Here is a 215352-nt window from a genome sequence, read left to right as displayed (position 1 = left end):
GTTCCTAATAACTGCTGGAAGTGTAAACAAGTAGATGGATCTTTTTTTCATATATGGTGGACCTGCAAGAAAGAAAGAAAGGGTATTTGATGAGATAAAGATGTTTAAAGTGATTACACACCAAAAAAACCCTACACACCCTGCAGCTTTTCTTTTAGGGATTGTAGGGACAGAAATTTCAAGAAAGATGATTAAGCTGCTTATACAGGATTTTATAGGATTATATAGCTAACAGCTAGGATGCTCTATGCACAAAAATGGAAAGACGTAGTAGTTACCACCAAATAAGAATGGATAAGTAAAGCGTTGAACTATGCAGAATTGGCAAAGCCCCAGAGACGAAGGAAGGTCTGGTAGTACGCGGTGCGCAAAATTTCTTGTCACACACCCCCCACATTGATATTTATTTATTAATTTTGCCTACAAAAATGTTTAACGTTATTTCATATTTTCTTACACAGGAATGTGGATTCTGAGCCTCTGACAACAAGTAGGCGACTATGGACAGATACTTAAATCTACAGGATGGATTTTGTTTTGGCTTGTGTTATTTTATTTATATGTATTGTTTATTTATTAAATAAAATTTATTTTTAAAAAACCTGCAAAGTGGTTTACCAAAACAAAAAACCAAAAAAACAACCACAGCAGTAAAATCAAGAAAAATTAACAATCCTACTTTAAAACATACAAAAGCTAAAATATTAAGATTAAAATTACTTCAGCTTCCTAAGCATCTAGGTATGCTTGCCTAATGAAGAATGCTTTTAGCAGGTGCCCGAAAAGAGTCTAGCAAAGGCACGTGCTTTGTTGAAATTTCAGCCTTCACGACATAGGAAAACGGCCAAGTAAACAGCTATTTTCATGGAGGAGGGTCAATATATTAACTGATATGCATGAAATTTCATATGTAGCTATATAATCCCTAGTGCAGTAAGATAAGACCTTTGGAGCAGGCATGTTCAAAAAAAGGTTTTTTATGAACCGCCCTAGTAGGGCAGTAATTGTTCCTTGATAATTTGTCACACACACCCTCCATGATGGCACATGGGGCAGCCCACCCACCCCTTTCCTACACCCCTGCAAAGCCCATCTCTAGCCCTGTAGCAATGAGCAGACCACACTCTGTTAAGTAAGATTAAAATGCTTTACTTACTAAATCCAAAGGTCTGGTTCATGTTTTATTCCATACAGCAGCAAGGAGAACATAGGTAAATTACTATTGGGTGCAAAATACAGAATGTAGTTTCAAACATGCAGTATGAACTTAGATCAAGTTAAGATATGTCTGTCCTGGTAGATTACAAGAGAGTGAGAGAAAGGAAAAGCAGCAGCTTCACTTTCCCTCTGACGGAGGTAAGGGAACATGACCTAGCCAAGTCTAGTAACAGGGAAGTAAGACCCTCCTCTGGTCTTAATCCCTTCATGCACTAACTAGCACTATGCACAGTTATGTTTGACTGCAATTTCCCATAGCTATGTTACTGGTTTGGCAGGGGTGGGTCGGTCTGGATGATGCCCTGAGTCCCCTCCAGTTCTTGGGATCCAGCATCCAGTGAGGATCCAGCATCCAGTGAGGATTAGAATCTAACAGAGGATTCTAGGTTTGGAATTGCCCAAGAAAGATGTTAAATTATTTTTATATGCTACAACGGCTGCCCGAATATTACTTGCTAAAAATTGGAAAACACAAGAACTACCAACAGTGGAAGACTGGCAGATGAAGATGATGGATTTTTCAGAGTTAGCTGACCTGACTGGAAGAATCCGCGACCAGGAAGGAGTTTCAAGAGGACTGGAGGAAATTTAAGGACTATTTGAATAAATATTGTAATATAAAAAATTAGAAATTACTTGAAAGAAACAAATAGGCCTAGGATGAAACTAAGTTATAATTAAATAAATGGGATTTAGAATATTAAGAAAAGTGAATAAGATGCATCATAACTGGAAGTTGTTTTAGTTTAATAATGATATTGGAAAGCTGTTACTTTCAACTACAAGGAAACTCAGAAGGGAGGGACTTGAGGAAGTCAACCAAGATGTTTAAAAGCCTGGATTTGTAAAGAATTAAGTTTGTTGTTATTGTTTATCTGTTTATTGTTCCTTTTTCGTTCATTGATGCATTTGTGGATGAAGTACGTGTTGGTTAGGCAGTGGTTGGTCAGGTCCAGGATGTATTTGGGGGGGTTGTATTTGTTTTGAATGGCTGTCAAGGCTTCATTAATGGGCACTTGAGTGAAGAGAGATACAACAAATACATCCTGGACCTGACCAACCCCAAATACATCCTGGACCTGACCAACCACTGCCTAACCAACACGTACTTCATCCACAATGGACAAAGATACAAACAGATAGAAGGAGCACCTATGGGATCACCCCTCTCACCGGTCATCGCAAATTTGTACATGGAACACTTTGAAACCAATGCTTTAGACAAGTCAGAACACAAACCCAAACTTTGGCTCAGATATGTTGACGACACCTTTGTAATTTGGCCACACGGGAAAGAAAAACTAGATAGCTTCCTCACACATCTCAACAGCCTACACCCCAAAATACAATTCACTATGGAAATAGAAGACAACAACCAACTCCCCTTTCTTGACGTCCTAATCTACAAAAAACCTGATGGCTCCCTAGGACACACTATCTACCGGAAAAAAACACACACCAACCGCTACTTACATGCACAATCACACCACCACCCTGCACAAATAAACTCCGTAGCCAAGACTCTCATCTCCAGAACCAAACGCCTGGCTGACAAAGACCACTTGACAACTGAGTTACAGAATCTCTCAAATGTGTTAATCGCCAATGGATACCAGAAAAACAGGGTTACGAAGCTAATCCAAAAAGAAACACCCCCCAAAAACCAAGACACAGAAGAAAACAATGGCATGGCCCTCCTTCCTTATATCAAGGGCACTACAGACAAAATCAGCAAAATCCTCCATAAACACAATATCAAAACAGCCTTCTGCACCAACCAAAAAATAGCCAATATCCTCAGAAACCCAAAAGACAAAATCCAGCTGGAAAACCAAGGGGTCTATGAAATACCCTGCAAAGTCTGCCCAGCCACGTACATTGGACAAACAAACAGACGAATAAATGCACGTATCGCAGAACACAAGAATGCCGTCAAAAAAGAAGAAAAAACTTCCTCTCTTTTCCAACACATGAAAGAAACAGGACACGAAATTAATTTTGCAGATTCCAAATTGCTCTTTAACATGGAACATCACCACAAGAGAATAATCATGGAAGCCATCGAGATAGAGAAACACCCTCACAACATGAACAAGCGTGACGACACGTCCCGCCTGCCAGACATCTGGAAATTAGCCCTCCCCACAAAAACCGACACCAGAACCAGAGGCACACAGAACGCCGTCACCAATCAACCACACCAGACCCAAAGCCAGACCCTCTCCACAGACATATTACAGACTCCATCCAGTTACCAAACTATAGTGGCACCTCCGGATGCTGCACCCCCCTGCAATCCCTACACAGATCTGGCTGGCACAAGGCACAAAACCATAGCTCGCCCCTATACACGAAGCCAAGCCAGAGCACAACTAAATGCAGCACAGCCATCTTCTCAGAAAAACTCTTCACAAGCTCAAGAGGTCAAGACACGAAAGCTTTAGCAACTAATCTACACTTAATGACCCACCCAGTGATATTCAGAATATCACTCATGAAATCACCCAAGATATCCCTCAAGTAATTAAGGAACAAAAGAAGAAAAGACACACTAATCTAGGAACTTCCTCTCTGCCCAGAACGTTGGAGGCTATACACCACACCCCTCAACAGTATTTATAGGAACTCAAACACCAGACTCTGCTCTGTTCCAGTAACAAGAAGCCGAAAGCACCAGCCTGAAGATGACGAGTGAGACCTCGTCGAAACGTCGCACAGACACCCCGACTCTTACACGGGAAGACACCCGAAGACACCAAAACCTGCATATATATATATATATATATATATGAATCTAACGGAGGATTCTATTGCTGAACTAGTGAGACAAAGCCTTAGCTGGCCACTTAAATGTCCTCGTCAGCATCCAAAAAGAATGAGCTACATCTGATTGTGCCCTCCAGGCCAATGGGTGAATCCTTCCTTCCCTCTGTATCACCTAGTTGCTAGCGAAGAGAACAATAGTGTTTGTAACCTATGTGGGCTGAGCTGGAAGAAGCTGGAAGCTGGAGACACAGAGACCTGCTTGCTGTGTGCTGGATCCAAAGCTGTGACTAATGGAGAAGCAAGATCTGTTGGGGTGTTAATGCTGCGAGCCCCTCCATCTTATGCTCAGGTTGTATAGATGTGTAAATAAAACCTTATTACCCTATTACCACTCAGAGATTAGGGTGGCCTGTAACAGTTTAGTTCATTGGAAGCCATTTTTGAACTGCACAGGACTGTTTTCATACAGCTTGTGTTTGGGATTCAGTTCAGGTTAACTATTTGTCAGCTGTAGGAGGAGAAAAGTTGGTTACATATGTGGAAGGATGCTTGCCCTATCACTGGGGCCAGATAAGCAAGGTTCCTTATTAATGCGTTTTTTTTAATCCCCGAAGATAGACTGAGACCTAATTGCACCTCTTTAGATGTCTGACAACCGCATGATCATATTGAGCGTTGGGAAATTCCAGTTGCCCAAGATCACTATTTGCTTTATAGTCAAAACTTCCTGCTGCCAATTAATACTGTTTTTAAGCCATGCTCTTTGGTTTTGATGCTGGCCCAAACACAATGAATCATCATTTGCTCCCTTTTCATATGTAACAATTCTCTTTTCTTTGCCAAGCCTTGGTACTGTGCCAGACCTTCCATCCCACTTTTAATTTTATTTTTGCCTTTAAAATTTTCAGTCTGTTAGGATTCCACACACCCCTCCCCACTCCCCAATCAGTTCAAAACATTATTCAGCCATTCAGAAAGATTGTTCCACATTCCTCTTCGGATGCACCACTTTCTGCTTCTCACACGGCTATTAGGGCACAGGAGTTCTGCCAGGGAAAAAACAATGGCATCCCTATTGCCCACAGGGCTTAATAGGTCATGCACCATTGGTTGGGGGGGGGCAGCAAGAGAAGCCAAGAGTGAGCCTCTCATTGTGTCCCCCTCCACCAAAGCTGGTCTGTGCCATGGTGTGATTTAATCTATTTTTGTTTTAAATAACAGTGTTCAAGCGGTATGATTTGTGGGGAGGGTGTTTGGGGCTGATGGGAGTCGAAGTCATCATCCAAAACATCTTGAGCACCAGGTTGGTGAAGACTGTCCTGAGCGTTTTAAAAAGACTCGTGAGCCATGACCACCACATAATGCGGCAGCAAAATTCCATAAACGAATTAAGTGCTGTCAGTCCCAAATCTAGTCAATTTCCCAAAGGTGCAATCAATTTCATTTTTATTGCTTCAATTATTTTATCAGAGATTTTGATATAGTAACAGCAATTACAAAGAAAACATTTCAAAATACTAAAAAGAAAAAAGAAAGGGATAACATTTGGCAAGCCGTGTTTAGCACAATTACTTTAAGAGGTCTTGTCTTGCTTATCTCTGTTGAATCTTCCAGATGCACCAGAAGGATAGCGAGAAAGTATTGAGAAAGATGGAAGAGGACAAAAAAATCTGATAGATCTCTCACATTCCTCCGATGTTCATTTTGATTGATGTAGCCAATAAAATCAAACCACATGACAAAGGAGGTGTCCCTTTCACTTTCACCTTGTGCCATCCACAGTCACTGAGACAGGTGCTTCAGACGCCCAAGGCACTATGTAGCCTCATTTTCATTTTATTATGACATTGATATCCCACCTTTCCTCTAAGGGGCTCAAGCTGACAGACATAGTTCTCCAGTGAGTAGGGAGTCCAAGGTCACCCACTGAACTTCATGACTAAGTGGAGGGTTGAATCCTGCTCTCCCAGATCCCAGCCTTACCTCTAAACCACATTTTATCCTGGTTCTGCTCCAAGTCCATGAGGTGACCTTGAAGTATGTGAGAGAAAGAAAAGCTATCTTGGATCCACTTTCTTATTTTAATCTGCAGCACTTCTGTGGAGGAGGCTGCCCATAGAATCACAGAATTGCAGGGCTAGGAGGGAGCTAAAGTGTCATCCAGCCCAACCCTTTACAATGCAAGAATCACAGCTAAAGAATCCATGACAGATGGTCATCAAATGAAGGCGAGTGCACCACTTTCCCAGGGAATCTCTCCACTATCAAACAGTTCTTCCTCATGTCGAAACAAATTTTTTAAAAACATTCCTTCCAGTAGCACCTTAGAGACCAGCTAAGCTTGTTATTGGTATGAGCTTTCGTGGGCATGCACACTTCTTAATCTCCTTTCTTATAATGGTTCAGCTCCTCCCCCTGGAGCTACAGAAAACAAGCTCGCTCCATCTCCCATATTCTTCTTAATTTCCCTAGTTTATTGGACTTTATGCCCCTTTTTGTTGCAACACCTAGTGACCCAGAAGTTAAGCCGCAATGACAACAATGTGGTGCTTAACTTTGAGCAATGTGCAGAAATAGCCCCCAACCAAAGCACCCTTCTCTCCCCCCCCAACCTTCCCCAACCTGGCCGCTCCAGATGTTTTGGACTGTAACTTCCATCAACGCCAGCCATTCAGCCATATGATGCTGGTTCCAGTAGGAGTTGCAGTCTTAAACATCTAGAGGTCAGGGTAGTGAAGCCTTATGTCGAGGGATACTCAGTCCAGTGATCTACAAGGTTTTGAGGCAGTGGACATATCTATGTTCATAATTATTACATGAACATGTGTACATTGTGTTTCTCTCCAAATGTCTTTAGCGCATGTCCTTACCAGCCTCTTCTGCCCAGTCTAAAAGACGAGAAGAGAAGAACTCCAGAGCTGGTGCCTCTCCAACCCTGCTTCTTGTTGCCTCCTCCATAATATCTACACAGATTTCCATCTTTGGCAGAGATAAGACCAGCTGCTCAGAAGCAGGCTGACCCCTCCTCTTGACCTGAGAGTTTCGTAACAGATTTCCCAGCAGAAAGTTGTTTCAAGGAAACTGGCTTGTGCCTGCAAGGGGGACGGACTGTACAAGACAATTTCTGAACAATCAACAAAGGGGCTTTCCCTAACATAAAATCCTGGATGCCTGGACTTCTAGTGCTAAAGGCAGGGTCAAAACTAGGCTTTATTTCATCCAGGTTAAAGACACAGTTTGGCACCCCTTATGCACATTTGCCAACACACACACACAGGCTAGGAGCCTCAATGGCACCCCTCTAGAGGCGGCACCTGGGGCAGCAAACCTGGCTAGCCCCCCCCCCCCCGCCGCCGCCGTAGCTGCAGCTCTGCTAAAGGTGGTTCTTCTAAGCTTACTTTTCGAAGCATGCAAGCAGCCGCTGTGAAAGTCTTCAGTGGTCAATGGAAGAGCTGTTGGACTTCCTTCATATCTCCCAGTCAGATCCCCAGCAGCATACAAAGATTTTTATCCACACTTAATTCTACTTGTTTCTTTTCAATATTGTGCAAAAATGAAAATGGAATAAGTGTAAGGTACTTGATGAGTGAACACCTCAAACTTTTTCTGTCCTAGGTCAGAAAGGTTCCTTTCTTTGTACAACGTGTGCAGGGAGGTTTGAAAGGGTCTGCTATTTACTGTGCATTCATTTATTTGCTGGTGTGGTGGTGGTTAGACAATATTGTGTCAAGCAAGTGTTATCCCATAGTTTCTGGTGCACTTTCCCACCACTTTCCTGAATGCAAAAGTGTGGTTTTAAATGTAAGTGGGTTTGTTTCCCATTCTGGGTTCCTCCTCCCTTCTGTGTGTGGTGAGTGAGGACCCTCTTGGATACCCATAAGGGAAAAAGGCAATTTTTGTTTACAACAGCCCTATATAAAGTGATACCCTTAGCTACCATGTGAGTGTGAGTGAGTGGACTGTTAAAAGGTTGTAATAAACAGCAATTAAAAGCATTAGTTTAAATACTCATTTCATATACTCAGTGATTGTTCCTGGTAACTGGTTCACATAATTGGCCTTAACAAGCCATCTTAGCATTGTAAGTACACTGCAAGTTGGAGTGATGGCCACCAATTTGGATAGCTTTAGAAGAGCTGAGGCTCCAATATTTTGGCCCCCTCATGAGAAGAGAAGACTCCCTGGAAAAGACCCTGATGTTGGGAAAGATGGAGGGGGCAAGGAGAAAGGGACAACAGAGGACGAGATGGTTGGACAGTGTTCTTGAAGCTACCAGCATGAGTTTGACCAAACTGCGGGAGGCAGTGGAAGACAGGAGTGCCTGGCGTGCTCTGGTCCAGGGGGTCACGAAGAGGCGGACATGACTGAATGACTAAACAACAGAAGAGTCTCCCAGCCATGAGGGCTCTGCTCTGCCTCCATTGTCGAGGCAGCAATGCTTCTGAATACCAGTTGCTGGAAACCACAGGAGGAGAGAGTTGCTCTTGTGCTCAGATTCTGCTTACTGGTGTGATAGGAATTTTATGGTCTTAGATATATGGTAATGTTCATAACTGCACATACATAGATCAACACAGGAAGACCAACCTGGAACCATTTTGACTCCTAAACTGACCAAATCCTTTCTCTGCAAGGTTAACCTGGAAAAGCCTCCCCATTGTCTCTTTCCTCACAAATCCTGTCTCAAGGATATGTCTGTTTGAATAAGGTGTGAGCCTGTGACCTGGCCCAGGAAATAAGTATTTTACCACTACAAAAGACTGGCCAGGCTCCCCAGGAAATCCAATCAAGTAACCTGCTAGACAGGAGATAAACAACAACAGGAGAAAAACAACATTTAAATTTCTGTGATGTATGCATAATGTTTCTGGGGGTGGTCTTGATCTAGAGGGTGGGAATTTCAAAAGTCTTTATAAGCCATTGCACAGCATTTTTGTGGGTCCTCTTCCTCTCCTGCGTGTGAGGGGAGCACCCTGTTGCAACAGATCACTAAAGATCAGGCTTACTAGCTGCTTTGCTTCTCAATATTCTCTGGTTGGCCTCTGTTATTTTCTCCTACCAATAGGGAACCTATGTAAGGACTCTATATGGGCTCTTGGATACCCCATAAGGGAAAAGGGCATATTTTTATTTACAACACTGGCTCCCCATAAGAGACATCTGGTTGGCTGCTGTCTTCTTGTGGGTCAAGAAACCACTGTCTCTATTCAGACCAAAATGACCAGAATCAAATGCACTACTGCTGTCTTAGCAATATCAAAGTGACCTCCCCAGGGTGCAAGCTTGGGCAGTGTGTATGGAGGTCCTGGGTTGTCCAGATTACAAGACCCCATCCTCAGCCCCGCTGATGTGGTCCACAGAGTAATACATTTGGCACCAGACTGGCTGCAGCAGTTGCCAGGAGGAGGCATACAAGAAGCCACCCAACCGTCTTAGGGACTCCACTCTGGATTTGTAGCCTTTTATTCTGAAAGTATCTCACCAGGCAGTAGAAGTTTAGAATCAGTGTTTTCCTTCTCCTAGATGGGCTCCCTTCTCAAGTTGACGAGCCGCATCTGCCCCTCACATCTCTGCATGTACAGAAACTGCTCCATCCACCACAGCCTCTCTTTGCATGTAGGGGAAGTTCCTTAGTCACAGAGGGTTTGAGACCCATCAGCTGCCCTCACCTGGTTCAGCTGGCCAATCAAAGCCATTCCCGGGGTGTGACCACTGTCACATGCTGGCAGCTTCTAGGAGTCACAGGTGATAACTGAATGGAGGCTGGGGACAAACTACCCCAGAAGCAGCAAAAGTGCCCCCCACCACAGGTGCTACTGCTCCCCTAACATCCTGACAATTAGCTGCTTTTCTTTTAGGACAGGGGTCTGCAACCCGCGGCTCCGGAGCCGCATGTGGCTCTTTTACATCTTTGCTGCGGCTCCGGGGCGGATACTAGCGAGGGGAGGAGGCACATTGTGCGCCCCGACACTCGCCACTGTGGCGGGCGCTGTACTGGCTGTGACGTCGCATGGGGGCGGTGCGTGCGTTAGTCACGCACCGTCCCGACGTCACCTTCCTACCTGCTGTCAGATCGTGGCTCTGGAGATATGTTTGTTTGAAATGTCGCAATGGTTTTGCGGCTCCCAGTTGTTGTTTTTTCTCCAAAAACGGGTCCAAGTGGCTCTTTTTGTCTTAAAGGTTGCAGACCCCTGTTTTAGGAGAAAGAACCTCCCTCTCAATATCTTGAGGAGCTGCAGATGATTTTTTTAAAGGAAGGTTAGCATTGCAAACACTGAAACCCAGAGTTTAGCAGCACCATGGTGTGACTTTCAGGACAAGCAGGTTCTGATCCACCCACTTGACCCATTTTCTCACTTGGTTAAGCAGGTTGCGGCTATGCACCAAAAACTGGTTAGGGTGGAAGTTAGCTAGACAAAAAGGCATACATGGAGGACCAAGTGCGCCTTTTCCATGGAAGGCACATTAATACTTGCAAGACACATTCCCCTTCTTTGCAGGTTTGGGGAGATCAACAAGACTTGCATTGAAGTACATCAGCCTGCTCCCCAGTGACTTTGTGGAAGGGGGTGGGATCCAGTTAACGTCTAATTCTGTATTCTAGCAGAGTACAGCATTCCCTGACAATCCACACCTCTCCAAGCTCGCTGGCAGAGAATAGCATTTCCCAACTCTGAAACCTCAGATTCTTTAACTGGGTAATTTCAAGGACTAAGCCAGCAATCTTTTGTACACAGAAAGAATCTGCAACTGAGATAAAGGCTGAATCTGTCAGAAGTAAATCAGCATGGTCCTAAACAGATTGACTCAGGAGTGAGCAGGCCTGCTTTGGACCACAGACAATCATTAAGCCAAAGCAAACACAAGTTGTTTACAAGTTGGGCAAGACCCCACTCCCTGCTTATTTCTCAATTGCACATGACCCACCCAGTTTTCATTAGGCAGTGGTGGTGGTGGGAATCTTCAAAGCAACCAGGAAAGGCAAAACAAAATCTAGTACTTTTCTTTAAAAGGAAAGAATGCCCTAACCAAAGCCAAACCTCAGTCTGTGTTCTACTTTACCAAAAAGGTTTTACAGCCAGAAGACTTAAGATGCAAGTGTAAGTTCACAGCTTTGCAAACAAGAATTTCCCCCCTTTAAATCTTGCATTCGCAATGTGATGTTCTTCAGATGTTTTGGAATAAAAAAACAATGCACAAAAAACTGCCAGTACAACATACCCTTGAGTACCCCCAGAAAAAAAGCACTGGCCTCCCCCTACAAAAACCCATTTCAAATTTTGATTTCTAAAACACCCACATTTAAAAAAAACCCCAACATTATGACGTTTTTCATTGGCAGTTCAGTTTAAGAAAGCTATTGACACGAACACAAAACATTGTTCACTCCTGCCTAGAATGCTAATATAGAAACACTCTCATTTAGTACCGGTACTTTAAACCATCCTCACAATGTTTTTTTCAGAAACCATTTCCTTGGAGTTTTCATTCTGGACAGCAGGGGGCACTGCTGTCCTTTTAAGTTAGCCAATGCAGGAATTTGTTCCCCAAACCCTTATCCTTTTGTATTATATTTGAGAAGATGTTTCCAAACTCTGCATTTAAAAAACAAGCCCCATAATGCCTAGCATGCTCAACATCGCAATTTGATGGGAAAACATAAGTGTTTTAAGAAAAATACAGTTCACTTTCCCTTACGGGGTATCCAAGAGCCGATATAGAGTCCTTATGTAGGTTCTCTGTAGGAGAAAATAATAGAGGCCAACAAGAGAATATTGAGAAGCAAAGTGGCTAGTAAGCCTGATCTTTATTAAGCTGTTGCAACAGGGTCCCCCACTCCTCCCACACAGGGAGGGAGAGGAACCAGAACATTGCTGTGCAAGCTCTTATATAGACTTTTGAAATTGCCTACCCTGTAGCTCAAGACCACCCCCCAAAACATCATACATACATCACAGAAAGAGGTGGTCCCCAGCCCAGCAGAAATTTGAGAGTGTTGAGTCAGTCCTGTCAGACAGGATACCTGATAATACCTTATTTGATTGCCTTTTCTGGGTAGCCTGGCCATTCCTTTGAGATGGTAAATAGTTCCTTAATCTTTTACACATATTGATAGTGTGCTCAGCTTAACAGATACTTGCCAGACTGTATTTACAGGGAGGTGCAAGCCCCTACAGTCCAAAGACAACTGGAAAGCTTTTTCCATTTCCTTTCTCCTTGCAGAAAAATATCTGAGGTCAATTTAGGAGACTCAAAATGGCTCAGGATTGTTCTCCCGTACTATTTCAGACACATGGTTTATATACGCACCATATTTTTCACTCTATAAGACGCACCTGACCATAAGACACACCTAGTTTTTAGAGGAGGAAAACAAGAAAAGTCAGCAAGAGCCGCAGACTCGCTCGCTTGGCATGGCTCTTTAAAGATAGAGCGGCTCTTGCTGGCTTTCCCGGCAGGTGAGAGAAGGGGCTGGCGGGCTGCCCTCGGTCCCTTCTCCCACCTCCCGGAAAAGTCAGAGCAAGCTGCGCAGCTATCTCTGAAGCCAGCACAGCAAGGGGGAGAGCTGCGCAGCGCCTCTAGTTGTGCTGGCTTCTCAGCGAAGCAGGATGAGGGACGGAAGGGAGCCCTTACAGAGCCCCTTCCATCCCTTATCCTGCTTCACTGGGAAGCCAGCAGAGCAAGAGGCGCTGCGCAGCTCTCCCCCTTGCTGTGCTGGCTTCAGCAAAAGCTGTGCAGCGCCTCTTCAGCAAAGCGGGAGGAGGAACGGAAGGGGCTCCATGTAAGGGCTCCCTTCTGTTCCTCCTCTTGCTTCGCTGGGAAGCCAGCAGAACAAGAGGCGCTGTGCAGCTCTTGCTGTTGCTCTTCTGGCTTCTGGGATAGCTGCGCAGCCTGCATTCGCTCCATAAGACGCACACACATTTCCCCTTACTTTTTAGGAGGAAAAAAGTGTGTCTTATGGAGCGAAAAATACGGTATGTTTGCGCCTTGTACATTCATGAGCATTTATTTTATATATATATAAGACCTTAGAATTCCTATAGCAATAAGTAAACCCAAAGGTGAGTGCACATACATGAGAGACACAGATACAATTGCTACACACAGGACCCATTCCAGTTTGGACACAAGGCAGAATTCACTAACTGTTGATATACATAGTGAAAACTGGGAAGTTTGGCGTGGTGTGTGTGTTTATTGATTGATTTAAACAATTTATATATCGCTTAACTAAAATAGTCTCTAAGCCTCTGGGCCTCCCCCCTCCCCTGAACAAGCCCAATGAAGTGTTCTGCAGTAGACAAAAGCTAGCACACTATTTTGTAAAATCTGTCATGTAATCAGTGCTTTTTTTTGGGGGGGGGGGTTACTCAAGGATACACAGTACTGGCACCTATGATTTCAAATGTTAAAAGCGTGGCACTTACTGTAGCAACTTCATGGAGAGTACCAGCACCCTTTTTGAAAAAGAGAAAGAAAGAAGAAAAAGAAAAAGCACTGGCCCTAATACAGATTTTGGGATCTGAGAGGCAGTGTGGTGTAGAGGTTAGAGCAGTCTTTCTTGGTCTTGGGCCACCAGCTGTTGTTTGACTACAACTCCCATCATCCCTGGCCACTGGTAGCTAGGGATGATAGGAGTTGTAGTCAAACAACAGCTGGGGACCCAAGATCCAGAAACACTGGGTTAGTGTGTTGGACTAAGACCTAGGAGACCAGTGTTCAAATCTCCAAAATGGAAAAAAGTCCTCCACAACGATGTGAGAGACTGATAAAGTCATACAGAAAACAATAACTTTAAGTTATTGCTGCTAAAGATAGTTCTACAAGCTGCTGAATCATAAGGCGTGCTTAGTTTTTCACACATGGCTTCTCTATTTTGGATTTATTTCTGTCAAATAAATCATGACGTGGTGTAGTATGTCATTTGTTGTTGTTCATCAGAGGTTGTATTTACCTAAGACCTGCTAAGGAACAGCTTGTTGTTATTACACTGACATATGTAAAACCACAGAATTCAAAGAGGGCGTACTTTCCTTTTCCCATGACACGCACAAAAATTACACACACACATTTTTTTTCTTACAGGCCTTCACAGCTTCCTCTCCTTTTCTGTCAGCCCCAAGGTCCATCCCACAGTGCTATGAAATGAGTCACAGAGGCAAGCTTCTTCTAAACGGATTTCTGTATTAGCCAATTACTTATAAATACATTTATTACAGTGAGCAAATCTGCGTATGCAGGGAGAAACAACAAAAACAAAACCATCAGCTACAGCGGAGACCCTGCAAAGATCCAAGGAACTTGATCAGGAAAGGCAGAAGCCTACAGGCCACAGTCAGGCAGAAGGCCTGGAGCGGAGGGCCAGGGCAGGCAGAGGAAGAGGGGCAGAGAAGAAGGCTCCCATGCTCTGCCATTCAGGGTGGCACACCCCAGGAGAAAGGCCTGTCTCAGAATCAAGGTCTAAGGCAGTCTGGGCCAAGCGGGCATTCTCCAGATGTTTTGGACCACAAACCCGTACCAGCCCCAATAGTGATGGGGGTTGTAACCTAAAACACCTGGAGGGTACTTGACTGGCAAAGGCTGTCAAAGGGAACTAAATACACAACAGTGAATGAAGCAGAAACTTAGAGCACCTTTAAAAAACAAACAAACCTGCCTCATAGTTTTGGGGTTTTTAAAAAGCCACTTATGGACAAACGTCTCCTCTCCAAAGTGTTCACAGGAGACTTGGATGCCTTTACAATGCCCACCCCGCTTTTAAAGGGGAATACAGGCATTTCCCCACCCCAAACATTCATTACCAAGAAAACCTCTATACAAGAAGCATCCCCCATAGGGCTTCTGGGGCTCCCCAAACCCATTCTGGCCAACAGGGAACGCTGATCCCTTCCCCCAAGCAACGTTTGTCAACACTGTCACCTAATTGAGATGGGAGTGACCCAACCAGGTCCCTAAAAGAGGCTGTTTGGGAAAGAGCAGCTAAAGGCACTTTGGGAATCAGAACCCTCCAGGGAGAGATGAAGGGAACCTTAGCACTTGCCAGGCACAGATAACAGGAATTGCATCTCAAACAGTTGTTGGCACCAGTATCTGCAGGCTGGAGTGGGGGGTCAGCGAGCCCCAGGTGAATTTGGAAATGTAGGGAGTGTGGAAACGGAGCTCTTAAGGTCTGGTGGCAGAGATTCTTATTGCCCTGAGGCTAAAGAGAGAAGGAGCTGGTGAGGAAGGAAAGGGCAGTCTAGGGAGGGGAGTGTGTTTGTGTGTTCTGAAGGAGCAGTCAAGGACCCTGATGGCTGTGCTCAGCCAAGGGCCTTGTGGTTCCGTTAGTAATTTTGACGACTAAGAGAAGCAGGGGCAGACAGGAGCCAGGGTTGGAGTGAGCCGAGAAGATCCAATGCCAGGAGGAAGAGAGTTAGGTTGGGATGACACCCGTAGCAAAGAGAATGATCAAGATCAAGATGATGGCCACAATGACGCAGATGATGATGATCATCTTGGCATTCTTCCACCAGTACTTGCGTGCCACCTTCTGTGAGGTTGTCTTGAAGTGTTCCGACTACAATGGAGAGAGAGAGAGAGAGAGAACTGTGAACACAGGAGGAGAGAGACCCCTCAGCCACACACCAACCAATGTGGGACGGGAAAGGTCTCCTCACAAAAAACAAACAAGAATTAAGAATGTGAGATGAGTCCTGCTGGATCAGGCCATAGCCCATTAGGTGCCTGTGGGAAACCTGCTAGCAGCACTCTCCAGATGCCAGCATCATTTATACAATTCTATTGTGTCACCTTTTTGCTCAACTTAGAAGTCCCAAACACTGCAACCCTTTTCCCCCAGGGGAGTTGATCCATTCCCTTGATCAGTTGCTTGCCTTTTCCTGGAACTTTTCCAACTCCGCAAAACCCTTTTTTGAGGAAAGGCAGCCGGAAGTGAACATAGTATTCCAAATGCAGCTGTACAACAGATTTGTGTAACTGCATCAAGTTACCAGCAGTTTTATTTTCAGTTCCTTTCCTAATTTCTCTAGCATGGTACTGGGGTCCCAATATAGGTCAAACCCAGCAGTTACAAATTTGGCACAGAAATGGGACTGGCAGCCAAGCTATAATCATTGTGATGTGTTCAGAACGCCTAGTCCCAGTTATTAAACTGGCCACCCAGCTGCGGTTTCCAGTCATCAAAGGCAGCCCAACACACAATGCATGGCAGCAATCTATCTGCTGTTTGCATCTTCTGCAGCTCTGTCAGGCCATCGACAGCAACCATTCCATCAGGCTGCTGCGAGAGAGAGATGGAACTGCAGGGCCTCTCCATCAGCTCTGCTAAGAGACGGGCAAATGCTTGGCTCTGCTCCAAATTCTTTTCATTCCTGCTGCTCAAGACCTCCTAAACTAAGGATTAGTGCTTGTTTCCCCCTCCCCTCGACCTATTTCCTTTTGGGTTGTAAGCCTGAGGCAATCTTCTCGTTTATATTTGTAAGCTGAGCTTGAGAGCACTTTTTGGGTGTGTTGAAAACCGGGATAAAAGTGCCAATAAAATAATAAATAGCAAGTGTGTCTCTGTGTTGAAAATGCCTCTGGAATTCTGTAAATACTTTATAGTTAATATTTTTATTCTGCTGTTGTGTTACTCATCCTGGGAGCATTTGTTGAAGGGCTGGATAATAAATTGAAATAAATAATAATAATAATAATAATAATAATAATAATAATAATAATGGCAGCTCATGGCACCCTGTTTCGATCAGGTACCCCCAATTAAGGCTGCTGAGCAACTTTCCAGCCACCAAACCCAGGTGACAGATTCAAAAGTCAGCTAAACCCTTCCACATTCCTGTGCGCTAGTCTTAGGTGGTATGGCCAACTGCTCCGCCTCATTCCAGGAAACAGCTTAGCAAGTTGTAAATACCAAAGGTAGAATAAAGGGCAGAGGGTGGTTTGGGCCTTCCTGGGCTGCTCAGGGATTAATCAGCCACACTACAAACAGCTCCACCCTGTCCACTATGCTCCTTAGACACAGGACCTCTGGTGCGCTGCCTGAAAGGAGCTGGGCCTTGTGCCTCGGCCACCCTCTGCTTCAGCACCCACAGGCTGGTCACACAGACCAAATTGTGCCAGATTCTGACTTTTGAGTCAGAGGAGATCTCAGTTTAGAAGAGCCCAAGTTGGCAATGATAAAAAGGACAACTGGGATCAGCTGCGCACCATGGAGAAAACCTGCATGTCATTTTCAGAGCAGCTGGGAAGAAAATGCACTGGGTGCAAGTCCTTCTCTGCGGTAAGCAGGGATTTAAGACCCCGTCCCAACAGGACAGGTGTGCAGGCTACTTGCAGGGGAAATCACACTTGAAAGCCAAAGGAGCTAAACATTTCGCCCGCTCTGAATTCTGAGCAGTGGTTGGACTGAGAACTGTTATCCGTGGATAAGGAGAGTTTTAATCTGCAGCAGAAACACTGTGAAGGCAAAGAATGCCTCCCTTGGCTGTACAGTGGGCTACAAACACACGTCTAAATACACCTATAGAGTGGAAAACCAGAAGATCATACCAAGTCACACCTTATGGTTCTGATGGCACTATTGCCAGAGTCCCAGCAAAGCTGAAAAAGCCCCTGCTCTATCCATGAGGAACTTCCCCTTCGAGCTGAAGCTCTCAGGTTCAGAGCAAGTTTGCTGAGGGCAGGGGGTCTGCACCCTCTGGGTGCCTCCTCCCATCATCCTGAGGCAGCATGGCCAATGGTCAGGGATTATGGGAGCTGTAGTTCAGCAAAACGTAAGACAGCCACAGGTTCCCTGTCCTTAGGCCTAGGTCTGTGTTTCTAACTGGAAAACATCTTTCCTGCCAATGGAAACTTGCAAATGTGGCCCAAGCAGAGATAACCAGATGTACAAATGTAAGATGGGGGACACCAGGCTGGCCAGTAGTACATGTGAAAGGGATCTAGGGGTCTTAGTAGACCACAAGCCTAACGTGAGTCTGCCCAGGAATGGAAGAGTACCACTTTACTCTGTCTTGGTCAGATCTCACTTGGAGTTTTGTGTCCTGTTCTTGACAGCAGTTTAAGAATTGTATTGACAAGCTGAAACATGTGCAGAGGGAGTGACCAAGAGGATCAAGGGTCTAGAAATCAAACCTTATGAGGAACAGTTAAGGTAGCTGGGTATGTCTAGCCTGGAGAAGAGAACATTGAATCGAATCATAACATTGTGGAGTTGGAAGCGACCAAGAGTCCAACCCCACAATAACCAGGAATAACCATCTTCAAATATTTAAGGGGCTGTCCCATGTTAGATGGAGTGAGATTGTTTTCTGCTGGTGCAGAACGAAGGACCCAGACCTGTGGTCCCAAATTACAAGAAAGGAGATTCTAACTAAACATTAGGAATAACTTTCTCATGGTAAGAGCTGCTTGACAGTGGAACAGACTCCCTCGGAAGATGAAGGGCTCTCCTTCATTGGTTTTGAAACGGTGATTGGATGGCCATCTGTCAGAGATTCTTTAACTGTGATTTCTGCATTGCAGGGGATTGAACTAGATGACTCTTGGGATTCTAGGAGCTACCATCACTTTCCCCGATGCCTGCTTGGGGACTCTGCTCTTCTCTCCCGAGCCACTAGGCAAGTCCCCCCACTCTTCAATGAAAGGAGCTTGGTGGCCTCCCGTGAAAACCTCACCCCCTTCGACTCTGCTCAGAGCACAAGTCTCAGAACCTACCGTCGCTTCCAGGTCCTCCGTCTTGTTGCGCAGGTGGTCCAGGTTCTCTCCCCTTGCCAGCATACGCTCCACGTTCTGCGTCATGATGTTTTTGACACCTTCCACCTCACTCTGGAGGTTCTTCACCTTGTCGCTTGCCATCCCGGGGGCGCTTCCGCCCTCCTGGAGGGAAGAGAAGGAAGGAAGGGGGCTTAGGATGGGAGACCTGGGTCAGCCATGGATGTTGGCAACCGGAAGAAGGAAATCCAAATGGAGCTCCCAGCGTCCCACCCACCAACAAATATGGGACGGGAAAGGTCTTCTGCACAACCCTCACATAACATAAACAAGACTGCACTTGAGAAACCCACAAGCAGGACCCAAGCAAAAGAGCAACTCTCCCCTCCTGTGGCTTCCAACAACTGGTCTTCAGAAGCATTGGTGCCTTCAACTGTGGATGCAGAGCAGTCCTCCTGGCTAGTACCCATCAATGGCCCTCTCCTCCATGAATTTGTCCAATCCTATTTTTAAGCCATCTAGGTTGGTAGCCATCACTGCCTCCATTGAGAGACTGTGCAAGGTTGATCCATGGGATTGTGAATGAAGGAGCTGCTGACTGCCTAGGTCCCTGTTCAGAAAACATCTCTGTTCCACAACTGCCAATATCATAATGCCTTTACACATATCTATGGTTTGACTGCCCTCAGAATACTGTAAAAAGCTCCGGTTGCCACACCTCAAAAGGGACATTGTGGAACTGGGTAAGGTGAAGAAAGGGGCAACCAGATGATCAGGGGGCTGGAGAAAAATTAACTTCCCAAGGAGGAAAGGGAACATTTTAGGAGTTTTAGTTTAGGACTAAAAAAAATGTGAGTAAGGGGCAGGGGGACAGGGCAGAGGCACATAAGATCATGCATAGTGTGTGGAGAAAGTAGACTCTGTTAGAACCAAAGAAATCATCTAATGATATGGAATACTGGAAGATCCAGGACAGAAAAAAAAAGAAGTAGAACTAATCACAGAATCCGCAGTATGCAAGGATGGCCACCACCTTATATGGCTTTAAAAGGGGTCCAGACAAATAAATATAGGATAAGGGTATCATCAGCTACTAGCCACGATGGCAACGTGCTTCCTCCACTGTCCAAGGCAGAATGACAGTTCCTAGGAGTCTGCAGTGGCGAGAGTACGACTGTAGCACTCAGGTTCTGGTTGCAGTCTTCACATTGGGCCACCTGGTTGGCCAATGCAAGAACAGGATGCTGGACTAGATGGGCTCCCTTTGGCCTGCTCCATCAGCCAGGCTCTCCTCCTATTCTTAACAGGGCACACAATTTGCCACTACAGTAGCTGCTCATGCAGATGCCACTTGTGCAAGGGCAAAACAAGAACCAACAGACCAAAAAGGAAGAGAGCTCAAATTAATCCATTGGCCTTGCACCAAGACACACTCTGAAAATAGGAACCAAGTCTGATCAGAAAGAGCAGGCTTTGGTCGTACAAGAGAGGCCACTTTCACCCTGCCTGCCTGGGAGCGACGCAGTGGCTTGGGCGCCCACGGACTCCGCGCTGTCCCAAACAGCCCGCCCACCACCTCCCCATCAGCTGTAGGATGGCTGAGTGGGAAGAGGCAGGCAGGCTCCTCGGAGGCCCTGCGAAGCGCCCCGCTTGTGCCCCCCATGGGCACAGGGCATGCCCGCCACCCCAGGTGCCCGATCGGCTTGCAGGCAGGACCTGGTTGCCACAGCGCTCTTGCCACAGCGCTCTAAACCAGCGGTCAGTATTCAGAGGAACATTCCCTCTGAAAGTGGGGAGAACATAGGAATTGTGACTGGGAGCCATCGCTCGCCTAATCCTCTTTGAAAGCCATCCAAGTTGCTGGCCATTACTGCACCTTGTGGCAGCAAATCCCATAGTTTAACTATGGACTATGTGAAGAAGTACTTTATTATATATTAATTATGCTATATTATGTACAATTCATATTAATTAAAGCACAGGAGGAACTCAGCATTATTAAAAACCCCACTAAAATGACAGGAGTGTTAGACAAGGCCAAACAGATAAACAATACTTGTTTCAAGGAAGAGAAACCATTCGTCATCCTTATTCACATAGATGTTGCAATCCCGGTATCACCGGATTCACTCAAGAGTTCCACAGAGTTGTTTCCTCAGAAATGATCAGAGTCAGATGACTAAACCTGGGGATAAGAAAGCAAGGACAACTAACCTCCAGAAGTGGAGATTGCAGTCACCCAGGGGTGCCATCTCACCCTCAGGATTGTGGGTGCTCGCCACCATAATGAGGACGTGCGACATCACACACACACACACTGGCACGCAAGCACAATGCACAAAGTTGCATTGCGCTTTTGGGGGGGGCTCGTCCTCCTCCTCGCAGCCAGCAAGGCCCCCTTTTCCCTGGGGAGGGGCTCAGACAGAGATTCTCCCTGGAAAAGGGGGGCTCACTTGCTGGCTGCAGAGGGTGGGGCTGAACTGCTTCTTTCTCAGAGCCCCAGAGGTCGGTTATCTGCCTCCCTCTGGTTTTGCTCCCTGACTTTGCGGGTGCCCAGCCCCCACAATTAAGATTATTGTGGGTGCCCAAGCACCCACAGCCCTGTGCAGTCACTGTAGCCACAATTTCTGGACACCACAACACACGTCTTCTGAACTAATGTTGTTGTTGTTTAGTCGTTTAGTCGTGTCCGACTCTTCGTGACCCCATGGACCAGAGCACGCCAGGCACTTCTGTCCTCCACTGCCTCCCGCAGTTTGATCAAACTCATGCTGGTAGCTTCAAGAACACCATCCAACCATCTCATTCTCTGTCGTCCCCTTCTCCTTGTGCCCTCCATCTTTCCCAACATCAGGGTCTTTTCCAGGGAGTCTTCTCTTCTCATGAGGTGGCCAAAGTATTGGAGCCTCAGCTTCACGATCTGTCCTTCCAGTGAGCGCTCAGGGCTGATTTCCTTCAGAATGGAGAGGTTTGATCTTCTTGCAGTCCATGGGACTCTCAAGAGTCTCCTCCAGCACCATAATTCAAAAGCATCAATTCTTCGGCGATCAGCCTTCTTTATGGTCCAGCTCTCACTTCCATACATCACTACTGGGAAAACCATGGCTTTTACTATACGGATCTTTGTTGGCAAGGTGATGTCTCTGCTTTTTAAGATGTTGTCTAGGTTTGCCATCGCCTTTCTCCCAAGGAGCAGGCGTCTTTTAATTTCGTGACTGCTGTCACCATCTGCACTGATCATGGAGCCCAAGAAAGTAAAATCTCTCATTGCCTCCATTTCTTCCCCTTCTATTTGCCAGGAGGTGATGGGACCAGTGGCCATGATCTTCGTTTTTTTGATGTTGAGCTTCAGACCATATTTTGCGCTCTCCTCTTTCACCCTCATTAAAAGGTTCTTTAATTCCTCTTAATTCTGAACTAATGCAGAGATACAATGGGCAGCCTCCACTGAAGCCTGGTATTTACTGATTCTATTTTATTTCATTACTATTGTATGAAAGAAAAACCAGTTATCAGTTACGACAGACCCTGTAATGATCAGTGTGGAAATTGCAGCTGTACTCAGGATGCCACCTTTCCTATTAACCACTGTGTCACTTTTATATAAAAAATAATAACCATTTTAGGGAATAGAAGTGTATTACATTATTCAAGGCTCTGTTTTTCTAACTGTAATTGCTGCCTTCAATATACTTGTTGTGGGACTGACTCATCAGTGTCCTGCTTTGGGGCTGTATCCCACCAAGTTATAGTGGACCCACAGAACTTAGTGGAGCTTAGTCATGTGCATTACTTTCAATAGGCCTACTCTGAGTACAGCTAACACTGGCTGCAACCATTTAGTACCAAGTCAGATAAAACAAATGTGGACAGATTTTATTTCAGATGTCATAGAGTCACTGGAATTTGATTTCCACATCTCACTGGCCTGAAGTCTTTTAAAAACAGGTTGTACCACCTGGTGGTAGGCAAGAAGGCTTGGGGACAGCCAGGTTTGGTGGTGAATTCTATAGCAAAGAGCAAAAATGGCACAGCTTAAGGACAGCAAACCCCTGCTTCAACACATGAAACCATTCTGTATCTTCTGAAACCAATCCTGAAAAGTAGAGACCAAAGAACTCCATCCTACCTGCCCCAGGCGCCTGAGCCTGCTGCCAAGTCAGTGCTTCTGGAGAAGCTGCAGCGAAGAACCAGGAATGCTGTGCAGGAAGGCACCAGAGGTCTTGAGCAAGTCCCCAGCAGAAGTGACACATACTTTCCACTGGGAATGCAGAATATGCCAAGCATCCCCCAGAACCAGCAGAGCCACTCTGCGGTCAACAGCCTGGCATCACAAGCACAGCTTAGACCAGAAGGTCTGAGAAGGGTCTCTCTCTCTCTCTCTCTCTCTCTCTCTCTCACACACACACACAGAGAGAGAGAGAGAGAGAGAGAGAGAGAGAGAGAGAGAGAGAGAGAAGCAGGCTTCTCCAACCTGGGGCCCTCTAGATGTTCTGGACTGTTGTTTCCTTCATCCCCAGCCCAGAGTTGCTTTAGTGGGAAGTAACAGAATCACAGAGTTGGAAGGGACCCAAAAGTCATCTAGTCCAAGCCCCTGCAATGCAGGAATCTCAGCTACAGCATCCATGACAGATGGCCACCCAACCTCTGTTTAAAAACCTCCAAGGAAGAGGAGTCCACAGTCTCCCAAGGGAGACCATTCCACTGCCAAACAGCTCTTATGGTCAGAAAGTTTTTTCGAATGTTTAGTCAGAATCTCATTTCTTGTAACTTGAAGCTATTGGTTTGAGTCCTACGCTCCATAGCAGGAGAAAACAAGCATGTTCCCTCTTCCATGTGACAATCCTTAAGATATTTGAAGATGGCCATCATATCTCCTCTCAGTCTCCTCTTTTCCAGGCTAAACATACCCAGCTACTTCAAGTCCTCGTAAAGCTTATTGATCATATTGGTTGCCCTCCTCTGCACGCCTTCCAGCTTGTCATCATCCTTCTTAAATTGTGCCTGACTTGGTTAAAAAACTTCTAGATGGTGTTTTTGTTGTTATTTTTGGAAAATTCATAAAATGTTATTTTAAAAAAATCCTTCTTAAATTGTGGTGCCCAGAATTTGACACAGTATTCCAGGTGTGGCCTGGCCCAGGCAGAATACAGGTGGTACTATTATTTCCCTTGATCTGGACACTAGACTTCTGTTGGTGCAGCCTAGAATGTTAGCTTTTTTTGCTGCTGCTGCTGCTGCATCATCACACTGTTGACCCGTGTTAAGCTTGTGATCCACCAAGACCCCTAGATCCTTTTCACATGAACTGCTATTAAGCCAGGTGACCCCCATCCTATATTTGTGAACCTAGTTCTTCCTGCCAAAGTGCAGTACCTTACATTTGTCCCTACGGAAATTCATTTTGTTAGCTTGTTCTCCAATATGTTAAGGTCATTTTGAATTCTGATTCTGTCTTCTGCGACATTAGCTACCCCTCCCAGTTTGGTGTCATCTGCAAATTTGATGAGCACCCCCTCAATTCCTTCATCCAAGTCATTTATAAATACGATGAACATCAACGGGCCCAGGACAGAACCCTGCGGCGCCCCACTTGGCACTTCTTTCCAGGATGACAAGAAACCATTAATGAGTACTCTTTGGGTTTGGTCAGTCAGCTGAATCCACCGAACAGTTATGTTGCTCAACCCACATTTTACCAGCTCCTCGCGAGAATATCATGGGGGACTTTGTCAAAAGCCTTACTGAAATCAAGATACACCATGTCCACAGCATTTCCCTGATCCACCAAGTTTGTAATTACATCAAAAAAGGGAATCAGATTGGTCTGGCATGACTTATTTCTGAGAAACCCATGCTGGGTCTTAGTAATCACAGCATCCTTTTCTAAATGCTTGAAGACCAACTGAATTATCTCTTCCAGGACCTTCCTTGGTATCAATATCAAGCTCACAGGTTGGTAGTTACCTGGGTCTTTCCCCCCTTTTTGAAGATGGGGACAACCTTTGCCTGCCTCCAGTCTGTAGGTACCTCACCTGTTCTCCAAGAGTTCTCAAATACTCTGAAATTACACCTGCAAGCTCCTTTAGTACCCTTTGATGCAGTTCATCAGGCCCTGGAGATCTGAATCAATTGAAAGTAGCTAGGTGTTTCCTTACTACCTCTTTTCCTATCTTGGGCTGCAGCTCCCTCCTTACATCATTTATTCTGCTATCACCAGTTTGGGCACCGCTTTCCTTTTGGGTAAAATCAGGCAAAGTAGGTGTTGAAATTTCCGCCTTTTCTCTGTCCCCAGTAGCTTTTCTCTGTGATCCCCAGTGAGAGGACCTACCACTTGCTTGTTCCTCTTACCTTGGACAGAGCCAAAGAAACCTTTATTATTATTTTTAACCTCTCTTGCAAGCCTGAGCTATTCTGAACTTTAGCCAGCCTTATTTCCCCCCTGCAACTGTTGGCTACTCGTGTATACTCCTGCTTTGTGAATTCCCCTTTCTTCCATTTCTTATACATGCCCTTCTTAACTCCCAGCTCATCTGTAAGTTCCTTAGATGCCTCCCACTTTTCTTTCTTGTTGGTATTGCCTACATTTGGGTCTTCAATATTTCCCCTTTTAGAAACTCCTATCCTTCTCGGACTCCCTTCTCTTTGAGTATTTCCGACCATGGGATCATACCCAGTAGCTCCTTCAGCCTTTTGAAATTGGCCTTTTTAAAGTCTAGAGTGTGTCTCCGACTACACTCAGTTCCCCCTTTTTTCCTGAAACCCAGGAGAATATTATCACTTCCTCTCAAGTTTCCCAGTACTTCCACTTCATTTATCAGTTCTTCCCTACTGGTGAGGTCCAAGACAGATGAACCCCTTGTTGGTTTTTCCACCTTCTGGGAAATGAAATTGTCAGCGATGGAATGGAGGAATTTTTCAGACCTTACACTCTTGGCAGAGTTTGAGTCCCAACAGATATCAGGGAAGTTGAAGTTCCCCATGATTACTATATCTCTCCCTTTTGAATGTTTGGTAATCTGCTCTAGTAAGGCATCAGCCAAGTCTTCAGTGTGGCTTGGAGGTCTATAACAGACACACACAGTAAGGTCACTGTTGTTTCTCTCTCCTACCATTTTTACCCATAAAAATCTCAATCTGCTTCTCATGCTCCAAGTCATAGATTTCTTCAGAAGTGCACACATCCGTTATATACAATGCTACTCCTCCTCCTTTCTTGTTTGGCTTATTCCTTCTGAACAGGTTATACCCCTCAATTCCTACATTCCAGTCATGAGTCTCATCCCACCAGGTTTTTGCAATGCCTGCCAGGTTGTATTTGCCATCCTGTATTAAAAGCTCCAATTCATCTTGTTTGTTTCCCATACTCTGTGCATTTGTGTGGTGCAAGGGGCTTCAACCTCTGGAGCCCAGCAATGCTGGTGCAGCCAAGAGTGTTGTCCCTGGGCTCTAACAGCAGAACAGGGAGAGCTGTCTTTTTCCCTGCCACCCAGCTGATTGCTGGGCATCTTTCCTGTTATAAGCCTCAAGCTCTAATACTTTAATTTGGCTGCCAAGGAACAAAGGACTATTGGGTTTAATTCTTTCACAGTCCTATTCTTAACCTTGTAAACTATACCCAGGTTTTCTCGTTCCCACAATTTTTACTCTCCTGCAGGGCTGGTTCAAAGGCTTGGCTTCAGCCATTATAGTCTCTGGGCAGCTCCAGATGCACTTTTCCATTTGCATTCATAATTCTTTGTGTTTGCGGTGGTATTGGGGCAGTTATAAGCAGTCCCACTTTCAATACGGTTTGAGCCTATCAACAGTTTCAGGGTGGACACGCTGCTTCATTTCTGGTCCTGTAACTTCCTAAAATCCTTTAACTCCTCATTCCACAAATGTTCTGGTTTACTTTTTTTTTTTGTCTCACCTTTGGTGCAAGAGGATAACCTCCCAACAGCAATAAGACAATAACACTGGGGAAGTGGAACAATGTGTGTATGGTCCAGGATAAATACACCACTAATGCACAATGATTGTGTCAATGGCATGTTATGGTACACCCCCCCCCCAAACAAACAAAGCAATCTGGAGGGGCCCTCTGTGCTCCAGCATTCTACTTATAGCTGCTAGAGTCTGAACGAGGTCAATTTTTACAGAACCACAAATACAAGCAAGCAGTAACAGAAATTCAGTAATATATTCAGCTAAAGGTAGGGCATAGGGAATCTAATTTTGAATAAATGTGCAATTAATTGTTTTGAATTTTATTATGTTATTATGGGTTCATGGATTGTGCAAGCCTCTATTCTGAATTTTTTTTTGTTATGTGTAGAGGGCAAATTTGGAGTAAGACGGTTGGATGGCACCTGGTATGCCTCCTTCCAGAAACTCCTGCAGCTAAGCTGGTGCCAAATGTCTTGCTCTGCTTTCCTTTGGACCACATCAGTGAGGCCAAGACAGGGGTCTTGTAGTCTGGACAGCCTAGGACCTCCATACACATTGCCCAGGCCTGCACCCCAGAAAAGTCACTTCGGTGCTGCTAACACAGCAGGAACAACATGGGAGGCAGCAGTTATGGGTTACCAGTCACTGCAGCCACAGCAGGCGCTGCCATTCTCTAACGGTTTGCCTCTAGAGACGGACGGATGCCAACAACAGGGGTAAGGGGCACTGGGGGTGAGTACATGGAACCAAGGGGGCTGTGGCCGAAAAAGTTTCAGATCCACTGATCTAAACTGTGTACAAGGATGACCCTAGAGGGGTGAGAAGTGGCTTTCCTGGACAGCCAGCATTTCAAAATCCAACATTCCACAGAACAAAGAAGCTGGGCTTTTCCTTGAACATTCTTTTGGCAGCTCTGACATCAAAACTGGAGTAAAAACATCCCACACACTGCCAGGGCTGGAATTAATAGCTGCCTTATCTTCAGACCTATTCCTGGAAGCTGTTTGCTAGGAAATGCAAAGCGGGAGTCCAAAAGTCTGGACCAGGGCAGGTCTGCTATACCCTGTGCTTGCTTCCCTAAACAATGAAAACACCGCCACCATTTACAGTCACCCTGAGGCAGCTAAGTGCACCCTCCGTACAAGACCCAGCACAGTTCAGGGGATACAGGGCTGAGGTTACACCAGGAGGGGTCAAAACCCAGTGCAGTCCTGGGCTCACACCCAAGTCATGGGATGGGCACTCACTCTCTGCTATCACTCACTTTTGCACAAGGAACCCTCTGACCTCACACAGCTGTTGTGATGACAGTCAATAACAGACCATAAAAGCTATTTCCATGTAGAAAAACCGCTACACAGCTAATGAGCAACCAGTGCGCGTCAAGAGTACGGTAATGAGATAAGTAAAAGAAAAGAATAAGGGAAAATTTGATAAAACCAAGGGGAAGGATTTGCTGAAACAAATTTGGAAATTGGGATGCAGAAAGGGGAGGTATGGGGAAGTCGGTGAAGTAAGGTTTAAGAAAAAAGGATTCAAAATTATACATGTTTGTTTATGTGTTTGTTTGTTTGTTTGTATTGTGTAATATTTGTGTTTATAAAAATGGTGAAAAACCAATAAAAATTTTATTAAAAAAAACAACAAGAGTAATGAGAAGCTGGAATTGAACATGGCAGCCTCTCCCAACAAAATGCTCTGCAGATGTTTTGGACTACACAACTCCCATCGGTCCCATCATCAAACTTGGGTGGTGACAGGAAATGTAGTCTAGAAACAGATTCTGGGCTCATCCACACTGACCTTTTGCCGCACTCTTTCCAGGCACAGATCCGTGCTTAAATGCTCCGTGTCAGAATGGTTTTTTTGTTTTTGTTTGCCCCAGTGAAATCTTGCTCTTTAGCACTCAGTCAGAGCAAACGTCAATTCAGGTTTTCTACAGATTGCCATTTGCTCCAAGCGAGCTTTAAAGAGTGGGTTTTTGTGGTGAAAGCTCTGGGGCAAAAAAAAAGAAGGGGTGTTTGTACTCAGATACAGAGCTTTAAAGTGCAGACGTTGCCTGAAGGAAAGGCAAGTGTGGATAAACCCTCACACTATCTATTTAAAGTGCATGACTTCCCCCAGATAATTCTGGGAGCTGTGGTTTGTAAAGGGTGCTGGAAATGGCAGCTCTGTGAGGAGGAAACTACAGTACCATTCCCAGGATTCTCTGGGAGGAAGTCATGTGCTTTAAATGTGCATTGAATATGCTGTAATTGTACAGCGTGGATTTGACAGCTGGACGGCTTATGGCTCAAGAATGCTGGACTGGTGCATGAAGAATCCAGAGGATGAAAGAGCAGCGTAATAAAGTTTCAGTGATGAGATTAACAGAAGAAATATCCTAGCAGTGGGACGGACTCTGGACTCTCTTAAGAGGTTTCTGAGCACGGATCCAGCAGCGATGGGCTTCTGGCATTGGCGGGGGTAGGACTGGATGACATTTGGGGCACCTTGGGGGCAAGATCTCAGTGCCCCCCCCCCAGAGTGCTAAGCTGCAGCCAGGGGTGACAACTTGAATAAAAAATGGGGCGGGGCATAATTGATCATATGACACGGTGCACTATTTGAAGGCAAGGCTCGTCAACTTTGGGGGGTGCTGGACCCTCAAATATTTTATTGGGATGCTGAAGACCCCACAACCCCTAGGAGTTGGCTCCTATCTGGCTGCGGCGGTTCAAGTGTCGGCTTGGGGTCAAGGCGGGCGGTGTTCGGATCCCCGCTCAGCCACGGCCAGTTCCACCTCTCCCAGCCTAACCAGCCTCGCCGGGTTGTTGGGAAGACCCAGAGCGGGCGGGGACTCGGGGAAAGCCTGGCACTGTCGCCCGAGTTTGCAAAAGGGCCACTTGTTGGTTTCTAGAGGGCGTCTGCAAAGGCCGGAAAGGTTTCGAGGAGAAGCCCGGGAGGAGGAGGAGGAGCCCAACTCGCCCCGGCAGCCCAGACCAGGAAGAGCGCCAAGCCCCGCCAAAGAGGTTTCCCGCGGGGGCCGGAGCCTCGTCCCGGGGCCCCCGAACCCCCCCCCCGCGCCCCCACCACTCCTGCCCAGCGCCCCTGCGCGCCGCCTCGACGCCGGCCGAGCCCGAGGGCGGAAGGAAGGCAGGCGCGCCAGAGCCGGGGGAACCCCGAGCCCGCGCCAGAGGGGGAGCCGGCGCTGGGGGCGCCCTGCTCCAGGGACGCGGCCTCGAGAGGCAGCCCCCGCCCTCCCCTGGCCCAGCGCCCGCTCCGCGTCCCCCGCCCGGCCACGTCGAGGCGCGGCGCCGGACGGGGCGGCGAGAAGGCAGCCAACTCGGCGCGGCCGGAAAGCTCACCATGAGCCCGTCGAGTGGGTTCCCCCAGCAGCCGCTTCCCGGTCCTCGGCCAGCTCCCCAAAACTTCCTGCTTCTCTCTCGCTCCCCGCCGGCGGCCGCCCCTTCCTGTCCGCCTACCTTCTGGGCTCAGGTGGCCCGGGGCGGGTCCTCTCCTCCTCCGACGCCGCGCCTCCTTCCGAGAGAGCGGCCCCAGGAGGAGCCCCACCCCCGAGGCTGCTCGGTGTTTCCTTGACGTGGCTCGAGGCCCGGCGGAGGCTTTATTAACAGGGATGGGCATGGGCGTTGCCGGGGGGGGCAGCTGCCTCTCCCTGCCCCCCTAAATCAATAAAATCAGTAAAAATACATAGCAGACTCAGGTTCTGCCATCCCCAACAAAAGGCTTGCCCCCCCCCGAAAAATCTTGGCTACACCCATGTACCTAGGGCTTGTAGTTACAGGTAGGTAGCCGTGTTGGTCTGCTGTAGTCGAAACAAAATTTAAAAAAAATCTTTCCAGTAGCACCTTAGAGACCAGCTAAGTTTGTTATTGGTATCAGCTTTCGTGTATCTGAGGAAGTGTGCAGGCACACAAAAGCTCATACCAATAACATACTTAGCTGATCTTAAGGTGCTACTGGAAGGAATTTTTTATTTTGTTTAGACCTAGGGCAGGGGTCTGCAACCTTTAAGACAAAAAGAGCCACTTGGACCCATTTCCGAAGAGAAAAAAAACTGGGAGCCGCAAAACCATTGCAACATTTAAAACAAATATATCTCCAGAGCCACGATCTGACAGCAGGTAGGAAGGTGACGTCGGGACGGTGCGTGACTAACGCACGCACCGCCCCCATGCGACGTCACAGCCAGTACAGCGCCCGCCACAGTGGCGAGTGTCAGGGCGCACAATGCGCCTCCTCCCCTCGCTAGTATCCGCCCCGGAGCCGTGGCAAAGGTGTAAAAGAGCCACATGCGGCTCCGGAGCCGCGGGTTGCAGACCCCTGACCTAGGGGTTGGTTAGGTTTGCCCCCACCAAGGGCGTAGGCTCAGTGGGCGCAGAAATCTCTCCACACTGGCTTGGAGTGGCTAGGAGCCTTCCTGCCCCGTCTGCACTCTCCCTGCCAAGGGCACAAGAAAGCCTGATACGCTTCTTTTAACACATCTTTACACTTGGAAGTCTGCAATGGAGGAGGTGCAGAACATTATATCTCAATAAAAGACCTGCACAGAGCTTGTCTGAAGCCCAGGAGTGGGACTGTTTTGTTGTTTCTCAAACCGGACTGGAGTTCTTTAGCCCCTGTTGGCCAAGGTGTGAACATCTCTGTTATGTACTAAAGTTCTCACCCTGGGCCAGCAGGGGGATACTGTACAGTGGTACCTCGCAAGACGAATGCCTCGCAAGACGGAAAACTCGCAAAACAAAAGGGTTTTTGTTTTTTTTAGTTGCTTCGCAAGACGATTTTCCCTATGGGCTTGCTTCGCAAGACGGAAACGTCTTGCAAGTTTGTTTCCTTTTTCTTAACACCGTTAATACAGTTGCAACTTGACTTCGAGGAGCAACTCATAGCACGCGGTGTGGTAGCCTTTTTTGAGGTTTTTGAAGACTTTGGTGATTTTTTTAGCTTTTCCAAAACTTTTCCGAAACCGTGCTTCGCAAGACGAAAAAAACCGCAAGACGAAAAAACTCGCGGAATGAATTAATTTCGTCTTGCGAGGCACCACTGTAGATAGTTTTCACTCAGGTCCACATATGCAAATAAGGGATTGAAAGTGATGTTCAGTGATTGGATAGTTACAGAAAGTTGTTACAGTTGCGTTGTACTGGAGCTCTAGATAAGCAGGCTGACTGAACCCTTCAGTTCAGTTCTGTTCTGGCCTGTGAATAAACAAGAGCTGTTTGAAGAATCACTGTGTTGTCTGATATGTTCACTCACAACTTAACAATCTCCGTCAAAGGTAAAGACACCCCACCCTCCTACTCAGTGCCTCCCCGTTGTGAACTCCAGCAGATTGGAATCTGGCTGACATGGAGCTGTGCTGGGGTGGGGGGAGAGAGATGTGAAACTTAGCAGGAAGGGACGGGTCACCTTCATTGTGCTCTAAGGCAATACAGTGGTACCTCGGGTTAAGTACTTAATTCGTTCGGGAGGTCCGCTCTTAACCTGAAACTGTTCTTAACCTGAAGCACCACTTTAGCTAATGGGGCCTCCTGCTGACACCGCGCCACCAGAGCACAATTTCTGTTCTCATCCTGCATCCTGAAGCAAAGTTCTTAACCCGAGGTACTATTTCTGGGTTAGTGGAGTCTGTAACCTGAAGCGTATGTAACCTGAGGTACCACTGTAATGTGAACCCAGCTGCCCTCAACTCCCTGCAGCCTCCACCCTACCCCATAGCAATCCAGAAGCCAAGGACTGGAGTGGGACCCTAGTTCAAATCCCCACTGAATCCTAAAGCTCACTTAGTGGCCTGGAGCCAGCTGGTACCTTTCAGCCTAACTTGCTGTTGTTGTGAGGGTAAAATTAATGGAAGGGAGAACTGTCAACACAACCTGAGCTCTTTGGTGTAAGGTCTGCATACTGCTGCCTGTCTGCATACTGCTGCCTGAAAGTCAGAAATGGCTGGATGAAGAAGAGCAGGCTTTGAAGACTGACATTTTTGGTAAAGCGCTTCACCAAAGCCCCCTTAGATAAGAATACAGATCCTCTTATGGATCATATCTGGTTGAAGAAGATGAGGTGTAGAGTAGAAATAAATGGACAAATTAAGAAATGGGGTTCTCCAAGGATCAATATTGGGCCCTGTGCTTCTGAAGTTGTTTGTAAGTGTCCTGGAGTGTCCAAGATGGTTAAAACCTTGGTTCTGGCTGCCTCAGTGGGAGAGAAGGGAGGCAGAAGGCTCACTGCGTCCGCTTTGCTGAAAGCCCAGCTCCATTGGAACCTCCTACCCCTGCACTGCGCCTGTGTATGAGGTTTATTTCCCTCCTCTTCCTTCCTGTCCCCCTTTCCTTGTGTATTGCTAGATTGTGAGTCTGCAGGCAGGGACGCGGGTGGCGCTGTGGTCTAAACCACAGAGCCTAGGGCTTGCCGATCAGAAGGTCAGCGGTTCCAAACCACATGACGGGGTGAGCTCCTGTTGCTCGGTCCTTGCTCCTGCCAACCTAGCAGTTTGAAAGCACGCCAAAAAGTGCAGGTAGATAAATAGATACTGCCCCGACAGGAAAGTAAACAGCATTTCCGTGTGCTGCTCTGGTTTGCCAGAAGCGGCTTAGTCATGCTGGCCACATGACCCAGAAGCTGTACGCAGGCTCCCTCGGCCAATAAAGCGAGATGAGTGCCGCAACCCCGGAGTCGGCCACGACTGGACCTAACGGTCAGGGGTCCCTTTACCTTTAAGTCTGCAAGCAGGGACTGCCTTCCTCTAATAGTATGTAAGCCACTCTCCGGGAGTTCTTTTGGCTGAAGGGCAGGGTACAGCTGCTCTAAATAAATACCAAATAAATAATAAAATGCTGCTTGCCTACCAAATAAATATCAACATGCTGCCACTTTAATGTGCCTTTGCTGCACTGCGGCCATCTATGCACCTCACTGCACTGTCACACACATGGGTGGCAGCAGCCAGAAGACTGCCCAGTCTCTCTGTGTGTCTGTGAGCCAAAAAGGCCTGCCTTGTGGGCTCAATCTTTCCTCGAGTTGTTTGCAATAACCTCTGCTCCTAGAAACTGACCTTTGACCATATATATGTAATGTAACAGAGAATGAGATGGTTGGATGGTGTTCTTGAAGCTACTAGCATGAGTTTGATCAAACTGCGGGAGGCAGTGGAGGACAGAAGTGCCTGGCGTGCTCTGGTCCATGGGGTCACGAAGAGTCGGGCACGACTAAACGACTAAACAACAACAACAACAACATGTAATTTCTATACCGCCCTTCACCTGAGGACCACAGAGCAGAATGCAGTATAACAACACAAAAATACATAACATAGTTATGCTTTGAACGACCCTGAGATGAATGGTGGTGTACAAATGTAATAAATTAAAACCAAACAAGCGCCCCCCCCCAGTTTAAAAGGCCATAGATGGTTTAATTAGCCAAAGGCCTTAAATACACAACTGATCCCCTCCCCCTTGGCTGGTGCTGCGTGTGTGACTGTGCCCAGTGAAGTGAATTTATCACCATTCCCCCCACCCCACATTGCACTCATAAACAAGCCCCCACACCTGCCCCCAGTCTACAGGGAAGAGAGTGAGCTGATTTTCCTTGCCCCTGACCCAGTGCTGTTCTTCCAGAAAAAAAGGCAATGGTGCCCACCTGGGGGGGGGGGTGCCAGAGCTGAGCTCCTGCAAGTTCCGGCTGAAGAAAAGCCCTGCCCCTGCCTGAGACCCTTCTAAGGAGAAGCTCCTCCTAAGGAATGTCTCCTGCTCTCTCTGACATTTTTGTGGGGGCTGGACGCCAGTGTGGTGTAGTGGTTAAGAGTGGTAGTCTCGTAATCTGGGGAACCGGGTTCGCGTCTCCGCTCCTCCACCTGCAGCTGCTGGGTGACCTTGAGCCAGTCACACTTCTCTGAAGTCTCTCAGCCCCACTCACCTCACAGAGTGTTTGTTGTGGGGGAGGAAGGGAAAGGAGAATGTTAGCCGCTTGGAGACTCCTGAAGGGGAGTGAAAGGCGGGATATCAAATCCAAACTCCTCCTCTTCTTCTTCTTCTTCTTCTTCTTCTTCTTCTTCTTCTTCCTCTTCCTCTTCCTCTTCACCTTTGATCAGGAACATGGAAAGAACCAACTGGTAGTCTTTTTAAAAGCACTTGGCGCTTGTCACCTTTAATTTTTGTAAACTGGTTTGTTCGTTTTTTACTTGAATGTCAGATCCTGTCAGATTGTGTCAGATCCTGGCCAAAGCACTAACACTCATTGGATCCTTCCATCCAGATGGGATCAAATTTGCTCAGCTACAACCCAGTGGAACAGGAAGTAAAGCGTAAACAGTTAAAACCACAAGAAACTGAAAGAAATTGCTCAGTTTATTAGCGTAAAAAGCTTAATGGTGTTATGAAATGATAACATGAAAACGTATGGAATTTACAGGAAATAAAATTGCATAAGATAAAATGTTTGAAAATAAAGCAACTTAAATATGATGAAATTTGAAGCAAAGCAATTATATATAATTTGCATATACTAAATGGTGTAAACTGATAATTAACATCAACAAAGCAATTAATATGAGTAAATAACATAATCTCCCCAAATTTGGCCATACATGTCATGCTTTCACTTTTGTTTTGGCTTCATATTGGTTTTCTGGGACTTCATATCTGTTTTCTGAAGCCAAAGTCTCAACCAGTAGCACTGAAAGCAGAAGAGTTACACAAGGTTCAAGCAGCTTACAGAAAAACAATACAGACATGTCATAGTGTTATCCATCTTAATCCATTAGGGCTTCTCTGCTGTGTGCAATAAACTTTAGCGCAGGGTATGCGGGCACAATAGAGCCAGATAAAAAAATGGGATTTGAGTTCAAAATGCTTAAGAGAACATGATTTAGATAAATGGTGTGAATTGCCTATTATGAAACACATGAATTATAGACAATTTCTTTTTATATTTGTATTGTTTATAGCACCTTGGGTGTCAACTGAAAATAAATAGCAAATGCATGTACTTGTTGGCTGATGGAAAAGTACCCTTTTCAGAATTTTGCAGAGCAAAGTCGAAAATGCAACCTGTGAGCCATCTTCTCGCACACTGGGGAAAACAAAACCATTGAACGCATGACTGTGCCATGTGGATGGGTAAGCTGAGATTGTTGTGGGTCCAGTTGGTACACCTGCCTGCCTGCCTGCCTCCCAGCAGGCCAAGAGTAAAAGCAAAGGGAAGTAGCAAGTTGGAGCTCCGACAAAAGGTTGCATTGCAATGTACTGGTAACTTCCTCCAGACGGAAGTGGCTTCTCTTCAGCGTTCCAGCCAGCCAGCCAGCCCCTGCAAGCAGGGAGTTACACTGCTCCTTGTTTTCCTTTTCCAGTTGATAGGGCCCATCTGTGCTATACATTTAATGCACCATCATACCGTTTTAAAAAAACAGCGTTTCTTCCAAAGAATTCTGGGAGCTGTAGTTCATTAAGGGTGCTGAAAGCAGTTAGGAGACCCCCGGTCAGAGCTACAATTACTTCTCTGAGTTCCTTGGGATGAAAGGTTGGTTGTTAAACTACTCTGAAAATTGTTGCTTGTTGGTACATGACCCCAGTCAAGCTTGCAAAACTCTACCATTTGCCCGATAATAAATGTTGGAAATGTAAGGAAAGTGAAGGTACATTCTTTCACCTATGGTGGACGTGCCCAAGGATTAAGGCTTTCTGGGAGATGATTTATAATGAATTAAAAAATGTATTTAAATATACCTTCTTGAAGAAACCAGAGGCCTTTCTTCTGGGCATAGTCGGCCAATCGGTGTTAAAGAAGGACAGAACTTTCTTTATGTATGCTACAACAGCAGCAAGAATACTTATTGCTAAGTATTGGAAGACATAAGATCTACCCACTCTGGAAGAATGGCAGATGAAACTGATGGATTATATGGAATTGGCGGAAATGACTGGCAGAATCCGGGACCAGGGAGAAGAGTCGGTGGAAGAAGATTGGAAGAAATTTAAAGACTATTTAGAGAAATATTGTAAAATTAAAGAATGTTAGAATGATGTTGGATTGAAGTTAAGGGGTTTCTAGCTGTAATGGTGGGACGCGGGTGGCGCTGTGGGTAAAAGCCTCAGGGCCTAGGGCTTGCCGATCGAAAGGTCGGCGGTTCGAATCCCCGCGGTGGGGTGCGCTCCCGCTGCTCGGTCCCAGCGCCTGCCAACCTAGCAGTTCGAAAGCACCCCCGGGGGCAAGTAGATAAATAGGTACCGCTTACCAGCGGGAAGGTAAACGGCGTTCCGTGTGCTGCGCTGGCTCGCCAGATGCAGCTTTGTCACGCTGGCCACGTGACCCGGAAGTGTCTCCGGACAGCGCTGGCCCCCGGCCTATAGATGTGAGATGGGCGCACAAACCCCAGAGTCTGTCAAGACTGGCCCATTCGGGCAGGGGTACCTTTACCTTTACCTTTAGCTGTAATGGTATAAAAGAATATGAAAAAAATTGGATTCTTAACAGGTAAATTTAGGTTACAATATATCAAGATTAAAGATCAGGATAAAATAAGGAGGGAAAGGAATTGCTGAACTAACAAATTGAACTGGAATACAAAAAGGGGAGGTATGAGGAGGTCCGGGAAACAAGTAAATGAAAGATAATTGATGAAAAGATTGAATTGTTTTAAACTATTTTTATTTTGTATTTTTTCTTTTCTCTGTTTCATTTTGTAACATTGTAAAAACCTTAATAAATATTTATTAAAAAAGAAAACAAGATTGTTGCATGTTACACAGAATCTGATTCTCTATGTTGCAAAAAAAGATATGCAGCATTTTTAGAAGAAGGCTTTCTTCAATGAAACCAATCAAATATATAGCTATATTCCAGAGCGAGTGGTACCAGGCGTCCTGTGTCAGATTGGCTGTTTTCCATTGAGTTGCAATTACCATTTGTGGTGCCAAGATCATCTGTAAAACTAAGGGTTTTTATTTCCAGCCAGAACTCAGGTGGGTGCCATTGACACCTGAGGGAGGCAATGGGAGGCACCCATGGTGAGTTCCAACACCTCTTTTTCTGGAAAAACAGCACTGTATAAGACTTATTCTTTTGACAATGTATCTACATTGGTATCACCAAAATATTCAGGAAATTAATTTGGACAACAAACAAACAATAACTTATTTGGTAACATCTGTCATTTCTGTCAAAATGACAAATCTTGAATCAACTGACATTCCCCTCATAAATGGTAAAATGCACACATTTATTGCAATAATCAGGTGATACAAAAGAAGACATTTTTGACATTTGCAAGGGAGTGCGATACTACTTGTGTAGTAATTTCCCAGGAAACTGGGAAAAGTGAGATTCTGATTCCTAAAAGCTCCTCCCCTTTGGAGCCGGAGCGTCCGGATCGGTGCCAGGAGTAGAGGGAAGATCGCGGCCACGCTCCACGTCCACCCTCCCTATCCAAAGGACTGGAGCAAAAAATGGCCCCCTTAAAAGCAAAGGCCACCACATTCTGGGCTTTTAGGATTAGAAAGGCGTGACAAACGCGCATAATGTGCTGGAACCCAAAGGGATCACCGGGAAGCAGAACGCTGGGATGGTGGAGGAGACCAGAGAATTCATTAGTCATTAGAACCATTTGTGTCGGTTTTTTAATGCCAATTTATTTAAAGACCAACCACCTCCACGCCCTCTTCCCAGGAGCTCAGTGTGATCATAACTGTCAACTTTCCCCTTTTCTTGCGAGGAATCCTATTCGGAATAAGGGAACTTCCCTTAGAAAAGGGAAAAGTTGGCAGCTCTGCACTTGATTCTCCAGCTCTCCGTTTTAGTCTCGCAACAGCCCCGCAATGGAGATGAGGCTGAGAGGCAGCGACTGGTCCAAGGCCCTCCCTTCGTGTGGGCGAGCGGGCCAAGGCGGCCCCCGCCCTGGAAGCTGCTTTGCTGGGCGGCCCGTCCCGCTCCTCCGCGGAGCCGGAAGTCAGGGCTGCGCGGCGCTGCCTGGCTTGCCCTCCTCTCTCGGGGGGCGCCTCCCTGGCCGGGACTCCGCCGAGCGGAAGGGCGCGCTCTCGCTCTCCCACCGCCACGTCGAGATGGGGCCGGGGCGCGTGCACGCTGCGGGTAGGAGCGGGCAGGGGGCAGGCGGGGGGGGGCGAGGTTCAGGCCTCTGGGGGTGTGTGTGCTGGGGAAAGGCCCCCCTTCTTCTTCCTTCAAGCCCAGCTGGGGCGCAGCGCCCGCCCCCGGGACTGGCCCCGCGTCTCCCCGTGGCAAACGCCCCGCGGTGGGGCGAGGAGGAAACGCCCCGCGGTGGGGCGAGGAGGGCAGGCTCTGCAATCTCCTCTTTTAATTCCCCCCTGCCCAGGGCAGCGCTGGCCTTTGAGAGTGAGAGACAACCCGGAGTAGCCTTAAGCTTTTTCCTGGGGGGACGCATACCCCTAAACATTTTGTGAATCTAAGTTTGGACTCATTGAGGGACAGTGTTTCAATATGAGCAGGAAAATGAGAGTACTTCTAAACATTTTTTTTAAAAAGGAAAAAAAGCACTGGCCTTAAGAGAGTTGTGTCTCACTGATCACTGCTCTGCCCTTTTAGCCATAGCTGTCAACTTTCAGATTTGAAAATAAAGAATTAGCAGCCTCACCTGTCCCGGGGACAGTCTACAGGATAGCTAACAATCCGGGATTGCAGCGGGAAGCAGCGCTGGAATAAGGGAATTTCCCGCAAAAAAAAGGAAGGTTGACAGCTGTGCTTTTAGCTAGCAACCAGGGTAAAGGTAAAGGGACCCCTGACCATTAGGTCCAACCTGACCGACTCGGGGTTGCGGCGCTCATCTCGCTTTATTGGCCGAGGGAGCCGGCGTTTGTCCGCAGACAGCTTCCAGGTCATGTGGCCAGCATGACTAAGCTGCTTCTGGCGAACAAGAGCAGCGCACGGAAAAGCCGTTTACCTTCCCGCCGGAGCGGTACCTATTTATCTACTTGCACTTTGACGTGCTTTCGAACTGCTAGGTTGGCTGGAGCAGGGACCGAGCGACGGGAGCTCACCCCGTCGCGGGGATTCGAACCACCGTCCTTCTGATCAGCAAGTCCTAGGCTCAGTGGTTTAACCCACAGCGCCACCTGCGTCCCATATATCTTTTAAAAGCTTAGAATAATAGAATTGTAGAGTTGGAAGGGACACCAGGGGTCATTTAGTCCAACCCCCTGCAAGGCAGGAAGCACAGCTGAAGGATCCCTGACAGATGACTATCCAAGCTCTGCTTAAAAACCTCCAAGGAAGAAGAGTCCACAACTTCCCAATGGAGTCCATTCCACTTCATTCACTTTTATGGGGGGGGGGGAGTAAAGGGTGCAATATAGTATAGTCTGGGGGGGCTCAACATTCTACACTCCCCCCACCCCAGCTCAGCCTGCCCCTTCCTGCCTGGACTCTGTCCCTTGGTCACACCAGAGTGTAAGGCCAAGACTTGGCCAATATGTGCAACAAGGTGAAGTAGACAGCAGGATTTTTTTTGGGGGGGGGGGATTTTATCAACAGCCAGTTTGAACTTGCTGTGTGTGCCCAGCAGTGTGCTGGCTTTCAAAATACAGATTCTCCCATTCCTTTGCCGTTGGCAACCTCTGGTCTCTTTAATTTGAGAGGCACCAGAATTATACCAGCAGAGGCTACTTTTCCTGTTAGAAGGCAGTAGCTTCCTCTGTCCCCAAGTCACAGGAAAAGTAGCCTCTGCTGGCATAATTCTGGTGCCTCTCAAATTAAAGAGACCTGAGTCAAGCTGTCTAGGGCACCATCTGCATGAGAACATAGAGAGAGCCTGCTGCTGGGTCAGGGAGTTGCCTAAGGCCTCTCAGCACCCTTCACAAACTACAGTTCCTGGGAGTCTTTGGGGCAAGCCTTGACTGCTTTGTTTGATACGGCTTTGGTCAGTATTGTTCAGATTTGGGACCATCTCAGTCGTACTCAGGGACGCGGGTGGCGCTGTGGGTAAAACCTCAGCGCCTAGGACTTGCCGATCGCATGGTCGGCGGTTCGAATCCCCACGGCGGGGTGAGCTCCCATCGTTCGGTCCCAGCTCCTGCCCACCTAGCAGTTCGAAAGCACCCCTAAGTGCAAGTAGATAAATAGGTAGCGCTTTATAGCAGGAAGGTAAACGGCGTTTCTGTGTGCTGCGCTGGTGCCGGTTCGCCAGAGCAGCTTTGTCACGCTGGCCACGTGACCCGGAAGTGTCTTCGGACAGCGCTGGCTCCCGGCCTGTAGAGTGCGATGAGCGCACAACCCTAGAGTCTGTCAAGACTGGCCCGTACGGATAGGGGTACCTTTACCTTTATCTTTACAGTCGTACTCAGCAATTCTGGGATTGAACTCAGGGCTTTGGCATGCAAAGCTGAGGCTCTGCCGCTGATCCATGACAGCTGCCATCCTTTTCATCTTATTTTTGCAGGCACTCAGCTGTCAGAGTCTCCTGCCAGCCAGAAGAGGCACAGCAAGAAGAAGGAGGAGCCTGGGCCCTTGACCCTCCACAGCTGGACCAAGCGCCTCCTGGGCTTTGAATGGACTGATCTTTCCAGCTGGCACCATTTTGTTTGCTTACTTAACAGGCCGACTGACCCTGCGGCGCTGGGCATCTTCCGCTTTCTCTTTGGTGAGTCTCTTGCCTGAAGAGTGCTGGCCCTGGGAGGTCGGTGTGGACTGGAGAGTGCTTGTAGGCCCCTCAGCGTATTGAGATGCTGGATATCTGTAAGGATAAATCCTTTTGGCATAGGTGTAGTTTAGGAAAGATTCCAGGATGTCAACTGCTTTCGGAAAGATTCTGATCTGTGCCCACAGCAGCAGCTTTCCACAACCTGGTGCTTCTGGGGTATTTTTGGATTACAACTCCCCTTAGCCAGTGGAGCACAGACTGCATATTTGCTATCAGGATGGGTTTAAGGTGCTCAGATTGGTGTATCAAGCCCTTGGTAGCCAGCCTGCTACTTGAAGGAGCACTTTGCCCCATTGCTTGTCTTAAGGTGGAGAGGCAGTGCTGATAGTGCCATATCTGTAATATAGCAGGGCCTCCTTGGTAACAGCTCCCAGGATATGGAATGCCCTCTCCTTGGAGATTTCCTTTCTTATGCATTCAACACTAGCCTAAAATAATAATAGTAGTAAGAACAGCGACAGCAGCAACATCTGGAGGCCACTAGGCTGCAGAAAGCTGATTTACAGTGTTCCAACAATTTCATACTGTATCCGCAAAGCTCCATCCCTCCATGTGTGTCTAGGCTTGAGTCCCAGTTGACACCTGAGGTTCTGCTGCACGTTACCTTCAGCAGTAAAGCTCAAGAAACAGGGTCTTTGGGGTCATGGTGCCACACATGTGGCTTTCCTGTCCCAGTTGCTGCCTGTCTCTAGGAGCAAGGGAAACATCTCATCTGGATCTTCAGAAAAGCTGCTGGAAGCCCCTGTTATTGGCAGTCATCATTTTATTTAACAGAAGTAGGAAAGCAATTATAACACTAACAGTACAACATGATAAAATAATAATAGTAATGATAATAATGATAGCATGTCAGGTTGAGAGGAGTTCCCTACCAGGACAGACTTTGTTCGTGTGCTCAAGACATCAATTCTATAAAACATATTTTGCTGCACTGTGTGAAATATGAGCAAGCCAGGGCTGAACTGATATTACCCTTGCTGGTACCTTTCCCGGGAAAATCAGAGGCTCACTATGTCAGGTTCCTATTGGAAGACCGGACAAATGCTAGAACATTAGCAGTGGTGAAGTTTTTATCGGTGGTTACAAGAACCAATGATCCCTATCTTTAAGTCTGAACAAAATGCTTGTTTAACCTGGAGGTAGGTTGTCTGAATTGTGCATTGCTTTGTAACGATTTGTTGGGTCTCTAGAACGTAATAAAGATTGATTGATTGATGATGATAATAATAATAATAATAAACATTACAGTGAAAGTACAGTTGCTGGAGAGAGCGCTGCAGAACTAGGAGGAGAACATGATGCAGAGGACACTTGGCATCTTACACAATCTTATTTGTGACCTAAGGGCCCCCAAAGCTTGAGGTGTGAGTCAGGAGAGTGGACTTGACTATCTGCCTGACTAGCAAACACCAGAAGAGGCCACCAGATACTGTCAAACCCCAATCCCACTGGAGCTGGGATTGTTTATTTGTGGGCCTTTCCTTTCCTTTTTGCTGTCATCGAAATTTAAAAAGGGTATGTTGTTTCATTCTCTGGTACCCTCTTGTCACAAGCCATGCTGTTGGTCCTTTGAGGCTGAACGGGGAGAATGAAATACAGGTACCAAGCCTGGGGTGGGGAGGACAGGTGAGCAGGACAGGTGCAGAGTGTGCCTTGGTCACTTGCTGTTGTCAGGAATTGATGCTGAATTGACCCAGGCTGAAGACTCCACATATTCAGCCTCTGCAACAGCTGCAGGAAATCTTGGAAGAAAGGGCACTTTCCTTTCCAAGGGATGCTTCTGAGCACCTTGCCGCGAGTGCAGGAAACTCATCTGAGCTTGCCCTTGGGCTGGCAGGCATAAGGTAGTGCTCCCTGCTAGTCCACTCTGTGTTGCTTGGTCTTCCTGATGCATCTGGAGTTTGCCACAGTTGAAGCCAGGAAACTTGGCTAGATTTATTTGACCCACCAATGCTGATGTTGTGCTATTTGCTCATCCTCAATGCATCATTTGATGTCCACTGCTTTCTTTGGAGCCTTTAAACTTGTGAGGATCTTCAATGCACCCTGTATTAAGATGTAAATGCATTAAGGCCTAGAAAGGGTGGTGGGTAGAGGTTAAGAGAGAGCATGGCCATGTTGAGACCAGGAATGGGTGTCAAGAGCCCAAATTAGGTGGCTTTCCTCCTCTCCTCCCTCATGCTGTGTTTATTACCTTTTGGGAGATGCTGGGTGCAGGATTCATGACTGTTTTTTCTCTGCATGTGATGGCTGCTGCTGCCCTCCTTCCACACACTCTCTGCCATATCTCTTGCAGAAGGAATGTCTGTTCCTACATGCCTCCTTCTTTACAAAGCTGCCCACAGGGCCTCTTTGCCAAACAAAATAGATGGGCTAGTTTTCCTGAGAGCTGTAGGGGAAATAATTTCATGGCGGTTGCAATCCAGTTCAGTGCACAGGATGTGGAGGAATGCACTGCTTTGCTGCTTTTTTAAGCTGTGGTGTTTCCCTCCTGTACTGGAGCCAGCTGGTTTTGGTGGCAGCTGCAGAGATGCCACATCCGTAGCTGGCAGCAGCTTTGGGCTTCTCATTTTGGGCCAGTGCTGATGGCCTCTCTCTTATCAGCAGTGATAGGAGACTTTGGACCTGGCTAGGAGAGATCAGGGTGTGATCCCATCGTGGGCTGCACTGGATGGTTTGTCCTAAAAATCAACAAGGGGTGTGTGTGTGTGTGTGTGTGTGTGTGTGTACAGAATGACTGACCTTTCCTTTGAATCACTGCTGCTTTCAATGGAAAAAAAATCTACTCTGTGTTTTTAAACTCTCTCTGAGCCCCCTTCACTCTTCATTTGTGACGCACACCTGACAGTTCCACCTGACCCTCAGCATTTTCTGGAGTGGACTGCAGTAGCACATAATGTACCAGTGTGGTGTGCTGGTTAGAGTGTTGGACTAGGGTAAGATAAATGTATAAGACCCCTGGATGGTTAAGTCCAGTCAAAGGCAACTATGGGGTGCGGCACCCATCTTGCATTTCAGGCTGAGGGAGCCAGAGTTTGTCCACAGACAGCTTTCTGGGTCATGTGGCCAGCATGACTAAACCACTACTGGCGCACGGAGGACCGTGACAGAGGCCAGAGTGCACGGAAACGCTGTAAGAGCCAAGGGTTCAGATCCTCACTGCAGGCCTGTTTCCTTCCAGTGTTTGACCCCATTCCACCCCACGTCATTCTTCTCTCTGGCCCTTGCCTAGGTTTGTTGATGGCCTTGGACATTCCCCAGGAGCGAGGCTTGAGCCAGCTGGACCACAAATACCTGGATGGGCTGAAGGTGTGTCGCTTCCCCCTCTTCAACTTCCTGGAGCCCCTTCCGCTGGACTGGATGTACCTTGTCTACACAGTGATGCTGCTGGGTAAGGACACTGGGAGAAGGCCGGGGAGGTGGGGTGGACCAGCCCTGCAGTGTTGGCTCCGCCTTGTTTCCTGGGCTTTTGGGTTGAGTCCGGCTGCAGAAGACGCTCTGGGGACCTGACCTTGCCTCCTTTGCTGCAACAGGTGCTTTGGGGATCATGATGGGCTGTTTCTACCGCCTGAGCTGCCTGCTCTTCGTGGTGCCTTACTGGTATGTCTTCCTCCTGGACAAAACAACATGGAACAACCACTCCTACCTCTACGGCCTCCTGGGCTTCCAGCTCTTGTTCATGAACGCAAACCGCTACTGGTAAGGGGTACCCCTTTGCTTTGCTTTCACCCAACAACCCTAATGTCAGGTTTTGCAGTGCCTCCTCTTTGCTCACAACATGCTTATGCCGAGTAAACACCTTTCCCGGCATTTCAGTTACACAATTTCAGCTTGACATTTGAACAGCTTATGTCAGGAGTCAGGAGCAGGTCAGCAATGAAAAAGCACCAGTGTCAGTGAAGTTAGCTCTTTATTCCAGGAAACCAAAACAGTGCAGTGATCACAGCAACTCTTCCCAGTAGGTCTTGCTACATTTGTGGCCGTTGTGAGACTGTGGGGCCTTCCCAGTGCCTCTCTAAGGCCCCTCTTCCCCCAGTTCCTTCCCCAGCAGCCTAAGGCTCCTTTGTCTTGTCTCTCTTTGCTCCACCCTCTTCATTTCTCTGTGTGTTCTGGGAGACCAGCAGGGAGGAGAGCTGGTCGCAGCAGGAGGGAGAGCTTCCCTGGCTTCTTCAGCAGCCTGCCTCCACTTCTGCCTATTGACCTCTGCTTCTGCCACAGCCTCTTCCTGCTCACTAAACCCTGTTATGTCTTCAGCTTCCAACACATCCTCCTCCCAGTCTGCTCCCTCTTCTCCCTTCTGACCACTTGTCATCACTCCACCACCAGTCCTTGGGCTCTGAGCCTTGTTCCCCTGGGGGTTCCCCAGCTAGTACCTTCCACCCCCCCACCCCTGCCTCCATTCAGTCCAAGACACTTGCAGGCTCTGGCATGAGGTCCCTAGGAAGTCTCCAGCAGCTGGAGGAGGAACATGAGCAGACATCTTACTTCCTTTATCTCATAAAATTTATATGCCACTTGTTTGGAGAAAGAAACCTCAAAGCGGTTTACAAAAAAGAATAAAACAGTGAAATAATTGGTAAAAATAGTTAAAAACAGCTATTCAAAACATTTAAAAAAATAATTAAAATAAATGATAAGCTGAAAACCAGATTAAAACACCTGTCAGCGTTCTACATACAGTATCTGAGCAGGCTTGCCAAACAAAAATTGTGAAAAGTGTACAATGAATGATGTCAACAGGCACGGAGTTCCAAAGTGTGGGTGCTGCCACACTTACAAACTACAGTGGTACCTCGGGTTACAGACGCTTCAGGTTACAGACCCTGAAATAGTACCTCAGGTTAAGGACTTTGCTTCAGGATTAGAACAGAAATCGTGCTCCAGCGGCAGCAGGAGGCCCCATTAGCTAAAGTGGTGCTTCAGGTTAAGAACAGTTTCAGGTTAAGAACAGTTTCAGGTTAAGAACGGACCTCCAGAACAAATTAAGTTCTTAACCCGAGGTACCACTGTAAATGCAAGTCATTGATATTTAACTCATAAATCTTGTGCACGTTGACACCAGCAGAAGTTGGTCTTGCATTGCAAGGCATTGGCCACATTTCACATTAAACCACAGTTGAAAATTAACTACAGTTTAATGTGAACAAGTAACCTGCTGGCACACACTGTTCAAGGGCGTCTCCTTTGCTGCTTCCCAGCTCCTGCCTTTGCCTTAGGAGAAGCAAAGCCTGTGCCTTGGCTTAGTGTTAGGTGAAAACCTGACCTTATTTCTCTCTGTGCAAACCATACTACGTAATCCAGTAGCAACCCTTGGCTACCACTCAGGGCTTGCTTGGAGGGCAACAAACTACAAATCTGCATTCATAGGTCATTGCCTGGAACGTGCACCTTCACTGCGCTTAGTTTGCCCATGACCAGCTCCAAACTGTGGCAAAGACAGATTCCAGGTGCCGGCTTTCTGAATGAGTCAGAAAGCCACTGGAGAAGTGACTGTGGCTTCTGGGTTTCAGAAAGATTTTGTGAACCTCTTGCAAGATCTTGCCAGAAACCAAATGCTGCAGCTGTGTGACCCTAGCAAGCAAGGCTTCAGCGGAGGTGTGGGAGGCAGTGGTGGGAGAGGCAGCAGCAGGTGATGAAATTAGATGGGCCACCCCTGACAGCACCACCTTTTTAAAATGTCTTGTGTTGTGGTGGGCTGAAAATAATATTTCAGAGTTCTTAAGTGCCATCACTCAGGAGGAGGCCTTAGACATCCAGAACGCCTCTGGTACTGGCTAAGCTGATTTGGACCCCCCCCACCTTTGTCTCGATTTAAAATGGTCCGTGGGTAGCTTCTCAGTCCCACTGGAGGCCTCTTGGTAATGCATCTCTTTCCTTTAGGTCTATTGATGGCCTCTGGAATCCACAGAAGAGAAACGCGCATGTTCCGTTGTGGAACTACACGCTGCTGCGCACACAGGTAAAGTGCTGCTGTTATTTCCCCCTAGCCCCCACCCCAGTATGCAGACTCCTCTCAGTGTCTGCACTGATGTGTCCTCTGGAAACTGTTGTAAACAAAAATCTGCCCTTTTCCCCCTATGGGGTATCCAAGAGCCCATACGGAGTCCTTACGTAGGTTCCCTATTGGTAGGAGAAAATAACAGAGGCCAGTCAGAGAATATTGAGAAGCAAAGCAGCTAGTAAGCCTGATCTTTATTGATCTGTTGCAACAGGGTCCTCACTCACCACACGCAGGAGGGAGGAGGAACCCAGAACCAAGGTGCGCCTGCCCTTATATAGACATTTTAAATTCCCTGCCCTGGAGCTCAAGACCACCCCTCCATACATCATACGTTATCACAGAAGGGGTGTAACCTAAGACCACCCCCCAGATACATCATACCTACATCACAGAAAAGGTGGTCTACAGCAGAAATCTGAGTGCGTTGTTTATCTCATCTGACAGGTTACCTGTTTAATGGTCACTTGATTGGATTGCCCGGGGAGCCTGGCCAGTCTTTTGTAATGATAAATACTTAGTTCCTGAGCCCAGGTCACAGACTCATGCCCTATTCATATCTTAAATGTGCCCTTCAAACAGAATTTGTGAGGAAAGAGACAATGGGGAGGTTTCCCACTTTGACCTTGCAGAGAAAACATTTGGTCAGTTTGGGAATCAAAAATGGTTCCAGGTCGGTCTTCCTGTGCTGATCTATGTACGTACTTGGTTGGTACACTTATGAACATTTAGCATATATCTAAGACCTCAAAATTCCTATCACAAAACAAAGCAGCCTCTATGTAGATGGATGAGCCAAGACCCCCCACCCCCACAGAAGCAGCATGGGCTGAGCACTGACACTGGCGGGCTGTGACTTTCCAGGTTTGCAGGCCAGAGTCTTTCCCAGCCCTGCCTGGGGATGCCAGGAATTGAACCTGGGATCTTTTGCGTGCAAAGTGTGTGCTCTGCTGCTGAGCAAGAGCTCACCCCCTTCACTGGGGGATATGTAGCTGGGTCCTTTCCTCACCCCGAAGGTAGTTTGGAGATGGGCAACCCCTTTGCTCCTGCCTGATGTCTTGTGCCTCTTGCCCGACTAGTTTGCTTCAGAATCTAACTCACAGATTCTTGGCCTTGTTCCCGAGCAGATCTTCATTGTGTACTTCATTGCGGGCATCAAGAAACTGGATGCGGACTGGGTCGAAGGCTACTCCATGAGCTCCCTTGCTCACCACTGGCTTTTCAGCCCCTTCAGGTGAGGAGGAAAGGGAGGGAGGGAGGCGGAAGCAGTGAAGGAGGAGAAAGGTCAAGGAATCACACAGGTGGAAGGTTCCAGCCGCTCCCTTCTGCATCCTAGATTTGGGAGGGTGGAATTCCCATGAAGGGTCTGGCTTTAGCTAGGGATAATACTTACTAGTTTTCAATTACAATCCAATAATAACTGCATTATAACAATACCAATTTATAATACAATTATTAATACCAGTTGTTCAAATACCAAATTATATAATTTAGATAAAGTGGTCCCCTGTGTGCTAGATTTGATGAATTGATTATTTGCTTTATTTCTGCGTTCCAGAATCGTATTAATTTCCAGTCATAATGATAATCCCTTATACAACAACTTCAATATTAAAAACTTCTATTCGTGTTGACACATTAAATGATTTATAAAGCTACAAGTGAGGAACTCAAATTAGATTCTTGTTCTTCCTGTGTGTGGCAGTTATTCTGTCTGTGGTGTTTCTTCCTGTCCTTGTAAGATGTTATGTCTTTCTTTCCCCCGGTTGTTGCCGTTATCCATCATGCCTTGGGCGGAGCTGATATCCCATTGTTCCATAAATTTCTCCATCGCTCCGTCCTGTGCTTCGCTGTTTTGCAACTTTTGCAACAGCTGCAAAAGTCACTCTGTCCCAATAAATAACCTGTTTTCACCATTTCCCCTCTCAGTCTGGGAAGAAGAGCGGTCTGTCGAATTGCAGATGACTCAGTAAAGAACCTTATCAGTTCCTTGGCAGTTCACAGACGCCTTTCATCCTTCCTTCCAACTGAAGATATATGATATATACTTCCAATTAAATTAAATTCCAAGTCCTCTTAGCATTATTCAGTTCACTCTGCAAATAATAAAGGATAGGGAAGAGTCAGCTCTAAGTTTCTATCATTAAGCCTTTTGCAAAATAGAGCTTCCCTCCCTTTCTCCTTTTTTTACACACACAGTTCCATTTGATATTATATTCCATATTTATAATCCAATTCTTTCATTCTCACTTGTACAAATATAATTTGAACTAAAATTCAGAGGAGAGTTGCCGAATCATAAATGTAGAGAATAAAACTTTAAACAAACCATAGGCTCCACTGTCTGCCCACCGTCTTTTTCACCAAATGAAGTCTTATCTTCAGTTTTGTTCTGCATTTTGGGATCTCACCTCTTCTAGCATACGCCTGTACTTTAGTCCAATTAAGCTCCAACTAACAGGAGAACCTCTGCTTCTTAATGGCGGTATTGGAGGGTTTCTGGTGGGCAAAATGTTTTTGCACTCAGCTCCTCCCTGCCCCCCCCCCCCGCTTTCCATGCCAGAGCAAGGAGATGAACTGCAAGTGAAGCCCCTTCCCTGGGGGGGAATTTGCAAGGATAATTACCCTCAATTCCCCTTGTTTTTCCTTCTCTCTCTGTCATGGAGTCTGGCTCCATTAAGGCAGAGCAGAACCAGAAGCCACCGTTCGGTCCACATTTTTAAGTGAGCTTCGATGAATACATGGATTGGAATATGATTATCCTTTGGACATGACCAAATTTTGTGATACAGTTCCTGGTGCAAAAAAGTGTGTGTGTGTGTGTGTGTGTGTGTATTTGCAGATTTAAAACTAAAATAAATTTAGAAATGCATTCGTGATAAAATGCATATCTAAGTAAGTTTACAGTATGATTTCGTCTTACATGGTGGTTCAGTTCCAAAGGTTCTGCATTTACATGAAAACTGCATATACCCAAACCCTTGGAACTGCCCTGCGGCTAGTGAGTGAGGGTGGGAATCTGCATGGGCTTTTTTTAAAAAAAGAAGAGACTTGTGAATTATCACATAGAAATTGTCATTGCTGTGCATCCCTAGTCCTGAGCATCGGCTGTTCACCTCCACCCACCACTTCTCAGTTATGCTGTCTCTTCTATCTCAGGTTGGTGCTTTCAGAGGAGATGACCAGCCTGCTGGTAGTGCATGGTGGGGGTCTCATGCTGGACTTGACCGCTGGCTACCTGTTGTTTTTTGACGCCACCCGACCCATTGCTCTTGTCTTTGTCTCCTACTTTCACTGCATGAACTCCCAGCTCTTCAGCATTGGTAAGTTCTCCAGATGTCCAAACAACTCTCTTCTTCGCAAGAGGGTCAGGAGCCCTTAACTCCTGCCTTGTTTGGCTTTGGCTGCTAACCACGCTCCTGCTTGCCTGCGGTGAGTAAGAATCCCTTTTAGGTAATCAGGAAAACAAGTTTTTTTGGCTGTTTGGGAAAAAATGTGGGTGGTTCCTCACAGTGGCGTAGCGTGGGCTGTCAGCACCCGGGGCAAGGCAAGCAATTTGCGCCCCTAACCCCTAACTTGCCGCCGCTGCCAGCTTCTTCTTGCTGCTGCCTGGTCTGGTCTGGTGTGGTTCTCTCCCGCGCTCAGTGCTGCGCTGGGCGGCCGCTGCACTGGACGGCCGCTGCACTGTCCCTTCCCCAGATAGCCCCTCGCTCTCTCTCTGCACCGCACGCCTGGTACCCTCCCCCTCCACAGTGGGCGACGACCCAGCGGCTCAGATCGGATTTGCACAGCCAGCACTGCAGTGAGAGAGAGTGAGTGAGCCAGGTAGGGGCAAAGAACTGCGAGTGCGAGCGCCCCCCCCCCCGATGTTGCACCCGGTGCGGCCGGCACCCCCTGCACCCCCCACGCTATGCCACTGGTTCCTCACACCACCCCCCTTCATAGTATTAACAGGCTGCAAATTGCTAACATAAGTTCATGCAGAGAGGAAAAAAATCCCCAATTTTTTTTTGGGGGGGGGGAGAGAGATTGGGGGGGGAGAGGCTTTTGCAGACACTTGCAAGCCTATGTTAATGCCATTTGGGGTAGTTTGTGTGACAAACTTGGTAATAAAACTTCCTCCTCATCTTTGTTTTTGCAAGGTGGTGGGTGGGAGATGGCAATTGTACATAACCTTAGCATTGGGCTGGTATTGCAAACATCTCCTTCTCTGGCCTCCCTGTCCCAATCCACAGAAGTCCAATTTCCTGGCATTTTTTTCTTGCCCACAGGTATGTTCTCCTACACCATGTTGGCCACCAGCCCCCTTTTCTGCTACCCTGACTGGCCACGCCACCTGATTGCCAAGTTCCCGACCTGCTTCCAAAGGCTCCTGCCTCTTTCAGAGGCTCCACAGCCCAGCCAGGAGTGTGTGTATGGAGGAGCAGGGCAGCAGAGGTTAGGCAGAGGAGCCCAGAAGCTGGGGTTGCGGCAGAAACTGGGGGCCATCTTCACAGTGCTGTATGTGCTGGAGCAGCTATTCCTGCCCTACTCCCACTTCATCACCCAGGTGAGACGGGCCTGCTTGGCAGAAGCAGCAACATGGCGGTGCCATGGATAGCGTTGCGTTAATTCTGTTAATTCACAAAGCCCTAAACAACATTAGTCAGACCCCACCTGGAGTCCTGGAAAAATTTCTGGGCACCCCAGTTTAAGATGGATATTGGCAAGCTGAAATGTGATCAAACTGGGTGAATGAGGAGGTAAAGGGTCGGGCAACCACGCCTTATGAGGAAGAACGGGGATGTTTAGCTGAGGAGACTAAGAGGCGATGAGATATCCGTCTTGAAATACATAGAGGGCTGTCACTAGGAAGATGGAGCAAGTTTACTCCTTGTATTGTGGGGTGTTTCTTAACTCTTGCAGACGTGCATATATATATATGGGTCTTGGAGCAAAAGGTGCTGGATGTTGTCATTGGACAGACAAGATTTTCCTTGACGTGGGTCCTCTGGGAAGCAGAAGATGACGGATCTGGGCTAACAAAGTGGGAGGGACTGAGGAGGCCCCCCCCCCTGAGCCAGTGCAATTCTTCCCATGATGCATTTCTTTCCCAGCATTCCTGCAAGCTTGAGAGGTTCCCTGGTCCAGAGCTACACTGAAATATATTTCTGCGGGATAGTAATGGCTGAATCTTAATCAGAATTGTGAGGTGAAATATCTGGTTGCTGGTAGCTTTTAGTCAGAAAATAATAGTCCGAAGTGGCAGCTCAGTGCATTGTCCATGACTGTCAGGCTGGGAGGGTGAAGGAAGAGGGAAAACAAGGTCCTTTCTGGGAAAAGTCACCAGATTTCCCCTCAACTCCTTGTGCAGGGCTATAACAACTGGACAAATGGACTCTATGGCTACTCGTGGGACATGATGGTCCACGCACGCTCCCACCAGCATGTAAAGATTACGTACCGTGATGGTCTCACTGGGGAGGTTGGCTACCTCAACCCTGGGGTCAGTTTCTCTTCCTTTTCATTTGCAAGGGGGCAGGGGCAGCTTTGGGCTACTTTACTTGGGCTGCTTCTCACATGGAAAACTGCAAATCAAATAATAGAATTGTAGAGTTGGAAGGGACCCTGAGGATCATTTAGTCCTGCAAAGCAGGAATACACATCTGTCCCGTACAGGGATTGGACATAGGGATACATTGCATGTCAGGACAGAGGTGCCAGCTTGCGAGGGCGATAGGGGGCGGGCGGGCAACATTGCATGTGTGGCATCCCAATGTTGGGAGGAGCTGGGGGCTGAGCCAAACGCACGACTTCAATGGCTGGCATCTCCTCCTCTACCTCCTCTTGGTGCCACCACCAGCAGATGGCAGCTTTGACCCTCCTGCCCCTCTGTGGAGGAGAAGGAGGAGGAGGAGTCGGCCACTGGAGCTGTGCTGTGCTCGACTCCACACTTCACCTCCATGCATTTAGAACATTGGGGGGCTGAGCCCACAAGAGCTGGTGCCCCTGGTCGGTTACATGGTTGCATTCAGACCACTGTACCTGTGTTAGTTTTAACTGCAGGAGTGTGATGTTTGTCAAGGCTGCCTGCTATGTATCTCATAAAATAAGCCCATGCCATGTGTGACAGATATGTAGGGAAGTGTTCATATGCTGTGTATTGCAAGTTGCTTTGAGTTAACTTTATGCAAAACAAGAAAAGGGGGAAACGTGCAGGGCATATCCTGTGCTGTGGTGCAAAGCTCCCTCCGCCGCCGCCGCCCCCCCCCCCATTTCCCAGAGTTGTTGACAGGGAGGACAGTGCTGCCGGCAGGGCTGGAGGAGGCAGGCAGCGGCTGGAGGGTGGGGAAGAGGCGGAGGCTGGACGTGGCGGCTCCCGGCTCAGCTGGCCGCTTCGTGCCGCGGTGGCCACGGCAGATGGAAGCTCCAGGCATGGTGTGGCATGGCGGAGGCAGGCAAGGGCGGCAAGCTGATGCTGGGAGGCGCCACGTCCAGCTTCCGCCTCTTCCCTGGCACCCTTCAGAACTTGGCACCCTGGCGTCCTGCGCCACTAGCCTCTATGGGAACATGACTAATTAGTGCAAGTAATAATCATAATTGGGAGGATCACTGCACAGCCCACCCACTTCAAAGTGGTTTCCTGAGGATCTCAGGAGATGAGAAACCTCCAAATGATACTTACAAATAATGACTTGTTGATGCTTGTGGGTTTTCTGCCATATTTATATATATACACAAAAATACAAGCTGTTTCGTAGACCAAGATGCATCAATCTGGGATGCCTAACTTTCTTTTGGAATAAAAATCCAGGTTTTAGAGAAACTAATAATAATAATAATAATAATAATAATAATAATAATAATAATAATAATAATAATGCCGCCCATCTGACTGTGCTGCCGCAGCCACTCTGGGTGTTTCATCAACCTCAGCTCTGGGAAAACTACAGAGTCATCTGAGCTTCATGCAGTTGGAGTGGGCGCTTTGGAGCCAGACAGTCGATAGCCCTAGTTAACCCCACATTCCAGCGTGCCACCAGGGAACCGGCTGAGAGGCCACCAGAAAGGGATAATGGATCTCCTTTGGAAGCTGTTTGGATCCATTAAGTGTCAGGGGCAGACCATTTGAATCGGGTTGCGGAGAAGTCTAGTTGCACCAGGAAGTGATCTGACCATGGCACTTCTTTTGTTCCATTGAAACTTAATGTCAGATCACCCACATCCACAGAGGTAAACACCAGGTCTAAGGTGTGTTCATGGCTATGAATAGGGCCATATTTATTCAGAGACAGCTCAGTGGAGACCATGCTTTCCATGAAGTCCCAAGCAGCCCCTTGTCAGGCCATGTCAGCATGGATGTTAAAATCAACCAGGACCAGCAAGCCAGGTGTCTCCAGGAGAACATCCAACATGACCTGAAGCAGTTTGGGCAGGGAATTCTTGGTGCAGCAGGGAGGTCAATACACCAAAAGGAATCCTGTACTGCCCCTATTGCCCAACTTCCAGAACATGCACTCAGAAAACTCTGTCTCCCTAATACAGTGTTTCCCAACCTTTTTTTGGGCAAAGGCACACTTGTTTGATGAAAAAAATCTCGAGGCACACCACCATTACAGCCCCATGACGTCAGCGCGCAGCGTCACGCCGGGAGGGACGCACGAAAGTGTAACTTTCAATTTTTTTCCCTCCCCCTTGCCGGGGAACCTCCAAGCTTTGGGGGTGGGGGGGGGAGGAGGCAGCAAAGCGAGGGACTGAGGGACTCCTCCAACGACAAGGGTTGGGGAAGAAGAGAAAGGGCTATTCCGCTCCAGTCACGGGAGGGGAATATGTACTGGCCCAACTGGTGTGCGGTCTTCGGAAAGCGGGGTGCGGGAAGGAAGCCTAGGCTCGGGGTCCACCAACCTCAGCAGAGAAAGGCAACAACCGGAGCCGATGACGAGCCGGCGCGTGCGTGCAGCGGCTGGCCTCGAGCTCGGGAAGCTGCGCGCGGCGATGTTGACACGGGGCGCGCGAGAGCTTGGGGGCGGGGGGGCGGCGGAAGAGAGAGAGAAAGAGTTGGCAGCATCAGGCGCTGTTACTTATTGCGCTGCGGACGCTGCCAGCAACTGCGGTGGTTGTGTGGTTGTGCAGCGGCCGCCGCCGCAGAATGTCCTCGTCAGTCAGCTAAGCTGCCTGGCGGCGTAGGGAGCCGAGGGGCGGGGCTTCCTTTCTGAAGGAGCTGAGGGTGGGAGTCCTCCGGCGCCTTCGGCGAAACGGCGCCGGCCCAGAGCGCTTCTAGGAGGCTGCCTTTGTGCGCGACGTAAAGCCCTCTTTCCCTCCCTCCAGCCCCGTGTCACCTGTGGAAAAGGGGGCTGGATCCAGTGACGCAACTCGGAAAACTGTTAGGGAAGCCAGAGCAGGAAAGTGAGTGGGAGGCGGCGCCGCCGCTTTAACCCACATTTCCTTTTTGAAAGAGAAACTTAAGTCAGTGTTTCCCAACCTTTTTTGGACTCGCCCGCCTCCCTCCAGGCAACATCTCGCGGCACACCAGGCAACATCTCGCGGCACACTAGTGTGCCGCGGAACACCGGTTGGGAAACACTGCCCTAATAGGACTCCCGGTGAAAACTAAAGACTTCCTAAAAATCATTGCACCCGCCTCCTTCCCCACCCACATGATATGGGTTGCTGTGTGTAAGAGAAACCTGGTGGATAAGCAGTAGCAAGAACAGGCTCATCTACCTTGTCCAAGCAAAGCTCTGTTATAACATGCCAGGTCAATTCCTCCATCAAATCATGGATGGCAGCGGTCTTCTGAATCATTGACCTGGCATTGCACAGTGTCTTGTGGGACACCTGTAGCCTTCTTGTCAGGGCCAGACCTGGAGGCAGGGATAGTCTTCAAACAACAACTAAACCTTTCTCGATAATGATGTGGTCTGGTCCAAATTCAGCAGCTGGAACAAATAATACATCTAAAGTGCAGAGAGGTGAATTTGCAGGAGCTGCATAATCTTTGGAATCTTCACTTTCTAGCTGTAGAACTGTTGGGATTTTGGGTACTGACTGCTAGACCTTGCTGCTCTTAAGACCTCTCACGGCAGCAAGTCTGTCCTCCTGCCCTCCCATTCTCCTCTTCCCTGCACCCCCCCCCCAGCCTGCCACCCTTCCTGTGCCCCAGCTGAGACTTGCATGTGTTAGGGCAGGTCTTCACCCAGAGTCGACGCTGGAGGGACCACGCAGACATGGTGAAGCAGTATGCTACCTGTCTCAGTCAGCTGCTGCACAGCTATAACATTTCGGAGCCGGAGATCTACTTTGATATTTGGGTCTCGATCAACGATCGCTTCCAGCAGAGGTGAGTGAGCTGTTCCAGCAGCTGAAATGCCCTTGAGATTGCTGCTTGCAATGACAGTAAAGCAAAATTGGGGAGCTTCCAGCCCACAGGCCCAATCAGGTTCCTTGGTCTTCCCCACCTGGCCAGCAGGCTGCTTTGGCCTGGCCATGCCAGCTGTGTGGCTGGTAAAGACGAGGCTGTGCCAAAACCGGGGCTGCCAGGCACTTCCTGTCATCTAATCAAAGGCACCTGCAATTGTACATCAGCTGATCACTGGGGCTTTCAAAGCACAGCGCCTTTGCCTGGATGGTTTGATTTCAAACCAGGTAAGGAGAAGCAGGTCACTTGATGTCATTGTGACATTGGGTGATTGGCAGGCGGACTGTCTCTTCACCTGTCATACTTGGCCCACGGGAGGTGGGGAGGGGGAATAATACAAGCTGCACTAACAATTCCAGTAAATTTGGAGTGCTATACAAGTGTTGAGGGATGGGGCAGCTGTTGGGGAGGGTGGGGGTGGAAGTTAGGATGTTGCTTCCCATCATGCACTTCCTTCGTAATGTCACTGACTTTGAGGAGACACTGGATGGAACGCTGAAGAACCGCCTGTCCTTAAATGGGTAAACCTCTCATAAACTCAAGCTGAGCCCATCCTGCAAAGCTTGGTGATGAGCCAAATCATTGTAGTCTGTGACTCAAAAGATATTCTGGAATTGAGCTCATGGAAGGAATGACAGCCGTATTGGATCGGAGGAACACAGCCATGCAGGCAGAGCCCTCTTCCTTGCCAGTTATATTGACTTGACAATGGCCGGGGTCCCTCTGATTTGGGTATCTTCACTTTGCCCATGTCACTCCCCTCCTTAGACTCTTTGATCCACATGTGGACATTGTGAAGGCTGAGTGGTCCCCTTTCCAAAAGACGACATGGGTGAAGCCTCTGCTGGTTGACCTGTCACCCTGGCGGACAAAGCTACAGGAGATTGAGGACGCCCTGGACAACCAAACCGAGGTGGTCTTCATTGCAGACTTCCCAGGTACGTCTGTGCTGTTTGCCTTCTCCTGGAAATGGTATCCCTGTTTAAGCCAAGTCTACACAGTACTCTTTGGCATGTTGACTTTTGCCTGTGTGAGCAAGTTGCCTTTTAACTTTCTGTGTAGGGAAGCCATTGCAAGAGACTGGTGAATCCTCACCTGGGGGTCACCTTGGGGTGTCAGAGCAGCAGTGGTCTTGGGGCTGCTCTTAGGCGCTCTGTTGCATTCCAGCTGCTCATCTCCCAGTTGTCCCCCATGGCAGGCCTGCATCTGGAAAACTTTGTCAGTGAGGACCTTGGCAACACTAGCCTTCACTTGCTGAAAGGGGAAGTTGCAGTGGAGATTGTCAGCACGCAGAAGAACCACACACTGCAGGAAGGAGACAGGATACAGGTGAGGAGGAAGAGAAGGCTGAGAGGCGACATGATAGCCACTTTCAAATATCTGAAGGGCTGTCCCGTGGAAGATGGAGCAGGCTTGTTTTCTGCTGCTCCAGAAGGGCTTCAGGTTACCAGAAAGGATATTCCGACCAAACATTAGGAATGGCTTTCTGACTTTTTAACTGTGGAACAGAGTACCTGAGAAGGTGGTGGACGCTCCTTCCTTGGAGGTTTTTAAGCAGAGCTTGGAGGACCAGCTGTCAGGGATTCTTTAGCTGTGATTCCTGCCTTGCAGGGGGTTGGACTAGATGGCCCTTGGGGTACCTTCCAACTTTACAATTCTATGGTTCTATGAGGACCGAGTTGAGCCTTCGCAATTGGAGAGCAGAGGAAGGGAAGCCTTTTCCAGCCGCCTCCAGGACCACCAGTGATCCTGATGCTCTGCCCCAAAGCACAAAGGAAAGGCAATGGGCATCTAACCACCTCTCAACCACCTCACATCCCCCGAGCCCAATGAAGTATTGGAACCTTCACCCCATGCACAATACTTGCATGCACTGCTGAAAGGCCGAGGCTTCATGGTCAGGCACATGCTTTGCATGCAGCAGGTCAAATGTCCAGTTGCCCAGTATCATCTCAAGCAGCAGCAGGGCTGGGAAAGACCTCTGCGCTCCTGTGACCCAGGAGAGCCACTGCCAATCGGGGGAGCAGCACTGGCTCAGATGGACCACTGCTCTGTCATTTATACCACATTAAGGGCTTGTCCACACTTCCACTTGTCCTGTGCCTAGAAACACCGGGTCTGAGTGGTTTTCTGCTTAACTGAATGCTTTCTTGGTATGGGCCTGAACACTTTCCACGGGAAAAGCCTCTCTTGAGTGTTAAATCAGTCAATGACCACACTAAACTGCTGCTATATCATAAAAAGCTGACTATCTCAACTTCAATATAGCCCATTTTCTCTTTTGAACTGAATATGACCCCTCTTGTGCCTTGTGACAACTCAGAATCACAAATACAAACAAACCATGACCAAAGGAAATAGTTTTTAAAGTAGTAGGAGCAGAAAAACAAAGCAAGAAAGGTGTTTTGCTCTAGGCTCTCGCCTGGTCAGTCATAAATAGGCAGTCAACATGCTTGGAGGAACCTGCTCCAGCCCTCCTCTGCCTCATAGCACCCCCACCCCAGTAATGGGGAGTCCTGCACATTTTGGGAACCCCTGCTGATGATAGTGGGGCCCAAGCAAAATGAGGCCAGGGCCCCGTGTTGATATTCCAACTTTGCTCTCTTCCTCTTGGACACAGCTGCCGCCGGGGAAATACCACAAAGTCTTCACAGTGTCCCAGGAACCGTCCTGTTACATGTACATGTACGTCAACACCACAGAGGCGGCCCTTGAGCAGAACTTCACTCGGCTGCAGGAGTTGCGGGAGAAGGTGCAGAATGGGACAGGTAAGGCTGAGCAGTGGTTGGGGGGGCAAATGAACTGGGGGCCTCAGAAGGTCTCCCGGCTGCACCGCCGGCTCCAGGGCACCAGCCTCTGCTGACACAGTCCTCCTCTATTTCACGCCTGCTGCTGGGACAAGCCAAGGACTGGCCTTGGGCTCTTCAGTCCCAGGCGGAAAGTTCAAGGTGCCTTCAGGTGCTTTCAGAAGAATTCATGAAAACACCTGCCGGTTTCTTCCATCCAGTCCAGCATTCTGTTCTCACAGGGCACAGCCAGATGCCTGAAGCAGAATCCCATAAGCAGGGCGGGAGTGTAGTAGCCTCTCTCACCTGCTCCCAAACTCCCACAAACTGCCTCTGAGGTGAAACATAGACATTGTGGCTAATAGCCATTGCAAGCCTTAAAGGTAAAGGGACCCCTGACCATTAGGTCCAGTCGTGGCCGACTCTGGGGTTGCAGCGCTCATCTTGCTTTATTGGCTGAGGGAGCCGGCGTACAGCTTCCGGGTCATGTGGCCAGCATAACTAAGCCGCTTCTGGCAAACCAGAGCAGGGCACGGAAACGCCGTTTACCTTCCCTCCAGATCGGTACCTGTTTATCTACTTGCACTTTGACGTGCTTTCGAACTGCTAGGTTGGCAGGAGCAGGGACCGAGCAACGGGAGCTCACCCCGTCACGGGGATTCGAACCGCCGACCTTCTGATCAGCAAGTCCTAGGCTCTGTGGTTTAACCCACAGAGCCACCCACATCCTCCATCAATTTCTCTAACCCTCTTTTAAAGTTTGTGGACATCACTGCCACTAGTGGGAGTGAGTTCCATTGTTTGACTCTGTGCTGGGTGAAGAACTCTTTTAATCTGTCCTGAGTCTTCCCACATCCAGCTTCATTGAATAACCCTGAGTTTTAGTATGATAGGAGAAGGCTCCCTGTCCACTTTCTCCACACCAGAGATAATTTTATACAATCTGCCATGTCTGTCCCTCTCTCATCTCTCCTCCCTGCCAAGTCCCATTTTTTTCTAAACAAAAAAGTCCCAAACACTGCAGTTTTTCTTTGCAGAGGAATTACTCCATGCCCGTGATCATTTTGTTTTCCTTTTTCTGAAACAATGTCCTTTTTTGAGGTCCAGCACCTGAAACCACATAGAGAGTATCCCAAGTGCAATCGCACCATAGGTTTACACGATAGCATTATTTCATTTTCAAGCGACTCTCAGACTTCTGATACTAAATCCTGATATTGCCCCCGCCCCCAGAAACGGAGCCCCTCCCTCCAGAGCTGCAGCCCATCTTGGACAGCTCCATGGAAAACGTGACGCAGGTGGACCCTGTTGTGGAGGCCTTTCTCCGCCGCCAGTGGCGCATGGAGGAGCTGCAAAAGCGCCGCAATGCCACGCTGGCCGAGCGCTTCCACCGTTTCATCGCCAAGAAGTACTTCGTATTCCGCAGGAGGTGAGAAAAGCCTTCTCTTTCTGCACAACGTTTGCCCTCCCTGCCATTTCTTGCTGGCTTAACCTGGTCCACTTTCTGGCTAAACTAAGAGCATTCGCTCGACACACCTGCACATTGCAGCTAACGTGTCATGGCACACAGTTTGGAAAACTCTGCTCCGGGGCCACAATGTCATATGCTGATAATCATAAAACAAAACAGCAACAACAAAACCCTCAAATCAGTTTACAAAACGGATAAAACAATAATTATAATTACCAGCAAAAATTAATAAAAATTAAAGACTTTCAAAACGTTAAAATGTTGTTGTTTAGTCGTTTAGTCGTGTCCGACTCTTCGTGACCCCATGGACCAGAGCACGCCAGGCACTTCTGTCCTCCACTGCCTCCCGCAGTTTGATCAAACTCATGCTAGTAGCTTCAAGAACACCATCCAACCATCTCATTCTCTGTCGTCCCCTTCTCCTTGTGCCCTCCATCTTTCCCAACATCAGGGTCTTTTCCAGGGAGTCCTCTCTTCTCATGAGGTGGCCAAAGTATTGGAGCCTCAGCTTCACGATCTGTCCTTCCAGTGAGCACTCAGGGCTGATTTCCTTCAGAATGGAGAGGTTTGATCTTCTTGCAGTCCATGGGACTCTCAAGAGTCTCCTCCAGCACCATAATTCAAAAGCATCAATTCTTCGGCGATCAGCCTTCTTTATGGTCCAGCTCTCACTTCCATACATCACTACTGGGAAAACCATGGCTTTTACTATACGGACCTTTGTTGGCAAGGTGATGTCTCTGCTTTTTAAGATGTTGTCTAGGTTTGCCATCGCCTTTCTCCCAAGGAGCAGGCGTCTTTTAATTTCGTGACTGCTGTCACCATCTGCACTGATCATGGAGCCCAAGAAAGTAAAATCTCTCACTGCCTCCATTTCTTCCCCATCTATTTGCCAGGAGGTGATGGGCCCAGTGGCCATGATCTTCGTTTTTTTGATGTTGAGCTTCAGACCATATTTTGCGCTCTCCTCTTTCACCCTCATTAAAAGGTTCTTTAATTCCTCTTCACTTTCTGCCATCAAGGTTGTGTCATCTGCATATCTGAGGTTGTTGATATTTCTTCCGGCAATCTTAATTCCGGCTTGGGATTCATCCAGCCCAGCCTTTCGCATGATGAATTCTGCATATAAGTTAAATAAGCAGGGAGACAATATACAGCCTTGCTGTACTCCTTTCCCAATTTGGAACCAATCAGTTGTTCCATATCCAGTTCTAACTGTAGCTTCTTGTCCCACATAGAGATTTCTCAGGAGACAGATGAGGTGATCAGGCACTCCCATTTCTTTGAGAACTTGCCATAGTTTGCTGTGGTCGATACAGTCAAAGGCTTTTGCATAGTCAATGAAACAGAAGTAGATGTCTTTCTGGAACTCTCTAGCTTTCTCCATAATCCAGCGCATGTTTGCAATTTGGTCTCTGGTTCCTCTGCCTCTTCTAAATCCAGCTTGCACTTCTGGGAGTTCTCGGTCCACATACTGCTTGAGCCTTCCTTGTAGAATTTTAAGCATAACCTTGCTAGCATGTGAAATGAGTGAAATTGTGCGGTAGTTGGAGCATTCTTTGGCACTGCCTTTCTTTGGGATTGGAATGTAGACTGATCTTCTCCAATCCTCTGGCCACTGCTGAGTTTTCCAAACTTGCTGGCATATTGAGTGTAGCACCTTAACAGCATCATCTTTTAAAATTTTAAACAGTTCAGCTGGAATACCATCACTTCCACTGGCCTTGTTATTAGCAGTGCTTTCTAAGGCCCATTTGACTTCACTCTCCAGGATGTCTGGCTCAAGGTCAGCAACCACACTACCTGGGGTGTACGAGACATCCATATCTTTCTGGTATAATTCCTCTGTGTATTAAAATAATAATATATTAAAAGTATATTAAAACACACATCACCTTTCTAAACTTCAGCATAGGCTTGTCTAAACAAAAATGTTTTTAGCAGGTGCTGAAAAGATTACAGTGAAGATGCCTGCCTGGTATCAATAGGGAGGGAGTTCCAGAGTGCAAGTGGTAGAATACTGAGTTCTAACCAGTGTGGAAAGGGTCTTATGTGGCACCTGTAACAGGGTCAGCTCCACTGATCTAAGCGGTTGACTGGGCATATACGGGGTGAGACGATCTCACAGGTAAACTTGTCCCTTGTTCTAAAGGGCTTTATATACTAATAGTAACACCCTGAACTTTGGCAACTAATGTATGTAGATATTTGAGCAGAGGTCTTATATGCTGACAGGGTTTTATCCCTATCAGCATTCTGCACTAACAACAGCTTCTGGGTTAAGCGCAAGGGAAGCCCCACATAGAGAGCATTGCAGTAGCCTGCTCTTGAAGAAACCATATCTAGTGCATGCGGACATTAAACTGATGAGGTGAGTTCCTTCTGTTTCTCTGCCTTCTCAGCCTCCTGATGACCTGGATTTCTCTGCGGAACTTGTTGTTGGGCCGCCCACCCCTGGAGCAGCTGGCACAGGAGGTGGCCTATGCCAACATGCAACACGAGGAGGTCCGGACGCCCAGCAGTCCAGACACGGTGCCAAAACAGCCAGGGCGTTCTGAACTCTGAGCAGCAGCCGTCGCTACCTCAGCTGCCAGCAGCAGCAGCAGCAGGGAGGCTCTCGCAATGGGGCCAAAGGATGGGAAGTTGGGGAAACACTCTGAGCGTGCAAAAGAGCCACTTGCTGGACTGCGTGGCTTGCCCTCTCTCCCTTTTCTGGACTTCTGCTCTTCAGCCAAGGCTCTTGTACTGGCTTGCTGAGACCCATTGTCTTCTGCCCACCTCCACTGGCCTCTGCCAGTGCCCCACCAGTGCCCTCCTCCTCAGTCTCACTGTTGCCTTTTGTAGATTCAGCATGGAGGAAGATGATGGGGACAAAACCAGCATTAGTGACAGAGATTTTCACCATCCTTTTAAAAACACCCAGAGGTAGCTGCTGTCTTGGTCCAGAAGAGAAAAAACTCCCGTATCCACAAACTGGACAATGCATTCGCAGGACCAATGAAAATGCTGCAAAAGAGTGAGCAGGTTTTTGAGGTTTCTAGAGCTGTTCATGAACCTGAATGTTAAGCCAAACTGTGAATGTTGGGAGTTTTCCCAGCATTACTACCTGAGATTATTTTTCACCTAATGTTGGTTGAAGTTGAAGGGGGGGGGGGGATTGCCAGGCAGTGGGTTGGCTGGGCCTGATGGGAGATGTAGTCCAAAATATCTGGAAGGGTATTAGATTGGGGTTGGCTGCTTTACCACTTGAGCTCTGGACACACAGAGTTCCAATTTCACACAATTGGAAAGGAACTGGAAACCTTCACTGCCGTCTGGGTATCTATTACAGACGGGCTTACAGTAGGAGTCCTCAGGTCTGTCTAAGAGCCTTATAATTAAGTCTAGAAAAGAGAAGGTTGTGGCGAGCTCCAGTGTGACCAAGACAAAAAGTGTTCCATTTCTATTAAAAATTAAATTTTATGAACACGTGTGTGTCATTGATTGTCTTCACTGCGAGAGTTCTTCACTCACCCTCTTGAGGGGTCGTTTGACAGGGCTGTAGGCAAAATTGCCACTCTGGGTCTTTGTGGCCTCAGGACGGGTGGCTCGGCTCGTGGCTACCATCCCTGCGTATACTCTGACTCCATGTGTGGTTCCTACTAGTGGCTTATACCTCTCCTGTTGTGTGTGGTGGGTGTCTGTGCTGTGTGCATCCCATGGCAATAGTTGCTTCATAGTACTTGAATTCAGGACCACCCAGTGAAATTGGACTTGGAACGGAAGGGAGGAAGGACTTCTTCAAACATTGTCTTAAGTGAACTCCTAACCATGTCCATTCAGAAGTAAGTCTCTTGAATTTAAGGAGCTTCCACTCAGGTAAGGGGTTAGGATTCCCACTATGGGAACTGAGGGTCACGTTATGAGATGACTATTGGCTTAGATGGCCTTCAAGGGGGATTGGACAAATTTATACCACCTGTAACTCTCCACCATTTGTGTGCTGGGTTGGATGTTGAAATGAAGCTAAATGGTAACCTATGTGAGAATGGAATGCTGATTTTAAGAAAGAGGTGCATATTTCTGGAAGCAAAGACTGTCAAAGGGGAGGATAATAAAACCCAAGATGGTGAAAACACTGCTGAGCGAAAATTACTAGACAAACAGCTGAAAGATTTAAAAGCTGTGTGAAATGTTAAAGGAGATTAGATCAGAGAAATATCAGACAAAAGAAATATCAGACAAAAGAATGTGGGAAAGGTGTTGATCCAGAACTGACTGAAAATGAAAAGGTAAAAGCAAAATGGATGACAGCAGACGTTGGAATGGAATGGACATCCACACAGCTGCCTGGAGGACTGGATCAGACAAAGGATGCTGTTGTACCTCTGGGAGAAGTGAATGGAATTATGAACAAAAGCAACTGGAGATGACAGAGGCTGAGAGAAAAAGCTCCCAAGATTTTGGTGCCTGCCTTGGCAAAAGAATCTGAAAAGGGGGAGGGGGAGGACTTTTCCTTTTTCCTTTAAACCAGGATACAGAATATGGCCAACAGGAAATGGGACTGAAATAGATAATTGTTACATACATAATTGGCAGACACAGAATTAGAAGCCCTTCAGTTCTTTTTCTATCTTTTCTATGATTTTCCTTTTTCATTAACTCCAGATTTACATTTTGTTTTGTAATTTGAAGTTCTCTGTCTTGGCCAAAGGAAGATACAGGAAGGTGATGGACCGAGAATGAAGGGCAGAGGAGAGAGGGTCTCCCAGGGTGGGAGGCCGGGGGAAGAGGGGGAAGCTCCCAGGAGAGAACTGAGAGGCTCACTCTTCTGGGTGCGAAATAAGGGTCAAGATTTAATTTTGATAAAAGGATTTGTAATTTCCATTTGTTCATCTCTTCTTTCTCTTCTTTATTCTTTATTTATTTTTCTTTTCTAGATTAGTGTGATTTTTTATTGTATTTTATGTTGAAAACTTTGAATAAAAAATGATTTTAAAAAATCAATGGCTCTTCCCTGAGAGTTATAGCTTTGTGAGATTTGAACTTGGAGTTTGAACTGGGACTGCCTATCACTTTATAGTTACAGGTAGGTAGCCGTGTTGGTCTGCCGTAGTTGAAACAAAATAAAAAAATTCCTTCCAGTAGCACCCTAGAGACCAACTAAGTTTGTTATTGGTATGAGAGTTCGTGTGCCAGTATTGGGGGGGGGGGGAGGTGTTCATCTGCAAACCAGAAATTTAGGTTAATAAAAAGAAGATTAAGACTTTCTGACACAACAAATCCACTTTCTTTTAAAAGTCCTTTTCAGTTGGGAAAATGACAGAGAAATTGAACAAAAGGTGTAAGATAAACAATTGATGAGTGGAAAGATGTATAACCTTCATGCAAGCAAATTAAGATGAATGTCCATTGGGCTATAATTTCCCTGCCAAAAAATCAGAATGCTTGCTCAATAAAGATGGGGTATCATCCAAGCTGCGTGAAAGTAAATCTAGGAACACAGGGAACTGTTTTATACTGTGGTTCCATTTAGCTCAGTATTGTAAACACTGATTGACAGCAGCTCTGCAAGATTTCAGGCAGGAGATTCTCCTAGTCCTGCCTGGGGTTGAACCTGAGACCTTCTGCATGCAAAGCAGCCCTTCCCTAATCTTGCTCAATAAACAGGCTGCCTGGAAGAGCCTCTCATTTTTCACTTCTTTGGCTTGCCCCTGTCTACAGGTTTGTTTCCGAAGGTGTGACTCGCGGCCAACAATTCTCACTTGCTTCTGACTCTGAGGAATCGCCCTGGACCAGTTTGCCAGGATATGGCTGATACTAAGGTCAGGGGGATGTAGGACATGGCATTTAAATTCTTGTTTAGGACAACAGTTGCGTTAGATGTAATAGGAAGGAGAGCTTCCTTCAAAGTCAGGCTGTTGCAGCTCCAGCAGGTGCTGGCTGGACAGCTGCTTCAAGCCACCACAAAGTGCGCAGCATTTTCTTATATCCTCGCCATAACAGAGCTAATTATGTGGTGTATGGCAGCCTGGCCAAATGAATCATCTGTCAGCTGTGAAAGCAGATCCCAGAACGAAACCACTTTCACAAGGGGATTACAAAGCACAGGAAATACAGGTGATTACCAGCAGGTGCCTTTGATACTGACATCCGTCTCTTCCTCTGGCCCTTTGAAATGACTCTGATATGCTGCAATTAGGGATTGCTGGAAAGAGATGGAGGGTGGCCTGCTGCCTTCTTCCTCTCCTCCTCCTTTGTTTTGAAGTTGGGATCAAAGGGATTTGGAGTGTCTGGGGGGTCTGGAGAGGAAGGAAAAGTGAGGAAACGCTGCTATAAATAAGGCTGAACTCTCCAAGGTGAATGCTTAACTCCTTTAGGTGTGAAAGGCAATCAGTGCCTTATTCTGACAAGCAGCAACCAACAGGTTCAAAATACTGGGGTGAAGGATGTGTGTTGCTCAGTGACTTTCACCCTAGGAAGGAGAGCGGAAGGTGCTTTGCTGTCTTCCAGGGAATATAGACAGTACTCTGAGTTGGGAATGGAGGTGAAGTTTCTGCTTGGGATCACTTGCCTCTGCTCCCCATTGACTGCTATGGTTCTTGACTTCAACACCATCAGGGGCTCAGCTGAAGTATCCAGCTCCAAAAAGGTGAGCGCTTTGGTGGGGGCTGTTTTTCAAGTAACATTTGCCAATTAAGGGCTCCAGGATAATAAGTAACAGGTTACTCATTATCTCTGGACCCAAAAACTCTGCAGGCTATATAAAATGCTACAGACAGCTGCAAAAACTGCTTATCCAGCAATTGGAAGAAATAATAATAAAATATATACTCTGCCCATCTGGCTGGGCTGCCCCAGCCACTCTGGGAGACTTCCAACACACTGTTCTGTAATCCTCTGACAATAGAAGACTGGTTTTGGGACGGAAGGTCCTCTATAGAAATTATTAAAATGATATAATTTAGAAGTGCATTGAATGAGCAACCAAGCATGCTTTTTGGGAATGATTGTTGCTATTTGTTATGTTCTGAAATGATTAATTTGATTTGTTATATTTCTATGCTGCTTTTCAGTCAAATGGATCCCAAATAAATAACAATAAATAACAATAACAAGTTAGAACATCACAAATACAGCATAAATCATATAATTAACAAATGATCACTGAAACAATTACAATCTCTAACACAGTTAACAAAGCAGCAACTAAAAAATAAGCTCAACAACTAAAAAGCAAGCCAAACATCACAATTAAAAGTAATATAATAAACAAAAATCAAGACACCATACATCAATATAATCCCTGCAATCTTGTAAATATACTTTTTTTATGAAGTTAGTAAGCTAAACAATTGTGCAGTTGAACATCAATTCAAATAGTTAATATTTTTCAATTAAAAAAAAAAAAACATTTAAAAAAATATGGATGAGGTTAAGTTTGGCAGGAAATACCATTGCAGCCAGAACTTCCATATACTGACCTGGAAGTTTAGTGGAACATATTTCTGACTGAAGAATCTAGACTGGGCTGGAGTTAGAAACTGATGTGGATTTATTGAATGCAGTGGTAGACTGAGAGCAGCCCCAAACTCTGGTGGCGCTGACAAATTGCCTGTTATGATGCAACTGCTGTCTCCTGCCCCTTCCTTTGGTAGAAGGGACCTTTCAGTGGCATAACTTGGGCTCCTGCTGGCTGTTAGATGAGTGCAGGTGTAAGGAACCTCTTACCCAGATGGTCCTCAAGTGTGACTCCCATCAGCCCAAGCAAGCACAGGTAGCGCTCAGGGATGATGGATTCAGCAACATTTGGAGGGTCAAAGGTTCATACCTGAATTAGTGCTTGCTAACACAAAAAAGTGCCTGGGCAGAGGGTGGGGAAGTAGGGAGTACAGTAAGCTTGTGGCTGATCAAGTTCCCCACCCTGGAAAATCTGAGAAAATTGGTGGCATCAGCTTTCCAACAGGTAATGTACTTTCATTCTCCACATCTTGTCTGGGCTGAAAACTATTCTAGTGGTACTTGAGCAGCTGAAACTTAACTTCCCTTTCAAAGAGCTGGAAGCCCCTCCATCGCTTTTAAACTACAGCCCTGAGGCAGAACTCCTTGTTCCTAACGCTCCCCCTGTAGGGTTGCCCAGCCTTTCCTTGGACAGGATTCCATCACCTCTCCATGCTGCTAGAGCTGTTTCCCTTCAATCCAGCTTGCAGTTTAAACTCATGACATCTTGCTCTAGAGCCTCTTTGGATGTAAGGATCTAAGGAGCAATGAGCAATGAGTTCTTTCCAAAGGCAAGCCTTCTGCTATGCACACAGAAAGAAGCACCTGAGGTGGAAATGAGGGCCAGCACAACACATTATGCTGCCTGTGATGGACACCAGAATAGCCTGGCTGGATCAAGCCAAAGGCTCATATAGTCCAACATCCTGCTTTCACTGTGACCAACCAGATGCCCTGAAAGCAGGACCCGAGAGCATCAGCACTTGCCAGTGTGGTGTAGGGGTTAAGAGTGGTAGACTCGTAATCTGGTGAACCGGGTTCGCTTCCCTGCTCCTCCACATGCAGCTGCTGGGTGACCTTGGGCCAGTCACACTTCTCTGGAGTCTCTTAGCCCCACTCACCTCACAGAGTGTTTGTTGTGGGGGAGGAAGGGAAAGGAGAATGTTAGCTGCTTTGAGACTCCTTTGGGTAGTGATAAAGCAGGATATCAAATCCAAACTCTTCTCTTCTTCTTCTTCTTCTTCTTCCCCCACGTGATGCTCAGCAACTGTTACTCAGAGGCATTTGCTGCCTCCAGCAGGGGAGGCAGAACTGAGCCATGGTGACCAGGTGGCACCCCTCCCCAATTCCACACATGGAAGCAGACTGGACATGCAGTTGCACCTTTCTCCAACACTGCAAGTTCCTTCAGCCGCACATGGAGCAGACCTCTCTCTTTCCACCAACAGAGGAGAGCTCCATCTCTCTCTCTCTCTCTCTCTCTCTCCCTCTCTCTCCCTCTGGACCCTAACATGACTGCATCTCTTTCTCCACAGAGTGCCCAATGCTTCACAGACAAAGACTGCCCAGCTGGGAAGTTCTGCAACAAGGTCTGGGAAGAGCTGCCCTTCTGCGCTGCTTGCCATGGGCTACGGAGGAGGTGCCAGCGCAACACCATGTGCTGCCCAGGGATGCTCTGCATAAATGGTAAGCAGTGGCTGGGGGAGGAGTATGTTAGGGGAGGAGTATGTTAGATGTTCCTTGCCTGCATTGTTTCCTAGCTAAAAACCACATTTAGATATGCTTTTATTTAATTCATAATTGTGCTTGTTTTGCTACATTGTTGGGCTCCTTTGGGAGGAAGGGACAGAAATCTGAATAATGCTACTATTGATTGCATTTATTTACTTTCTCCAAGGAGCTCAAGTTGGTGTCCATGGTTCTACCTTTAGTCATTTAATCCCCACAACAACAGTGTGAGGCAGGGTAGGCTAAGGGGCAGTGAATAATAGCCCAAAGGTCTTCCAGGTCCTAGTGTAACCACTGCACCACACAGGCTTTATTTTTGAATGGAACCTGAAAAATATTGGAGAAATATCTGCAGAGCAACCTGTAATGTAAGAAGTCTGTCTACTAATTACTGCTAAAGTCTGGTGGTGGAGGGAGTGTACATGACGGTCTGTGATGGTTAAAGCAGGAGAATCACTTGCGGGGGAGGGGCAATGAGTGAGGCAATTGTCTAAGGTTAGAATTCCCCATCAAGAGCGGAGATGCTCCACGCGGCCACATTATATAGCAGTAATGTGGGTCTCCAGAGGTTGTTGGGCTCCAGGACCATCAGTCCCAACCAAGCATGAGTAAAGGTTGGGAATGATGGACATTGTCTCCCAACAGGGTTTGAAGGGCCACAGCCAAGCTTAGCTGATAAAGAATTGGTAAGCTGTGCTTGATATGGTTGGGAAATAGGTACAGTGTCGTAATAAAGAGGGGGAAACCTACAATTCCAACTTAAGCTAGTCCAGGAGTTGCCAAACATTTTGGACCAATGGGCACATTTTGGATTTTAAGAGATCTGGGGTACCAGTTACAAAATGGCTGTTGAGGGTGCATGACTTAACACAAAATCAGATGGACAACTTGACATCTTGTGGTTGGCATAAGGTTCTTAGAGGTGGCTCTGTCCTGCTCGTCCTGATTGTGGAAACCAAAAAATACTGTGGTTTTTTAATGTGTACCCACAGCTGATTAGATCCTGTTGCTGCCTAATGGCAAGAGGGAGCATTCCTCAGTACCAGGAAAAATATACCACACTCATGCTTACTTCACAGAAATTACTCAGAAGGTGCCACACATTTTGCTTCACCACACATCATGGTTGGGCTGGCACCCATTGGTTAACACAAATTCCATTTATACACCACTCATAAACATATCACACACACATTGACATGAGCAGATGTGTAGGCAACCACACAGAACAGAAGGCACTGGAATCCATTTGCATTTCTGGTCCCATCTGTCTCAGATGACTCAAGATTGCAGGCCCAGTCTCTAGCAGAACTTGGTGCCCTCCAGATTTTTTGGACCACAACTCCCATCAGCCCCAGCTAGCATGACCATATATGATGTTGTGCTTGATGGGGCTGCGCTGGCCAGGGTTGATGGGAATTGTAGTCCAAAATCCCTGCAGAGCACCAGATTTAGTCCCAGAACCAGGAATGGCTTTTGTCTAAGACCTTTTGTCCGAGAGCCAATATGGTATAGCAGAGTGTCAGACTAGGACCTGGGAGAGACCAGGATTCATGGGCATGAAGCTCACTGGTTGGTGTTGGGCCAGTCACTCACTCTCAGCCTAAGCCACCTGACAGGTGGGGGGATGAAATGAGGAGGGGGGAGAATCGTGTAAGCCACCTTGAGCTCCATAGATGAAAAGGTGGGGTATAAATGGCAGGGGAGACCTTAAAAGAGCATCTGCCAGTTGCAGGTAGAATAATGCCAGGCTAGATGGACCAGGGTTCTGACATGGCCTGACAACTTAAAAAATATATCACTATTCTCTTTCCACTCAGAAGTGTGCAGTCAGACTGAAAAGACGACTCTTGTTGAAGAAAAGAAGTGTGAGAAACAGGCTGGGCTGAGTTCAAAAGCCGCCGTCCAGTGCCTGGTTCCAGCAAGCAACGTCTTGAAGAAAGGAAATACTCAAACACCAAACAACAAAGGTAAGAGAAGGAGAAGTGGCAACGGCTGTGCAGCTAGGAATAGGGATGGGTCGGCCTTGGGTACAGTGCTTGCCTCCTCCTGCCTGCAGCCAAAGGAAATCAGGTGACCCTTCAGATGAGTGTATGGGAGGCTAGATATGGTTTACCTTCTTAAAGTTGGTTTGATAATCCTAATATCTGGCCTTCCCTAGCATCTCTATTTAACTATATACCAGGCACGTCAAACTCCCAAGAGACTGCGATCTACTCAAAGTATAAAAAGACTGGCTGTGATCTACCCATTGTCATTGCCAGTAGTTGTTGTTGAGCGTTTTTTTTTTGGGGGGGGAGTTGTTGAGTTTTTTTAGGATTTGCAAGGTTGGTTTTAGGAGGAGTGCATTAAATCAATCGCTCAACTCACCTCCTAACTTACCAAACTCTGCTACCAATGCACGAAAATAAACCTATCGAAGCAGCAGCAGCAGCAGCAGCAGCAAGGGAACATAGCGCCGAGGGCAAGGCGTGTCACAATCACTTTAGAGAGTAACAGGGAGATCACATACTAAACTACTGTGATCGACCTGGGACACCCCCGCGGTCGACAGGTAGATCGCGATCGACCTGTTGGACATGTCGGCTATATACAATCTGAAAGATGAGCCTATTTATTGCAGTAAGCGAAGACACTGGGTCAGAATTTCTGCATTCTCCATAGCTGGCCAGGGCAGCAAAAGGTCTGTATAGTAAAAATGGGAGGCAGTCAGTGGGCCTGTCAAGTCTTGCTTATCACAGTTTCATCCTGCCCTCCCTCCCCCTCCAAGGAGCTCAGGATGCCTTTATGCTCACAACACCTGGTGAGGTAGACTAAGGGAGCAGACTGGCATAGGGTCACCCAATGAGTGGAGACTTGACGCCAGGTCTCCCCAGTCTTATATCCAGTGCAGGGAGCCTTGTACCACACTGGCTTGCAATGAAAGCTACTGAGCACTAGCAGAGAATCATGTCACTTGTAGAGTTAGAAGGGATCTCTGGGGGTCAACTATTCCAATCCCAGCAACGCAGGAATGCTCGAGCCAGAACTAGGCGGGGGCCAAAGAGCAAAATGAAGAGTATTCTTATTACAATTTATTACCTGCCTTTCTCTCCAAGAGCCCAGGGCAGGTTACAACAATTAAAATACAGTATTAAGAACAGCTTAAAGAACTTGCGACCACAGAAACAAGATGGTTCCTAAAAATATACATGTTGTGGGAAAAGTAAGCAAGTGCTTAAGAGACATTTTCTGAAAGCTGTCTAGTGAAGGTGCCTGATACAGCTCTGTGGGGAATCCCACAACTTGGGGCTGCCACAGAGGAGGCCCTCTCAGGACCATGCCACAAACTTGAGAGGCCTGTGGAACAACCCAGAGAACCCTCCATGCTTATCTTGGCACCCAAGACGGTCTGTGGGGAAGGAGGTGGTCTTTCCGGTAAAGCTAGGCTGGAGGGTTAAGGGAAATAGAACATGAGAGCATAGCTTAGCAGGGCCAGCAGAATCCGAAGTTCCTTTAGTCTCTCACCCTTGCCAGTTTTCTCCTCTGGGCAGAGGGAGAAGGGCAGGTAAGCAAGGTAGAGGCAGTACCTGCTGCTGCTGCTCCTTGCTCCTATTTGCCCCCCATCCACCTAGGGAAGATCTCGCCACTCCCAGGGCCTTGGAAACTGCCCTCCCTTGCTGACCCCTGCCTGGCAATGGTCCTCTTGGGCTATGCATGCTGCACAGGTTAAGAGCTCTCAGTTGGATTTCAATTGTGCACCATTTCCCTGCAGTTGAAGAGGGCGAGAGTTGCCTCCGCACTTCCGACTGTGCTGCGGGGCTCTGCTGCGCTCGCCACTTCTGGGCCAAGATCTGCAAGCCTGTTCTCAAGGAGGGCCAGGTGTGCTCCAGACGAGGACAGAAGGATGGCTCTCAGGGACCCGAAATCTTCCAGCGGTGTGACTGTGGCCCAGGACTGTCTTGCCAACTGCCACTCAGTGGAGAGTCCCAGCGATCCCGCTTACGAGTCTGCTGGAGAAACTGACGTCACGTTTATCAGTCAGCTAATATTGGAGTCCTCATAAGCCAAAGATGAACTCCACCCAGTAGGAAATCTAAATCCCCAAACCACATATATTTGCCCTCCATACACTGCTGCTGCTACTTTGTAGGGTAGATAAATGGCTCCCTTCAGATGGGTTGTTGCTCTCCCTGGTGTGCGCCTTATTTTAGCTTTTGATACTTGAACTGGGCCTGTTTTAATCAAGAGGAGACTTCAGTGTTGACACTCAAGGTGCTAGCCTTGGCCTTTTGTCTGGGATAGAGTAGCTCAAGAATCTCCTCTTCTATAAGCTTGACTTTCGGTGGTCCCACCATTGAAGGGAGGTTGGGTTGGTGGGACAAGGGGCAGGGGAGCCCTTTTGATTATGTCACCTGAATGACAGAATGATCTTCCCAGACATGTGCTTTTTAAGCAGGAGCATAATACGGTTCTGTTTCAGCAGTCATATTTTTAAGTGAAGACCTTTTGCGATTTATCGTTTCATTTTTTAAATCCCTCCTGTGTACAAACATTGCAGTGGTAGAAACTTGGTTATGAATATGTTGATAAAGACACTTGGCAGTAGAAAATTGTTGAGGGGTTGTGGCACATGGGCAAGAAGCTGTTGTATACTGCTGTAAACTGCTTTTTTATTTTTACAAAAGTGTTGTACAGTACAAATTTTATGAAATAAATTATCTGTGCATGGCAAGACAGGTGCAGCAGACTTTTAGATGACATGGAATGCATTTATCACTTGTGTGAAGCAAGGATGTGCTTCTATAAGCATGCTGGCTGCATTTCCTTTGGATTCAGCATGAACTCTAATTTTTCAAACTGACAAAGAGATTGGGTTAATAAAGGAGAAAACAAAATGAACACAAGACCTCTTGTATGTTGATGGAAGTGACTAGACTTCACCTACCTGTGAAAAACAAAAGGGTAGTTCTAAGCCATGCAGGAAGGTTGTTGGTACCATAATACTCTGGTTTTTGGTTTCCATAATACTCTGGTTTCTCTTCACATCGAATAAATCTTTTGCCTTTTACCATAATGTGCTATGTAACATCCAATCCTTTTTGTTCTGTTTACATCTGTTGATTTGTTATTTGTCATGAGAGAAAAATAATTAAAAAAGAAAAAAGAAGTATATATCTCTGTCAAGTCAAAGGGACAGTTCTGACGCAGGCATTTAGTTGGCAGAACTTCCACATGTGGACACCAACTGAAACTTCCTTCAGCCCTGGCAATGGGCTGGCTTAGGTGGCACAGAGCAAGCCGTGTGTGGCACTGGAAAGCAGCATTCGGATGCTCAGGGTGGACACCAGAGCAAGGAAGCAGTTAAGAGCTGCCAAGGAGGTCCATCAAGTAGGGCAAGGTTGGGAAGCATGTTGCTGGACTACACCTCCCATCAGCCGCAGTCAGCACAGCCAACGAGCAGAGGATGCAAACTGCGGTCCAGCAACAGCAGGAGGGTCCTGTGGTCCCCACCCAGGAGCAGCTGCTGCCAGGCATTGGAAGGGACTCTCAAGGGTCATCTAGTCCAAACCCCTGCAATGCAGGAACTACAGCTGAAGAATCCCTGGCAGATGGCCACCCAACCTCTGTTTAAAAACCTACAAAGAAAGGGAGTCCACCACCTTCCAAGGTAGTCCGTTCCACTGTCAAACGGCTCTTACGGTTGGAAAGTTACTCCTAGTGTTTAGCTGCCAGTGTGGTGTAGTGGTTAAGAGCGGTAGTCTCGTAATCTGGGGAACCGGGTTCGCATCTCCGCTCCTCCACATGCAGCTGCTGGGTGACCTTGGGACAGTCACACTTCTCTGAAGTCTCTCAGCCCCACTCACTTCACAGAGTGTTTGTTGTGGGGGAGGAAGGGAAAGGAGAATGTTAGCCGCTTGGAGACTCCCTAGGGTAGTGATAAAGCGGGATATCAAATCCAAACTCTAGTTGGAATCTCCTTCCTTGTCATTTGAATCCACTGATTTGGGGCATTTTGAAAATGAAGTATGGGCAAAATATGGTCTCAATTAGATTGTTCCAGTGAATTGAATGAAATAGAGTTGTCTTTGTGGACAATGCTTTTTCACACCCCACTTGAAAGAGAGGTAGAGGCCATAAGACAGTATGTATCCTGGACCACTTGCAAGGTGAATGGCGTGAGAAGGGTAAAGTTCATTCAAGGATTCTGATTCTCTGTGTATGCACAACTGAAACTGAGTACTTAGGGTGAGGGAAAGCAATATCGCCTTTATTTTAGATGCAAGTCTTTACCTCTGAACTACCACCTGCCCTCCAGTCAGTCAACAAGCCTCTGTGTTTGTACTTGAATGCTGAGTCACAGCGCTGGGCTTCAGCTCCCAAGCCCCTACTTGCTCCTCTAATTACATTTTTTTGAAGTTGAACTGCTAATTAGTGCTGCAGCTCTGTGTTGTGTAGCAGAACTCAGACTGCTATGTCTGAGCCTTACCTTTTCACTTGGGTCAAAATATACCTCTTAAGCCAGATCTGGGGAATCTGAAGCTTTGCAGAAAGAAGGTAAGTCACAGCCAATATACACCAGCTAGCGTTTTAATTCAGCACACACTACTGTAAAGTTCCAAAGACATTTAAAAACGAACCACACACTCACTTCCCCAACAGGATTAAGCAATAAATTACAGTCTCAGGCTAGATTGCCACCACCTCAACCTAAGAAATTAGCTTCTCAAAGTGCCTGGGATTGGGAGAGCAGCTATTCACTCCGCTCCTTTGGCTCGCGATACTTCCACTGGATGTAGTCAAAGATGTCCTTCTCACTGTTGACAAGGAGGGGCTCCCCAGCAACTCCTGAAAACACACACAGTGCAAATGGGGATGGGGGAGTTAAGTCCACTGGTAGGAAGGCAGGTTTATGGCAAAGCACTCCACTCCACACCCTCCAGAGTTATAAAATCAGTATTATGTGAACAGTATAGAAAACGAATTGCATTTCTTGTGGACACAAATGCTATTTAGCAAAAGCAGAATCAGCAACAGATCAGCAGGTCGTGGAACCAGCTCTGTTAGAGGGTAACACTCCCGAATGCAAAAAGTGAGGACCAGGGTGTGGGTGGGTGTCATGGAGGGGGAGACAGGATACAAACAACAAAGGGAAGGATCACAGCTCGGAGGGAGAGCATGGGCTTTGGATGCAGCGTTCCAGATGAAAAATCCCTGGCCGCATCCGCAGGCAGAACTGGGAAAGGCTTAGGCATGAAAACCTGGAAAGCTACTGCCACTCAGTCCAGGCCAGCCTTCCCCAAGCCGCTGCCTGCTAGATTTTTGGACTACAATTCCCAGCAGCCCCAGACAGCATGGCCAATGGTATGATGGGTATTGTTGCCCAACACGCATTAGAGGGCACACACGTTGGCAAGGCTGGCGTAGACCAGTGGTTCCCCAACTCCACTCCCACCAATGGACCACCTGAAAGTTGTTCTTATCTTGCTGCCCCACTTGGGGATTTTTCTGCCTGTTGCAGCAACTGGAGGGGGCCGTGCTAGATGCTGTATCATTTTTACCTGTTACTTTATGGATTCTTTTATTTCTTATATATTGTATTCCATAGAATTCAAATTGTAAAATAATCATACGCAGTATGTAAGAAAAGAAGCAACAGAAACACAATTAAAAATCATTTTGGATATTTAATGCAACGAATGTGCCACCTCCTGCCTTCAATCACAAAACCACAGACACCTTCAGACCACCAGGATAAAGCTGGTGGGCCACTGGTGAGCCACAGACCAGTTTGGAAACCCGGCTGCTAACAATCTTCACCTAGAAGGACCAGCAGTCCAGGGAAGTGAACAAGCCCCTTCTTCTGGACACTAGAAACATTCCCTTGTCCCTACCCACCATTTTTCTTCACTATCTCTTTGCAGCCACGAGAGCTAGATGTTTATTTCCAGGAAACAGACAACGGAACCAGAAGCCAAGATTTATGGCACGGTTGCAGTCGAGACAAAGAAACACAGGGAGCCTCAAATCCATCCCCTAAAAGAGCAGATATGAGCACTCACCGGTGATCCCCAAGGGCCGGATTGTGTATTCATTGAGGGTGAAGCCCATTTCCAGAGCATGGGTTCTCATGTTCTTATTGAATATGTCGCTTCCAGTGAAGTAAAGAACTCCACAGTAATACTGATCCCTGGGAATCAACCTGCAGAGCAGAACCAAGAGGGGAAGCACAGTAAGAACCTAAGAGAGCCTGCTGGGTCATATCAAAGGGTGCCCATCCCGTTCTCACAGTGGCCACCCAAATGCCCCAATGGGAAGCCTGCAAGCAGGACCTGAGCACAAGAGACTCCCCTCACTTGAGATTCCCAGGGGAGGAAGGTCACAGCCATCCTGGCTAGTAGCTGTTGATAGACTTGTTCTTCATGAACTTGTCCAATTCTCTTTTCAAGCTATCTAGATTGGTGGCCATCACTGCCTCTTGTGGTAGCCAGTTCCATAGTTTATGTGCTGTGTGAACAACTCTCTTATTTGTTCTGAATCTTCCAACATTCACTGGCAATGAATGGCTCTCTGTCATGTGCAAGAGCTTCCTGCAGCCAATCAAAGCCCCACTTTGGTTTCTGAACGTTTTGGAAGTCAAACAGACTTCAGGAACGGATTCCGTTTGACTTCCAAGGCATGACACTCTCTCTCTCTCTCTCTGTATTACTATTTATTCCATCTAGCATACCAGTGCAGTTACCAGCCCCCTGTTCTCCTTGAGATTTACCTGATATCAATCCTCCTGTAAGGGTAAGCAGTTTCCTCATCTTTGCTTGGGAGCTGACACACTCCCTATAAGTTAAAGAAAGAAAACGTACATACATACATACATACATACATAGCAAGGAAAACACCAAAAATTATTAGGTACCCTTAGAGCCCGACACCTTTGATCAAGCATGCTGCCCCCAGTGTACCCCATACCTGGTGTCATATGACAGAGACTCAGTGTAAACGCTAAACAGCTTGTGGAGCAGCTTTCTCCAGAGCAGAATTTCCTACCAAACAAATCCCTTCCAATATGGCTGGGATTGTAGTTTTATTTTGCAGGTAAACCTACACTCTTCAGTTCAGCAATTCTTTGGCTTCAAAAGAACCAAATGGTGATTTTCTGAAACTGTTCACGAATGCTGGGATCTGGACAGGAGCACTGAGGATCTCTGGGGTGGTTGGGAGAAACTGCTTACAAAAGCAGGCTGCAGGGCCGCTTGTTCCAGAGATCCATTTGGACAGGTACAGGCAGCAACCGCAGGATTGCGATTTTTGTGCCCTGGAGGGCCAGCTAGGTTTCTCCCACACATGTACCCATAAAAGTAATAGGTATGGAACAGCATGTCAGTTGAAACAAGAGTTTGCAAAGATAAGTTTAAAAAAGGGGGGGCACGTTTCCACACCCATCACAGAACATGCATTTTCTTGGTCAAGATTTAGGACAGAGGGCTCAGTCTAAATGCAGCCATTTTAGCGCCACTCACAATTAAGACGTTGAGAACAAGATATCTGAGGCCTGCGGAGACACACCTAAACTGGATGTGAAACTTGATAGCACACATCCGGAGCAGGAGAACACTTGATGGTCTCTCTCCAAATAAATGATGCTTTCACCTTGTTCTTTGTGGCAAAACCCACATCAAAGGGGGATTAAGTATCTGCATCCTGACAAAGAATCTGTTGCTGAAACAAAAAACCTGAGATTTTCTGCAGCCAAAAAGTCTTTCCCTACAACTCCACACAGCTGAATTTCATAGGAACGTTTTAAGGAAATGCTGACAAAGAATCTGTTGCTGAAACAAAAAACCTGAGATTTTCTGCAGCCAAAAAGTCTTTCCCTACAACTCCACACAGCTGAATTTCATAGGAACGTTTTAAGGAAATGCACTTCCGCCCGAGGTCAAACATGAAAGGGGGTTTCCTTGACTTCAATACCGACATGGAATTTTAAAACTTGCTAGCATTTCAAAGAAGAGGCAAGTCTGGGCTCTCTTAATTTCTCGTGGCTCATAAATTGGCATTCCAATTGTCAAGGACTAAAGAAAGGAGGCGAGAACTCAATTACTTGGGGTTCTCTGTCTTCTCCTCCTGCAGGTTTGAGCATCTTTCAAGACATGTGGAATAAAAACACTCACCATGAACTTGGTGTCTCCCTTCGAAAGCGTATCTGTAATGAAGTGGATGTTTTCCAGTTGCTCGACCACTTGATGCAAAAGCTTTGGCTTCAGAAGGAATAATATTTGTCATCATTGAGTAGATAACAAAACACACTTGTAATGTTTATTCAGATGCCTCACAAACTTGCCATCAGAAGGAGTCTAGAAACTGTTTCTCCTCCTGCACAGAATATTTGAGGGCTGCTGGGAGGCTATTCTCTTGGGAACATCAGCAACAACTTAGAGCCTCTGCCCTGTTGAACGCTCTTTTGCCTTGAAATAAGGCCTAGTGCCATCTTGTTTCTGGCGCTTACTACAACTTTTCACTCAAACCTTCCTAGATCAGTTGTTAGTTATGCACTATGTTGCATCTCACTGGTCACTGTGAAGTCTGAAATGCATTTTATGCTGTTTTATCTTGACTGCTGGCAGGCTATGCCTTTTTTCCCTTTAAGACTGATAGGTGCTAAGCGGTCTAAAAATATTTTCAAATAACTAAATAGAGAACAGGGACAAGGCAAAGTCATTTTACTGCCTGAGGTGGAAAGACTAAGGACAGCCTCCTCTGAATCACAACCACTAGAAAGTTCTTCAGCACAAAATGAGAAACTTGTTTCATAGACTTTTATGTAGCAGATCTTCCCAGTGGAAGGTGTCCACAATGGAGCAGATCTGTCTGTTGCCTGCTCCGGTGACTCTACTTGTTCTTGGAGGCAGCTGCAGCAGCTTGCTTTCCTCTCTGTACAGGGCAAGAGTTGAGGCACAGAAGAAAATTGTTCTTGCTAAAACTGGGGATTCTGGTTGCCTTATGACTGTGTTAGGCAGCAGTCACCAACATGGTGCCCTCCACTGTTGTGAACAACTCCCATCACCCATGACCACCGACTGTGCTTGGGGGTTGGAGTCCAACAAAATCTGGATGGCACATCTGTTGGTTACCCCTTGTATTCGGGATTGGGAAGAAATATTATTGCAGGGCAGACTTAGGATCTGTCATGCCTCACCATTCTCAGGCTGGGGCTGTCCTGCCTGTGCAGATGCAAGTCATGAAGTATTATGTTTGCACACCAGTATTTGCTGCATTTTTATGAAGTCTGTAATCCAAACTCATAAATATATGTTCTGAGTGGTGTTTTTTTAATGTAATAGACTGCAGAAAGCACCTGTTTGGAGGATTCTGAAGTGAAGTTTGGATGGGTCAAAAGAATATCCATATCCCCACTTGATTCTGCACCTGTCAAAACCAGAGTATAAGAGAATAAGAATCTTGCTTTCCAGCCAAACCTAGAAACTTTGTTTTTATTTCCTCACTTCTACCCTTCAGCTCTGCTGTGGTCTGCAAGGTTTAGTTAGATCTGCAATTGAGGTAGGTAGCTGTGTTGGTCTGATGCAGTCGAAATAAAAATAAAAAGTAAAAAATTGTCTAGTAGCACCTTATAGACCAACCAAGTTTGTTCTGGTATAAGCTTTCGTGTGCATTTGAAGAAGTGTGCATGCACACAAAAGCTGATACCAGAACAAACTTAGTTGGTCTATAAGGTGTTACTAGGACCTTATTTTTTTTTTATTAGATCTGCAAGTTTTACAAGTCCCACTTCTGCCTCAGTTAAGTGACATAACTAATGTTGGGATCTCAAGCATGTTACATTTTTTTTCCAGACTAATAAATACTAAGCAGTGTAGAAGTCACCAAGAAAACACAAATAAAATCAACAAAGTTTTTAAAGACAAATACAGTGGTGCCCCGCAAGACGAATGCCTCGCAAGATGAAAAACTTGCTAGACGAAAGAGTTTTCCGTTTTTTGAGTCGTTCCGCAAGACGAATTTCCCTATGGGCTTGCTTCGCAAGATGAAACGTCTTGCGAGTTCTTGCGAGTTTGTTTTCTTTTTCTTAAAGCCGCTAATAGCCGTGCTTCACAAGACGAAAAAACCGCAAGACGAAGAGACTCGCGGAACGGATTAATTTTGTCTTGCGAGGCACCACTGTATACAGAACAAGGGGCAAGAACATGTTCTTGCCCCAGTGTTCTTGCCCCAGTCAGAACATGTTCTTGCCCCAGTCAGGCATTACAGAAACCTCAGAATTGTGCCAGAGAGGACACAATTTCCCACAACAACTAACAGAGACTCACCTCGACGGAAACTGCCACACACTGTAGCAATATACGTGGGGTCCACTTTCTTTACCTCGCTCAAAACGATTTCCTGTTTTGGACAAAAAGAGATCAAGTGATTTGATCTTTCTTCCACAGACCCCTCCTTGCCTTTCCCCTCAGTGAGGAAGATGGTGCTTTTGCTCACCTGCATCTCTAACATCTCTTTCCGAGGAATTCTTTTCTCAAAGTCTTCAAAGTACCTGCACATGCAAAATAAATGAGGATAAGGAAGCAGCAGTGACTGTGTTCCTGGGCGCACCAATTTTCAAGTTCTTTTGAAATTTAAATCCACTGACTCTTATAAATCCCTCCCAGTTACACAGTGCAAATTCAGGATTAATTCAAGTACTAATTCGCATATGTTCTGCTTTGCTGCCCAAGTTTTTTTACTGCAGTTTTACAGGGTGTGTTATATGGATTTTTGTATGGTTCCTACTGGTAATGCATTGTTCTCTGAGATTGTTGTGCTTAGACTCTTCATGCAGCAAAGAACTAATACCAATATTGTGTCAGCTTTAGAATAAGTATTGAACAAAACCTTCTATCATCTGATAGATATAATATGCTAAAGCTATTGTTTAAAACAGAACACTTCTGACACAGGCCAAGCAATATGCCGCAGCAAAAAATATCAGTGATACATGAATGCTGCTTCTCAACATGACTTTGTTATAAACCTTCCTTTTTCAACAAGCCTTTTATGGGGAGGTTTTTATCTCTGTCTGTATCTCCATTGAATTTTGAAATTGTTTTTATGTGTTTCTATTGTTGCTTTTTTATTATTAATCACTTTGGGATATTTCATTTAATTTATGATTCACTTCCCACAAAACAAATAAAATAAACACATCTTTGAACTGGTCAGCAGCACTACTGCCCATACAATGAATGTTTCACTACTAATGGCTCCCAGTACGTTTCCGAGCACAATTCAAAGTGCTGGTGTTGACCTTTAAAGCCCTAAACGGCCTCGGCCCAGTATACCTGAAGGAGCATCTCCACCCCCATCGTTCTGCCCGGACACTGAGGTCCAGCACTGAGGGCCTTCTGGCGGTTCCCTCATTGCGAGAAGCAAAGCTACAGGGAACCAGGCAGAGGGCCTTCTCGGTAGTGGAGCCCGCCCTGTGGAACGCCCTTCCAGCAGATGTCAAAGCGATAAACAACTACCTGACATTTAGAAGACATCTTAAGGCAGCCCTATTCAGGGAAGTTTTTAATCTGTGATATTTTACTGTATTTTTGGTTTCTATGGAAGCCGCCCAGAGTGGCTGGGGAAACCCAGACAGATGGGCGGGGTACAAATAAATTATTATTATTATTATTATTATTATTATTATTATTATTATTATGGCCCATTTTGCAAGTAATTCAGTATCACAGAATTTCAATCAAGAAACCATGGAGGGCAAGTCAGACCCTGACCAACACCACAAACTGCTGAACAAAGGTAGCTAAAACTTGCATAGAGATTAACATTTGGCAACAAATGAAAAATCTGCCATGGTGTTGCTTCTGAATGTTTTATATTAAAAAAGCTCTATGCAAGTGTGCCATCAAATAACTATAAATGTCCATAACTGAACCTTTAGAGGAAGAAAATATGCATGTCTTACTTCAATCCAATTCGCTGATGATGGTTCAGTTTGTGCTCATTTTTTCTTAGATCTAGAAGGAGCAGAGTAATGAAATCAGTTAAGCATTTTATTAAATGACTATCTCTTCCAGATGAAGCATTTACCAAGTGACTGTCCTGATTTGCTCTCAGAAAACTTGCACAGAGGCTATATCCCATCATAGTCAAATGGCTGCTCTCCTGAACAAATTACTGTATTTTCCCATCACTTTTCTGACTACAGAAGTCCAATCTTTTTCAAAAGTGGATTTGTTGTGTTGCTCTTGCTATTCATATTGTACTGTGTTGTTGTTTTATTCCTTAAAGTTGGCTATGAAAAAGTACTCTTATGACGCAAAGGGCACACGGAGGCATCTCCTCATGCAGGCCTGTGCAGTCTAGAAGCAGCCCTCAAGAGAGGAGGAAATGTTTGGCACAACTTCCTTGGCACTGGATATATCAACAATCTGGGATCTCTGGATTGTGATCCCAAGGAGACAGACAAAAGGGAGAAGTAGGTCACAAGCCTGATTACTGCAGAACCAATTTGGTTTCTCCCTCAAAATGTAATAGCCCCTGAAATACAAATAGTTACTTGCATTAGCTTTAGAAAGAATATTCTCCAAAATTAAGTAAATAAAATAAACCAATCATCAGTTATAGAAACAAAGAAAAACCATCCAGTTGATCTAAATCAATTTACCCAGGGGCAAAAAATCCAACTTGTCAGCCCAAAGCGGTCCTGAACAGTAAAGTTTTATGCATTTCTGGAAGGCAAAAGAGAAGGACCTTTGTCTGAGCAGCTTCTGGTTGTACTTCAGATGGCAAAGACCATCCTAAGCATGAGGAAGCCATTGGTGGGGGCAGGGAGGGGGCACCCAGTGAGCTACCCACACTGGAAGAAGGGCAGATGAAAGTGATGGACTACATGGAATTGGCAGAAATGCCTGGCAGAATTCGTGACCAGGGAGAAGAGTCGGTGGAGGAAGATTGGAAGAAATTTAAAGACTACTTGCAGAAGCACTGTAAAATTAAGGAATGTTAAAATGATGTCTGATTGAAAAGAAGTGGTACTGGTAAAAAGATTTTTAAGAAAATGTAAATGGGGATTGATAAAGGACAAATGCTAGAGGGTATGGATTTGCTGAATTTAATATTTGAATTGGAATACAAAGTGGGAGGTGGGAGGAGGTCAAGAAACTAGTGAACAAAGTATAAGAGATGAAAATATTAACATATTTTCTGTTTCGCTTTTTGGTGTTCTTTTCTTCCTTTCCTTTTTTCTTTTTTTTTCTTTTCTCTTGCTAATTGTTTCTTATTGTGTATTTTTTATATGTTTTGGTTTTGTATGTTTATATGCCTGAAGTTCTTTTTATGTTTAAATTTTGAAACCTTTTATTGTTTGTGAAACTTTAATAAATATTATTTAATAAAAAAGGGAGGGGGCACCCAGTGGAATGGGAGGAGGAAACTCACTTCAGTTTCCTCAGGCCAGATATGAAATGGCAGGTTAGAACATAGAAAAACCCAGCAACACCCCACCCATCACCCCAAAACAGTAATTCGCATACCAAACACCAAAGGACACAAAAGAAATCCTTCAGTTTTCAACAGATAGGGATAAAGAGGGGCATCTTCAGCAACTGATAGAAGCTGTCAAGTGATGGTGCCAGATGCTCCTGAGGGTGGTAGAACAGAAAGGAGGGTCTCCTCCACTGATCGTGATCCCTGGGCTGGTCTATTGGAGAGGGTGATGGTATTGGGAGGGAGTACTGGATGAGGGGGGAGATGGATAGGGCCGCAGAGCTATAGTTGAAGAGTCCCCCTAGCCCTGTCTAGGCATTTCCAAAGATGGAGGCATGTTGGCCTAAGCAGATAAGCAGCATGTTCCCTCAAACCAGAGAGACAGCCACAGCGGACTCACCTTCCAGAGTTTTAATTCCTTCGTCCACAAACTTCCTGGCAGCTGCAGGCCTACAAAGCAACAAAGCTGCTCATCACCAGTTTGAAGAGAATCTCCAGCATAACATCTCATGCAAAATTTCACTCCATGAGGATGTGTCTGCCATGGGACAGATTGCTGACCCAGGGCAAACAGTGGAAGAGTTTTAGAATTAAAATGACAAAACAGCAGAATCTTGGACAGCAGAGGAAAAGAATGTCAGAGCCTTCCAACGGGGAGGAAATAACAGCTGGTGGGAGTGGAGAATCCAAAAATATCTGGGGGGCACCAAACTGGGGGGAGCTGGATTATGAAACTGGGACACTGTCAATAGCAGCAGCAGAATGTGAATTTCAATCTCCTCAAATTTGAGATCAAATGCATTCAGGAGACCCGGTTTCAAAGCTCATTTCTACCCTTGGTTTTAAAAACGCACACACATTTACCCTATACCGCTGACTCTGGTCAGGAAATTGATAGAAGAGCTCGTATCATCCTGTCGAATCTAGAAGGAGAAAAAGAACAGGCTGTTTCCAACTGCACAAATGAAACAGATAGTCAGATTATGGCAGGGAAACGGTTTCTGTGAAGCCTGAGTGAGACATTGCTTGGTTCACTCAGCCAAAGCAATGCCTGCCTTTGTCTCCTCCCTGCTACGTGGTGGGATGTGGGAGCACAGGCGGCAGCGGAGACAGAAGCAGCAGGGGAAGATTTCCCCATGAACTGTGCAGAGTCAGCTTTCACAAAGAGCCTGCTGGATCAGACCAATGACCTGTTTTCACAGTGGCCAACCAAATGCCCGTGGTAACCTGCAAGCAGGATTCCAGCACAAGAGCAGCCCTCTTCCATCCTGTGGTTTACAGCAACTGGTATTCAGAAACATTGCTGCCTCCAACTGTGGTGGCGGAGCTTAGCTACTGTAGCTAGTAGCCATGGATAGCCTTCTCCTCCATGAATATGTGTAATCCTCTTTTAAAGCCATCCAAGTTGGTGGCCATCGCTGCCCCCTGTAGGAACAAGTTCCACAGTGTAACTATGTGATGCGTGAAGAAGGACTTTCTTTGATCTGTCCTGAATCTTTCAGCATTCAGCTTCACATGAGATGATAATAATAATAATAATAATAATAATAATAATAATAATAATAATAATAATAATTTATTTATACCCTGCCCTCCCTGGCCAGAGCTGAGGTCAGGGCGGCTAACACCAGTAAGATTACAATAAAAACATAATAGAAAGAAGAAGAAAAACCAATTTAAAATGCAACCTCATTTTAAAAGGAGCCCAAAACCGTAAGGGGAGGGAGACATAAGGGTCATACTGAGTCCAAACCAAAGGCCAGGCGGAACAGCTCTGTCTTGCAGGCCCTGCGGAAAATGTCAAGTCCTGCAGGGCCCTGCTCTCTTGTGACAGAGCATTCCACCAAGTCGGGGCCAGTACTGAAAAGGCCCTGGCCCTAGTTGAGACCAAGCTAACCACCATGTGATTTGGGACCTCCCAAAGTGTTGTCATTTGTGGACCTTGAGGTCCTCTGCGGGGCAGACCAGGAGAGGTAGCTGTTCTTGACAGAGTTTGGGACTCTTTAAGGTGCAGAATGGGGACAGATCTGACCAAGCAGTTTCAGTAGTGGAGCAGATGCTCTGTGCGCAGAATGAATCAGCTTCTGTCCTGGGTATCTTCAGGTAGGGCAGGGAGTGTCTGCCAGCCAGCCTCACCTGGTATGCAAGGCAGCTTCATATGCTGGCATGGTTTATTTTTATTCATTAAATAAATGTTTCTTAACTGCCTTACTTCAAGAGATTTCAAGGTGGTGTACGCAAGTATTAGGCAAACTATTCACCCCATTAAAAAAACCAAAATGACACTCCACGCTCTTTTAGTAAACCTCAAATCAAATCAAAACTTTATTAGCAAAGCCAACAGGCCACAGCTGTACAAAAGTTAAAAATGAGAATAGGGATAAAAGGAAGAAAAGAACAGACAAAAGGAGGTCCGTCGGGTGAACAGGTCTGTCACTCAGATGGTGGCCCTCAATTTCACAGCTCTCTCGATGTACCTCGCGACCTTCTCTGTTATCTGACTGTTCGTATCAGATAATAGAAAATGCAGTGTAATGTCTGTTGAACGGCCGGGGTTGGAGAGAATGAGTGGAGTAATAATCTCATTCCTTAGGTCTTTGTAAAGAGGGCAAGAAAAAAGGACGTGGGACACTGTTTCCGTGTTACCATCTCCACATGGGCAGAGTCGTTTTTCAAATGGGGTCTTTTGGTAACGACCTTCGAGTACAGCAGAGGGAAGAACATCCCATCTAGCCAATGTAAAGGCACGTCTGTATTTTGGGATGGTTAGTTTAGACAAATATGAGGCTGGAGAGTCAAAATGAGAAGGGGGAAAGTAGGTATACCATGGGCACAGTTTCTTTAAGATAGTCAGGTTGTTTTGTCGTTCGATGTCTTTCAGGCGCTGGCCTATTAGACTCTTTGCTTTGATGAGGCCCATTGATAGTAGGGACTGTGAGTGCAGACCGCATGTAAGGAGTTTTTTATGCACAGTTTTAAACCACTTGCTTTCGTGAGGGTCTTGCATTACTAACGGCAGTAGACCAGGAGGATTCAGATTAAGACGAAGCCAATAATTAAATGTTCTCTGCCAGGTCCGAGTTTCCACAGATGGAAGGCAGGCCTCGAGTCGCAATGCTGCGTTTGGAACACAGGGGGGGACACCGAGTATTTGCCTTAGAAATTTGGACTGGACAGTTTCAAGACTGGAGCAATGGGTCCCCGTCCAGATTTGCGCCCCGTACAATAACTGCGCCAGAGGTTTTGCTTGATAAACTTCAAGGGCTGCTGGGATGTATCTGCCCCCCTTCGTATAGAAGAAGCGGGACAGCATCTTGGTGCTTTGAGCAGCTTTTTCTTTGGCACATTTTTGGTGGACATCCCAGGACCCGGTCGACTGGAAAACGATACCCAGATATTTGAAGGCTTTGACTTGTTCAATTGTCTGGTTATCCATCCTCCAGCTGTACTGTCTGTGTTTCCTTGCAAAAACCATGATTTTGGTTTTCTGATAGTTTATTGCAAGTTGCTCTCTTCTACAGTATGCTGAGAATTCATCTATGAGCCTATTTAAACCTATTCTTGTTCGGGATAGGAGTATCGCATCGTCAGCGTACAAAAGCACTGATATTGCTTTGTCAGCCAGTTTGGGGGCGTGGAAGTCCGGAGATGACAAACAGTTAACCATATCATTGATGTAGATGTTGAATAGAACTGGAGCCAGGATACAGCCTTGCTTGACCCCCTTACTGACAGGAACTGGTCCTATAAGATGGCCATTTAACGAAGTTCTTACATGCAGCACCGTGTCTTTGTATAAACAGCTGATCAGAAATAATAGTCTTTTGTCTATGCTAGAGGTGCTCAATTTGTCCCAGAGTCTTACACGTGGAATTGAATCGAAAGCAGCCTTTAGATCAATAAAGGCTGCATATAACACCCCACGGGATTTTTTGGCATATTTGTCAATTAAATAGGCTAGGGTGAAGCAATGGTCTATGGTGGATCTGCCTTGCCTGAAACCCGCTTGCTCTTCCGCTAGAATAGCTTCAGTTTCCAGCCAGCTAGTTAGCTTGGTATAAAGATGTTTGGCATATAGTTTGCTGAGTATAGGCAGAAGGCTGATTGGTCTATAACTCGCCGGATCTGTCATGGGACCTTTTTTGTAGATTGGGATAATTATTGCCTCAGTCCAACCATCTGGGAGTAAACCCGTTGAGTCGATCCAAGAAAATAAAGACGCCAGCAGGGGGGCCCACCAGCTAATGTTGGACTTCAGAAGTTCGGCAGGGATGTAATCATTCCCTGGGGCCTTGTTGTTCTTTAATTGTACGATTAAGTTCTCAACTTCCTTCGGAGTTACTGCTGGCCAATGAGGTAGGTCCTCCAGTTGAATGCATAGTTTGTAATGTTGGGCTTCCTGGTCATAGAACAAAGATTGAAAATGGCGCAACCACTCCATTGGTTCCACTGTACAGATGGAATTAGTGCGCTCCTGGTCCAGTAGACCAGATATGGTTCGCCAAAAGCAAGTAGTATCTTTCTCGTGCGATGCCTTAACCAACCTGTGCCATGCGGCTCTTTCAGCTTCCAGTTTCTTTCTCCTTAATAATTGTTTATACGACCGTCTCAGATAAATATAAGCATTAAGTAGGAGAGCAGTCCCTGATTTCCTGTATCTCCGGTAGGCTGTTCTCATTTGTCTCCTTGTTTGCCTGCACTCCAGGTCAAACCAGCTAGCTCCGTCCTTTGCCCTCTTTGTAGCGGAGCTATGTATCACTGTTGTTAAATGGGGTTTCAATCTTTCCAGGAGTAATTTAAAGCGTTCCATAATCGCAGCTGCTGAATTTCCTGATACAATAGCGGAGCGAATAAGCTTTAACTCCACTGACTGAAGAAGGAGGGTTAGGTTTTCATTCAATATTGGGGACCATTTGAGTCTTTTGGGGGCTGGTATATCCAAATTTACAGAAGGTATATATTGTGGCTCGGCAATAGAATAGTCAAAAGGCCCGCCTGCAAGCTCTAAAATTAGAGGTAGGTGATCACTCAGAGTATTATGGCCCACTTGAAACTTCCTTATAAAGCTGTGAGCAAATCTTGAGATTAAGATATAGTCTATAACACTTCCCCCAGCCTTGGAGAAATGGGTATATTCCCCGGGGCGGTCCCCCTCTATATTGCCGTTTAATATCAGCAGTTCCCTCCGTCTAGCAGCCTGCGCTAAGCAGAGACCTGGGAAATTACTTCTACTATCTTTGGACAGACGTGTCGCGCCAATATCCGTCTGTTCTTCAGTGTCCAAAAATTGGTTGAAATGAGTGTGTAGACTGTTGTCATCTGTTCCTATACGAGCGTTGAAATCTCCACACACAATGGTCAGGGCAGACGGGTAAGTAGATTCGAGTGGCTCTAAAAACGCCTCTAGCTCAGCCCATGTAGCCTTAACAACGGGTTTTTTTTGGCCTGGGGGGATATAGACATTGACCAGCAAGAGAATAGTTCTCTTGAAGCTAAGTAGGGCGGCTGTTGCTAAAGAGTTGCAGCTGGGTAGGGCTGTTAGGGAGTGCGCTAGCTCCGTGGAAATGAAGCAAGCTAGGCCACCCCTAAATCTGCCGCCCCTTTGAGATGGAGAGGCAGGCAGGTAGTGGCAGTTATACCCATTAAGAAATATAGGGTCATTCTGCCATGTCTCCTGAAAGAAGATGATGTCAAATTGCTTAAGGTAACACAAAAATTGTTGATTATTTTTCTTGGCGTGCCAGCCCGCGATATTCCAGGACAGCACTTTTAGGCCCCGGGCCCTTCGGGGGGCTGGATCTATGTCACCACCATGTCCAGCAATTCTTTGGTGTCTAAAAAAACACACCCGTTGGTTCTTTTCGAGGCTGGCTGCTTGGAGAGAGTGTAGTGATCCTCTTTTCTTGGTGATTTGGGGCTAGATTTTGGAGTTGGGGGGGAAGCTAATTCATTCGGAGACAATTTAAGATAGCTGTGCCAGGAGCTTTGAGGTTTCACACCTTGCTTTGGTCTTACTTTATTGTACATCACAGGGGGCTCTGATTGTAATTCCACGTCCACACATTTAAAGGTGCCTCCCACTGTCTTCTTATCCACCAGACATTTGGGAGATATAGGCTGCACATAAGGGTCCTTCATTGTCTCACCTTGATCATCCTTTTTTTCTAGTCTGCTTCGAAGTAAATCAAATCTTTTCAGGATCTCAGTTTGAGCTGGAGAATGCAGTGACCAGAATCGCTTTATCAGCGAGAGTTCTTCCTCCCAAACGGAGTCCTCACTGTCCCACGTGGGAGGCTCGATGCCAGTTGGGTGTGAGGCTTCCTTTTTTTCATTTGGTGCTGTTTGGTGGGGATGATCCTGCTGGAACTTATGCTTTCTATTTCGATGGTTTTGGTGGTTGGTTTTTTCCCTTTTGTGAACTTCCACTCCTATGCTCTTGGGCCCTATCAGAGGGGTTGCAGGTGCTCTATTTTCAAATATTCTTAACAGAACTATTCTTTCTTTTTTGAATAGGTTTTTAGCTCTAAAAATGAAACTGGCCAGATTATGATCTAAAAAAGTAATCAGTGCTCGTACCGAGCAATCATCTTGATGTAGATACTCTATAGCGGCTATGTCAGTTGCTTTTACTACCCCCGGTAAAATGCCACTTATAATAGACAAAAAGTGGTCTGTACGGTCCAACCCTGCGTAAAATCTAGGCGGTTTAGGGTAATTAGCAAAGACAAGCTTTTGTGGGATTAGGACTAAACTCCATTCTCTTTTGGGACACAACATCTGTCGAACTTGAGAGGAGTGGTTCCCCTCGATAGTTTGGGTCGCCTGCTCACCTCTGTCTACTGATTCTGTGCTGGCCATGAGGGGACTCTGGGGCGATATGACTGCAGATGGATCAGTTCCTTTGTCCCAGCTCGGTGTTGATTCTTCAGAACTTGATTTAGATTCTTTTATGGGTGTATCTACTTTACGTGTCTCTTTGATGGCACTCGACTTGGATTTGTTTTTTCCACTAGTAGAAAGGGATGGAAGAAGGTTAAAGAGCTTCTGCCAATATTTTTTACAGGTACGGTGAGTTGTCTTAAGCCGCCTTAGGTTTTTCATGTTTTTGCTTTTCTTCCTCTTAGGCTCAGCTTTTTTCCTCCGAGGTTTACTGGGGAGTGGTGGATCCGGGCTGGCTAGGGGATTTGTATTCTGGTCTGAAGCGCTCACATGTTGTTTGAAGTTATCCACTAGGGTCAGGAGCAGCCCGTTTGTTATCGCTAGAAATTTTTTAACGTTAAGGAGATCCTTAGAGATCTGGTATATCTGCTCCTGAAGATGATCACCCCACATTTCTGTTCCACAGTCATTGGCTTTCACCCAGTGGGATGAAAGATTACCTCCAAGTTCCAGCGGTGACAAATGAGGATTGGCATCGGATGTGTTGGCTGTGTTAGCCTTTGTAGCATTCTCTGCTATGGCAAGTTCTTGAGCCAGATTTGTTGGATGGTTTGTCCACTTGTTGTTTGTTTGCAAGTCCTTTAACTGTGTTGACCAATCCAGCACTGTAAGTGGCAAAGGCATAGCTACATCTAGGATACTCTCATTCAGAGTTCTCTTGCTCGAGTCTTTTTGGGGAAAGTAGCTGGTAATTTTACTTTGTCTCCTTCGTCGTTCCATCGGCCTCTGTGGTGAATTAGGCAGAATTCCTTGGTCCTTGTAATTTTTCCTGGTGAGGACCATAGTGGGTATATGGGTATATATGGATGTATAGTAGGGGGTGCTTGCTTACCGGCGGCTTATCTTTTGTTCTAAGCTGGAGTAAACAGTAGCAGAGGTGCCGATTTATGGAAGTTTATGGAAGTTGCCTCCTGAACCTCTCCAACCTCTCCAACCTGTTTAGTTCTCCAGCTATTTACATCGGGACTTGTGAGGTATCAATTATTTGAAATGTTAGAAAATATTACTGGTCTTAAGCTTCTATATTGTGCCTTGTTTCGTTTAAAGTTCAGCTAGGTCTTTCTCCCTCATTCAACATCCTCACGACGTAACCAATAAGGTAGCTAGGCAGTATAACGAAGCAGAAAAAAGAAAACAAAAGTCCCTTGTAATAATTATCGGGTTGAACTTGCCTTGTGTTTCTTGGGGTTATAGCAGCTTCAATTCCTTCCCTTTTTTTTTTATAGATAAAAAGCTCGGCATCTTCCGAAGGAGTAGTTGGCCTCCCCCGTCTGCTAATTACCAGCTTCGTGAAGATAGGGCGGCTTGCTGAGCCTCCTTCGGATAAAAATAGGCCTTTGGCAGTTAATAAAAAAGAGTGATAGTTTAAAGCTGCTAAGCTCGGTTAAAAGAGAGGAGAAGAAGAAAAAAAGAAAAAAAAACTTTAAAAGAGCTGAAGAGTACTAATAAATCTATATATCAACGCGGAGCACAAAATTGAGCTACCGCTAACGACGCCATCTTGGATCCTTTTAGTAAACCTCTTGTGGCTTTATTACAATCAAGTAGTGTATAAATGTTGTGGGTAGGAAATTTAGAAACAATATAGAAGGACAACTAAGTTCAATATGCATGCTTGTACTTTGCATATACGTACTTTCGGAGTGAAATATTATACCACTTGTACAAAACAGAGTTATAAAAATCCAGTTAGTTACCTTTTCCAGCTTTCGTAGTTTTCCGGTAGATAAAAACTCATCAATCTTTTCTGCAATTTTAGCTCCAACTCCATCCTTTAAAAAAGAAAAGAAAAATGAAAAAATGGGAGAGCTACACAGGAACTTAACTTACAACAGCGAGCAAGAGAGTGAAGCACATAAAACAATGTTGTAAAGAATAAAGCATTTGCCATAACAACATGGAGGACGAGTCCTCCACCTGCTTGTGACTTGCATTCCCATTGTCCCCCGGTCAGCAAAGCCAATCTAAGGGCAGAATCCACCAGGAGGTTCTTCTGTGCTAGCCCCATTGAGATGATCAGAAGCAGCGCAAGAACATTGGTTTTGTTTTTAAGTTGCACGGCTCCTTTAAAACATGCTACTTTCACACATGAACATGCCCAAAGCAGCTGACAACAAAAGAGCAGCAATACAGGAACAGTAATGTACATCAAAACAGCATTACTACTATGGTCTGCTCCCGATAAGCTTCAAAACACAATACAGCAATCCAATAAATGACAATTCTACAACAGTTTCTCCTGCCAACCTAGCAGTTCGAAAGTACATCAAAGTGCAAGCAGATAAATAGGTACTGCTCTGGCAGGAAGGTAAACAGCGTTTCCGTACGCTGCTCTGGTTCGCCAGAAGCGGCTTAGTCATGCTGGCCACATGAGCCAGAAGCTGTACGCCGGCTCCCTCAGCCAATAAAGTGGGATGAGCGCCGCAACCCCAGAGTCAGCCATGACTGGACCTAATGGTCAGGGGTCCCTTTACCTTTACCTTTACCCATGTACTGGGGATGCGGGTGGCACTGTGGTTTAAACCATTGAGCCTTGGGCTTGCTGATCAGAAGGTCCTGTTGCTTGGTCCCTGCTCTTGCCAACCTAGCAGTTCGAAAGCACGTCAAAGTGCAAGTAGATGAATAGGTACTGCTCCGGTGGGAAGGTAAACAGTGTTTCCGTGCGCTGCTCTGGTTCGCCAGAAGCAGCTTAGTCATGCTGGCCACATGACCCGGAATCTGTACGCCGGCTCCCTCGGCCAATAAAGCGAGATGAGTGCCGCAACCCCAGAGTCGGTCACGACTGGACCTAATGGTCAGGAGTCCCTTTACCTTTACAACAGTTTATTTCAATCAAGCAAATGTTTAAACAATGTTCCAAGTAAATTGGAAGTTAGCATCAACACCTAAACCACAACCAATTTTGCATATTAATTGTTATAATAAAATAATAAGCTAAGACACAGCACAAATCCCCATTCTTTTTTCTCATTGTGTTTCTATTTTTACTTTGGCAGATTACAAGCCATAAATTTGAATATATTTGTGGTAAAATTTGTAAACATATACAGAATCTGAAGATGAATTTTATCGATTCTGAATTATTCACAAAAGCAATGGGTACCTGCCTGTTCTTAAGGGACTTACCAGCTTCTTTGCTTCAGCTCCACTTTTGATCTTGCTTGGATATTTCGATATCACAGAGGCTGCCTTCCTGTATGCAGCAATGAAAAATCTGCAGTCATATTTTGGGCCCCCCAAAATTGGCACACAGCATGAGATCCCCATTGCCGTTCCACTGAAAAGCAACACCCTTCCAGAAATTACAGTCAATTATAGAGAAGAAGCAGAAGACAGAAGTTCAAATATAGGATCTCTCTCCTCAGAGAAGTGGCAGACAGTAACTGTATACATCCAGGCCACTCACTTTGCAGATCTCCCTCCAGTGCAATCCTGTAAAGATTTCTGTTGGGCCAGGTGTCATGGTCTGCTGGCAAACAGATTATTTTTTTTCTTTATAGGCCACTTCATATTCCAACAGAAGTCTCTAAGCAGTTTACAAATCCCAACGAAAAGGATTGAGTATAAAAATATGATATAAATTAGACATGCAAACCCAACAACTATTACTGCTGCTACTACTACTGATTCCACGTTGTTAGTAACATAATTAAATATCTCCTAAAATGTAGATAAATAAATCATATACAAAACATCAAAATATACCATAATGCAGATAACACATTGTAATTACAGTATAACATTGTTATAAAACCCCCACATAATTACCAAAACCATTAACACTACATAAAACTAAACCCACAACCCACACAAAGACAATCATTCAACAGACTCCTAACACTCACTGTCACTCCATCCACTCAATTCTCACTTTAAAAAGCACACCTAATACTGAAATAAAGGACATTATATTTCCACTTCTGCACAGGATTTGTATTTTGCAAAAGTAAAGATGTTCCTTTACTTTATCTCAAGAGGTGAGACCAAGTTCTCCTAAGATGCTGTCTCCGTTTTGCACTTATTCCTGGAGACTCAGCCATATTTTGAAGGGGGGGGGGGGCACTGATGGAGATTTGCTGTGAAACAGAGTCAAAATCTGGGATGGGGTGTCAAAGTACCACCATTGCAAGAAACCAAACCCACACGCTATGAAATGTCCTTATTTCAAAGCCCTCTGTAAAACTGCTTTGCCAAAGAATCGGTGGGTTTCCAAGCCAAGGCAGATCAGATGATAGCAGAGATCTTACCTGTAAGCATTGTACTTGTGGATGGCCCTGTTCACATTCCTCTCATAGTTGGCCAGTTCTGAAAAAAATATTCTAGTTAATTGTGAACAAAATCACATAAATTGGGAGATTCGTCAACCTTTGAATGCCTGCTGAAAACTTTTCTAAGCTGCCAAGCTTATGCAGGCAATTTAGAAAATATATATTTTCATAATAGTCGTACCTTGGATCCCGAACGCCCTGGAACTCAGATGTCCTGGCTCCTGAATGCCGCAAACCCAGAAGTGATTGTTCCAATTTGTGAACGTTCTTTTGGAACCTGAACATCTGACTGGGCTTCCGCGGCTTCTGATTGGCTGCAGGAGCTTCCTGCAGCCAATCAGAGGCCGCAATTTGGTTTTCAAACATTTTGGAAATCGAACGGACTTCCAGAATGGATTCCATTCAATTTCCAAGGTACAACTGTAGCTTGTTAATGGTCTCAGATTCTAAATTTTTACATGCTTTTATTATATACAGATATCACTGTAAACCACTTTGATATGATATAGTGGTATATACTTTTTAAATAATAAATAAATAAAAATAGGGCCCAACTCAAGTCAAGGTCAGTATGATTCAGTGCCAATCATTTAAATGACAGAGATAAGTGACTGCTCAACTCTACTTCAACTGAAATGCATGAAAAGAGGGTGCTCTGTTTGCATTGGATTGTGCCCATCTACACTGAAAACAGAGAAAGATCTATAGATATAGGGGACGGGCATAGCAAATAAAAAGCAGAAAATTAAGCAAGCATAAACACTGAGGCCAGACCAAGACTATAAAAAGTGAAGACACAATTTTCCCTGTTGCATGTGACCATGCTGGACCATTTGCAGAGCCACACCACACATTTAAAGCACATCCAATGCACGTGACTTTCCCCAAAGAATATCGGGGACTGTACGGTCCCCCTCACAGAGTTACAATTCCCAGCTTCCTTGCCAAACTACAGTTCCCAGTTCTTAAAATGCAATAGGATGGTGCAGATCTGCTGGGCAACTTCCATCACTCTTTAGTATCGGCCATGCTGGCTGAGGCTGATGCGAGTTGGGAGTCCAACAAGCATCCCACCCCTGGGTGGAGCCCAGCCACACTTGAAGGGCTTAAGAGGTTTTACGATGGCATCAACATCTGTGGACTGGAGCCCATGTGATCCAGTTCAAGAGAAAGCTTGTGGACACTCCAGAGGCATTTGACTAGCTGCTGTGAAAAAGAGGCTGATGAACTGAATGGATTTATGGTCTACACCAGCCTTTGCCAACCTGATGCCCTACAGATGTTTTGGGCTACAACTCCCATCAGCTCAGCTGGCCAGGGCTGATGGGAGTTGCAATCCAAAACATCTGTAGGGCATCAGGTTGGTGAAAGCTGGTCTCCAGGGTACAGGTCTCACAATGAAGGCAGCTGTGAAGCTGTTCCCCATGTGGGCATGTGTTAATGGTTTGTTTTTATTCTTGTTTTCATTTTATTATGTATTCTAATTTTATATCTTTATGTTGTGAATTACCCTGTGATCTTCAGATTAAGAACAGTGTACAAATTTAATAAATAGTAACAGTCCTAATAGTAAAATAAGTGGAATAATTCAGCACCTTGCACCCACTTCCTACATGAAGGCCCCCCCTGCAGCCTGTTCTGTCCTTGACCACTTCTGCCATTTCTTCCGCCTTTTCTGCTGCTTTCTCTTGATGACTTGCCTTTAATAACTACTTAGCCAGGAGTGGAAGTGGGGCTTGCCAGGCGCAAGCAGCCCTGCCCTACAACCTTCCAAAGCCAAGAGCAGTGGTTCTGAAACTTTCAGAATAAAAATTTGCTTGCAGCACACCAATTTTTTTCTTATGAAATGCAGTAGAAAGTGCAGCAAGGATTGCGCTTGGCATCACTTGATGCCCCTGCTCTCATTTTGAAAAGATACCTATCAATATTCTGCAAATAATAATAATAATATTTCTATACTACACTAAAGTACTTATAACCATATATGTATTTTAGATACCGTATTTTTCGCTCCATAAGAAACACTCTTTTCGTCTTAAAAACTAAGGGGAAATGTCTGTGCGTCTTATGGAGCGAACGTGTGGTCCCTGAGGCTGGGGGGACCTGGGCTTCCCCCGCCCCAGCCCCGCGGCTAAAAAGGAAGCCAAGACAGCGAGCAGGATCCATCCTGCTTGCTGTCTTGGCTTCTTTGCTCTTTGGGGCTGGGGACCCGGGCTTCCCCTGACAGCCCCAGAAGCTCTGGGAGAAGTCCGCTGCTCTTTGGGGCTGGGGAATAAAAATTTTTTTCTTGCTTCCCCCCCCCCAAAAAAAAACTAGGTGTGCCTTATGGTCCGGTGCACCTTATGGAGCGAAAAATATGGTAATATGTAACACATACACCTATATACTAGACAAGCGTATATGAAATTTTTGCATACATGGCGATACTTTTCATGTACTTTTCACTTCATTTTGTTCAACTGAAGTACTTTCAATGCACAACTGAAAGAGCAGGATCGGGACCCCGCCCCCCGCCCTGGCCCCCCTCCACTTATGGGACGCCCCCCCCCCGGCAGGGAGGCGAGAGAGGCTTCTCCCCCCCCCCGCCGCCGCCCGGCCACGCACCGCTCAGGAAGTCGGTGATGCCCTCGTTGGGGTTCTCCTGCGGCGCCTTCCTCTTGCTCATGGCGGGGACCAGGCCGCTCCCGCCCCGGGAGGAAGCCGGCTCGGCCGCCGGCGGGGCAGCTAAGCAGATTCAGAGCAAACTGGGGCCTCCCAGGCGCTTTGGACTACGAGTCCCATGAGCCCCAACGTCATTCGGTTGCGCCAAATAGAGAAGGCGGAAGTGGCCTCTTCGCTCCAATGAGGTTCGCGTCTCTCCTTTCTTATCTCTGTGGGAGGTGAAGGAGAGGCGCGTCCGGAAGTGACGCAGCACGGTTCAGGAAGCAGGAGCGTCAGGAGCTGCCTGAGAGGAGAAGATGTGAGTCCGCTGGTCGCCTTCTTGCGCCGTCTCGGTCTGTGCTGTCCGCCCGCCCGCCACTAACCGCGCTCTGTCTCCTTTTCCCCTTCGCAGGGCCAAGGTCACCTTTAAGGTCACGCTCACCTCAGACCCGCGGCTGCCTTACAAAGTGTGAGTCCCCTCGCTTTCCTGGGTGCGCATGCGCGGGCTGCTGAGCCACATCATTCTCTAGCGGGCGGAGGGGCGGGGCTTTTCTCTGCGACGCTACAGTTTAATCAGCCTCTGCCGGGAACCGCCAGAGGGCGCTCCAAGACGGCTCATAATAATATAGGGGTAACCGTAGGGACGCGGGTGGCGCTGTGGGTTAAACCACTGAGCCTTGGACTTGCCAATCAGAAGGTCAGTGGTTCGAATCCCCTTGACAGGGTGAGCTCCCATTGCTCGGTCCCTGCTCCTGCCAGCCTAGCAGTTCGAAAGCACATCAAAGTGCAAGTAGATAAATAGGTACCACTCCGGCGGGAAGGTAAACGGCATTTCCATGCGCTGCTCTGGTTCGCCAGAAGCGGCATAGTCCTGCTGGCCACATGACCCGGAAGCTGCACACCGGCTCCCTTGGCCAATAAAGCGAGATGAGAGCACAACCCCAGAGTCGTCTGCGACTGGACCTAACGGTCAGGGGTACCTTTACCTTTAACCGTATATTATGCCATACTTGACTCTGCAGGCAATCTCAGTATTCCATGCAACAGTCCTGTAAGATAAGTCAACATTATTCCACATGCCATGTTTTATTTTGTTGTGGCCTGTCTTCTCCAAGCAATTTAGGGAATTAGGTTTTGAGTGGAACTGGCTTGGTCTGCCCTTTACCTTAAATATAGTGAAAAAGGGGGATATGCGGGAAGAGCAAATAGCAGCCTTTCTTCCTCACGGCTTTTAGACCTTAGGGGAATGTATTGTGAAAATCAGCTGCTAACTAGAGATTTGTAGCTGCTGGAATGCTTCTTTCTTATTAGTTGGGGAACTAATTAGGAAATCTTATTTATGGTTTTCTGTAGACTGAGTGTGCCTGAAAGTACACCATTTACTGCTGTCTTGAAGTTTGCTGCAGAAGAAGTAAGTAAGGTTCTGGCAACATCCAAATTGCACCTGCTGTTGCATTTCTTTACGTGTTGATGCTTTTAAAAAATGTATTATATTTCCTTTTCAACTAGTTCAAAGTGCCTGCAGCAACAAGTGCCATCATAACAAATGGTGAGTGTTTCCCCACTGTAATTTAGGAAACTTTGAAGTAGACCTGGTGCCAGGGGCCAAGATGTTCAGGCCTCTCTTCAGGTGTTCAAAACCAATCTAGTCCAGGTTCCATCTATTTTAATAGGACTAATGCGGGAGAAATTCCAGTTGATTCTGCCTAGGAAGTTCATGCTTACCAATGTTTGTAGGCTTCTGTGATGCAACAGCAAGCTTCCTTTTGGTTATTGAGAGGAGTTGCTGGTTAATACTTCCATGTGTTGACGGACTTATTTACTTTACCCCCACAGATGGAATAGGGATAAATCCTGCACAGACAGCTGGTAAGTAGTTATTTGCAGTTAGATTTTTAAAAATGGAATATTTTTCTATGTAAGTTTTTTTAATACTGTCATTTTCTCAAAAGGATGTACAGTCATAGGAAAAGGAAAGTACACCCTCTCTGAATTCTTTGGTTTTACATGTGAGGACATAACAACAACTACCTGTTCCTTAGCAGGTCTTAAAATTAGGTAAATACAACCTCAGATGAACAACAGCACATGACATATTGCACTGTGTCATGATTCATTTAACAGAAATAAAGCCAAAATTGAGAACCCGTGTGTGAAAAACTAAGTATACCTTATGATTCAATAGCTTGTAGAACCACCTTTAGCAGTAATTACTTGAAGTAATTTTTTTCTGTATGACTATCAATTGCTCAAATCGTTGTGGAGGAATCTGGGCTCCATTCTTCTTTATAACATTGCTTCAGTTCATTGAAGTTTGCTGGCATTTGTTTATGGATAGCTCTCTTAAGGTCCCTCCACAGCATTTCAGTTGGGTTGAGGGCTGAACTTTGACTGGGTCATTTCAACACCTTGATTATTTCCTTTTTCTGATGATAATTGCTTATGATCAATTAAACAAGGGTGTTTGATTAACAGCAGCTATCTGCTACTTAGCTTCTTAATTCCTCTGGAAGCAGTAAGGGTGTGCTTAGTTTTTCACACATGGCTTTTCCATTTTGGCTTTATTTTTGTAAAATACATCATGGTGCAATATTTAATTAATTTTAAGTAAATAATATTATTAAGTAACTATTACTGGTAAGATTATTGTTATTATGTCCTCATATGTAAAACCACAGAATTCAAAGAGGGTATACTTTCTCTTTCTTTTTCCCATGACTGTAAGCTGCAGATGAGCTATGCAAGTGACATTTTAAAAAATCTCAGCCAGACCTCTTTAGCTTTCCTGTAACCAGCCTGGTCAGAATCTTTAATTTTGTCATCTCTGCTTAGGCGTTAGCAAGAGAATGCAGCAAAGGTGTCTTAACACATTACAGAGAACTGTTCACACGCATCTGCTGTGACCTGTCAGACTAGAACAAGTTGCCTTCATGGCTTACTTCCAATAACAGCAAGTCATTTACCCAAAGCCTTGCCTTGGCTTACAGTGATTTATGCTTACCTTTTAATGTACTCTCATGTAACCAATTTCTTGCCCCCCTTCCTCACTAGGAAACGTCTTCCTTAAGCATGGCTCAGAATTACGGCTTATTCCCAGAGATCGTGTTGGGAAATGTTAACATGTGTACTTACTAGATAAGGTAAATAGCAGGCAAAAAGGATCCGTAAGCATATTCACTTAGGAATTAACCTACTATATTATAATGCAAAATACATTGTATTTCCCTGTGAAATCATCGTGCATCAGCTGTCAACTCCTGCCAAGAAAAGAGTGGCCTCAGAGGTTGGATGGACTGCTTAGAATTGAAGGACCCACTGAAATTTTACTGAAAGACTCCTATAGAGAATCGTCTTACGGAGTGGCTGGATTTTCTTCTGAGGAAACAACTTCTTCTAAATGGAAGCTTATTTCCAGTATATGGATGTCTTTGACTTGATCCAATAGTTCCTTGCAAGTGTGGAAGGACCAGTTTGCATCAAAAGCTACCCCATTCACTAGGATTGAGCAGACACTGTCATGTGCAGTGGAAATGTGTGCTGAGCTTCTTTCTCCAGTGAAGTAAACTGGGAAGTCTACTCCTGGGATCTTCCCGTATGCACTCCAAGGAGGTTGGAGCCTGGCAGCTGCCATTCACAGCCATAGCAGATTGTTTGGATATGTTGATGTGAACATGTGTGTTAAGACCTAGTAACATTAAATACCTGGTCATAAGGAGCCCAACTGAGTAATACCACTATTAATCAAATAACAAAATGGGAAATGCTGCAGGGTTTGTTTCAGTTATGGAAACTTGTTTGCACTTGTATCAGGAATTCCAGCTCTCATTTTTCATTCCATTAAAAGAAATCATTTAAAGGCTTTGGTTGCTGTTTGGGGGCAGAAATGTTCGTAGCGTTTGTATGATTTAATTGTGCCAGCCTTCATCTGCTTGTTTTATTCAGAATGGCACTGTCTAGCTTCAAGATGGCTCATTTTACCCCAGATAGATAATCAATTATACTTTATATGATTAACTTGTCAGGCCTTTGCATATCAACACAAGAACCTTGAACCTGGCTCACTAGCATATTGCCTTGTTGAGTCAGAAACCAGGGATACCTCTACTTATGTTTTCAGAAGTGGGGTTGGGGTTGCAAATCCCTGAGCTCATGTGCCAAGTTAGTCCCACATCCAAGCCTTTCTGCTGCTACTCTCCATCCTCGGACAAATGAGGTGTCAGTGAACAGACTGGCAAAAGATATTTTCCTGCAGTGGGGAGGGTAACTTATTTTGCATAAGCCTGGTGTCAGCGCTGCCTCAGGTCCTAGCTCACAGAGGACCAACGCCAGTTGCTCTTTATAAACAAAAGTCTTTATTGTGGTTCATTGTTGGTTTGACATCCATGGCGCGCAGCGCTACGTCTGAGTCCTTAGACCGGCGAAGCTCCGTCTGACTCCTCCCCTCCCCTACACCAGTTCAAGACCCGACCTTTGCTCCACCTCTTCCTCTCCTCCTTCTGCTCCTTTCTCCTCCGGGTCCTCCTGTCCTCTGGGGTTACCTCCTTCCTACTTTCTTCGGATGCGGATTCTTCTGACTCCTCCCCACCCTTCCGGCGGGCTTTAGGACCTGGCTCCCAATCCGGGTTTTCTGCTGGCCCGCGCGCCTCCACATTTGAACTTGGCACACGCGCCCAGCCACCTACTTTCCTCCTAACGGCTACACTGCTCCCCTCACTGCTTTCTCCTTCAGGGAGGCTGGCCGGACCTGCTCTTCCCTCTGCCCCTCCACTCTCTGACGGAGGCGTGGTCAGTCCAGCCTCACTCTCTCCTCCTGCAGGAGGCTCTTGTTTTAATCCTTGGGATTCTTCCCCCCCCCCCCGCTACGCTCTGGTGGGGAAGCTACCCCTGATTTCCAGCTGCCGCTTGGAGACTCCCCACTGGCCCCCCTTGCCCTGCCTCTGGGGGCCCCCTTCTGGGAATCCTCTGATTCGCTGGAGAGACTCATGGAATCTCTCTGATCACTGGCATACCCTCCTGAGCTCCCCTCAGATTGTTCCCCTTCGCTCTCCATCTCCTCCTTCCCCTGTGGCTCAGCCCCTGAGCCCATGACACCTGGCTAGTGGAACAAGTTGTAGGGGGCAACACATCCAAGGACCTCCCCTGCAGAAAAGGAACCTCCACAGGAGGTTTAATGTCACATTTCTAATTGTGGAAGATGAATAAAAAGCACCTATTTGTAGTAGAGGCGCTGTGCACACATTGTTTTACTGTTGTGGGCCTGTCTTGTTCTTTAGTGTAGGTCTGTCTTTGACACAACTAGGAAGTTCTGCGGCAAAAAAGGAATTGAGTGCGCAAATCTGTTTAATTCAGATGCTGCTTTTTGTACTTGAGCATTATGGAGGTGGGAATCATCAGCAAGGCGTGACAATACTGCTGCTTTTAGGTATCCCACTCAGCCATGCATAATCACTAAAGCCATTCTGTTTGGAGAGTCCTGGCAGCATAGCCTCATGAAGATGCCCCCCCCCCTTTAGAACTTATTAGCTTGGGGCAGGAATCAAGAACTGATATTCTTAATACAATTGCTGCCTGTAAGGGATCTCCAGTTAGGCAAAATGTTTCGCTCCCCATACAAGGGAGGTAAAAAACATTTCACTATCTGTAAAATGTTTTGGTAAGCAATGCTCTAAGAAACCTACCTAGAAACACCCAGCAATCTACATTCAATGCTTGTGAAGATTTAAACATTTCTCCTAGAAGGCAATGAAGTCAATGATTAAAGAAAATTATGTACACAAAAAGATACGTTTATTAAAAGTGACAAAGGAACAAAACAGATGAAGGGTCCTCTTGTCATGGAGGACAGGAATGAGAGAGCAATACTCCTGCTTCCCTTGCAAAGGCCAAACAGTTCCATGGTAAACTGTCGTGATGCCTCCTTGCTATGGCTTCTGGCTGAGAGCAGGCCCAGCTGTGGCTATGATGGAAGAGCTGGTCAAGTTATTGCCCAATGTGATAAGTGTGGTGCCGGCTCCAGCGGACAACATGCCTTGTGGAAGCAAGTGTCTGTTTGCAAGACTCTCCCTGGTGTGGATGATGGTACTGCTGTCGTCCATGACAGAAGGCACCCTGCCCAGGGTCTCCACAGTCCCAAGCGCATGACCTTTGGTCAGATTAACCTTCTCCACCCTCTGTCCTAGGGCTCGGTCACCCTTCATGGCTGTTAGTGTAGAAGTCAGTATCACCGTCTTGGATGTCGTCTGCAACACAGGTCCCACTTTGGAATGCACAAGGCTGCAAGGTGTGCTAGCTGGGGTGGAGGTGGCGAAGGTCACAGCTCCCACAGGGGCTGAGGAGGAGCTGGAGGAAGCAACGGCAGTTTGCACTGCTGTGGGCTTCACAGAGACGGAAGCGGCCTCTGCCATGACAGATTTTGTGAGTGCAGACAGTTTGGCATCTGACATCACATACAGCGTCTTCATGGGGCTTGTGGTGGTTACTATGCAGGAAGAGGAACAAGAAAGGAGTCTCAGTTGGTGCCCAGGTAATTAAACATCTCTACAATCAAGCACCAGGGTGTCATTTACCAGGCACCACCTGCACAGACACAATTTCAGGAGAGATCCATTATCACTCTTATCTTTTTGCACTCAACCTCAGACTGACCACAGCCAGTGACATTCAAATCAGTGAGACAGCCAAGGCCACTATGCTTTCTAGCAACATACAGACGCTTGCTTCTGATAGCTTTCAGAAGACAGTATTCTCAATAACATTCAGGGGAACCCCCAAATGGTGCAATGGGCCGGGTAAACATGAAAGTAGCATTCTCCCATATAATTTCCCACCTTTCCTAATACAGTACCTTGGGCAAAGATTAGATTGTAAATACTAGGGATTCACATAAAAATCTAATTTGCTTTTGCAGACTCTAGAAGGTTATTTTCTAGGTACTGAGAGGGTACCTAGAAATGTAAGTGGTGGAAAAAACTGCCAGGAAAGCTGCTGATGTTTCAGACAATGCAGGCAAGATAAATTTGAGAAGCACTTTAAAATGGGAGGAAACCAGCTCCCTGGCCCCTAAGCAGCCCCATGTGTTGATGCAGACACTTCATGTAGAATTCCTTTATGGTTTATGGCAGTGGTTCCCAGATCTGGCTATACTATCCTCTGGAAGGGATTACCGGGGGGTGCTGGAAGTGTAAATGACTATCACTTTGAAAAGTCTGTATCACTGGATCAAGGTCATTGAGTTTTAATTGGATTTTGAGTAAATGTGCAATAGTTGCTGTTTTGCATTCTAGATCATGCAAACCATTATTCTGCATAATGCTTTTTATAAGGTATAGGGCACTAGGGATGAGTTTGTGGAACCAAAGGGGCACTGTCTCAAAAAGGTTTTGGACCCTCTGTTCCATGCAGTAGATGAGCGTTCCTTCTAGCTAGCCTAATGACAGGCATTCTGTTTTAAATGAATGAAAGAAACTAGACTGAGCACCTGAGCAACCTAGCTATTTGGATTGTTTCATATTCAGTTGAAATGAACATCAGCGGCTATCTGCCTAAAAAGAGAACAGCTGTTCACCAATGACTACTAAAAGCAGTGACCTGCTACATGATGTGCCCCTGCAGCTGGATTTCTAGACGTTGCTCAGATGCCACCATTTCTCACCTACAGATAGTGCTGGTGGTGGTGCTGAGGTTGGTTGAGATGCTGGTTCAGCAGGAGGCATCTCTATGCCAGCCTTCGCTTTGCCAAGTTCCCCCTGAGGCAACAACTTGCTGGAAGGAGTGGAGCTGGAAGCTGCACTGGTGAAGTTTCCAACTGCACTATCTGCGATCTGAAAAATGTAAACACAGAAAAAGAAGAGAAATGGAGGGCAACAAAATGACATTTCTGGCCATAAGCAACTCAGAAGTGTGAGTAAGAAAATGGAAAGGACCAAATACCAAAAGTTATGAGAAAGAACCACCTATACTGCTATAAAAATGTTGTGTGACATGTACATAGAATTATGCCAAAATTTTCATTATTAGGAGGGGAAACCCTGCTTGAATGCTGTAGAAGTGCATAGCAAACAGAAGTTTCCCAAGCATACTGTTCTTAAGTCTATTTGTAAGCCTTAGTAGTGCTACTTAGGGTGTAGGGATGCTCTTTTAACATTGTGCTGCAGTTCCAACTTGTGTATTTCCGATTCCTGGAGATGTAGGTATGGAATGCATGACCAGGCTGACTCAATAGATCTTTAAATATGCACCAGTAGTCCCCAGACACTTCTTCAGCATTTAAGCAAAAGCAGGCTTTGGATTCATACCACAAGCCCATCCCAAATTATTATCTGACATGACACTTTCCACAAGCTCAGAACCAGACGATTCCTTTATGGGGGTGGGACTGAGAAAACAGTGCACGGGGTGAGCTCCAGTTGCTGGGTCCCAGCTCCTGCCAACCTAGCAGTTCAAAAGCACGCCAAAAAGTGCAAGTAGATTAATAGGTACTGCTCTGGTAGGAAGGTAAACAGCGTTTCTTTGTGCTGCTCTGGTGTCGGTGTTCCACTGCACCAGAAGTGGCTTAGTCCTGGCCACCTGACCTGGAAAAACTGCCTGTGGAGCAGATAGACGCCAACTCCCTCAGCATGTTAAGCGAGATGAGCGCCGCAACCCCAGAGTCATTTGCAACTGGACTTAACTGTCAGGGGTCCTTTACCTTTATGTCACTTACAATCTGGTTTAGCCAAACTTTGCCAACCTGGTGTCCCTCCAGATCTTTTGGGCTACAACTCTCCTCAACCCAGCCAGCACACAGATTCATGGAGGATGAGGTTCTCAATGACTAATCACAGGAAGTATCACAGGAAGTGTGTGCCTCTAAACACCATATGTTGGGAGAGGGCTATTGTGCTCATGTCCTGCTCTTAGGCTTCCCAGAGAGATCTCTTCGACCAGATGGACCTCCCTTTAGGTTTAACCAAATTCCCAAGATAACTCAAAGTCACAAAAATTAATAATGGCAAAGAGGATGAAACGCCATGTCCTCCATAATGATAGAAGGGCTAAGGGGGATTTGCCAGAGGAGGCAAAACCATCCAGGTGGATCCTGTGGTAAACAAAGGTGACAAATCTTAGCTTGGAGGCAGCTGCTGCTACTAAGCCCGTAAGACAGCCAAAGGCTGGCTGGAAAACCCTTAGAGCAAGAGAGAAGAGGAGAAGGCCGAGTGCCCAGGTCAAGGCTTGAAGACAGTTCTGTGACTCTTCTGTCCCTAATGTACCTCACCTGAATGCTAGCGCTCCAGCAGGCAGAATTACCTGGGGTGGAGGTGGTGGGGACCGTAGCAGCAGCTGCTGCTGCTCTTCCAGCTGGGGCTGGATGCTTCCCATGGCTGCCTGGCTGAGGGTCGTGACTCGGCTGGCCTGTCCTCGCAGAGTCACTGTGATGGTGGTTGGAGCTTTTAGGCCTGGTGGAAATGGAGAGGGAAGGGTCACTGATGCAAGCTGCCCTGGGAACACACATATGCCAGAGTTGGCAGCCACAAAACATAAATTAGGAGTTAGGTTTACAACTGCCCTTCTATAGGCAGAGACTTTAGAGACTGACATCATCATTGAGGGAATAACCAGCCTCATATAACCAAAATGCTTAAGTCTAATTAATGCATGAATAGGTCAATGCTATAGAGTAAGATGTCCAGCCACACTTAGCTCTTCACACCCCATCACCTTGGGAGGAAGAAAGTAAAATCTATTGTTTCCTTCAGTCTACCATGTGAACTCTGGTGTGTAGAGGTCTGAGCGCCAAGCTCAGATCACATGGCTTTTCTACAAACCATCATTGTGTTCCTGTACCAAATAAATCAGGAACTTTAACCACTCTGGAACTAACTTAAGTTTTGCTGCCTGTGTTTTCTGAATGCTGTATGGAAAACACATGAACCTGACCTTTGAAAGTTTGTAAGTAAACCATTTCTAACTTAACAAACATGGTCTTTTTCTATACTAGTGGAAGTGAGGAACTAGTGGAAGGAATTTAGAAGGGCATATTTTAAAGGTAGAATACCCTATATTTACTTTGCTGCACATTTTGTGATTTTAAAGCTCTTTGGGGGTTATTTCACCAAAGAGTACTTGCCCCAAACCTGTATCTTGGGGCATCTACGGAATTCTCCTTTTTTTTAACCTATTTTTTCCTTGCCAATCAACAGTTATGAGACTAGAGAAGGGCAAAGCCTCAGGTGGGTTTTTTGTTTGTTTTTTAGGCTCAGTGCTGGAGAAATCACAATTGTATCTCCCCCTTTCTTCAAGGAGCTCCGGGTGGTGCAACTAGGATTAGGCCTCTTAATCTTCAACCTGAGATAGCAAGCCCAATTTACCCCAAACTACCCAGTCAGCTTCCAAGCTGAGTGGATATTTTAACTTGGGGGTCTCTGCAGTCAAACACTCCATGATGGCTCTGTTCATCAGGGTCTGCAGAAGCATGAAAGCTTGCACCAACCTCATCAGCTAATAACTGCAACGCTTGCAGTTGCTGTTGACCCTATTTATACATTTATTGTTTTTGCTACTGAATTCTGATTCACACCAATGCAAGTTTCTGAATGAAGGAATACTATAGCATCCTGGCTCCATGCCTGCTGTAGTTGGTATTTTGGCCCCAATCAACTCGCTCCCTCATCAGTATTGCCACAGTGACCTCAGCTGGTGAAGCCACGATCCAAGGGAAAACGACACTCGTCACCACAGAACCTAATTATTCCCTGTTCTGCCATTACAGCTGGACTCTTACCTGTCCCCTGACCAGAGATGTGAGCCAAGCCGGGAAGGCTGCTTGCAAGTTTTGCCAGCCCCCCATTAGTAAGCAGCTGGTGAATAGTGGTGGGCTTCCCACTTGCCGAGCCTCCAAGAGATGCCAAGGTTGTGGCAACTGGGATGGTGCGGACGATGGTGCCTGTACTTGTGGTGATGGTGCTCAGGTTCTGGAGTGGGGCTGAGGTCTTCAGCGCTGAGGTCTGCAAGGTGGAAAGAGGAACAGATTATAAGAATGAAACATCGCTGGGCAGGAGGCCTCTCCCCTTTCCCTACTTCATGCTAAGATATCTAAGGGGTTAACCAGGTTTTCTCAAACTTGGGTCCCCAGCTGTTGTTGGACTACAACTCCTACCATCCCTGACCACTGGTCCTGCTAGCTAGGTAAGGTAAAGGTAAAGGACCCCTGGATGGTTAAGTCCAGTCGAATCCGACTATGGGGTGCGGTGCGGTGCTCATCTCCACTTTCATGTGAGGGAACAGGCATTTGTCTGTAGACAGCTTTTCTGGGTCATATGGCCAGCATGACTACACTGGTTCTGGTGCATGGAATACCGTGAAAAGTGCCGGAGTGCATGGAAACACAGTTTACCTTCCCATCACAGTGGTACCTATTTATCTACTCATGCTGGTAAGCTTTCAAACTGCTAGGTTAGCAGGAGCTGGGACAAAGCAACAGGAGCTCACTCTGTTGCAGGGATTCATAGAATCATAGAATCATAGAGTTGGAAGAGACCACAAGGGCCATCGAGTCCAACCCCCTGCCAAGCAGGAAACACCATCAGAGCACTCCTGACATATGGTTGTCAAGCCTCTGCTTAAAGACCTCCAAAGAAGGAGACTCCACCACACTCCTTGGCAGCAAATTCCACTGTCGACTCGAACCGCCGACCTTACGATTGGCAAGCCCAAGAGGTTTGGTGGTTTAGACCACAGCGCTGCCCACATCCATAACTAGGTATGATGGGAGTTGTAGCCCAACAACAGCTGGGGATGCATGTTTGAAACCTTTGGCCCACTGGTTGACCAGGGACCCCACAGGTTGCTCACACGGACCTACCTGAGCCAAAGGCCCTGCAGCAGCAGCAGCAACACTTGTTGGGAGAGCGGCTGGCTTTGTGCCAATGTCCTGCAGGCTGAAGCTCAAGCCTTGCAGGAGGCTGCTGGCAGAAGCTGCCCCTGGAGATAAACCAAAGAGAAGCAAGAGGGTTATTCATTCTGTGCTTCGAGAAACAAATTTGCTGTCTGAACCAACAATCTGATCCCGTCAGACAACTCAAGAACAGCTTTAGAGCTAACAACCCAGGATAGCCAGCCAGATCCACACTTCTCTCCCCATTCAGCTACTAGGCCTGGAATGCACATCTGAAGCCACCCCAAGCCTCTGTGAAATGCAAGCGGAGGCTTCCTACTCATGTCACCCAGCAGCTCTGTGCCAGAGCGGCTTGCCTTCTGGAAGGAGAATAAAAAGAAGCAGCGTTGAGCAGGTGAAGGCTGGAATGTGAAGGTTGTGTTCGCAAGAGAACCATGAGAGAAGGACGGAACAACATTCACAAAGGAGCTACTGCTATAATTGCTGAGGACAAAGTAAGGAGAGAAAGATAAGGAAGCCAGTATGCCTTGTGATTAAAACATTAGAAAAACGGAGAAACTATTGTCATATATGGAAATAGCTGCCCCTTTGCTTGTAAGAGCATAAATGCTAGTGCCTTTTTTCATATCTGGGGTGTCACCCCTCAACTACTTGCCAGCTGAGGTTGTGTGTCACTGGCCTTACAATGCCAAAATAAATGTCCTGTTGGACTGATAACTGGTGTCTGGATTTTATTGGCCATTGCAGGCTGAACCCACAGGGTACTGGGTTTGAATCAATATTTCCCCAACAGCCTGGCGTCAACACCACTGTCTTTTTGGAGTGGTCCTAGGTGGAAAAGGCTTTTAAATAAGCACTGTGAAGTTTTTTGTATTAACTCATCCTTACTTATTCCATTATTGATCGTGTCTTACCTGCTATCCTGGTTTTGATTTTCAATTGATCGCTTACATTGTTTGTTTAATTGTTTGCTTTTAAACCTTTCATTGTTAGCCACCCTGGAAGCACTGTTTGCTGAAGGTCTTCAGAGTGGCAAATTTAATAAAAATATTCAAAAACGGAGGTCTTCTCAATCTACCTTGACGCCAGAGTGCACAAGTACTAAAGGCATTCTCTGATGCAGGCCAGAGGCAACGGTTGCTTTCAGAGGCCTGGTGGGGGTAATCTTGCCTTTTCACAGAAAGAGAGTCAGAAATTACCTTGGACAGCGTTGCTCGGCTGGGCCTGCAGACAATGTGTGCCACTTGCCACCAGCCTGTTCTGCAGAGCATGGAAAGCACTTGGGGCTGTGCTGCTAGGGATCGTGGCCAAGGGGGTGGGACTGATAGAGGGGCTGTCTGCAGCAGAACTTGGCCTGGGCGGGGGAGGAAAAAAGGAAAAGCAGTTAAATTATTAAGCACCCGCACACTGCACACAGATCTTGGCATGGGGTAAGTGGAATTGCTCAGTCACAAATGAGATTTGCTTTTCCTCCAAAGGCATTGTTTGGCTCCCCTGCACGCAGCACCTGCAGGTGCCCTTTCTGGGGTGCGTCTGCGCCAGTGCTTGCAGCACATGGTAGCTTGGCTTGCATAGTTTCTTCTGTGCCATGCTGACTGTAGGCCACTTCACACTTACATGCACTTTAAGAATGAAGTGAATAAGCTTTAAGAAGTTTTTCTCCCTCTCGTGTAACACTAGCAGTAGCGTGCACCCAATGAAGCTGAACAGTGGAAGATTCAGGACAGATAAAGTCCTTTTCCACACAGTGCAGAGTTATTGACTATGGAACTCCCTCCCACAGGAGGCAGGGATGGCCACCAACCCAGATGGCATTAAAAGAGGATTAGACAAATTCATGGAGGAGAAGGCTGTCCCTGGCTACCAGCCACGATGGCTCTGCCTTGCCTCCAGTCAGAAGCAGCAGTGCTTCTGAATCCCAGTTTCTGGAAGGAGGGGAGGCGGCTCTTGTGGTTGGATCCTGCTTGCAGGTTTCCCTTGGGGGCATCTGGTTGGCCACTGTGAGAACAGGATCCTGGACTAGCTGGGCCACTGGTCTGATCCAGCAGGCTCTTCTTCTGTATTTGGGTAGTCCTGCTGGACCACACCAATGACCGGTCTTGTCCAATTTGCTCCATTTCCCATATTAGCCAGCCAGGTGCATATGAGAAGCCCATTATAAGGGCCTCTTCCTGCTGCTGCTGCTTCACAGCACACAGTGTTTAGACCCTGGAGGGAACAGATAAGTCATCATGATGGTGTTGGTAGGCCCATCCTCCATAGATGTGTAAAATCTCCTCCTAAGGGTGGGATAGATTATTGTAATCATTTATTAAATTTCTATACCACCCTTCATCCAAAGATGACAGGGTGGTTTACAATACAGTGGTGCCCCGCAAGACGAATGCCTCGCAAGACGGAAAACCCGCTAGACGAAAGGGTTTTCCGTTTTGGAGGTGCTTCGCAAAACGAATTTCCTATGGGCTTGCTTCGCAAGACGAAAATGTCTTGTGAGTTCCTGTGGGGATTTTTTCCTCCCCCCCCCTTTTCCCCAAGCCGCAAAGCCGCTTGTCAGCTGATCCTAAGCCGCTAAGCCGCTTAACAGCTGATCTGCTAAGCCACTTATCAGCTGATCCGCAAAGCCACTTATCAGCTGATCCTAAGCCGCTAAGCCGCTTAACAGTTGATCCGCTAAGCCGCTTATCAGCTGATCCGCTAAGCCGCTTAACAGCTGATCCGCTAAGCTGCTAAGCCGCTTATCAGCTGATCCGCTAAGCCGCTAAACCGCTTATCAGCTGATCCGCTAAGCCCGCTAAGCCACTAATAGCGCTAATCCGCTAAACCACTAATGGGCTTGCTTCGCAAGACGAAAAAACCGCAAGACGAAGAGACTCGCGGAAGGGATTCTTTTCATCTTGCGAGGCACCACTGTATAAAAATACATACCATAATACAATACCCCTGCTGAGCAACTGACCATCATTATTACACACACTGTTTTGAAAGGAAGGGAAGATTAATTTTTAAAATGAATGAATGAATGCACTGTGCATCAATGAATTCCATAAATGAAGCATTTCTCAGAGTTGGATGTGTGAACTGATTTCCATGGGGAAAACACTGGTGATTTGAGATTAGCAAGGCAACTCTTTGTGACAACTCATTCACAAATGCAGCCTACCCCTAAAAGATGCATGAATTGGTCCTAAATGCATCGTAGGCCAGCAGATACTCACTTGGAGGTGGCAAGCAATCCAGGCGCCTCCTTTACAGCCACGGTGGATGGTCCCAAGGTTGCAGCAATGGGCTTCCCTGCAGCTACTGCAAAAGGAAAAAAAGGAGTAAGAGGAGTCAGTTTCTGTTGCAGTATGTCTGAAGGACTGAAAAAGACCAAGCATCAACCTCCAATAACCCATAGCCTGACACTGCCGTGAAAGATGCAAGAAATACCACGTCACTATGTGACTCACTCAGCACATACAGCAGAGTAGCAATTGAACTGGATTCTAGACTCCAAACAGCCTCACTGCCTCCAAAGCACCAGGCGGTCTAGTTTGGAAGCAGCAATCAGCACTCCTGCCTGCTGATTTAATTTATACTTATTTCCCTTATTCTGTCATGCCAAACACCCTTCTTTCTTTACTACCTCTTAGCACTGGCCAATCATTCATAGCAGGGCTTGTCTTAAAGCATCTCTCATATAAAATACACAGGAACAGAAGCAAGTTAAAATCGCGCGTTTATTGCAGTGTTTTGGATACAAATGAAAATCTGTCTTGCACATTCCACCTGTCCACGTATGGTAAGAGGGAATTCTTGTTTGGTTCAAGTTTACTTCTGCATTTCATTATTGTCTGTGAAAAGAAATAAAGTTTGGATAATTAAAAAATTAAAAAGAGACAGAGACTTTCAAAGCTGATAAATTTATGCCCCAGTGATTAAACAGGGATTAGTTAATTTGTACAGTAAAAATAAATAAATCTACTGTTGAATTAACTAAAGGGAAGATTTACAAAAGTATAACATTTTACAGCTTTGGAAGTCTCCATGTCCAGATGTGCTCAAACTATGTGAAGCCCGCTTCGTAGAAGGGTTGGCTCGACAGCCTACTCTTGCTTCCATTTTAAAAGCCTTAGCTGATTTATCCCCAATAAATGTTTCAAGTGTGGCTATCCTATCTCCTGGTTCACATTGAGCTTAGGCGCCCATGCAAATCACTAGACCACTCTAGAAGGAGTTCCCGTTTAGCAATGTGATGCCGCTGTGACATCATGGGCTCATCAGCAAATACAGTCATTCCCATTCAGGGTCCTTCCTCATATGTGAGGGCAGCGAACCAAGATGTGCAATAGAGTGTGCCCTCCTTCAGGGAGCTGTGGCCCCTCCCAGCCCCTTACCAGCATACTTGTATAAGCCATGCACACATCCGCACAGTTGCTGCATCCAAACATGCTACAGGTTAGGAAATCATTTGCAATCAACTACATATTTCAGGCTATGAGAATGTTACAAAACAATAATCACATCTAGAAGCTGGCTTTGCCAAGAAATCTGAAATCACAAAGGATCTTCCAATGGAGGTCAGCATCAGTCCTAGAAAGAGCTTTTCCTATGGGCGATCTTGAGCTCCCAGGTGGAAGATTTTGTGGAAAACACTTCAACCTGTTAGTTTTGGAAAAGCTAATTATATTGGTTCAGAAACCAAATGCCATGGACATCAGAAAGAAGAATATTTTAAAAAATTGAACAGACCACTGGCCAGGCCTTTAAAAATCAACATGCCCTAGACATATTCCACAAAGCTGTTTTCTGCCTCCCATCAACCAGAATCACATTTTCTGGGGAACAGCTGTAAACTTAGTAGCCATGGCCCCCGGTTACCATGCACTATGACGAGGGTAAGAGGCAGCCTTGTAAGCACCCTCCAGTGCTTAGCTGAGGGCTTTCTTGGAGCTGCTGTTTGTGCCTTTCTTGCTCTCACTTTGCACTGCAATCTGCAGAAATCCATACAAGGGGCCTCAGTTTTGTGATGGCCGTGTCTTTCACGGCAGTGCTTTATTAGTTTAGCTCACAGAGCAACTCTAACATAACTAGATCCCAACAAATTCTCCAACTCTAGCTTCAAAACACACCTGCATCCAAGAAATGTTAGAAAACAGTGCAGTTCCTCTTTTGTTTATAATGCTACTGCAACTCAGAGCTGCTCGTGAAAAATATTAGCTAATTATTCCCTGGAACTATTACAATGGCCTAAACCTTGCACGTCAGATGATAATATGTTTTAGGCACTTGCTCTGCACTGTCCCATACACTAGACCAAACCATTAATCCACCAGCCTGGCCTAGCACTCTCCCAACCAAAGCGCCACGTAAGGCAATTGACACACATCTCCTGTGACCTTTAGACCCTCCCTCCTCACCACTGGTCACCTGTAAGTGAGCTATAGTTCCCAGGACTCACTTTCTGGCGGTGCCTCCAAGGGGGCTCCATTCCCTGTGTCAGCAGATTCTCCATGGGAGACGATGGTCACCTTGATTTTGGCTCGCTTGGAAGATTTGCTGCCGTGAGTTGGACTGGGGGCCTGGTGCCTCTTCAGCTGCAGTCGCACATCTTCCTTCTCCCTGGCCTCTGACTGCTGCTCTGAAGAGACTGAAACCAGAGAAGACAAGACAGCTTGTTGAAACTAAGTGTACAGGGGAAACCTCACAACACAAACCTGTGCATGTGCCCAGACACATCCCTGCAGTTTCCTCCAGGCTACCCTGTGCAAAGTGTCATTTTGCTTCGCAGGTGACAAGAACCCTTCTTCTCTTTCTTTGAAGCTGTCACCTCACCTGCCAATCATCAGCATTAAATAGAAATTAATCAGGGGTGCCATTCAAGCTGCAGACTAGGAGAAGGGAAGGAGGACTTGTAGGATATGGATGGAGGGGCCAACAGGTAAAGGAAGAAGAGATCAGTCACTGGAGAGGCATTGTGAGCTGCACTCAGGAAATAGATGGACTTCATTTCAAAACACATAAGCTCTTTCCTAATGGATGTACCAGATTCCACAGCAGGGCTGCAATCCTAAGCAAACTTACTCATTCTGAAATCACCAAGACTTCAGCCTAACAATTTTTTAACTTGGTATTAATCTTATTGCATTCAGCATGATTTATGTGCAAGTAAACATGGTTTACTTGTCAGATTCTCTCTGCTAATGCCTTCAACACACAACTTATGCTAGTTAGGTACTTTTTCCTTCTTACTGCATCACTCAGGCTTAGAGATAGAAGAGTGGTGTGTTTCAAGTCCCTAAAACCACACCCCTTTAGCAAAACTCAGAACTCTCTTCCTGGTTCAGACCAAACAGCAAACTGGACAGATGGCTTCATTACTGGATCTTTCTGGGAACCAAATGAGATATTCACAAGAACCAACAATGTTGAACACCTTCTTCTCTGAACATCTCACAAACAGGGATTTTTTTCAAGTTTAAAGCCTACTCGCCCCCAATATGTTATCATTCCACAATGTGCAGATGCTAGAAAAGCCACAGCATTGAATAAGCGATGTTTTTGCTCTATAGTGTTGGGCATTGATAGCTAATGGTACCAAGAACAGCTGAGAGTAAAGTTCAGTATTTGTTTGTCCTGGATGAGGAAACAACCCATGGATTTGATTCATGCCAAGCAGCCGCTTTCACCAGGGCCATCAGCATGGAGTCAGTTTTCTGTTTACTAAGACAAAGAGTTAACACATTGCTTTGAAACCTGGTGCATGCTCTGCTCCGAAGTCACCCGAGACGTTTTGCTGAGAATGTGGAGAATCACTTAGAACAAAGCTGCCAAGGTGTGTGTGTGCACTCACAGTAGTCCAAAACAACCAAGTACTCCACACACGACTCCAGAGGTGACTAACAGCTCTCCAGATGCTGATGGACTCCAGCCCCAAACATCAGTGATGCTGGCTGGGGCTGATGGGAATAGGAGTCCAAACACATCTAGAGGTTAGCCACCCCTGCTCTCTTCTGTTCACTAGCAGCTCAGAGCCACCAAATTAATGGAGCAGAAAGTGAATGCTGAGCCTGTTTCTGGGCTGAGGCACCCCAAGAATTCTACGGGAACTCTGTTGGCTTTGCTGCTGCTCTGAGGTGAATGAGGATACCATTTTCAGACTAAGCTTCTGTGCAGGCTGGGAAGGAAACTGACAACCTGCATTTGTTACGGCAGTCCAGCAAGTTCCAATTAACTGGCACTGTTTCTATGTATCCAGACTGCTGAAGGAAGGCAAGTCAAAACATAGCCATTGAATTGATGTAGCTGTACACATATCTTGTTTCTTTAATGAATAAACTGGCACCAAGCACTGTGTTTTACAAAATTAGTGAGAGCTGGCTACTTAGCTAATGTTATTTTCATAGTGTATATGGTACTTTTCACACACAATTCTACTCTGACATTTGTCTCGATTTCATTACTGTTGCTTTTTGTTTAACAGTGTTGTATGCACTTGTTCTAGGTGGGAATCAGGTCCTCCTGCCAAGACAGGGACGCTGCTGCATCCCCCATCACTGAAAATCCACTGTGGAATTCAGTTCATACCATCAGATTACAGGAACAGGACATTAGAGCCACCAAAGCCATCTGGGGCAGGGAGCAAGCAGCCTCCTCCAGGTCAACCAGACAGCGAAGGGGCAGGAAACCTCAGGCAGGCCATGTCCCAAATGTGGCTCTCCAAACCTCTCCACCTGGTCTTTGGAATTCTCCCTAGGTCATGCCCCAAACTGGTCCTGCTTCACACCTCAAGTGTTTTTGCCTGGCTGGAATATGCCTTTGGACGTAATAATGCCTCATTTGTCTTGATGGGTCAAAGAAAGAGAAGGGTGTGAGAGTCTGTGTAGAAGCCAGGCTACCAAACAAAGGTAAAATTTATTGCTCCACCTACTTTTGCATCTGGCCCTGCCGACCAGCCCTTGGAAGGCTGCCCAGAAGGAATCACCCTCACCTCAAAAAACCACCCTTATTAACACAAGGCCTACCAGAAGTGCATTGCCATGCATTTATCAGGCCACACTTCCATCACAATGAAGCTTGGGCAAGGAAAAATTCCTAGCGGATTGTAGCCCATGATGGGTCACGATCTGTCTACCAGATCTGTCCCACTTTGCCACCTTTAATTTCTAGAGTTCAAAACCCACCAAGACCAGGTGGCAGGCAGCCTGCTGCCTCCTGAAGAACAGGTGGTAAAGCTAGCCTCACTGCAACACCCCAAACTGCCCCAGCCAACTGTTCATCTCCCTCTTGTGGTAGCAGTTTGCAGCTTCCAGGAGCACCATGGAAAAAGCAGGGCTGGAACAGCTGGGCCGGTCCAGGCAGAAAATAGTTTTGCTTAGGCCCACTGCAAAAACTGCCTCCAGCAGTGATGAAATTTTCAAAGCTATGTAAAAAAGTGGGGCGGGCGGGTAGGAAGAGGTGGTGCTTCATACGCTAAGCTGTCCTCTTCAGCTACTTCAGCTCCTGCCAAAGCAACAGGAGGAGTGGGAGAAGGCAGAAGAGGCCCCCAAAGACTGCCAAAGCAGCGCAAGGAGGGAGAGAGGAGGAGGGTGAGGGAAGAAGAGAGAGGCAGCAGAGGCAGAAAGTGAGGAGATACTCACCAAAGAGGCATGAAGAGGTGCCAGGAGGAAGAGATTTCCTCACCAGCATGTTTTGTTTCAGAAAGGCAGCAAACTGAGCTGAAATGAATCAGAGAAAATTACAGTCCTGCAGCTCATGTTTGGGGGGGGGGGCATCCCTCTGACCCACCATGAGAAGAGAAACTCTGCGGCTGGCTGGCAAGTAGATCCAAGAGGCATCTCTAACTGGCATGGCTGTAGCCCAGCCTCCCCCAACCCTTCAAAGCGGTGCTAGCCAGGGCTGATGGGACTGTCAACAGTTCAAAAACATCTGAAGGGCACCAGTTTGGTGCAGAATCCTATAGCATATTGCCTGTCACTGGGGCTTTGAGATTACCCACTCCACCCTAGCCAGCAGAACCAGGCAGCAACTTCTGTCAGAGACAGCAAAAACAGGTTTCTGAGTTGTTGTCTCTCTCCCTCACTGACTGCACTTTCAGCTATTGCCTGAGCAGGGTCACTTACTAATACAAATCACACGATGTCATTTCAGACATATTTAATTATAACTGCAAAACACTTGGCACAAACAACACACAACACATTAGGAAGCAAAATGTGACTGCTGATTGTCGTTGTCTGGGGCTCAACACAGCAGCACTCCAAGCACCCACTCTTGAATGGAGGTATGTGGCATAAAGCCTGCTAGTACTGGCCAGCTGCTACAGTAAATTTACAGCTACCTTGAGAGTTTGAATTCTAACAAAGCAAAGGAGTGACCATTCTGCCACACATGCACTTATTTTGATCTGCTGCTAGGATGTGCCTAAATCTGTAATTTAGAACAATCAAAGCATAAAGATTTATTTAGAGGGCGTTTAGCACTTACTGCTGCTTTTCTGAAGGAGTGATGCCTTCATACACAATTCAGTGTAGGTTTCACAATGAGACCTAGAATTTGAGTTGGCTGGCAGCCACAAAGGCCAGAGTGACAAGGACCATAGGTGATCAAACAACAGGGCAATCTGTTTCAACCCTTGAAAAATGCTGTCTCCCCCCCCCCCATGACTTCATGTATTAGAGGAGGAGAACAGAGGCCAGACGGAGAAGGAGAAGGGGGACTATGAGAAAAGTAAGTTGCTCAGCCAATCTGGCACCAGCAATTTCCAGCTGCATCGGCTTTCACCAGCCTGGTGTTTTCCAAGAGTTGTAGGAGTTTTGGATGACAGCTCCAATCAGCCCAAGTGAGATCAGGCAAAGGGCTGCCGGAGCTGACAGGAGTTGTAGTCCAATATATCTGGAGGGCAGCAAGTTGGCAAAGGCTGAGCTGGAATGTGCAACACAATCTCATCACAGGACAGTTGTGGGTTCAAGTGGCAGCCAAGGTAGCCCAGCTAAGAACACAGGAAGCTCCTTAGCTCAAGTCAGGCTACCAGTCTATTTAGCTCAGTATATATTGTCTACTCTGACTGGCAGCAGCTCCCTGGGGTCTCAAGTTTTCCCAGAGCCCCCACCACAGCTCCACTTTATCTGGAGGGAGGGCGGAACTGGGACCTTCTGCATGCATAGCTCATTGAGCTGTGACTCTCCACCCTTCTCTGATCAAGTTTCCTGCCCAGTTCTAATTTAGGGGATGACTGTAATGAGGATGGTATCGCTCCATTATCCTGCCCATTTGCTATACAGAGTGAATGGCAGCTCATCCTCCCTCCACAGCAGGCATGAAGCAAAGAAAGGGTAAAGCTTGGCAGCGCTGAAACAGAGTCTGGGCTGAAACTCATCTGCTGCCAAAGACAAGAGTCCCAGCAGCAGAGATCTGCAATTAAAAGCTCAAGGGAAAGGATCTGTATTTTCAAGGACAGTGGAGGAGTGGTCGCTACTGGGAGCTGGCAGGTCTGCTGAGATGCACTGGGCACGCAGAAAACCAGATTGAAGATGAGAGAAAACTTCCTGCTCCGCCCTCCGCCAATCTATCATCGGTGCTGTTCTCTTCCCTTGGAGTCACCTGCATTCACCTCACAGACTAAGCCACAAAGCACAGCCTTCACAAGCTTATCACCGTGCAGGATGAAAGGCACCTGTTGAATATCTCTATCCCTCAACATACAAGACCATCACATATGCTTCTGATACTCCATTACACAGTCAACTGATGTAAGGGGCACATTAGGTAAAGGTAAAGGTACCCCTGCCCAAACGGGCCAGTCTTGCCAGACTCTGGGGTTTGTGCGCCCATCTCACATTTATTGGCCGGGGGCCAGCGCTGTCCGGAGACACTTCCGGGTCACGTGGCCAGCGTGACGACGCTGCTCTGGCGAGCCAGAGCCGCACACGGAACGCCGTTTACCTTCCCGCTGGTAAGCGGTACCTATTTATCTACTTGCCCCCGGGGGTGCTTTCGAACTGCTAGGTTGGCAGGCGCTGGGACCGAGCAGCGGGAGCGCACCCCGCCGCGGGGATTCGAACCGCCGACCTTTCGATCGGCAAGCCCTAGGCGCTGAGGCTTTAGCCCACAGCGCCACCCGCGTCCCTAAGGGGCACATTATAAGCCTACAAAAGCCACAATCAGCAGCCGGAGAGCAGGAAGGAAACAAAAGCTACTAAACAGAAGACCCCAAAGGCCCATTAAAGCGGCTGTTTCTGTTCTGGAGGAAGTGACCCCTTTCTGAAAGTGGTGTTGCTTGGAGTCAAAACCTGGAATGTTGCCCGTTGCGCAGGCCCCAGTCTAAGCATTCCCAGGATGCGAAAAGCTGCCTCACAAAGACAAACAGGCAGACTTACCTTGAGCCTGCTTGTGGGTCAGCGCTGCTGCAGCAGCTTCTGTCCGCTGCACGGACCTCTTCAGCAACTGGGTAGCCCCAATCTGACTGGATTTCTGAACTGATGACACAGTGGCCATTTTAGCCTTAGGACTGGAGGTGGGGCTGCTGGATACGCTGGAGAGGTCCTGCCCAAGGGAAAAAGCCCCCCCATCCCAAATACCATTATGGGTGCACTATAATGAACATGTTTAGTAATGCTTAGGATCGTGGACTTGGAAAACTAATGACATGGCAAGCAATGGACCCCAACATCTCCCTGCTCTCATGACTGAGTCCCATCCCTGCTACTGGCTCCATTAATCCTCCAAAGAATTCTGAATCTTTGCTTCTCCACCCATGGGTCTCACTATCAGCCCCCCTCCACCACCCTTCATATACAGGGCTCGTTGCATCCCTCAGTTCCATGCTCACATCTCACAAGTATGACAAATGCCCTCAGAACCTAAGTGACCCTTATTATAAAAGCTGGAAATTTGTTTTTTAGAAAGCTAAATGCGAGAAAGAAGAGCAGACTAAGGTGAGCCCATTTAATCTATGTTTCCAAATGTGGCTGGCCATGTTCCTGTGGTATAGGGTTCCAAAGGTGGACCTGAGAATTGTGTGGGCAATGCCTGGGAAAATCTAAAGCAGCAGTGTGCAGGTGCCAGAATTTTGCATTCATCCAACACTATCTTTCACTTAGCTGTAATTCCTGCCTTCGATCGGATTACCCTTCCAACTCTACAATTCCATGATTCAAGTTTTGTACCCTGTGCCTTTTCTTTCTCTTTTTTTGGCACATTCTGCTGTTGTCACTGCAACTCTTTGCAAGCACACATGCTTTCACCATCACTGTCATTACCTCTGATCCAGAAGGTGAAGCCGGGACCTTGGCTGCAGGGGAGGCTGGCCGGCTGCTTCGTTCTGGCATGTCAAAGGACAGATCTCGCCTGGCCAAATCACGTGTCGTTTTCTTCTTCTTCTCAGCGTCTAAGTCCCGAGGGTCAGAGCCCGAATGGCTGTCTGCCCGGGTGAGCACTCCAGTTAGGAAGTCAGCGATCTCATCCTGCAGAGGCATGAAGACGGGGTTAGGTTCTTAAGAGCATCCACAAAGTAAACGTGCAAATGGTCTAAATGAAACTCTCTCTCTCTCTCTCTCTATATATATATATATATATGCGAGGCCACAACTCCCAGTCCTTCCCTTTATACTTACTTTTACTATTCTTATGCCAACAGAAAATTTAATGTGCTGAAATGTGCTAAGGGGGCCTTCAGAGCAATAGAAGGGATTATGTGCTGGTCCCTGCAGAAGGACCTCTGCCAAAGAGGGCAATGTAGAGATTTGCTTTCCACTGTGTGGCAGCACAGCGATGAAAACGCAATGCAGCAGGAAGCCATATGGAAGACTAGGGAATTACGGCAGGAGCGACCAGCCTCTCGGTAGGCTTCCACACATGACTGAGCGATGGCACTTTTGCACCCTGCTAAAACAGGAGACAGTCAGTCTTATGCTGGAGGCCTGAAACCATTTCCTGCCCAGGCACAGCTTTGTTGCCAGCCTGTGACACCCTTGGCTCCCTCCCAGCAGTGGTGACTCTTGTCTCAAGTGAGCACAATTGCTTTTGGATAGGTTCAAGTGTTTCTCTTGCAACTGACAAGGGACGAAGAGACAAGGGTTTGAGAACCTTTGGATTCTGCCCATCAAGACCCAAGAGTAGACTGGGCAGGACTTGAAATGCGGAAGCGTGGCTAGATGCGTCAGGTGAGGGCTTACACCGTACTTACACCACTATAAGTAGTCCCACTGAACTTAATGAACTAACAGGTTGAACTAACAGGTGAATAAATTCCAATGAGTCTACTCTGAATAGGACTGAGTTGAATAAAATCATAGGATTGTCAAGCTGGAAGGTACCCTCAAGGGTCACCCAGTCCAACCCCCTGCAATGCAAGAATCCCTGGCAGACGGCCATCAAATCTGTTTAAAAATGGAGGAGAGTCCACCACCTTCCAAGGTAGCCCATTCCACTGTTGAAACCACCCTCCATGTTTTGGACCACAGCTCCCATCAGTCCCAGTACCATATGGCAGTACTGGCTGCAGCTGATGGGAGCCATAGTCCAAACATCTGGATGACCTCAGGTTAGGGTTGGCTTTTTGCCAAAATTATTTAGCACAGAGACGTGATTAGGACCTCATAATTTATGTCATGTACTTGAGTAGGGAGATCTGTTTACCTGTATACACCTGTCCACCATGCTCTGAGTCAGGCCGTCTGATTTCTTTTTGGCTTTGCTAATCCTATTATTAAGAAAAACAGAAAATCTGTCAAAGCACACACTTCCTTTTATTTCCTTCTCCTTCCCAATTCACAGTCAGAAAGCTGATAGTAGCAGATGACCCCTGAAGGTCAATGTGGTATTACCGATGTTTTTGTCAACTTTGGACAAACTTACCTGCTCTGGATTTCTATGGAATCAAGGCTGACTTGACTTAACTGACTAGAAGCGACACTTGCTTTTCACCAAATACAAACACCAAGAACGGGCTGAAAAAGTTTCCCCAGACCCACTCTAAGAACATTAAGAACCTGCTGGATCAGAGCACTGGCCCACCTAGTCCAGCCTCCTGTTCTCACAGGGGCTACCCAGATCCCCGAGGGAAACCCGCAAGCAGCACTGGAGCACAAGCGCATTCTCCCCATTTTGGGTTTCCAGGAACTCCAACTATGGAGGCAGAACATAGCCATCGTAGCTAGTAGCAACCAACAGCCCACTCCTCCATTAATTTGTCTAATCCACTTTTAAGGCCATCCAGGTAGGTGGCCATCACTGACTCCTTGGAGGGGGGAGCAAGTTCCAGAGGTTTTATTCATTATTTATTTGTTTAACAAAATTGATACACTGCTTGATTGTAAAAAAACAAACTTCAAAGTGGTTTAAAACCTCTAAGCAGGAAGCAGTTTTAACTTTGCAGGTCAACATACAGTATCCCTACCAAGGTTCTTTTTTTAACAAAGAACCTCATGGCCTGGATCTAACAATAAACCCGCCCTGGCTGAACACACCTCAGGTTATCATCAGCTCCTCCAACCACGACTAGGCTGTTCTCAGCTCGAAGCTTCTCCCGGAAATCTTCCATGGCTTCACTATTGCACTGAAGGGAGTTCTGACCAATCACAAAAAGAACTGGAGTCTTCATGTCCAGAAGTGGGTCATCAACGTCCTGTTGCGCAAAACAGCACATCTCTTAGTTTTAGAAGTGATAAGGAGGGTACACTTTGCTGCTGCTGCTGCTGCGCAGAATGCAAGAGCAGCCTTCATATCTGCTACATATTTTTAAAGTAGAGAACCAACATGCAAAGCATTCCTGGTATGTTGTTGGTAATGTAGCCAGAAAGCAATCCACTCCTCACGCCATGCTGTAAAACCAGTTTATTAGCTGACAATTTCAAATTTAGCAATTTCATGCTTACCCCTCTGGGCCCATCCACAGTTAAGAGAGGGAACCCAAGACACACAACAGCACTGACATCCTCCATCACTGAAACCTAGACATGGAAACAAAGGGGTCACATTTCTATAACTACTACAGGATATGTTTAGCCTGGTAAATAAAAAACTGAGAGGAGATATGATAGCCATCTTCAAATATCTCAAGGGGTTGCCACATGAGCTTGTTTTCTCCTGCTCTGGAGGGTATTACCCAAACCAATGGCTTCAAGAACTTTCTGAGGGCAAGAGCTGTTCAACAGTGGAAGAGCCTCCCTCGGAAGGTGGTGGACTCTCCTTCCCTGGAAGTGTTTAAGCAGAGGTTGGATGGCCACCTGCCATGTATGAACTAGTTGAGATTCCTGCATCACAGGGGGTTGGACTAGATGACCCTCGGGGTCCAAACCAAGTCTACAATTCTATTACTCTAGGACTATGTAGCTCAACTGGCAATCCATGTCCAGTAGTCAGGAAAGATGATTCTGTGGCTAATCTGTTACAGTTGTACAGTGGTGCCTCGCGAGATAAAAAGAATCCGTTCTGTGATTCTCTTCGTCTAGTGGTTTTTTCATCTTGCGAAGCAAGCCCATTGACGGATTAGCGGATTAGCGCTATTAGCGGCTTATCTGCTGTTCGGATCAGCTGATAAGCGGCTTAGCGGCTTAGAAAAAGGGGGAACTCGCAAGACATTGTCGTCTTGCGAAGCAAGCCCATAGGAAATTCGTTTTGCGAAGCACCTCCAAAACGGAAAACTCTTTCATCTAGCGAGTTTTCTGTCTTGCGAGGCATTCGTCTTGCGGGGCACCACTGTATTTGCTTTTCAAGTACAACAAAGAGTAAAACCAGACTTTTCCTTCCTAATGCATGTGCTCACTCTTTCCAAAATGAAGTCAGTACAGTACACTTAGAATCTTTAAGGCCCCTATATCTTCACTATTCATTTAAAGCACTGTCATGCCCCCAAAGAACCCTGTGAACGGTGGTTTGTTAAGGATGCTGAGAGTTGTTAGGAGACCCCTATTCTCTTCACAGAGCTGCAATTCTCAGAGTGGTTTAACAGTTAGTTCCTCTTCCAAGAAACCCTGGAAGTGTAGCTTGCATCGTTAGAGGAGCTTGCTTAGACTAACACTGCTTTCCCAAATCTGATGCTCTCCAGATGTTTTGAGCTGCATCCAAGGGTACTAAAGGAGCTTGTGTAATCTCAAGAGCCTTTGTCTATGATCTTTGAGAATTCATGGAGAACAGGTGACGTCCCTGCAGACTGGAAGCAGGTAATTGTTGTCCCCATCTTCAAAAAGGGGAGGGGGAAGGAGACAGAGGTAATTACTGACCAGTGAGCTTGACACTGATGTTAGAATCCCTGCTCTGTGATTGCAGTCATGGGATTTTTGTCTATCACATGACGGTGTATGTTTTGACTCCACAAAGTGGGACGTGATGGAGACAGGATGTTTGTGTTACTGTGTTCCGTGAAGTGGGACTCTTGTCCTTTTTCCCCCTCTTTGCTGTCTGATGCTAGAGAGAGAGGGAGCCATGTTGTAGTGCTCCATGTGTGTTTATTTTTTTAATGTATTTTTATTAAAGATTTTCTTAATTTACAAAGGTATGTGCAATGTCTCTCTCTCTCTTATTTTTCCCCCATGTAACTTTTTTTTTTTTTTTACAAATCAGTTTCATTTGTTGAGACATTAGGAAGAATAGGGGGAAAGGGGAGGGAAAGATGAGCGGGGTCGGGGTCAGGTGGTGATGTTTCTATTTTACTTAATATATGTGGGGTTTTGTGTCAGCTCCGTGTGTGTTTATATGTAAATAAAGTAATTAGCCAAAATGCTGAGTTGCTGAGGTGTGTTACGCAAACTGCGAACACTCTGCGGATCCCTAAGCATGCCGGTGTCTGTTGGCATCGGTCGCTGTGATGTTTGGGCTGAAGAAAGCTTTTGAAGCTCCCGAACGAACAACCAGGAGGGAGAGAACATGCCAGTCGGGCTTGTGTCTCTGCCAGGGTCCTACTCGAGTGTAGGACAATCTCCTGACAATCAATACCCTTCCAACTCTACAATTCTGATCCTACGAGGATTCTCATCAGGCCCCGCTAGGAAAACCAAGCTGCGCTGCCTGGGGCTGATGTGTGCTGTTGTCCTAAGCAGCTGGAGGATATCAGGTTGAGGAAAGTTGGGGAGCAGAATACTTTCAGGTCCTATGCTTTGTATTTTATTCTGCATGTACCACACTGATGCGATTTCCTGCAGTAAACTAGTACAGTAATACTGGAGGTATAGACAAGAGAGCGACATACATGACAGGCCACCAGAGCTCCTGTGTTCCAGCCAATGAGGATTACTGGTTTGTGAGAGAAATGGTTGTGGATCTGGAAAAGAAAGGGAAGACGGGAAATTCAAAAGTTAAGTAATTTCCAAACTGGAAGCCACACATACCCAAGTGAAAAGTTTTGGATTTATAGAAGCTTGAAGGAAGTTCAACACTACTACTTGGATTTAGCTACTCCTGTACCCACCTCCATAACTTTGCCTCTCACAGCACCGATCATGTGCTCCAGGCATTGCAACACTCCAACACCACTGCCGTTATTCATTAAATGGGTAGCAACAGGGATCACCTGCAAGACAAGCAAAGACAAGCAGATTAAACAGCAATTCCATCACCGTCCAAGTTATATTGCAACCAAAAGTTACATCTGTGAATTTTATTGGAGGGGAAAAAGACAAAGATCTGGGACTCTGCAAACTGTTGAGTTTGTAAATATCTGGAGTGTCTTACTCCACCTCAATATGGTTCTAGCTTTTTATATGGTGTTGGGCTGAATCCCCCCAACCATACCAGACATTTTTTGCCTGATGTGGGATTATAAATACCCTACAGAACTGTGGGATTGGAAGAGACTCTAAAAGTCAGCTAGTTCAACCCCCTGCAATGCAGGAACCACAGCTAAAGAATCCATGACAGATTGGCCAGCCAACCTCTGCTTAAAAACCTCCACCACCTTCTTAGGAAGCCCAGTCCACTGTCAAAAGAGTTCTTACCATCAGAAAGTTATTCCCAATGTTAAGTCAGAATTTTCTTTCTTGTCATTTGAAGCCATTGCTTTGGATGCTACCCTCTGGAGCAGCAGAAAACAAGCTTGCTCCATCTTCCATGTGACAGTGGCAGCCCTTGAGATATTTGAAGATGACTATCTCCTCTCAGTCTTCTCTTTTGCAGGCTAAACATGCCAACCCCCTCAACTGCTTCTCATCAGGCTTGGTTTCCAGGCTCTTTATCTTCTGGGCCATCACCTTCTACACATTCCAGCTTTTCACTATCCTTCTCAGACTGTGGTGCCCAGAACTGGGCATAGTATTCAAGGCGGGGTCTTACTAAGGCAGATTAGAGTGGTACTATTACTTCCCTTGTTCTGGATACTATACTTCTGTTGACGCAGCCTAGAATTGCATTAGCATTTTTTGCTGCTGCATCACACTGTTGACATGAAGCCCAGAAGTGTCCCCCATTCACCTGTTACCTGCCCAGGGTATTTCCCAGTACTTCCACTTTCATGTGTGCCTGATCTCCCTCTCCTGCAAATGGTTATTCTACACTTGTTTTCCATCTAAATCCAATCCAAGAAAGGAATGCGAGTCTACAGGAGTCTGTGGGGTCCCTGCAACTGCACTGAAGGCGGGGAGGGAGGGGACATAGCTTGCTGTAGGAGAATGAGAACAGGGTGGTGAAGAGACACAAACCTTTCCCAAGCAAGAGAGTTGTGACTGCCAGAATCGATGCCGCCGAGAAGTGGGAAACATTGAATTGGAGGGTCCAGAAGATGCCAACAGGATGAGGGGAGAACCAGGCAACTTGCTCTTGGGAAAACAAACAAATCCAAGAGGTAAAAAAAAAGCTGCTTCTCAAAGAGGCTCCAGCCCCTTCAACAACCACGTCTCCAAACACAGTTGCTCTGCTGAGATACAGTTTAAGTCTTGACAACCAAAGCTGTCTTCAGTCAAGGGAAGACATTCTGTACTGCCTTTGGGATTTTAAAACCACCAGCCTTTTCCCAATTTAGCAGCTAAATATATCTGCTGCCCTCCCCCAACTGACTGATTCAGAGGGGAACAAGCAATGGCCTTTTTAAACCTCAATTTTTATCTCTGTTATCTGCTAGCTCCCAGCCACCCCCATTTCCACGTGTCTGTTCTCTTCCTTCTCCTGGCAAAAGCCCACTGCAACAGAGTGCTTTCTCAGCTAGTCTCATTATCTAAGCCAAGGTTTGGCTTAATGTGTTGTCTGAACTTTGTATTGTGGCTATAGCTCTCTCCTCGCTAACCACAAGCTATAGCCAAGAATAAGGACCAGGGAGGAACAAAGTGGCTGATAGATGCATTCCGGGAGCTGGCATGTTTGCATGTGAACCTGCTCTTAAAATAAAAATGAAAAACAGCAGCAGCACAGAAATAAAACCCAGGACCCCCTCCTCTTCCTGATGGCCCACAAAACACTTACTGGTTTGTTATGTGAAAGGACACCTATGGCTGGATCCCATGGTCGCTTCAGCAAGAGGGAGAGGGCCTCAGCTCCTGCCGCTCCTGTCTTTGCAGTCGAGGACAACAGCATCCGATCGATGAGGATGGGAATCTGAAACACATCGATAAGCATGTGATGGAACTCCAGAACACAGACATTCACTCTGCATAGTGACAGGAAGACATTGGGACTCTATAGCTGGTTCACTATTATTAGTACATCAATGGTTAAGGGCTGCCAAATAGGGGTGGGGGATGACGACTAGAGACCTCCTGAAGCAAAAAGGCTCTCTAGCTTCCACTTCCCTTATAAAGGATAACAGCTGAGAGATTTATACATGAGTAGCTTATACATGAGTATTACTCCCAAACAAACACACACAGAAATTCAAACCTACAGTATCTTAAAGGAGAGATTTGTGTTCGCTCTTTTCCTAGCACTTAAGTAGCATTAACCTGAAAGGTCAGCATTGATTTATAAATAGAATTATATGGAATTCAAATTGTGGTATAGTATGATCACGACTTGCATGGGGGTTACGTTTCACAGACGAAGTGTACATGCAAAAATGTGCATACTCAAACCACACTCTTGGAACGTCCCCCATGGAACCATGCTTGGCTTCCAAGCTCTCTACTTTGCTTACCAGGCTCTGGAATGCTTAAGTGGGAACTCGGACAGTCCCAAGACATCTTATGAAAGCATCCTAGAGTCCAGTAAGCAAGGCTTCTTTTTGTGCCAGGTTTTCTGTGCAATTAATTTGTGGGATTTCAACCTACTGCCTTTCAACCACACAAGGCTGAAATTATGCAGATGAATTGCATACACAATGCAGTCGTACCGTACAATAAAACACAATATGTAAGAAATAAAAGCAATAAAAGCAGTGTTTCAAAACCAGGCAACATCTAGCACAGCACATTACAATAGCCCCAACAAACAGAAAAAGGATAAAGTGGTCCACTAAGACCTTCAGAAAATGTCAAGTGGTTGACCACCGGTATAAAGTTTATGGCATGTAATGCCTTAAGAGAAAATATTATGAAAATGATTTACAGGTGGTACATGACCCTAGTCAAGCTTGCAAAGATCTATCATCTGCCCGATAATAAATGTTGGAAATGTAAAGAATCTGAAGGTACTTTCTTCCACCTTTGGTGGACGTGCCCAAGGATAAAGGCTTTCTGGGAAATGATATATAATGAAATGAAAAAGGTACTTAAATGTACTTTCCCTAAGAAACCAGAGGCCATTCTCTTGGGCATTGTCGGCCAAGTGGTGCCAAAGAAAGATAGAACTTTTTTTATGTATGCCACAACAGCAGCAAATATACTCATCGCAAAGTATTGGAAGACACAAGATTTACCCACTCTGGAAGAATGGCAGATGAAGGTGATAGACTACATGGGACTGGCGGAAATGACCGGCAGAATCCGTGACCAGGGGAAAGAGACGGTGGACGAAGACTGGGAGAAATTTAAAATTTATCTCAAGAAACATTGTAAAATTAATGAATGTTAAAATGTTGAGGTTTTTGAAAAAAAAGGGGATTACAGCTGTAAAAGATTAAGTAAAGGAAAAGAATAAGGGAAAATCTGATAAAATCAAGGGGTAGGATTTGCTGAAACGAATTTGGAAATTGGGATGCAGAAAGGGGAGGTATGGGGAAGTCGGTGAAGTAAGGTTTAAGAAAAAAGGATTTGAAATTATACATGTTTGTTTATGTGTTTGTTTGTTTCTATTGTGTAATGTTTGTGTTTATAAAAACTGTGAAAAACCAATAAAAATTTTATATAAAAAAAAAATGTCAAGTGGTTGGGAGGGGGAGTTTGGGAACTGCTGGTTTACAAGGAAAAGAAGTGGCACCTTCTTTTAAGTAGAATGCTTTGCCTAAAGAAGAAACAGGGAAAGAAGGATTAAAAAGTGTATGGGGGGGGGGACCCCTTCCCCAACACATCATGTTCACTCACCTTTCCTTTAAGAGTCTGCAGGGCATCTAGGTAAGCAGCCAGCATAGGCAAACTAAGGGTTTCCACCAGCGTCGAGTGAAGCCACTGGATCAGCTTGGTATCCCAGCTGATGCTTGCCAAAGCCTGACGGACGCGCCGGGCACATTTGTCCACTGCTATCCTCCTGAGCACCGGTTCGTTGCAAGCCTGTTGGAAAACAGAGGAGAAGGACCCAAAGTGAGGTTGCATAACAAAGTGTGCTGACCGCAGAACAAAGCAGCAGTGACAAAGCCTGGAGTTACATTGCCTATTTCTCAGATGTCAAAGTAGAGATGAGACCTTCCCGACTTCATGGGACAAAACACAAAGGTACAAAGGGCACCACACATTTAATAAAAACGGGCAACCTGTCAGAGGGACTAGAAGCTCAGAAGAGGGGGGAGCAAGAGCAATGCTATTCTTACCCCTTCATTGGCTAACCGGGCCAGCCTGTCGGACTGTAAAGCTTTGAGGATTTTATTGAACAGCTTATTCTGGGCTATTGTCCAGCCAGATCTGCAAAGGAAAAAATCAAGTTAGCAGTTCACCTTCAAGGTCAGCCTGAGGGCAGAATTCTCACATGCAAATCATGGGCAGAACCACAAGCAAAAGTAGGTGGAGCAGTTCACACAAATATGACTTTTGTAGAAAAGGACAGTTTCTAGATACATTTGAACACACCTCTCTGTTCTCAATCTGGGCAGTCAAAACACATTATGAGAGTTCAAAAAGACATTTCAGCCAGGCAAAAGCCACCAAGGAGGTTATGCAGTAGGGCAGTGAGGGTGTGGCCTGGGGGAGTCCCAAGGGCCAGCTAGAGAGGCTTGGAGGGCCACCTTCAGCCCCCAGAGCCTGAAGTTCCTCACCCCTGCTCCTGTTAAACAAAACTGCAGCTGGAGACACCCAAAGAGTACTGATTGTGGCCTAGATCAGATGGAAGAGGAAACCATGGTTTGATGCTACAAGAATGGGCAATTGTGAGCCCTGGACTCACCCACTCCCCTGAATTCTCTCCTCTTTTACCTGCCAAAAATGGAGATCAGAAGCCTGTGTTCTTAAACTAACCAGAGTTTCCTGTGGCATGTCTATAACTACAGTTGGCAAGAATAAGCCGGGACTGAACCACTATCTAAATAAGTCACAGTTTTCATTCATTGATGTGATATCCAGGCAGGAAATCATCCTGTATGAAGCAGTTGCAAGTTAACCACAAAAACGTTTGGCAAACACACATGCACTCTCCCAAGGCCCACTGCTAACCCAAAATGTCTACACACACCTTGCAACAATGATCTGCATTCACTACCCAAGGATTTTGGAATTAAAGCCGACTTGCAGAACCCTGAACACTGCCTAGTCCCAAATTATCTCCAGGCTCAAAAAGCGAAAAAAAGGAAATGGCACCACCAAAGCATAAAACAATCTTCTCTCCACTCCCCAATTTATTATTACCTGTTCATATGCTCCTCCCAGTCATCAGGTGGAGGTGGCGTATCAGTGTCTGTGCGGGCAAATATCACATGGCGCTCACACTCATTCATCACAGTGCGGGCTTTCTGGTTGTCGTAGAGTGGCACAGGTGTGGGGGTCACTGTTTCCACATCAATGGGAACATCTGCCTCACTGAAAGCAGACAAGGACATGTCATGGAACAGAGCAATCAGCCTCCGTTTCCCACCCCATAAAAGCTATACGTACCTGCAATACAAAGGACCACATTGAGCAAAAAGGGAGCTCTGGATAAATGGGTAAGCTGGGGTAAATGGGAAGCTGAATCAGAACAAAGGTCCTGGCTAGCTCAGCTTTGTCTACATTGGTTGACAGTGGATCTCCAGGATTTCAGACGGGGAGTCTTCCCCAGCACTCCCTGGAGATGATGCCTGAGGGGGTTATTTCTTGCCATGGGTGGCCCTTCCCATTTCACCTGAGGCAAAAGAGTTAGGTGCTGCCCTGTGCCTGCTATGCACCCCCTTTACCATCTCTACCAAAGCCTTGCTTAGCAACGTTATGCAGCTGTGGCTTCCAGCGAAATCTCACTAGAACTCAGAAGCTGCCGCAGCTGCTTCTCCTCGCTTCTTCAGTGGCAAGGCAGGTCTGCCCACGGAGGAGCCCCTTGGATTCTGCTACCTAAGGCAGCTGCTTCAGTCTACCTCATGAATGGGCCAGCCCTGTGCCTGGGCCCTTCGGCAGGCAAAAGCCGGCATTCTACTACAGTTGTACCTTGGAAGTCAAACTGAATCTGTTCCGGAAGTCCGTTCGACTTCCAAAACATTCGAAACCCAAATCATGGCTTCTGATTGGCTGCAGGAAGTTCCTGAGTTCCTGCAGGAAGTTCCCATCTCCTGGTTCAGCATAAGTGTTGGTGCCACTGCTCAACCTTTCAGCTCAGTTTGAAAGAAGCACATGCAAATCCTCAGAAGAAGGGTGGCAAATAAAGCAATTACAGATACCTGCACACAAAATATCCCTAGTAACTCTCACATAAAAGTAAAACTCACATGGCGTTGCTATCTTGGTGTCTCTTGGGAGTGACGAACAGCAGGCGAGTGGGACGGGCATTGCTGGCATCGGGGTGGGCGCTCCATGGCTTGGCATAGCTGTGGTCCAGGAAGACCAGGTCTAGTTCTCTCTCATGGACCGACAGCTGAAAAAGCAGAGAGGTCCCCATCCTCCGTGCCGAGGTTTGGAAGTCTCGCTCAGTGCCTCGGTAAGACATGTCTAGGTCGTATGTCTCTGCCACTAGCACTGGCACAATAAACTCTTACGGCTCCACATTCTTGCTGCTAGAGAAGGATAAAGAAAGAGTAAACAGTGTGAAATAATCTGCTTCTTACCCGTGTTAAGCACATGTTCAGCCATCAAATGAAAACAACAATGTGCATACAGAGGCAATGCCCCCATTTTGCTCACTTACTCCAATCAAGTCATTATCCAGGACCTATGAATCAGGCACAAAAATCAACACAAACAATACACCATAAAACTGATGCAATAAAAAAAGCCAACCACATGCAGAGTTTTGTGTGTATCTGTTTATGTGCATATTTCTAGGGAGGGAGTCCGTGGCTTTCACCTGATTCTCCAAGGGGCCTGTGCCCAGACCAAGTTAAGAACCACTGGGTTAAAGTATGACCCAGGTTAAAATCTCTGATTATTCTCGAAGTTCAGTGGATGATATGGGACCAGTAATTTGCTTTCAGCCTAACCTACCTCAGAGGGTTGTACCTAAAAATTATAGGATCACCCCGCCGCTCTCTCCAACCTCTGACCAAGGCCGCTGTAGCAGCTCAGAAACAGCCGAGAAGCGCACCCAAGTTCGAAGAGCAGCAGCATAAAGAGCCCCTGAGCATGTACAAAGCGCCCAGAGAGACTTCTGCCCCCCCATCCGTCAGAAATGAGCGCTTGATATCAGAACCTCTTTCTGGACCCAGAGAAGGAGCAGCTATTCCTCACCCACCTCCGGCCAGAGAAAAAAGGCAAGGGGGCTCAACGCCGGACCGAAACCCCAGAACCTCTCGCCAGAATCCAGCCAGGGCAGGCCTCAGGCCTCGGGCGCACTTGCGCATGCGCGGCGCTCTCCGGAGCCGCCCGTGGCTTTGGAAGGGGAGGGAGAGAAGGAAAACCCGGCCGGCGGATCCCGCGCTGAGTCCGGGGAAGCCTCCCTTTGGTCGGGATGACGATTCCCGGCACCTGGAACGCGCACAGCTCGGGAGGCCTCTTAGCCCCGCTGGTGAAGAAGGGACTGGGATTTGCAGGCGCCAGGGATTTACATGCAACCGTTGCTGGTGGTTTTGTGCAGGAGATCCCTGCAGACAAGCAAAAGGCATGAATCATAGAAGGGTCGAGTTGGAAGAAACCCCGAGGGTCCCAACCCCCCGCAATCCAGGAATTTAAGCATGCATGGCGGGTGGCCACCCAGCCTCTTCTTAAAAACCTCCCAGGAAGGCAAGTCCGCCACATGCCGAGGGAGTCCTTTCTACTGTCCAACAGAAAGCTCTTCCTGGTGTTTAGTCGGAATCGCCTTTCTTGTAACTTGAAGCCATTGGTCCAGGTCGAGCCTCCGGAGCAGGAGCAAGCAAGCAGGTCCCCTCTTCATGTGGCGGTCCTCGAGATATTTGAAGTTCTCCCCTCAGCCTTTTGCAGGCTGAACATGCCACCTCCCTCCATTAGTCTTCCTCACGGTTTCCAAACGCCGCCGGAGAAAGCGGGCTCGCTGCTTTAGTCCTCCTCCCCCTGCTTTCCCTCTCGGCCTGACTCGGGACCCCCTTCCCAGATGAGCCGAGTTCGAGAGGAAGGTGATTCTCGAAGCCAAATAACACCAGGGAGGGGGAAAGCGACGTTTCGTCTCTGTCCTGCGCAAGAGCACCATTCACACATTGATGCTCCCGTCGGAGAGGGAAAGGCGCAGTTCTCCTAACCAGCCTGCAGGGGCCGCTGCTGGGGGCGGGCGTCGGGCGGGGGACACCCTTCTCGACGGCCCGCGGGGATGACGTCATTCGAGCGCCGGGGCTCGTCGATGCTTTTCGTGCCGGGCGTGGGAACCGGAAGTGCTGCAGGAGCAATTGCAGCTTCCCGGCCCGGTAGCGGGTGGCTCGGCGTGGAGAGCGAAACCTTTGGGGGCCTCAGAGCCATGGGGAAGAAGAGTAAGAACGGAGTCCCGGACAGGTGAGCGGTACCTGCCTCGCCCGGGGTGGACGGGGAGCCCCGGACAGGCCCTCCCGCGCCCCGTTGTAGTGAGGCGCTGGAGCTGGTGTGAGAACCTCTCCGTCTTGGTCAGCCCCTCGCGTGGGAGGCTCGTGGGAGCTTGTATGTATGTATGTATGCCTTTTATATACCGCTCTTCATCCGAGGCATAGCTGTCAACTTACAGATTTGAAAATAAGGACCAGCAGCCTCGAAAATAAGGGATCAGCAGCCAAGATAAGGGATCAACAATTACTTTTATAAAATACATATTTTGTTGTGTGGAAATGGCTTTAGATACCTATTAGGTCCATAAATTACCATATAGCATATACAAAAAAACAGCAACAATTTGTTGTTGACAAAGCAAGGTGGACATAGAAGGGCCCCATTACCTTCAGAAGCTTATTTAAGGGACATCATCAATAAGGGACAGCAGCGGGACATGGCACTGGAATAAGGGACTGTCCCGCCAAATAAGGGACGCTTGCCAGCTATGATCCGAGGATGACAGGGTGGTTTACAACACAAAAACACATAACAAAACAAGGAACATAACACGAAACAAAACCAATAACTCCCCCCCCATACACAATATAAAAGGCCATAGATTGTTTAATTAGCCAAAGGCCAGGAAGTAGAGGAATGTTTTCTGCATCACGTATGGCCTTTGGACCATATACAGTGGTATCTCGGGTTATATACGCTTCAGGTTACAGACGCTTCCGCTAACCCAGAAATAGTACCTCGGGTTACAAACTTTACTTCGGGATAAGAACAGAAATCGTGCTCCGGCGGCGTGACAGCAGCAGGAGGCCCCATTAGCTAAAGTGGTGCTTCAGGTTAAGAACAGTTTCAGGTTAAGAACGGACCTGCAGAACGAATTAAGTTCTTAACCCGAGGTACCACTGTATATGGCAGGAGTCAACCATTTCTCCCAACAGTAGCAGGGTGCCCCTATCCTGCCCATAAAGTTTCATTGTCACTTGACCATAAAGGTAAAGGGACCCCTGACCATTAGGTCCAGTCGCGGACGACTCTGGAGTTGTGCGTTCATCATGCTCTGTAGAACAAGGGAGCTGGCATTTGTCCACAGACAGCTTCCAGGTCATGTGGCCAGCATGACTAAGCCGCTTCTGGCGAACCAGAACAGTGCATGGAAACGCTGTTTACCTGTTTATCTACTTGCACTTTGATGTGCTTTCGAACTGCTAGGTTGGCAGGAGCTGGGAGCGAGCAACGGGAGCTCACCCTGTCGCGGGAATTCGAACCAATGACCTGCTGATCGCCAAGCCCTAGGCTCTGTGGTTTAACCCACAGCGCCACCCGCCACCCATACTGGGCACCTAAAAATAAAAATTTAAAACAAGAACTTGGTGTTTCCAACGGGAATTTTGCAAATGCTGACTGTATGTAGGTACAGTGGTACCTCAGTTTACAAACTTAATCCGTTCAGGAAGTCCTTTCTTAAACCAAAACCGTTCTTAAACCGAAGTGTGCTTTCCCTAATGAGGCCTCCCACTGCTGGTGCCCTTCCACCATTCGGATTCTGTTCTTAGACCGAGGTAAAGTTTGCAAACTGGGACACTACTTCCGGTTTTGCGTTGTTCGTATACTGAATCGTTCGTAAACAGGACTGTTCTTAAACCGAGGTACCACAGTACTTGAAATCCAATATTTCTAACAGTGCCATAATGCCATTTCATTCAATCACACCCCAAAGCAGCCACATGATGATTCCTTTAAAAAGTTTTTTTTAATGTTAGTAATTAGGAAAAGTATTGCTTTCATAGGGGTATGTTGTTGTTATTTTTATTATTAATTAAATTTATATACTGCCCATCATCTGAAGATCCCAGGGCGGTTGACAGTATAAAAACACGAAAACACATAGCCTACTGTGTTTTGCTCTGGACCACACCAGTGAGCCTTGTCATCTGGGCAGCCCAGGACCTGCATACAGGGCAATCCTCATTTTGCACAGGGGTTCCAGTTTTTGAGGGTCAAGCCTGCATTATCCCTCCTCCCATCCTAGGCTGTATTTTATGGTTGTCTTACAGTGGAATAGATTGGGATCTAGCTTTTGCGTGTATAGCTGTTGTTTAGATGCTGTTAGTGTGAATGGTGTTTTAATGTTACCAAAAAAGGCAAATCCCTGTGCTGAACAGAGATCTTCTCCTGTTGAATTGTGTCTGCTTTCTCCGTCATATTTATGCAGAAGTAGTAAATTTCATTTCACTTCACTTTTAAGTGTAAGCTTTCTCTTCTAGATGGACTCATTACATACCTCTTGGAAAGAGAATACCTGGAACACGCTTTATAGCTTTTAAAGTTCCACTTAAGAAGGTAGGTATGGCATGCAGTTTTTTGGGGGGTGGCTCTATGTGTTATGTAAATGTAAGGTTGCTCTTGGTCTGTTTGCATTGTGCTTTAGTCCAAATTCCAGAGCTCATGTTTTCATCTGAGCAAAGTTCAGTGTATAGCAGTGGTTCCCAGATATTTTTGGGCCACTATTCCCTTAGTTCCATAAACATCTGCAGTGCCCCCTAGCCTATAAAAATCAGTATTCAGGCCAGAGGTTTGCACAACCCACCAAGGAAAATAGGAACACAATAAATTTCAAGACAGTAACAATTAATTACACATTTATTCAGAATCAATTAAAACTATTTAGTTTAATAAATTCATCAGAATTGATTAACTTGATCCAGTGATAGTTTGATATAGGCTTGGCATATGTCCAGATTTCCGCGGACATATCTGGAATAGTGCAGTTGGCAGCAGTGTTTGGGTGGAAATCAATAAAAATGTCCAGGAAAATCCAGACGTATGGCAGCCCATGTCAGCAGTGCTGTTTTTGCTATTTATCCATAAAAATAGCTCCAACCACTTTGCCTCCCCCCCCAAAAAAAAAATTGCCAAAAGAACTCAACAACTTTTCTGTCCGGATTTTCACTGTTCGAAATATGGCAAGCCTATTTTGATGGTACAGTGGTACCTTGCAAGACGAATGCCTCGCAAGACAAAAAACACGCAAGACGAAAGAGTTTTCCATTTTTTGAGTCGTTCCGCAAGACGAATTTCCCTATGGGCTTGCGAGTTTGTTTCCTTTTTCTTAAAGCCGCTAAGCCGTTAATAGCTGCTAAGCCGCTAATAGCCGCTAAGCTGCTAATAGCTGTGCTTCGCAAGACGAAAAAAACGCAAGACGAAGAGACTCGCGGAATGGATTAATTTCGTCTTGCGAGGCACCACTGTAATTCACACCTCCTTTGCTCCCTTGATTCCCCCTTGCCTCTTAGCTCCACCTTACGTAATAACTGCAACCCCAGGTGTACAACTGGCTACTTTGGGAACCTCCAGTGCAGGGGTAGGCAACCTAAGGCCCGTGGGCCAGATGCGGCCCAATCGCCTTCTCAATCCAGCCCATGGACAGTCCGGGAATCAGCGTGTTTTTACATGAGTAGAATGTTTCCTTTTATTTAAAATGCATCTCTGGGTTATTTGTGGGGCATAGGAATTCGTGTCGTGCCCCCCCCGCCCCCAAATATATAGTCCGGCCCACCACATGGTCTGAGGGACAGTGGACCGGCCCACGGCTGAAAAAAGGTTGCTGACCCCTGCGACTAGTATATAGGGTAATTGTATCTAAGGTTCTCTTCATAATAGTCTAATTTAGCTTATCTAGCCTTTCCAGTTCCCAGCTGCAAGGATAAACATCCCAGTTCTTCTTCTTGTTGTTGTTTGGTCATTTAGTTGTGTCCGACTCTTCATGACCCCCTGGACCAGAGCACGCCAGGCACTCCTGTCTTCCACTGCCTCCTGCAGTTTGGTCAAACTCGAAGCTTTGGTAGCTTCGAGAACACTGTCCACCCTTCTCGTCCTCAGTCGTGTCCTTCTCCTTGTGCCCTCAATCTATCCCAGTTCTTATGACTGACCTAAAACTGTAAAAAACAAAAAACACACACATAAAAACACCAGGTCACAAGATATTATGATTACCATTATTTCTGGTAATTTTAGTCCAGTTTAAGATTTTGAGTGTCTTAGACTGCTGAAATAGCTTTAATACTATGTGTGGTAAACTTAAGCAATACAAGACTATCCAAATACAGTTGTACTCTCCTTTGGATGCTTGTCAGGGGGTCTAGATGCAGCATCCAGTGAAGTAGTTCCATTTGTGCAAGGATTTCTGCCTGTGCAATGGAAATTTCATTGTGCAAACTGAAATCCTTGTGCTACTATGTTAGACACTACCCTTAGAGTTTAACAGCAACCTATAACTGTTGGTTGAATACTCTACTTTCTTTTCAGACTTTTGATTGGAAACTTGCTCCACATGAACGGTTTTCTCCATTAGACCTTATTAATCAGGTTACAGAACAGAAAGAACAACTTGGCTTGGTCATTGACTTAACATACACCACCCGCTATTATGAGCCAGAGGTAAGTTCAGTTTCCCAAACTTCTGTGAAAGGGGTAGATACTGTCTTAGGTAGCTTTCTCAATGTGGGATTGATTGTTAGCACTAGAATCTTGTTTGCTGAAAATTTGTTCTGCTAAGAACTGAAACTTTGAAGAAATGGATTAAAGTTCCTTTTCAGCATGCAGTAGCTATAAGCAGTGCCATGTGGACTTATTAAAATGTAGTGTGTATTTAGGAGCTCAGATGTCAAGTAGATATGACACTCTGGGGGGTTTCTTGTCAAGATGAGTGGAAATATTCCTCTGATTTTCATTCCTCGGCAAACAACATCACAACAGGCTGAGTTTTCTCCTGAAAAGAGGGGTGGGGTTTATAATAAATCGTAGCCATAGCTGTTTTCTAGGAAGCTATAAAAAGCAAGTTGGTTTTGGTTATATTTGTATGATACGGTCATGTGAACAGCTAACTTATAGGCTATAGGAGTATCATGTGACTTTACATCATGGTCTCCAGACCTGCAAGAACACTGCATGATCCAGTAACTGACCTATAGAAGATGGTGGTTGGCTTTAAGGCAGGTGTGGCAAACTTGCAGCCCATGGACAAAATTTGGTTTACTGCACTGTTTGCCCAAAACCACACCTGCCTATCCCACACCTGATGTCATACGCAACATCCTGCAGAAAGGAGAATCAAGTTCAGTTCTGGTTGGTCACAATCTCACCTCACCCCTGTGGGTTAACTTTCACATCTGGGTTAATCACCCACCTGTCAAAGTTGGCCCATGAGGTAGGGAATGATAAAGATATGACCTACTGGGCCAAAAAGATTCTTTGCCCTGCTTTAGGGTAGTAGGCAGGGCTACAGAAGGATTATTAAAAAAAAAAAATCCTTTTGTGACCCAGGGAGAATTTCTAACTGGTTTGCTGGCTTGAGTATTCAGTCAGACTAGGTGAGTGAGGGGATTCCATTCTGAGCTGCCTGGGAAGAAAGTGAGTGCTGAAAGTATGGAGATGTGTGCTGCAATTTTTAAAAATACTCTCTGCATTTAAACCCGGGAATAGTCCTGTGTGGTTGCCTTGTTTGGTGTACATTGCAACTATTTGTGTTTCATATGTTCTTGCAGGAGCTCCAAGGCACGACGCAGTACTGCAAAATTGTAACTGTTGGCCATGAAGTACCAAATAATGAGACAGTGTTTGAATTTAAAAGTGCTGTTAAAAAGTTCCTGATGGAGAATCAACATAATGGTGAGCATGATCTCATGGGTTGAAACTGGATTTATCTGAGACAGCAGAGCAGTTTTGAAGGTAGCCATTAGCGATTGTGTGGCATGTCTTTTTTATTTTAGTTGGATAGATGCTTTAGCTGTTGGCTGGCTGAACCATGCCATGGTGGAAATGTACATGGTGGAAACAGGCATGTACCTGTCCCCACCGGCTTGCAGTTTAAAGGTGGATATTGGGGAAGGGAGGAAGGAGGGGAGAAAACTTGCCAATCTACCATTGGCAGCCAATCTGGAAGCTAAGTTCCTGCTCTTTATGAATGGAAGCACTAGGGTACTCTTTCTAGCTTCTGATGCATGGCAAAACTTTACATGAATTTGCTTTTTCAGAGTTGCTGTGTATAACTGTGTTTGTGCACTGCAGAGTTAGTGTTTTATCTAATACTTGACCATAAATATCATTATCTCCAAACAATTGTGGCGAATGTCAGACAGTACCTGACAAGCAACTTGATGAAGAATAAAGTTGCCTCTGCAACTGAGCCTTTGTTAAACCAGTTTGTGCTTCCAATTTCCCTAGACAAGCTTATTGGAGTTCACTGCACACATGGTTTGAATCGAACTGGTTACCTTGTTTGCAGGTAAGTTGCTCTTGAAACAAATCCAGGTCAGCAGTCTAGTTTGATAGTTGGAACATGTTATAAAAATGAATAATTGAGTATCTGCCACATGGGTTCTTGCTTCAGTGTAAATTCAATAAATCCTCCTGGATAGAAGGGTTCATTTGTTTACATGTTTATATAAAAGGGCTGTCTTCCATGCATTAGTCAATTAAGCTGGTGGGTTGTGACATAACCAAAGATGGGTCATGTCAGCGGTCCGATTATTTCCCTGTAGTTTTAATAGTTTTAAGAAGAGATAAAAGGAGAGACGGCCATAGGGCCCATATTCTATATTTATCAAATTTGCCTAAGTTGCAACTTGGAATTAAAGGTATGTTCTGATTGATTGATTTGATTTATTACGGCCATTGGCCCATATCTAAAACAATACAACAAGATTTATCCATAAACAAACAATTTAAAACAATTCCAAGTTAAAACACCCATATAAAACCAATTTAACTTCAATTAAGTAAACACTATATACAATAAGGTCCCTCTGTGTCAACCGTAATTCAAATATTTCGGGGATATGCGTCTTAGTTCTGGCACTTAAGGTATGTTCTGAGTTTGAAAAGGTTGGAGAAACTGTCCTACATAATTATACTTCTAAGAGTGGGGTGATGTTTTATTTCTTAGTATGGTTTTCTGGATTTAGCCAGGCTGTCACTGTTATCTAACAGGGTTTATCTCAATTTTAGGTTTTTTTTAAGCTGGCCAGGAGACCATGGAGATTTCCCAGCTGACCCCAAAACAAAGATTCAGAATACCCTTCATTCAAACCTTTATTAATACACTCCTTCAAAATAATTATGAGATGGGATTAAACTAACTTTTACTTAGAGTAAACAACAACAACAACAACAACTTATTTATACCCCGCCCATCTGGCTGGGCCTGCCCAGCCACTCTGGGTGGCTTCCAACCAGATATTAAAAGCACAATACAGCATTAAAAATTAAAAACTTCCCTAAACAGGGCTGCCTTCAGATGTCTTTTAAAAGTGAGATAGTAGCTTATTGCCTTGACATCTGATGGGAGGGCGTTCCACACGGCAGGCACCACCACGAAGAAGGCCCTCTGCCTGGTTCCCTGAAATAAATGGCCATGGCTAACTTGGGCTTATTAATTTCAGTGGGTGTAGTCTAGTAAAAGATAATTGACTACAACTCATAGCTTTTACAGCACTTTAAAATAGAACACAGCAGACAGCATGGTGTAGGTTCCTAAGACACTGCTGTCTTTTAATTCTGTTTTGTGTGATGTTTTAACTGTTCCATTATGTGCAGTATTTTGAATGTTGTTGGCTATCCTGAGCTTCCTTTCAAGAGGAACAACAGGTATAAATCTAATGAAATAAGTTTGAATTCTAGAAATCTAGCATCTATAGTTTTAAATCTTAGCATGCTCTAATACCACGCTGTTTGGGTGATCAAACCAACATAGTTGGTGTAAATCTTACAAAAACCCCAGATAGTCTGAAGTGATGATTAATACAACTCGAGTATGTAGGTAGTGCCTCTTACAGGCAGTTCTGGGCCTTTCCCCCTTCTATTATCTGTTGGTCCAAAGTGCAGGGCAGTAATATTAGGTACTAGCATGCTAGTATTTCTAGAGAAATACAGGTTTATTGTTTTTAAAGAAATTACATACAGCCTGTTGCCTTCAAACTTTCTATCATTGACTTCTGTTCTTATGAATGCTCATTTGTCTATAGCTAAAAATCTTGCTGTTCTCTTAAGGTACCTAATTGATGTTGAAGGAATGGATCCAAACATGGCAATAGAATGTAAGCATTGCATCCTTTTTTGTTGAGTTGGGGCATTTGATTGTTTCCCCCACCACACCCCAAAGCTGCCTCATTAACTTCAGGTTGGAAACCGGTTCAGCATAAGTCTGTGTTTAAACTAGAGCTTATGTAGTAGATACCCACAGCTCTCCTCTTGACATTGAGACTTTACTAGAAGGACACATGTAGAATTTATATTGCATTGAGTTAAACAGATATGCTGATAGGGACTGATACACTCTTCCCAAGTTTTCCATAGGTCCCTTCTCATATGACCTGTTTTGTTTCGTTTTTTCCTTGTTTCACTTGAAACGTGAGCATTGTGCCATTAAAAATGGATTGAGAGCTGATGCCATAAGTGAGCTGGAAAGTCAGGTTTCATTTCAGCCACAAACTTTTAAAGTGGCCTTAGGCAGGCCACATTTCTCTCAGTGCATCTGCCCATCTGCATTTTCCAGTCTGTAGTATAGGGATATCTGATTGTTGGATTAATTACAATAATACAGTAGTTCTCAGGCATCCTGCTTTCAGGAAACCATTTCTGAATCCAGTCATCTACCAAGGAACTGGTGTACATTTCTCCCAGAACCTCAACCCTTGGCTGAGGATTCAGGGACATTTTCCTGGGTACATAAGAGTGCTGGCTAGGTCTATTGGGAGTCCCACTGCCCTGAGCAAATCTAGAATACACCTAGAACACAGACCCAGCACTCCATTGCAACTACTATTGATTGTTTCATTGGGGAAATCACTGGACTCCCTGGAATCTGCTTTGAAAGCCACAGCCTTTGTGCATGTGGGAACACTCTTTAAGTATTTGAATATTGGCAAGTAATAGCCTGATGTGGTGCTGCTTATGCTTAAAGTGACTTGATGGGAGGAATGGGGTCTTTTTATAGAAATAACTGTTGCCACCAAATCTTGTGTGTGATTGGGCTTACTTCAAAGTAAATGTGCACAGAATTGCACTGTAAATCTTGTTTTCTCTCTTAGTGTTTAACAGGTGCAGGGGGCACTCAATAGAAAGGAAGAACTACATTGAAGCCCTTAGGGGAGGATCTGGCAGAAGGCAAGTCATTTTTGTGCTCCTCTTGCTTTATTTAAATATTGCTTTTGCTTGGAAGAAGCAGGAATTAGTTGCAGAAAAAGGTTCTGTTGTAGCATCTGCCACTAATTTTTCCATCGGAGTACTTGTTCAGGAAACTACTGGGATTGTAGGACCCTCAGATCAAAAGCCCTACAGGCCCTTGAGTTTGGATCCCTTTGCAAATCAACAATTTCTCTTGTCTTGTGCCACAGACACAGGGCAGGTATTTTAACAGAGGAGTTTAGAAGATAACAGACACAGTGTGCTGCAGGGGAAGTCAAAAAGGACACATTTGTAATGGGCAGAGGAAAGGAGGACACGCCCCTTAAAAACCTTCCCAATCCCAGAAGGCCATACTGAGAATGTCATCTGAAGGCCTTCTAACACAGAGCATTGTTGATGTTTTACTGTCTTTGACATTAGCTATTTTTAGGTACTGTAATCCACCCTGCAGTCTTACGATGAAAGGCAGGATTTTAGTTTTCTAAATAAAGGAAACAGGGTAAAAAGGTAAAGGTAAAGGACCCATGGAGGGTTAAATCCAGTCAGATTCAACTGTGGGGTACAGTGCTCATCTGCACTTTTAGGCCGAGGGAGCTGGCGTTTCTCCACAGACAGCTTTTCCGGGTCATGTGGCCAACATGACTAAACCGCTTCTGGCGAAACAGGACACCATGACATGTGCCAGAGCGCATGGAAACACCATTTACCTTCCCGCAGCAGAGGTACCTATAAATCTACTTGCACAGGCATGCTTTCGAACTGCTGGGTTGGTAGGAGCTGGGACAAAGCTACAGGAGCTCACCCCGTCATGCAGATTCAAACTGCCAACCTTACAATCGGCAAGCCCAAGAGGCTTGGTGGTTTAGACCACAGTGCCACCTGTGTCCCCTAAAGGGGCAGTTGGAAACCTGTTTGAAAGCATTTCTTGTTTCCCCATAACTGTTTTGGAGATCCCTTTTTCATAACTTTACACCACAAATAGCCCTGTGTACTAGTAAAGTCATTTTCTTAAGTACCAATGCTTAAAATAGTCAAATTGACCCTATTCACACAAGCAGTTAAAGTATTCACATGTATGGGAGAACTCTAGGAATTGCAGAAATACAGAAAACATTTAGAAGGCAGAAAGACCTGTATGAGGGGGATAACTCAAAACAACACAGTGAAGACTGAGCATCCTCAGTGGCAGAATGCTGAGTGAGGAATAGAAGTGGAATGGAATATCCTGAATGAAAGCATGTTATTGCTGGCTAGAAGAACACAAGTACTCCACACTGCTACACGTGTTGTAGGTCCCACTTGTAGCTTCACAATTTCCAATGGAAATACCTTAATGGCTATTCCAAAAGTTCTTCCCTCCCCATATGAACTGACTTCATTGTAAGAGGAAGCCAAATGAGACGTCAGCTTGCCAATGTTTCTTCACTGTGATTTTATGTATTTTCATTGTAAACCGCTTCAATATATTTTCTGTGAACTAGCAACCTATAAATAAACAGGACCACAATGACTGCCTCTCCCCATATGAACAGACCCAGACCCTGCAATCATCTGAGTCCCTTCTTCATGGGACCCTTTCTGTGGTGGCTCACCTGACGCCTTCGTCACATATATTTAGGCACCAGGCAAAAATATTCCTCTTCTCCCAAGCCTTTGGCTAATTAAACAAACTGTGGCCTTTTAAACTGTGTGTTTGGGTGTATTGTTTTTGTTTGTTAGTATGATACATATTTTTGTGTTTTTATATTTTATATTTGATCCTTGGTATAAAGGGCGGTATAGACGTTTAATAAATAATAAGAATATACCCCTATGAAAACAATACTTTTCCTAACTACTAACATTAAAAAACACTTTTTAAAGGAATCATCATATGGCTGCTTCAGGACGTGGTTGGATGAAAGGGTACTATGGCCCTGTTGGAAATCCTGCATTTGAAGCAACATACAGTCATCAACATTTGCAGCAGTTCCCCCTGGAAACACCAAGGTCTCATTTTTTGCTTTCTATTTTTTTAAATAATATTTATTACTTTTCCAAAAAATTTAAACACTAAAAAAAAGAAAAAACACATACAATACATTAAACTAACAAAACAATGCAACAACAATAAGATAAATCTAATTTCATTATCCCATCTTTCATTCACTTATTTCCTCGACCTCCTCACACCTCCCTTTTTGTATTCCACTTCTATTAATTATTTCAGCAATTCCTTTTCATCTACCTCTGTTTTCTATCCTATAATTATCTTAACTCATTCTAACCTTATTTTTTCCCCTTTAATACTCTATTAATCTATTTATACTTAATTCCTTATAACATTTCTACTAAAGCCATGTAACTTCATTCCAACATTTTTCTAACATTCATTAATTTTACAATATTTATGTAAATAATCTTTACATTTTTCCCAATCTTCTTCCACCGACTCTTCTCCCTGGTCTGATTCTGCCAGTCATTTCCGCCAATTCCATATAGTCCATCAACTTCATCTGCCATTCTTCTTTCTAGACATCCAGTATGGTCAAGTGAAAATGGAACTTTATGCGTAGAATAGGGACACCCTGCTACTGTTGAGGGAAATGGTTGAATCCTGCCATTTACATGGTTCAAAGGCTACCCTTGACGAGCAGCCATCTCTTCACCTCCTAAGTAATATGGGTTAAAGCCAGGGTTGCCTTGCAGGAATGCGAAAAGCAACTTTGCTCTTAGGCTTAGGCACTTGGGTTTGGGCACTTGAACCATACCGTTCTTGCAGTCTTTCTCATTCTTTCTTTTACAGGCACTTCTCACCAAGGAGAGGAAGGGGTGGACAAAACCCACAGAGGTAAGAAAGTGGGGTTTCCAGGGAACTTCTGAACACATGTTGTGTCTAGTCAAGGGCAGTTCATGTTCTGCAGGACAAAAAATTACATTTCTATCCTCAGAATAAAATGTGCAAATAAAATTGGAATAGGTCAGCTTAATTTGTATAAGCTGTTTCTAAAAGATGGGTTTCCTGGAATATGTATCTACATGAAATGCTGGATTTTGTCCTTGTGTTGCAGAATTTTGGAATGCCCAGAATACACTTAACCTTGCCTAACTTGCTGTCTGGTCTACCTTTCAATTGTTGATGGCAGTGTATCAACTGAACATGATTTTATATCTGCTATGCTAGTTAAAGAAATGCAAAGTACTGCAAGATATGAAAACTGAGCTGCTGCACTAACAGTAGATGCTTTTGGTCTAAATAAAGTAGGCAGGGAGTAATGAATTGGCTCCTTTCCCACAAGCTACAGTACTTTATTTGCACAGGTATAGTTTTCCCTGCGGCAGTTCATGGACAGTTTGGAGGAATGGTTTTGTTCTGGGGTAAAGACATCTGAAATTGATCACTGACAATGAGGAGCTCCTCCCAGCAGCTGGTTCCAGAGGGGGGCCATCTTAGCCTTTTGAACCAAAAGCAACAGTCTTGTGACACCTTTAAGACTAGAAAACTGGCTTTTCTTTCCGCTCAGCATTGGTTGATAAAGCAGCTGCCTGTACCAGACTCAGAATTACAGCTGAAAGCTTGTCTGCTTTAGTGTTGCTCCAATCTCTCTGCCCCGGTGTACTTGCACCCAGCTCAGCTCTCAATACTCTCTCAATAGCCTAAGTTTTAAGCAGCAGACTTAGAAGGCTCCGATTACAGCATGGGTTGGAGTGTTGGCGGTGCAGGCTCTTCAATACCACTTGGCTCTGCTCTGAAATTTGGTGCTTTCTCTTTCAGAAAACCCTATCATACCAATCACAGAAACCTCATCGACTGTTATGACAGTGGTCAGTCTGTTTACCATCCTCAGTACCTCCCTACAGCTGACATCACTCACCAAGGATTGGATTACTCTGTTAGGTCCAGCCAGGGGCTACATTATTCATCTTACCAGCAACAATTGCAAGGACATGCGGGGCCTCATTTTCCAGTGCAGAGTCCTCAATATCCACAGCAACAAGGACAATATAAAATTGTCAGAAGGCACCGTTGAACACTCTGTTGATGGAAACCTAACAGGCAAGGAGGACACAATCTCATACTAATCAACATACCATAAATGAATTATTGCCTCGCGATTTAGCCAGCAGATGAGGCCCAACAGGTTACAGTTATTATTGTTTATTTATTACTCACCTTCACTTTGTGGTTCCAGGGCAGGACCACTTTGTACCACATCACACCAGTGCTGTGTAGCTTTCATTTTGTGATTGCTTACCAGCAAGACGTAGCCATTCCAGCCATTAAATGAATTCATAATTGATAATCGCTTATTGGCTGGTCTCCTGAAATGTCTCTTATTAAAGTCACGTTTGGGAGTTATAAGGCTCCTCAGTGCAGAAGCTGCTTCCACAGATGTTAGCAAACTGACCTCAAAATGTGTGTTAAATAAAGATTACTTTCCCCTGCTGTTGACATGACCCTCCCAAGAGGAAAATGGACTTGGTCCTTTCAAAATGGATTTCTGGCTCATAAATCAGTTCAACTCCAGTTTGCAACCAGATTCAATGAACTAGTTGCTGCTTTCTCCATAACCTGGGAACTCTTCCTATAGTCCTATAGGGATGCTGTCAGTTGCACCAATCATAATGTGTTTTCATATGTAACTGAAGCTGTGTGAGTCTGAACCATGTGCAGTGGTGCCTCGCAAGACGAAATTAATTTGTTCCGCGAGTTTTGTCGTCTTGCGATTTTTTTCGTTTTGCGAAGCACGGTGTCGGCAAAGTTTTGGAAAAGCTTCAAAAATCACCAAAGTCTTCAAAAACCTCAAAAAGGCTACCACACCACGTTCTATGAGTTGCTCCTCAAAGTCAAGTCGCAACTGTATTAACGGTGTTAAGAAAAAGGAAACAAACTTGCAAGACGTTTCCATCTTGCGAAGCAAGCCCATAGGGAAAATCGTCTTGCGAAGTAGCTCAAAAAACAAAAAACCCTTTCGTCTAGCGAGTTTTTTGTCTTGCGAGGCATTCGTCTTGCGAGGTACCACTATAGAACCAGCGCTACCCTATAATGAAACTTACAGTAATCCCTCGTTTTATACATGGGTTTGGTTCCAAGGATCATGTCCAATCACCAACATCATGTATAGGGCGTGATTTTTTTAAAAGCTCTTTGCACACCTAGTAACTCCAAATGGATCTGGCGCAAAAAATGCTTTTAAACTTTCTGCCTTGCTTCAGACTTGAGCTGCCCAATTGACTTGTTGCTGTTTCAACAAGCTCACCTTCAACCATGTTTGGCTGAAATTGTGCCGGTCAAATGTGTGTGAAGTGAGGGGTTACTGTTCCAGGTTTGGGAATTTTCTAATCTTGGGTTTTTGTTTTCTTTTGCCTTCTATTACATAACAGATGTCTCATTTGCATTGATCTATTGGAGTTGATATTTCACATACACTGTATTATTATGCTGTGGGGGTGGAGTATCTGCACCTGATACTACCCTCAAATTTAATTGTCGTGTGCAAATCTTTTGTAAGCTGCAGTGAGAGCCTCTTGGGGCTATGGAGCAGAACATAAATGCTGTATTCTAAATAAATAATAGCTGTATCCTCCATGAATCTGTCTCCTATCAAAGCTAGGGTGGGAGCTACCGCCATCTCTTCTGAAAGTGAATTCCACAGTATTAGTTATGTACTGGATGAAGACATTTCCGGTGCTCATTGTTCAGTGACATTTTGGTTGGTCCTAATGAGGCTGGCCATGGGCCCTGCTTTACAGAGGGCCTTAGTCTGAAGATCTGTCAGAGGAGGACAGGCCCTCTGGTCTGGTTTAAAGATAACTACAAGGAAGGAAAGCACAATTTTTTGACAGGGCAGTGCTCAAAATTACCCACCACCCTGGAAACCAGAAAGAGTATTCTTGCATCTTAGACACCTGCTCCCATTGTTGATTTGCATTCTGCTTTTCCAACAACAAATGTTGAGCTCAAAGCAGCTCATCATCATCATCATCAGTTTATTGTTTTAACTCCGTCCATCTGGCTGGGTTTCCCCAGCCACTCTGGGTGGCTCACAATAGAACATTAAAAACATGATAAGACATCAAACACTTAAAAACTTCCCTAAACAGGGCTGCCTTCAGATGTTTTCTAAAAGTCAGGTAGTTATTTATTTCCTTGACATCTGATGGGAGGGCGTTCCACAGGGCTCCACATACTCACAACAGCATTAGGAGGTGGGAATGTAAACACTATAATGTCCAAAACAGTATGAATAAAGTAAACAACAATAACAACAAATACATCAAGACAATGAATACAATTCAGTGAAATCATAATTCATAGTAATTAAAAATATTGGAAAGAGCTGCTGTGCACCAGACTTGTGCCAAGTGACATTGTTGGTGTGGAAATGAAATTCTTCACTCAGTGCAGCAGGCAGCCTAGTTTTCCCCACTACAAGCAAGACACATTCCTGCTAAAGGGCAGCAATTATTTCTAAATTTGCACCTACACATGTACATGAGCACATTCGCATTTCATGCAAAACTCTGTTCTTGTGCCCATTTAAGGTAATGTGCATATACGTGTGTGTGTGTGTGTGTGTGTTTGGGGGTGGGGAGGCGATGTGCAACTGGACCCCCTTGTCCTAATAAAAGTGTTGCCCGACTGCTGCTTTCGAATGAAGCTTCCCAGCCAGGGAGCAGGACGTCTCCAGTCTCTGCAAGGGGGGGAACCGCTGCCCAACCGCAGCGACCCTTAAAAACTTGCAATCCCCCGAGCGACAAAACTACCCTCTTTCTATGAGCCACTTTCACCTCCGCCCGGGCTTGGGTGCACGTGGGGAAGGGGAAGAGTTCGAAACCGGGTTTCTCCAACGAGAACCCGGAAGCCGCCTAGCGACACTAAGCAGCGACCCTTCGCCTAAGTATATCTCTATGGAAATATCTCTGTGGCAGGAGGGCCGGGCTAGAGAAGCCGGAAGTGGCCTCCCGGAAGTGGCTCATGTTCCGTATCTGCCTCCGTCCGTCGCTCGCAGGTCTGCGCAGCCCAGCCAGGACAGGCGGCCCGCGCCCGCAAGCCCAGGTGAGTCCGGGGCCTGGAAGGCGGCCTAGGAGCTCCGCGAGCCGCGGCTCCTGCTTTGCTGCCGCCCTTCGAGCCTGCCGCCCCCAACTGCAGAGCTCTTGGCCGCTTCCCTCGCCGTCTGGGGGGCGGGAGGCATCGGCGCAGCAGCCCGCCTCTCGGACCGGCTCACGAATTCGCCGGGCTCAGCTGAAAGGGAGGGAGGGAGGACTGTTGCTGCTGCTTATTTGCCTACTAAATTTTCCCTTTTTAAAGGGAAATTCCCTTATTCCGAATAGGGTTCCTCGCAAGAAAAGGGAAAAGTTGACAGCTATGACTTGTGTACCGCCATTCACTCGGAGATCCCAAGGCAGTTCACAGCATCAAAATGCAAAATGCATAATAAAACCCTCCAGGAGTGGACGCCCACCCAGCGGTGGCAGCCGGTGGTTAGGGTGACAGGAGCAGTAAGAGGACAAAGCGAGCCTTGCAGTCCAGCACCTTTTTCTCACGGTCCTTCAGTGCCATTCAGACGTTGCTGGACCCAGAGGTGGATTTAGAGGAGCTCAATAGCACTGGGCATGGAGCCTCGAGGGCACCTAAAGCAGATGCCACAACAGTGATGTAAAATGAAAGACGGGTGTGTGGGTGTGTGCGCACAGAATTTTGGCACCACACAGGGCACCACTGCTGGACCATCACCCCTGATCGCTGGCCATGCAGGCTGCAGGGAGTTGGGAATCCAGCAGCACCTGGAGGGCATCATGTTGACTAGCCTTGCTCCAAGCTGTTGTCCTGATTGCAGCGCTGTCACTCCAAGGAGCCACATCAGTACATCCTCTGCTCGCTGTTTGAGCAGAAATGATTTTTCTCCAGCTCTGCAGATATCATGACAATAACCATGTGTTGTCTGCTCTCTCTATAAGGATCTTATAAGATCCCAGCCAGAGTGGTGTAGTGATGAGAGAGGTGGACCAGGCCAGGTTCAAATCCGCACTTGGTTATGAAGCTCCTTGGCCAGTCACTCTCTCACAGGCTCACCACGGAGCAGCCTGCTGGATCAGGCCAATGTCCCATCTAGTCCTGCATCCTGTTTTCAAAGTGCCCAGCTAGATGCCTGCCAGGAACATGCAAGCAGGACATCGGCGCAACAGGACCTCTTTCCTCCTTCGGTTTCCAACAACTGGTATGTGGCGGAAGAGCATAGCCTCCATCATGGCTAGTAGTCATTGGTCACTACCTTCTCCATGAATTTGTCCGATTCTGTTTAAAACCATCCAAGTTGGTGGCCATCACTATCTCCTGTTGGAGTGAATGCCATAGGTTAACTTAACTGTAGCCCAACATCATGTTCTAGATTGTGGTAGGAGATCCATGTGTGATTTCCTGGCATTGGAACAAGGGGCAGCGAGTAGTTGCCCAAGGCTTGCCTGTTGCCTTGCTAGCAGTGGTAGGGCTTGAATGCCATATCCAGTTATCTTTCTAATCCCCACCACCAATTTAAATACCCCCTGTATTCAACCTGATGTTCCCTGGATGTTTTGGCATATAACTCCGCTTAAGCCTGTGCTGCTGTATGATTCTGGGCCTGATGGAAGCATAGCTTTGCTGGTTGGGACTGATGGGACTTGTAGTCCAAAATATCCCAAGTTGGGAAAGGCTGATCTGGGTGCCTTCAGTTGGAGGATCAGTCTGGACTTCAGTACAAAAAGACTTTAGAAATATGATTGTGTAATCTCTGTAGCAGAGGCACCGAGAGTCGTGTGTATAGCATGCTCATCTAGTGAATGAGAGGTACAGCACAAGTTGAGTGTCACAGTTTAATATAAGAAGCCCACATGCACACATTACCTGAGGCAAAGCTATTTGGGAAGGTTGCTTATTATCAGCAGCTGAAAAAGGGAGGCTGTTTGGAAGTCACAACTCCTATTCTAGCATTAAAAACATCTGATGAAGGGTAGCGTCATCATCAAGCTGACTACAGTACCAGGTGGAACTATATTTAAAGGCTGCCTTTCTATCCAAGGCAGTGAACAAAAAGTACATTATTATAATAAAACATTAAAAGTACAAAAAATACCCAATATATTAAAATATAATTTACCCGGATAAAAGCCATTTCCTGAGCAGCAGCAATATGATGAGAGAGGGGATTTCTAGTAGTGAAAGGGAGATTTCCTACTAAAGTTAATTTAGCAATTCCTTATAATTTGGTCTCTTAAACAACTTGTAGTATCCAGTTCCTGCTTCTGAAGACACAACTGGTAGTGGAAATGCTTGTTGATATGCTTTTTATAATTAATACCTGAGACACTGTGACCTTAAGGTTTATTGGATTGTAGTCATTTCATTTCATTTCATTTCATTTATTGCATTAGCCGTGTGGCCATAGCATGATATACATTGAGATAACAACATAAAATAGGGGTGGGGTGGATTGTAGTCATAAGATGTGTTTTCACCAGCATTCTTCAGTTACACAAATATTAGAGCTTAAGTTTATATGAGAGTCCATGTCCCTGTGTATCTTCCAGAGATTTCAGTTAAAGGGTTTATCTGGATACAAATGGTTTCAGTGCCAGTCATATCAATTTTCTTTACAGACTGACCCCCTATGCCTGACCACGCAGATGTCAGCCTGCCCCCAGAGGACCGGGTCAGGGGTCTTATCCAAATGGGCAGTAGTGTGGAGGTGAATGAAGATGTCCCACCTCGGAGGTACTATCGTTCTGGAGTTGAGATCATCCGGATGGCAACTATCTATTCTGAAGAAGGCAACATTGAACGTGCCTTTATATTGTACAACAAGTACATCACGTAAGAAATTTGCATTGCTCAGTAATAACAGAAGAACCTCTGTTCTGGTAAACCTGTTAAGTACCACTGTATTGTAAACCAGCCGGGCCAGATGGAGCTTATACGAGATTCTTGCCCAGTTACTTATTGTGACTCAGGTGTGCCGGTACTGGCTTCTTCCCTCACCTAAGTTTTTAATCAGCAAGAAGAAGATGACTTTGTCTCATCCCAAACCTGAGCCTAAGGGTTTATCTAAGCAACCTGTCAAATCAACCCTCGACTGCATTTCAATCTTTGTGGGTAGTTCTGTAAATCTTGATTCAAAGATGAGGCAAGTGTCCATCCTGCATGTAATGGATGTGCATTCAGTAGAAGGGCTGTAGCTCATAGGTAGAACATCTGCTTTGCATGCAGAAGGTCCCAGGATCAACTCCTGGTTTCTCCAGGTATTATTATTAATTGAATTTATATACCACCCTATACCCAGAGGTAGTGGTGCGAATGTTGCCTGTCTGAAAGCCTGGATAGATGCCACCAGTCAGTGTTGACAGTACTGAGCTAGCTGGATCAACAGGCTGGCCTATGGGTTGTATCAAATGTTAGTCCTACTTGGAGTAGACCAATTGAAAATGAAATACATGACTAACTTAGGTTCATTTATTTCAGTGGTCTACTCTGGGTAGGCCCAAGTCCCCTTTACCAGCTTTGTCTGGTTCTCCAGCTGCAACCATTCCTGGACAAGAATTGCCTGACCAATGTAGTCCATACATTTGTAACCTCAAGGCTAGATCACTGTAATCCACTCTACTGGAGCTGTCCTTGGATCTGGTTTGAAAGCTCCAGCTGGTGCAGAATGCAGTGGCCAGACTGCTGGTGGGGGCAGTGGACCAAAAACATGGGACCCCTTTGTTAAACATTCTGCTCTGGTTGCCCATCTGCTGCTGAGCCAGTTCAAGGTCATTGTATTCACTTACAAAACCCTGGACAATTTAGGTCCTGGGTACCTCAGGGATCGCCTGAACTCTTATATCCCAGCCCAACCCTTATATTACTGAGATCATGTGCAGAAGCGTCACTGGTCATTCCCCAAGTTGGTGGTGTCATCAGCACAGTCCTATGGAACACTCTGCCAATAGAGATTAAGCAGGCACCTTCTGTGCCAACTTTTAAGTGCCTGCTGAAAACCTTGCTGTTCTGCCTGGCCTATGCAGCCAATTAAGAATACAGCCTTCCACAATCACTAATTGGTGTCTGTTTTTAACGCTTTAATATAGTTTTATTGTACAATTTTGTATTTCAGGGATCTCCAACTCCCAATAGACTGCAATCTACTCACAGTATTAAAAAACTGGCAGTGATCTACCCATTGTCGTAAAAAGACTGGCAGTGATCTACCCAAAGTTGTTGAACTTTTTTTAGGAAGCCAAAGTTGTGGAGCTTTTTTAGGAAAGGCAAAGTTGTTGAGCATCTTTTAGTAAGCCAAAGTTTGTTTTTTGCTTTTTTTGCTTCTTTGTAAGGAGATCGCTGAGGGGCCAGATATCTAACAGGAACACCCTGATCTACTGGTAGATTGCGATCTACCTTTTTTGGACATGCCTGTTACATTTTACTGCTGTAAACCACTTTAATGCAATTTCTTTTATGACATAGCAATATAGAAATAAAATGTGGTACAAGTGCAGTGGGGATGGGGAAGATAAATGAGCATGTCACTGGTGTAATGTCTTGGGCATGAACAGCACCATGTTTTGCTCATCACTCTCAATAGTCATTAATACAACAGCTGCCGGGGGGGGTTGGGGGCTGTGTGAATGCTGTAAAAATTACTTCTGGGGGTGGACAGAGGGACCTTATTGATTCCATTATATGAGGTTGAAAAGTCAAATGAGTTTCTTTTAACCCAGAAAAGTAGTTTTTGTAATTATCAGCAAGCAGGCTCAAGGGAGGTCTCTGGGCTGTAGCACTGACTGCCAAACTAACAAAAACTGTAACTTGCCTGGATTGTTGAGTGCAAAAGGATCTGCCAGGTTTGTGTATTTAATTTATTAATTTATATTCCTCCTTTCTCCCAAACTGGAATTCAAGCCAGCTTGCAACATTTGAAAACAACATTATAAAATACCAGTGTTATAGAAACAAACAAGTTGAAAACAGTAATTAAAATACTCTCACTGAGAGAACTGAGATTACAGGGAACCAGGCAGAGGGCCTTCTCAGTAGTTGCTCCCACCCTGTGAAACACCCTCCTGTCAGATGTCAAGGAAATAAACAACCATCTGACTTTTAGAAGACATCTGAAGGCAGCCTTGTTCAGGGAAGTTTTTAAGGTTTGATGTCGTATTGTGTTTTAATTTGTTGGAAGCTGCTCTGAGTGGCTAGGGGCGTATAAATAAGAAACTATCACCACCACCACCTCCATCAGAGCACATTAAGAACCGGCAATTAAAGTGCAATTTGCCCTGACTATAATGGTCTGCCCCTTAAGTTTTTAAAGGCCTGTCTGAACAGGAAGGTCTTAGCCTGCTGGTGGAAGGATAGCAAAGAGGGAACCAATCTAATCTCTCCTGGGAGGGAATTCCACAAATTGGAAGCAGCCACAGGAAATGCTGTCTCTTTGGTCACCACCAACCATCCTCCTTAAGTTGATGGGACCGAGAGAAGATCCCCAAGAATCTTAGGGAGATGCAATATTTCAGATAGCCTGGGCACAAGCCATATAGGCTCTTATAGGCCATAACCAACACTTTGAATTGTGCCCAGAAACAGACTGTTAGCCAATGAAGTTAGCTCTCCGTAACTGGCCTCAGCAGCAGTCTGCCTGGCTGCATATATTGACATGTAGCTTCAGTTACTCATTCAGTTCAGCTTATTTCTTACTAAGCCAAGGGAATCCTCTTCCATTCCTCCCCTGGGAAAGAGGACCTTTATTTTCACTTGTTGGCATTCACTGATTATTGAGCCGTGAGGTTCACATTTTCCCTTCAGTGTGTGAATGAAAAGCTGATAGCTGGCTCAGAGTTGCAGTTTAAGGTTACCCAATCAAAGGCCTGTTGTGTTTTTTTATTGTTAAGATGCCACATATATCAGTCTTAACAATCTTCTAAGTTTGCTTTGAGGGACGTGGGTGGCACTGTGGTCTAAACCAGTGTTTTTCAACCTTTTTTGGGCAAAGGCACACTTGTTTCATGAAAAAAATCACGAGGCACACCACCACGGTGTGCGGAGAGGGAGATGTCAGAGCCCCGCTGCTCTCTATGGGGAATCGGATGAGAGCGGACAGGCGGTATGATCCCCACCCAGGATGGATGGAAAATAGGGTGGACACAGTCCGGCGCCCGCCTAGTGGGCGAAAATTTGACTTTTTAAAAATAGATATATATTTGAATTTTTCAATTTTTCCCACGGCACACCAGGCAACATCTCGCGGCACACTAGTGTGCCGCGGAACAGTGGTTGAAAAACACTGGTCTAAACCACTGAGCCTAGGGCTTGCCGATCGGAAGGTCGGCGGTTCAAATCCCCGCGACGGGGTGAGCTCCCGTTGTTTGGCCCCAGCTCCTGCCCACCTTGCAGTTTGAAAGAACGTCAAAATACAAGTAGATAAATAGGTACTGCTCCAGTGGGAAGGTAAATGGCGTTTCTGTGCGCTGCTTTGGTTCACCAGAAGCGGCTTAGTCATGCTGGCCACATGACCCAGAAGCTGTATGCCGGCTCCCTCGGTCAATAAAGCGAGATGAGCGTCGCAACCCCAGAGTCGTCCGCGACTGGACCTAACGGTCAGGGGTACCTTTACCTTTTACCTTTTAAGTTTTCTTTGAGAGATCTGGGAGTCAAAGCTGGGGGCAGGGTGGGAGAGTGGGAATCTTCCTACTCCTAGGAGACAATATCAAATTTCTAGTGAGCTGTGCTGTTGGGGTTTTTCCAGTAACATTGAAAGTCGCTTTACTGTTCAGCCAGTTTTTTAGCAGTACCTCAAAATCCTCCCTCAGGATTTGGATTCCACAAGAACAGCCTTCCTTGTAGCCAAGAAGGGATATTGGCACTCTTCATAGGCGATGATGTCATGCATATCACAGGAACCTCCCATGCAGTTCTTTGCTTTCACAACCTTTACATTCATTCAGTTCCCAAGCAAAATGCCTTTTCTTTCCTGTCTTGGATATGATTGGCTGCCTTCCTTCAGAGTCCAGTGTATTGCATTGAGCTCCTCCGCCCCCGCCCGCCCCCCCCCCGCCCCCGCTTTAGTGCTGTGGGCTGGTTTGTGGCCTCTGTGTGTTTACTCAGAAGTAAGTCCCACCAAGTTTGTTAGGGCTTACTTCTGAGTAAGTGTTCATAGTGTTGCAGCTTTAGGGTTTCAGGTGCTGTTGAAATCCTTTAACATGCTGAAAAGCCGCTTCACAGTTCATTTCAAAACTTCTCCAAGCAAATGTTAAATTCTTGGTAGTTCCAAAAATGGAAGTGGGGGTCTAGTATGGTCAGCCTTCTCTCCTTTCCAATGGCTGTTGCTGCCACCATTACCCAGGCATCTTCTATGCACAATTTTCCTCCTCCAGCCCAATTACATTCAGTACATTTTTTCCTGATTAGCATCACCTTCAGCCTTGCTTAACCTTCCATGCTTCCTCTTTTATGGGCATTTCTGGGAAGAGAAACTGGCCAAGGGACCTGCTAAGTGTAAAACTTGGTGGATCCCTTCCAGCTCTGCTCCCTCTTGGCAGCCACCTAAGCCTCCTTTAACTAAACAAATCCTCCAACTGTGATTCTGCCATTGCAGTAACAAATGCAGCAACAACGAGGAAACTCTGTGTGGATTACAGTATAAACGGTGTTTCTGTTTTGTCAGGCCTTGTGCAGGGCCGTCCTTACTGTGAGGGAACTCGTCTTGGAGGACTAAGCATAGCTTAGCCTAAATTATCCATTTTTGGAGGGTTGCTCAACCTGCTCCTACAAGGGATGCTCAGACTTTTGAATGAAGTTGGCATAGTCCTTGTGAAGCGCTTCATAGGTGCAGAGCAAATTTGCTCAGATGATGGGAGGTTGTAATGGGGAGGTACTGAGAAGCAAAGGGTCCTCTCCAGGGAAAGAGTGGTGAGTTCATCCTGCCTTTCCAGAAGGCAAATGCCGTAGCAAGACAATAAAACTGAGGTGGACCTAGAAACATTTTTGTTTACTGTGTTTTCTTTAGAATTTGGAGGGGTTGGATAAAGTTGTCTGGAGACTGAACTCCTGGTTGCCCAATCCTGGCCTAAATCAGCATCTCAATGAAAGTACATTTAAGTTGCTAAAATAGGACCCTTAAGATTGCAGCTGAAAACTAAATTGTCAGTTATGTGCAGAAGGCTGAACCATTTCCATTTATGCAAACCTGTGCCTGAAGTAGGCTTGAGCTTTGCTTTGACGCTACTTGGCAGGCCAGTTTTTCCTTTGAACAAATAATTCCCATGGTCTTTGCTTGTGTGGAGGAACAGAATATCCAGATTTGCAAATTATAGTCTGCTCCAGTACCTGACTGTGGGGACCATTTCCATTAGAAGAAGGAAGTGGCAGAAAGCTCAGCTTTTGCCCAGGGACTGTTTTGTATGCGGAGAGTCAAATTTCTCTTGGGGAGCAAGTTTGCCATTTAAATAGAGCTATATGAGCAACACAGATGCAATTTTCCACAGAGATTGCGATCCTGTGACCCAAAGCCCTAGATGTGATATTTTGGAGTCTGTTTGAGATGCAGTTTCCTGTGGAGTGCCTATGTTAGAAAAGGGATGTCTTTAGTTTGTGGTGGAGAGCAGGATTGTGTCCTGGAATTTTGCTGTAAAAAATGTAAACTGAAATTCTGATCCCAGAGTCCCCGCGTGATCAGGGTATGTAGGCCTGATCTTAGCCACACAGGATTGGACCTGGAAATGCTGTAACAACCCATGAGTGCTCATGGTTCTCCTTCCTACATCTCAGCTGCCTGTTTTCACTTTCTTTGTCCTCTCTATTCCAAGGCTCTTCATAGAGAAACTTCCGAAGCATCGTGATTACAAAACTGCTATCATTCCTGAGAAGAGAGACACAGTAAAAGTAAGTGGCCACACTGGCTGTAATGGGGAAACTTTGTTTTAAGATTTTCCTCTAGAGCAAAGCTGCTGTAGCTCCCAGATACTGGCAACGAGGAAGAAGCTGTTAGTCTATCACAAGCATATATAGAAACTATTTTGGAATGAATTATGTTGCAAAATGCAGGCGCCCGAGAGAGAGAGAGCGCACGCTAAGAAGTGTGTCACCCTTCCTTGTAAGTTTCTGTCCTGACTCCCTCTCCCTGCTGTGCTGTTGCACAGCTCAAATTTATTTCAGTGGTGCTTGCCTAGGCAAACATCCTGGCAGACTGTTCCAGGCCTCTCTAATAATGGTTCTTATTGTCACACTGCTACTGATCACAGCTTCTTTTTGAGTTCTAAAGAACTTGATTTTCATGCTTACTTTCTCTCTATCCAGAAACTAAAAGAAGTTGCATTTCCTAGAGCTGAAGAGCTGAAAAAGGAGCTTTTAGAAAGATACAACAAAGAATATGCAGAGTACAATGTACAGAAAGTGAGTAACAGGAGGAGAAATGTGTGAGCTCCAAATGTGCCTCTGAACACCACAGCTTGCAGGGAATGATGGCTGTTTGGTGTCTGTTTGTGTTTGGTCCTGGTCAAACAATGAAGCTGACATGTTATCCCAGCACTGTACCCCACCTACCCTTGATCTCTCTCCCTATTCCAGCAACTGGTATTCAGGAAAAAACTCTTCCATCTTCATCCAGAGTGGCTATGGAGGTTCTGCTCTGGTGTCTTGGGGTCAGTAATGGACTGGATGGGGAAGAACAAATTTGAAGTTAACATAAATGAGATAGTCTTGCTTATAGGAGTTTAGCCTGTTGTGAATGGGAGTAACACTCCCCATTAAATCTCAGATTATAGTCTGAGCGTTCTCCTGAATCCAGCCTTGAGCCTGGAATGCCTTTGCCCAGTTTAGATTGGTACACCAAATGTGCCTGTGCCCAGAAAATACTGGTTTAGCCCTGGTGACACATGCCTTAATTGCATCTGGATTATAGCGATGTGCTTTCCATGGGGTGGACTTTGAAGAATTGTCCATAAACTTCAATTAGTCCAGAATGCAGCAGCCGGATTTCTTTTTAAACCTGCTTTTGCCTGTGAGACCCAAGGACTTCCATGGGCTGCCTGTGTTGCACCTTTTCTCACCTGGTCCCTTGTCTGATGTTCCTGATGCAGAAGAAGCAGGAGGAAGAGTTTGCCCGCAGCCTGGCTCTGCAGCAGCAGCTGGAGGAGGAGAGGCAGAGGGTGGCCAGGATGAAGCAGCAGCAGGCCGAGCAGGAGCAGTTCAATGCATTCGAGGAAATGATCCGGCGCCAGGAGCTGGAGAAGGAGCGCCTGAAAATCGTGCAGCAGTTTGGGAAGCCAACCCCCAACACCTCGGATGGCCCCTTGGTACCTGGCGTGCTCAAGCCCTTGAGCCCCAGTGGAGGAGGGGTGCTGCCCAAACCCCCCACTGTGGACAGGTCTCTGAAACCTGGAGCTTTGGGGACCCCAGAAAACAGTTAGTATGCCTTGACCCACCTTGTTTGGCTACTGGGTGACAGATCTCCTTCCCTTCCACATCAAAACATGAACAAACCCCTTGCCTACAACATGAGAGTATTGTAAAACTACCGTATTTTTCGCTCTATAACACGCACCCGACCATAACACACACGTAGTTTTTAGAGGAGGAAAATCCGTAGGCATGCCACCCGTAGGCATTCCCTCCATAACACGCACAGACATTTCCCCTTACTTTCTAGGAGGAAAAAAGTGAGTGTTATGGTGCAAAAAATACGGTAAATAACTCTACTTTTGTAACACTTTAAACCCTGCTTGTGCAGATCCAGATCTCTGTATTGTAGAGTGTTGACAAGATGACCCTTTGGGTTCCTTCCAACTCTACAATTCTGATTCTAGGATCTGGTATGTTCTCTGCAGAAGAGACAGATCCCTCTGCTACTGTTTTGCCATCTGAAGCCGAGCCGCCTCACAAGCCCGTTTTATTTCCTGCCCTGCCCTCATGCTCTTGAGTGGCCATAGGTGTGCATGCACGCGGGGCCGTGGGGGCCAACCCCCCCATTTTCACTGAGGGGGCCGCCCCCTCTATTCCGCGGCCAGATGGGCTCTGTTGGGCCCTCCCACAGCTGTGACTAGGCCCCATCGGGCCTTTGAGGGGGCGCAATGGCTGCTGTCAGGCCTCTTCCCACTCTTGGGTGGAGCCCAGGGCGCCTGAGTGGCCAGTTGCAGGGACAGGATGCGACAAGACAGCCATTCTCCAAGGACCCAACAAGTTTGTGGGCTTCAGTTGATTGGAGAAACCTGGGTTCTAACTTAATCCTTGAATATTCGCCCACCTTTCATTCTCCCCCCCTCCCCAATTTTCCTCCATCTGCTCACTGAAAATATTATCAGTTCTTTCAGAAAGCAGTCTTGAAATACAGTCATACCTCGGGTTGAGTATTTTCGGGTTGCTCTCCGCGGCAACCCGGAAGTAACGGAGTGTGTTACTTCCAGGTTTCGCCACATGCGCAGATGCTCAAAATTACGTCATGCGCGGAAGCGGCGAAATGCGACATGCGCAGACGCGTCTTACGTTTACTTCAGGATGTGATCGGGGCTCCGGAACGGATCCTGTTTGCATCCAGAGGTACCACTGTACAGAGAACCCTGCAGCATTGAGACATTTTTGCAGTGGAGCGGCGGTCATGAGTTCTGTTAGTAGGTCCCTCCCTGTGAATGTAAGGGGGGACACACATACAGTGGTACCTCAGGATAAGTACTTATTTGTTCTGGAGGTCTTTTCTTAACGTGAAACTGTTCTTAACCTAAAGCACCACTTTAGCTAATGGGGCCTGCCGCTGCGCCGCCAGAGCACGATTTCTGTTCTCATCCTGAAGCAAAGTTCTTAACCCGAGGTACTATTTCTGGGTTAGCAGAGTCTGTAACCTGAAGCGTCTGTAACCCGAGGTACCACTGTATCGGAAAGGGCTTTTGGACCTTATGCAGCACACCTGAGCTTTTTCTTTCCAGGTGTGCATCCGCTTACCAGCAGCAACTTTGGGCTACCTCTTAATTCTGGTTGAAATAACCACTGGCCCTTTTTTAAAGTGCTGGTCTGAAAACAATCTTCCTGTGACCTATTCTTCCAAACAACAGATTATGTAGTAAATCTGAGTCTGGACCATTCAGTTCAGATTGCAGGCATTGACTCATACGTTTGAATGCTTCCCTCCCACACACACGCACACACACACACACACACACACACAGTGAACTAGCAATTCGGGGTAAAAGCTTAGGCTAGAACCAGGCCTGATATATGCCTGTCACATTGTACATCAAAATCTTCTCTTCTCTCTGCAGATACTACTATAGAAGGACTTCGCCATGTGACTGTCCCCAGAGAACTCTGTCATAAATTCCTCCAGTTGGCAGATGCAAACACTGCAAGGGGTGTAGAGACATGTGGAATCCTTTGTGGGAAGCTGGTAAGGTGACTTCTGGAATAATTATGTCAATATTTGGTAGTCCCCGGTTTCAAGACTCTCAAGTTGCTGATTTGAATACTTGGAAATATTTGTGTTTATTAATATTAACTTGCTTTACATCACTTAAAGAACATGGGTGCATATATCAAAGCTGTTGCACATATGTAAAACTGGTTGCACTGATGTGAAGTCATGGAACGTTCATGAACACTCTTTCTTGCAAAAACTCACCCTGAGGAGATACAAGTTGCAAAAAGTCAGCTTTGTTGAGGGGCGTCTTTTGGAGGAGACCTTGTATAAGAGTTAGGGACAAGAGAGGGGGTGTACTGTCAGCAGGAGTGGTGGAGAAGCAGGAAGACTGGGCAGCAGGGCTAAGAGGTAATAGATGGAGCACCGAGGCCATGGACAGACAGATGGTGGTGATGTCAAAATATTTCAGCAGTGCAGGAGCCTATAATACCACCCTAGGCTGATGCTGCTCTGGATATTGGATAGTACATCTTATAGTTTACACCTTCAAAGGTTATGGTGGCTTCAATGTGTTTTGGTAAAATGATAAATGAATCATTTAATATTTTTAAAAAATTATATGCTGCAACCTTTGTAATACATTAGGACCACTTCTTTCAGTTTTTAAAGTTCTTAAATATATTCGCAACATCCAACACTTGAGGGGGTTTTTCAGCTTGGCTTTTCTATTTTTACACTGTAGCCAGAAAGCCAATTTTACCCATATTTCTTTGCCTTCAGCCTCCCTTAAACTTCTCTAGGTGAAGATTTATTCATGTAGGCAGCTTTTGCTCTTCGGGTACTTAAAGTGGGACACAGGTGGTTTTTTTAAAGTAATTCAGTAACATTAAACAACAACAAGGCAGCAGAGGGATCACACCAGAAAGTGAGCAGTAATTGGAGGAGGGAAAGCTGAAATTCACTAAAACATCCAAACTGTCCAGGTCTCTAACATCTCTGAAGCTGGGAGTGTGGTGTTGGGTCATTCCATTCGTAGGCCATTATGTTTATGTCCCTGGGGCTGTGTGGTGTTTGAATGGCAGCACTGTTGGCTGCTGCTAATTCCTCTTCCTTGCCCTTCTTTTTTTCCTTCCAGATGAAGAACGAATTCACAGTAACCCATGTCATCATCCCCAAGCAGCACGGGGGCCCTGACTATTGCAACACTGAGAATGAGGAGGAACTCTTCCTGATCCAGGATCAGTACAGCCTTATCACTCTGGGATGGATCCATGTAAGCCCTTGCTCAAGGCCTTCCAGGTGCAAAAGCCTGTTTGTGGGTGCACTTCTTACAGGCTGAGTCTTTGCCAGGTTCTTGTCCTTTCCCCGCAAAGCAATTGGCTGCTGCCTGCTGTAGAGCAGAAGACAAATTCAGAGATTTGTGGAAGGTCCCAAAGCAACCTGCTGCTGGGGGGTGCAAAACCCTAGTGTGCTCCTCTTGTGCAGTAGAACTTCTCTGTGAATTGTGACTACTTGCATGCATGTGTATGGTGGGGAAGGGGGTGGAATTACCAAGTGGATTTTCTTTGGTGCTTATCACACCCAGGGCCAGCTCTAGCATTGGGCACAGTGAGGCAGCTGCCTCAGGCAGATAATTTTAAGTGTCATGAAAGGGCAGCATGCTGCTGTTGCTGTTGAATTGCTCGGAATTGTTTCTTGTGGGATTTTCTGCCTCCGGTTCCAAAACAACTTGGCTTGTAGTGGGGACAATTATTTGCCACCTTAGGCAGCAAAATGTCTTTGGCTGGCCCTGACCACACCCTCTCACCCATCTGCTGAATCTGTCTGATCCCAGGGCTACCACCCTTGGCTGTGCTCTTAGTCATTCATTTCAGTGGGGCTTACATAGGAAAACTTCTTTCCAGATTGAGCTCTGTGTCCTGGTCTTTGTGCAGGACGACATTTGAATTTACTTATCAAGCACCCAAATATTTATGGTCAGAAGTGGTCAGCGCTGCACCTGCTTATTCTCTGCTTTCCCAGTCTGGACTTAGATTGCTAGGGCGGGGGTGGGGGTGGGGAAGGTGATCACTCTGATAAAGAGCTATGAAAGGTCAGGCTAATGTTTCCTTAGAGAACAGGAGCCTTTCCCACTTGCTTGGTGGTTGTCAAGAATGAGCCATGCCTTTCTTGGTGCTTGACTTTAATTTCTCCCTCTTTTCCTCCATCCTTATTTAGACACATCCTACCCAAACAGCTTTCCTTTCCAGTGTAGATCTACATACGCACTGCTCCTATCAGATGATGCTGCCAGAGTCTGTAGCTATTGTTTGTTCGCCAAAATACCAGGAGTAAGTGTTCAATTTATTTCTATTGCAGACTAAATACATGTGCTATGCTCATTCCATTCTGCACCGCATTCTAACAGAGGTTTGATGCTTAGGCCAAGAAGAGAGGGCAGATGAGGCCTAAGAAGAATGTAGAAGAAGGGGATTAAAAAATAATATTAACCAGGCCTTTTTTTTTCAGCCAGAGCTCACAGGAACTCAGCTCCGGCCCCTCAGAGGTGGACGCCATTGCTATTCTAAGAGAACAAGGGAGAAGTTTGTGGGGAGCTCTGGCACCTCTTTTTCTAGAAAAATAGCTCTGATAATAACCATAAGAAATGTAGATAACCCAGGCTGCACTTCAATAGAGTTTAAAAGATTTTGGAAAATTGGGACAATTGGGGGGGGGGGAATTAAGGATGCAAGGAGGAACTAGGTTCTACTAAGGGGATTATGTACATTTAGCAAATGAATTTGCATCCAAAACATACGTTCCTCACCCCACCTTGGAGATTGTGTTAATAATAAGCAGTTCTAGGATTTCTTTCTAAATAATTAAATAAGACTCATTGACTGCTAGTCATAGTAAAATAGCAATCAAAAGAGGCACCCGGTCTTTGGGCACCAGTTACTGGGAATCACAGATGGGGAGAATGCTGCTCTTGGGCTTCTGCTCCTGCCCATGATCACCGAGATCTGGTGTCCTAATGCTTCCCACCCCGGTAGGACCTGCCCAGCCATTCCATTGGCTAGGCCCCACTCCCAGGCCAGCCTTGAACCCTTTAAAACAAGTTTCCTTATACAAACTACAAAATGAAACAATAAACCAATAGAAAATAATAAAAGAGAAACAATTTACAATTACAGTGGTACCTCAGGTTACATACGCTTCAGGTTACAGACTCCGCTAACCCAGAAATAGTACCTCGGGTTAAGAACTTTGCTTCAGGATGAGAACAGAAATCGTGCTCCGGTGACGCGACAGCAGCAGGAGGCCCCATTAGCTAAAGTGGTGCTTCAGGTTAAGAACAGTTTCAGGTTAAGAACGGACCTCCGGAACAAATTAAGTATGTAACCAGAAGTACCACTGTACACACAAATTAAAATAACCCCAACCCCATTTAAACATTAAAAACCACCCCACTCCATCCCAAAAAACAACCAGAATTTTAAGCCCCATGGATTAAAATTATCTTAAAAGCATTTTAAAACACACTAACATGGAGGAGGAAAAACAATAGCAGACCCCCCCCCCAGCACTGCCCCGAGAGTTCATTGCAGTGAATCTGCCCCCGCCCCCTAGGCCAGCTGGCAAAGGCCTTGCAGAAGGAGCAGAGCCTGCAGTCCTCACCACAGCAGATCAGTATGCTTATATGTTCAGTACGAGGGTTTGGCTGTTCTTGGATATTCTTTGATTGTCCACATAATTCAAAAGACATGATAGTGGATTGTTAATCCATCTTGTCTTAAATTCCTTCATTTATGACAATACCATCCTTCAGTATCTTCTCACCTTCCAACATTCTTCACCAGACAGAGATGAAATCTCCTTTACTGTCTTTGCCAAACCAGCACCTCCCATTGCCTAACCCTCCTGCCCATTTACTCCTCTGTGACAACCAATGCCGTTATACAGCCATTTCACCACAATTTTCTCTAAAATTCTTAGCTATCAGATAAGAATTTCCAAACTTCTTCTGGGATTTCCATCTGCAGATCTCTCTCCCATTTTCCTGTATCTATGTGATTTGCCTCCCAGTTTTTAAGAATTAGTAGGGCTCTTCTTTTCATGACTTTCTGATTACTTTTGTTGTTGTTGTTGTTGTTGTTGTTGTTGTTGTTGTTGTTGTTGTTATAGGCACGTATTAGTCACTTCTTCTTTTACAAAAAGTAACTCAATAGTACAAAAATTAAAATCAGAATGGAGATAACCCTAAAAATGCATTCATACATATAAAATGCAAGTCTAGTACATCCAATCCACTGGAAGAGACCACAGGTACCTAAAATATTTTATGTATGCCGCTTATTTTAGTGTAGTTCAGTTCAGTTTAGTTTATTAAATTTATACATCACTTGATTGTTTTTTTTAAAAAACACACACTTTCGAAGCAGTTTACAAAAAACATGTAGGAAACCCAGAAGTGCTAATGATTGAACTTTAAATAAATATGTTACACAAAACTTGTCCCCCTAAAACCTGCTATCAGTTTTGAGGCATACAAGTGATTTTATTTACAATCTTTCTAGGACTGGATTCTTTAAATTGACAGACCATGGCATGGAAGAGATCTCTTCCTGTAGGCAAAAAGGGTTCCATCCACATAGCAAAGATCCCCCACTCTTTACAGTAAGTATATCCAAAGTGCATTGGCCTGGTTCTTGCTGATTCCCCCAAATCCTGCCTGTACTGCAATGGCATGCTAACAGGAAAACCTTTATCCAGTTTCTGTTCAGATCCCTGCTAGGGTCAGAGAATGCCTCCTCTTTCTCTCCCCACTATTTGAGATTCTTTCTCTGTGTAGTGCTGGAAACTGCCAGTGAAGCAGGATGGTGTGGATTTTTCTCCAGCATAAAAATATCAGAATTTATAGTGGGATCCTAATGCCTGTTTAGGAGTGGGTCCTATTGAATTTAAGGGGGCTTACTCAAAGGTTAGGATTGCAGCCAGGAAAAAGAAATCCCAGTGGGTGCTGGAGCTTTTGACTGCAGAAGATATTCTCAGCACAAACTCTTGCAGCAAATTAGAGCTTCCGAAGTGCTTTGCTGTCACAGGGAATCTGGCATGAAGCCCTGAGGCAGAGGCAGCTGGGACTTGGGTGTGTGATGGCAACCCAGATTGGTTGTTCCTAAGCCTCTCACTGAAGGGGAAATCTGCTGGTGACGTTGAGGTACTTGGAATACTCTAAGACTGCCATGCACCGTGCACAATTAGCATCACTTTCAGCCTGTATGTTTTGAATTTAGCCACCCCACCTGCTCTTGACTGCTGTGCCCTTCATTTCCTTTTCCTTTTCCCTTTCAGACCTGCAGTCACGTGACTATCCTGGAGCGGGAAGTGATGGTACTGGACCTTCGATAAAGCAAATGCCTTCATGCCTTTTGCAGCCATTAACTATCCTCTACATTAATTTATGATGACTAATAATACTCCCTCTATGCAGCAATTCCCAAGGCTCTCCCTGTAAACACCTCAAGAGTTTCACATTCTTTCTGATCTCATGCAGTTGTTAAATTAGGGAGGAGAGAGGAACTCTTAGGAGATATCACTAAACTTAATTCAAGTAGTATTTGGCTGCTCACTGATCCTCTTCAGGCTTTACCCTGCTGAACCTTAATCCAAAAATCAAGCAAAATAATAACCTATAAAAATCTGTTTGTGATATGCTGAGCGCATAAATTCATCTGTTTCCTCTCTTTCAAGCTGCAAACATAGAATTTTCTCCAAAGCTCATAAACACCGATGGAAGCCTTTGGTGGATTCCCCAAGTGCTGTGCCAATAGCTCAACTTCTTGTGAGCGACAACAAAATGATGTTTACGTTGGAAGGAAATGAGCATATGCAGGAAGATTGTGTTTTTTGTTGTCAGGAATTCTTCAAAAGATAAATAAATCACAAGTTCTTCCAGGCTTCCGTTTCAGGGAGAGGGAGGAGATAGGAGTTACAGGAAAAGAGAAGCCAAAGGAAGGGATTCCATAAATAGCTTCTTGGTTCCATTCTTGGCACGGTTTGCCAAAGGATGGATCTGCACTTGATTTGTGCTATGAACTTTCAGTTCCAGCAAGTGCCGATATGCACTGAATCATCTAACTCAAGTTGGACAACCCCTTAAGTAATGCTTTAAGGCCTAGACCAGCAACTTAAAGGCCTAGACTGAGGGTTAGTTCGATGTAGAGATTTAAAAATAGGTTTACTGTTGGAAAAATGACTCTGGTACCTCTACACCTTGTACCCTGTCCTCGTATCACTTTGCAGTGAAGGGCAGGTTTAAAATATTTTAAATAATAAATAAATACACCTATAAAAAGAACATAAGTGTGATGACACTTCTCTCTTTCTCAAGCAGGTGTAGCCAATGTAAGTTCCAGATGTTCCACGACTCTAAACTCTCATCCACCCCAGTCAACATTTGCCAATGGCCAGGGATGATGGGAGCTGTAGTCCAGCAACACCCGAAAGGCCACAGGTTCCCCATCCCTACCCTGCAGGTTGTGCCTTGGCACTTGATTGCAGGTGCTTCTTCCACCCTGTAAATTGTAAACAGATCAGTGGGTGAGAAGCATCATCTACAACTCTGTGGCATGGAATGCTTACTGGGAGCGGAGGGGAAACTGACCGCTAGCTGGGAGGGGGAATAGAATGGAGAAGATGGAAAGGGAGGAAGAGACACAAAGATAAGAAGCAAGCAGAGAAGACCCATCTCCTTGTCTGCATAGGCCATGCCCTGGTTCACATTGAAAAGCCATCTACTGTGCAGTACTCCCAGGTACAGAAGTGAGTGCTACCCTGAAGAAGAAGAAAATCAGTGGAGAATTTCAATATTTTTATGTAGTTTGCTCCAGCACCAGTGTGCCTAACCTCACCCCCAATACCCTAAAAGATAACAGCAAAATGAAAATATATAAAAAATAATATATTTTTATTTATTTATTTATATTTATAATATATATAGAGAGAGAGAGAGACTGTGTCAGACCAACACGGCTACCTACCTAAATCTAGCAAAATGAAAAGTTCCTCTTTTTCCCATTCAGTGTGAACCGCACTGCTGGGCTGTCATAAGCCACTCTCTCCCACCCTATCTGCAATATGGAGAATGAACTGGAATTGCTTTGGAATTTGCAGCAGAAGTTGTTTTAAAGCACACTAAGTAAGAATTGAATAAAAAAGTAAGTCCCATAGTTTAGCCATGCACTATGGGAAGAAGCCGTTTATTTTATCAATATCTGCAAAGCTTACAAACTGTGGCGGTGAAAGCAAGTCACTGGCAAGAGGGGCTGCTAGGCTTGGGAGCTCCAGAAGACAAAGCATATTCCCTTGGCAGCTTCTTAAATCTCTTCCCCTGCAATGTGAGTGTGTGTTTGTTGTTACACTCCACTTAAGTGAGGCCTAGCTGGCCTGGCGAACACCCCACATGAATTCTGTGTGCATCTACATCAGCCTTCCTCAACCTGGCGTCCTCCAGATGTTCTAGACTCGTAATTCCCATCAGCACAGCACTGCCCAAGTAATTTTGCTTCCTGAGACAAAGGGCAAGATGGCGCCCTCCCATTCCACCTACAGAATCTGATCAGCAGTTGAATCTTACTTCACCTTTGGTGATGGGTCAGAACTGTAGAGTTGGACCCAAAGGGTCATCTGGTTCAACTCCCTGTAATGTAGGTACACAGCTAAGGAACCCCTGACAGAAGCCTTCCAACCTCTGGTTAAAAACCTCCGTTCCATTAACCACATTGGCAGGCGGGGCAGGAGACCAGCAGAAGACAAATACAGTGTAAAAAAAGTAAGAAGAAGAATTCAGAAATAAGGAATCAAATGCAGCTTTGGTTTTAAAATAGTTGCAAACCTAACATAAATTTGTACATGAAATAACTTTATGGAATCAAATGACAATTAAGAAAGAACAATGTATATCTGCCTATATCCAAAGCAAAAGAGCACAAACACAGTATACTGACAAAATATAAACAATGGGAACAGATGATGGTGATGATTGCTATTACAGTGGTACCTCGGGTTAAGAACTTAATTCGTTCTGGAGGTCCGTTCTTAATGTGAAACTGATCTTAACCTGAGGTACCACTTTAGCTAATGGGGCCTCCCGCTGCTGCCGTGCGATTTCTGTTCTCATCCTGAAGCAAAGTTCTTAACCCGAGGTACTATTTCTGGGTTAGCGGGGTCTGTAACCAGAAACGTCTGTAACCTGAAGCATCTGTAACCCGAGGTACCACTGTATCACCATTATTTATTATCCAGCCTTCCCCGTAACATTGCAGGGTGGGTTACAACAGTTTAAAAATACAGCATTAAAACAATTTGAAAAACTTAACAATTACAAAAAAACACAGTCACAAAAAACAACATAAAATGACAATAGCATCTAACAAAAAGTAACAAAAATTCATACAGTTGCTTGTATTTAGATTTCCAATCTTTCTGCATTAGAAATATTCATGGCTGTTTTTCTAATAAGATATAACTCACAAAGTATCACAGAACCCAAACATGTTCAGACCTCTGTCTTTCTCAGTGGTCTCTGTACTCTGGACACAAAAATTGTTCGGTGTACAAGTACCGTATTTTTCGTCCTATAACACGCACCCAACCATAACACGCACGTAGTTTTTAGAGGAGGAAAATCCGTAGGCATGCCACCCGTAGGCATTCCCTCCATAACACGCACAGACATTTCCCCTTACTTTCTAGGAGGAAAAAAGTGAGTGTTATGGTGCAAAAAATACGGTACATATTGTGTGTGTGTGTACATACACACACACACACACACGTAAATGGAGGTGCTCCCCCAAACATATGCCACCTGTGCCCCAGAATCCTTTGCACTGCAGTGCGGTTTCACAGCAGAGAACGGTAGTTCTTGGGCCAGCTTGTGGCATGGCAGGGGCTTCCTGGAAAGCACAAACCTCCTGAAAAGTGCTCTCTAGTGTGCGAGGCTTGGGAGGCATTGCCCAGTGGCAGCTGCTTCCCTGGGCCAGTCCCCGGAAGTGTGGTTTTTCTGCTTTTGGAGCTCAGGCTATGAGCCTCCCCCCCCCCCCGCCTGCTGGGAGATGCCAAGGATTCCCTGCAGCTTCTCTTCCTCCTTCCCGCTGGCCTGCTTTGTGTCATAGGTTTCTGCTGCTTCTCTTGCTGCTGCAGCTGCATTCCATTCCAGTGGCAGATGCTGGGATACCAAGCACCCGCGGTGGGGCTGCGAGGGAAGCTGGATTGGCTGCCTGGGTCAAATGCTTCCTTATTAGGCTGTCCACTGCCTGTCAGGCTTTGGGGCTTTCAAGTGCAAGTGTTGTCTTTTCGCCCAAAAGCTCCCAGGGTTTCTATGAAGGACCCCCTTCTTGCTCGGCTCAGTGGGCGTTGGCTTCCTCCTTTGCTTGAGCACAAGGCAGCCTAAAAGCCCTCCAGTTTCAGGACTGCAGTGGGCAAGGGAGTCCTGGAAAGCAGGGAGGGATGTCTGGCACCCCTCACTAGGTAGATCAGGGGTCAGCAACCTTTTTGAGCCATGGACCGGTCCACCGTCCCTCAGACCATGTGGTGGGCTGGACTATATTTTGGAAAAAAATATGAACAAATTCCTATGCCCCACAAATAACCCAGAGATGCATTTTAAATAAAAGCACACATTCAACACATGTAAAAACAAGCTGATTCCCAGATTGTCTGTGGGCTGGATTGAGAAGGCGATTGGGCCGAATTCAGCCCCTGGGCCTTAGGTTGCCCACCCCTGAGGTAGATCTTCCCCCAGAGGAAGGACTGTAGCTCAGTGGTTGGGTATTTGCTTTGTATGTAGAAGTTGAATGTAGAAGCCACATGGAGCAATGGACTGACTTGGTGCAAAGCTGTAGCTGGGAGGTTTTTTTGCCCGGGGTGAAGCCTCCCAGCCTCTCTCTCTGTGTATGCAAATGGGGGGTACCAAACTGAGTCTTTGACCCAGATGAAATAAAGCCTAGTTTTGCCCCTGCTTGGTATAAGGCAGCTTCTTGTGTGTTGCTATCACAGTGGTACCTCTGGTTGCGAACGGTGGCACCTTTAGGATATATGGTTTTATTTATACATATGTATAAGGGGTGACCGGAAAGGTCGGTAAATGGTCACAGAAATCGGACAGCGAGAAATATTCGAACATCCAATTGGCATCGGAAACCCATGGAATGCTCACAATTGTGGATGGAGATGAAGCTGTAACTGAAAAGACAGCTACAGATAGGTAGCCGTGTTGGTCTGCCATAGTCAAAATAAAAAAATTCCTTCCAGTAGCACCTTAAAGACCAACTAAGTTAGTTCTTGGTATGAGCTTTCGTGTGCAAGCACACTTCTTCAGATATCTGAAGAAGTGTGCATGCACACGAAAGCTCATACCAAGAACTAACTTAGTTGGTCTTTAAGGTGCTACTGGAAGGAATTTTTTTATTTTGAAAAGACAGCGTATGAGTGGTTAAGCGTTTCCATGAAGGGCAGCAAACCATTGAAGATGACCCTCTGTCTGGCAAACCATCGATGAGCAGAACGGCGGCAAATGTCGACAGAGTCCACAAGTTATTGATGCGGGATTGGCGTTTGTCCGTCCAAATGATGGCGGAAGAATTGCATTTTCCACATGAAATCATTACTGAGGTTACTGAGTTGTCCCACCCTCCATATTTTCCCAATCTGGCCTCACTGGATTTTGTTTTTCCAAAACTGAAATTTGTACTGAAAGGGCACAGATTTTCCAACATTTCACACATCCATGCTGCTGTGACGAGGGAACTGAAAGCAGTACAAAAAGAGGACTTCTCCAGAAGTTTCCAACAGTTCTACGAACGTTGTCAGCGGTGCATTGTATCAGAGGGGGCCTACTCTCAAGGCCTGTAATGCTCTCAAGGATGCTTGAATATTTCTCGCTGTCCGATTTCTGTGACCATTCGTTGAACTTTCCGGTCACACCTTGTACAACCTGAGCATAAGGTGGAGGAGCTCACAGCATTAAGATCCCATTAGAAGTTGTTTCTCCATTTGGATCCAGCCCAGAGCAAGCAGGTCTCTGGGCTCATCAAGACTTCTGCTTGCCCCAATGCTTTCTAGACACTGGTGTGAGCAGTTTTGCATGCCCCTCCCTTAGCCTGGAGGCCCCATCATTATTTTGGGATGCTAATGAAGACACTTAAGCAGCCAGCTAAGGTCAATGTCTTACAAAGAAATTTGTCTGACAAGTCCAGCAACCTCTGTTAGATTCTAACCCTCACTGGGTACCAGACCACCAGAATGAGGAGGAACTCAGTACATTTTCCAGATGGATCCCCCAAACCCACAACACTAATCAGAGAAGTCAGATAATTTCCGAGCTGTATGATAAGCCCATATGGAATCACATAATTTAGAGGTATTTTATGATACCCATCCCCTCCATCAACTGAATGTGAGCACTCCTGCTGACCCACTCCTCCCCAACTGGCATGGGGTTTTTAGTTTAGGTTGCTTTTTGATGTTCTGTTTGTTTTATTGGCATTAACAATAGCAGCCACAGCAGCAGCAACAACAAAAACACAATAAAATAATGTTTGTTAAACATGGCTCTGGGGCGGATCCAGTGTAAAGGTAAAGGGACCCCTGACCATTAGGTCCAGTCATGACTGACTCTGGGGTTGCGGCGCTCATCTCGCTTTATTGGCCGAGGGAGCCAGCGTACAGCTTCTGGGTCATGTGGCCGGCATGACTAAGCTGCTTCTGGCGAACCAGAGCAGTGCACGGAAACGCCGTTTACCTTCCCGCCAGAGCGGTACCTATTTATCTACTTGCACTTTGACGTGCTTTCGAACTGCTAGGTTGGCAGGAGCAGGGACCAAACAACGGGAGCTCACCCCGCTGACCTTCTGATTGGCAAGTCCTAGGCTCTGTGGTTTAACCCACAGCACCACCCACGTCCCCGTATCCAGTGTAGTGCTGTGCTAAAGTCATTTCAATTTATACTTGCTCCATGGGTGAAATATTTTGTGGAACATTGTTGCACGAGAGAATGCATAAGCATGTTGCTGCACTGTTTGCCGCACCACAGATTGCACAATCTGTTGCATACTGTTGATCCCTCTGCCTGTTCCCAGGTCTCAAGGAGGCTTCCCTTTGCCACTGTGAGCTATCAGCATCTATCTGCAACTCTTGCCTCCTTCTTTTGCTGCTGCTGCTGCTGCCCACTCCTGGGAGGCTCTGCCTGGCTACTGTGTACATTTATTTTCCTTAAAAAGGCAGCAGGGAGTTTCTCAGCCTCTGGTTGGATCTTTTAAGGCAGACTTCGCCAACCTGGCCTCCTCCATATGTTTGGGGTTAAATTAAAGCAGTAGCTTCACACAGCGCTTAATATAGCTCTTCATCGCCTGGCAATCTTTTTACTCACCTCACACCATGCTTATATTATGTTTACTCAGAAGTAAGTCCTGTTAGCAAATATCCTCTGCAGCTTTAGTGAGAAGGATTCTCCTTAGTGTTTCTGCATCTAGTAGTAACTTCCTGCTCCATACAGGATTGCTCCTGTCAAACTTACCGTATTTTTTGCTCTATAAGACTCACTTTTTCCCTCCTAAAAAGTAAGGGGAAATTTGTGTGCGTCTTATGGAGCGAATGTAGGCTGCGCAGCTATCTCAGAGGCCCGAACAGCAAGAGGGACTGCTGTTTTCGCCGCGCAGCGATCCCTCTTGCTGTTCTGGCTTCTGAGATTCAGAATATTTTTTCCCCTTGTTTTCCTCCTCCAAAAACTAGGTGCGTCCCGTGGTCTGGAGCGTCTTATAGAGTGAAAAATACGGTACATTGGCAGGGAGTACCACAGGCCCATTATAGGCTCAGGCACAATAAAGGCCAACCAAACCTCAGAGGCATGGGGGACCACCAAAAATTTGGCAAATCTAGTTGCTCCTTAGCTGCCCTGTTATGCTTATGGAGTCATTACATTGATTTGTTAAAGCATTTTAATTGTTTTATATGTAATTGCTGTTTGTTTTTGTTTTTTATTTTTTTTTTACATGAGACATGGTTTTAACTGTTTTTAAGGGAAGATTGTGGCATTTGCTCTGAGGAGGCTAAGTTTATCACGTGATAAGATTTTCATACAGTCACAGAATTGCGGTGTTGGAAGGCGCACAAGGGTTACCAAGGTCAACCCTTGCAATACACGTATGTAAGTTATTGCTTCATATATGCTTTTGCTGCATTGCAAATTGCACTGAGATGCCTCGTAGGAAGCAATTCATTAATGAAACAAATAATGTGACCAAGTTTGCTGATAATAGCAAATGGTTCAGCACAGCTAAAACAAAGAGAGGTTGTGAAATGCTCCTGGGACCTATTGAGGTGGCCATCAAAGTGGAGAAGCACCCGTGACCCGCCTTCGTGTATATGCTGAGCTGGGTCTCAGGGTTGGGACCGATAGCTTGAGGAAAACATTGGTGCAATGTGGGGCTGCTCGGAAACAGGCGAAGAGCATGCTAGAGAACAATTTGGAAAAGAAAGCTGCTGATATCATAATGCCACGCCCGGGGTGTGACTCCACTATTAACATCCACTTGGAAGGCTGAGTTCAGTTCTGGTCCCTGCCTCTCAAATGTGGTATTCTAGAGCTGGGAAAGGTGTAGAAAAGAGTAGCCAAAATGATCAAGGGGCCAGAGCAAATCTTGAGTGCCATCAGAGTGGCACTGCCAGTCAGCTGTACAGAATCCTGTACTAGCTGCCCAAAAGGCATTCAGTGCCTTTCCTTGTCACTTCCCTTTCTGCACAAAGCCTGATCTTTGGGAGAGGTTGGTTGCAAGGCCTCCCGGTCAACTTCAGTTACGCAACCCGAATTGCATGGTACGTGACTGAATCTTCCTGGAAAATAGTGATAGTCTGGAAGTGCCCTGCAACTAGTCAAGAGGGGCATCTACCTTGCTGGTGCTGAAACAGCTTCCTGTCCCCAGGCCCATCTAATAATAATAATAATAATAATAATAATAATAATAATAATAATATATTTATACCCCACCCATCTAGCTGGGTTTCCCCAGCCACTCTGGGCGGCTCCCAACAGAATATTAAAAACACGATAAAACATCAAACATTTAAAACTTCCCTAAACAGGGCTGCCTTCAGATGTCTTCTAAAAGTCAGGTAGTTGTTTATTTCCTTGACATCTGTTGGGAGAGCGTTCCACAGGGCAGGTGCCACTGCTGAGAAGGCCCTCTGCCTTGAATACTCTGTGTTGCTTGGAGCCAGGGAACCAGGTGGAGGACCACCTTTTCCACCATGAGCTTCTGGGGTGCTTGGGTAACCTTTGCAAGCTCTCCTCCAGGGACCCCCAGCATGTGAGGTAGGTAGAATGCCCGACCTGAAGAATTTGGAGCAAATGATTCAGCAAAGGAAACACAGCCCAGAATAACTAAGGAGACAGTACAAGAATACTTGGCTAGTTTAGATGTATTCAAGTCTCCAGGGCCAGATGAACTGCATCCAAGAGTATTAAAAGAACTGGCAGGTGTGATCTCAGAACCACTGGCAGTCATCTTTGAGAATTCCTGGAGAACAGGCGAAGTCCCGGCAGACTGGAGGAGGGCAAATGTTGTCCCTATTTTCAAAAAGGGGAAAAGAGAGGACCCAAATAATTACCGCCCAGTCAGTCTGACATCAATACCAGGGAAGATTCTGGAGCAGATCATTAAGCAAACAGTCTGTGAGCACCTAGAAAGGAATGCTGTGATCACCAATAGTCAGCATGGATTTCTGAAAAATAAGTCATGTCAGACTAACCTGATCTCGTTTTTTGACAGAATTACAAGCCTGGTAGATGAAGGGAACGCAGTGGATGTAGCCTACCTTGATTTCAGCAAGGCATTTGACAAGGTGCCCCATGATATTCTTGTAAAGAAGCTGGTAAAATGCAGTCTTGACTATGCTACCACTCAGTGGATTTGTAACTGGCTGACTGACCAAACCCAAAGGGTGCTCATCAATGGTTCCTCTTCATCCTGGAGAAGAGTGACTAGTGGGGTGCCACAGGGTTCTGTCTTGGGCCCGGTCTTATTCAACATCTTTATCAACGACTTGGATGATGGACTCAAGGGCATCCTGATCAAATTTGCAGATGACACCAAACTGGGAGGGGTGGCTAACACCCCAGAGGACAGGATCACACTTCAAAACGACCTTGACAGATTAGAGAACTGGGCAAAAACAAACAAGATGAATTTTAACAGGGAGAAATGTAAAGTATTGCACTTGGGCAAAAAAAATGAGAGGCACAAATACAAGATGGGTGACACCTGGCTTGAGAGCAGTACATGTGAAAAGGATCTAGGAGTCTTGGTTGACCACAAACTTGACATGAGCCAACAGTGTGACGCGGCAGCTAAAAAAGCCAATGCAATTCTGGGCTGCATCAATAGGAGTATAGCATCTAGATCAAGGGAAGTAATAGTGCCACTGTATTCTGCTCTGGTCAGACCTCACCTGGAGTACTGTGTCCAGTTCTGGGCACCACAGTTCAAGAAGGACACTGACAAACTGGAACGTGTCCAGAGGAGGGCAACCAAAATGGTCAAAGGCCTGGAAACGATGCCTTATGAGGAACGGCTAAGGGCTAATGTTTAGCCTGGAGAAGAGGAGGTTAAGGGGTGATATGATAGCCATGTTCAAATATATAAAAGGATGTCACATAGAGGAGGGAGAAAGGTTGTTTTCTGCTGCTCCAGAGAAGCGGACACGGAGCAATGGATCCAAACTACAAGAAAGAAGATTCCACCTAAACATTAGGAAGAACTTCCTGACAGTAAGAGCTGTTTGACAGTGGAATTTGCTGCCAAGGAGTGTGGTGGAATCTCCTGCTTTGGAGGTCTTTAAGCAGAGGCTTGAGAACCATATGTCAGGAGTGCTCTGATGATGTTTCCTGCCTGGCAGGGGGTTGGACTCGATGGCCCTTGTGGTCTCTTCCAACTCTTTGATTCTATGATTCTATGAGGAGTGAGCCTGCTTAGTGGTAGCACCACAGCTGTGAAACACCCCCCCCCCCGCAGGAGCAACATACTGTGTTCTTTTGGTGCCACACAAAATCCTTTTTATTTTTGATGGCAGTGTTTCCCATTGGTGGTCAGCGGACACCAGGAGGTCTGCAAAACCCACCCAGGAGGTCCGTGGCATCACTCACATAACAAAAACAACCATTGTTGTTGTTGTTTAGTCATTTAGTCGTGTCCGACTCTTTGTGACCCCCTGGACCAGAGCACGCCAGGCACTCCTGTCTTCCACTGCCTCCCGCATTTTAGTCAAACTCATGCTGGTAGCTTCGAGAACACTGTCCAACCATCTCGTCCTCTGTCGTCCCCTTCTCCTTGTGCCCTCCATTTTTACCAACATCAGGGTCTTTTCCAGGGAGTCTTCTCTTCTCATGAGGTGGCCAAAGTATTGGAGCCTCAGCTTCAGGATCTGTCCTTCCAGTGAGCACTCAGGGCTGATTTCCTTAAGAATGGAGAGGTTTGATCTTCTTGCAGTCCATGGGCCTCTCAAGAGTCCCCTCCAAAACAACCATGGAGATATCAAAATGTTCAAAAGAACATTCAAAAGTCTGTGCCTTGGCTTTTGAAAAATAGGTGTCTGCAGTACTAAGCTATTTGGGAGCCACTGCTCCAAGACCTTTTACCCTCCGTGGTTTCTGTCTACAGTTCTGGTTGCCTCCCCTCAGAAAGGGTATTTTGAAGGGCAACCAAGATGATCAAGGGCAGGGAGCGACTCACATATGATGAGAGGTTGCAGCATTTAGGACTTTTCAGTTTAGAAAAATGGTGAGTAAGAGGCGACATGAAATAAGTTTATAAAATCATGCATGGCATGGAGAAAGTGGATAAAGAAAAGTTTTTATCCTTCAACCAGAACACGAGAACTCCTCAACATCCACCGAAGCTGAATGTTTGAAAAATTAATGGCAGATAAAAGAAAGTCCTTCACACAGTACATGGTTAAACTATGGGACTCACTGCTACAGGAATCCGTAATGGCCACCAACTTGGATGGCTTTTAGAAAACAATTAGATAATTCCATAGAGCAGCGGGTTATCACAGTTCCAGTGGCTCTGTTCTGCCTCCATGGCTGGGGGCAACAATGCTTCTGGATACCAGCTGCTAAGAGCTACAGGAAAGGCCAGGGCTCTCACGCTCAAATCCCGCTTGCAGGTTTCCCACAGGCATCAGTTGGGCCACTGTGTGAGCAGGATGCTGGGTTAGATGGGCCATGGGCCTGATCCAGTGGTCAACCAGATGACTGTGGGAACCCCACAAGTGGAACCGAAGCACAAGAGCACGCTCCTCTCTTGCAGTTTCCAGCAACTAGTATTCAGAAACATAACTGCTTCAGATCACGGAGGCAGAGCAGAGCAATCACAGCCAATCGCCATCAAAGGCCCTCTGCTCTAGGAATCTGTCTAATCAAGGGTAGGCAACCTAAGGCCCGGGGGCCGGATGCGGCCTAATCGCCTTCTAAATCCGGCCCACAGGCGGTCTGGGAATCAGCGTGTTTTTACATGAGTAGAATGTGTCCTTTTATTTAAAATGCATCCCTGGCTTATTTGTGGGGCACAGGAATTCATTTATATTCTGGCCCCCCACCTGGTCTGATGGACAGTGGACTGGCCCACGGCTGAAAATGGTTGCTGACCCCTGGTCTAATCCTCTTTTAAAGCCGTCTAGGCTGGTGGCCTGTGGGAGTGAGTTCCATAGTTCAAGTGTGCGCTGCGTGAAGAGTCAGACAGTGCTGGATTTAGGGCAGTGTGGACACACACACACACACACACACACCGGCTCAACAACAACAACAACAACAACAACTTACATTTGCATGGGTACCTATTGAGAAGATCCATAAAAAGCAACTGTGAAAATAGGAAATATTTAGGGGCGTGCCAAATTTTGTCTTTGCCTAGGGTGCCATATTATGACCCTGTCCACTCCTGTCTCAGTGGATTGGGCCCCTGATACTGAAGAGGAAGGGTGTGCATTTGGATTTCCTGCTTGTGGAACCAGAATGTCTTGGTCTGACTCTGGCCATTCTTGGTAACTTTCTCACCTCTGTCCCTGGACCGGCTGCCACTTCCTTTCCCCGTGCAGCTTATAAGGACTTGCCCCTCACTTGTTTACTGAAGTGTAGCATAAAAGGAGTCAGTTCACAAATGAGGCGTTACTTCCCAACTTTTTTCCTGCATACATTTTTCTGAAGATAATAATTCACCGGGCTCTGTTCTACCACCAGCCCAAGGTCAATATAATGAAATAAAACACCTTATATGGCTAACATACTATCCATTGGCCTTTTTAGGGTCTTGGCTTGGAGAAGATCCGCCTCTGAGGTTTTATAGTCTCACTGGTATTTATACCAAAGGCATCGTCAGAACAGAGTCCCCGAGGAAAGGAGTTTTCCTGCATACTTGGTGAGTAGCTGCAGAAAGATTCTGCTTGCATGAACCCTCTTCTTGGAAACTGCCTCATTCAGGGGCAAGGCAGGAGTCGTGCATGGCAAGGGAGACTTGGGACCCACGTTGCTGGCTGGCCCGGTTTGGAATGCACCTGAACATTGCTCCCTGTGTGTGCCTCTGGAAGGAGGAGTGAGTGGCCTAAGCTCTGCCGCTTCATTGAAGGTTTCTGCCGGTTTTTGTGGCTGTCTTTGTGCAAGTGTTGTGCAAGGCTGTCTTTGTGCAAGTGTTAGCGGCTGTGGCTTGCCTCTCTCCACAGCACACTTTGGAGGCAGAGGGAAAGACCGGGACTTGTTGGGTTTATGGTCCAATATGCAATCAGGGTGTCAAGTCGTTGCTGTTTTTTAAAAGCGCAACCTGGTGTTTTGGATACCACTTTTGGAGAAAGCCAGAAGTTTTTGACTACTATTCCTGTGGATGCTAAATAATTTGAGATTATCTGTCACATGTTATTGATTGCCTAGGGCTAACCCCTCCCCCCACCCAGTTATTTATTCCATACAGCTGCTTTATTTTCAATACTTGCTGAAATTAGTATTAGCTGTGACTGCTTCATCTTTCTTTACATGATAAAAGCAGGCTGGTGTGCCTGAATCTGAAGGAAATATGTGGGGAGGGGCCTTTTTTCCCTTTGGAAGCCAGGGGTTGCAGAGATTATTTCCATTTTTGGGAAAAGCTTGTGAGAAACCTCGTGTTTCTGTTTACTCTCGCCCAGAGTCCTGGCGTGGGATGCCAGGCTTGCTCTCTGATTCATGCCTGCAGCTTGCGGAAAATTTAGAAAAATTCCAGAGGACACAGAACAAGGCTTGCGTGTTAGAAAAGGAAAATATAAGTATGTGATACAATTGCATCCTCCAGGGAAGGAAATCTGAAGTAAAGTGATCCAAAATCTCTGGTGTGTGAAAACTCTTGTGCAGAAACCCAGCATGAAAGCAACTGCACTCTGCACCTGCTCTGTGACACCTCCCTCTGGTAAAATCATGGAGTTAGGAAAAGAATCAGAGTCTGAGAGTTGGTGAGCCCAGGTCCAGTTAAGTCATGTTCCTTGGGGGTCCACTTTTATTTAGTATTTATTATTTTATTTATTCAACATATACTGCCTTTCATCAAAAGATCCCAGAGTGGTGTACAACATTAAGAGCACACTTCAAGACAGCCACTGCAGTGGAGTAGCTGGAGTGGCCTGACTTGGACCTGGCAGACTTTGGGCCAGTCACTTACTCTTAGCCTGAACTACCTCACAGGGTCGTTGTGAGGAGAAAAGGGGTGTGTGGGAGGAGAACCCCTTGAGTTCCTTAGAGGAAAGGTGGGATATAAATGCAAGAAATACATTCATTCATTAAATAAGATGAGACTCTCACCACCTGCTCTGCAGATGCCCTGAGATATATAGTCACTTCAATCTTTGATTCTTTGGAAATGGTCTCATTTACATAAAAACCTTAAACCTGAGTGGCATTTGAACAAGAATGTGTCAAAGCTGAATTAGTGGAACAAGCCATGGCAACAGCAGGGAAGTCGAGGCAGCTGTCTTCTGGTCACGATGGCACCTTAGGCAAGGGATGAGATGTGGAGGGCAGGGTGTCAGATGTGGAGGAGCTGGCTGGAAGAGGGGAATTCCTTGCTGGATCGGGCCAAGTGAGGCTCATCTAGTACAACAATCAGTTTGCAAGAGGGGCCGCCCCACTGCAGGGCAGGCAGGCATGCAATTGTTGGCCTGGCTTTCCCCTGTTGATTTCTCAGGTGCATGACATTGTCGCTATAAGAGAACAAGGGAGGCATTCATGGTGAGTTCTGGCACCTTTTTTCTAGAAAAATAGCACTGGGTATACTGCCTCTGCACAGAGTCTCCACATATGTATTGTGGGTAATGGCCAAGCCCTAGCCTCCATGAATTTATCCATTCCATTTTTATAAGCAAGAGAGGATGCTTCAATCATTTCAGCTGCTTCCTGCAGCTTGCAGTTGTTTCCCCAGCTTTTGTGAGTGGAAACAATCAAAGGAGGGTCCTATTTGTTTCAGAGTCACCTGTCCAGAGACCAGCTAAATCATGAGCTCCCCATCAGCTCAGCTTCATGACACATGGGGCTTACTTACCACGATTCTCCTGCTCACACTAGTATTTCTAAGGGGTTTTCCGTCTGGCCTTCTGTGTCTCTGCAGTTTGCTCCAATGGATGGGTTGCATCCCTTGATGTTTTCGGTTGGTGCCTTGAAACGGAATTGGAGGACAGCCCCAAAGTTGCTAAAGCAGACTTGCCCAGCCTTGGGCCCTCCAGATGTTCTGCACTACAACATCAGCCCTTGTATACTATGATGGGAATTGTAGTCCAAAGCATATGGCGGGCGCCAGGTTGGGTCAAGGGGACAAATTCTTTCTGATCACAATAGGTCCATCAAAAACCTTTAGCTGTTTTATGCCAGCAAAACTATCATGGCTCCCCTCAAAGAATCCCAAGAATGGCATTTTGGTGAACATCCTGGTGATAGATTCAGGTAGGTAGCCGTGTTGGTCTGATGCAGTGTATATATATATATATATATATATATATATATATATATATATATATGTTGTCCAGTAGCACCCTAGAGACCAACTAAATTTGTTCTTGGTATAACCTTTCGTGTGCATGCACACTTCTTCAGATACGAAGAAGTTCTTATCTGAAGCCGTGTGCATGCACACAAAAGCTTATACAGTACCAAGAACAAACTTAGTTGGTCTCTAAGGTGTGACTGGACAATTTCTTTTTTAAAAAATATATATATCCCGGTGATAATTCTGCTAGCCATCCACCTTCACAGGAAGTACAGGCCCCAGAGCAGGTTCCTTGCAGAAACGAAATGACTGTCAAGCTAAATCTGCACTGAAAACATGCTTTATGGGGTATCCTTTCATGGCTGGATTCACTGGCTGCCTTCAAGTCAGTTCTTTGGTCAGTCTCTGTGTTTAATCCTTGCAACATAATTGAATCCCCTTCTGCCTGTCCTTCATTCAGGGCTGCCTGAGCCAAAACACAAGATTCCAACTCTTCAGTTATAGCATTCTATGATTAGTGCAAATTTATTCTAATAAACATATTTTTGTATGCAGTTTGACGTATATATGCAGCAACATCCCCCAATAAGATGCGGTTTTGTATGTCATTTTCAATAATATATTAATTTTTATGTGCACTTTCCCTTAGTATATGCATTTTTGTAAGCGCTGGTTGGCAAACTGCATCACAAGATTCAGATGAGCATGAATTCTGAAGGATGATTCTGTCTTTTGGTTCACATATTGTTTTGAAAAGAGCAGATTTGATAGCTTCAGCTTTAATTGAAATACTTTATTGTCACTTGTACAAATTGTATACAGTGAGATTACAAGTGAATCTTGGATCGAATTCCCCCTCCTCCTCCACCTCAGAAAGAAAATGGGTTTTTCAAGGAATGATCAACCCACTGTGTAAAAAGCGTGTGTGTTCTCCCCAGATATGCATTGGCTGCCCACTATAATAGCAGCTCCCACTCAATGCTGGTGAGAGGAGATCAGGCTAGCTTGGAGGGCAAAGTGCACACATCTCCATCTTCAAACCCCTCATTGTCACTCCCTGTAGCATCTTCTGTCTGATGCCTTTGCCTAATGATGCCTCTTGCTTTCACCGGCAAAGACCCCGCCTGCACAGTCCCTACATGTCCTTCCTGATCTTCCCTCTTCCAGGTCTCCTGTGTCCCAGCACCACCGTCAGTCGAAGCCATGTGTGAAGAGGAGACAACCGCCCTTGTTTGTGACAATGGCTCTGGGCTGTGCAAGGCTGGGTTCGCCGGTGACGATGCCCCCCGTGCCGTTTTCCCATCCATTGTGGGTCGCCCACGCCACCAGGTTTGTGCACAGAGTTCCCTTTGGGTGCTTCTAATCAGGGATTTTTTTCAGCTGGAACTCAGGGCACATCTCAGATGGACGTCATTGCTATTACAAGAGAACAGGGGAGGCATTCATGGTGAGTTCCGGCTCCTCTTTTTCTAGAAAAAGAGCACTGCTCAGAGCTGGGGCTCAGTTAGACTGGTAAAGAAAAGGCTACAGTATTTATATGCGTTGTATATGCGATATAACATTGTGCCACCAAATGGCAATGTGGAATCCCGTTTTTCTCCACCTAGAATCATAGAATCATAGAGTTGGAATAGACCACATTTACAACGCTTTGAACTGAAACACTTCTTTGATGTGTCTAGATCCAGCCTTGGACTATGGACTCAGCTATACAGCTGCAAATAAAAAATTTTAAGTGTGTTTTAAATGTAATATACAATGTGGCATTAGATGGCAATAGGAAGCCTTATGGAAAAATCAATGTATTTTTAAAAAGGCATTTTCAGAACAGTTTTTATATGTGTGTAGATTCCCCTTATAACTCCCATCAGCCTCAGCCAGCATGTTCAAAACATCTGGAGGGCACCAGCTTGGCAAAGGCTGATGCATGGCATATACATGGGATAAAATTTATTATTACCAAAAGTATAAGTATACAAATGAATTATCCAAAGAAACACAAGATGAAGAACTATAAATCTTAAATCAAAAAGAAAAGGAGCACTACAGTTTATTAGGAACCATCAATAGAATATTTATTCAAAGGTCATAATCAGAAGTAATTGTACAACTAAATGTGTTTGGATGTAAGAAATTGGTAGTTTCATAGACCAGTAATTCTCATGTAAGATACTGTAGGACCCCATATTTCATCAGCTAAATGCACCTTGAGATTTGCTGAAAGTCTGGCAGCTTTTTCACTTTTAGAGTATCCCAGAGCTTTGCAAAGTCTCTCTCCTGCCCCCCTTTAAAGAACCGGTAGAGCAAATTTACCAGTATTTGGAAAATACCAGGGTAGCAGAATCACGGGAGTTCAGAGCCACCAGCCACATCAGAAATTCAGCAGGGGAAAGATTCCAGCAAATTATTTGATTGAATAAGATAGAAGAGGATCTGTTTTGAATGTTTTGGTCACAAGCAACTGTTTGTGGGCAAAGGACTCTGACAGGTTAAGGATTCCCGTGTGCAGTGCTTTTTTTCTGGGGGTGCTCAAGGGTATGCAGTACTGAAACCTCCCCCCCCCCCGTTAAAAGTATAACACTTACTGGAACAACTTCAGGGTGAGTTCCAGCACCTTATAAATAAATAAAAAAGCACTGCCCATGTGAGAATCCTTGGAAATGGCACAGTCTGTGGCTGAGTTCCCTTGATTCTTAGTTTTCACAGCTATTCATGTGACTGCATTAATGCCATGCAGAATGCTTGCCAAATGAGAACCTTGCCATGTCTGTAGGGAGGAAGAGTAATTGATCTTCAAGATCTGGTCCTTGTCATTCTATCAGTGAGGCTGAAATAGTCCTTATTCTAGGAAATGAGACTTGTGAAGGCCAACATAATGGTTCCCATTTAGCAGAGTAGAATGAAGAGTGCTGTGAGGCAGAATGCCAAACTTACCTTGAGCGTATCATCAAGCTGAGATTTGAATTGAGGATTCCCTGGTGCACCACACTCCTACCCAATATAAAATTTCACCTTCTTATTATTTATTTGCTTATTCGTTGAAAAACGTATTTTCCAGTCTGTCCTCATATGGTTCTAAGTGGGTTGGAGAAGGGCGAATTCTAAATGGTCTTCAGAAGGGAGAAGTTATGTTGGTGGCAGATGAGTGGGTGTTGGATTATGCAGAGTTTGTTTCCCTTTCTTTGAATACCTCATGCCTGGAGAAGGATGAAGAGGGGAGTTTATGATGTTCCTCTTCTTGGTTCCTAGGGTGTGATGGTGGGGATGGGCCAGAAAGACAGCTACGTCGGGGACGAAGCCCAGAGCAAGAGGGGAATCCTGACCCTCAAGTACCCCATTGAGCACGGCATTATCACCAACTGGGATGATATGGAAAAGGTGACAAACTCTCCTCTTTGTTAACTTTTTAATTCAGATTTTGAATGGGAGGGGGTTTTTTTTATTAAAATAGAAAAACACAGACAATAGCCAGGAATTAAAATAACTTCTCAGAGTCTTGTATAATGTGTATTACAGCAGAGCATCTACTAAACCTTCCTTCTCCAGCCTTGATGTTTCTGAGAGTTTGTAATAATATTGTATCATTTGATATGATCGAACAAATAATTGGATAACATATGAATGGCAATTGATAAATTTCTCGCTAGATTCCATGGCTTTCCAATTGCATTTTCAACCAATTCCAGAAGTATTGTAGGAATTAGAGGAATTTCATACATAACAGTGGCTAGAGAATAATCAGTCATTTAGCTGAGCCAATGTGATGGTCTGAAGACACGACACACCAAACTTAATGACGTGATGATGGCCTGAGTCTGCTAAGTACCTACTTCAATTTTATAAATAAAGCATTTTGCTTCTCTTCCCCACCAAAAAAGCTTTAAAGTATTAGTGCATATAGTCACCATCCTCTGTACTTCTTTGGACCCTAGCGTATCTGATCTTAGCAGCTGGGGTGACCAGACTTTATGGCTTGGATCAGGCATAGGCAAACTCGGCCCTCCGGATGTTTTTCGGACTACAGTTCCCATCATCCCTGACCACCGCTCCTGTTAGCTAGGGATGATGGGAGTTGTAGTCCCAAAACATCTGGAGGGCCGAGTTTGCCTATGCCTGGCTTGGATCCTAAGATCCAATGAGGTCCATGTAAGGAAAGCAATTCTCCAGGCCCTTGCCCCAGGACCATGTGATACGGCACAATCTGATCTGTATTCAGGTTGCTAGGCTTTATGATAGAATTAGTGCCATTCAGTCATGAAAGATTCACAGTTATGGAACATACGTGTTTGGGCATTATGGAGGACTGACAGTGGCACTGGTCTGAGGAATGACTGCGTTTCCTGAGCAACCCCCCATAGAGGCAAATTGACCAGGTTGTTTTGCTTTAAGGGAAAGCGTGCCTGATAGCAGTAGCATACAAATAAAAAATGGCTTATCTGAGTCAGCAGCACCAGCTGGGCATGACAGGCAAGACCCAAAGATGGATGTAACATTATGGAGTCTTTTCACAATCTCTGGCCAACCTGAACGCTTGTGACGTGTTGAGAATGAAGTCAGGCGAGACAAAGCTTGGCACGTTGCAGGCAACTCTTGTTTGTCCACTTTGCCCAGATTTGGCACCATTCTTTCTACAATGAACTGCGAGTGGCTCCTGAAGAACACCCCACACTTCTGACAGAGGCACCCCTGAACCCTAAGGCAAACCGAGAAAAGATGACCCAGGTAAAACCTCCTCTCCTGCTCAGCTGGACAATGTACGATGAACATGTACCGCCATGATGTATCTGCTTCAAGTGGTGGATTTGGGAAGCCATTAAGGGAGGTGAGGCAGAGCTGGGGGGGGGGGGGTTCCCCACACAAGCCCCATTGAGATGCCTTCTGCAGCTCCTTTCCATTTCAATAAGATTTGTGCAGTAGAGCAGAATGTGCTCTCGAGACCGAAGCCTCCTCTATCCAGCCCTTGAAGAGTGGCATGCCATTCATTCTCTCTTTTCCCCTCCTAGATTATGTTTGAAACCTTTAACGTCCCTGCCATGTATGTCGCAATCCAAGCTGTGCTGTCCCTCTATGCATCTGGCCGCACCACCGGTGAGTGCTTAGCTTCAATTGCCGAGGCTTCAGAAGTCTGAATTCCATGCACGTCCACACAAATCTGAGATGAAAGAGAGCCAGTGTGGTGTAGTGGTTAGAGTGTCGTCCTAGGACCTGCAAGACCAGGGTTCGAATCCTCACTCATTCAGGAAGCCCACTGGCACAATAGCAGAGGCAGCCTGGCGTTCGTCCTGCTCCTGATGGTGTGCTGATGACCAAGCACTTTACAATACAGTGATATGGATGCTTGACAGCTTATTGGATTCCCAGAGACAATGGAGTGGGCCTCCAGGGTTGAACTCAAACTGCTAGAGAATCACAGCGCCTGCTGTGGCTGCAGACTGATAACTTGCAACATGTTTTTTGCTGTGTTAGCAGTACCAAAGTAACCTCCCATGGGGCGCAGGGCTGAACAATGTGTGTGGAGGTCCTGGACTGCACAGACAAAGGGCAAAAGTAAACAGCATAATATGTTTGGCACCACCTTGGCTGCTGGAGTTGCCGGAAGGAGGTGTACAAGGTGCCATCCAATCGTCTTAGAGACCCAACTCCAGATTTGTGTAGGGTTTAATCCAGGCACAGGCAGATTCCATCCCTCCAGATGTTTGGGACTACAGTTCTCATCATCCCTGACCTCTGGTCCTGTTAGAAGAAGAAGAAGAAGAGTTTGGATTTGATATCCCGCCTTTCACTCCCCTTCAGGAGTCTCAAAGCGGCTAACATTCTCCTTTCCCTTCCTCCCCCACAACAAACACTCTGTGAGGTGAGTGGGGCTGAGAGACTTCACAGAAGTGTGACTGGCCCAAGGTCACCCAGCAGCTGCATGTGGAGGAGCGGAGACACAAACCCGGTTTCCCAGATTACGTGACTACCGCTCTTAACCACTACACCACACTGGCTCTCACTGGTTAGCTAGGGATGATGGGAATTATAGTCCCAAACATCTGGAGGGCCGGAGTTTGCCTATGCCTTGTCCTTAGCTATCCATGGGTAGGCAAACTAAGGCCCAATCACCTTCTAAATCCGGCCTGCGGATGGTCTGGGAATCAGTGTGTTTTTACATGAGTGGAATGTGTCCTTTTATTTAAAATGCATCTCTGGGTTATTTGTGGGGCATAGGAATTTGTTCATTTTTTTCCTCCAAAATATAGTCTGGCCCCCCCACAAGGCCTGAGGGACAGTGGAGTGGCCCCCTGCAGAAAAAGTTTGCTGACCCCTGGTTTAATCCTTAGCCTTTTCTTCTCCCTAAGATGTCCCACAAGACAGCAGCCAATATTTCCTGAGTAATATGTTGACGTAAGAAGAGTCAATTGTGTCACATTTGTGTCACAGTCTTCCTTCCTCTTCCTCCTTAGGTATTGTTCTGGACTCCGGTGACGGCGTCACTCACAACGTGCCCATTTATGAAGGTTACGCCCTGCCTCACGCAATCATGCGTCTTGACCTGGCTGGCCGCGACCTTACAGACTACCTCATGAAGATCCTGACCGAACGCGGCTACTCTTTTGTCACCACTGGTAAGGAGGGGCTGGATCCTTGGAGCTGACGGCAGGGACCTAGATGGGGCTGCTCCAGCATTGTTTTTCTTCTTTATTTTACTTTTTAAGAAAAGCCCAGATAAGCACTTTTATATTGTCATGTGGTTCAGACATCTTAGCGCTGTCTCCTCGTTGCATTTTTTGGAGGGGGGAAATTGAAAGTAAATGGGGAGGAAAATAGCACATTTTGTTAGATGGGATTGCCTTACCCCATCCATTAGAATAATAGAATTGTAGAGTAGGAAGGAACACAAGGTTCATCTAGTCCAGAAATTATAATAGTACAATAAAGTATAAAAGACACACGGACATACACTGAGAGGAAATGGGTAGAGAGAGGTGTATTGAAAGAAAACTAACAACAACAACAACAACAATAACTAAGGTAGGGTATATAAGACAGAGGACACCAAAGAAGGAACAAAGGGGGAGGAGCAAAGAAAGGACGAAAGAAGAGGAAAAGGGAAAAGGGAAGGAAAGAAAAAGAAAAAGAGGGAAAGGAAGTGTGTGTGTGTGTGTGTGTGTGTGTGTGTGTGTGTAATGCAGAGGAGAGGTATTCAACAGTCAGATAGTTGAACATAGGTAACAAGGGGAGATATAATAATAATAATAATAATAATAATAATAATAATAATAATAATAATACTTTTATTATTTATACCCTGCCCATCTGGCTGGGTGGCTTCCAACTGGATATTAAAAACAATACAGTGTCAGACATTAAAAACTTCCCTAAACAGGGCCGCCTTCAGTTGTCTTTTAAAAGTAAAATAGTTGTTTATTGCCTTGACATATGCTGGGAGGGCGTTCCACAGGGCAGGTGCCACTACTGAGAAGGCCCTCTGCCTGGTTCCCTGTAACTCACTTCTCGCAGTGAGGGAACCACCAGAAGGCCCTTAGAGCTGGACCTCAGTGTCTGGGCAGAACAATGGGGGTGGAGATGCTCCTTCAGGTATACAGGACCAAGGCCGTTTAGGGCTTTAAAGGTCAGCACCAACACTTTGAATTGTGCTCGGAAATGTAGTGGGGGAAAATAAAGATCTTTCAGGACCGGTGTTATATGGTCTCAGCTGCCAGTCTAGCTGCCGTCTTCAGGATTAATTGCAGTTTCCAAGTCACTTTCAAAGGTAGCCCCACGTAGAGCACATTGCAATAGTCCAAGTGGGAGATAACCAGCGCATGCACCACTCTGGTGAGACACTCTGTGGGCAGGTAGGGTCTCAGCCTGCGTACCAGATGGAGCTGGTAGACAGCTGCCCTGGACACAGAATTGACCTGCGCCTCCATGGACAGCTGTGAGTCCAAAATGACTCCCAGGCTGCACACCTGCTCCTTCAGTGGCACAGTTACCCCATTCAGGATCAGGGAGTCCTCCACATCAACCCTGTCCCCCAAGAACAGTACTTCTGTCTTGTCAGGATTCAACCTCAATCCATCGTTATCTTCAACCCTTTCATTCCAATAGCTTATGAAAAGGACCCATCATTCTAAGAACTTGTTCTCTTGTTGGCTTCTGACTTCTCTTCCTGAGTATTCCATTTGAACAGATCCTAACATTTGCCATATTTTCTTTAGCCATTCTTTCACTTGGTGAGGTGCGGCAGTCACTTCAGTCTTCCAAAATTTAGAGATGCAAATTCTGTCTGCATTCTCATTTCTGTTATGAAGATCAGCTTACATATTGCATGGTGTTTTTGTGGAAACATATGATATACTCCCCCCCCCCCATATAAGAAGGCTGTACAAATGGATGTGTTTTCTTTTGGGTACATGCATTGTGTGATTTGCTGTTCAACAACATGCTTAGCTTTGTTAACCTGGGACAGCCTTCCCCAACCTGGTGCCCTCCAAATGTTTTGGACTACATAGCCCATCAGCCCGCATCAGCCCGGCTGCCTCTGGAGAGAACCTGGTTGGGGAAGGCTGACTTAGGCCATACCTTCACTGCAAATATAAGTGAGTGCTAACTCGCTTTTAACTATTGTGGCCTTTTTCACTGTACGGAGACTTCGCTAGGAGTTGTCCTTGTGGGATTGTGCTGAGAATCTTAACAGAGGGCATTTCCCAAGGTTGGGTTTACTGGGAAAAGTAAATTAAAACAATTCAGTTTGGTAGGTTCATCTACCATCATATCATCATCTTCATTTATTAATTTATATACCATGCCCCTGTCTTTCACAGCTGAACGAGAAATTGTGCGTGACATCAAGGAGAAGCTGTGCTACGTCGCTCTGGATTTTGAGAATGAGATGGCAACAGCTGCTTCCTCCTCATCCCTGGAAAAGAGCTATGAGCTCCCTGATGGGCAAGTCATCACCATTGGCAATGAGCGATTCCGTTGCCCAGAAACTCTTTTCCAGCCTTCCTTTATAGGTGAGTCTGCATCTCTAGAGTCTGGAGTCAGAGAATCTGAAGTAATGCATGGGAAACAATATTTCCTTCTCTCTTGGGGCTCTTTTCTTTGATTGTGATATTTCAACCTGAAATATCATTTTTTGGTATTAATATTTTATTGAAAAGGTTTCAATTATAAAGGAATAAAGTGATGCAAATAAAATAAAAAGGCACAAAAATGTGTAGAAACAATATACGAATATATACAATATACAAAAAATACCCTAACCCATACATTCTTGTATAAATTAGATATTATTATGCTAATACATATGTTAATATTAATAGTCTACTACATTTTGTATAAATTCATTCCAATTTTGTCGTGTTTATCCAGGCAGTCTACGTCTGTAAGCAGTCTGTTCATAAGTTGCAAGTGTTATCATATTGTCAATCCATTTATTAAAGGGGATTATATATTTATTCCAGTTGATCAATATCAGTCTCTTGGCTATCATTAGAGCACATAGAATCTATTGTCAACATCCTGTTGTTAACATCTATACCAGGCACAGGCAAACTCGACCCTCCAGATGTTTTGGGACTACAACTCCCATCATCCCTAGCTAACAGGACCAGTGGTCAGGGATGGTGGGAATTATAGTCTCAAAACATCTGGAGGGCTGGGTAGGCCTATGCCTGTTCTATACAATAGGTATATAGTTCAGAATAATATAGTTCAGTCAATCATGAAAAGAAAATGGAGCCTTACTTCTTGCATTCAATTTGTTCATCCCTTGCTTCTCCCTCCGAAGGAAATCCCGAAGCAACTAACAACACCATACAAAAAAGTACAATCATCTCAAAAGACAAAGCAATATTTTATTTGACAAAATGCTAGAATAAACCTATAGACACATTTTGCATTCAGTTCTTAAGAAAACAACAATTCAGTCAACAATGCAAAATCCATAAACAATGGAAGAAAACTGTATATGAGAATGAATTCTTCCCATTCCTATTATATAATTGTACACTACAATAAAATTAAAAACCATAGCAATTTTTAAAAGAAGGTAGTATTTAAAGCCCAGTGAAACACCAACAGCTCTTAAAGGCAAACCAACAGCAGTGGCTTTTGCCAGTTGACTACAAAGGCTCTGATGGGAGAGGAGGGAAATCTGCTCCCCAGAAAGGAACTTAATTCCAAAGTTTCATCCAAGCCAACCATAGTTCGGTGGCCGAGGCACTTGCTCTGCATGCAGAAAAGAGAGCCAGCGTGGTGCTGTGGTTAGAGTGTGAGACTAGGACCTGGGAGAGAGCAGGGTTCGAATCCCCACTGGGCCATGAAACTCACCTTGGGCCAAGCACGGCCTCTCAGTCTAACCTCACAGGGTTTGGTGGGGATAAAATGAGAAGGGAGAGAACCATGAACACCACTTTGAACTCCTTCAGAAAAAATTGTGGGCTATAAATGCAATAAAACAAATGAATACCTCAGGTTCAGTCTTTGGTTTCTCCAGGTAGGGCTGGAAGTCTCCTCTGTCTGAAATCTTGGAGAACTGCTGGTAGTCTATTTAGGCAATACAGAGCTAGATGGAGCAATAGTCTGACTCAGTGTGAAGGTTTCTTCCTATGTACCTATCAGTTGGGTTGTGATCAGTGCTGAACTGCCAGAGGAAGTTCGTCTTACTGAGTTCCCATCTGAACTGGGGACAAGCTACTGATTTTGGACCATTACTCCTAGGCATGGAATCTGCTGGCATTCATGAGACCACCTACAATTCCATCATGAAGTGCGACATTGACATCCGCAAAGACCTCTATGCCAACAACGTCCTTTCTGGAGGCACCACCATGTACCCTGGAATCGCAGACAGAATGCAAAAGGAGATTACAGCCTTGGCTCCCAGCACAATGAAGATAAAGGCATGTCTGCCCTATTTTCTTTCAGGGTTTGAAATACTGTCCCTTAGCAGCCGCCCAGCCCCATCCCACCTGCAACCTGGCAGGACAGCACATACTGATGGGAACAAAGATCCATGAGTGTGCTATGGGGAGGGGATTACCCATGCGTTTTTTGGGACTGCGCCCCTTCCAGTCGTCAACCACAGGGAACTCTTTGCTGTTATGCTCTGATGGGTATTGGCCCACTGAAATGCCTATGGAAATAATCCAAAATTTAATACTATCTGTAGTAGTTGGCATATATCTGATGATAACTGTGGGTCTTGACATTTCCTCAGGTCAGAACTGACTTCTTGATTGTGCTCAGTCTCACACCTTACTTACTCGGTAGCCAAATGACCATCAAAAATGTCACTCATCAACCCTCTTCTACAAATGTTTTCACAGATCATTGCTCCTCCTGAGCGTAAATACTCTGTTTGGATTGGTGGTTCCATCCTGGCCTCTCTCTCCACCTTCCAGCAGATGTGGATCAGCAAACCAGAATACGATGAGGCTGGTCCTTCAATTGTCCACCGGAAGTGCTTCTAGAGGCCAGAGCTAGATTCTTCTAGAGCATGGAGACTCCTTCCTCCTCCTCCTCCTCCTTTTGCAATTCTTTCTAACTCTTCAATAAGCATTAAAACGTTTTTCAAACTCTGCCTGTAGCACTTTGTCCCCTGTTGTTGTTGCTGCTGTAATCTACTTTGCACCCTAAGGCTCAGGGCAGGTTACAACAATTTAAAATACCATTTTAAAACACACAACAGTTTTAGGGTAAAAAGATGTGTCTTCAGCATACAATGGAAACTATATAGTGAAGGGCCAGGTGTACCTCTGTGGGGAAGGAATGCCACAGTGAATGCCCTCTCCTGGCCTACCACCACCACCAAACTTCTGTGAGTTGTGGAACTACCAAGAGGGCCTGCTCTGTTGACACTAGAAAACTGTTTGCAGCAATGAGGTGGTCTCTCTCAGATATTTGGGGCCTGAGTCCTTTTGGGCTTAAAATGTTGATGTGATGACCCTGAACTGGGACCAGAAATGAACTGGCAACCAGTTCAGTTGTTTCGAAACAGCCGCTACATGAGATCTAAACAGAACCCCAGCCAATAATCTGAATGCTGCATTTTGGACCAGTTGAAGTCGCTGAGTCGTTCAAGGTCAAGCTCACGTACAGCACATTGTAATAATCTAGCCTGGAAGTTACCAGAGCATGGAATACAGTGGTTAGGTCTTTTGTATGCCATCGATCTTCACATCTTACTCTTGAGTAAACTTATTTATGTTTTATAAAGGGAAGGTATGCAATTCAGAGGAGTGGGGGGTTGTTCAAATGAAATATACCTTTACCTGAAAATTCAGTACTTCAGATGCTAGTCTGTTGCATGAAAAACAACAAAACCATGTGGCATCTTAAGAGGGCTGAATCAAGACCATGATGGTCCCTGGGCCAGCAGCTTTTAGTGGGTGTCCTACTCTACTCCCAACTCTAGAGTTGCATGTACGACGTATTGGGCATGTGAACACACAAACACTCACACAAAGAAAAAGCATGTTATGTGCAACGATGAGGTGGTAAGCTCTACTCACACTCAGATTAATGGGCCTAAGTTATGTCCATCGATTTCAGTAGGTTTACTGTGAGCAGTGCTTAGTTGGATACAAGCCATGTGGGAAACATTTCTACGTATCTTAAAGCAGGGGTAGCCAATGTGATGCCTCCCAGATGATGTTGGACTGCAGTTGTTGCCATTTGCTGACCATTAATCCGTAAACAGACCCCCGTGTTGCAATATAGACAAGCTGAACAAAATAACACAACACGATGGCCAATAACAATGGCACAGAACACTACTGTATTTATAGACTAATCCAAATGATCAGAAATTGCAACCAAAGTCTCTAAATCTTCACCAGTCGTGGCAGAGTAATTCAAAAGTTTGATATATACATAATCTTGATGAAGAATTGATTAAGATTGGCTGATGAAGCATTGAATGAAACAGATTGGTTATCCGGAAACTTCTGTTCCAGCGATATTTGATGACAGATTATGGGACGCGGATAGCGCTGTGGGTTAAACCACAGAGCCTAGGACTTGCCGATCAGAAGGTCGGCAGTTCAAATCCTCACGATGGGGTGAGCTCCCATTGCTTGGTCCCTGCTCCTGCCAACCCAGCAGTTCGAAAGCACATCCAAGTGCAAGTAGATAAATAGGTACCGCTCTGGCGGGAAGGTAAACGGCGTTTCCGTGCGCTGCTCTGGTTCGCCAGAAGTGGCTTAGTCCTGCTGGCCACATGACCTGGAAGCTGTACGCCGGCTCCCTTGGCCAATAACTAGAGATGAGCGCTGCAACCCCAGTTGGCCACGACTGGACCTAATGGTCAGGGGTCCCTTTACCTTTACCTATGTATATATCAAACTTTTGAATTATTCTGCTGTGACTGGTGAAGGTTTAGAGACTTTAGTTGCAATTTCTGATTAAATAGTGTTAATGCCATTGTTATTGGCCATTGTGCTGTAGGCGCCTGATCCTCTCCAAACATGACTCCAGGGTGCCGCATTCAACAAGCACTTCCTCCTGCCCCGCAAATGGCCGTCCGCGGGAGTACTGCTGCCCCGGAACAAAGTGAACTGGGCCCCTTTGGGCTTGGCGGGCTCCGGAAAGACACGAGCGACTTCGGCAGGGCGGGGGCGCAGGCGCAATAGCTGGGCTGCGCCTCCCGACCGCTGGGCGCTCGCTGGCGCTGCTCTGCGCGATGGCTGCGGCGCGGGAGGCCGGCAAGAGGCTCGCCATCGAAGGAAACATTGGTAAGGGGTCTGGGGAGGGGGGCAGGAGGAGCTCGGGGGTCTTTTCTTTCATTGTATGTCGGCAGCGCCGTCCTGCGACTTGGAAGCGCCCGTCCAGCCGGAGGTGGGGGGGGGGAGGAACTCTGCACTTGCTCAGAGGCAGCCTTATTATTGCCTCGGTCGCCCCAGGGCTCGGGCCCGTGCACGGTTGCAGGATATATGTCTTAGGAGCAATGCTCCGCCCCATTCCCCGTCTTGCTCCAGTTGGGGAAGAAGCGCAGTCTCGGGCTTTGGCGAACCTCCAGGGAAGATCTTGGTTGGGTGGTGATTGATTGATTTACTATATTTCTATGCTGCTTTTCATTCAGATGAATAGCAGGCAGTTACAAACAGTAAATAACATTCCAAACTCAACACAAATCATATAGAACAGATAACAAATCATAAGCAAAACCATTACAATCCATGTAGCACCATCAACTAAAAAGGTTAAAGCATGAACTGCTGCCTCCGCGAGTGTTCAGACGTGAATGGAACTTGGTGGTGGTGGTTGCAAGAGCGCTGTTAGGTTGGGCAGTATTATGACGCCCCATAATATGCAGAAAGGGAGTGGGGCCGGGGTGAGGTGCCAAGTGGGTCACATGCACACCATACGTTTGAAGCACATGGCATCCGAATCCTGGGAACTGTGGTCGCTAAAGAGTGCTGGGTATTGGAGCTCCTTGAGGAGCAAACTACAGGTCCCAGGATTCTTTACCCAATAAGCTGAGTGTTGGAAGATTCAGGATATTGGGGGGGGGGGGGAATGTCCTTCATGCAGCATGTAGTTTAACTATGGAACTCACTTCCACAGGAGGCAGCAGCGGTCACCAACTAGGTGGCTTTAGAAGAGGATTGGACAAATTCATGGAGGGGAGGGGTATTGATGGCTGCTGGCCTCCACAGTCGGAAGCAGCAGGGCTTCTGAATACCAGCTCCTGGAGACCACAAGAGAGGAAAGTGCTCTGTGGCTTGAATCCTGACTGGAATCCCCACCCACCCTCAGAGCTGTTTGCCAGAATTATTCTTAGGGGGAAGCCATGTGCTCCAAGTATGTGGTGTGAATGTTACATCCCATCTCCATGGCTTATTCTCTGCACAACGTAAGCAGAACGAGGTTACTTTTCCTTTTGCTGATATTTGGAAACACAGTATAAGGAGGAATGTTGGCTAATGGGCTTACGTGCTTTTTGCTCCGCCAGCGGTGGGGAAGTCAACGTTTGTGAGAGTGCTCAGAAAAGCCTTTCCAAAATGGTCCATGACCTCGGAGCCAGTGTCCAAGTGGCAGAAAGTTCAAGCTGCTGGTCCCCACCAGGTAAGAGTCCAGATGTAGAACTTGTTAGGTCTGTAAGGCAGTGTTTCCCAACCACTGTTCCGCGGCACACTAGTGTGCCGCGAGATGTTGCCTGGTGTGCCGCGGGAAAAATTTAAAAATTTGAAAGATTTTTTTTTTAAGTCAAATTTTCGATTGGGGCGCCGTCACTAGATGACCCCTGGGGTTCCCTCCCTCCCTCCCGCTCTGCGCCTCCCTCCTCCTCCTCCTCCTCCGGGGAGGCCCTTCCTGGCTCTCGGCCAAGGCTTGGCGGCTGCCACTCACTCACTCGCTTGCCCACCCGTCCCTCCATCCCTGCACCCGGCCTCTCCCCCTCCGTCCCCGGCGCGGGGGCTGCCGGGATCCGTAGTCCCCTCGCTCTTGGGCTCCGCGCCCGCGCGGGATGCGCGAACTACGTTTCCCAGCGTGGCCTGGCGGGCCGGGCGTTTTGTTTGAAGCGCTCTTCTCCCGGCCATGGAATGAGCGCAGCGGCGGCGGCCGGGCGGGCAGGGGCTCATCCGCAGAGACCCCGCGCAGCCTGCCTGCGCCCCCGCGGAGATCGGGCGGCAGGATGGAGCCCGGGGATCCCCGCGGAGGCGGAGCTGCGGAGGCTGCCCCCCAGGTAGGGCTGCGTCGGGGTTTTTTTATTTTTGCAATGCTGCATCCGCGCCGGAGGGGACGCATCGGACCGCGGGGAGACCCCTTGGCGGGCGTGCAAGGCAATGCATGTGTGCAGGCGTTGCATGGAGTGCAGTGCAATGCAATGGCAACGCGGCGCCCTGCATGCATGCATGCAACTTCCACCGGTGCTCCGGACTTGGCAGGTGAGGGGGGTCCCCAGTGGGCGGCAGAGAGAGCCGGGAGGGCGAAGGGGAGCCGGGGGGGGAGCAGCGCTGCTCCCCGAGCCGAGCCCGGGGGGAAACTTCGGCGTCGTTGCGCCGGGTGTTGGAAGCGGAGGCTGGCGGGGGCCCCTCACCTGCAAAACCTGGTCGCCTCTCATATATTTCGTGCATTGCATTCATCGCCCGCTTTCTCCTCCAAGGAGCTCCCGGGGGCGCGCGTGGTTCTCCCCGTGTTATCCTCACAACAACAGCCCTGCGAGGTGGGTCAGGCGAGTGGCCCAAGGGAGCACCCAGGGATTGTCCTGGCCAGGTGGGGTGATTTGAACCCTGCTCTCTGCCCGGTCTTCGTCCTCATTTAGCCCCCACATGTGCATGACTGTGCATGACTGAGGTTTTCCCCCCTCGTCTTGGCTATGGTGTGAGTCTGTGCTGTTAATTAATGGGGTTCTGCCTTCGGAGAAGATGAGCCAGCCCTCAAGGAGGTGATTATGTAATTTGCTAGCAATTCATGTCCCTCCCGGCGTGACGCTGCGCGCTGACGTCACGGGGCTGTAATGGTGGTGTGCCTCGAGATTTTTTTCATGAAACAAGTGTGCCTTTGCCCAAAAAAGGTTGGGAAACACTGCTGTAAGGAACTGAGCTATTTTGGTTCAGAATATTGTATTCAGTCAACTGGGAGTTCTTCTTCAGTACAAGAATTCTGAGCAAAGTGGAAACTTGCCTTCTTACCAAAATGATCATTCAGATAAAATAACCATTCACTCTCGTGCAACTTCCTTTGGCACCAAAGAGTAGTGACCCTCTTTGTGCTAAAGCAGGCTTCCTCAAACTCAGCCCTCCAGATGTTTTGAGACTACAGTTCCCATCATCCCTGACCACTGGTCCTGCTAGCTAGGGATCATGGGAGTTGTAAGCCAAAAATATCTTGAGGCCCGAGTTTGAGGAAGCCTGTGCTAAAGGTTATAAGAACACCAGTAGAGCCTGCCGGATCAGGCCAGTGGCCCATTGAGTCCAGCCTCCTGTTCCCACTGTGGCCAAGCAGATGCCTGTGGGAAACCTTTCGGCATTGATTTGATTTGATTTATTATTACGGCCATTGGCCCATATCTAAAACAATACATCAAGATTTATCCATAACAAACAATTTAAACAGTTCCAAGTTAAAACACCCATATAAAACCAATTTTACTTCAATTAAGTAAACACTATATACAATAAGCTCCCTCTATGTCAACCGCAATTCAAATCCCTCGGATTTGGGGGATATGCGTCTTAGTTCTGGCACTTATTGATGGTTCTTAAGTTTGGCTAAGCTGTCAGAGTCATACAGTGATCCATTTCTCCTCTTATGAAATAAGACATTAATCAGGTATCTAGCGACTGCAAGGGATCTACTTGAGTCTTCGTCGTTTAATAAGTATATTATTTGGGCTTCCTGAGGTCTGTCAGCAATTCTCAATAAATATGGGGCCAAAAACTTGGACCGTGAAGCCGAATGTAATGGACAACAGAAGATTATATGATATAACGATTCTATAGATCCACTTTTACAGTCATAGAGGAGTGAGATCTGTCCGTTGGAGAGTCTGTTACCCAACACATTTGATGGGAAAACATTGAATCTAGCCTTTATAAAGGCATACCTGTGCATCACCACAGTTAAGGTAGTTAAATAAGATGGAAGTTTCGTTGGTGGTGTTAAGCCAAGGTTTATCGGCGAACAGGTGCCACCACCTGTCGCAATATTAAATTGTAAATCGATCTCTAATTTGTGAGTTATAATTCTCTTGGCAGAAATTAAATCCAATTTTAGTAGTTCAGATGGGGAAAACCTTTCGGCAGAGAACGACTGCAAGAGCAGCCCTCTCTCCTCCTGTGGTTTCCAGGAGCTGGTCTTCAGAAGCGTTGCTGCCTGTGCAGGCAGAGCACTGCCATCGTGGCTTATATAGCCACCAATAACCTTATCTTCTTGAATCTTCCAACGTTTGGCTCCCCTGAATGCCTACGAATTTTAGTGTTCTGAGAGAGTAGAGGAAAATTTCTCTATCCACTTTCTCCATACCATGCATGATTTTATAAAGTTCAAAAAAACTTCTATAAAGATTTTTAAAGACTCCACCCATTCCCTATGCTGTTCCTTATGTGTTTCCATTTATCCCAGCTTGCTGGCTGGGACTGAAAGGAGTCCAAAACATCTGGAGGGCAGCAAGTGGGAGAAGGTTGAGCGTAGAGAAGAGGAACCTTGCAATATCTTCACATGGCACAGGTTCACAGGCCCTGCAGTGGCGTCCCCCCAGAAAACACGCACTTTGTTTTGTGGTTCCTGTTCCGTTCGGTTCTTAAATGTTTGTCTCTTAAATTATTTCCCGTCACAGGCCTCTCCTTCTCAGAGCTTTGCAAACCTGCTTCAAATGATGTATCAGGAACCCTCGCGATGGTCCTACACATTCCAGACTTACTCATGCCTGAGTCGGCTGAAGGCGCAGCTGGAGCCTCTGTCTGTCAAGCCCCTGAAGATGTGGGACCACGTGCGAGTTTTTGAGAGATCTATATACAGTGATAGGTATGGTGCCACAGTCCTGTTCCTGCAGTTGGCAGCAGCAGCAGCAGTGAGATGGGGCCACAGGCCAAGAGAAGTGGGGAGATGTTTGCCTTTTGAAAGAACTGTACACCCCCTTTTGAAATGTTCTCAAGTATTCAGTGCCCCCTCTCCATGTGCAGAGTGCTCTGCAGTTTCTTCCCACGCTTTCATTGTTGTTAAATGTCCTTGCAGTTCCTTTCAACTTATAATTGGGGAAACTAAGGATGGTGCCCCCTTAGCAAGGAAAGCTTTGCCATTCCTTCCATTGCAGCCTCTTCCCCACAAGGAAGAGGAAAACCTTCCATTTTGTAATGATGAATGGATGCCAATTGCAAATACAATATTTGGGAAGCTTGGCAGTTTCGCATTTATCTCTGACTTGCCTCTTCTTCTTCCTGTGTTTGTTGCTGTGCGGGTGGTTTAACTACATGGTCCTCCCCCAGGTACGTCTTTGCCAAAAACCTGTTTGAGATTGGCCACCTGGCAGAGATTGAGTGGGCAATTTACCAGGACTGGCACACTTTTCTCCAACAAGCATTCGGGGACCAGCTTGGCATCCATGGCTTCCTTTATCTACGGGCACCTCCAGAGGTAACTGGAAACCTCTGTTATATTTATTAGACACTTCGCCACCTCCCACCCTCAAAAATGAAAGTCAAAGTGATTTACAAAAATGAAGCTTGAAAGCAAGTGTTAGGCCAGATGGTTCACTCATGTAGGAAACTGCCTGCTACATCTCTGTCTGAGTCATTGCTCTGGCTGCCTCACCTTCTACTCTGCTGAAGGCAGGTAAATCGGCAGGCTTGTTGCATTGGATGTGAATGGATCCTTCAAAGTTGGTGCCCTGGGTGCACCTTCTCCCAGTCGGGAAGCATGTCCGTGAAGGTTTGGGTGGGCTTCTTTAATCATAGAATTTTAGAGGTGAAAGGGACCCAGTGGGTCATCTAGCCCAACCCCCTGCAAGGCAGGAATCAAGGCAAGTTTTGACTTGTATACATCAGCAGTGGCTCTGCTTTGTTAGCCCAGGGGCCACATTTTGTACCAGCAAGTTCTCCAGGGGCCGCAGTACGTGTTAGGCATTGTCTGAAAAGTCGGTGTGATGACCAACACACCTGCGCATATGTGTGCGCACACATCAGAACACCATGCATGCAACACATCACACCACTGAGCACTCATGCAGAGCAGAGATTGTGAAGGAGGGGGTGGTACTTTGTTGTTCCAGCTAAAAACACAGCAGTTTCCTCCATTGCAACCTAGAACACATTTCCAATTCAAGAGGGAGAACGGAGAAGACCATGGAAAGGGAAAGCCATGAGAGAGTCAGTGTGGCCAGCCAGGTGCCTGTGGGAAATCCACAAGCAGGATTAATAATGATAACAACAACAACAACAACAACAACAATAATATATACCCCGCCCTCCCCAGCCAATGCCAGGCTCAGGTCAGCTAACATCAATAAAATCACAGTAAAAACATAATAGGGGAAAAAGAGAGGGGGGAAGGAAAAAAACCCCCAATTAAAATACAGGTTAAAATTCATTTTAAAATGCAGCCTCATTTTAAAGTAGCTGATAAATCAAGACCATAAGGTGAGGGAAACATAAGGGTCAGACTGAGTCCAAACCAAAGGCCAGGCGGAACAGCTCTGTCTTGCAGGCCCTGCGGAAAGATGTCAAGTCCTGCAGGGCCCTGGTCTCTTGTGACAGAGCGTTCCACCACGTCAGGGCCAGTACTGAAAAGGCCCTGGCCCTAGTTGAAACCAATCTAACCTCCTTGAGGATCGGGACCTCCAAAGTGTTGTTGTTTGTGGACCTTAAGGTCCTCCGCGGGGCCTACCAGGAGAGGCGGTCCCGTCGGTACGAGGGTCAAGCACAAGACACTCTCCTCTCCTGTAGTTTCCAGCAACTGATATTCAGAACCCTTTCACCTTGTAGCCATCACTGCCTTCTGTGGGAGCAAGTTCCATAGTTTAACTCTGGGCTGCATGAAGAAGGACTTCCTTCTGTCTGTCCAGAAACTTCCAACATTCATATTCATGGGATGTTCAAGAGTTTTATTGTTACGAGAGAGAGGGAGGGAAAACGCGTTCTCTCTCCACTCTCTCCACGACATGCCTAATTTTATAAACTTCTATCCTGTTGCCAGTTACTCACTATTTCTCTGAACTAAAAAGTCCCAAGTGCAGCAACCTTTCTTTGTAAGGGAATCGCTGCATCCCCTTGGCTGCTGTTTTCTGAAGCTTTCCCAACTCTACAATATCCTTCTTGAAGTGAGGACTGTACAACAGGACTGTAATCCAAATGTGGCCTCATCATAAAATTTGCACAACGGCATTACGATCCTGGCAGGTCTATTGTCAATGCCTTTCCTAATGATCCCTAGAATGGAATTTGCTTTTTTCACAGCTGCTGCATTCTGGGTCTATAGAAAGTCACTTGGGGCACCGCAATTCAAGAAGGACACTGACAAACTGGAACGTGTCCAGAGGAGGGCAACCAAAATGGTCAAAGGCCTGGAAACGATGCCTTATGAGGAATGGCTAAGGGAGCTGGGCATGTTTAGCCTGGAGAAGAGGAGGTTAAGGGGTGATACGATAGCCATGTTCAAATATATAAAAGGATGTCACATAGAGGAGGGAGAAAGGTTGTTTTCTGCTGCTCCAGAGAAGCGGACACGGAGCAATGGATCCAAACTACAAGAAAGAAGATTCCACCTAAACATTAGGAAGAACTTCCTGACAGTAAGAGCTGTTTGACAGTGGAATTTGCTGCCAAGGAGTGTGGTGGAGTCTCCTACTTTGGAGGTCTTTAAGCAGAGGCTTGACAAGCATATGTCAGGAGTGCTCTGATGGTGTTTCCTGCTTGGCAGGGGGTTGGACTCGATGGCCCTTGTGGTCTCTTCCAACTCTAGGATTCTATGACCCTCCTTCCTCCAGGAAGGAACACATGAAGTAAGGCTTGCATTGTTTGCTCCATTGGTAAACCTCCTTGGGTGTGAGAGTGAAGTGTGGCTCTCTGGCAGAACAGGAGTTGCTGGTTTTAAGGCAGTGTGAGGCTCTGGCGTTCATGCCGCTGGCCAATGAATTTCCCTTTCCCTCCTTTCAGATCTGCATGGAAAGATTGCGCCAAAGAGGGAGGCCTGAAGAGAAGGAGGTCCAGCTGCGCTACCTGGAGCAGCTTCACAATCAGCACGAACAGTGGCTCATGGAGAAGAGCACAGAGTGAGTCGCAGGCGGAGCAGCAGAGAGCTGGCTTCGGTGGCAAGGCAGTTGTGGCTCTGCAGGGAGCGCCTGCACCTGCGCCTCTTCATTTTGGTTGCACGCGGTTGTGTCACGTGGCAGGTGTATGCTGGTGCATGCAGAGAGAGAAGCATGCAGCCAAGCCACAGTTCCCGTCCCCTGGAGATGAGGATGATGATTTACATCCCATCTTCTTTCCTTCAAGGAACTCAAGGCGATGTATATGGTCCTCTCGCTCCCTGTTTTAGTCTCACAACAACTCTGTGAAGTGGGTTCGGCTCCAAGACACTGACTAGCCCAAGGCTTCTGAGTGAGGATTTGCATCCAGGTCTCCCAGGTCCTTGTCCAACACTTTAACTGCTAAGCATTACTGCAGCTGGGCTATGATGCTGAAGAGCAGAAAGGGCCAAAAGGAACCAGGAAGTCTTGGTAGCACAGAAATGGGTGGGCTAAAGACCACGAGGTGCAGGAGGGCAGCTGTGTACAGACGGGTGCTGTGTCCTGGGCTGAGCACAACTCAGGCCCCAAAACAAGATATGTGGAAGTGGGCCATGGGATGTGTTTGCCATTCGCTTCCCAACCAGAATCCTTAACAGTCTCTTGCTCACCAGACACAATTAGTGGGCTCTGGATCACTCTAGAGCAGCTTTCCTAACAGTAAGTCAGGCCTGATCTAGATTACTCGTTTATGATTAATCTGGGATTACTTATTGGCAGAATTTTTATCCTTTCCCATTGTCACAGTTTACAGGCCACTACTGTGTTAGTTGCAGTGTTGTTGCAAACCAGAGAAAGGCTGGAAGTTTCCGTTCTGCAGTGGGAGCGATGTGTGAAATCACAAGCTACCTCAGCCTTCTCCAACTTTGTGCCCTCCCCCTGTTTTAAGCTGCAACTCCTATCAGCTCCACCTAGCATGGCTGTGCTCCCATCAACTCTGGCACACTGGCTGGGGCCGATGGGAGTTGAAGACCCAAATCTCTGGAGGGCATCAAGTTGGGAAAGGCTGCTCTAGGGATTAAGTCGTCATCATCCTTTATTTTTTATTCATTCTGTTCCATTTATGAATGCTTCCTGTAGTGACTAAGAATAAAAACAAGTTTGTATATTTTAAACAAGTTCAAAGCCAATCCATGCACAGACTGGGATAAAAATCTCTACTGCACTTCCTTTAAACCTGCAAGATGTATGTTCTCATTTTGCATGCTTTATTCTGAACACATTGCTAGGGTTTTCCAACTGTTATTTAGCAGGAAGAGAGGCAGGAAGGAATTATTGTTGCTTTACGCCAGCAGTTAAGGCGACTACAACTTCACCCCTCCACCAAAAAGCAGAAGAGACTGTAAATTACGGGTGCCCAATGTTATCTTCCTTGCTGTTTAATCAGTAAAACACATCTGACAGCCTTGCATATTGTGCTCACTTACAACTGAGCTTCCGGAATCCAGTGAGTCTTTGTGTGGTGATGACTTCACTCAGCTGAGCTCTCTTGCCACACAGAGCCTGTCCATCAACTTCTGAACCTTAATCAGTGGAAGCAAAGCAGATGAACTTCCATGTTTTGCCTTGATCTTTCACCCCCAGTCCTCTTGCTCTCAACCTGTAGTTAGTCATATCCATCTTAAAGAAGAAGTGTGTTTTCCAGTTCTACATTATTAGTTTTCAGAACCAAGCTTTTTTAAAGCTTACATAGTTGTATAGTACGGGCAAAAGCAGCAGAGTAACTGTCAAGCATGATCAGAACATGGGACTATCTGATCTCCCCTTTCCACTGCTTGTGAATTCTAAAGATTTAATTCATTTTAAATGAAGCCCAATTCTATATCCCTACTTACAGTGGTACCTTGGGTTACAGAGGCTTCAGGTTACAGAGGCTTCAGGTTACAGACACTTCAGGCTACAGACTCCGCTAACCCAGAAATAGTACCTTGGGTTAAGAACTTGGCTTCAGGATGAGAACAGAAATCGTGCGGCGGCAGCAGTGGGAGGCCCCATTAGCTAAAGTGGTACCTCAGGTTAAGAACAGTTTCAGGTTAAGAATGGACCTCCAGAATGAATTAAGTTCTTAACCCAAGGTACCACTGTACTCATAAATGTGGGGCACTCCTCCTTTCTTATCCTGACATGTTTCTTCTTGTGATGATGCAGACACTTACCCAAAACTTTGTCTCCCTCACTTGTGTCCCTCTTGATGTTGCATGTAATACTAAACTATAGTCAGAAACAAACTATGGCTTCCTGTGAATTTGTGTGTTCACACAGTTCAAATTGCACCCCCCCCTTTGCCAAGCTGGGAGTAAACAAGGCCACAGTACTGGCTTAACGTTTTGTGTGAACCAGCATTGGTAGTTTGCATCTCTCCAAAGAAACCTTGACTTCTGCCCATGGTTTGTTTGGGTTAGTGTTTGCACACAACTCTAATCCAGCACTGTTGTTTGTTTCTTCCCAGTTGGCAAATGGATGAGCAGAGTGGGTGTGATTTGAGCAGCGCGTATCAGCTTGCTGGCACATTCATAGTAAACTATAGTTTGTTTCTGACCATGACTTACTGTTTGGTGCAAGCCAGGCCATTAACTAGCTTGTCCCATCTTTCCTCACTATAGCCTGTCACTACAAACACACACCATTCCCTGTATCCTAAGTGAAGGCAAATAGAGAAAGCAGAGGTTTGGCTTGCAGTGAGGTGGCCAGTGACCTGTGGTGTTGTGAGCCTCAGTGTTACCTTAGACGAAGAAGTTTGGGGCTGAAAGACGGAGGCAGAGCGTGGGTGCATGGAGGCTCGATTGTTAAGTGAGCACATTGCAGAAAATGCTTGCTGCTTACATGATGCAGAAAGTAAGGTTGGCACCTTAAGTTACAATTTCTACATATGTGCGTAATGGAATTAGTAAGTGCCTTAAAAAAGTGGGTTTTTTTTATCTGAAGGTAGAATGTATTTGGCTTTGTTTCAAGGAAATCCATTGAATTATATGAGTCATGGGGATGGTGCAAAGCAGCAAAATTTAGCTTCACTGTGGGTGTATAATAGTCAACATATGCACTATGCTTTAAGATGCTGAAAGCTCTATCTCTGTGTAATAATCTGCAATCCTTGCATGAAGCTGCAAGAGAGGCTGTTTTATAAAATTATTGCTGGTTTTATTAACTTCACAGTGTGATCAACAGTCCAAGGAGTAGATTTGGTATACTGTATAGTATAAGCCAGGGACGCGGGTGGCACTGTGGGTTAAACCCCAGAGCCTAGGCGGTTCGAATCCCCGTGACGGGGTGAGCTCCCATTGCTCGATCCCTGCTACTGCCAACCTAGCAGTTCGAAAGCACATCCAAGTGCAAGTAGATAAATAGGTACCGCTCCAGCGGGAAGGTAAACGGCGTTTCCGTGAGCTGCTCTGGTTCGCCAGAAGCGGCTTAGTCCTGCTGGCCACATGACCCAGAAGCTGTACGCTGGCTCCCTCGGCCAATAAAGCGAGATGAGCGCCGCAACCTCAGAGTCAGCCACAACTGGACCTAATGGTCAGGGGTCCCTTTACCTTTACCTATAGTATAAGCCACTTTTATCTCCAAATTGCTCTGGGGTGGCAATATGGTAAAGCTGAGGATTACAACAGGGGCAGGAATCTTTGGGTCCGTAGGGAGAATGTGCCCCCAGACCTCTTTGTCTGGCCCTTGGAACATTCCCCAGGCCACGTCCCTCACTGACCCTGCTTCACACCCTTTTTGGCCTGGCTGGAATGTAAGCTTGAACTCTTGATTGTCTGGATGGATGATGGAGGGGTGTGGGGGGGTGTGTAGAAACTGCCCTACTACACAAAGGTAAAATTTCCATTCATTCTTCTGTCACCAGTATGGGACCCCGAGAAGATTGTCTAAAGGGAATGTGGCCCCTGGTCTGCAAAAGGTTCCCCTTGCTCTGCTTTCAACAACCTTGGCATGTGGTGCACTGAAGGGAATGAGGTGAATTAATGAGACAACTCAAAGTCAATGCAGATGAGATCATTCAAGGAAGTGAGCTGAACTACCCACTGTAACTGAAGCCACAATATTGATTGTATAGTGAAAAGAATTAAGGAAATAACATTCTTATTGCCCCCACAGGATTCATTCTGAAAACATAAGAAATGCTCCAGTCTTGCTGCTTGATGTCACAAAGGATTTTGAGGATGACACAAATGAACAAGGGAGGCTTATGTCCCAGGTAAGATTTCACTTCTGTGAAATGTGAAAGCTTTGGTATAATGCACAAAACTTGCGTTTTCTTCCATCAGATTAAAGTTGGCACCGTAAGCTATCGATTTGCCTTAATTGTGTGCCTCTTATTCACTGGAACTAACATGGCAACAACTGAACAAACAATTGTTTGGATTTTATTTGAAGATCTGTTTCCTCTTTTTGTAGGTGAAGACTTTCATACAGACTCTCTCAGGGGAGGCTTTGCCTTCTGCGTCTACCGCTGCCTCCTAGCCCAGGACCTCAAAGCAGGCTCCTCTGAGTGGATGGCCACCAATAAGAGGCCAAGAGAAAGCAGTCCTTGATGGTCAACTCCATTGGGAGTTAAGAGCTCGGCCAGGTCAGAGGTGCTTGCAAGAATTAAAGCTCTCTTTGCTCAGTACTTGCAGTGAAAGAAGCCCTCTGGGCAGCAAAATCCCAACCAAGTCTACAGATAGAAAGAAGAATTGCAACAGGTGAAACTGAGGGATGTTGGGGGCAATTTCACTTGGGCTGGGTGAGCTCAGAAGCCATGCAGAGGCCTCTTGTTTGGCCAAGTGAGAGACCAGTCCTCTGATCTCTTGCCTGGAAAGGGCCTGGGAGGGTGCTCTGCCACGTGAGAGAGTGGTGGCCCATTTAATACATTTGGGCAGTGGTGCATCTACTTAATTTTGTTGGTACTGGCTACCAGTGGCCCCTTGCCACGATTCTGGTCCTGCTCCCTCCCCAACTTCTGCTGCTGCATTTTCTCAGGGTGGGGAGTCTCAAGTTCTTGAGTCTATATGTGCCCTCAATTCCTGTGACATGGCGTGATAGCAGTAGACACCTTGGGCTCACTTCTGTAATATATTATTTTTAAGCACCCTGCACTTAGACACCCACCTGAGTTTCCTAGGCACTGCAGGACCATCTGCATACCTTTCCATTGTCTGTGCATCAATAGCCTCCCCCTTGGAGAAGAGAGATTGGAAATTGATTGACACCGAATTCAGGGACCAACCGAGGAATCTCAAAGGTTCAGAGTGTGAAGAATAGACTGAATTCTGTATAGTTGTGTTAGTGTCTGTATGTGGCAGATGTAAAAAAACCAGACATGTACTTGAGTTTTTCAAGGGGCTGTTGTCTCTTCTGCTGCTTCCCACCCCCAGTGCAACTCTTACTTACGTGATGCGAGGCCTCCTGGGCTATAGCATCTCTGTGCATGAAGGCCACTGCATGGTTGATGTCACATACAAATATAGCAACTGTATGTTGTTTTCGAGAATACTTTTCACCTTCTTTATCTGCCTTTATCACGTTTCCATGAAATTTATCAAGTTTATCCTACAACTATAGCCCTCTTCATTCATTGCTTGTGCAAAGGGGCAACATGGATACAAAGGTTTTGATTTTTTTGTAGATTTTCCTTCAGCACAAACATCTGCAAAGTTCCTTTTAAAAGCAATGGAATAAATGGGATGTCTATCTATGAGCAGTCCAGTTTAAAGTTTAAGATAGCCCTGTGGTATAGTATCTTAAGACGCTAGAGGCACACACATCACCATGAATTTTGCAGAGAGGATATGAAAAGTATGCACAGTGCCTCTGTGGATAGTAAAGTTCACGAAGTTGACTTTGGGAAACTGGAATATGGATGTCCAAGTATTTTTGTCCATGCATGTTTCATTCTTTTCTCCTCAAGAAATAGTTCTGTTGCGTTTGATGTTGCCTTTCCAAGCCTCAGTAAACCTATATATGCAAGTTCATCAGCAGTAGATGGAATGACGTGTCACCCCCTTACTTTTTGTACATAGCATTAAAATTCATGCACCAATTAGAAATAAGCAACAGTACAAAACACTCCCTTTTTAATGCAGTGCTTTTTACAATCAACCATTCATTAGCTTTTAATGATGGGTGTTGTCAACATTTAATTTATCTCTCTTCTAATATATAAAATTACTGTATTTTTTTAAAGGCTGCTGTGTGTGATTATGGCCTGTGTCCAATGGTCTGTTGAAGTTCAGAGATTCTGTTTGCAAAGCTGCTTGCAGTATCCTTAGAATGTTTTGGAGAAACCATTTCTGCCAATGGGCTATTGTCCTTATATACTCAATTGCACTGGGGGCATCAACATTTATTGCAGCTGAAGAAATGTGTATGGGGGAGGGCAGCTGCTGGAGATCCCCTCCTCACAGTGTTCTTGAATGTTGGGTCCCTGGGTGTGGTTGGGTTCTCAATTCCCATCATCCCCAGACAGCTTAGCCCAGTGGTCAGGGAGGAGTAGTCCGGAACACTTTTCTCCTTTATGTTTTTTACTACATCTAGTTGATAGTTTCTGTCTCTGTGCAAGGATATCGTTAGCATGTTACAAAATCCTCTGGTTGCAGCCCTCTTTGTGTTGCCTCTGTGTAAACATGCAGTTGACCCTGAAGATGTACATGCTTCTTGGAGTTGAATGGGAGCATTGAATGTTAAACCTTTCATTTGTAGATAACTGCATTCTTCTCGAA

The 215352-nt window shown here is 46.0% G+C and overlaps 10 protein-coding genes and 4 long non-coding RNA genes across 21 annotated transcripts; 9 read left to right on the top strand and 5 right to left on the bottom strand.

Annotated features, from left to right (window-relative positions):
* Positions 1-14149: 14149 nt before the first annotated feature.
* VAMP8 (vesicle associated membrane protein 8) lies at positions 14150-30197 on the bottom strand. 2 transcript variants are annotated; one of them, XM_082230724.1, is made up of 3 exons: positions 30090-30197; positions 18700-18861; positions 14150-15541 (listed from the first exon to the last, which is right to left on the bottom strand). In XM_082230724.1, the coding sequence occupies exons 2-3, from the start codon at positions 18838-18840 to the stop codon at positions 15398-15400; spliced, it is 285 nt and encodes a 94-aa protein (XP_082086850.1). In that variant the 5' UTR covers positions 18841-18861; positions 30090-30197; the 3' UTR covers positions 14150-15397. The 2 variants fall into 2 exon arrangements, with proteins under 2 accessions (XP_082086850.1, XP_082086849.1); XM_082230723.1 differs by having other exon boundaries at positions 29973-30097.
* Positions 30198-31202: 1005 nt separating this feature from the next.
* Positions 31203-31852, top strand: LOC309536607. The gene is made up of 2 exons (XR_014221671.1): positions 31203-31321; positions 31679-31852. It is a non-coding gene; the product is annotated as an uncharacterized lncRNA (long non-coding RNA).
* A 1862-nt stretch (positions 31853-33714) lies between these two features.
* On the top strand, positions 33715-65370 carry LOC309536605. The gene is made up of 2 exons (XR_014221669.1): positions 33715-33861; positions 65218-65370. It is a non-coding gene; the product is annotated as an uncharacterized lncRNA (long non-coding RNA).
* Positions 38556-63729, top strand: GGCX (gamma-glutamyl carboxylase). The gene is made up of 15 exons (XM_082230007.1): positions 38556-38706; positions 41027-41227; positions 44520-44678; positions 44821-44986; positions 47168-47246; positions 48413-48519; positions 50445-50608; positions 51557-51834; positions 52639-52770; positions 56453-56604; positions 57451-57620; positions 57881-58011; positions 59303-59450; positions 60702-60897; positions 63342-63729. The coding sequence occupies exons 1-15, from the start codon at positions 38679-38681 to the stop codon at positions 63502-63504; spliced, it is 2274 nt and encodes a 757-aa protein (XP_082086133.1). The 5' UTR covers positions 38556-38678; the 3' UTR covers positions 63505-63729.
* A 1268-nt stretch (positions 65371-66638) lies between the features above and the next one.
* Positions 66639-75928, top strand: DKK4 (dickkopf WNT signaling pathway inhibitor 4). The gene is made up of 4 exons (XM_082230849.1): positions 66639-67570; positions 69954-70104; positions 71967-72116; positions 73901-75928. The coding sequence occupies exons 1-4, from the start codon at positions 67460-67462 to the stop codon at positions 74149-74151; spliced, it is 663 nt and encodes a 220-aa protein (XP_082086975.1). The 5' UTR covers positions 66639-67459; the 3' UTR covers positions 74152-75928.
* A 772-nt stretch (positions 75929-76700) lies between these two features.
* Positions 76701-99610, bottom strand: POLB (DNA polymerase beta). Its single transcript, XM_082230451.1, has 14 exons — positions 99420-99610; positions 96795-96852; positions 95674-95740; positions 94245-94319; positions 86473-86531; positions 86009-86058; positions 84086-84137; positions 82618-82672; positions 82449-82521; positions 81479-81549; positions 80295-80381; positions 78896-78960; positions 78189-78328; positions 76701-76974 (listed from the first exon to the last, which is right to left on the bottom strand). The coding sequence occupies exons 1-14, from the start codon at positions 99478-99480 to the stop codon at positions 76880-76882; spliced, it is 1008 nt and encodes a 335-aa protein (XP_082086577.1). The 5' UTR covers positions 99481-99610; the 3' UTR covers positions 76701-76879.
* LOC309536593 lies at positions 79206-80288 on the bottom strand. Its single transcript, XR_014221657.1, has 2 exons — positions 79967-80288; positions 79206-79856 (listed from the first exon to the last, which is right to left on the bottom strand). It is a non-coding gene; the product is annotated as an uncharacterized lncRNA (long non-coding RNA).
* Positions 99611-99670: 60 nt separating the features above from the next.
* Positions 99671-103469, top strand: UFM1 (ubiquitin fold modifier 1). Of its 2 annotated transcripts, XM_082230726.1 has the most exons (7): positions 99671-99774; positions 99868-99924; positions 100809-100866; positions 100965-101004; positions 101292-101324; positions 102507-102595; positions 102703-103469. In XM_082230726.1, coding segments are annotated over exons 1-6 (258 nt in total). In that variant the 5' UTR covers positions 99671-99772; the 3' UTR covers positions 102575-102595; positions 102703-103469. The 2 variants fall into 2 exon arrangements, with proteins under 2 accessions (XP_082086852.1, XP_082086851.1); XM_082230725.1 differs by lacking the exon at positions 102507-102595.
* A 1751-nt stretch (positions 103470-105220) lies between these two features.
* On the bottom strand, positions 105221-136603 carry KANSL3 (KAT8 regulatory NSL complex subunit 3). 6 transcript variants are annotated; one of them, XM_082229855.1, is made up of 23 exons: positions 136158-136602; positions 135203-135487; positions 134157-134327; positions 133130-133220; positions 132687-132872; positions 130696-130827; positions 129939-130055; positions 128714-128815; positions 128495-128566; positions 126183-126257; positions 125775-125932; positions 124945-125008; positions 123567-123770; positions 122685-122850; positions 119946-120023; positions 116768-116956; positions 114543-114627; positions 112527-112681; positions 111295-111413; positions 110215-110437; positions 108741-108889; positions 107107-107275; positions 105221-105933 (listed from the first exon to the last, which is right to left on the bottom strand). In XM_082229855.1, exons 2-23 carry the CDS (start codon positions 135418-135420, stop codon positions 105377-105379), a joined length of 3480 nt encoding a protein of 1159 aa, XP_082085981.1. In that variant the 5' UTR covers positions 135421-135487; positions 136158-136602; the 3' UTR covers positions 105221-105376. The 6 variants fall into 6 exon arrangements, with proteins under 6 accessions (XP_082085981.1, XP_082085982.1, XP_082085979.1 ...); XM_082229856.1 differs by having other exon boundaries at positions 135203-135484; XM_082229853.1 differs by having other exon boundaries at positions 136162-136602.
* A 572-nt stretch (positions 136604-137175) lies between these two features.
* Positions 137176-152149, top strand: DUSP11 (dual specificity phosphatase 11). The gene is made up of 10 exons (XM_082230377.1): positions 137176-137369; positions 139658-139733; positions 141699-141830; positions 142937-143060; positions 143616-143676; positions 145440-145486; positions 146480-146555; positions 148440-148565; positions 149362-149406; positions 150331-152149. Exons 1-10 carry the CDS (start codon positions 137191-137193, stop codon positions 150584-150586), a joined length of 1122 nt encoding a protein of 373 aa, XP_082086503.1. The 5' UTR covers positions 137176-137190; the 3' UTR covers positions 150587-152149.
* Positions 152150-153497: 1348 nt separating this feature from the next.
* On the top strand, positions 153498-171599 carry STAMBP (STAM binding protein). Its single transcript, XM_082230288.1, has 10 exons — positions 153498-153615; positions 156195-156408; positions 162372-162447; positions 162862-162957; positions 163644-163968; positions 165816-165940; positions 167046-167183; positions 168128-168240; positions 170467-170566; positions 171242-171599. The coding sequence occupies exons 2-10, from the start codon at positions 156206-156208 to the stop codon at positions 171296-171298; spliced, it is 1233 nt and encodes a 410-aa protein (XP_082086414.1). The 5' UTR covers positions 153498-153615; positions 156195-156205; the 3' UTR covers positions 171299-171599.
* Positions 171600-172114: 515 nt separating this feature from the next.
* On the bottom strand, positions 172115-174506 carry LOC309536573. The gene is made up of 2 exons (XR_014221635.1): positions 173624-174506; positions 172115-173309 (listed from the first exon to the last, which is right to left on the bottom strand). It is a non-coding gene; the product is annotated as an uncharacterized lncRNA (long non-coding RNA).
* A 9727-nt stretch (positions 174507-184233) lies between these two features.
* On the top strand, positions 184234-198509 carry ACTG2 (actin gamma 2, smooth muscle). Its single transcript, XM_082230376.1, has 9 exons — positions 184234-184359; positions 188107-188268; positions 190189-190317; positions 191551-191661; positions 191943-192027; positions 193386-193547; positions 195750-195941; positions 197650-197831; positions 198258-198509. The coding sequence occupies exons 2-9, from the start codon at positions 188143-188145 to the stop codon at positions 198399-198401; spliced, it is 1131 nt and encodes a 376-aa protein (XP_082086502.1). The 5' UTR covers positions 184234-184359; positions 188107-188142; the 3' UTR covers positions 198402-198509.
* Positions 198510-200536: 2027 nt separating this feature from the next.
* Positions 200537-214933, top strand: DGUOK (deoxyguanosine kinase). Its single transcript, XM_082230556.1, has 7 exons — positions 200537-200663; positions 201884-201996; positions 205211-205398; positions 205860-206007; positions 208524-208639; positions 212750-212849; positions 213050-214933. The coding sequence occupies exons 1-7, from the start codon at positions 200612-200614 to the stop codon at positions 213113-213115; spliced, it is 783 nt and encodes a 260-aa protein (XP_082086682.1). The 5' UTR covers positions 200537-200611; the 3' UTR covers positions 213116-214933.
* Positions 214934-215352: the final 419 nt, after the last annotated feature.

This window comes from Podarcis vaucheri, assembly GCF_965113315.1.
Source record: "Podarcis vaucheri genome assembly, chromosome: 7".
In the NCBI taxonomy this organism is placed as follows: domain Eukaryota; kingdom Metazoa; phylum Chordata; class Lepidosauria; order Squamata; family Lacertidae; genus Podarcis; species Podarcis vaucheri.
This window is presented reverse-complemented; position numbering and strand designations above follow the sequence as displayed.

What these genes read in the sequence shown, in the direction of transcription:
- VAMP8 (XM_082230723.1), bottom strand. An exon ending in CGGAGGACCTGGAAGCGACG is followed by an intron (nt 15,542 to 18,699) that starts GTAGGTTCTGAG and finishes TCTCCATTGTAG; the next exon opens with TCGGAACACTTCAAGACAAC.
- DUSP11 (XM_082230377.1), top strand. Translation starts at nt 137,191, where the DNA reads ATGACGTCATTCGAGCGCCGGGGCTCGTCGATGCTTTTCGTGCCGGGC. An exon ending in TTCCCCCTGGAAACACCAAG is followed by an intron (nt 148,566 to 149,361) that starts GTCTCATTTTTT and finishes TTTCTTTTACAG; the next exon opens with GCACTTCTCACCAAGGAGAG. An exon ending in GGTGGACAAAACCCACAGAG is followed by an intron (nt 149,407 to 150,330) that starts GTAAGAAAGTGG and finishes TTTCTCTTTCAG; the next exon opens with AAAACCCTATCATACCAATC.
- POLB (XM_082230451.1), bottom strand. Translation starts at nt 99,480, where the DNA reads ATGAGCAAGAGGAAGGCGCCGCAGGAGAACCCCAACGAGGGCATCACC. An exon ending in CATCAGCGAATTGGATTGAA is followed by an intron (nt 82,673 to 84,085) that starts GTAAGACATGCA and finishes TTGCATGTGCAG; the next exon opens with GTACTTTGAAGACTTTGAGA. An exon ending in AGGGAGACACCAAGTTCATG is followed by an intron (nt 78,961 to 80,294) that starts GTGAGTGTTTTT and finishes TTTAACTTATAG; the next exon opens with GGAGTGTGTCAGCTCCCAAG.
- ACTG2 (XM_082230376.1), top strand. Translation starts at nt 188,143, where the DNA reads ATGTGTGAAGAGGAGACAACCGCCCTTGTTTGTGACAATGGCTCTGGG. An exon ending in ACTGGGATGATATGGAAAAG is followed by an intron (nt 190,318 to 191,550) that starts GTGACAAACTCT and finishes CACTTTGCCCAG; the next exon opens with ATTTGGCACCATTCTTTCTA. An exon ending in ACCGAGAAAAGATGACCCAG is followed by an intron (nt 191,662 to 191,942) that starts GTAAAACCTCCT and finishes TTCCCCTCCTAG; the next exon opens with ATTATGTTTGAAACCTTTAA.
- DGUOK (XM_082230556.1), top strand. Translation starts at nt 200,612, where the DNA reads ATGGCTGCGGCGCGGGAGGCCGGCAAGAGGCTCGCCATCGAAGGAAAC. An exon ending in CGCCATCGAAGGAAACATTG is followed by an intron (nt 200,664 to 201,883) that starts GTAAGGGGTCTG and finishes TTGCTCCGCCAG; the next exon opens with CGGTGGGGAAGTCAACGTTT. An exon ending in ATCTACGGGCACCTCCAGAG is followed by an intron (nt 206,008 to 208,523) that starts GTAACTGGAAAC and finishes CCCTCCTTTCAG; the next exon opens with ATCTGCATGGAAAGATTGCG.
- DKK4 (XM_082230849.1), top strand. Translation starts at nt 67,460, where the DNA reads ATGGAGGTGAAGTTTCTGCTTGGGATCACTTGCCTCTGCTCCCCATTG. An exon ending in AGGGATGCTCTGCATAAATG is followed by an intron (nt 70,105 to 71,966) that starts GTAAGCAGTGGC and finishes CTTTCCACTCAG; the next exon opens with AAGTGTGCAGTCAGACTGAA. An exon ending in TCAAACACCAAACAACAAAG is followed by an intron (nt 72,117 to 73,900) that starts GTAAGAGAAGGA and finishes ATTTCCCTGCAG; the next exon opens with TTGAAGAGGGCGAGAGTTGC.
- KANSL3 (XM_082229855.1), bottom strand. Translation starts at nt 135,420, where the DNA reads ATGTCTTACCGAGGCACTGAGCGAGACTTCCAAACCTCGGCACGGAGG. An exon ending in TGAGAGGCAAAGTTATGGAG is followed by an intron (nt 128,567 to 128,713) that starts GTGGGTACAGGA and finishes TTTCTTTTCCAG; the next exon opens with ATCCACAACCATTTCTCTCA. An exon ending in GAGCTCTGGTGGCCTGTCAT is followed by an intron (nt 126,258 to 128,494) that starts GTATGTCGCTCT and finishes TTCCATGTCTAG; the next exon opens with GTTTCAGTGATGGAGGATGT.
- GGCX (XM_082230007.1), top strand. Translation starts at nt 38,679, where the DNA reads ATGGGGCCGGGGCGCGTGCACGCTGCGG. An exon ending in GGGGCGCGTGCACGCTGCGG is followed by an intron (nt 38,707 to 41,026) that starts GTAGGAGCGGGC and finishes TTATTTTTGCAG; the next exon opens with GCACTCAGCTGTCAGAGTCT. An exon ending in AGGAAGGAGACAGGATACAG is followed by an intron (nt 58,012 to 59,302) that starts GTGAGGAGGAAG and finishes TCTTGGACACAG; the next exon opens with CTGCCGCCGGGGAAATACCA.
- STAMBP (XM_082230288.1), top strand. Translation starts at nt 156,206, where the DNA reads ATGCCTGACCACGCAGATGTCAGCCTGCCCCCAGAGGACCGGGTCAGG. An exon ending in GAATCCTTTGTGGGAAGCTG is followed by an intron (nt 165,941 to 167,045) that starts GTAAGGTGACTT and finishes TTTTCCTTCCAG; the next exon opens with ATGAAGAACGAATTCACAGT. An exon ending in TCACTCTGGGATGGATCCAT is followed by an intron (nt 167,184 to 168,127) that starts GTAAGCCCTTGC and finishes ATCCTTATTTAG; the next exon opens with ACACATCCTACCCAAACAGC.
- UFM1 (XM_082230725.1), top strand. An exon ending in AAGTGCCATCATAACAAATG is followed by an intron (nt 101,005 to 101,291) that starts GTGAGTGTTTCC and finishes TTACCCCCACAG; the next exon opens with ATGGAATAGGGATAAATCCT. An exon ending in AAATCCTGCACAGACAGCTG is followed by an intron (nt 101,325 to 102,702) that starts GTAAGTAGTTAT and finishes ATCGTGCATCAG; the next exon opens with CTGTCAACTCCTGCCAAGAA.